Below are 253,507 nucleotides of genomic sequence, written 5' to 3' on the forward strand. Positions count from 1 at the left end.
CCCTACCCCCCCTTACAGCACACGCATTTTATTAATTTACTCATTGCCAAGATAAAAGTGTTTTTCAGGGTTGGGCTCGGGGGGGGGGGAGGGTTTGCCTTTTTGTTGTTGGTTTTGGGTTTTTATTGTTGTTCCCCGTCTGCCGCGTCCCCTCAGCTCAGGGGTCCGTGGCCCGCTGGCCATGGGGGAGCCACGGTCCCGCCCGCCCCGGCAGCAGAGGCGGCCAAGGTCCATCGCCCGGCCAGCTCGTCCCCGACGGCAAATGCAGACAGGCACAAACAGGAGGGAAGCAGAGCGGAAGGGAAAGGGAAACGCGGGGCAGGAAGAGACGGGTCGGGCCCCTGGAAACCTTGGGGGAGCGCAGGAACAGCACACAGGAAGAGGGCTGGGGGCGAGGCTCCTCGGAGGTCGGGTCTGGGGAGGAAGAGCGAGTGGTTTTCGCCTCAGATTAAGCAACTGGAAGCCGCTCTTGATATTCCTGAGGGCTGAGCGCCCCGCTCTCCCCAGCGCCCCTGGGCAGGGGCTTCGTGCTTGGAGGTGTGGGGGGTAATGGTGGGGGAAGTTCTGTTCAGATACAGGAGTGGAGCTGTTTCAAAGAAACAAAAGAACACCCCACCCCCACACCCCCAATTATATTCTAAAATACTGAGGTAGTTTGAGCCTTCAACAAGAAGCATTCACCTGAAATACTACAGGTTTTAACTAGTTCTGGTTTCCATAAGCATAATTTGCTTTTTCCCTGGAGCTTTAACAAGTTCTCTTTCTGTATCACCCAGCACACTTCCACGGTGTAGCTGCTGGGCAGGGTATTGTTCTCGTCTCTCTGGTAGGAAAAGGCTTTGCTTGCTCAGCCCTTTATATTAGTTCACCCTATTAAAGCGCCTTGCTTTGTTGTCCCCTGAACCCTCTCTACTGCCTCTACATTTTTCAGCAAGTTTAGTGAAAAGCAAAACTTCACCCTGTATCATGAAAGACTCCTGACGAGAGCCACTTGATGAACCATTTCAAGTAAAAAGGTTCAGTGTTTGTTCACTGTCACCTCAGTTGTGCAGACAAATTCCTCTCCCTCACATTTATATTACTTATGAGAAAAATAAAATGCAACCACTTTCACATGGGAAATGGACAGTCTGAGATGAAAGTTGATCTGAAATATTCCCTCAAGCAACATTTGTAATATGTATAAAAACAGTAAGAGAGTCAATAAAATGCAAAGTGCATTGGGGGGGCGGGGCGGGGGGAAAGTTAGTAATGCCTTTTGGAACCGAGTTGTAAGATGCTTTGAAGTAAAGGATTTGTTCCAAAGGTGCATTCATCAAACAATCCTGATCTCAGAGAGAAGCTACAAACCAGTTAAAAGCAATTCCTTATCTTGCACCTAATCCAACAGTAGAAGTAGGAGTTGTGATAGAAATAAAAAACATCCAGAAGAGTTTGGGAAGTGGCTGATGTGTGTTCCTTGTACAGCAGGCATATGAGTGATCACCAGATAAGAAGAAATTGTTAGACCATAGTTGTGTCTTCCCTGAAAGCAAGAAAAAAATGCACACTTTGCTGAGTTGCCTTTCAATAAAAGCACCACTTCAGAATGTGTTTTTCCGCCAAGATCTCATTCTTTCTTCAAACCATGATGAATATTCATGTTTTCATCAGTTTCATGTATTCATCAGTTCACATATTACTAGAATTATTTTTTTCTCCTACCTTACAGTAACAGTTATACAGCATTATCTAGCTCACCAAAGCACAAGGAAATATTTCAAGTAGTTGGGCAATAAATGACCTTATAGACCATACCTCATATTCAAAATGCCACAGCTATCAGTTCTTTGAATAGTACCACAAAATTCATAATGTTCACTTGTAAACATCCTTGTGTATAAATTGAATCTATGTATTTTAGGAAATGAGAGAATTCATGAGACCTTGCCCAGAGTGGCTCAGTAAGTAAGTGTAGATCTAAGGATAGAGTCCACAAGTGAAAATACTCAGCAGTGCATCTTCATTACAAGGAAGGATTCCTCCCCTTCATTTCAAGAAGCAAATACCAGACTGTAGTCCAAGTCCCCTACCAATCCCAAACTGTCCCTGAAACCCATTCTTCCATGCACTCTCAATCACAATCTTTTGCCAAATATATTTTTCACATCGTGGAAATAATAACTGCACTTTATCTGTAACCATCTAAATCCTACTTCAATTCCTAACAGCAATTCACATCCCCACCTTCACATCGCACAACAGTGGATGCTTGATAATAGGCAAGGATCTGTCTGAATCAGCATTCCAGCAATTTATATCAGTGTCCTGCTAAGTCAAGAAGTCTTGGCTTATGCGAAGCATATCTATGCTTAAGAGTGCAAAGACACATTTAGCAGTTAGCTGAGATCAGCACCAGAAAGTGTCAGCTGTCAGCTATGATTCAAACCACAGATTTTCCCAGGTATTGATACTGCTTTCATTGATGATTTCATGCACCCCAGCAGATAAGCCAGTATCTATTCAGTGATTTCTCCCTAGCCTGTGTTTTCCAAATGTTCATTGGTTATAAAAAAATATGCAGTTGGTACTTTGAGCCTACTTTTAGTTGAGAAGAGTGATTTCAAATAAATACTGCAAATGCTATGTACACATGTTAATATTTAATGTGGCTTTAGTCACATGCATTTCCAATGAGCTGTTTTGATGTATAGTTATTGTACCATGTGTTTTTAAATAGATCTTCTCCAAGCCATCATTCACATAAGTTCAAAATAAATATTTGTCTTTGTATCAGGTTTCCATTATATGACTACTAAGCCACGCTTGGTCGAGGGTTCACAGAGGGTTGACTGAGCTTTGTCCACTGTGCTTTATTAGGACTTTTCCATGCTGGAGTATTCCTGGGTGTGGCTGATGGGATTTCCTGCCTTTTTGTCCCCTGAAGGTAGCACAGAGAGTCTGAGAGCAAGGAAATGATTCCTGCTTCACCCCCGTGTAAGATTTTTTAGTAGAGTAAAAGATTCGTCCACACAGAGCTTTGCTTGGTGGGTTTTGTGTGGAAACTGATGGTTTGACACAACATCTTTCAGAATTTGTGGATAAACAGAGGAGACACAAGGAATGTGTCACCCTGTTCCTGCAGGGAAGACAGTCCTTAACACTGTAATTCTCTTCAGCAAATCACATAAGCCTACACTAATTATGCTCCCACCTTTCCCAAACCCTAATTATTTTTTTTTTTTAATATCTTAATTTATATTAGATACTTGAGTTTCAGATCTCTCTAGACACTTCTTATTTCAGCAGCAAAATTTCACTGGAACAAGTTAGCTGCACCACATGTTCTTACTCCTGTGTTCACAGTGAATTTGATTACTGTTAATTATCAAACAAATCCTATGCTTAAGAATAAATAACTGAAGAGGGATTTCTTGACCCAGTGTGGTTCTTGCAGACTATGTAAAAAGAAATAGGACTCTATCAGAATAAATTAGTTGAGAGAGAGCAAACTGTGAATGCAAAGATGGGATTGGAAAGGTTTGTGAAAGCAGAATAGACGAACTGAATTTATCTAAATTTTGTTTGGTTGGTTGTTTCTTAAATTCTTGAAGGTTCAGTTGGTGTTGCTTTGTTTTCCAAGAAAAATGGTAAGAGTAATTATTGAAATACAAAAGATGTATTCCTGGCTAATTATAGAGCCCCATAAATGACCAAGCCTGTCCTTGGGAAATTTCTAGTATTTCAGAGCTGAGTAGGTTACATAGCTCTGGTCTACATATCTGCATTTTTAGATGCCTTGTCATTCTGAACCTTTTTACAGCATCTGATAATGCCTCAGCACATACAAAACACAATCAGTACTGAGATCTTCCAGGCCAAATTAGGAATTAAGAAATGTTACAGTTGAGCAGTCCCTATGTTTCTTAGTTGACAAGAGTATGAAAATGATGGATACCAGTATTTTTGTTTTGATGTCCCCTAGTTTTGGTCCCGAATGCCTGCATTGTACAGCAAGACCAAGGCTTATTTCTCCCAAATTGTCTGCAAGGCATTCTGGCTGCAGCCCCTTCACTGCCCAACATACACCCAGCTATACCTGGGCTCCACACAGGCGTACCTAGTTAGGGAGTTGCCAGGGGAGCAACAGAAAGATTTTATTATCATTTACCACTTCTTTTCTATTCCTTACACTGGAAGAACAGCAAGGAAAAGAAAATAAATCACAGGGCTGTGCTAGTCTGGCTATTTGGACTATTTTATTTCACACAGACATTCAGTATAATGCACCTCTGCAGTTTGTGGTTCATTTTCTCTGCCCATTTGTCGCATGGCCAACAATGGGACAAAGCTGCACGCCGTTTGGGTGCAATACAGAAGGCAGATCAGGGCCTTTGCACACTTCAAAATTGTTCACTACACATCTAACCTAACCTGATGGGCAACAGTACAGCGTGTCCATGGCTAAGACACATGGCTTCTTTCTTCTTCCCCAGCAGGAACCCTTACTTGCATTATTGTTATACTTTTATTAGTTACTTTTCAGTGTCTACATGCATAGATGTGGCCTGTATGTGGAGGAAACAAATTTCAGTCATATCAATCAAGAGCATAGGAAATGCTTCCCATGGCCCAGTGCCACACTCTGATGTTCGCATTTCTTTTATTGTGTAAATTACGTAGGGCTTTAAGTTCTCCACCAACACTGGGCTCCTACCACACCCCCATAGGGGAAAACTAATTTTCCACAATGGCCTGCAGTACAATTAGAGATAGATAACAAGGGATACAGAAACAAAGGCAAAGAGAAGGGAAGTGACTCACCTGTGGGGCTATCAGCTATGAATTCACAAAGGCCAGTGGCAGTCATGAAGAGCCAGTGATGCAGCCATGCTATGACACAGCTCATCCTGTGTCATGGGATCTCAGACTCCTGTGGGACAAGCAACCTTAATGCATGTAACACTTCAAGAGTACAAGGGCCCTTGTCCTTCAGATGAAAACAACCCTACATTTTCAGACATCCCGGTACACTGCCTTCATGCCTCATTGGTAGCACACTGAGGGCTTAACTGGAGTTCCATTATTTATATACTTTTGGTGTTCTGCACAGAAGTGACTTTATCCCTGGGACAAAGCAGTGCTTTCCTTCATGACTGTCAGTACCCAGCATAAACCATCCCTGCCCAAATGAAGGCCTGAGCCAAGAGAGACTTTATCTTGTGTGCAGATACACATTTGACATTTTTTCCAACCCTGGTCAAGTCACTAATTAAAAGCCTAGGAAGTGAGCACACATTAAATCATTCCTTCCGCACAGGCAGACAGATGGAGAGAAATTCCAGCCTGTTTCCACTCTTTTGTCTTGGGGGCATTTTTGGAATTTCCTTCAGGAAGTGAGGTTATGACCCAGAGCTTTCCTCAGCGAGCAGGCTCTCATTTCCCACAGTAAACTTTGCACGGCGATGACATACAGTACAAGAAGGTGAGGTTTATCTTCACACTCCAACTGCATCCTGAACAAGCTCCATGGAACTTAAAAGTAATACCGAGAGGGAATGGCAGCAAGAGAGGAAATGGAAGTCAAGCCTTTGGAAGAAGTAATGCAGTACAGCAACTACACTGCTCTGGGTTGGTAGACCCAGCAGCGCTGCAGACGTCACATAGCTGAGGATGCCATTCTACATTTCATGCCCTTCTTTGATGTTTTAAAAATTAAAAACCTAATAATTAAACCTAAAAATTATATTAGTAATATAAGTTAATTAGTTCATGTACTCCAGGCAGTCATGGTAAAACTGCCAGGCATCTTTTTTTCCCTTTGTTTGTTCTTCATTAGCTGTTGGGGGAAGGTTTGCTACTGTAGTGATTTCTTTAATGCCATTTCATCAATACAGCATGTGCTGATGAAAAAATATATTCTAGCACCTATTTTGTATTTTACGTGATCCTGTAATATCATTACACATATCATGTCCCCACAGAATGGGCTTAATCCTGGCACATACTGAAAGAAAGGAATTCTTTCACTGACTCCTGTCAACAAGAAACCAAACCTGGCATGAAACCGCCACAATAGTACAAAACCACTAGTGATCTGATAACAGAATCTTTAAAAAAATCAGTTTATTAATGTTTAGAAGTCAATAAAGCTATGTGCAAATAAAACAATAAAAGTCAGAAACATTTTAAATACTATTTTTTTAAAACCAGAAAAAAACCCCAACTGTTTAATTGCACTGGAAAATTTACTACAAAGGCAATAAATTTTCTTTACAAAATACCACTTCTAGAAATTGCCAATTATTGTAAATCAGTAAATTGCTCTCAGCTGTCCCAAATATACCATTTTTGTTATAGTAATGCTGTAGGTGCACGAAAACTCCTGCATCTTATTAACTTATTTACATTGTACACATTCAACCCCATTAGCACAGGTTAGAAAAATAGAGGAGTAAAAATGATGCTGTAAAACAAATACATTCACTTTAATGACAGGTACTTCTTCCATGAACTGACAAAATACAGACATCTTTGATGAAATTATAAACATTAATAAAATGTGCCAAAATATATTGCATTTTGTTATGGAAGTGCATTTATCTACAGTCATTTCGCTTCAGCTTTCATTTTATTTTTCTGAAACTCATGGTACTCTTCAGATTTTCCAACCAATCTTCATCTTTGCAATGACTATGAACCTGACACTTAAATGCCTCTTCAGTTTTTAACTCTTCTTACTTAGGCAAAAATTCTGCTGTTGTCAATAGTATCTTATACTATTAATTTACTTTCAGTAATCTTAAAGAGAAATGACCTTTAATTTTACCTTGCATTTGTCATAATAACGCAGTATATTTAATACTATAGAATAAAAAGGCATTCAACATATGGGGCAAAATGCTGCTCTGAGCTACTCCATTAAATCTAATGCAATCAATGGAATTGTACAGGTGAAAGTAACTGCAGAGTCTGGCTCATAGTCTTCAAATGTAATATGGACCAACAGCAAAAATTCACAGCTATGATCTTGCTAAATAAAACCCTGACAGCTTTGGACTCCGCAAATAAAACCTGACTTAACTAAGAACTCCAGAAAGTGATGCCAAATTATGGTTCTATGTGGTCTAAGTTACACTTGTGTAATATATGCTAAACAAACACTACTGACCAGCTACACCAGCGCCACCACTAACTCCGTACAAAAAGATCTTTGTGTCAGTGGTTTGCTGCAAGGAGAAATAATTTCACATTCTTCTCACAGGGGGGAAAAAAAACAGATTCATTCTCCCTTTCCCTCTTCCCCCCCTCTCTTTCTCTCACACACACCAGGCATCATTTCACCAAGGCATCAGTCTTTCAGAGTTACTAAGGAGATTTCAGGATTTGAATGCGCCTGACAATCCTGAGCTGCCTCAGTGCAAAGACAAAACATGCTCCAGGGAAAAAGATTTTCAAGCCAGAACAGTCTGTCCCATTTCTTGAACTCCAGCCTCACAAGTGAACCGTTTGCCTCACTAGAACTAATGCTACTTGCTCACTTAGCCCAACTCTGCCACCATGAGCAGGAGGCATCTCAGCTCCCCGATTTCAGAGGAAGGCTCAGAAATACACCCCCATGTTTATTTCTAGGAAGATGAGGTAACATTGCCTGAAGACATGATGGTTTCAGGATGGTCGCCGTCTTCTTTCTGTGGGTGGGAGGAGTTGTCAGATTTACTTCGGCTGAACTCCATCCCCCCGATGATCGGCCTCTTGAATTTGGTCCCAGAATCTGCTGGGGGACATTTGCAGCAGCACAGAATCTTGATGAAAGCCCTCCGCATCTCTTTGTTTGTCAAGGTGTAGATGATAGGGTTGGTGGCTGAATTAAGCACAGCCAGTACTAAGAAATATTCTGCTTTATAGAGGATTGGGCAGCTCTTTACTTTACACCCCACATCCAGTAAAAGCAGGATGAACAAGGGAGCCCAGCAGGCAATGAAGGCACTCAGGACTATGATCACTGTCTTGAGCAAGGCTAGAGACTTTTCTGAGCTCCTAGTAGCTTTGGTAATGTTTTTCCGAAATGTCAGCCTGCGGCTTCTAGTCCTCACCATGGAGTAGATCCTGCAATAGAGGACAACAATAGATAGCAAAAGGCCAGTGAAAACAGTGGTGCAAAAGAGAATATAGTGCTTGTGGTAGAGAGGCAACACAGTGGAACAGTTGGACAAGAGGCTGATGCAGTTCCAGCCCATAATTGGGAGTCCTCCAAGTATCACGGAGATAACCCAGCAAGCACTGATCAGCAAGAAGGAGCGGAAGCTGTTGCTGCCATTGTGAAGCTTCATCTTCAACATGGTGATGTATCTCTCGATGGCAATGGCCAACAGGCTGAACACAGAAGCTGACAGGGCAACAAACATGCTACCTTCTCTTACAAACCATTGGGAAGGGGTAAGGCTGTAGGTTTTGTGTCCAGATAGCAGGAGGTTGGCAGTATAAGCCACACCAGCCAGCAAGTCTGAAAGAGCCAAGTTCCCAATGAAATAGTACATGGGTCTGTGAAACTTCTTGGTTTTCCAGATGGTGAGCAAGACAAAAATGTTCTCTAAGATTATAAAGCAGCAAATGATGATAAAAACCACTGATGTCACTTTTATTCCACTGTCTGCATTCTCATTTAGCTTTCCTGTGTAATTATAATGCTCCTTGATGACATAGTTGACATCAGTGTTGGCAAGGTTGCTGACGATCTTCAGTGGGGCAGTAGTGCTGGAGCTCATGGTGCCGGGCTGGGTACTGCTTCCCCAGCGGCCACCAGACGGTGACACCGAGCGTAAACCCGGTGGCTGCCGCGCAGCTCCTTGGCCCCACAGCCGGCTGGCACTGCTGCACAGCCTCAGAAACCACAGCCCTGAGAACAAGAGGCACAAAGCCTAGAGTTAAAAGAAGGAAGGCAAACAATGTAACAAATTATAAAGGGTTTCAAATAATCCACTATTTTAATTGTACGTCAGAGTCAGAAATGTGACACACAGGAATCAGTTTCGTTCAGCTGCCTTTACACATCTAAAAGATGGTTAGGAGAATTCAACAGGTGAAGCTAGGAGGACAAAAAAAGTTCTGTCATGCAGAGCTGAACAGGTAAATTGTAGTCAGCAAGGACTGCATGACTGGACTTCTTCCAGTGCAAAATATCTCATAGCTCCCCAGCAGTAAGTTCTAGTGTATCTTTCTCTCCAAGTAAACACACCTTGTAATACAACAGCAGAGATTTAGGAAGGGAGAGGGCTTGATTTAACTGCAAATTCACAAATGCCTGCACAGAAATTACTTGACAGGAGATCCATATTCTCCTCTGTTAATAAAGTCTGTGTATGTTTTGGATGTTGGCAGTTATGCACTTCACTGATACCATGGTCAATTCTCTGATGCACACACAAGCAAGAGATCATCTTAAAGCTGTAAAAAGGAAAGGGGTACTCTTGCTAATTAGAAGTAAAAACACACTTTACAAAACCAGAGCCGTAAAAAGTTTAGGACATCAAAAAAGAATACGTAAATAAGTTACATAGCAAGGCCATCCCGTGGGTCTGAAAAGAATAGTAAAAAAAACCCCAAAAACCAACCAACCAAAAAAACCAGCCAAAACAACCTTGTCTTTCAATAACTAGCACTGTAAGTTTTTAAAATAGGCATGATTAAGGAATACAGATATAGAGGAAACTCCCTTTACATGCATTTTCTAGTGGACATTTAAAGAGAAATAAGGACGTAAAATCACTTAAGGAAAGAACAGGCAGAGTTGTTAAATTACAGCCTAAGTGGTGCAAAGCAGGAGGTGCGAGGCCATGGAGCACGGCTCCCCGCTCTGCAGTCTGCACCGCTCCCGTCCGCCCCCAGGCTCAATCCCACACCTCCGGGTCCGCACCGCCCGTCACACACAGCTCCCCGGCTCCATCCCACACCGCCTCCGCCAGAGCGGCACCAAACCGGGCACAGCGGCTCTCGGACAGCCCCCTCGCCTCTTTTGTTTGAGGAGCTCCCAGGCGGGCGCGCCGAGACAAGAGCCGAGGCGCTAGTACTCCGGCAGAGGCAGCCCCGCGGTGCGCGGCCGCGGCACCCCTAGCCTTACCTCGCTTAGGCGCGGCGCATCAGTCCTGCGCATCTTGCATGCTCGCGGAGCAACTCCAGCAGCGCGCCCAGACACTCGGTGGTTTTAGTGTTTCTGCAGCTACTGCTCTCCACCCCGTTTCGGATTATTCCCTTCTAACTCCTCCCTGCTTGCGGCCACGGGGCGGCTCCTGTATGGGACCTGCACGCCCAGCCCAGCCCGGCAGCTCGCAGCGCCCCGCCGGCGGACAGGAAATCCTGCCCGCCCCGTCCCGTCCCGTCCCTCCGCTGCCCTGCCCTGCCCTGGCCTGCCCGCCCCGTGGAAACAGAGGCCGGCGCTGCTGTGCCGGGGCCTTTACAGACCCACCGGCCTAGGGAAGGAAGGGGACGAAGCGGAAAGCCCAGGAAGGCACTTTGGGGGGAGTCCCTCTGGGGGATCCTCCGGTCCTTTCCAGGCGAGGGGAGGCGAACAGAGGGACGCCTCGGCCGGGCTCCAGCTGCCTCTGCCCTGGACACCTGCGCCTCCGTTTTCCTCGCGGGAAACCGGAGTCTCTCCCCGGGAAGATGGCGGGGCCCAGCCATCTCCGAGCATGGCCCCTCCGCCTCGGGGGGTGCTGGTGGGCATCTCCGCTCAACCTGTCCTCTCTGGCTAGGCACAACAGGGATAAGTCCAAAAGGAGCATCCCGTGTGCCATCTCAGTACTCGTTCTTGGGGGACATTATAAACAATTCTATGGAAATAACCGAAAAGAAACTCTTCCTTTTTCCCACTTTACCAAGCTGGGGCCGTGCAGAGGTGTGGTTTTGTCATGGCAGGCCCAGTGGCTGCAGGAGCATTCCTGCAGGGTGCCACCCACACTTGTGGCCGGTAACCTCCCTCCAGTGCCGTGGGGAACTCACCAGCGGCTCCTCCAGAGCATGCGCCAGGCCATGGGGCAAGACTGGGGATGGCCAGCACACGGGAAGGTAGGAGTCTGTACTGGTACACTGGGACTAACTTTTTGCCACTGCGGAACCATCAGCATGTGTTATTGTTGTTGTTCCCACATGAAAAAAACATCTTTGAACTTTTTAGATGATGTTGTCAGATACCTACATATTTGAAAATATATTAAGAAATCTTTAAATAAATTTTTTAAACAAAATTCGCTATAACAACTACTTACAGTGGTAACAGCGCTGTTACATAGGAACTAAAAAGTGACTTTGGGCTTTTTAAATCCTTCTCTCTTCAAACTTATTAAAAAAATACCACCTCCATGTATGTGAAATCCTAAATCCAGTGCTAACCTACTTTTGTGCTTACTGCAGAAATTTTCCTCTTCCTTCCTTGCGCTGTTCTCTTTAATTCCACTTTAGATTGAAATGCAAAAGAATATCACAATAGATCGAACCTCCGTATATTAGATGTTTTAGTTCCTACCATGATAACACTCAATTAGCAATAGCAGTTTTTATGGGTAAGCAGCTTTACTCTAGAAGATGGTAAGAGTAACTCTACCCCCAGGAAGAGAGCCCTTCTCTTATTTATGCTAATAGCCATGCTTCAATTGATCCACGCCTCTCCCAGAATGACTCAGATAAATTACACTGGCAAACAGACATTTACTCTTCCACCACAAAGCTAGAAACTTGAAAAGATGTTTAGCCTCCTGAGAGGCTGGAGGAAAATAAAGTCGTTAAGTTACAACTGTCAGAAAAGGCATGCAAGATAAATCATGCTTGAGGTTGACATATGCATCCCCTGCGATTGCCTGACATACCCTAGATATTCAAGCTTTTCCCCCCCTTTTAGCCAGTTGCTAGAAAATACTAAATAAAAGTCCATTCATTAGGCATTTTCCTCTAGGAAATAATTCTTACATAATTTTAAGCAAGAGGAACATATTAAAGGAACATGCCTTAATTAATGGATAGAATGACTCAGGGTTTCAATAGTCAGATGTACAAGTTTTCATGTAGGTTACTGGTCAACCAGCTGAGAAGGCTTCAACTCAAGAGATGTGACAGCCAATACATTACTTGTCAGAGGCTGTGTAAAATATGTGGGCAATTTCAGCTCCACTCCAAACAACTGGGTATTTGTATCACAAAAAGCATCATTAAAATTAGATGACCACATGCATTCATAGCCCTCTTGACATCTCAGCAGAGTGGAAACTGAAATATAGCTTCATTCTTCTCAGGCAAATCGAGCCAGATCAGCTGGATTTGCATTGAAGGCTGTCTGAAACCTCAGAGACGTGAGGTTATTGTGGCTGAGTGCCCAGGTTGTAGCCTGCCTCCAAGGGCTGAAACACTAACAAGTAAATTCAGGTTGGTCCAGGCAACTCTACCAAAAATGAGCTGGTAAATTTATAATGAAGTGATTTACACCAGGGTTTTATACTATATTCTCACCAAGAAGTCTTTTCTCAGCACCTCCTCAACTGCCTGGTCCAGTGTTAAGGAAATTTGTAGTTCTATGAAATACACTACAGAATCCCAGGGTATACATAGCTTTTACATATACATATACATAGAACTTTTCTCTGGAATTGCCTACAGCCAGAATAAGGAGAAAGGAGAAAGTGTTATGCATGAACTATTTTCATAAATAACCAGAATGCAGGTCCCAGTTGAATGGAAGGGTTGTGCATCAAACTGGCACATAGGAACTGCTTGACCTCGATAAACTGGTTAAAAAATGTTTCTTCAACACATCTGCAAGCATAAAGAGTGTTCACAGGGACCCTGAATATATTTATGCTCTCAGATAGGTACATTTTTTGGATAAGCAGAAACTCATGCATGGCAACAAAAATACTAGTAATAAAAAAATGACTGCCTGTGACAACCAAAGTTCTTGTGGAACTTCCTACCAAAACTTAGCGTGGTAGGGATTTCCCAAACCTGGCTGGTCACAGGGCAATTTCCTTGCAGTAAAATGCTTTGATCTTGTCAGAAATCATGTTGCAAGCTGGGTTACTCCCAAAGCCTGCACAGTAATGGATCGTTGGCCTTTGACACCACCAGAAGACCATACTTAACTGCTAGCACTGCTGTACAATTCATGATCACATCAGCAGTGTCTGAACATTATCTGTCTTGAAAAGATACAGAAAATCCCTGCAGAAAAGATTAGCAAAGGATTTTTTGCCACCTCTTTATTCTTCTGCTCCTTCAAAAATCTTTACTATTCAAGCAAAAAGTACTTCTATCATTCTGACACAACTCAGGCCACAAACCAGAGCCATTCCTCCCTGATGTTCTAGGTCAAGACAAGAGATCCTTGAAACAGTACCAACAGAACAGTTTGGTTCACCAGGAGTGACCCTGCAGAATCCCCCAAAAATCTGACAACCAAATGAAATTTAAAAAACAGAGTAAAAAGTCAGATTCAGATTTCTGCTGTAATCCTGGAACAAATACTCTATATTTTGAAGACTGTCTTCAAGATTTACATGCATTGTAGCATGCTCTTATCTGTGCCTTTAAGTAACTAATACTTCTCAAAATCTGTAAGTAAAAAACCCCAAAACTAATTTGTTCAAGTGGATGAAAATGACACCTTAAATGAAATAAATGCAGGCAGAAGAACCTTAATTACAGTATTGTGAGATAGCTCATCTCAAACTGGGATATACCATAAAGTCCCAAGAAAGCAGAGAAAATGCTGAAAGTAAGCACTTTTGTATCTGTAAGAATGCAACAAAGAAAGGGTAAACAAAAATATTTTATTAATTTGTGAACATAACACTAGACATACGGTAATCTGAGTACCTGACAACAAATTTATATTTTGTTCAGTTTAAAATTAATTAATGTTTCAGTTGCCTCACTTATGAAGTATAGATCAATCTGGTTTAAAATTATCCTTTCCATAGTGAATGAGATGAATCAATTTTCTGTTGGTATTCATAGTGTTCAAAAATTCCATATATCCTTCCCTTAGATTAAAACCAAGCACCTGATTTGGAGAAGAAAAAAAAAGGAAAAGTCATGAGAACATTGTAAAGACAAAAGCACACATACTTGTCCAGCACTAGTATTCTATAATTCACATGATCAGTTTCTATTTTAAGTTATTGATAAGTAATATATAATTAGATGTCCTTTTTGTTTAAACAAATATTGTAAAAAGTTTGCTATATTAACTTTTGAGAGATTTTGTACTTTTTTAGTACAGATACTTAGATCAGTAAACTGAACATAACATTAGGAAAAGCTCATGTCCCAGTGAATTAAAGAATTAAAGTAGTTGAGAAAGTGACACGCAGTAGTTTTACTGGATATCAGTGCATACAAAACTGTAACACACTTTAAGACGTAATCATGATAGATGTTTCTTTTTTTTTTCATATGTTAAAATATACAAATTATACAGTAGCAAAATGGTACAATGCAGAATCAGAAATCTTTCTTAAGGTTCATTTTTTATTCCAGTGATAGAGATCAGTCAACTCAACTCCTACTGTGTGTTTTCTGCTCAGGTAAACTAAAGACATTAATGGACATGACAAATGAACTTGACATGCTATTCTGAAGAAACAGAAGTCTTAAAAGGAAAATCTACTATTGATTACAGATATTATTTATCTGTAACACTTGGGAGGGGAAGTAGTAAAATAATCATTTAGGAAAAAAACTAAAACAAACTCACCTATGACAGCTTTTCAGATTAATCAAAGGTATTTTTATATATATACCCAAAGCAAGTGATTTACTGTAAATTTGCCTTGGCAACATTATGCTTATGGATATTCAATGGGATGAATATGGGTCATTAAGAATCATTAGGAAAAAATTAATTCATAGACAAAAGGAAAACAAAACAAAACAACCCCAAAATCTCTGCTCTCCTTGCTACCAGGAAACTGTGAAAGTAACTGTACAATCCACCCCCTCCAAGTTTCACGTCTGATTCATGAATTTAGCACTAGTTCATTACATTGAAATTTTGAAGTCTCATCAAGAAAGTCCTAGAAATTGATTTTGCTGGAGAAAATAATTGATCAGTCATTAATAAGATGATAATACTGCCAGTGTACTCTTGAATTTCCTATCAGTAGTTCAGCTACAGAAGAGTTCTTAAAGGGAACTGGTTAGCAAAGTCACTATTTAATATTCCCCTTAGGCAAAGTGAGTGAGATTGGTACAATGGATCTGTGCAAAGTTGTTTACAGAAGCAATTCCAGGCCAGTCCTACAATGTTTGCATAGTGATATGTGTTTTATCACTGTGAAGTAGTGTCAGTGTCACTAGTGTCACTGATTTAAATTCAATTCAGGCTTTCCCCCCCCCCCAATTCCACAGTGGTATGTTTTGGAGATAACTCTCATACTCTGGTGACTTATAAATTATTATTATTACAGAATGTTCTGACAGTTGTAATTAGTACTACATGATGCTCCAGATGCATAAGCAGCTTTTCCTAAAGACAAACAGTAAGGCTGCATAATTTATATTATAAATGTAACAGTGGCTGACTACAAGGCAGTGCAAATAATCAATGTTTTCTTTCAGAAGTGCGGACACTTTAATGGAGGCTGCTAAAAGTGTCAAAAGATTAATACTCCCAGGACAACATGAAAAATTGCCAGAAGGTTGGCTTATCTGTTATTTTACCCAATGCACTATAGTCAGAAATAAGCTCCAGTGCTTTGAAAGGGGTGTGGCAAAGTGGAAAGAGTTAACTACTTGCATTCAATTAGTGTCAGCAAGAGCTACTCTGCCTTTGTACCCACTTTCAAAAACACAGGGTTAGCATAAGCTTTCCTGTCAGAGCACTTCAGCACTGCTGTTTTAGAAAGAAAATCAGCTGGTGTTAACTACAGTGCAAAAAGAAGGGTGAATGCTATGTAGTCTGTTTGGCTTAGTGGATTTATATATATATGTATTTAATACAATTTATCACACACGCTAGTCCAAAAAATGTCTTGAAGACTATGTTGGGAAAATGATGCAACAGAAACACTTCTGCAGCCTTATCAGAAGAAAAAATTCCGAATCCCATTTTTCCCATTAATTTCCAATTAAATGTTCTTAGGTGCCTTTACCTCCAGAAGTATAAAAGATGAGATTCAGAAATAGGCAAGATAAAGCAGAGAGGGATCCACAGTCAGATAGGAAGCTACTTGGCTGCACAGAAAATGGCCTCACCCCTTCCACTGACTTTGTATTTTTTTCTTTTCCTTTCTTGTTTCAAGAGAGTTCCTTTCCCCTAAGAGTCACAGGGCTCCTGCAAAGGCTGCTTATTGCACTTGGCTAGGTAACATGGATAAAGAGTATCTTATTTTAAATAATGGTTAGTCTCCTCTAAGAAAGAGTGGCCCATTCAGTCACTCCCATTCATAACCTACAGAATACAGAAGAAAAAATGCCTTCAATTTTCAGGTGTATTCCCTATTCCTGTGGAACTGGAACTCCGCTGTGGAGCCTGTTCCACTTCTCAACTGCTCGCTGGGTGAAAAACCTTTTCCTAATATCTAACCTAAACCTCCCCTGATTCAGCTTCCTACCATTTTTCTGAGTCCTGCCTTTGGTCACAGGAGTGAAGAAATCAGTACCAGCCCCATCTCTTCCCCTCATGAGGAAGCTGTAGACTGCAGTGAGGTCACTCCTCAGCCTCCTAAGTCTCCAAACTGAACAATCCCAGTGACCTCAGTTGCTCCTCATAAATCATCCCATACTTCATCATCCTTATGGCTCTGTACCTCTTTAGGCCACTGTAACCGAAAGTCATCTATGTCGGAATTGGGGAGAAAATCTGGTTTAGTTATGTTTAGTTTAGAGCAAGATGGTAATCAGTCAGAAACAAATACAGAAAAAACAGAGCTGTTCTGACCAACATGGGACTTCTAGCCACATAGCTAGTCCTAACCAATATTGTTCTTGTAATACTGAAGCTAGAATTTGTCAGCATACATAAAGACTTGGTTCATTTTGTATGCATCATTTGCGTTTGAAATCATAGGCTGATATAATGTCTGTTTCTTTAGAGAGAACTAGAGGTAAAACTCCAACTTCTGTTTTGTAGTTTCTGAGAAAGCCCTCACTACTTTAAAGCCACAATGAGTGAGCACTAGGCACATGTTTCTCTTCTCAATTTGAGTTCAGATTCACTGTGAACCAAGGAGTCCACCAACAGCACAATTGCTGAGTGTTGTACTATAAAGTGACTTTTCAAAAGCAGGAATAGCTGATGGCCACTGGTAGAAAGGTTTATTTCTGGTCACTCTTTCCAGTTTTCACTTAGTCATTACCATAATTTTCTGCAAAAGCTGAAAAAAAAAACCAACCTAAAAATTACTTTAATTTTATAAATAAGCCATAGTTTTTGGAACTAATGAATCCCTCATCTCAACAGTTAAACCAGGTACACAGATGTTCTTAGACACTTAAAGTGGCATTCCCAGACACTGAAGTACCCCAAATTGCAGGCCACACTCGAAACTCCAGAACTCTAGAAAATAATCATGATAGGGGCATTATCTATCTTTCTTCCAACAGTACATTGTACATGTATTAGAGTGACCACAACATTTTATACAGTGTCTTGCATTTTAAAATAATAAATTATACATTAATGTCTATAGAATAATTTAGACAATTTTTCAGACATGTTTACCTCAGCCAATTATGCTGAGGAGCTGTTATCAAAAAGCTAAATTCACCTGAGTTTCAGCCAAGCTGCGTGGAAGCTCTGCTTTGAGGACAAGCAATGCAGGACAGAATAGATCATTGGTGTGTAAGCCACTTCGTGATAAGTAACTAAGGAGCTTTGCTTTACAATATGACTAAAGCAGAACAGAACTGGGAGAACTGCCTCAGGAAGTCAACACACAATATCAATCATAGTCAGATTTTCCATACCTTCCTAAATGCAGGAACTCCCTAAAACATCAATTCAGTGTGACTAGAAGTTAAATATTCAGCCAAGAAAGGACTGTGGACATATTTCTCAAAACAGATCCATAAACAACATGTATTTGTATTTATAACTACATCCACATCTATCTCTCTATATACCTACATATTTTATAAGAAAATCTGAGAAACAGAATAGTCTCTTAATGAGATTTCCAAGACAAACCAAAAAATGAAGCTAAACTAATTCTCACTAAAAATGACACAAAACTCACATAAATTTTGAGTAAGAAAAAAAGATAGGTAATTACAAAGATGCCTCTAGTTCTTAGAGCTTGCTGCTTAACTCTTAGCCATGCAGGTATCTTATTTGTACATGGACTCCTCTGAAAAGATTTCTATTTCATTTACCTATAGGTTAGTAAATAATAAAAATAGAACTCTTTAGGTCAATCCATAATTATGTAATATATGCACAATTGTTTTTTCTGATTCTCAGATACTGCTTATTACAGTGAGATTATATTCCTGATTAACTTTGAGCCTCCTTCTTGGGATGCCAGCCCTCTTAGGTCTAGGCTTAAAGTAGAGGGTAAGTTTGCACAGCACAAGGCAGTGGTGTCTATGACATTCTGCACTGGGCATCCCTTGAGTCTGACTGACATCGCAAACATTTCTCTGGTGCACTAAGACATAGTCAATGAGGTGCCAGTGCTTGGATCAAGGATGCATCCATGTTGTCTTCAGGCTGTCTTTCTGTTGGAAGATAGTGTTGGTGATGGTGAGCTGCTGCTCAGCACAAAACAGTTTCCAGCACCATGCTTCCCAGGCTTCATAGTTCTTTCCTGCTCTGGCATTGAAGCCAGCAGGGATTATGATCTCATCACCTTTAGGAACCCCTTGGTTGAAGCGGCGCAGGTTATTGTAGAATTTGAGTTTTTCTGCATGGTCAGCTTGGATGGTTGGGGCATATGTACTGAAGAGAACAGCATGTTGCTTGTTGTGTAGTGGGAGGTGTGAGGAAATAATGTGATCAGAATGACCTGTTGGCAGATTTTCAAGTTTGGAGGTGATGGAGTTTTTAATCATGAAGCCAGCTCCCAAGAGGTGTATTTTGGTTTTGGGTTTGCCTGACCAACGGAGTGTGTAGCCAGCACCATGGTCTTTAAGCCTGCCTTCCTCATGAAGACAAACTTCACTGAGAGCAGCAATGTCGCTGTTAAGTCATGACAGTTCATGGGCAATTAGAGCAGAGCAACGCTCAGGACACCCACTGTCCACTGTATCAAGCATGGTTCTGATGTTACAACATGCGAGTGTCAATCTGAACACACCATTAGAGGCAGGTGTATGCCTTTGTCTCTTTGTCATTGTTCGACCACATCAGAGGATGCCCATTGACTGGCTGGCCAACCGGGTGGGGGTGGAGATGAGCTATGGTCAGGCCACCTTTTCTAGGCCCCTCTCCCTGTGGAGCAAGCAGTGGTCTCCTTGAAAAAGGCTGCTTAGTCACTCAGGATGCTGCCAAACAAGACTGTCATCTCCTGGGTCAGTCTCGAGTGACCAATTTCCTGAGCTGCCTGCATGCAGGGTTGGGTCTGTGGCTTCCAGTTCACCTTTCATCTGCTGTTTTGACCCTCTCCTGTCACTGCAGGGGCTTTACAAATGTGGGTTTATCCCTCTAGCCTGTGCTGTGGCTTTTTCAGGTGAGGCACAGTGTGTGTGGAACTGGCTCTACCCTTTTCTCCTAAGGTTCATTTGCCACAGCCCAGAAAGCTTGGATGGTGACAGCAAAGTCCTCCGGATGTAGGTTTAGTTGGAGTATCCTTCTCTTACCTGGATGGCCTTACAGGGCTAAACGAGCTCCATCTGCCCGGGTTTGGAATTACGAGTTGTCCTTGTCCTAGGATGGTTGCCTGACAGCTACTGAGCCCATCCTGCCCATGGACACACTTTGTCTGACCCTTCAGTTGTGCCCTGTCAAAGTTAACAATCTTCAAAAAGATACAGTGAGAAACAGCTTCCAGGTAAACCTTCAAGCTAGTCTTATAGATCATCCCATAGATCCCTCTCCTGAAGTGCTTCAGCAACACATTAAAAATAGCATCTTGTAGTCCTCCAAAGAATCCTGAGATTGGTTTGATGAAAACAACCAAGAGATCCAAGAATTGTTGAAAAAGAAGGGAACTGCTCACCAAGCACACCTTGCTCAGCCATCTTGCCATGTAAGAAAAGCAGCCTTTTGTTTTGCATGCAGTAAGCTCCAACAGAAACTTTGAGACATCCTAAATAAGTGGTGGATCAATGTAGAAAAAAATCCGCGGAGGCTTAAGGACAACACGTAGACACCAATATGGTTAAAGTGAAGTTGTCCGTTAACAATTCACCCTCGCTATATATAGAACCCTTGTTTATATAACGATATCTTGCAGGTGGCTATATCTTGGCCACAAACTCTATTCTCACAGAACTTCTGCTGGCTTACCTCATTACTCTGCTATTCTACTTTTTCTGTTGCCAGCTCCCTTATCTTTTCCCATAGCTCATCTTTCAGTAGCCTTGGAACTAGGCCTCAAGGCCCTTAGTTTACTCTAGCTAAAGCTAAATAGTCAGGAGCGCTCACATGTCTGTTTTCTTCCAGTTTCCCAACAGTTCAACTTAGCAGAACAGACTGAACTATGCACAGTTACGGGTGACTACAGAGGGCTCTATGAAATGCTGAAAGCAGTGTATGGACCCACACACCAGGTCCAAAGCCCCCTACTCAGTGCAGATGGCCAAATGCTTCTGACAGATAAAACCTCCATCCTGAACCAATGGTCTGAACATTTTCAGATTCTCTTCAGTCCCAGCAGTGTAGTTCACAGCTCAGCAATTCAGTACATTACACAGCAACCGGTGAAAACTGGACATAGCCCCTACTTTGGGAGAGACTCTGAAGGCCACACAGCAATTGAAAACTGGCAAGGCAGCTGGGATTGATGGAATTCCATATGAAGTATGGAAGCATGGAGGCCAAGCACTCCATGCTAAATTTCACAAGCTCCTTGTAAGTTGTTGGGAACAAGGCTAATTACCACAAGATCTCCATGATGCAGTCATCATCCACCTGTACAAGAAGAAAGGAGAAAAGTCAAACTGCTCCAGCTACCTAGGTATAATTCTGCTCTCCATTGCTGGAAAAATCGTTGTAAGAATACTTCTGAAAAGATTAGTACCTGCTATTGAAGAGGAAGTTCTACCCCAAAGCCAATGTGGTTTCAGAGCCAATAGGAGTACCACAGACATGGTATTTGTTCTCAGACAACTGCAAGAGAAGTGTAGGGAACAGCACAAAGGTCTTTATTCATTGACCTTACTAAAGCTTTTGGCACTGTGAGTAGAAAGGGCCTGTGGCAAATCTCGGAATGATTAGGATGTCCCCCCAAGTTCCTCAGAATGATCATCCTGCTACATGAGGGCCAGCAGGGCCAAGTCAGATATGGCGATGCACTCTCTGAATCCTTCCCAATAACCAGTGGTGTGAAACAAGGCTGCGTTCTTGCACCCATTCTATTCACAATCTTCTTCCGCGTGATGCTTCAAAGGGCCATGGCAGACCTCGATGAAGAAAATGGCATTTACATCTAATATGGTACCAATGGGAGCCTTATTCAACCTAAGAGGACTAAAGGCCCACAGCAAGATCTTAAATCACCACGTCCCAGAGTTGCTTTTTGCTGGCAATGCCGTCTTCATTGCTCACACAGAAGCAGCTCTGCAACTCTTACTGCTTTGTAGAAGCTGCAGATCTTTTTGGCCTGGGAGTCAACTTGAAGAAGACAGAAGTTCTTTACCAGCTTCCACCACAGGAAGACTTCCATCATCCCCACATCACCATAGGTGAACCAGAGCTTAAGTCAGTCCAGCAGTTCAGCTATCTGGGATGCATTATTTCCTCGGACGCCAAGATCGACAAGGAGAAAGACAACAGATTAGCAAAGGCATGCAGAGCATTTGGAAGACTTCATAAAAGGGTCTGGAGCAATAAATACCTGAAGAACTGTACAAAGATGAGTGTCTACAGAGCCATTGCACTGTCCAGTCTTTTATAAGGGTCTGAATCGTGGTTCATCTACTGCAACCACCTGCAGCTCCTGGAACGCTTCCACCAATGCCGCCTCTGTACAATCCTAAACATCCCTGGGACTGACTACGTGACCAATGTTCCTGTCCTTGAACAGGCAGGGGTCAGCAGCATTGAGGCCATGCTACTGAGGACACAGCTGTGCTGGGCAGGGCACATCTCCAGGATGGAGGATCACCCCACCTTCCTAAGACTGTGCTCTATGGTGAACTTGCCACCGGCTGCCACAACAGAGGAGCCCCAAAGAGGAGATACAAGGACTCCCTGAAACAATCCCTCAGCTTTGGCCATACTGACTGTCATCAGTGCTCCACTCTGGCCTCCAATCAGGAGACATGGAGACACAGCATCCATAACACTGCTGCCTCCTTTGAGAACACACATAGGATCAGTCTGGAGGAGAAAAGACAACACAGAAAGAGCCGTGCCTTGGCTGTCCCCTCACAGGACACTTTCTGCTGTGCCTTTTGCAGCCGCACTGCCTGTCCCACATTGGCCTTTTCAGCCATCAGCGCTTGCAGCAAGCATGGGGAGAGCCCTTCTGAAATCTTCATTAGCAAAGCCAAGCCATCAGATATTCCTGATGGAGATTTGCTGTATATTGTACAGTATAAATACTGTGATAATAGTTTTTCACCCATTTTTTTCCTCTTCATACTCTGTAACCCTCTAACAAAGTACTTGAAAAGTGATTTTGTACATTTTTAAAGAAGGGATAGCTCATCATGCTCTTTGATTAAATGGCATAATGCAGGGCCAATGACATAAAAAGGGGGCTATATGTGGGCTTTAATGAATTATGGATCAGGATTTGAGGCAAACACCTAAGATTTCTTTAGAAAAGTCCTACCCTAAAAATATTTTTTGTCTGTTATCAATGTTAAGGATTTCAAATCAGTTATCTTTAATGGCAGACATTAATCTTACAATTATATTCTTATTGTAAACTATGCTGAATTTAAATGACATGGTGTGACTCACTGATCAATTACAAAGGGAAAAGTTCAAACCACCATTCACACAATGAGGCTTGGGTCCCAGAACACGTGTCTTCCATCATACATTTTATTCGGATTTCAACATCATCTTCTGCTATTGTAGAATCAAACACCTATGGGAATGCATATATACTTAGCATCATGAACACACAGAGAATTATGAGAGCTTCCATTATTTATACTAACAAATGGGAGGCAGAATTTTTCTAAATTTTTTTTTCCTTCCTTCTGGAAATTCTTGTGTTTTGTCGGAGACAAATATTCCATTAAGCTGACAGGTTCCAATAGGTCCTTTTCAGAGTGCTTTTTATTTGCAGACCCTGTTAAGATGGTTTTGTAGAATTCTGGCCTCAGGCAAAGGTCTAAGACAATGGTAGTACCAAAGCAGTTTTTGACAGCTTTCTACATGGTTACTGTCAGAGGTATATGAATACCCTGACTGAAATCCCCTTTGAAACATGAGCATGTTTCATTTATAGGCCAATGTTCAGAGTTACAGGTCTTCTGCTCAGCAATTTAGCCAAAGAGAATTATTAGAAGGTACCAGTATATACATAAAACTAGCAAAACAAAGGGTAAATCTATCTTTTCTATGTATATTTAGACAAAACATTCAAGGATCAGCTAATACAGAAACAGATACAGTGCTATAGTGCCCCAGTACTAACTGGAACTTGAAGCAAAAACCTTCATAGGTTCTTACAGACACCGACTTCTCCTGTGGTGAGACCTGCAACATGAATGATGGTGTCAGCGTTTTCGTAGCAGGTATCTTATTAAGACATTATCACTTTAGAACTGAAGTTGCTTCAGGTTGGCCTGTTGTCTTTGTCAGAGCTCCTCCATAGTCAATAAAAAGATCCTGTGGACCCTGAACAGCTACCAGATGAGCTCTTCCCGTCCTGCATTACCCAGCAATCAATGTCTGCTGGATCAGTCACAGAACTAGAAATACTATACAGATGTTGTGTTGCATTGTGTTGTGTTATGTAGTATGTATTGAAAACATAATGAAGTCCATGCTTTTACCACCTTGACTAGAGTGGTAGAGACTCATGCCAACACACAGGCATGGGGGAAAGAAAAAAACAGGGAGATGTGATATACAACATCCCGTAACAGTGCCAGTTCTCCCCTTCTTCTTCTCTCCATTCTGTTCTAACTTTTGCTGCAATGCCTTCCCTCAGTTTTGGGAAATGAATTGGTGGGGCCATAGAGCAGACTCTATAAAAAGCATCATTAATCTGAATTTAAAATGTCACTGGGGAAAATAAAATGAAAATAATAAGGATTTTTAATCTGGTTTTGTTCTCTGATCTGGTTCACAATACAGCATCACAAACAGCTGTGCTTCTACCTTAGAAGGCAGTGTATGTGTCAAAATAAATAGTTGAGGCAGGAGCTATATAAACAAGCACAGACACCAGAGTTTCCCAATACATATGTACTGACTTACACACACACACACAACACACACACACAAACACAGTGATTTAACTAGCAGACAGAAGCTTCCTATCTTCTATCAAAGCTTCTTCCTGATTTGCCAAACAGTTCATAACCCTATGATATTTTTGGAAGTAACAATAATGTTGCTGTGGTTTCCCCTCCCCCAAAGAAATCACACTTTCAAATTAGAGAAAGGAAGACAAAAAGGACCCAATTATAACCAGATTAGGATATTCTACAATCAGCCTAGTAATAAATAAAAATATGAATAATAAAAATCAACTATGAAAAGTCTTTCTATGGATATATTTTTTTATACAGAGTGATTAACACTCCAGTTGATTTCTGACATTTGTGAATTAATACTTCCTACTATATCATGGTCATTTCATGGTACTACAATTTGCCATTTTTAACTGAGTTGCCGCAATATAAAACTGGTACAGGAAAACGGGCAGGCAAGCCCAAGTATTAAAAACAGTAATTTGGATGTTAGTCAGCCCTGAGAGCATAGCCAAATTTTACCGTACAGTTTTCCTGTATCCTTTCTTGGCTTTGTCGACTTTGGAATAGTGAAAATTCCATTCTGAAAAACATCATGCTTCTCTTCATTAACATTAACATAGTTTCAAAGAAAATAATATCTCTTTAAAAAATTTCAAGACATTACTCATGTCTTCTGAGAGTTTAATTTCATTTTTCAGAGGACAGTGACATTTCTACATGCTATTTTTAGCTGCTGTTATATATACTGCATTAGATTCCAAAACAGACTGTGAGGTTTACGTCAACTTAATGCACCATTTCACTGTTTAGTAGTTCCTTTGAGTAACATAAATGGAATGATGCCTCACACTGCTTGTAACATTTAGTTTGAAAACATCTCTTTTGTTGGTGATTCTTTTTATTCTCTACAATCAAATTATTTGCATATTTAAAATACTGTCATGCTTTGTGCACTACATTTCAAGTTTCCAGTTCAGCACACTTAGTTCATACTATATTAACATACTGAATGCAAAAATCCTTTCTGTGTAAATTCTGTTTGATGCACAAAATGCAAACTATTGGCACTTTTTTCTGAGACAGGAGACACTTTTTAATTACCACCCTTCATTACCTGTATACTCCAGCGTATGCAAATCTGTGCTGGAGATCTGCCATATTTCTTTGCCAGCTGAATGATCCTAGGATGGGTGAGTGAGCTAAAGGAGGGTAGCCTTCAAAAACAGTATCTCTGCCCCTACAATAATCTCACAGCTCCTGAGGTCTTTGGAAAGGGTGGTATTCAACTTTAGGTAAATAGAAATAAGCTCTTAGTTAAAACCTTGAGAGTGCATTTAGTTGAAAACATCATTGTTAAATGTAAATATTTTTTCTCTCATTTTAAAAACACAAGTCAAATCGCTGCTTCTAGGAGACAGATATAAGTTACCAGTTTTAGAAGACATGTGAAGGACATTAATCCCCAAGCATTTTGCCATTATTTGGCACAATAGTTTACTATGGTTTTTTATGCTTCCCTCAGAAGCAAGGTGCATGGAGCAATTGTCTGCCCTACCTGCAACTGGACTTGCATTTCCGTTCTGCCTTGTCTTTGAGAAATATATGCAAATGTATAGTGGAAGTCTACACCGGGTCATTACTATTAGTACTTTGAGACTACCTTGTCTTCCCCCAACCTACTTCCTTTTCTGCTTTCTCACTCATGATCTGAAGACGCAAGGATTTGAAGAAAACAACCAGAAAAATTTGCTTAGGATGAGGGCCTGACCTTGGAAGCAAAGCCTGTTGGTATGGGTTGTACAAAGAAAATGCTGTATTCTCTGTGGTGTCACCAGCATTTTTTGCAAGGAAGCAATCACACTACAGAATGAAGTGTGAAGGAGACCCTTTGTAGGAAGGAGGATCACAAATTGCCAAGAACCAGTTAAAAGATGCAAACTAAAAAGCTACAAACACATATCAATTGAAAAAAAAAGGAAACAGATGTTACAGGCAAGTAAGGATCTCAGAAGATCTAGGTATTCTGGCATGTAACAAAAGCCAAAAGAGAACCTCTGTAATATTCCTTACTATCTTATTTAAGTATTTCCCAGCTTACACATTTTCAAAGAATCATCTGGGTTGGAAAGGACCTCTGAGATCATCAAGTCCAACCCTTAATCCACTACCACTGTGGTTACCAGACCATGGCACTGAGTTCCACATTCAGTCTCTTCTTAAAAACCTCCAGGGACAGAGAATCCACCACCTCCCTGGGCAGCCCATTCCAATGCCTGATCACTCTCTCTATAAATAATTTTTTCCTAATATCTAACCTAAATCTCCCCTGACAGAGCTTAAATCCATGCCCTCTTGTTTTACTGAGAGCTGCCTGGGAGAAGAGACAGACCCCCCCTTGGCTCCAACCTCCTTTCAGGGAGTTGTAGAGGGTGATGAGGTCTCCCCTGAGCCTTCTCTCCTCCAGACTGAACAGCCCCAGCTCCCTCAGCCCTTCTTCATAGGATTTGTGCTGGAGTCCCTTCACCAGCCTAGTTGCCCTCCTTTGGACCCGCTCTAGGACCTCAATCTCCTTCCTGAACTGAGGGGCCCAGAACTGGACACAGCACTTGAGGTGTGGCCTCACCAGGGCTGAATACAGGGGCAGAATCCCTTCCCTGGACCTGTTGGCCACTGTTCCTGATACAGGCCAGGATGCCATTGGCCTTCTTGGTTACCTGGGCACACTGCTGGCTCATGTTCAGCTTCCTGTCAATCCAGACTCCCAGGTCCCTTTCTGCCTGGCTGCTCTCAGCCACTCTGTCCCCAGCCTGTAGCGCTGCATGGGGTTGTTGTGGCCAAAGCAGGACCCGGCACTTGGCTTTGTTGAACATCATCCCATTGGAATCAGCCCAACTCTCCAGTCTGTCCAGGTCCCTCTGCAGAGCCCTCCTGTCTTCAGCTGATCAACATTACCCACCCCCAACTTAGTGTTGTCTGCGAATTTGCTGATGATGGACTCAATCCCCACATCTAAATCATCAATGAAGATATTAAACAGAACCAGGTTCAACACTGGTCCCTGGGGGGGCACCACTCGTGAACGGCCACCAATTGGATGCAGCCCCATTCACCACCACACTCCGGTGGCCTCCAGCCAGTTCCTAACCCAGCACAGTGTGTTCCCCAGGGGCTGCCAGATATTCCAGGAGAATTCTATGGGAGACAGTGTCAAAGGCGTTGCTGAAATCCAGGTAAGACTACATCCACACAACCTTCCTCTCATCCACCAGGCAGGTCACCTGAAGAAGCATAACTTCTGCATTCAGATGAAAACAGCTAATGTTTTCTTTTATAAAAGTACATAATCACGTGATGTATTTTTGTGACTGGTCATCACCACTGTTCCAATGATCTAACTCTTGTACATTTTGAAGAAAAAGTCTCCTCTGAACAATTACCTCAGCACATGGAATCTGGAAAATTTCTTCTGCCGCCAAGAGGACAAATGAACATTTCCTATTTCTCATCTTTAGTACACATTGTCTTTTCCAACAACAATAGTTGGGAACAATAGGCTGGAAGCCATTCAACATGCGCTAAGAAAAAAACCTGTGCCCCTTGAAGGCTGGGCTGAGTCAGCCCAAAGCTGCTATGATCTAAATTACGAGGTGGACTTAGGAACAAGGTTCAGGCAGCCGACACATCCATATCTTCAACCTTTGATGTTTCTTGACTTTGTAAGTCAAGTAGACTTTGTATTTCATGTTTATACATGCAAGACCAGTGTTTAGGTCATACAGTTATTCACCTGTTTGCAGCTAAGATGACTAGAAAATACTCTCATTGGTTTTATGCAAAACTGGAAGGAAAAAAAGAAAGAGCAAGCAGGGTATATCACTCAGTTATTACAACAGTAAAAAGCAATTTTAGTATATGTTCGTTAGACTTATAACAAATAACATAGCCAAGAAAATATTCAATAAAACCCAGTGTTTTTAGGATCAAATACTGAAAAATCTGCTGTACTTCTATCGCATCAGGTGAATTATTCGGCATTACTATGAATGTAATTCCAATTCACCTAATTTCTAGGCAGGATGATTTCCGGTTACACTAGAAATACTTAAAGCAACAACAGCACACTAAGATGTCACCCGTCTGCTTCACAAGCAGAATACACAGTAGTAGCAAGTACTTCCCAGCGGGGTAGATTACACTTTGTGCCTTTCACAGAACCAAGAAACTCCCAAGTTGTGTGAACTGTTGTGTGAACATATACAGTTGTGTGTTAGTAGCAGCAAGTGTTTTTGTTGTTAAATACCTTGCCAAAATAATCAAATCCATGAGATAAAATATGGGCTTTTGGAAGTATTTTTCTTGTGAAAACTTTCTGGAACATTCTAGCAGCATCTGAACGCAAGGGATTAATATCCTGAGTTTGAAGAGGCACAGAGTGAGTGGCCAGCATGTGCTTTCCCCTCAATAATAGTAATTCCTGCTTCCTGGCTTGCCCCACCCTTGTTATTTTAGTCACCAAACTTTTCTCAGGCAAGGGCTGTCAGTCATTTGCTAAAAGAGGAAGATCTTGATCTTTTCTGGCATTCTACTCTGAGTGATTTGTGTGTAAAAATTTGAATTGGTTTAATTAAAAAGTTTGCAGTTCACCTTACGGAACTCCTCACAGCTGCTATTGGGTCAGTCACAGGGGAACTCAGCATTGGTTTTTATGACAGTCATAGCACAATGGGGAAAAGCTGAACCTAATAAAGATCCTGACAAATGGAGCTAGAAAGCCATACCTCGGATGACAGTATACAAAAGCCTTGCTCTTTCCACTCTGCTTGGTAAAGTTTTCCTGCATCTGGACTTCCGTCAGGGTCCCAGTGGGAATGCACAGTCTTACAATTATTTCTCTATATAAAACTGAATTTTAAGCCTATAAATGTTTTTTTTTTAGAGGAAAAGTTCAGGTGATTTTTTTATATAAAAAGGGGTTGTTTCCTATTGCCTCAAAATACTAACATAAATTTCTGCCTTATACAAATTTATGTAATAGAGCTCAATATTAATGGCAAGACTGACAACATTACTAAATCTCTCTGAGGTCATTACACAGTAATTCTCATTTCTATAGAAGTAGAAAAAATATTGATAAGCATTCCTACATTGAATTCAGAAAGGAACAATTCAGTGTATTGCTTTATTAAATGAAATTTGGAACAATCATCACCCTGAAAAACTGACTATCTGAATACAGCAGGAACACTCTCACACCCACCAGCGTCACTGCTGTCTCACCTTTTTGCTTCCTCTTTTTCAACAATAGAGAAAGAAATGCTCTCAAATAATATGAGGAAAAAACTTACTCTCAGTAACACTACTGACACAATAAGACTGGTAACATTTTTATATTGTTGAAAGGAGGAAATTTCCAAACAAATTATTACATTTTATGTAATAAAATAGTGTCTTAGTAGGACATAGAAAGGTTACTCTTATTTAACAGATGTATATTTCTGAAAACGACACACAATTTAACCTTGGCAAGCTCACTGAATTTTTAAATGGTCATTCATCTGCCCATGTCAAGACATTTTTCAGTGGTTTATTTAGAATAACTGAACTTAAGTATTTTCTATGGTTTTAGATTAGTTTAACATTACTCATAATTGTCCTTTAGTCACCTTTAGTATAGTGACTTTAGTCTAGCTTTAGTATAGCACATCAGAGGTATTAGGCTCTGACAACCACATTTGGAGCAACATTTTTATGGCTGTTTACAGCATTAAACCACAAATAGCTGCCAGAAATCCTCACCACCTGAACAAGAGGTGAAAGCATGTGCCTTCACTTCATCCATTCCAGTTCCCAGATTTATGTTAGCATACACACTTTCACTGGCGGGAGGTGGTAGGAATGGGAGCATGAACTTCCAGTACAGCTGTGGGCAGAAAACTGCGAAAAGAGAATAGTTTTCAGCATCCTGGAAGTCTGCAAGTAGGTTGTCATTTTATCTGCTTAGGGCAGCAAAAAAACTTGGCTGGGGCTCTAATATCACCTTCCTAAATAAGAAGTTCACTGCAAATAATGTGATCTTGAAATATGAAATAAGTGGGCAGTCAGGAAAACAGCACCCTTGAATGCATAGATAATCACCTGAGGCTTTCAGTGATGCTTAGAGAAATTACATATAGTATTTGAACACTGGCTCTCTCCAAAGCTTGTTCACTCTGGAGATGCTACATGTTCAGTGCCCCCTGCATTTTATTTCTAAAATGTTTTATCATCAAAAACCAGCATATGGACCAGCAGTGTGGAAGAAACTGGGGAAAAGAAAGGAGCAAGGACTTGCCCCCATCACTTCAGGTTATATTCTTGAATGGTTTTCTCTATGTATATAAAAATGAAAGAGAAGAAATTGTATGACTAAGGCTTGTTTGGGTGCAGTATTTCAGGAACAGGGGTGGGGTGGAGATTATTAGCACCAAATAAACCAAAGCTAAAACCCAAACATAGATACTTTAAATACATTTATCTACTCACCTGATTAACATGTGGAGTAACCACACAGTCTTCCTTTAGCTGCTCAAGATGACTGATAAGAAAGTTGCTTACACTACTTGATCTACATAAACCTAGTAAGAAACAGAACAAGAAAAAGTTTTGGGCTAATCCTAACTAGTTGGGAGAATGACTTGAAAAGTATCACTTTCAAGAGACTAAATAACTGTACACATCACTTCTGTATAGAAAAATACTGCAAAGAAATGCAGAAAACCAGCACCGAAATCTAGACAGTATTATCTGAAAGCACGGTTCCGTCACAGTCAAACTAGGAAATTATTTTATAATCTAAACATGCTGGAAACTCCCCAGTGTATAAAAACTCCAGGTTAAATTCTGGGAAAGGCTAATGTAGTATAAGCAAAGAACAATTGGACTCCACCAAAATGAAAAGAAGGAAATGGTGTTCCGAGCAGCTTGCCAAAACTAAAGAAAAGTGGAACATTTGCAGAAGACTAATAAGGTGTGAGCAATATAAAACAAGGACATGCAGCTCAAATGAACTATGTAGCACTGCTTTGTATTTCTGTTAGATCTTTCCAAGATATTACGTAAAACTCAGTATAAAACCTTTAAATAAGTGGGCAGTATTAACAAGAACCAAGAAGCTTAAAAATATAGCTATTCTCAGATCCTGTTGACATGCAAATAAAGTTAAATGGCACACAGGTGACACAATTTTTTTTTTTTAAGTAAGCCTTTGGTGTGCATGCCTGTGTATAAATTAAGTACTGACAGTACTGATATCAGATGTCTTTCTTTGAACCTCAGATATAACAAAGCACAGCTCCCAGTACTGGCATATTACCACATCTCAACTCTGACTCATCTTTGATAGTTTCATCCTTATTCTGTGCTAAACAGAGTTAATAAAGAAACCACCTATGGTCAGGCTAGTCGTGGTCTCCTTAGGCTGTGGATTTTGTGGACTATGAATCAGACTCATTTCTTCAGTAAGTGAACTTTGCCTGGATTGATCTGATCTACATTTCAATCCGTAACTCTGCAGATGGAAAGTCTGTCTCAAGGTGTGTGAACATGGAAGTCCAATAACAGCTGCTGATTCCATATTTGTGCTGGCCAATATAATGTATGGACTTATCTATACACATCCATATAAATATCTATAACAAAATGAAAGGAACCAAGTCAAAAGTTATACTGCTATTTTTTCAGGAAAACTGGGCAGTTCAAGCAACTGGATGTCAAGGGAATGATTTCTGAACTGAACTAACTCTGCCCTCCTTGCAGAGTTAGAATTGCTACTTTCTTGGGGTCAGCAGGGAACAACTTGATTTGAATCTGCAATACAAACACACACAAAAAAGCAGTTATTAATGCAACTGAGAGGCATGAATACATTAAAAAGAACTCCACTTGAAGTGAAAGCTGAACAAAAATGTCACAAAAAAATGTTCTAACAAAGTACTTATTCCTAAAATGCATGGTTTATGTATATCAAAAAATAACAGAAGTAGACTATAAAAATATGAGCTATAAAATCACACAGTATCTTGAATTAGTCGGTTAGATTTACTTCAATAAAAAAAAGAAATTCAATTTTCCTAGTCATAAATTAAATTCTGTAGGTGAGGTTACAGTTTATTGCTAAGTAAAAGGAAAGCCACTAATCATAAAAATATAGGCAATTTGACTGATATATTTTCACATATTTTAGCAGCATGAGGAGGTAAAACGCACAGAAGCAAAACCTGCACATATACAGTCACTTTTTAATGTGGTTTCTTTTGTAGATTATGATAGAAAGAAAAATACATTAGCAACTAAAATGCTAGACAGCCTTCCCTTACAGAAATTAAAATTATTCAAGATGCAGAATATAGATTATAACCTGCACTACAGTGATTTGCATAATTTGTATGTAATCTCCCAGAAGGAGCAAAAGCTGAGCTTTTGATTTCTTCCAACAAACAACTCTGAAGTGTAAACATTAATAAATCATTATGCCAAAGAAGTCAGAAAAACAGTTGCAGGTTTTTTTACACAATTGGGGAACCAAAATACTACACTCTATTGTTAAAAGATAAGGAGTTACAAAAAACATGCTGGTTTTGCCCTTGAAGAATAAAGTTTATTTCAGACTGAAATAAAACCAAACTCAAACACAGACATGAAAGATTAAAGGGCTTATTTAACTTGCACACTTCCACAGAAAGCTTCTGTTTTTTTCTTGCCTACAGTATACTTTTGAGATGTTTTGCCTCTAGCATACTTTTCATAGGAGCCTTTGACAATGTTCCATTGCATTCACTGGTAAGTTTTTTGTTAGATTTCCTATCAAGAAATTTCAGATCAGTTATGTTTTCTATGAAAAGCCAAGTGAATTGGGAAACTACTGAAATCAATATTATGGTGTTCCTGTGTTCAGAGTGATGCTGCACAGAGAAAGTTAAATTCAAAGTTGCCAAGAAAGTAAACATTTTCCCAGACAACAGAGAAACAATAATTAGGATTCCAATGTGGAACCAGAATATTCTTAGCATTTTTTTTTCCTTTTCAATTAAAACATTTCATTTTCATTAATTCCACATACTTAGTTTTGACAAGTTAAAACCATTTGTTTCAACTTCATTGCTTTGTTTTTAGTTACAATCTGATATATGAAAGTTCAAGTGATATTACTTTTGTATTAAACCATAATATAAAATACAATAGATATGAAAAGAATTGCACAGCCTGACTTTATTAAAAAATCTTACTGCAATGCACTGTATAAGAATTAATTCAAAACACTGGAATTTCCTGCAAAACAGTGAGTCTAAATTTCAACAATCAATGGATTTGCTCTGGTGCATTGCTTCCATCTGCTTGAGAGAAGATTAACACAGTTGCTCTGCATTGTCCAGATCTGGGAGAACCTAACTTAAAGCAGGAGATTATCCAGATTTACTTCCACATTTATATCTGCTGATTAATCCCTAAAAATGAAGAATTAGAAAATTATGAACCAGGCAATGAAGGGTCTTGTTAGGTCCTGGTCCTTCTCCAACAGACCAGTACTTGTGATGTGTCTATCAAACAAGATCCATGAAATGATCACATCAGCAGTAGAAATATAAAAAGTACATCTTGAGAAACCTGGGGAAGAGAGGCACATTTCCTTGTATTTCCTCTTTCATGAAGCTCTGTGTGCCCAGAGTTGATGCCATGGGTCTCAAAACTACCAGAATGCTCTTGAAAAGTAGAGCAAGCACTTATTATCAATATCATACCTGTTCAGTATGCTTAAAAATCTCATTTTAGTCAATTTAGGCACAAATTATGTTGTGATAGCAGGTATTTTTACAGTCTATACTTCTTTCAAACTTCATCATTTTAATTAGTCATGAAATTCATGTCTTATGAGTTAAGTTTGCAATGTGCTATATGCAATCCCCCTAGGAAGTACACTTTTAAAATATGTATTTATACTGCCTTACTTACAGGGCTTTGACTCAGGGAGAGAAAGTATCCTCCTTATCTGCTTGAGGAAATGAGTGGTTTGGCCCATATAAAGCAGAGTTTGAGAAAGTGCCAGGTGCAATAAACAAAGCTTGCAATTTCCCATTAGCTTCCAAAGCTTATTGAGGTTTTGTCCTACTCCTTGAAACTCTGACTTCACAGGCTTGAAAGAAATATTGGCGATGATGCTTCTTTTATGCTTGCTAAAAATTGACTGACCACAATGGTGGAACAGAATTTTCATCCAGCTTTGAAAAACTATCCTGAAACTCTGAAAGACACAGGAGAAAACATTGGCAAAATAATGGTTGATTATGATAGGGAAAAAAAAATTAGTCTGTCTTCTATTCTATGCAAAAAATCTTGGCCTCCTGAACACTGATAATTTCACCACACTGTATTACTCCCAGCTGCTGTGAAGCAATACATCATGCTAATGGGACTGGTTTGCAATGTATCTACACATTAAGCTTAAAATTTTTTTATGGCAACCTAGAGAATGATTTTGTATTTTTTCCTTTACTTAATATAATGCCAAATTATACAAAGTTTGATGGCACTGTTAATCTTGCAACAAAACCCTATAAATATACTGTCTTGGCACCAAAACATTGTTTCAGTACAATGGTGAGCCTTATCTTTCTTTAGCACTGCTGTGGGCTTTGATAGAACTTCTAAATACCTTCTGGAATATTAAATGTGCAAAGTTCAGATCAGAAAGGATTTTTAAATGACAAAACTGGATCTTGGTTCATAGAGCCCATTTTCCTCCCTTCACTCCTGCTCTACATGAATTAGAGCAAGGGAGAATTCCTATGTAGAGAGAACAGTGCCCATTTTGTTAGACCTTCTATTCAGGCCACAGAATAAAAACACAAATGGATCCACTTTTCACAAGAGGTCAGCTGTAGTAACTGTATCTTTATTAAAGGAGGTTACACAGGTTGGAAACCCACATTCTCTCTGATATGCCTGCTAAGAACTTCTCTGTGTGTAAGTGGCATTACTGATAGATACCATACAAGATTTGATTTCAGCACAGCTTCCTAAATCAAAGGTGAAGGCTGTGTGCCCCATATGCAGACTGCGAGCCAAAACACTGATAAATAAAGCAGATGACTCTTAGAGAGAACCAGTATGGAGTTAAGTTCTAAATTTATGCACTAACACTTTTTTCCCATTTAACAGACTTACAGACACCAAAGGCTAGGTGTCCTGTCCAAGCCACACAGTAAAGACTATCTCAAAAATCAAAACATAAAAATCATTTTTCCTCCCCAAAAGGATTTCTTTTTATCCTGTTTATTACCATAGTACAAGTACTTATCTTCTTTAAAATTACTTTCCTGATACTGCATTTCCAAGGGTCATTACTCCTGCTACAGATTGCCTGTAAACTGTGAGGGTAACAGGAGAGGATGCACAAGTAGAAGTCAAATTGTCAACTTCTATGACTGAAAAGTCATGATCAGCATTAGTGAATTCAGTTTACCCAACTGTTAGGTAAATAGCCTAGTGCAGCAACAGCACCTTAATAACAGCTTCTTTGATCCTCACTGTAATTCTCACTACTTTAATGCAACACTGTCTTAGTTATGTTGACCTATTTTTTTCTTGAGTTGATATAATAAACCAAATCATATTTAAAAAAAACACCCAAAAGTCTGTTTGGTTATTTTTAAACTGAATCAATTCCCTTGTAATCATACAGATATTCTCTTCTATTACACTGGTTTTAAGCTTGTAGAACACAATATAATGTGAACATACTGTGAGCACAACACAGGTTCCAAAAAAAGGCTGAAAATACTTTTATATACTGTGAACATTCTGCAGCTGCTCACAAACAGGTGGGCAGTCAAAACTGTAACAGCAACATTGGTATGTTCTCAATCCCACTATATTGCCACTATATTGTCAATATTGCCACCTTAGACTGTGCTGTGAAAGTGTGACCAAAATGACCAACAACTCACCAAAGAACTTAGAGGCTATTAGAATATGTACCCTTAAAACTAGCATTTTGAAATTATTATATGCAGCACATAGTTAGATTTTAAATAGTTTGGCGACCCTTTGCCTATGATGGCACAATTTCCTGAACTAGAATACTTTCTTGGACTTCTGTATCAGAGGGGATAACTGATAGTTGAATCACGATCCCTGAAAGTGTTTAAAAGACATGCAGATATGGTGCTTAGGAGTATGGTTCAGCACTGGATTCTGTAGAGTAAGGTTAATTGTTGGGACTCTATGATCTTAGGAGGTCTTTTCCAACCCGAACGATCCTTTCGTTCACAGCTGGTATCAATAACAGCAACCTGACTAAAAGCAATACTGATTTACAATAACTAAGAACTTCAGGTTTAAATTAAACATATGCAAAACGGAGAAATGGTGCCCTTTTCTCAAATCATCTGAATTATTTATTGAGACAAAAAGGTATTTCAGACAAACTTTTCTTTGAAATGTATTTCAGCATTGCCTTCTTCCCAAGACTTCTTATGCTCATACCAGGACTTCTAGGCACTTCTGTGTACAATGTGTACATATGCTTTAAGTAAGCTATGCAAAAAAACTTATCTAAATTTTTGACAAAAAGGATTCATTTACTAGTAGAAAAGGCACAAACCATACACTGCAATAAATCATGAATCGAAGAATTCTGAGAGCTTATTTTTACATTTCATACAAGCTTAGATTTGTTCCCACTTTACATCTGCATCAAAATTCTTTATTCTATAGTGATTTCATATTCTTAAAGAATGTACTGCACATTGTGAAAACCTCTTTATGATCTTTAACATGAATACATGTAGTCTTTTTTTTTTTTTTTGCATACGTCTTTAATTGCTGTCTTATCTGATCAACAGGGTGTGGTGACACCAACATCCTCACTAACTGCAACCACCTTCAACCCATGAAAACACATCTCTGAACTGTGTTTCTCATAATAACAAGCCCATCAGATATCTTCTACTGTACAGAGAGAATATTATAGAAAATACAAAAAAGATGTGCTGCTACAAAAATCAGTGAACTTGCTCTTATGAAAACTTCAGTGCAATTTAAATACACACATTGTCATATAACTTCTACTAATATAAACACTCAAGACAAACACTTTGTGAAGCTGTAACACAAATCTTATGAACTGTCAGCCATTCACCATTTGACAATACATGCATAGGTTCTAAGTGATTTTTTAGTAAAATAAATGCAGGATATGTCACCTAGGAAAGGACGTATTAGAAATTTGTGCCACCTACACAAAAACTGTATTTGGTTTACTGAACCCTCACTCACACTTCAAAGAACTGATAGCAAATGGAGGAAGAAAAGATGATTGCACTGGTCTGTACTCAAAGATGAAAAGTACAAGAACATTGTTAAGGTTCTCTCACCTGGAATTAGGCAAAAATTAACTGTTTTCCAAGAACATAGTGAATGGCTTCAGCTGCTGGGCTAAATAATTTCCGTTATTCTGTTGGACTCTCTTCAAATCATACATAAAGACAATTAAACTAAATACTAATGGAATAATTGTATCTACTATGGAGATAATTTCTTGTGTTTAATAAAATAATACATTACACAGTAAGAAATTTCTGATGCAACTATGAATATTTGATAAGCAAAAATTTTTACTCCTAGTAAAATGGCACTGAGTCCCAGTAGGATTTAAACTCAAAACCACCACCATGTTACTACTCTTTCCAACTACAGGCAATGGCTGGCTGGAGGCCCTCACTCTTCCCAGCATTTTTAGATGGAGGGACAAGTAATCATGTGCATGTGTGTATGAAAATCTAGCCAAGATGATGGGCTAACCACGAGGCCAAAATCACGATTATTAAAGACTGCATATGGAAAGGGTCATTTTGCTAGGACCAGTCCAACTACCAGTGAGCATATATATAGTGACTATTCATCATGTCAAGCACCTTGCCACAATGCTTTCATCTGCTAGCAGACAAATGCCTATACGAGACTGTTGCAGCTGTCAAGAGAATATTTGACTCAACATACATATCTTGGAATGGGCTCTGTAGGCAGTCTGGCCTCTGTCCTGAGGTATTGGAGAGCATAATTCCACAAAATGACAATGTATGAAACCACAAAAATTCAAACCATAGCCTTGATATTACAAGAATCCTAGTTAATGTCAGCTGTCACAACAGAGAGAAGCAGTTATTACACAAAAATGTCTCAATGACCAAAATCAAGATTTTTTTTTTCTCTCCCTTTTCCCTCAGCACTGTTTATCCCACAACTATCTAAAGGAAAACATGTTTGCAGGCTTTTGAACAATGACACACAACTAGAATTCTCTGTTCCTCAGCACAGACAGGCTTCCTGCCTGCAGTCTTAAAGACAGATGCACAGAAACAGAGTCACTGGCTCCAGTGAAAGAAGCTCCAATCAAACTGGAGCAGATTAACAAGTCACAGAAGATAACAAAGCATAAAAATAAATGCTACATTCTCAGGTGTAACAACATTTAAAGAAACTAAGTCTTGAGATGGTAAGATTGTCATCAGCTAGCAGAAATCAGTATAGCAATAAGATATTTCCTGCTATGAATAAAGAGGTATCAGCTTGGTCTATCAGAAATCACCCAGCATTTTTAAATGTGCATTTTAGTGCAGGTAGTGCCTTTATCCTAAACTGTCAGGGACACACTACAATTCTAAATAAGTAAAGAAAATAATAATTATCCACTCCTATTCATTTGCTCCTAATTCTTAATATAAACAAGCTACAATGGCTGATCAGTGGAAACTGCTGCAGTTCCTCAGGAAGTTTTCCATTAGAAAATCTGATAATTTGGGCTTAACTAGCAAGACTAGGTGGAGAATTGCGATCCATGAGCTACAATAAGAGATGCCACAGTTCCCTCTAGAAGCAAGGCTGGTCCTAAATGTATGCAGATCCCAGGGTCTGAAGAATTATGAAAGACAACAGACTGTAAGATAATAAAGAAATCTCTGCACTGAACTCTTTCTTAACCAGTATGTGAATGTCTCATGAATCAAGCAGTTATAATGCATTAATATGAGGAACAGGCATTCTAATATACTTCCTTTATGATTCAGTGAAATGTACATACAATCTATAAATTTTGGTTCGTGCTATGGAATCACAATTGCCATAGGTTTATATACCACTGAAAATATAGATCTACCTTTGTCGACCAGGACCCAGTTTTCCCCAGAATTATATTTAAGGAAATTTAATGATTGGCCTCTGGCTACACAACAGGAATACTCAAAACCAAACTAAAAGTATAAACTTGCCTCTTATGTAGGGAAGAGACGACAGAGGGTAAACACATAAAAATTCCAGATTAAAGAGGGAAAGATGCTGGCAGGACTTTTAATGGACTCTAAGAAACATACTGAAGGATTTAGTCAGGAAAAAATAAAAGACAGACATGTTTAGCCAAAGACTATGTGGTTCAAGGGCAAACCAGAAAGACAATGTTCCAGACACAACCCAGAGGGATCAAAGCACCTGAAGTAGGGAACACTTTCAGGGTGTGTGATTTTAATACAGATAATAAAAATACTATGTCATACTGTTACAGTAAAGGTCAACAGTGGCTTCAGAATTCCTGAGTGTTTTTGGGTATGCTCTGATATCTCTCATGGTATCCTTCATGAAAAATCTCAAGAAAAAATCTCCAGACTTCTAGGAAATTGTTTTTAACCTGAAGAGAGACCTTGAGATGCTTGCTCAGTAGCACTAGGCAGTTGAACAGTGGATTAAAGCACAACTGTGAGAGTGCTAAAATATGAAACCTTCTTTCAAGTTGTGTTCCAGAGACTCCAACCTTGGGACAGTAACCAGATTCTGTTTAGTTTCCAAAAAGATGGAAAACACATTGCCTCCAAAGCATGCAGCGCAAGACTTGGGTATGGTAAATAATGGAGAGGGTAATGAGATCTCTAACAAACACATTAAAGATTCTCACTTTAATTTGTCCATGTTTCCAGTTCAAATCATATCAGGACAAGAGATTCTTTTGAAAAATGTTAACCTCAAATTCCTTATAACAAAATGCAAAAGCAGTACAGTGGTAAGCCACAGAGTGGATTTTTTTTGTGATAGCATCACCCAAATCTAGCATTTTGTATTTATGAGAATATTCTGAATGAGAATGTTACAGCTCAACTCCAAATCTTCATTAAGAGTATATATTAAGGATGCACTAATGAGCAGTCAAGGATTAAGAAACAGTAAATTCGAGGGTGCCCACACATCTCAATGAATGCACATCTGTCAGTTTACACACCAGTTTCATTGGCACATGCTGCATTCAAACCGCACCCAGAGGAACTTACGGGTTCTCTAAAATTATACTCGTTAATTTAACTCTTTATGCAAGTTTACTGCTCCCTAGCATATTTATTTTAATAATATTGACCAACAATTTGGGTTGCCTTTTTTTTAAAAAAAAACTGTCACAAATTATTTTTTAAACTGTCATAGATTTTTTTTATTTGCGCACAGTGTCTTATAAATTAGTGCATGCTGGATGGGTACAGACCCATGTACTCTGCTCTCTTCCCAGTTAGCTGGCTGAGAAGGTATTTCAGGTCAGAAGTCCTGCAAGTTGTGCTGTTGTAGCCTTGTGTCTCAGCTCCTGTGTGGTGGCTCTCAGATGAACGTGGTTGAATCTGTCTTTGTAGATATGACCTAAAATAAAAATCTCTCAAAGCTAGCTGTTTTTCTTGTGTCAACTTCTGACTATTGTCACTAATCTAAAAGTTAACAAAATCTTAATATCTGCATTAAAAAAAAACTTTTAGTCTTGCATACTAGCAGTTTATTTACCATTCACTTAAGGCATCTGATAATAACAATAAAAAAGACTTAAAAATTTACATTTTTTAAAATGTTGCTTGCCCCAGGTAAGTGGAACTTTGCAAAATAAGTATTAACTGGAATTTAAATTGGAGTTGAAAGAATGAGATTTTTAAATAACTGTACTCAAATGATTTGTGAAAACTGAGAAGTGATTAAAGAAAATCTTATTAGCTTCAGACGGATTAAAGACTTAGGTCAATACTGAGATCTTTCAACCACCTCATAAGGTGGACTGATATGTATTATGAGTCCCATAACACATACTAATTTTTTTCCTCAGAGAACAGTGTTCTATTCACTGCACTTCCAGAAACTTTTCAGTGTGAACACAGCTAGTGGCTAAATCACTAGCAAATTGAATAATCTCAGCATTTCCTTCATGAACTGACTGCAGAAGCATATTATTAATTTAAGTAGACAATCCTTAAATGAAGCCTTTATTTTCTACCATTTCCCCTCACAGAATAAATATTTCCAACAAAAAAAGTAACAGAGTGGCAAACATGAAGCAATGACTACCAGAACCAATAACAAATTAAAAAAAGACAAAGAATTAAGCTGTTTAATAAAAAACCTACAATTCTTCCCCCCAGTAAATGAAGATGACTTTTTTTTTTTCCTCAAGAATATAGGATTTTCTCAGAATCCTTACAATTCGTGCAAGGGCTAATATCTTGCTCATATTACATAGAGTAAGTCACAAAGATATGTAGCAAGTGTTTAATCTTCAGTGGAAAGTCTACTGGTTAACCATGTAAACAAATTACTTAACATATTCCTTAAGAATCACTGCTTTTCCATCTCCAGTGTGGTTAACATTTGCATATCATTTCAGTAACACATGATTACAGTCAAGACATCCAGAGTCTGTGTCCCTTAACACAAAAATGTGGAGATTAATGTTCTCAGGTACTTGGTTCAACCAGACTAATAAATTTTCCTTCCCATGACATAACAGGTAATTTAGACAATCAGAGCTGGAAAACTTATGCTCAGCTAAATTAATAATGAGCCTACAGAATGCTTAAATTCAGAAAGACTAAGGGTAACAACATGCAAATTAACAAAATTATTAAAAAGTGCAATTGCAAGAAAAATAAATATAACATGGAATGTCTGTGAGGATGTAACATGCACAGGAACAAAAGATAGAAGTAATTTTCCTCTGCCTATGAGGCCAGCAATGGTACTTCTAGTGTCATGTTGGAAGACCACCAAATAGTTCATAGTCCATATGTAATCTAGATTTCTGTAAGAAAGTACAAGCACCACCATTAATCTTACAGGCAGAATTTGTCAGTGCTTTGTTTACAAGCAGCACAAAATTCTCTGATTTAACTTATCAAAATGCTAATGCTGCAATTTCCAAAGGGATTCATATAATTCTCACATCCAAACTGTACTGAAATAAAAGTATCCAGGTCAAATTAGTAATTGAACATATCACTATGAATTTCCCAAATCCCAAAATGCACTTACTCCTTCTGTCAGGACAGGTTTCTCTTATTACATCACTTTTTTCATATAGCTCCTCCATTGCTCTCCAGGTTTCAGCTCGGACCTCTTGATCACTTTTACCTGGAACATGTGCATCAGGTCAATTTGTTAAATAAAGATCTGAAAAAGAAACAGAACCGGACTGCTCATTAAAGTGTCAAAAACAAAAACAAACAAACAAACAAAACCCATGTGAAACAGTATTTCCCCTCTGTAATGGCCTCTAACATATTATCAGCAGAATAGTCATGATCAATATTCCACGATGTTTATTGTATACATCTATTTAGTTTAAATTAATGAAATCTATGACATTTCATTAACAACCAAATGTAGAAGTTGCACATGTGCCATAGGTTTAGGTACTGAAATCACAAATTCATGGTCACATATGTACTTAATAAACTTTCAACACATAGCAAACCCTATTTAAAACAAATGAATTTTGGTTACTCTAATTAAAGCCTGGATTGCTGCTGAAGTGCTACAAGTCTTTATAGAAGATAAATCTGTTTGATAGTTCTATGGATAATTTATACAACTTCAGTATTGGCTCTGTCTTTTTTCTTTCTAAAGAATACCTCCATTTATGACTTCCTGTTGAAAATTGTATATCCTTCCATAGGTTTTTTTTTTGTAAATTGATGGCAGTATTTATGATTTTTTTAGTAAGCACTTTTAATATATTATTTAAGGGACAACATTATGCTTATTACATGTTTTATGAAATGTTACCACAGTTTCAAACCAAATTAATTTAGTGCTGAAAAAATTACCCAAGCAGCTAATGAAACTGAAAAAGGAAGCAGTTACCATACTAAATAAAACTGAGAAAATTTGTATGTAATTTGAGAGTTCCAAGCCACATTACCTACATTTTAAAAATTACAGGATCTGTAACTTCTTTATAATTGGTAGACACTGCTAGACATTCTGACAGAGACACTTCTCACATACTTTGAAAACAATTCTTATTTGATTTCTAACCTGATTAAAGAGGTAACTGCAGGCATCCCAGTCAAAGAGGTGTTGGTCTTTGCCACATATATTAGTCTGACACAAAACAGGAAAAGGAAATAAATGCATGACTGAAATGTGCCTCATTGCCTTTGTGCTTGATAACATTTCTTTTTTGACAGTTCAATACAGATTTAAGAAACAGAAAAAGAGACTCCTTTGCAATTATTAGTTTTATTGTCCTTTGAATGCATTACACGATTCATTTACAGCACCTCTTTCTAGTAACACAGATCCTCTGCCATAATTTTTTTAAATCACATTTATGGACTGCACTAGTGGTTATTATACCATTGTGCTGGTGTATTAGCCCTTCAACTCTAGAAATACAAATTCAACAACAAATTCCCTATAACATGCCAATTCATATCTGTATACAATGCTGCAACAGTGTTAAATAGATTTTTTTGCTTACACTAAGAATCTAATTAGAAGAGTAAAGAATTTTATCCAGTGAGACACATTACACACATATTGAGAAAAAATATTCTGAGTGTATTAAAAAAATGAGCTAATTTTGCACTTTCTGATATTAATAACATGTTAGACTTTTAAATACAATTGCTCAGCAAGCAAGCATCACTCATATATAATGATTCACAGCATCTGGATTTACATCACATTTTGAGAAAAAGTTGCTTTTTTTATATATACAAAATCAACTCCCAATTTAGAAAAGAGTAAGAAAAACACCGTGTTGTTCATCACTGATCTGTGAACAGATAATTCTCCACTTTTTGACATTTAAATGAAAACTAATAACAGAAAATTGATTAATAACAGAATAAAAATTAAAGCATTTGATAAGGTTAAACTGAAAACTCAGGGCTACTCTAATTCTGTTGCAAATGAAGTCTTTTTCAAAATTTCCAATGATTTATATTAAATGTATTCCCAAGGATTAGAATTAGGAACTGCTAATGTCACATTCAGTTTGCTCCAAAAATATATATGCCATTGACAGTACTTTCTGTATAGAGACTGATGTGTTTTAATTTAAACTCTTTCATTGGATAAAACAAGTATCATATATAAATAGGTGTAAGTTTACCTCATGTAAAAATGAAGAATTACATATTTTTAGTTGCTACTAGTTATGCTCTCCAAATCAGACTAAAATCTGCTGAACTATGCAGAAACATGTCATACAGCAACAATAAAAAAATAATTATTAATCTCTGCAGAATTTTACCAAAAGCTACTTTTCCAAATACCCAGTCAGAAATCAGTCTGAAAATATTCACAGAAAGAGCTACACCATGGATTTCTACATATAAAGATGCTTTGTACTCAGCCCAATAAATTGAAGCACTCTCAGAAGAACAACTTTGAACAGATTTGATAACTGAAAGATCTCTGGCATTGGGTATTTAAAAAAATGCAATACAAGACCCTTCCCTGTATTAGTGCCCAAGACCTCTTCAACTGTAAACATGATTAGTTGTTGGTCTTTTATTTTACAAAGATACGTGGTCTCCATATTATTATGTTAAATTTAGGGTTTTTGTTGAAGTAAAAATTACTTCACAGTTATAAATATACCCATTTATGGCTAGAAACATCTATCGGATCCCAAAGTGCAGTTATCCTGACTGCAAGAAGTGTTCACAAAAGATGTAGGGCAAAGGTATTTTATTTCAGAGGTAAGGAACAGAATGGTCTTTTTGCCAGTTATTCACCAACCCCCCCCCAGCACAGCTAGCAGTAGAAGGAATAAAGTGCACCATGCAATGAAGTATGGAGCTGCCACTTTATTTATTTAAATAAACTAAGAACAGTTCATTTAAAACGATGATCTGTTTCATTCTTCTGCACCTGTGAGAAAATTTTCCATAGTATCTGTAAGGCCACTAGAAACATTAAGCACCCCACAAACCAAGGTGTGGGTTTGTACACACTTCATTTGTACACACACTTCCTTCTAAATCTTCCCCCTCCCATAGGATTACATGAACACAAACACCCTTATTTTCATTTTGTAGGCAAGAAACTAGTTTTAAATTATTTGTCAAAATAGCCTAATCTTCTATTGATCAAGACTACATTTTTATCTATTGAAAATGATGTGTTTGTGCCTTGTATTGTAGGATAAATTAATCAGTAACTTCAGATGTTTTCCAACCGTATTTTAAAAACCTCAAATCTTACTCAAAATTGAAAACAACTGGTGATTCATGGTATCAGGATGCACATGAATGGTGAGGGTCTGAAGTTAATTCAAATGTCAAAACACAGTGCCACAGGAAAACTAAAATTAACCTGCAAACTGATTTCACACAGACATTTAAAACAGTTAGTTATTACTTCTTAGGGATCATAGCCCCTACAATCAGTTCCTCTGACCTCAAAAGGGATATTTTAAACACTAAAAAGCTAGCCCCATGTTGCATGGATATACAAGTTTGCAATTCTATTCAAATCTCTAATGCAATATATATTTTTTAAAAAAGGAAAGGTCAAAACTCAGTGTAACAAATACAGTCTTGAAAAACAAACCCTGATTCATATCAAAACTAAAAGCAAAACTAGATTTTTTTTTTTCTTTTATCACAGTTATCTTAATGCAATGATTATATTTTTCTGCTTTTCTCAATTGTCAGTGCACTTAGTATGTACCTGATAATTTTCTCTCTCATGCCCAGATTTAAAAAAAAATTGTTTTGTTCTTGCTTTTTATTCCTTTGGAACAAGGATCTGAGAAGTAACCTCCAAAGTGTTCTAAATTCATACACAATCTGAACTGGGTGCACTACCATCATTCACCTATTACACCAAATGTCCTGGTGGAACATATGCCCAACTCCAGCTGGAGGTTTGTGATAGGTTAAATTTGGCTGAATGTGACACCTCAGAACAATAAAAAGGAAAACAAAATCGTATATGAATTCAGTAACCCACAAATCACATTCAAGAAGTTACTTTGGAAATTTAATCCAAATCCCAAGGAATGTATTCCGCAGCTGCCAAGCCTGTGAGATATGCGGCCATTTCATATTCATAGAATCATAGAATCATAGAATTGGTCTACTGCAGCTGATAGTTGAGGATCACTCAGAAAACGCAAGAAGCAGAGTATCTGTTACAGCCACTGACCACAAATAGTACAGATTTCCAGCTTCTCATAGGTATGTAATCTATTGATTCAAATACAAATCCTGGAACACTGCTTTCCCAATACTGTTTGTCCAAAAAGCGTTTATTTAAAAGGTTTCAGAATTTTACATGGAACATTTTTTCTCCTAAAAAGCTGTGACTGCTTTCAGCAAATCATCTATTTCAACAGCTGGCATTCTATATAATACACAGATTTATCAATTCCTGGTAGATTATTTCTCCAAGTTTCTAATTCAATTACAGAAATAGACTGTGTAGCCCATAAGGATCCTCAAGGAAACTAACTGGACCCTCCTTAGAATAACAAGCTTAGCTGCATATTTAACTGCCAGGGCTTCTGCAGATTTTTGGTTTTGCAGTCTTCTGAATAACTTTCTCTCCAAAATAAATGTATCACTTGACAGATAAACTATTTAGGATCTTTCCATTTTCTAGATGAGTTGTGTTATCTTCATGGAAAAGCTCTGAACCACCACATATTTGCTTAATGTTAAATAATGAAAACCAGAAATTCTGATTTAGGTACATTTCATAAACCTGTCAGCTTTAATACATGCTTGTAACTAAAGAATTTACTTTTCTAAATCAGCTTTGGACACAAATTACCTTGTTATTCATGTCCTCTCTATAGTATAGACTGGTCATAAAATGAAGGTATGAATGAAAAAAGTTACAATACCTAAGCTTAGTTCTACAAGCGTAATTTCTACAAGTTATTTTCAAACCAATCTTCTGCATTTCAGTTTCTTTTCTTAGACTTGTGATAAGCCCCAAAATTTCCAACAAGCTCTTAGTCTGAAAGTAAAAAAGCTCATGTTTCAAGATACTGACAATTTTGCTTAAAAATCCTTCCAAGAGCATATTCCATCTATGTGCTTGTGAAAAATAAGGGTTTAAAATTGTAGGTTATTGTTTTGTTGAGTGTATCTTTCAGTTTGGTAATGTTTGTTTGGTCAGTTTGTTGAGACAGTTTGTTGTATCCTGTTGTTTTGGGGTGTATTTGTAAGTGTATGTTTAAGGAACAAAAGCCAGACAAACAGGAGGAGTGGCCGACTGCAGGGGCCCGCGAAACGGACGTAACATGAAACCATTCCCCTCAGCAGCAGAGCGAAGCCCGCGAAATGTGAAACCGTTCCCATCGACAACAGAGAGAAGCCCGCGAAGCACGAACCAGTGGTGGGAGAGCCCGCGGTTTGGGAACCAATGATGAACTGATGGGAGACTGAGGGGAAGGGCTTTGTGAAAAGTATAAAGGGCCGGCTTCACCTTATTGAAGGTGCGAGCCGGTGGTGGGGCTGCGGCCCCCCCGGCCGCCCAGCGTGCTGCAGCACGCTGCTTTACTTACATCTCTCTCAATAAAAAGTTTTTGAATCATGTCAGCGTTTTTGACAAATTGGTGCCGTGACTCGGATCCTGAGACTCTGTGCTGCGAAGCTTTTCTCCTGGGTGGGCGCCCCATTCGCATGTTTGCGAGTGGACCTGGGGTTCAGCTCAGTGCCATAGATCTCAGAGATCATACCGAGAATCGAGAGAGATGTAAGTAAAGAAATTTTGTAGGATCCTACCGTAAATCATGTGCATGAAGACCCCGGGCAAAGACTCGCAGGAGACGAGTGAGTATTAAGGTGTTCTGTCCGGTTGGGGAGGGTTTCCCCCGGCTGGGGAGGATTATTTTCCTCCAGCCGGGGATGCCTCCGGCTGGTGCTCGGCCGGGGATGGATTCCTCCGGCCGGTGTGCGGCCGGGGATGGTTTTCCCTCGGTCTGGGGTTTCTCAGGCCGGGGACGGTTTCCTCCGGCGGTGTCCGGCCGGGGATGTCTCCGGCTGGTGCTCGGCCGCGGATGGATTCCTCCGGCCGGTGTGCGGCCGGGGATGGTTTTCCCTCGGTCTGGGGTTTCTCAGGCCGGGGACGGTTTCCTCCGGCCAGTGTTCGGCCGGGGATGCCTCCGGCCGGTGTCCGGCCGGGGATGGTTTTCCCTCGGTCTGGGGTTCCTCAGGCCGGGGACGGTTTCCTCCGACCGGGGATGGTTTCTCTGGCCGGGGATGCCTCCGGCCGGTGCTCAGGCCGGAGACGGTTTCCTCCGGCCAGTGCTTGGCCGGGGATGGTTTCCTCCGGCAAGTGCTCGGCCGGGGATGGTTTCCTCCGGCCGGTGGTCGGCCGGGGATGGTTTCCTCCGGCCGGTGGTCGGCCAGGGATGGTTTCCTCCGGCCGGTGCTCAGCCGGGGATGGTTTCCTCCGGCCGGTGGTCGGCCGGGGATGGTCTCCTCCAGCCGGTGCTCGGCCGGGGACGGTTTCCTCCGGCCAGTGTTTGGCCGGGGATGGTTTCCTCCGGCTGGTGTCCGGCCGGGGATGGTTTTCCCTCGGTCTGGGGTTCCTCAGGCCGGGGACGGTTTCCTCCGGCCGGGGATGGTTTCTCTGGCTGGGGATGCCTCCGGCCGGTGCTCAGGCCGGAGACGGTTTCCTCCGGCCGGTGTTTGGCCGGGGATGGTTTCCTCCAGCCGGTGGTCGGCCGGGGATGGTTTCCTCCAGCCGGTGGTCGGCTGGGGATGGTTTCCTCCGGCCAGTGTCTGGCTGGGGATGCCTCCGGCCGGGGATGGTTTTCCCTCGGTCTGGGGTTTCTCAGGCCAGGGACGGTTTCCTCCGACCGGGGATGGTTTCTCTGGCCGGGGATGCCTCCGGCCGGTGCTCGGCCGGGGACGGTTTCCTCCGGCCGGTGTCCGGCCGGGGATGGTTTTCCCTCGGTCTGGGGTTCCTCAGGCCGGGGTCGGTTTCCTCCGGCCGGTGTTCGGCCGGGGACGGTTTCCTCCGGCCAGTGTTCGGCCGGGGATGCCTCCGGCCGGTGCTCAGCCGGGGATGGTTTCCTCCGGCCAGTGTCTGGCTGGGGATGCCTCCGGCCGGTGTCCGGCCGGGGATGGTTTTCCCTCGGTCTGGGGTTCCTCAGGCTGGGGACGGTTTCCTCCGGCCGGTGTCCGGCTGGGGATGGTTTTCTCTGGCCAGTGTCCGGCCGGGGACGGTATTTCCTCGGTCTGGGAGAAACATTTTCTTCCAGCCAGGGACGGATTCCTTCGGCTCTTCCAGCCGGGGACGGTATTCCCTCGGTCTGGGGCTCCTCAGGCCAGGGACGGATGCCTCCGGCTTCTCCGGCCGGGGACGGTATTCCCTTGGTCTGGGAGAAATATTTTCTTCCAGCCGGGGACGGTTTCCTCCGGCCAGTGCTCGGACGGGGATGGTTTCCTCCGGCCTGTGCTCGGCCGGGGACGGTTTCCTCCGGCCAGTGTTCGGCCGGGGATGCCTCCAGCCGGTGCTCAGCCGGGGATGGTTTCCTCCGGCCAGTGTCTGGCTGGGGATGCCTCCGGCCGGTGTCCGGCCGGGGATGGTTTTCCCTCGGTCTGGGGTTCCTCAGGCTGGGGACGGTTTCCTCCGGCCGGTGTCTGGCTGGGGATGGTTTCTCTGGCCAGTGTCCGGCCGGGGACGGTATTTCCTCGGTCTGGGAGAAACATTTTCTTCCAGCCGGGACGGATTCCTTCGGCTCTTCCAGCCGGGGACGGTATTCCCTCGGTCTGGGGCTCCTCAGGCCAGGGACGGATGCCTCCGGCTTCTCCGGCCGGGGACGGTATTCCCTTGGTCTGGGAGAAATATTTTCTTCCAGCCGGGGACGGTTTCCTCCGGCCAGTGCTCGGCCGGGGATGGTTTCCTCCGGCCGGTGCTCAGCCGGGGATGGTTTCCTCCGGCCTGTGCTCGGCCGGGGACGGTCCGGGGACGGTTTTCCCTCGGCTTGGGAGGTTTATTTTTCTCCAGCCGGGGAGGGTTTGGCTCCTCCAGTTGGGGGGGACCGGTTCCCAAGGTGCGCCTGATTGAGATTTGAGTGAATGAGACGTCCTGAAGGGCGAAGCGAGTGCGGACCTCCTTGTAGTGCGGTTCTCAGAGCCCGCGAGGGACTGAGCCACGAACGGAGGGAAGCGTTTGAATTGTATGAAAGAAGGTACCTTGGAGGATAGGCCAAGAGGAGAGTGGGCCCATGTTTGGGATGTTTCCCCTGATGGCCCATTGGGGCTCGTGTTGGGGTGCTGGGGGATTTCCCCAGGAACAGAAGTTAGGCGGCAGCGGTGGCGGCTCGGCTGTCGCCGGGGTCGGCACACGGTTCCGCCGGAGTGGTCCTGGGGACTGCCCCGGGCCGGCGCCCCGCCTCGGCCGGTGCCTAAACGAGTGCTGCGGCAGCGGCGCGGCTGTTGCCGGGGTCGGCACGCGGTTCTGCCGAGGAGTGGCCCTGGGGATTGTTCAGGGCCTGCGCCCGGGCTCGGCCGGTGCCTAAACGAGTGCAGCAGCAGCGGTGGCGGCGCGCCCGTCGCTGGGGTTGGCACGCGGTTCCGCCGAGGAGTGGTCCTGGGGACTGCCCCGGGGCCGGCGTCCTGCCTCGGCCGGGGCCAAAACGAGGGCAAAAAAAAAAAAAAAAAAAACCCTGCCGAATGACTAGAAAGATTGCAGACACAGCTGTTGGTCGCGGCAGAGAAAAAACAAACAAAAAAAACAAACCGTAACTGAGGTTTTGTTATGCGCGTTCCTTGATTGTCGACTTAAAGGGCGAGTTAAACGGTGCCCCCTTTCTCGGGAAGGGAGGATTGGAGGCTGTTAATTCAAGGGTTGTTGGAGCCCTGTATATCTCCCCGGAACACAAGAAATCTGCCTTAATTTCTTAAGCCTTCCTAAAATTTTTGGTTGTAGATTTGTTAAGAGTTTGCTTTTTCTGTTTTTAAGAATTGCCTCCAATATTATGAGCAATCTGTTATAGAACTTTGTAAATCCCTTGGTTCTGATTGTGGATCTTTCTTTTGTGATTACTCTGTTAAATTGTTTTGTGGATTGCACCTAATCGTGTCCAGGATAAGACGCAAATTAAGCTGACCCCAGGAGCCGGGTAAATTGACCTGTGTCCCTTGAAGAGTGCTGCTTGCTGCCGAGAAGATGGCATTCCCCGGCGTTCCTTGCCAAAGAACGGCCGGCGGAGAGGCAGAAGAGTACATGTGGTGGGGAATCACAGGATGGAGGTTGTAATAAAGGTAGAATCCTATTGGTGCCCTGTTGCGTATGCGGTAGGCCTTATTGCTACTATCCTGGACATTATTACTGTGCGTATTGGGGTTGTCCTGACATTCTTGCAACAAAACAATAAAAATTGAAAGGGGGGATTGTGAAAAATAAGGGTTTAAAATTGTAGGTTATTGTTTTGTTGAGTGTATCTTTCAGTTTGGTAGTGTTTGTTTGGTCAGTTTGTTGAGACAGTTTGTTGTATCCTGTTGTTTTGGGGTGTATTTGTAAGTGTATGTTTAAGGAACAAAAGCCAGACAAACAGGAGGAGTGGCCGACTGCAGGGGCCCGCGAAACGGACGTAACATGAAACCATTCCCCTCAGCAGCAGAGCGAAGCCCGCGAAATGTGAAACCGTTCCCATCGACAACAGAGAGAAGCCCGCGAAGCACGAACCAGTGGTGGGAGAGCCCGCGGTTTGGGAACCAATGATGAACTGATGGGAGACTGAGGGGAAGGGCTTTGTGAAAAGTATAAAGGGCCGGCTTCACCTTATTGAAGGTGCGAGCCGGTGGTGGGGCTGCGGCCCCCCCGGCCGCCCAGCGTGCTGCAGCACGCTGCTTTACTTACATCTCTCTCAATAAAAAGTTTTTGAATCATGTCAGCGTTTTTGACAAATTGGTGCCGTGACTCGGATCCTGAGACTCTGTGCTGCGAAGCTTTTCTCCTGGGTGGGCGCCCCATTCGCATGTTTGCGAGTGGACCTGGGGTTCAGCTCAGTGCCATAGATCTCAGAGATCATACCGAGAATCGAGAGAGATGTAAGTAAAGAAATTTTGTAGGATCCTACCGTAAATCATGTGCATGAAGACCCCGGGCAAAGACTCGCAGGAGACGAGTGAGTATTAAGGTGTTCTGTCCGGTTGGGGAGGGTTTCCCCCGGCTGGGGAGGATTATTTTCCTCCGGCCGGGGATGCCTCCGGCTGGTGCTCGGCCGGGGATGGATTCCTCCGGCCGGTGTGCGGCCGGGGATGGTTTTCCCTCGGTCTGGGGTTTCTCAGGCCGGGGACGGTTTCCTCCGGCCGGTGTCCGGCCGGGGATGTCTCCGGCTGGTGCTCGGCCGCGGATGGATTCCTCCGGCCGGTGTGCGGCCGGGGATGGTTTTCCCTCGGTCTGGGGTTTCTCAGGCCGGGGACGGTTTCCTCCGGCCAGTGTTCGGCCGGGGATGCCTCCGGCCGGTGTCCGGCCGGGGATGGTTTTCCCTCGGTCTGGGGTTCCTCAGGCCGGGGACGGTTTCCTCCGACCGGGGATGGTTTCTCTGGCCGGGGATGCCTCCGGCCGGTGCTCAGGCCGGAGACGGTTTCCTCCGGCCAGTGCTTGGCCGGGGATGGTTTCCTCCGGCAAGTGCTCGGCCGGGGATGGTTTCCTCCGGCCGGTGGTCGGCCGGGGATGGTTTCCTCCGGCCGGTGGTCGGCCAGGGATGGTTTCCTCCGGCCGGTGCTCAGCCGGGGATGGTTTCCTCCGGCCGGTGGTCGGCCGGGGATGGTCTCCTCCAGCCGGTGCTCGGCCGGGGACGGTTTCCTCCGGCCAGTGTTTGGCCGGGGATGGTTTCCTCCGGCTGGTGTCCGGCCGGGGATGGTTTTCCCTCGGTCTGGGGTTCCTCAGGCCGGGGACGGTTTCCTCCGGCCGGGGATGGTTTCTCTGGCTGGGGATGCCTCCGGCCGGTGCTCAGGCCGGAGACGGTTTCCTCCGGCCGGTGTTTGGCCGGGGATGGTTTCCTCCAGCCGGTGGTCGGCCGGGGATGGTTTCCTCCAGCCGGTGGTCGGCTGGGGATGGTTTCCTCCGGCCAGTGTCTGGCTGGGGATGCCTCCGGCCGGGGATGGTTTTCCCTCGGTCTGGGGTTTCTCAGGCCAGGGACGGTTTCCTCCGACCGGGGATGGTTTCTCTGGCCGGGGATGCCTCCGGCCGGTGCTCGGCCGGGGACGGTTTCCTCCGGCCGGTGTCCGGCCGGGGATGGTTTTCCCTCGGTCTGGGGTTCCTCAGGCCGGGGTCGGTTTCCTCCGGCTGGTGTTCGGCCGGGGACGGTTTCCTCCGGCCAGTGTTCGGCCGGGGATGCCTCCGGCCGGTGCTCAGCCGGGGATGGTTTCCTCCGGCCAGTGTCTGGCTGGGGATGCCTCCGGCCGGTGTCCGGCCGGGGATGGTTTTCCCTCGGTCTGGGGTTCCTCAGGCTGGGGACGGTTTCCTCCGGCCGGTGTCCGGCTGGGGATGGTTTCTCTGGCCAGTGTCCGGCCGGGGACGGTATTTCCTCGGTCTGGGAGAAACATTTTCTTCCAGCCAGGGACGGATTCCTTCGGCTCTTCCAGCCGGGGACGGTATTCCCTCGGTCTGGGGCTCCTCAGGCCAGGGACGGATGCCTCCGGCTTCTCCGGCCGGGGACGGTATTCCCTTGGTCTGGGAGAAATATTTTCTTCCAGCCGGGGACGGTTTCCTCCGGCCAGTGCTCGGACGGGGATGGTTTCCTCCGGCCTGTGCTCGGCCGGGGACGGTTTCCTCCGGCCAGTGTTCGGCCGGGGATGCCTCCAGCCGGTGCTCAGCCGGGGATGGTTTCCTCCGGCCAGTGTCTGGCTGGGGATGCCTCCGGCCGGTGTCCGGCCGGGGATGGTTTTCCCTCGGTCTGGGGTTCCTCAGGCTGGGGACGGTTTCCTCCGGCCGGTGTCTGGCTGGGGATGGTTTCTCTGGCCAGTGTCCGGCCGGGGACGGTACTTCCTCGGTCTGGGAGAAACATTTTCTTCCAGCCGGGGACGGATTCCTTCGGCTCTTCCAGCCGGGGACGGTATTCCCTCGGTCTGGGGCTCCTCAGGCCAGGGACGGATGCCTCCGGCTTCTCCGGCCGGGGACGGTATTCCCTTGGTCTGGGAGAAATATTTTCTTCCAGCCGGGGACGGTTTCCTCCGGCCAGTGCTCGGCCGGGGATGGTTTCCTCCGGCCGGTGCTCAGCCGGGGATGGTTTCCTCCGGCCTGTGCTCGGCCGGGGACGGTCCGGGGACGGTTTTCCCTCGGCTTGGGAGGTTTATTTTTCTCCAGCCGGGGAGGGTTTGGCTCCTCCAGTTGGGGGGGGACCGGTTCCCAAGGTGCGCCTGATTGAGATTTGAGTGAATGAGACGTCCTGAAGGGCGAAGCGAGTGCGGACCTCCTTGTAGTGCGGTTCTCAGAGCCCGCGAGGGACTGAGCCACGAACGGAGGGAAGCGTTTGAATTGTATGAAAGAAGGTACCTTGGAGGATAGGCCAAGAGGAGAGTGGGCCCATGTTTGGGATGTTTCCCCTGATGGCCCATTGGGGCTCGTGTTGGGGTGCTGGGGGATTTCCCCAGGAACAGAAGTTAGGCGGCAGCGGTGGCGGCTCGGCTGTCGCCGGGGTCGGCACACGGTTCCGCCGGAGTGGTCCTGGGGACTGCCCCGGGCCGGCGCCCCGCCTCGGCCGGTGCCTAAACGAGTGCTGCGGCAGCGGCGCGGCTGTTGCCGGGGTCGGCACGCGGTTCTGCCGAGGAGTGGCCCTGGGGATTGTTCAGGGCCTGCGCCCGGGCTCGGCCGGTGCCTAAACGAGTGCAGCAGCAGCGGTGGCGGCGCGCCCGTCGCTGGGGTTGGCACGCGGTTCCGCCGAGGAGTGGTCCTGGGGACTGCCCCGGGGCCGGCGTCCTGCCTCGGCCGGTGCCTAAACGAGGGCCAAAAGAAAAAAAAAAAAAACCCTGCCGAATGACTAGAAAGATTGCAGACACAGCTGTTGGTCGCGGCAGAGAAAAAACAAACAAAAAAAACAAACCGTAACTGAGGTTTTGTTATGCGCGTTCCTTGATTGTCGACTTAAAGGGCGAGTTAAACGGTGCCCCCTTTCTCGGGAAGGGAGGATTGGAGGCTGTTAATTCAAGGGTTGTTGGAGCCCTGTATATCTCCCCGGAACACAAGAAATCTGCCTTAATTTCTTAAGCCTTCCTAAAATTTTTGGTTGTAGATTTGTTAAGAGTTTGCTTTTTCTGTTTTTAAGAATTGCCTCCAATATTATGAGCAATCTGTTATAGAACTTTGTAAATCCCTTGGTTCTGATTGTGGATCTTTCTTTTGTGATTACTCTGTTAAATTGTTTTGTGGATTGCACCTAATCGTGTCCAGGATAAGACGCAAATTAAGCTGACCCCAGGAGCCGGGTAAATTGACCTGTGTCCCTTGAAGAGTGCTGCTTGCTGCCGAGAAGATGGCATTCCCCGGCGTTCCTTGCCAAAGAACGGCCGGCGGAGAGGCAGAAGAGTACATGTGGTGGGGAATCACAGGATGGAGGTTGTAATAAAGGTAGAATCCTATTGGTGCCCTGTTGCGTATGCGGTAGGCCTTATTGCTACTATCCTGGACATTATTACTGTGCGTATTGGGGTTGTCCTGACATTCTTGCAACAAAACAATAAAAATTGAAAGGGGGGATTGTGAAAAATAAGGGTTTAAAATTGTAGGTTATTGTTTTGTTGAGTGTATCTTTCAGTTTGGTAGTGTTTGTTTGGTCAGTTTGTTGAGACAGTTTGTTGTATCCTGTTGTTTTGGGGTGTATTTGTAAGTGTATGTTTAAGGAACAAAAGCCAGACAAACAGGAGGAGTGGCCGACTGCAGGGGCCCGCGAAACGGACGTAACATGAAACCATTCCCCTCAGCAGCAGAGCGAAGCCCGCGAAATGTGAAACCGTTCCCATCGACAACAGAGAGAAGCCCGCGAAGCACGAACCAGTGGTGGGAGAGCCCGCGGTTTGGGAACCAATGATGAACTGATGGGAGACTGAGGGGAAGGGCTTTGTGAAAAGTATAAAGGGCCGGCTTCACCTTATTGAAGGTGCGAGCCGGTGGTGGGGCTGCGGCCCCCCCGGCCGCCCAGCGTGCTGCAGCACGCTGCTTTACTTACATCTCTCTCAATAAAAAGTTTTTGAATCATGTCAGCGTTTTTGACAGTGCTTTCCAATAGGAGTTGCAGGATTCCCTAAAGCATGCTGCTTTCTATGAACCCCATGAAACACACCAGCTATTGTACCTTCTCTAAGGGTCTACTTCATCAGCATATATAACACTGGACATAGAACTCAACTGTGTCTCTTTCACACAAATGTGGATCACACTGTGTTTAACAAACATAATTTGTGGGGTTGATCCAAAAGAGATTACAACTCTAGCAGCCAAAACTGTTGTTTCACTTGCCATTTCATCCTTGCATCATGTCCACTTACAGACCAGTGCATTGCATATGAAGTATTTCCTAAGGCATCACAGTTTACAAATCTCCAAGTTAAAGCAAGCTGAAGTCAGCAGTGATTTAGGCCTCTATGTCAGACAAAAAGTTGATTCAGGAAGGGCTTAATAAGTAATTCAGACACCTCCACATCAGTGGAAGAAAGGCAAGGAAGGAGGGAAGACAGATGATGGTATGAAAACCACAAGGAAAAAAAATCTGGCATGGAGGCAAACTGCACAGGGAGTTATAGTACACCTTAATTGCTTTTAATAATATGAATAGAAGTCTCAGAGCTGAATGTATCTGAACAACAGAATTTCTGCTTACTTCAGTCCAAGGATTCACTCACATAGTGACATTACTCATGCATTTCTTACTCTCATCTATTTTTTCATTGTTCAATGTATTTCTGCTTATCAGCAGTATGTAAATCAAGTATTTGTGTGAGAAACAACCTCAATCAGCCTACCACCTAAGAAAATAAAAGTAAATTAAAATACTAAAATACAAAAGAAATAACTGAAACTGATTTCCTGGAAGCGAGTCAAGTTTTCCTCTCATCAACATTCAGCACCAGTGCTATAGCAAGCAGAAGGAAAAAGAAAGCAAACACAAAACAATAACAAGCAGAAAGAAGAGAGGAGGAAACATTTTTTTTCTTAATTTAGAGAAAGTCAGAGCATGCAACACTTATGAAAGTCTTCTTGCAGCAATCTGTACTTCCATGGGACAAGCAAAAAGATATTTTAATTAATTTTGCGTGTATTTTTGTATTATCCAGGAAGTTAAAAGATACATTTCCAGAAAGAATGGAGCCAAAGATGTGCATGCAAATATCTCAGTTTTTAACAGATTATTTTTCCCCTTTATCTTGCAAAGTACTCAAGCAATAAGGCCAGTATACACAGTACACAGTACACTATCATTAATATCAGATGACATTCTACATCTGTATTTCACAAAAACTGTTTGCTTCCTCACTAAAGTTAATTTATTGGTAAGTGGGGGACAAGGTAATGAGAGGCAAAAAGAGGATTTTCAGGAGACTAAAAACTAATGTCTGATGGGTAAGTCAAATATTACTCGATTATTATCACAAACACTATCTCCATCAGTGTAATTATTTCAGATTATAATTTTAAATTCATCTTCTGTTACTTCCATTTTCTTTTAATTGCTTCAGATACAGAAGTAGCAAAAGTATTTAAAAAATTATCATGCTTATTTTTATCAAGTACCTCCTCCTTTCCTACGACTCATTGCAAAAAAAGCAATTTCCATCATTATTGCAGCACATTGCCTGTCTAATAAGGGACTAACAATATTGCATCTTTGACTATGAGAAGTTTATGATCAGGATAAGTTTAAAAGTCAGTAAGTCTAAATCAGTGCTTCAGTTAGTCTTCTAATGTCTTGCAGACACTTCTAACATTTTTCCCAAAGTATGAGACAGACCAAACAAAAGGCCGTTATTCAGAATTTTAAGAAGTTAATAGACCTACATAATAAGTTCTAGAAAAGACTCCCATTCCTTGAGATTTAACAGACTACAGAAGAAATTAGGTGCTTTTATCACCCTGTTGCCATTAAATTATAGTAGAATTTATGGATTCTTGTTTCCTAATTTTGTCTGCTTTATCAAAATATACAGAATTCATATAGTGGTTCTTCGAATCAATTTAACAACGAAATATACCTTTATAAAACCAGCTGGTCAAGAGAGGTGATTCTCCCCCTCTACTTTGCTCTTGTGAAACCCCTCCTGGAGTTGTGTCTCCAATGCCAGAGTCCCCAGAGAAAGGACACAGAGTTTCTTGAGCATGTCCAGAAGAGAGACACAAAAACGGTAAGAGGGCTGGAGCAGCTCCTCTATGAAGACAGGCTAAGGAAGTTTGGGATTATTAAGCCTGGAGAGGAGGTTCCAAGGTGACCTCATAGCAGCTTTCCAGTACCTGAAGGGGGTGCTACAGAAAAGCTGGGGTAGGTTTTTTTGCACAGGTGCGTAGCAAGAAGAGAAGCAGCAATGGCTTAAAAGTTGAAAGAGGGGAGATTCAGATTAGGTATTAAGAGGCAATTCTTTCCTATGAGGGTGGTAGGGCACTGGGAACAGGTTGCCCAGAAAAGTTGTGGATGCCCTCTCCCTGGAAGTGTTCAAGGCCAGGTTGGGTGGGGCCTTGAGCAAGGAGGTGTCCCTGCCCATGCAGGAGTGTTGGAACAAGATGATCTTTAAGGTCCCTTCCTACCCTAGCCATTCTATAATTTTGTATCATGATCTCTTCAAAAGCAGCTGAAACAAGGAAATGTATGTGCTTTCAATTTTTATATACATGTGAATTTCCTGGAGAACAAACAGAACAAGAACTCTGCATGATGCAGAATTAGGTTTCTGTGAGCCACCTATATTACATCTTTATTTCAAGAATTTATTCATTCCTCTTTGCAAATACTCACATGGAAGGCACAAAAATGAGTTATATATATAGATTCATACCAAGATACTCAACACAAAGTCTTTCACACAAGTCCAAACAGGCTTTTTTTGCGTTTTCATAGCCATAATCACTATGCCACAGTTTGGTGGTTATCCAGAGGTCCTCCTGCTTAACACCACTCTCTTTGAGGGCTTTTTGGAGAACAAATTCACAGAATATCATTTTGCTGTGTCAATATGACAAATGCCACATTTTTGTAATGCATAGACCACAGTATCATGGGAATAGTCAGCCTGATGGGAAGTACCTAAACAAACAAAACCAGAAGGGAAAGTTATCAGTGAATTACAAGACATATCTTAATTTTTTTTTTTAATTTTTGTTTTCCTTTTTTTTTTTTTTCACAGAACCTTCCATTTTCCTAAGAGTAAAGAAATGAGAACCGACAGATCTCTAGGCAAGGAAAAGACATGGAGTACTAGAATGCTGAAACTGATAATAAATAAATCCACCGAAGTCAAGTATAAACAGCATTTAATTGTAAAGAAGTGATTTCAGAAGTCAGGCTGAAGACAAAGAGAAAACATATACTTAATGAAAAATTAGTATATGGCACAGTTTCCACTTAGAAGCACAATATTTACTGAAGAAAATACAAACAAGACATAAAATATAACTTAAAAATCAATTTACTTTGCAGAAAGCACATCTTGAAAGCTTTATTTTCTTGAACTCCTGGTAGCTTCAAGTCATTATTGCATTGTACAGTTCCATACTGAGATATACTACAGGTGCTATTAATACAATGTTAGGCTCAACAGTAACCAAAACAGTGGACTCCTACACAAGAGTTACAGAATGGCCATACAGGGAATTTCATGGAAAAAAGCATCACAGAATTGTCAAGTTGGAAAGGACCTCTAAGATCACCCTGTCCAACTGTAAACATCATATCCCCTCCCTTCATTGCACCCCCTCTTCCCCCCAATAAAGTAGTACTGTAACTCTGAGTAGGTGTGCACTGGATGTGTATATTGCATATCAAGGGGACGGAAGAAGGAGACTCAGCAGGAAAAGCAACCAGCAGGAGGACTGTCAGATAAAGACTGGCTGAGGGCCAGGAGGATGATGTTTCTACTTACTCTTTCCTGTTCCTGTTTTTCCTGCCATGAGCCCCTCACCCATGCCCCCTCACTCACACACTTCCCACAAACAGTATTTTCTACAGTTTGTTGGAGGAAATGGTCAGTCAGTTCTAGTCAGCTACCAAAGCCACTTTCCAAGATGATGACTAGTACATAAAGGCCCTAGTGCTATAAAAAGTATCTGTCATGGAAAGGCTACATCATTTAAGTTCAGAAGGGCCCTATGCAATCTGGCAGTCACCAGGAACTGGGTCTTCAGCCACTGCTGAAACTAAATAAAAAAAGGACTCCAGAACAAAGAGTAATACAAGTGAAATTGGTATCTGCTGTTAACTTTCTCTTTCCCTCCAAAAATAGTTATTTCTACATGAATTTAAAAAAACTTATATGGCCAACCAGATTGTCAGAAAAAGGAAGCAAATGAAAACACACAGTTACCTTAGACTCATCCTTACAACCTCCCATCCCTGAACAGGAGACAGAATGTCCATGGGAGCATGCACGGCCTTCTTGCACCTCGTAACAAAACATGCAAGAACAAGAACTTTTGTTCTACACTCGCATATAGGTCAGGTTCTCCTAAATGCTTATAAATTCCCAGTCTTAGAAAGAAAGCAAATGATATCTCTGTAATATTGCTCAACATTCACGTAGTTTAAGATTTAATAGGGTCTGATACACATGCAGATCTCAGGATCATAATGTTGTTCTGATCACATTGGAATAATCCTCACTTCATGTTCATGACCTACAAAATATCAAGAGTTGAATTCCTGATTTATATTCATGGATTTGAGTCATGAAATTATAATACTGCATTCCTACAATTGTGAAATGTGCATTGCAAATATTTTATTTTCCAAATATAAACAAAGTTTTAACGTCATAAAAGACAAAAATTCTTTTCTCCATAGCTAATGATTATACTTAAATGGTTTAATAAGAGTAATCTAGAAACAATGTCCCTATAACTTGTCTTACACCAAAATAAGTCAAGCTAGACCAACACATATTTTCAAATTAGCTATTCCAAAATCTTCATGAATGTTTAAGTATTTTAAGTGAATGCAACAATTCTACGTTGCAACTATGGGCAAAGAACATAAATAAAATTATCTTCTTCAGATCCTAAAGGACTTTTATGAAATAATTACATAACTAGCACTGAAAAATTACTATAGTTTTTCACAACAATCTATTCACTTTTCATAAGCTGGCAATGGTGCCAAATAAATGAGGTTGTAACTATTGTTTCTGTTTCTGGCTGGCTGGACATTTCTAAGCACAGAAAGAATGGAGTTCATTTAGAGGTCTTGCAAATCGACTCAGACTCCTTTTATGCATAATGGATTTCAGTAGGAACATTTAGGACAAACTTTTTTTTTTTTTTTATTTAACCCTTTAAACTTAAAGGGACAGTGGGAAAAGAAGGAAAAATCAGAATAATTTTGTTATTGCTCCTCATTCAGTGATGGCATGTATGCTTGTTCCAGAGGAAATAGAGACCAAGATCAGTCAGGGGGGAATTATTTCAATTTCTGAAGATGAACCACTATAGCCCTGATGCATTATTACCACTTTGCAAGACACCTTAATAATGAACAACAGGTTTCTAAGTTAATTATGTTACTAACATTACAGCTTTTAGACTTTACAAATCAGTTTTCTTGTGTTTATTCATGAGTAAACATTAAATATGTTATAATTCATAAATGAAGAAGGGTGACAAAAGAAGGTGAAACAACTTAAATTTCTATTTTTCTAACATATTAAATCTGGACTTTATATTACTTGAACACATTAAAATTCTTATATATTGGGGACTACCCTTTGTTCACAGAGATGTAATTCACACTGTACATGTACATTTAAAGACAGAATAAAATATATAATTTATGATTAATATGAAATAGGACCCATTCCATCTTCTTACAGTATCTAAAAATACTTATTATTTTAGAAATTTTTTTATCAGGTAATCTAGAATGAAAATATAGGAATTCCTTTTAACAAGTGAAGTAAAATATAAGTAAGCCTGGAAATGCTTCCTATTTTTAGTTAATATTTTAACTTGTTCTTCTAGCAGAATAGCACTGTTCTCTCACTAACTGAACTAGCCCAAATTTGACAGAGCTGAAGATGTTCAAAATAATTACGTTCCTACAGATTTTGAGAAAATCGGTGGTTGGGAGGGACAAGAACTCCAGTGGAAATATGGAGAGGTCAAACAACACAAATACATTGAAACCTAGGCTTAATTAGTGACATTGTTCTTTTTGTCACGATTACTCATCACTTTCTTGATATCCTGAAGAACGCAACTTTCAAAACTGGGATGAGAAACATTCTCTGGCAATCCATAAAAAGTTACAAAGACTATCAGGAAGGCAGAATCCTGTCCACAATGCACTTGCTACGGGGAAAAAAACAAACCCAAACAACCAACCAAAAACAAAAAAACAAAACTCTCACACAACTCCCCCCCTTTCCACTCCCTTCCCGCTCCCACAAAAGACAAAGTCAGGAACACTCCTACAACTCCTCCCCCACAAAAAAAACCTTACACCAGAATGAAAAACAGCTAACAAAGCAAAATGCTACACACACACAGTTTCATGCACCACCTCAGCTGACTCTCAGCCTCATTAAGCTTTCTGTCCTTCTTCACGGAAGCTGTAGAACTGCACAGAAATCCAAAGCACCAACAGTTTTTCAAAAGAGAATCAAGGACCTACTTCTCTTCCTGCTTTCTCCCTCCCTTTGTGAAGAAGTGTCTTCGTGTTCTGTTTGAAATGTTAAAGTATTATTTATCTGAGTATAAGAAACGTTCTGTGATACAAATAACTTTGGCTACTTTGAAATCAACAGAATCACTTACATTAGAACAGTCCCGGTTAGTGAAAGCTCAACCAGGATATTTAGAGATCATACCACTGACTGATTTTTTTCTGCCATCAGTCCTCACTACTAAATTAAAACAACTGACAGGCAAAACACCTATAAAAATGTCCACACCCTTGCTGATTTTTAAATCTACAAGTAATCATTTGAGAACTCTCAAAACCAAAATTTCAAATATCCTTTAATCAATGTTTCCATACCCATTGCGCATATGGTATGGTATACCATATCAGGCTTGAAATAGCTTGCTTTATTCATTTTATTTTTATAATTTCAGCATTATGGATACATAATGCAACTTATGAATATATTAAGGGGTTTTGTATGAATACATTTTGATTTCACTGATTACCTTGTGAGTAAATTTGATGATAAAACATAAAATATATACATACTGCAAATAAACACACAACACATTTAAAGGTTTATTGCTAATCTATTCACAAAATGACACACTCTTCTATGGAACAGCGCAGGGGTAGGCAACCCCTTACTTACTGTCCTTGCTTACTGTATTACTTCCTTGCTCCTCCTGTGCACCTTCCTACCCTCAAGCAGATCAACACTCCCGAGTTAGTGTCATCTGAAAACTTACTGATGGTGCATTTGATCCACTTGACCAGATCATTGATAAAGACAGTAGAGAGAACTGTCCCCAACACTGATCCTTATGGAACACCACTTGTGACTGACCACCAAGTGGATTTAACTCCATTCACCAGGATTCTTTGGGTCCAGCCATGCAGCTAGTTTTTTACAAGCAAAGGATAAACCCATCCATGCCACAAGCAGACAGTTTCTCCAGGAGAATTCTGAGAGAAATGGTGTCAAAGCCTTTAGTAAAGTCCAGGTACACAATATCCACAGCCTTTCCCTCATCCACTAAGTGAATCACCTTGCCATAGAAGGAGATCAGGTTTGTCAAGCAGCATCTGCCTTTAATTAACCCATGCTGACTGGGTCTGAACACCTTATTGTCCTGTATGTGTTGCGTAATGGCACTCAAGATGATCTGGTCCATAATATAACCTCCAGCTCCAAGGTCAGGCAGAAAGGCCTGCAGATCCTATATCCTCCTTTAGGCCCTTCCTGAAGATGAGCATCACAGTTGCTAACCTCCAGCCAACCAGGATCCCCTGGTTAACCAAGACTGCTAGTAAATGAGGGAAAGTGCCTTGGTGAGAACTACCAACTTCCTCTGTACCCTTGGGGGGATCTCATCCAGCACCATAGACTTGTGTGTGTCTAAGTGGTGTAGCAGGTAATTAACCCTTTCCCCTTGGATTATGGGTGCTCCATTCTGTTCCCTGTCCCTGTCTTGCAGCTCAGGGGCTGAGTACACAGAGATCAACTGGCCTTAACACTAAAGACTGAGACAAAGACGGCATTAAGTGCCTTAGCCTTTTCTTCGTCCTTTGTCACTGTGTTCCTCCCTCACGTCCAATAACAGATGGAGATTCTCCTTAGCCCTCCTTCTGTAGCTAATGCATTTATAGAAACATTTTTTATTGTATTTTATAGCAGTAGTCAGATTAAGGCTGTTGAGGTTGTTGTGTACCAACATGGTGCAATGGGAACTAGTTGAAGTATGGGCACTAATTTCCTTCTGCAAACCTCTTGGGACAGCAAGGACTACTCTCTTAGCGTGGCACTAAGAAGGTACTTCCATACTGTAACAGCACACTGGTACAAAAAGATTCAGCAGAGAATTCTTGATAGAGGTGTTTGTTGCATTTACACACATTTATGCCATGACAGGTGTACTATATGGATGTGGTTATTTTCACATTCTTAATATCACTATGCTAGTGACACATTACAAGACACAGTCTATGTGAAGTCTAGAGATCACATTACAAAGTTTCTCTTGCCTTTCTAAAAGCTATCTGGATTACGGAGATGACTTTTCTTTTAATATAAATTTTACTTTGGTAATGTTTCTCCTTTTCTTGCTAAATATGGTTTACTGCAAAGGGGTTGCTCTGAGATGATTTTTCTCCTGTGTGACTCAGTCAGAATAAGCTCACAGAAGTCAGTAATATGAAGAAGAAAAGCATGCAAGCATGACTTTAAACTCTGCAGTTCTACTGAGAAAACACTACACAAGCACCAAGAAAAAGTAGAGGAATAGAGCCTTGCTGCAATGCTGGCAGTAGGCGAGAACCATTACATGTTTATTATGCATCAAGGGAAAGGGAAGCCAGAATTGCTAGTTTTCCCGAGAGGAAGGAAGAAATGGCAATGAGCCACTGTTGACAGAAGCACTCTATTCCCTCCATCCCAAAAAGGACGGATTCCCTCCATCCCTATGACTGTAAAAGACATTCAGGTCATCTACTGCAAAATGACAGTACATCTCTGATCACTGATGTACATTTACTGAGTCAGAACTCGAGAAAAGGACATATAGAAGCAACTTCTCAAAATGTGTCTCACAACAAACCCACGAAGTCTGCAGGCAGAGTCTAGCATCAGCAGAATGCTATGTCTCTTACAGGACAACAATTTGCTAATAATGTATTTCTGGCAGCAAAAAATGCACTATCACACCCAAAATGCAAATATTTTTCTATAGGAGTACATAGTTTTCCACTGAAAAGTGCTGGCTATTTAACTTATTTGGCTGTTGTATACAAGTGTTTTTATCCTGCAGAACTCAATTAAATCTATAGGGAAACACAACTCTGGAAAGTGACCTATACATTTGAAAGGCAATTATGAATGTGTGATCCATGTAGAAATTTCATAAGTAGAGCAGCAGTACACATTTATTTAAATGCCTTTACAGAGAGTCTGCCAAATCCTGAACCCTTTTCTTTCACTCCACACTTTCCCACCACCATGAGAACTATTTCTCATTAACAACCAACTTGGTTTCAGATGCTCTGCTATAAGATGTTACCTTAGAAACCATTTGGTAAAAGACTGTGGCTTCCTTCCATAGAAATCTCAAGCAGTGAAAAGGCAGATTTTCTGGCATAAATGAAATCCAATTTCTAGGGTTCACTAAACCTTTTCTCCTCAGAATAATGTTTTGTGACTAGATCTTAGCAGTTAATAGTGCACGAAGAATTGCTGGTGTGAACCAGTTTTAAATTATTTTAATTCTATTCCCTTTGTTAACTCAGTTGAAATTACTTCCAATACTTTAATACTCCTTGATAAAACTTCATGGCTAGCAAGAATATATACTATGTAGAATAAATAAATAGAGTGGATAAAAATATTAATGCTATTTTCATCCACATCTCTAAACTACTCGACCTGGTAAAGAGTACATTAATAGATTACGCACATTAAATAATTGGAAACACTTCACCATAAATGAGACCTATGACAATTTTTTCCTACTCCGAACAACTTCCACAAAAAAGAATTATCAAACTAAAAAAATAAAGATCCTAGTCTCTAATTAAGAGGGATATTATCATAATCATTCCTGCTGTGAAAGATTGACTTAAAAGTATGTAAATTACTTACAATTAACCACAATGAGCATACAATTAAGTAGAGGGATAGCAATTTTAAAAAGTATATTTGACCATGACACCAATAATTCAAAACCACTTAGAATGTTGTCAATATTATAGAAAAAATATAAAGAGATCTGTAATTTACAGTGGCTTCCAGCTTACAAGACGAAAATATATTTATAATAACTCATCATTGTAAGAACCTAATTCAAGATGAATCATCCTTACTGATTTTTGACATTAGAACAGTGCCCTTTACACCTATCAGACTACCAGCAGAATAATTGCAGTTGTGAATAATGACAAGAACCTACTCCTGCAACATCATGTGACTCTGCAAGGTCACTTGCAGTGTCCCCCTACTAATTGTATTAATGAGTTCAAAGAACAGCAGCATATACACGGTGCAAACTAAAAGTGAACAATAAAGAATTCTTCTGCTCAAATTTTGTTGGTTTTGTGTTGGTTTTTTTTCCACATCGTCTAAGAATTTAATATATATTTTCTCAAGGTTTTCCAAACAAAGAACATTTCTTGAAGCCCTAGCAAGGCACTTCCATTTAGGCATTAAGCCTGGGGAGCAGAACTTACAGTTATCAAGATGGTTTTCCCCTTTCTCTCCCCTCTCCTTCCCTAACGACGATTTTGTATCACTCTCTGTGCTAGAGGTAGTTGGCATACACATTAAAAGAACTTATGAAAGTTTAGGAATCTGTACTTCAACTCTTCCTCATGTGGAGGCAGGAGGAACTACTGCAATTTAGGTTACAGCAGCATGTGACATCACCTTTCAATGCTGCCAAAACTATGCAAGGCAGCTCCAGCAAAGAAAAAAGGTATGACTAAAATCTCCTACATGAAGATTGAGAGATAAAAATCAGTTTTCTTTTTTCCCCCTCACAAACTTCGGTATCTTTTGAGAAACATGGTGAAAGACAGAAGTTAAATACAGTGGAGCTTGCTGCTGTGTTCATTTCAAACTGGTAACAAATAATTTGCACCACTAACAGGCTGTTCAGCTTCTAACACTTAAAAGTATTAATGGCAGCACCAAATTTAAAAGCATATACAAATTGCCACTGTTTATACTGATAAAGGCTTTAATTATAAAACAGTGATAGAAACCTTATTTTTTTTTTATAGCTCAGACTTCGTGATGAACATTTTAAATTAATCCATATTGCATCTCCAACAGTGCGATAACCAAAAAGAATCCAGCACAAGAAAGGATGGTATCTTAAAGTTCATAAGTCAAAATTCTCAGCTAAAAATATAAAAAGCTGGCCTTATAGATGTGTAGGTATACAAGAATAATAGAGACAAAACAGCAATTTCCCTCAAAAAAAAAAAATAAAAAAAAAAAAAAAAAATTCTGTACTGTGTACTGATCTAAGCAAAAATTGTCTCAGCATTTTGATAGAGATGCATTTAATAGTACCCTGTAAAACAACATTTTACCACATTCAGTATTTTTTAAAGAATAAAACACTACCAGACTGGAAGTAGGTGAAGTTACAAGAAAGTAAAGAAGGTAGGAGCTCAGCAGGTACAATCAGGTTAGGAGAAGATACTGAGTTGTTCCACTATATAGAAACACACAGCTGCCTGGAATAGGGACACATTTTGTGAGGGAGCAGTTAAATACCTGGAGGGCATCCAAGTTCAAGTACAACTTTCCAAGGTCAGATCTACTGAAATTGTAGATGAATTGAGACAGGAAGATTGGCATGGCATTTTGTTCATCACAAAAAGCTATAAAGTGAACTTGATGACCATGGGTGAGAGACAAAGTCCTGACAGAGTTAAAAAAAACAACAAACGATTGAGATGTAAAACAAAAGGAAGAAATAAACAGCCAATTCTTATTACAGGAGAAGATTAATAGGGTGGAGCGCCATAGGTCTTAGTATCAGGACCACTGTTCCATAAATTTCCTCAAGAACTGAAGCCATGAAGAAACAAAAGCCATGAGTTTAAAAAAACTGGCAGCAAAGGTGAATGACAAGTAAAGGCCTGCTGCTGCCAATGAACTGAAAAGAAGTATCTCGTTTGATTCCAGCCTCAACAGGACTGGGTCTTTTTTGATCACAGCTAACTTTCAGAATAAATATGAGCAACTCTAGGATTAACAATAATAACAGGGAGGTAACTGGATTGGGAATACATCATGGAAGGAAATGTTAAGATACTGCCACTTGGAATTAAGATTCAAGTTATATGTAGTATTTCAATGAAAAAAGAACAACATAATTTGATGTAATGAAATGTTTTTCTCCAAATCTCACTATCTGTGAAAAAAAATGGGAACAATAGAAGCAATCTTGTATGACTGCAATAAAGATAACGCAATGTCTTAATGCAATCAGCAAAGTCAGTAAAAGCTTATTTGTAAGATTTATTTACTTAGATAAAGCTACAGCTGAATATCTGTGAATGAATCTTACCCATGGAACACCCTGAAATGATGATAGAAGAGTTTTTAATGGTTTGCCATTGAGTATGGAGGAATTCTGTGTCTATGAGTATTAGTGTACTACATTAGTAATACAACATACTGGCAAATGTAGTAAAAATGCAAATTTCAGCAAGTCAGTCGTGCTATAAGTTAAATGACATCATATTGCTGAGAGATTTTTATTCCAGGCTTTTTCTATTCAACTCAAAGTTGCTCAGAGCTGTATCTGACTGCTTTTCCAGTTACAGTACCTAGTATGATGGTACTGCTCATTCTTGAATAATCTTCCATAAAGAAAATCATTACTACTAATAAAATACTCACTGTGTGTCTTGTGTAAGGCACAAGTGGTATAAAGACTTGATTATTTTGTTTAGTAATTGCCTGTCCTGAAGCCCCTTCCCAAACAAGCTTTCAATTTATTTTATACTTTAATAGGAGGGAATCGTTTGAGGACTTTTAAACTCATTATATTGTTATTAATTCTAGCTACCCTAAGCCTTACATAAAAACTTCACAAAAGACAGTCTATTAATTTTTTCCTATTACTAGCACATATTGTTAGGAAACAACATTCAATTTGACCAAATCCCCTGAATATCATTATTACTGTCCCTAAAAAAAAAAAAAAAACAAACAAAAAAGCCCAAATCAAAACACACAAAGAAACAAAACCCACAAAAAGTTCTCTTCTAATGGGAATATAACTACCGTATCAAGGGGTGGGCAGTACTTTCACTAAAGAGAGCAAGAACAAGCCTTATGAGATGTCTATAATTGGTGTTTTGTGGACCTTGTGTCATAAGACATTTTTTTTTAAAGACTAAAGCATTCAGAGAATTATATGGGTAAACTTCATTAATAAATCAAATAGTTTTTACCACTAAAAGACTTTATCAAGTTTCTCTCATTTCATAAAGCCTTCCAAAAAACAATGATGTGCTCAATTTAGCCATTTAGCACATGGCCTTGAAAATGCTTTACAGATTGGCAATTTTACCCCTCAGACTCTAAAAAAAACAGAAGAAAACCAAAACTAAAAAGGCAATAACTTTTAATTGGCAGTTCTGTTCTTAACAGAAGCAAGCATGAAGAGTACAAACAGTACAAAGTTCTTCCAAAGCCTGAAGAGGATACTGTGTGCACCACTCTGACAAGGGATAGATTTCTTAAGAGTGCTGCTTTAGAAAAGTACCAAATTACATATTCTTAAATTCTCTACAATAATACAAAGTATAGGTTTCTTGGATACATGTAGTTCAATGTAAAAGTGTACCATTGTATTTCTATAGCACTTTTTAAGTCTTGCAAATATGGAAAGAAATTACAGTTACCTTACTAGCAAGACAGTGAAGTATCGATTTTATAGATCAATCTGAACCAGTATGAGTTAATGTACTCTCTGGGACACAGCTTTATATTGTATCAGGTATTATGGCCAAAATAGCAATTCATTTTAGACTTAACCTTACTCTATTTGAAAGCAGTCTTCATAATGAAAATTATAATTGACTATAAAGATGCCTGACCCTCTGCATATTAATATTACTAGCAATGACAGTTGTTAAAATCAAACCATAAGACTTAAATTTATCAACAGTTTATATAAACATACAATCAACAAGATGCAGATTACTTTGTTAATTAAAAGTTCAGCTATACAGCACATTTCTAACACAACGGTGGGCTGCTTTATAAGAATTGTCAATTGTCTAAGGTAAGTCAGCTTGTGTTACCATTGCTAGTAGACTTGTCTTTCTACTGGACATGAGGCAGGTACAATAGAGTATAACTACACATGTAAGGAAAGAGAAAATTTTGGATGCACAGAATTTGGCATGTTATTTTGAATACCCTACCAGACTGATCATAAGTTTTGTATGCCGCATAGCCTTCTGTAGTGTACAAATCCATCTTTCCCAAAAGAGATTTTAATCAAAGTGGGTGCCCCTCACCAAGAACAGTTTGTGTGAGCCCAGAGCATCAGAAAGAGAATGGTAAGCTTATGAATGACCACTTAACTGCCTTCCTTTCCATCTCCCCTTTTGCATTAAAACTCAACCAACTTACTGAACTTTTCCTATACAAATTTGAAAGTCAAAGCACCTGTGAGGTGGAAACATATTAAAAAAGATAGAATAAATAATAAAAAACCCCCAATACTATCCTAGGCTGCTGTTGCACTCTCTCCTGTAACTGGCTGAGAAAGGTGTTGCATCTCCTACTCCAACTCTCAGCTGCTACAAAAGGCATTTCATCACTTGGAAATAACTTGCACATCTATCTGAGCTGCCTTCCAGTTGACATGACTGGATAGTTGCAAACATCTTAACACTGCATATTTATCTGCCTTTAACACTTTTTGAAAGATTATCTAGCAGCAGAGGCAACATACATATCTGTCCTCTCAAATATGGCTTCTCACAATGCAGCAATTCTGTCTGCATAAGAAGTAACAAAGACACAAGTAAAAACTAAATCATACCGAAAATGGCCTAGCAGGAGATACATCCTCATTGAAGAAAGTTCTCCTGTACTTTATAGATGAGTAGATTTTTTGTGCTGCAAATATTAGTTAATGCAATAAGGCTGCAACAAAAATCAGCCATGAATTTGTAGAAGAGTAATTGTGAGAAGAGTAAACTGTGTTTGACTACATATCATGGTATTTATAACTTGACCACAAATGCAAGAATGGCAAATCTTGAGCTTACTCCCTCTACCCTCCTGTGGTACTTCTACCATAATGAAATGATAGCAAGCAGCATGCTATCTGGTTAAGAGTACAAAGGAGTTTTTCTGCTTGTTTATTTCCTAGCCAGCTTATTCTTCCAATCACAGAAGCAATTTCTTTCAGTCTCCAATAAAAATGGGTGGTTCTGCAGACAGTCTGAAATACAACTCACCATATCTTGAAACAATGGACACAAGACAACTGAAGTGATTCTCTAAAAATCACTATTTACATATTTTCTTAGTTTTGTAAAAAACCTCCAAGACAACTAAATTGGTGAAAAGTTTTAAAACAAACAAGCAACACACCCTCTCCAAACAAAAAAGAGAACACCCCTCCAAAAGAACCCACAAACAAACAAAAAAACCCCACAAGAAAACACAGCAAAACAGTAAACAAACAAACAAAGAAAAGAACTTTTAATAACATAAGCTCTTTTACCCATTATATAGGGACTATGCAAGGGACAGTAAAATGAAGCATTCTTAAGGTTAACAGATACTAAAATATTAAATTCATACATTGGGCACACACCACATTTTCATTAAATCATGTATGCACATTAATACATGGTAAAAGCAGTTATCAACATTTTGTGCTTTTAATTTTTTTTTAATCTTTTGGCTGATGATGCTGAGATGTTAAGACAACTTAATATGTGCAGCTCAAATGACTTTGGGTGCTATGAAACAAGCACTATAAGTTCTATCTATGCACTTATTTTTTCTGGATTTAAAAAAAAAAAAAGGTCAAAATAAAATTAACTCCTATTGACTTAAATGCTTTAATATACTCCAAAATCCACAGTTCAAATTCTATCCTCCCTTATGTTAATGGAAGCCCTAGATAATTACTCTGAAGTCAGTATGTAGTCATAGGATAAAGATGAAAAGATCACAAGGGTGATTTTATTTCAGAGCTTACCTTGATACTTTTGTGACTGATTAACTCCAGTGTCACAGACAAAGAATCTAAGCACCTTTGATTTGTATGTTTATGTAAAATAATGGGAACTCCAGGATAATGAATGGACCCACAATAAAATTGCATCATGAAAGACTGGTTGGGAAGGGTACTCACATTTTAGAATACATGATGAATGAAAGAAGCTTCTGAAAAGACTGTTAAGAATATGCAAAACATTGTGCCAGAAGAATCTGAGGCTTTAATCACTACACAAATTAACTCTTTACAAGAAATACAAAACTAGTGCCAACTATATACAAAGACAACAATACAAAAAAAGTCCCAGAAAAATCTGGTCAAGAGTGCAATGGTCATTGGCATGCATATAGTACACGTTTGCCTCTGTGGCACACCTTCCTCTTCACTGCATGTCCTGTTTTGGAAAAATTAATGGTCTCTTCATCTATACACGTACAGCATGGACAGTGCTGTAACTCCATATACCTACTGGTATTAATCTTCCTCTCTGCACATGGTCCCATGCTGATTTGGAAGAATGGCCTTTAATAATTTAATATTTTGGCTCTTTTTAACCACTAGCAAATCCACCAATTTGTTAGATGTGTTTAGAATTCAGAATAGTATAAACCTGCTATTCCTATGTACCACTAAAAGAAGTATTCCACTGCAAGCCAAGCTTGAATTTATACCAGATGTGGTTTATAAGAAAAGGAAATCCTTTTCTCAAACAAGAGGGAAAATAAATTCCTCATTTGCCTTGTGAAAAAACAAACAAACAAAAAATTAATTTTTTTTTCCAAATTTCACAGATTTCATGTCTGAGTTCTCATTGCAGAAGTGTATTCTGGCTAGTCTGCAGCCTTCTTTTGCTAGGACTGCATGCAACTGCTTTCCTGAACAATCAAAAGCATAAACTCAGACACATAACAAGGTTTTACAGGGTCTTCTAATTATTTTCTCTACACTCACATATTAGAAAACAAATTCAATAATTTAACCAATCCTATTGCAGAACTTCTGCGCAACTGATAATAAGCGTACATTTTAAAAATGTTAATTTCCCTTTGCATGTTCATATTTTCAGGCAGATTTTTTTTCCTCCTAAAGAACGTCACAGATATTTGTATGAGCAACAGCCAAAACCATGCATTTGTCGAATTTCTATATAATAGCACCAAAACTTGGTTTTCAAGAAGAAAAAACCTTTCTGGTACTTTTAATTCAGGCTTGAAAGCCTTTTGGAAAGAAGTCTGCTCCCAGTCCTCACGGAGAACGACAAAAGCACCGATCCACCCAGTAATAGCTTAGGGGAAACAGGAGAAATTTGTACTCCCAAGCGAAAAAGCACCTGCCCTCCAGCTTCCCGGGCTGCGGGACAGCAGATGGAGTCCTACGAGGTCCCACCTAACGGGACCACCCCACAATAAATGAGCCTCCGGAGGAGCGCAAGCACTGCCCAGCAGTTAAACCACTGCCTGGTGGGGTAGGCAGCCCCGGCAGCAGGCCCAGTACTAGACCCAGGCCCAGCCTCAGCACCTCAGAAGGCGGCGTCACTTACCGAACCCCGACTCCGGGACGCTTCGGCCCTTGGCGAGCGGCAGCGCCCCGCCCCCCTCCGCCACGGCCATGCTGAACAACTGCGGCCTGCCCCTGCCGGGAGGACTACAACTCCCAGCAGCCCCCGCGGGCCGCAAAGTGCAGAGCGGGGGGCGGGGGACGCCCTGAGCGCAGAGTGCGGAGTCGGGGTGCGAGGTTTGGGCGACGCGACGCGGCGCGGTGCAGTGCGGGGTGAGGCGGACCGGCCGATCCACGTTTCCCTCCCGTGATAGGTGGCGGCGGCAGTGGGCCTGGCAGCTGTAAGGGCCTCCTCAGGCATGCTGTATCTGGTCGGTCTGGGCTTGGGAGATGCCAAGGACATCACGGTGAAGGGCCTGGAGGCGGTGAGGCGGTGCAGCAGGGTGTACCTGGAGGCCTACACGTCCCTGCTGACAGTAGGGAAGGAAGCGCTGGTAGGTCCGACCGCTGCGATCTCACGAGGCCCTCACGCCTTCCACACGGGAGTGATGAGGGGGCTGGTGGGGGGCCGGCAGCAGCGGGAGAAAGGAACACGTTCTCGGAGAAAACACTTCACACACTGTATTTTGTAGAAAAAGCATTTTACTACCTGATGAGAAGACTGGAACGAAAATAATTTTTCACTTCTGCACGTAATATTTGTATTTAGACACTAACTTTCATCTCAGATTCTTACGAAATGGCAGTCCTGAAATGTTGTGGAACCTAGTCAGAAAGGAAACGTCAGATCTGATTTTTAATTAAAAAAAAAATTGTACCACAAAAGTGCATGTTTTGGAACCTAGAACCTCAATAACATACTGAAGTGTTTCAGTGCCTGCTGCCTGTGGGCCAGGCTGGCTGACCATGTTCAGTCAGAGATAGGCTGTTGAACAGCATGGAGATGAACTTTTTGTTAGTAAACGCAGTTTAGTGAAGAAAAAAGTAGTAAAAATTATAACTGATGGGTTCACCGGTCATGGAAAGAAAGTTCAGAATGTTTGGGGCCGCCTCTGGCATACCTGCAGTATTTTGAAGTGAATACTTCATATTTTGAATACTCCTTTTTTTGTCTTGTTTTTTTCAATACACTGAATTTAAATTAATCCATTCAAAACAAAACTTTGTTGTTGTTGGATACCTGGAAAAAATTGCAAAATCCAAATAATTATTTAGATCTTTTACTTTGCAAAATCTGTTTTAAAAAAAGATGGATTTCTAGTCAGCTGCAAATAAAAAAAAAATGCTGAATATTTTTTGTGTAGTTATTTCAGAGGGTTATGTGTTTTGTTTTTTTAAGTCTTTCAGAAACTGTGGAAGTTCCCAAAGAGGAGATAATTACAGAAAAAAAGATCAATACAAATAAAGTAAAAGATGTTGTCTTACCTGAAACTGCCTAAGAGGGAATACAGGAATTAGTCACCAAGTGTTGGTAATTCAGCTAGTTTACATACAAATAACAGTGCCAAATGGTTTATTTTGTAATTGAAAGGAGGCTCTCCAGAAGCAACAGGTAGTGGAAAGCTCTCGAGATAAAGAACAGATCCTTTCCTGCAGGGATTTTCTAGAAATCACCATGTCAATCAGATCTCAAAATTAAAATTATATAATTTTCTTAGTTTATCCTGCTGGCCTAAAATGTATTTGAAAAGTTATTTGAGGTTGACCATCTAAATCAGCCTACCATTTGGCAAAAGAACTGTCTGGACTCTCAGAGGGAGTCTACATTTATTTTTTGTCAGGAGAGTGTTTTTTATATATTCTGTAGTTACTGTGCTTTGATTTGCCTTCTGGAGCAGTCTCAAAGCATGCAGATTCCATTAAATGAAAACAAACCAAAGGGTTTTCCACTGTTATTTGCAGGTAAAGATTAAGCTATCACTGAAGTCACAAGAGTAGTCTGTAGAAAATCTTTCTGGACCATTGTGCAGGTGTGATTGAGTTTTAGAGCACCTCATCAAGGGGCACAGTAGGCATAAAAACCAGAGAATCTCAATATGCTTGACTAATTTTTATCAACTAATGAGCTGCTTGATGGGAAGCTCAGATGTTCTTGCAAGGGGAGTCTGCTTGAAAGAATAAAGTTGGCCTTTTCATTGTCTGTTCCCTGTGTTCCTGAATGAGCACCCAGAGAAAGACGAATGCACTACCAAGTGTCCTATGTTGATGTTTATTATTAATTTCAATTTTAGGAGGAGTTTTATGGGAAAGAATTGACTTTGGCTGACCGAGAAATGGTGGAACAAGAAGCAGATAGCATTTTAGAAGAGGCTGATGTCTGTGATGTTGCATTTCTTGTTGTTGGTGATCCCTTTGGGTAAGACAAAACAAAGGTGTAATTATTTCTCTAGCTTGATCACTTTTTTAAATAGGAAGAAGCCATAGTCTGTAATTCTTTTTGAAGAAGCTGATTCTCAGACCAGAAGAACCTTTTATGTCTTTGTGTATTTTTTTATTACATTAAAAATATGCATGCAGTTGCCTACAAGTCATCTTGCTTTGGTATTTCCTTGCCAAATATCCCGTGCAGATAGGAATGTGGACCCTCCAGGATCTGTAAATCTTTCCTGCAGCAGTCACTCATTTCATTCTCCATTTTATAGAGAATATGTTGTTCCAGGTTTTATCTGCTAACAGAAGAAATCTAGGGTATCACATAATTAAGGCATGCACTATGTTTTGAGAGAGTATTCCTTTAGTTGCTGTTTGTTACAAACTGCAGCTTCTGTACTCAGTGTTTAAGAGTGAATACAGACTGTTGGTTGTACAGTGCTTCTGCTTTGACGTATGCTAATTTGTAAAATCACTTGGGTCATTACAAATGTCTTACCACTTTGGTTTATTAAGCCTTTTGTTTCCACCTTTTCTTCCTGCTGAAAAGTATAGTCTTTTTTCTGTCACCAGAAGGATCTCCGCCTGTCATTTCAGTCAGGCATGTAATGTCAAGCCATACAGAAGGGCTTTTAGTCTCCAGCTGGTGCTTCAAGTTTTACAGCATAGCACTAAGGGACATAAGGAAAATCAGATCACTGAGCACCCTATTTGTGAGTGAAAAAATAGTTTATGAAAAAGAGGAGCAGTGTGCATATCTGTTGAAAGCAGATAATTTATGTAAATACAGGTTGAAGGGAACTGGAAAGAGAATATTATATTAAATCAGTACTTACGGTCAGGTGATCCTGTATTTCAGAAATATTAATTATAGTTTCAATGCATGTTAACATTAAAATTAGGATTCATGTATAGTGAAGAGCTGTATTACCTGTACCTTTGTGCTCTGTTCCAGTGACTGATACAAGTACACAGGATGAAAATCAACAATTTACATGTATTAAAATGTAATTGCTGCTTCTAAGCAGCATCTTGATCTGCCTCAGTTATTAGTTTTTGTCCATGTACTTAAGTTCTAATTAACATACTACACCATTGTAGTAGAAAGCTACCCTTTTTTGAACAAGTTGTTTCTCTGTAAATGTTTATGTTCTTAGCTTTTAACGTAGCTGGAACAGCTCCTGTTCCCATACAGAGCCCTAAGGATTTAAAGATTCATAGTGTTACTAGGAAAGAGTATTGGATGTTTCTGTCCTAAGAGAAGCTATATGACAGGAGGATAGGAGCCATGTGACTGCAGCTGATCATAGAATTTCAAGTATTTTTGCAGATCAGAATAGTACCTGACAGGTACTTAGGAAATCTTCAGTGTTGGTAGTTCATAGTTTAAGTGATAAAGCAAGCTATGCGTGTGTTATTCTCACTGTTGTTCCCTGCAAGTTTCTATCTGCCTATGTGGTAACATCTATGGATGCGCTAGCAGGAGCCTGACAATTTTAGTAGTATACTGGAAAGCCCACATTAATTCAGCCTGATGCTAACATTCATATTATCACTGGCCATGAAACTTAAGATCTCTTATCAGTGACAGAAAATACTTATATATCTTGGTGCAGAGGTATAGTGCTTATGAGGGCACTTCTGCTTTTAGCTGCAGTCATTATAGACAGATCTGTTGGGAGAAAATACTGGCTGCAGCAAATTGCAGTGAGTAAAGTCAGCTGATGCCTTGGTCAGTATTAGCATAACCACAAATTCCTCCAGTGCACCTTGTCCTACGTATGTGAAGGGAGTAATACAAGGCTGTAAAACAAGTCCTCTCTTCTCTTTGAGCAGGGATTCTTATCAGCTTTGCTTAGAGACATCAGGAGCATAGTTTGATTACTAACCAAAGTATTGTTTTAGATCACTTTACTGCATTGTCCTGGAAGCATGTTTGCATCAGGGTCTCTGATTTCCTGAATTCGCATTTCTCTGGTTTTTTCTCCAGTGAAACTGATATTTTTTTTTTTTCTCAAACAGTTGATTCTTTTCAGCCTTGCCAACTGCTGCCACATATTTGTTCCACTCTGAAGCACCTGATCTGCTGATTGGTGCTGCTCAGACACACAGTATTAAAAATCAGGGCATTTTGGTTAAGATAACTGAACCAGGCCAGGGTGAAAGCAGTCTTCTATTTATTCATGTCAGTATATCCTATTTATTTCTTTGCTTCCTTCTTTGGAATGCCCACACAGAAAAATGTATTACATTTTGGGAATGAGATGGATAAGGTCATTGCTCAGGTTTGATAAATTTAGGTAACATTTAGGTTCTTTTCATATTTCACATGGAAAACGGAGTGCCTGTCATATATGTAAGAATACATCTAAGCAGGATACATGGGTAAGCATTGCTGCAATTGGAAAAAATGCTGTATCTATACATGCTTACCATCTCTTAAAAGGACTCAAATCCCAATGGCATTAACTCCAGTCATTCTTGCACCAGTGACAGCAAGGTGTTTATTGTGCATTAGACCTGGAGCCAGTTTTAGTTGAGTTCCAAGCTTAACTAGAATGCGCTTAATTATTTCAGGATAAACTTGATCAAACTTAGGCATTGTCAGTTTGGCTTACCTACTGCAAAGTTTGTTTTTGTCTAAGAATGTTTTTTCTTAGCACTGCATGCAGTATCTCAGTCCATTGAAAGTTCTTGTGTGAGTCTGTTGCTTTCCTAGCATGCACTGGTGCCGATGGGAGAAGGCCCGGCTGGACAGAGAGTAAGGAAATATCGGTGCTGTGCTGAAGTCTATGCCAAATAAAATTTACCTTCACAGTTCAACAGATGTACAGCAGATACCTTCAGAGAAAGGATAAATGGAACTTTCATTTTCAAGTAGTTGCCAAAGATACTTTAACAATTGTATTGGTGTTACAGTTTTAATGATGTCAGGAGGCTGAAGACAACTGTAAAAGATAGCTGTATTTTCAGCTAGAGAGCATGACATACAGAAACCTTATTGGAGTCTTTACTTTCCTCTAACAATTAGTCAAGTTAATTGTTGCCCTTCTGGCACGTTTGCATTGCTCTAGTTGTGAAAGGTTTCATTTTACTTTGTTGAAGTATGAATTTACTAACACCTGGTCTCTATCTCTTCAATCTTTAATTCTTTTTTCTTCTTAACACAGAGCCACAACACACAGTGATTTAGTTCTGCGTGCAGTAAAATTGGGGATTCCATACAAGGTCATTCATAATGCTTCAATAATGAATGCAGTGGGCTGCTGTGGTTTACAGGTAACATTTTTGTAAATATGCTATTCCACAACTTTTAAAATTAGAATTAGTGACTTCTACTATTGCTGTTGCATGTTGCAATCTAAAGTTTCAAGATCTATAGCAACTATATACTTCTGTTGTCAGAATTTATTAACAACACTTCCTTTTCAGCATGCTACATGTCAGCAAAAGCTGCTTTGGTGGGTGCATGTTTAAGTGAATAGTAACACTTCTATTCTTCTCTGCCTTCTGACTTCCTTCTGCCCCATGAGACTTTGATATTTAAGTTAGTTTACAGATAAACCTCGTCTTGGCTTCTTTCTACTTCTGATGGTCACCTGATAAGTTTATTCTTTAATTGTTATTATCCTGCTGAGATATTTGCTGGTCTTCTCATTAAAAGAATATGTGCACAAGCTATCTGCCCAACTCAGATCATAACTAATTCCAAAATCCTGTGTATGATGCATACTTCCTTTCTGAGGTTGACTTATCTTCACTTTCTGCTTATCTGCTGTGAGAGGAGGGATTTGCCAAGCCAAGGACTGAAAGAACAAATACTTTTTGCATGGCTAAAGTAGAAAAGGTCTAGCAGCCCCCAAGTAAATGCTTCATTACTCCCTTTAATACATGCATAGGTCCATTATTTACTTTTCCTGCATACATCAATGTGTGTGTCATAACTAGTCACATATAAATTAGTTGAAGCTTCCCCCTCTTGTTTTCATTCATTACTTTAACACTGAAGCTGCCCGCTCAAGTTTCAGAATAGTTCCCTGTGTATGGGGACCTCCAAACCAAGCTTCCACTTTTCAAACACTGAGAGCAAGCACAGGAATATAAGTTTACTACAGACAAGAACAGTAAGCAGTTACCACTGAAGGAGGAAGCATTCCTTCTTAGCTTAACATAAAAGAACACCATTAAAAAAAAATGTCAACAAACAACTGACACCTTAAAATTTACACTAACAAACTCCAATAGCCTTTTGTTGATGCTTACACATTACCTCTGGATTTGATCACATTTGAGCAGTTTAGCAATGCAAGAGTCCTGCGTGATCTGGCAGTTCAGCAACACTGGATTCACACCTCTTATGAGATGTGAATGCAGAAGGGAATGCAGCACAGGATTCACATTCTTTATAGTTCTTCCTGTGAGCACTTTCTTAGTGATACCTGCCTGTTGCTCTAACACTTGAACAAAATTATCTTTTAGGAAGGAAATAGGCTTCTTGTCAAAAATCTACATGTACAGCAGATAGATGGCAGCTGTTGCATGAATGCACTTACTTGGGCAGGTAACACAGGAGCTGAGGTTGGGGCTCACCCTTTTGCCTTCAGTGTGGTGCAAAGTTTGCTTCTGCTGTCAAGCTGTTGACAAGCAGTTTCTACTACCTACTATCTTTTTATTGTTTTACCTTCATTAGGAAGGAAGATGCACAGCTTGTATTTCCAGAGAGAACAGGCAATGATATTCTCTGAATGCCAGCAAGGCATGGGAAGGGAGAGTATAGAACTTCTAGTTCAATTGAAAAAAAAGAGCAAAAAAATAATTTGCAATATATTGCAAACATATGAGGAATATATATGCAAACATATGTCCATGAGGTATTTCACATATGGAGCGTTTTAGTTTACTGTTTCCTTATCCCACGTTGAAGGGAACAGACTCTGAAGGAAATGTGATGTTATTCACTCTGGCATTAGTCTCCTTTTCCATTCTGGCTTGGGAGGGGCTGCCTTCTCGTAAGTCAACAATCCTGTTGATCTATTAAGCATTTTAGGAAATAGTGATTTTATTGTATTACCAGACAGACAGTAACAAGCTGTGTGTTTAAGTCATCATTGCATAAACAGCAAGTGAGGGGTATGTTTCCAAAAAGCATCCTGTGATTTAATTAGAATTGTGATGGAAGTTTACATTTTCTTTCAGCAGTCTATGTTCATGGATGTTTCCTACCTTCAATTTGGTTTTGGAGTCACTGTGTTTTAAATTGCAAAGCTGCTGTCAAGTATAGCAGGAATTCCTCTTTTGCTTCACCACAGAGAAGGCTTGGCTTTTTTTTCTTGTTTTAATCTGATTCTGATACAAAACCTCTTTCTTTCTCACTACAGAAAAACAGGAAACACCTTTATACCCTGTTCTGAAAGCCATGTGCGTAATGAGCTGTAACTGCTGATTAGGCCCTCTGTAAAATGCAGTTACAGCCCAGTCTGTTGACAAAAGAATGTCTCTTGTCATCAGATCCATGTTTCTGTGCAGCCAACTGCATTCTAGTAGTTGTGCAGTTTTCCTATACAGTAGTGAGTTACTGACTTGTAAGGAAGGTTGAAAATGAAAGCTCTTACAGACTGATACAAATGAAAGCAGGGGATACTGTAACAGTGAATATTAGTCAGATATTAGTCTGACTGGCCATAAAGCTTTATGACTTACTGTGGCTCCTTCTTTTACCCTGTTCCTGCTGTGCTTCATTGTGTCAGATTTTTAAAAATTTTTTTCTTTTTTCTTTCTTTTTTTTTTTTTTTTTTTGTTGAAGAGCTGCTGAAAATATGCTGAAGAGCATATTTTCCCTAAAAATAAAATAAAATTAAAATACAGCCTGGGGGGAGAAGCCAGGGAGAGTGCCTGTGTGTGTGTGCCTCTTAGCACGTTCTCTGCAGGTTTGCCTCTCTTGTCAGGAATCTGACCTGTAGGTATGTAATCACTCTGACTCCTGTTGGAGTGGGTAACAACCACCAGTGCTTCTATATGTGGTTTGGTATCTACGCACACTGCCATGGAAATCAGGAGGGGGACAGAAGCCCCCAGGGGGTGGCAAAAATTCTCAGAGAGCACTTCTAGTAGGTGCTAACTTGTGAGGCAGTTCAGCTTTCCTCAGCAGCAGCTGCACTGTAGTTCCATAGCTTTGGAACAAAAAGGCAGAATAAAATAATGGAATAAAATTGGAATAAAAAGGCAGAAAATTCAGTATCTCTAATTTGTACTTTTTTCCTTCCTACCTAATCTGCCTGACATCTGGCTTAGTTTGGGATGGTCACTGGCCAGAGTAGAGCTCTCCAGACAGAATTCTTTCTGACTCAGTTCTGGTAATATATCTCTGGGACAGACAGCAGTATGGAGGGTCAAACACATGAGGACAACTCTGCATCATATTGACCTGTGATGCATGTGAATGACTGATGCAACTTGAAGTGGCTTGAGATAGTATAATTACTATACCAAAAAAAAAAAAAAAAAGGATTGAGGACTAAAGTGCAAAGCTGGAGGCAAGCCATGGGATGAGATAAAGCACTAAAATGAGCCACATATTTCTGGGAGAGTGGTCTTGCTAGCACTTTATATTTTGGTAGGGTAGCTAGGTTAAAAAAACGTCATAGCAAAGACCTGCCTTTCTTTTGAGACACACCCACTTTCCACCTGAGTAACTTTAGAACAAACATCTGCATGTCCCCTTGTTTCTTTCAGTGACACAGTTTTTTGTTTGCAGTCCAGTTAATTCTTGTAAGACAGACGGTCTAAAATAATTGTCTTTTCACTACTGATCTGATCATTGAAATACAAAAGCAGTGCTTACTATGTTATTTTTTAATCTTTACTGAACAGGTAGGTACATTTTTCAGTTTGAAGTAGGGAAATATTACTTATAATAATTTTATAATATTATTTCTAATAAGGAAGCTGAAGGATAACTGTGCTCACTGTCAAATAGAAAACCTGTGGTAGCTGCAGGAGCATAAGCTCTGAGTCCCACCCTCTTCTGTGTCCAGTCTTCAAAAATAGTCTTTGCTCTAATAGGTGGGGCTCTACTCGAAGTCTTTTTTATTCGGTGACATTTAAAACAAACTTTTCCATCATTCATTGGTTTTCTCACTTAGCAGCTTCTGAGTGTTTTAGAGGTTGGCATTTGTTTCTAAAACCAGTTAAAGATTAAATTGGTACTGGTCACACTATTTTACTACTTAAAATTACTGGTTGAATTAGTGCCATTTATCACCAGAAAACATAACCCAGAAACATCCATTTAATCAAAATAGGTTCTCTTTTCCATTTAGATGGAAATTCAGTTCAGATTAGTAACCCCAAGTGACCAGAGTGGAAATGAATCATTGTTTGATAATGTTCAGAAGAGTCTTAAGAGTTTATTAAAAATAAGGTGACATTACCATGAAGAGAAAATCCTGTCCTGTTCAAATTTTCTTGGAGTTTCTGAATCTTTTGATAACTGAATTCTGTCCTGCTTATGGAGTGGGTTGTAGCAAAAAAAAAAAAAAACGTGTTCTTAGGTTCAGTTTCTTTTATGTGATTTGTCTCAGCTGCCTCCTGAAGACTGCAATCATGTGGAGTGGGTTTCCCTCAGTCAAACATCCATTTCTTCCCAGTTCCTTTCTCTCTGGCAGCTACTAGGGGGACAGGAAGTTTTGGGGGCCAGCTGAGCCAATCCGTTGGCTTGCAGTACAAGAAGGAGTCATAACCGTGTGGAGGGCAAAAACTTTCAATTTCATGTGAAGGTTCCCATGAGAGGCATTCAAAGTTACTAAAGGTCTGTGGTACTAAATAAGCTAGTGTAAAGAGCTAGAGCTAGGCTTGTGGTTGTTTCTTACGACCAATTACAAGCAAAAATGAAGCTTGACTGATTCTTGCTACCTCTTTGTTGATGTTTGTCCTACTTCTTAAGCTGTTTTCTGGCAACAATATTTAATACAAAGAAGAGTAGGAGTTCTATTTAATTATATTTAATTAATTAGAAATCTCATTCACTTTGGCGGGTTGTTCAGTGGTTACAGAGGACAGGGGGAAAATATGACTTGATATGGTCCTTTTTTTGAGGGTGAATGTTGCATCATGTCAAAACTCTTATGACAAGGATAAATAAAGTGTGTCTAAGCTTTTCCAGTTATGTTCATCGGGATTTGTCAAGAAGCTGCCATGGATCATGCAGGGTGCCCTGTGGTCTCTGTTCCATTGAGGAATAGCTTATGGAGAAAAAGCCTTTTGGTGTCTGTCAGTGGGATGTGATCAGGCTGTGCAGTATCTTCATTTACAGAACACACCAGTCCTGTGAGAACTATCTGTGTTGTTAACCTGTGACCATCTGAACATGGAACATAGTTGAGTAACATTTCAGTCCTACAGGTTTTGGAGGTATGTGTGTACAGGAGCAAAGTCTGAAAAATGTGATGTTAAGATTCATTATTACCATCTTCCCCTGACATGTATCCAGTTATGAAGCTGTTTGAAATTTTAGGAGAGGAGATAGGCTCAAAAGAGAAAAATTGCTTTGTCACCATTGCAGCTGATACAGCAGTAATTCTGGGCAAGATGATGTAAAAATAAATGTCTGTATTTTGAAATGTTTACTTCTTGGTTTCTCTGCAGCTGTTGCCCTACTGACCTTTTAATGTTATCTTAAATCTTCTCTCCTGCTTGCTTTAGTACATTTTGGAGGGAATGGAGATCTTCCTTTTTTAATTTCCCTGTTTAGTCTCAACTTCCTTCTTTCTATGCCCTGTATTTTAGTGGTTATTAGCCACAGCAGTATTTTAAGTGAGGACTGTTCCTCTGGACGGCTTCAGGTGTCTGATGTTGTTCAGTCTGGCCATTAATGAAGCTGCTCATTAGTTTCATTGAAGTTAAACTTGTATGCATGCTTCCTAAGCTGAGTTCATGGTAAAGCCCTTCTCACATAGTTTATTTTGGCCTCTCAATTAGCAGTCAATTCTGTTAATATAAACAAGTTAAATAAGAAATATAATTAATGGAAATGTCAAAAATACTAACTGAAAACAGACATCACAGTACAAGAAGTTGTCAGGCATTCTTTTCTATTAAAATAGGAGTTATAGCTTGTTTTGAAGTGATGGAAGGGTGAGTTGATGAACAGCTTTCTGCAGTATTTTGTGAGAGGCAGAAAACTTCAGCAGACAGAGCATTGCCTCGGAGTAGAGTTCTGGCTTCCTTTCCTGCCTTCAGCTATTGCATTGGAAAATGTAAGCGCACAAAGCTTTGCTTAAGCCAATTATTGCTTGGGTTAGGGGGAGAGGTATTTCCAAAGACTGAGGTCTTTCAAAATGACCTTTGAAATCTTTCTGTGAAGGTTTTGAGCATTAGGAAGAAGGTAGGAACATCAGTTTGCAAGTTGAGAGCTCAACATGTCTTTACAATCATTTCACTGAGCCCCTTTGAAATTTTGTCACTTTTGTACCTGAGCAGAATACAGGCATTCTTAACAAAATGATGATTAGTGCAAGTGTGATGTCTGAGATATTTTAGCTTGTTCAAAACAGATATTACCCCCTCCTAAACTCCAGGTGCTTAATGTAGAGTACAGCACACAGAAGACCCCTGTGAAATTTTATTTGTGGTTGTCTCTCTTCAAAGCTGTACAGCATAATTCTTTCAGTGACAATATACAGTCTTCCTTCTCTTAGTAAACTTCTTAACAATCCCAAGCATGACACTTTTTCCCTAGTCAAGTTGTAATACACCTTGGTTAACAAATGTGTCAGTTTTATTCCAATGTAGGGTACTACTCTGTCTTGTCAGGTTTGTAAAAAGAATCCTTTTAACTTCAGTGGGCTCTGCATCTAGTGGACCTGTTGTCCTCTGTAACTGCTGAATCCTTAGGACAGTAGTGGACTTTTTGGTATTTATTGCTTTCTTGGCAGCAAGGCTTTTGTCAAAATTCAGATAGTTCATGCTAGATTCCAAGAGATAGGTATTAGAACCCAACACAGGAAACTACTGGAACAAATCTAATCTACATGAAGTACAGGGATAGAGTTTAAAAGGTAATTCTGAGTTATGTGTTGCTTGAATGCAGGCTTGCTCTGGTGGGAAAGTGGTTCATATGTTGGCATAAATGTCACATTTCTGCAGAGATTGAATGATGTATGAGAAAGAAATATTTTTTGTCTGTAGAAGTGCTTGTAAGGTAATTGTTTACTAATAGTCAAGCACAATAGGGGTATCCACTTACTGCTTCAGTTTCACAGCATTCTTAGATTGTTGGTGTACAAAGTTTCAAAAATAGTATTTTTCCCTATTTAATTTAAAGTTAATATATGTATACACAATTTATACATCTATCCTTTAGAAGTTTAGTTAGTAGAGGGGCTTAAGTTGAAAACACATTTCTAGGATGTTAATTAAATACACACCATTCCATCTTCTTTGGTGTAGAGGTTACTTCTCGGCTGTCTGGGTACTGAGAAAACAAATTATTTTTCTGAGACTGAAAGTCTTGTTTTCTATGATACCAATACCCCAGGAAGATATTCTGAAATTATTTCTGCTGAATAGACAGGACATTTCTGACAAAAATGTTTTTTTTTCTTTTTTAACATTCAGAGTTCAGTTTTAATGCAAAACCTGGTAAACAAAGGACAGATTCAGAGAATCTGTCTGGCAGTGCTTGCACAAAGAGAAGCTCGCTTAACGTCTTGTTGGCAAAGATGATGCAGAATCTTTGTGAGGATCAATGGAAAAGAGAAAAAGAACAATTAGAATAAGTGCTGTAGGGTATGAAGCTGAATGCTCAAATAGTTTTTAATATGTGGCAGAGTGGTTTGGAAGATTTGATGGCCAACCAAATACTTATCAGATAGTAACTTTTTGCCTATTTCTGCACATATTTTTCTTTGCTAAAATATAGAAGTGGAAATTCTCTCCTTTGGGTTATCAGAATACCAAAGAGACTGGGATGAGATCTGAGGTTAGTTGAGGCCTCTTTCTGTACTGAAGGAGGGCTCCTGCTTTTTTGGAAATGACTGCAGTGGCTTTCAGGTGGCAGATGCTACATTGGTACTGGACATATCAGCAGCTGTTCATGACTGAAGGTATACTATCAATAAGGTTGAAGGTTCATTTGCTCCCAGATGCTCAAAGAGAGAAGGGGAGAAATAGAACCTTTTTCTAATAGTTTTACTTCAGATTTGGTACAAAATGGGAAGAGTTACAGCTAGCCACATAGCTGCATTCTTTTCTTTTTCTAGAAGCCAGTCCTGAAATAGTCAAATTACATCAGGAGAGCAATTCCTTTGGTTCAACCTATATTTAGTTTACTGGAAGGTTTCGTTTACCCTTAGGTTGTGAAATGTATACTGTGTGTTCTTGAGCTAGAATGAAATACTTAAAAGTGGAAATGTTTCAGTAGTATTCCAGGAACCTTTGAATAAACACTGATCCTATCAGCATGAATGGTTAATATTTGAGCTTTTGGACCCTTAAAACCAAACATGTCCCTGCTTTGATTCAAATTCTGCTCTGCCAGCATAAAGGAATTAAAACCACAACATAATGCCACAGTAAAATAAGTATGTATATGGGAATCCCCAGATTGCACAGAGCTGCCAGAGCTACTTGTACACAGGGTCCTCTTCTGGGCCAGTTCCTCCTGTAGTGGGCATGGAAAAGCAACTTTGCAACTTTGCCTTCCAGGTTTATGGAGAAAGTGGGGAGGTTAGTTCATATAACTGTTGTTTCTCTGGTGGGCTTGAGCAGAGAGAATATTGGCAAACTGTAAAATCCATTTAGGTTGGCCATGTTCCAGAGCTGAATTTAGCACAATGGATGAATGATTTTGCCCTTTTTCAAGCTGGTTACAGAAAGTTTGAAGCCAAATGCTGCCTTAGGTTACATATGGCTTTTGCAGCACTGGAAATGTTTGGCAAGACTATTGCTTCAAGTGTGTTCACTGACAACAGGGACTTACAGTAATAAAATGTATTAAGACTGAGAATAAAATCAGTGAGTATGTTCTATGTAGAATCTGCTAGCAATATTTTCTTACCATATGTGCATTAAAATGCTGTACCAGCCTGCTTCCTGCCTTCTGATTTTGTATCCACTGTCTCTTTAGACTGTAAATTCTTTTGCATGGTAGAGCTTTCATCCGAAGCAAATTACTTTTTAAATGCAAATAATACTATATCAGTACAGTCAAAATGTTTCAGATATTATGGCTATAATGCCTAGCCTTAGCCAAAACAAGAAATTATAAGTACTAATTTTTGTGCTAGTCTCACGAAGTTTTCTCTGTAAAAGTACTTCAGAATTAACTACCAAAGAATAGAAGGTAGATTGAAACTTACTTAATATACATTGAAAAGGGGACTGCAGAGATAGGTAAAAACTTTACAGGCAGTTCATTAGTTGTTCTTTAACATGCTTTACTGTTTGGAGAGTAAATGAACAGCACATCTCTATTTTGAAGAAAAAACAGTCTGCTAATTACAGATTATTAAAAAGAAGGCAGAGAATGCAAAGGAATGCACTAGAACTTGTCAAGAGATACAGAGAAGCATAGGGCAACTTTTTAAAAAGGAAGCATTATTTTTACTGCAGTACTTAGCTGTGTATTTGTGAAAGAGCAGGCTCAAGCATCTTACAGGAGGGGACACTTCCTGCACTATGAAACTTCTTTATTAACTAGGCTCAGGACTTTTCAGTGTTGCCAATTCTTCATGATTTTCATAGCTACTTTTTGTGTGCTCTACTGATTGTTTTCTTCAGTGTGTATGTTATTGCATTTTTTTTGTTTTGCAGTTGTACAATTTTGGAGAGACAGTTTCTGTAGTTTTCTGGACAGATACATGGAAACCAGAGAGCTTTTTTGACAAGATCACGAAGAACAGGCAGAATGGAATGCACACACTGTGCTTGCTTGGTAAGCAGCAGCTGTCCCAGTTCCTTAGCCACCATCTTCCATGGCATCCAGAGACAACAGTGATAGACAGGAGATAAAGTCTGTCATTGAACAACTATTCTTAACTAATATGTGTCTTTGAAAACATACCAAAAAAGGGAATGTTCAGCCATTGTTCATGCTACAGCACCTAGGAATGTCTTAATTCCTCTTCAGAAAATCCATCAGAAATGATGCCTTCGGAGAAGTTAAATATGAGCAGGAGGCACCTATTTTCTTGAAAGATCAGTGTGATTTTAAGCTGGATCAAGCTTAGGATCTCAGTCAGATTGCAGTGAGTAGCAGCTGTATTTTATTTACTTAATTAGGTTAGAGCTCAACACATTTGACTTTCTGGGTGCTAAATTTAACCACATTTCTGTTCTGTAAGGCAATATTGCCATTCCTCTGTTTCTACATTATTTAATCTGAGGATGTTTTGGGAACTTCTGTAGGTACGAGAGGCTACAGTGCTGTAAAAAAATCCCTGCCTATCATGGAGCTGAAACACGATATTGCTCTTCCCTGTCCACTGTCCCCAGGGTCCCAGGGTGCTGCCCCATCTTTGTTCCACCAAGCAATCCTTGGCCGAAAGCCATTTTCTGAATAACTCTACAAATCTAGGTAACTCCTTGAAGTTGTGGAACTGCCTGCATATGAACTATTAAGGCACTTGTATATTTGTATGTATAGTTACATACCTTTCTGTATCATCTTTGAGACACAGCTGGTATCTGGCAGTGCTAAGTAAATTAATACTTTAAGTAAAAGCAATGTCTGTGGTAAGTAGAGGAATCCTGAGCAGGAAACAATTCCAATGTGTTAGCATCAATGCACATCTAACTGTCCAGGGCCTTGAAAGTTGTTGCTTTTCAAAAGAGCTAAAAATCAGAATTGCTTTAAAGAAGTGTTTCACAAGTGTTTTAAGCAAGAATTATTACAGCCATATGTTAAAACAAAGGTTTTTTAAATATTTTGTATAATAATTTTTATGTGCTACCTTTTAAGTTTTTTTATATATAATAGTGAGAGTAAAACCAAAAAATTGAATTTTAAATCTCATTTTTCAGGATGGTTGTGGTATCTGCATCTAATTGTAGCTCACAGCTGAAAAATAGGAGTTTTCTAATTGTTCCCTTAATACTACTTGGTGATTCTGGTCTACTTATTGATCATGTATCCAGCTAGACTAGGTTACCAGATAAGCAAATGTGCCATAACAAGGTTGGTACTGATAAATTTCAGAATTCAAAGTGACTTCACATACATATAAGCAGTTTGGTAAATTGTGCACTAATAATCTTGCAGCTCTGCATTTTAAACCCCTTTCTTCAGAGTCACTTTGGGTTAGGAGTTGATTGTGTAAATTAAGCAAATATATTTTTTTAAGATCAAGAGTAGAAGTATATCCAGCTTTCATATTTTGGGGACATTTGAATACAGATAGCATTTGATTGCATCTTGGAGAGATTTCAGTCAATTGAGTTGCATAAAATTGCAGGGGTGCAGAGTCTTACCTTTCTCTATTTAACTTTTGTCCAAATCCTTTTTTTACTGTAACAAGATTTTTCTAAATTTTGATTGGAAGGAAGTGCTAATGCAAGTCAGGTTCCTGCACAGCAGTGATGTAATCATTGTCAGTCAGTCTTATGTTTTACCTTTTGAGACCGCAATGTATTTGTAATTTAAGGGTTGTTCCAGTACCCTCCTGGTGTGTTTAAACAGGGTGGTGTTTAGCTATCCTATGGTAAATGTGCCTGCAATCTCTACTGCAGTATCTTTATCTTTAATCTATGTTGCCCTGAAATCTGTGAAATGTGCTTTATCTTTGGGTAAAATCCCATGCATAAAATCACAATATTTTGTGATGAGTCAACATATGAAACAATAGAATATTATTCCTGCTCCATTTGCCTGGATTAGGTAGAATATTGTTATAAAGTTTATAGAATCTACTAATTAAATTAAACTTTACCTACATATAAAACTAAGTAGGAAGTTTGTAGGAAACCTGCTTTTTAATTTCTTTTTTGTTCTGCAGATATTAAGGTGAAGGAGCAGTCTCTGGAGAATCTAATGAAGTGAGTCACCATTTTGAAAATATATAGAAACATACAGTATATTTACAAAGGATATTTTTGTACAAGGAATGGAGGTTCTTTGTCCCTAGCCTAATATTGAACTTACCTGCCTTCTCTTGTACTTCTCAGTAGCCATGATCTTTTGTTTCTTACAAGGAGTGGAGCATTTTTGTTCATTACTATAGGACCTGGCTTAATTTACAGTAAGTGAAGTTGCAGCAGAGCATAATCTTTTTTTTTTTTAACTGTTTCTCTGAGGAGCATTAAGTCAGAAGGAGGTAAGCTTTCCCCTTGGCAAATGAAATGTTATTTGACTACTGTTCTGTCCAGTTCTGAAATAGATTAATAACTGAAACAGTTTAATTCATTCTTCCTTACACTAGCTAGAAACAGTGTGAAGTACTGAATACATACCACTCTTTTAAAACAGCTAAATAAGCAATGTATAGAAAATGCTCGAGTTCATTTAACTGTATTTTAAAAAGCCCTTGCCACATCTTAATCATCTCTTTGCAATCTGTGTGTTTTGACAGTGGTGAATATAGGCATGCTGTAACTGGTCTAAATCAACATTTGTGAAGTCTCTCAGTATCACTGAGGTTTGTTTATTCTGGAGTTTCAAAATAAAATCTGTTTGACTGAATCCACAGTTGGCAAAGAAAGCAGCATTTCATTTAAGAATATGTTTCTAGTCTGTAATCATCTGTCTGCAGGGCATTTGACAGAAAAGCAGTAGTTTGTCCTTGAATTTAAGTCTAATGCAAGAATAACTATAAAACCTTCATATTGATTCCAGCAGCTGAATTTGCTTTTAGGACTCAAATGATCTGCCAGCTGGAGACCTTGCTATTTCACAGGTGCTGAGAGAACATAAGAGACTTCTGTCTTTCTTGAATATTCCCCTCATGTCTAAGAAGGTCCAGCCTGGGAGCCTGGGCTTGCTTAAGTTCCATTTGCTGGTCTAGAGGTTTCCTGAAATAAACTCTAAGAACACTAGGGATAATTAAATGGGTTATATGTGAAAGTTCTCTACTTTCCCCACAGAGGAAGAAAGATTTATGAGCCACCACGTTATATGAGTGTGAATCAAGCTGCAGAACAGCTCCTTGGCATTATTCAAAACAGGAGGCTTCAAGGAGAGGAACCAGGTACTATTACTGCAGTCGTTCTATCTGTGACTACCTCTCTCACACCACACTCCCTTTCTCTTCATCTTTGCATCCTCTTGATCTGCAGTGGAACTGAGCTGCCTGAAATCCTAGCCATGAGATGGATTTGGCAGTCTGAACATAGTCCAGTGAGCACAGATGACTAAGTGCTAGTGGCTCCTGGAGGTTTAGTTAAATCCTCAGCTTGGTAACCCTGTGCTGTTTCTATCCTTTAATTTTGAGTGCTTTGATGTGTTAGACTTGCAGGAGGCAGAAGGATTCTAAGAAGTTGAAGTTGAGCTTCAAAAATCTCTGCTACATTAGACTGGTCACACTTTGCTCTACCTGAATAGGAGCATGCATCTAGGTTAACTCAGTAATTCAGAACTCTGATTTTGACCCTGAATTTATAACACTAGTCAAGAGCACACTGTGAAAGACATCTCCTGAGACCAAGGATGAAAACACATCAACTATAGAGATAGCTCAAAATAACACAACAGAAAAATTCTTTTACTAGATAATCATCTATATTCTTCCTTTTAAAACCCTTAAATACTGTTAAAATAAAAAACCCTTTCATTTTATGCATATGTAGAATGAACTAGAAGTAGCAGCTTCCTCAAAGTGAAGACAATTCCCGAATGCACTTTGTATTTTATTTCTTCTGCCTCCCTGTTCTTGTTTTTAAACACCCCTAAGATACATTTTTATTTTTTTGGAAGAACAAGCTTTCTAGGCCACTCCAATGATTTATTTAGAAACTTAAGAATTGCAGAGGCTTACAAAAGCAGTGTTAAGGTTTAGACATTTTGAGTACTTTTATGATAGGACTATTAGTCAATAAATTAAGCATTTAATCTTCTTTCTTACAGAAATTACTGAAAACACAGTTTGTGTTGCCCTTGCACGTGTGGGTGCTCTGGATCAGAAGATTGCTTCAGGCACACTCTATCAGATGTCTACAGTGGAGTTAGGTGGTCCACTACATTCCTTGATTGTAACAGGCACTATGCATCCTCTGGAATTAGAAATGCTTAAGCTTTTTTCTGTAGATAGTTCCAGTTTTGAAAATAATGCATGTCAAAGGACCACTTAAATAAAAATGGGGATTTAAATTTTTCTTCTGTCTTAACAGCATAAAATTATTTCTGTGACTATTTAGAGCTTGCCTAAGTGCAGTTAGATTGTATATTGTATCAAAAGACAACACTGTAGGAACACAGACCTACTTTTACATGAGGCTACAATCTGCAAGCTGCAGCTTTTAGTATCACCTTCTGACCTGTAGACACCTCTGAAAACCTTCACACCTTAAAAACCCTTTGTCTAATTCAGTTCACTAACATCTACAGTCTTAGGCTGACAACTAAGATAAGAAGTGCAAGTAGGTAACTAAAGAAGAGCACCACATACCTGTCTGGCATCACTCCCACTGCAGTACATTAACCAAGCCTGCTGCATACTTAGTTGTAAGTACATTTGAGATGTTAAATTTTGCTTTTCAACTTTTCAGAAAGGTAGTAGTTCCCTCGCCAATAGAAACCATTAGCTCACAAAACAGGTTAAGTGTGTACCCATCTTTACACTGGGGAGAGTGAATACAGACAGGTGAGAATGTTCTTTATGTCTAAACCAAGAAAAACAAGAACTTAGCTGGTGAAACAGAAGAAGGTGCATAGAAATTCATATTTCAGGTTACAGAAGTGTAAAACAGAGCTGAACTTCGGATGTTAATGCCAGCATTTCTGAAGTGCTGGACTCAAACTGCAGCAACCACAATTCACCAAGTCAATTCTCAGAAGAATTCTCTGGAAGAGTTCTCTTTAAAACAGCTAACAGATGATGGTGGTGGCTGTTCAACAGATCTTCGCCGTAAGACAACAAAGCAGACCTCTATGCTTATTTTTTTTAAACTGAAGATTTATTGGAAAGAAAGTGAATCCCATATTTTTTCACCAATAAAGGACATTTAACATTTGATATAGACTGTATTCAAGTAGAAAAGATTACATTAAAAATTTCTACTATTGCACTTCGGACAAGTCATGGCTAAGCTACTAAAATTAGCATTCCAGAACAAAATCATACACAGTCTTCAGAATTTTAGTGAGCTGCCTTGAAAGATTTCATTAAGATTTCTTTACAGGTATTTGGATACCTGTACTATTTTGTACAATTCAACTTAAACTCACATAAGAGTAATTCCTGTAATTTCAAGGTAAAGGCAAGCTTTAGTAATTATTTTGGCAGTTTCTTCGTTTACAATGTTTCACACTTCAGGCAAATACTGTAGTGATTCATTTAACTCTTGTACAAGATCCCAGCATACCCATGAAGGGCTTCAATGCACATGGGGACTGAAATACACAACCCCTTTAACACATTATTTCACCAAATTGCCACATTGTCAGGAACTTCTGTGGCTCACTGAAATAGACAAGTATTTGCACACAGCAAGAGGAAGTCTTCACATGCCAGGCACAGCAGAGGCATAACTGGCATTGTTTCACATTATAGCAGTCTCTGGCCAATGAATCCCAACAGGGTTTGTCACTGCAACAAAGCCTGAATGGGAGAGAAATCCAAAAGGGAATCCCAGCAAACTGCAGATAGGGATTTTAATAGAAGCACAAAGGAGAAATTAACCACTGAGTCGGTATTAAGGATCAGAGAAATGGACAATTATATCAAAACAGAAGAAAAATCCTCTCTACTCGTTATCAAATATATTTAAAAGGGGTGTGATAATCAAGAATCATAGCAAGTATCAGGCTAATAATGGCTGCTGGGGAAAACAGTTCAGGGCTTAATCAGTAACTAAAAAGCTCTTGCTCTGGACTGGTATTTAAAGATCTTGTTACATGAGTATTGCATTTTATAGAAGCATGAAAAAATACTGCACCTGAAATCTGCACAATGAGAGAAAAGCCATGAACTTCACACTTTGCACAGTGGGTGCAATGAGTGGAAAACTGCAGTTCAGCAGCAGCTTCTCCCCCTTGTGTCTTGTTCACGTTCCCAAAACAGGTTCACTCAAAACTGTTAAAAAGATACCCTCTATATCCTTCACCTTTACACCCAGCTCTACGTCTTCAGAAAAATAAATGAAGAATGTTAGTCATTAAGGTCCATTTTATTAATAGCAGCTGCTTCAATTTTTATGGAAAAACAGTGTCAGCAGCTCTTAATAATGATGCAATTAAACTTTTGTTTCAGTTTTATGTTTACATAAAAAGCAGAGTCATTTACTTGGACCAGCACTTTTTCCCTTAGTCTAGCAAACCATGCAAGCACTCTGTCTGTCTGTAGGAGACAATGTAATGAACAAGGCTGATGATGTGTACAGACTTACAGGATTAGCCTGTGAAGGACCAGTGTTCACTATGCATTCTCTCCAGTAGTTTTCTTCCACTGTTACTTTACCATGACAAACATTCGTGACATTTTAATACAGACACTGTGTAGCACTTATTTTATCTTATTATTTTGCTGTAGGTCCTGTAAAAATTACGCTGTTTGCAGGCTTTGTCTTTGGGGCAATATGCTTTTAAGTTACTGTTTTCAGTCACAGAAAAAAACCCACAAAACCAGACCAGTAACCCCACAGTTAACTCCAGCTATATGAAAACATGAGAAAAATCATACTTTCAAAACTTGGTACTGAATACCAGGAAGCTGAGTTTTAGCAGATGATACGCAGACATTCATCCATCTCTGGATATCAGTTATTCATACAAATATTTGTTTAAATGCTGCAATGCATCTCCATTAAAGCGTTAAAAGTAAAGTGTAACATAAGAAGCTAAACCTAAGGTAATTAGTAAAACACAAAATAATGGAGGACAAGAAAAGATACACTTTCAACTCTCATAAAAACCTGAGCAAGTATACCCTTAGGTGAAAAAATAAATCAGTTATCACTGTTTACTGATGTTCTAGATGCAATTGTAGTTACTTATTGGACTTGTCACCTACTAACTTACACAGAACTTTTGTGATGCTTACCTTTTTTCAGAATGTATAAAAAGGCTTAAAGTCTATTTTGAATCTGAATTCCCTCACTTGTATCTAACAAACAAATTCTACATTTCTTACTATAAAAACATCAAGCTGACCTTGAAAATAACAAAGAAAGTGCTATCACAGAAAATTCAAACTTGCACATTTGCTTCCAATGGCCAGCTAAGGCCTCATAAGCAACAAAAAGATGTCAAAAAACTATTAAAATCAGTACTGTGTAACTATAGTCAGCTTACAGGCTTTTTCACACAATTTCCCATACTTAAGTTTGTAGGTGTACACCTTTGAAAAAAAAAGTAAAAAAGAAAAGGCAAACACAAGAACAATCCAACCTAACTGCTAGTCAGGCAGGTTCTCACTTGAAAACAAGTTGTAATTATTGCTTTTCCCTTTAAGCAAACAAAAATGGTGGCCAAGCCCGGCATCTTGGGCAGTGCTAGAGCATTCCTGGAAGCCCAGGAATACTCAGTCCTGAAACATCTGAAACATGCTGGTATGGAAATGGTATAAACCAACATCTTTTCTTGAATCATGACACAGTTGCAATGACAGCTGTTTCTTGTCTTTAAAGTGATACCAGTTATCTTCTCTAGTCTCAATTATAAGTAATATTAACTATTAAAAAAAATCTCAAGAAGTCATGCTGTCAACCAACAAGAAGCATTCTGTATGCAACATAATACAAAACAATATAAGGGATCTTCACCCTGTAATTACAGCCATATTTTAATTACCTTTTCTGTGAAAATACATGCAAACAGCGTATCTTAAACTGCACCCAACTCTACACCCTGTAAATTTCAGATCCATCCTCCAGTCAGGAACTCCAGGCCTGGCAGAGCATCTGCAAGATGAGAAGGTGAGGAAGCTGACAGGGTGCCAGGCAGGAAACAGAAGAGAGATGCAGAATAGTGCAGCCAGCTGAAAGGGCCCTCTGTACCTGCATTCTCAGGAGAAGCACACAGGACTGGAGACCAGCAATAGGGATAAAGATGGGTCTGAAGACTGGAAAAGATTGTAAAGTTTAAGAGCTATATGTACGTGCCTGCTATTTTTCTTTACACCCAGTTTTCCCTTCTGGGCATGAGAGTACACTCCAAGGCTGTGTACAAAATCTACATTCATGTTTTAGTATCTCATCTGGAAAATTCAGGAACTACCTATCAGTTTGGCAACCACTGTGTTTTCACATGAAAAGATATAAAAATTCAGGCGCTATATAGGAATGACAGAAGGAATGTAAGCAGGTCTTTATCATTAATTCAGCAACATCAGTAGCAAACGAGCCATTTATCCAAATGATTCTTCAGGACTTTATTAGTGCCTAGCACTTACTACACAAGACAGACTGCCTCAGAGGGCCTTGATTTCAGTACTACCACATCCTAGGTACCAGAAGAATACTTCAAATCTATACCACAAAGTAGTGATTATGATTTGTCAGAAAAATGCCCATCTGTTTTTTTTTTACTCTTAAAATTTTCCATTACAAGTTCACTACTACACCATAGTAGAATTATCATCTGTAATATCAAGTATACCAGATTGTCTTTGAAAACAATGCCCAGATGTGAGAGTGTAAAATGATTATAAATGCTAGAAAAATACAACAGACCAATGTTTCTGGAAATAAAACAACTTACTGCACTGAGAATTCTTTTTTTCCCCCCATGAACACACACAAGGCTTCAGTAAGGTAGTAAAAAATACCAGACTTGTCATCCTGAAAAAAGCATGATCATAAACAGCATGAACTCCGGTCCTTATTTCCATTTCAGGTATAACCACCAGGAAAAACTGTTTTCAGTATTTGGAAAGGCAAAAGTTATCTCAACCGTCACTTCAATAAAAATTACTACAACTTATGAAAATCAAGGAGATTTAAGCTTTCACAAATAATTTAAGGATTTTTTTTTTTGCTACATAATATGGAAGATAAAAAACTTCAAACGTTGCTTCCATCACTATCATCTTCCTTCAGCTTCCTGTTGTTTCAGTGACTACAAACATGAGTAGCATCATGTAATATCTTACTACTCTCAACAGCTTGATGAGACTAAGAATTGGAGTTTAATATTTTAACTTAAAATATTAATTTTTTTCCACAAGACGTATGTAACAAAATATATAGTCTGTTTTGGAAGCAAGTCTCTTGATAACAAGTTTCTTTGCCTTTTACATCTACAATTGTTCTGTCTGGTATGATGCAAGTCTAAGGAAAGTCTAACGGCTAGAGTTATGCAAGTACACCCCGCTCCCCCTTACTTCACTAGTAAATAATGTGACTGCATACAAGATACTTGTAAAAGTAATAAAACCCTTTGATGCTCCATTTTTATGCTGGCAAATACCTCTCCTGATATAAAAGGCACTTTGAAAACCCAATATGGTTTGGTTCATTAAGTTTGCAAAGTACAAACAATTGTAGAAACATACAACTATATTGAAGCATGTCAGCCATTGTGACATTATCTACAAAACAGATTTCCAATAGTTGGTAACACTGGTTTTATGGGAATGAGCAGTGGTTTCAGCAGCTTCACTGAAGACATGACAGGGTTTCCAGTACCACAATCTTAGTAAGTAAAAAACCCCCCAAAACTTGAAAGTTATGGGGCCCAAAAAGACAAGACCCAGAGTCTATAACATTCATTCAATATTTACTCCCTAGAAGTGAACTCCATCCATAGGCCAAGGACAGAAATCTATTCAGTCAGTTCCAGAACAGGTGGAGGCAGCCTCTCTCTTGAGAAGTACAGTTGTTGTAGCATTACAGTACAGAAAGCTTTGGTCAGTTTCAGAAATTCACTACATGGCTGCGACATCAATCTGTATGTAAAGCTGTCTTACTCCTGCCTACAGAAAAGAGAAGGAGGTTAAAAAAACCTGTGAAGTCAAAGCAATGTAACTGTCCTGAACACCAGCCCACATCAGTAAGCAACCTAGAAAAAAACCTCTCTATCTTACTTTCCTGTAGTTCATCTTCCACATTTAGCACATCATTCACTGGCAGACTGGCAATTATATAGCTCTTCACGCGGTCAAGTGCACATACATAATTATATATTAACATTAGCTTTGCTACACTATCTTTTCCAGTTCATCCTAAATAACTGGCACACACAAAACTGCACAAAAGCAGTTCTAACTTTCTGTTGTACAAGTTTAAGTTCCTGAAAACCAAGCTGCTTGAAGACCTGTCGGTTTAAAACAGAGCTAAGCATAAGACTTTTTCGTTTGAACCAATCACACACTCAGATTTTAGCAAGAAACAACAACTCTAGTAAATTTACATGACATTGTGGCACATAACTTTCAGTGGAGGCATGTGAATTACACAAGAGCATTTCTCTTTGCAGAAATCCTATTAAACTAGGTGTAGATGGATTTGTCTGGTTTTATCATCATTCAGTATAAACCACTTAAAAATAATTCAATAATTTTTTTTTTAACCTCACAATGTTGTGATGGTCATTGGTTATGCAATGTGATCTTGAAGGCTGAACACTGCTGAAGATGAGGTTGTCTTCAACTATTATCAACTTGCTTTTAGCTGAGTGGCAAGATTAACTATCCATTATGTTAAGATTAATGAGGGTCAGTATTGCTGAGGAGAAAAATCTCTGCTTGCTCCAGCTCTTCCTCCACTTATTAACATAGGTCAGATATGAAAAATTACACTTTATTCTCCTTGTTCCCTTCCTATACACAGAGCTCTTTGTACCTGCACAGCTACAAAACAACTGAAGAGCTAACAACTCACTTGAAAAGTACAGTCCTAGGGAGACTTGAAATGTAAAAGTAGTTTCAGTGCAACAATGTTCTGCATAGTCTTTCCCAAAAGATATTCCTCAGTTTCAAACTATATAGTCTACAGAATAACCCATGCAGACTGATTTCTACCTACTCAGTATCTAGACCTGTATGTGATGGAACACCGCAAAAGGGACCAAACTTCATTAATAAAGTTTGATTTTACAGTATTTATAACAAATCCTCCTTGCCTCAGTCTCTTAACATAAAACGAAGTATGTTTCACTGGGGTCCCCATGACTGACTACTTAAAAATTCCTTAAAATTTAAGGAATGCAGAAGAATTCACGCACTCAGCCAGCACACTATAGGACTGGCTTCAATGGTGTTTCTTCTGAGTGTCCACAAACCAAGTATGCAAGACGCATAAAAAAAAACCAAATCAAAAATCCAGACTGGAATTTTTAAGGAGTGCTTGACAGATGCAGAAGGGATTTGTTAAGCCATCACATATGCATACATAAGCTGCCAATGCAGCAGACCAATGGCTCATTTGGAATACGAGAAAGAACATTCATGTGAGCACACAAGGATCCTCCCCACTGTAGAAAGATTTGAAAACATTTAAGCAAGAACTAAACAGCTGACAGAAGCATTTTTTCTACAGTATGAAGTAAACCTGATCAGAAGGAATATTTTCTTAGCAGCTACAGAAGTCCTTGTTACTAAAAAAAAACCACTATGGAAAAATATAATAGCTTTTTTTCAACTTCAGTCCTCCAATGTCAAGAATAAAACCAGGATATGCTTGGCTCTGAAAGGTGTAAGAGGGATAGTAGTTTTCCAATTTCATTCTTCATGAAATTTTCTTGCAGGGGTAGAATTTTCTAGTGGACTCTAGGTTCTACCTGTAAAACATTTACATCCTGTAGCTATACTGGAATAGACAGCCAAAAAGAATTTCATGTTGGTGGTTAAAAAGCATAAGGAAGCAACAACAATCTTTCTGAAGTTTGTAAAGTGCTAATCCCAAGGTAAGAACTATCAATTTCTAATGAAGTTTCTGTTGTTCACAAGAATTCCAACCTTTCATATCAACTACAAGTGCTATCATTATCTAAAAATTAGACCCTGTAGGGAAGCAGATGTGAACACACTGTTGGGATACAACATGCCAATTGATGGTTACATATTAACTAATGATCACCATAGCAAAGACTACAAAATATGCAAAGCCCATGGATTCTGAGAGGGACAGAAATGAAAGACAACTACAGCACAGCAAAAAACAGGCAGGATCAGTCTGTGGTCACAAGCCCTGCCTTGAGGGAAGCCTCATCTATTCTCTTGGTTTCTCACACAGGGTTTGAACTTAATTTGATACACCCCAGACAACTACAGTTGCTATCTCCACTGAGTGGTATCAAAAACTAATTCAAAGATGTACAGCAACTCTGTCTACACTACTTAGTATTTTGAAAATTTTCAATGCAGCTGCAGCAGAGAAACTTTCCAAAATAAGATATCAAGACCAGAAACATTTAATTTTTCTTTGTGCGAATGATCACGTAACAGGCAATTTACACTTTTAGATGTGATTTCCACTGATGAGAAATACCTGAGTAAAAATATTGTGAGTTTGGCTTTGAATCCATCTTCCATCAGCATCTGGAGCTACTAGTAACTTCAAAGTCCCTATGTAAACATCAGTACAGAGGGTCCAGAAATGTGGATCATGTAAACTGTAAACTCCTTGCAACTGCTGCACCTACAAATACAAGCAAATTAAAAAAAAGAAAGTTCAGAAAATATTTAGCTTTACTAAGTTCTTCTACAGATAATACTTTAAAAGCCAGTACACTCTTTTACCTCTAGTTCACTGTGCAATTTGAGATATTTCACTTAGTATTAGTATCTCAGTAATTATAAGGAATGTGAAAACATACAGATTGCATATATGTGTAATGGATTTGTATCTCTCTGCATCTATGTTCTGCATATATTTTACTGAAACCATTTCTGAAAACAGTCGTGTCCAAGAGAGAACTGTCAGTAACTGAATTTGAGAGGGAATTCAATTAAACCAGCAGTTTTTGCAAATGCAAGAATTTTCCGATAAAATAATCTGGAAGAGTCTACCTATTAACAGGAATATATCAGTATTTGTGCAAATATTTTGTGAGGGCTTAGCTTTGCCCTGATAAAACCCTTCTTTTTCCTCTGTCCAATTTTAGCGAACCCGGCACATGACAATTACAATCCCATAGCTTCCTGAGGAGAGATGGCACTCCTACAAGTGCTTTGTAACATTGCAAAGGTAGTTCAAATGTTCAGCTCATGACGTAGTAATAGATAAGTCAAACAGGAGTGCTGGGAGAGGTCAAATCTGGAGTAATCTATGTACTTATAAATACACTTCCAATGTTAGTCCACTTAAATTTTGCTAAGAACTAGATTTTGAGCGAGACAAAAACTGAACAAAACAGAAAAAGATTTGATTCCACATCAAATACTTGGAGAGGAAAAGCATGAAAAAACTTGGAAAGTATCTATGTGTTTAAAATAACATGGCATGTCTTAAAACAGAGTTGAAGCTACATACAATTTAGGACTTTGGAAAGATAAGAATCAAACTGGTACCTCCATTTGTACAATCTAAGGAACTTTTCACAGGCATTACTGGGAAAACATCACAAAATATCCTCATACACACAGTTGGGGCTCCTTCAATCAGCAGCTTTATCTGAAGCAAAAATGGACTAAGAGCTCACCCTCTGGTAGCACTGAGGAAGGGCATTTTCCAGGGAAGGAGGAGTTCGTTGCATCAAAATTCCAATTGATTCTTTCAAAAGTGGAACAATACTGGAAAGAAAACGAAGGAAGTTACCTACTACATTTTCAAAAGATGCAGAACAAAAAGCAAAATAACATTCCTTAATGCTCTTGAGTAAGTTTTCTTTAGTTCTTTAAACACAAGCTGAGAAAGTTGCTGTGAAAACCTGGTACAAAAATTAAAAGGATTGGCAAAATTTCCATGGGGTCTTACTAAAGGCAAGTTTACTTTGCCCCCAGATCTTCCAGAAAGACAGCTGGTGGATAATCACAAAAGATTTAACAGTTTAATCATGGAATTTGAGATGAACTCTTAAGTTTCTTGAAAGTTATATGATAAAGCAGCTGATAAGTAGAGCTCAAAACCTCCTTCAATTGCAATAATTCACAGCAAACCATAAAAATATGCATCTGAAATGGGGTTTGTGTTTGGCTTAAGGCATATTTTTTTACAAACAAATATAATAATGGGGAAATCATAAAATAAAATTACTATGAACCAGTCCAACTATAACAAAGTTATTTTCTCAGAAACAGACAACTTAGCACATTCTTGGAGCCAACTAAGTGTAGGGTCTCATCCAAGTTCAAGGAATAAACATTTGGAAGCAATCAGAGGTTCCCTCCAGGCCAAACGGTCTCGTTTAATCTGTCAACTGAGATGACATTTAATACTCTATTATTATTACCTTTTTTTTTTTAAATAAACCTAGGAAAACAGTAACCCCACACCTTGAAGCTACCATTAAAAATGCATACCCTTGGGTATTCAGTATGGTGATTTTTTCTTTTCTTTAATGAGTAGTGCATCATGTTTGGCTCAGTAGAGCATTCTAAAACTCTCAAGAGGATGACGAGTGTCTATAGCTCAATACTGAAACTTAATTAGCAATCTAATTTCAAGAGAATTAACACCACCTAACACTCCAGACCAAAAGCAATAATATTTTTCAGAAACTGTGTGCTTAATTTCAGTGTTCTGCACTGGCATCACAGCTGGAGTACATAGAAGTCATGGGATAAAAAGCAACCAGAAAACATTTGTAAGAAACTATTGGGTTTTCTGTAACAGCAAAGTGAAGCATCTTTGTTTAAAAATCTCATGAAATGATGTGGCATGCACTGCGTAGACTGGCTGGGGATTTGCAGATAGTGAACAGGAGGATCATACCATTCCTTTCTATTTTCATAGTTCCATTTGTTGATGGAAGCAGTGCTGTCTGATGGACTGCTCAGCTCACTCCTAAACTAAGCCCCCCTTAGCTTGTGTTAGGGGGAGCTAGAGGGCATGTAACTCTTGTCTAATGAGTCCCTGGGAAAACAAACACCCTAAAATAAAGTCTCCTTACAGACACTGGTTATTCCAGCCAAATTCACTGCCTGATGCACTCCATCGCATGGCCTCATGAAGCAGCACTGCTATGAGATCAGAAATAGGAAGAAGCAATTAGGGGCAGTCAGGAGTTGACTGAACTGGACCTTGTCACCAAGACAATTAAACATTTAGCAATGCAAAAACTGTCAATCTGTCCAAAGGAAGCTTAATTGGAGTGTCACATTGTACAGATAGTGGATTACAGAAGTTTATGGAAAAAGGTTCTCTTATCAATGGACCCAGCTCACTAAATAATGTCCGTGTCACAAGCATTACATCAAAGGGAGCTGAAGCTGCCAAAATACTCAACTGCTGAATTGATTTCAGTTTAACTCACTATTTAAAATGCTGGTTTGCTTCTTAATAAAAACCTTGAAAGACTAATATACAAAATCAGGATGCAAACTGTATACAAGATTTTTTGAGTACAGACTGCATCCCCATAAATTTAGCAAGGCCTCTCTAACATATGCATCCAAAGGCTTCAAAAACACATACACAAGCTGCCCATTTTTTCCCAGGAAAAGCACTAAAGGAATGGAGAATATAGGAGCTTGCCTTTTTACTGGAGCCACTAAGAGTCAAAACAATCCTTGAAAGATATCTTTAAAAAAAAAAAAAAAAGTCCAATCTGCACAACTTATTTATATGATAAAAATGGTGTGCAATATCTGAAGGAATGGAAATTAACTGGCAAGTAGGAGATTTGATGAGCCAGCCTACAGAAATCTAAGACTAGAAGGATGGGTGTGCTAAATCATCCTAAACTTGATCAACAGTGAAACTTGTTGATTCATTCTGGAACAGGATGCACATTGAAAAGAGGAAGTCAATACCCTGTTAGAGAGCTCTTCAGCTGAAGGAGGATTAAAAATTAAGACCTGCTTCATTCTGAGAACCTTGGTGCCTAAGAAATTTAGTTTCCAATGTTAAGTCTATCCAATCAGCAGAGTGTATACAAGCACCAGAGACTGTGTTTCCTTGCCAGGCAACAGGGTGCAGTCTGAAGCAGCTCATATTGGAACCATTAGTTCAAAATCAACTCATGTACAAGAAGGTGGATGGGGAAAGACTCTCCACTCCTACAGCAGATAATACAGCTTAGAAATTTTCACCTCTCCTGTTTTGGTAATGGCTTCACACTAAAGCTTTAAGAGAGAAACCTTCTGTGCAAGTTTTTTGCCAAAAAGTTGCACAAGTTACCCTTTTATCCAGAATTCACAAAAAGGCTAAAACTAAAAATGTTTAACAGGAGCATCAACATGTTAAAAGTCCAAATAGATGTAAATCAGGATGTGGCTTGATACTGTAGGGAAAATCCTAGGTCACACCTCTCTCCTCTAACTTAGACACAGTGGTTAGCAACAAATTTATCTTTTGAAATGCTGAAAAGGCCAAAAGACAGATGCAGTGATGTGTTATGCCATCACAAATACTGTCTGAGCATAAAAGCCCATGCACTCATCTCTGCATCCAAAAGGACACCATCTTAAGGCAGACTTCTACTGTAAGCCAAACTAATATGACAAACTATAGAATCCAGTTTTCCTGATGTCTTAGGTTTTCAATTTTTCACACATACTACTGAAGTACAAAACCTTTAGTTAAAAACCCAAAATCCAAAAATATGCTCTTTTTCCAAATAGTATCTGAAAACCAGCATTACTTTATCACCAGGAGGCATTAGACACATTAGTTCCCTCTCATGTGACTGAAGAAAACACCAGGAAATATAATACCCAAGAGGCTGAAAATGTATTTAGAGAATTTGACCAAGGTTTCCTTTTTTTTTTTTTTTTTTGATTAGTCATTAGAGCAAAATACATCTGGTTGTCTCTGCAGCAACTATTGCACTGCTACTTCCCTTTTTTTTAATTTACAAAAAGATTACTGAGGAAAATAATACTGAATTTTCACCAAGCAGAGAGTTTCTTCATGCATAAGGACTCTGGAAGCTTTGCAGCAAAAGCAAACACAATTTTCCAATCATCTCTGATTACCAAGTTTTGAATCTAAAATACCACACTCTCTCACGAGACAATGGAATTGAAAGAGGTACTGCCCTGCAGCAAGGCTTGGGACATGAACATATCCTCTACAAAATCCATAACAGCAAAAGTGGTTGATGTGTGCAAAGTGAGCTAGCAGCACATCACACTTTCGCAAACATTGTTACAGAGTAAGTGAAAGGTGTTCCAAAAGATAAAAGCTATTGACATGAAACTGATAAATCCAGCCCGCCACTATGATGCATGGCTTGATAATAATGAAAAGTGAAAGCATCAGACTCTTAACCAACTTGCATCACATTCAGATAATGCTCATGCTTGTTCCAGTCCCATCCTGTTTATGTGGCTGTTTTTGTAGGCACAACTAAGGAGACTGTGGCATTGTCATGGTCTTGGACAGCAAGGCTGGAAACAACTCCAGGGTAAAGAACGCTTTACACAGTCACTGTAGTCAAAGCAAAGCAGGAAATCCATTTAGTGCTCTTGGCACTATAGAAACTAGAGTATACTTGTGATTGATTTTGTTGAAAGTCAAACACTGGTAAGTCTCAAGACCACCTATAGTTCTTCAAATACCATAGTTAAAAAGCTGCAGCCAGATTTTGAAGCCTAGTCTTTTTTTCCAGCCACCATACACATCTGCAGTGTCAAGATTGTCAGCCAGTTTCAGAACTTACACCACCAATGACAAGCATGTAAGTGCTATGGCCCAAACATTTGAGGCATACACCCCAAACTTTAGATATTTCCTCCCCTAAGGCTCTAGCACATTTTTTCATGTTCAAGCTGCTCTAGACCTTATGTAAAAATGATGTAACCCATGGAAACAACTTCACCAGATGACTGAAGTAAATTGCCTCATTTCTTTGACCACTTAATAAGCAGTCTGCATGCTCTATCCAACCTAGTATCATATTTAGTCTACAGTGGCTTGCCAGAAACATGTGGCTCAAATAGTGGTTTCAGACAAACTTCTTGCTTCATACTGGAACTGTGGCTTTTGGTTGATTACTATTTTCACGTAGCTGATTGAAATACTAAAATTGGTTCAACATTTCAGAATAAGGCTTAGAAGCCTACGGCCACAGAATAAATGAACACTTAAAGCTTAAAAATGGTTTAGAAACTTGAGAATTTGTTATCAGAAATTGTTAATATTAAATTATGAGGAAAATACCTTAGAAAAAATTTGAACAATTTGTACCTCAACTACGGAACAGCCAAGCATTTGAAAAAACAAAACAAAAAATATCAAAACTTAAATGCTAATAAAATTCTCATCTGTTTGAAGCATGTCCTATTTATGCTCTGTAACTAAACTGACACTTGTGTGACACAGTACAGAAAGTAATCAAAGAAAGATTCACCAGATATTAGTGGTAGCAACCAGGAACACTCAAAAGCTACAAACCCCTACCCACACCAGCTTCAACCTTCCAAACTGGCCACAGATCGATGAAGCAGAGGTTTTTCTTTAAAGATTACAGAAAATAGCCCTACAATTGAGAAACCACAAACTACCAAGCCCTCTTCTCAACAGAAAAATACGTAAGTGATGAAAACACAGCTTTCTATATCTGGCATCTTGCTTTGGCTCTCTATATCAGAACAGTAATGTGTAGACTATTTTTCTTCCTCCAAAAAGATAAATTTTGCATGAAATGTAGCAGGTATTAGTAATATCGCTCTTTCTACTGAAGACAAGCTTTTACTGGGATATGGAACAGTCATAGTCAACTAAGAAGAGGTGACTGACCTTACCTCTTTATACTCTAGTAACAGCTACCTGATTTCAGCTTCCACTAAGCTTCAGAGTATATTTATTTGTCAGTGAAAACACCCTCCGAAGAAACCCACACCTGATTTCCACTGTGCAGCCACAATGTTCTGCACAAGGAGTTAGGAAGAGAATGTACCACCTTAGAGCAGCCTTAGTGAAGGAGCAACACAGAGCAATTGTGTCAACAGTTGGCAATTTGCACTAATTAGAGATGTTGTCTAGAGGAAGGCTCACCTACTTGAATTTAAAAGCACTGCTTAAATTCTGTGAAGAGGCACTGCTAAACCCTTTGTGCATCTGCACAAACAGATTACAAATTAGAGGATGCACAGTTTTATGCTGTAATGTTAAGTTCTTTAGTCATCCTAGACAGGTATTTTTGGCATGTGTTGCCACTGTTTCAGAAAACTGAAAACCAGACTCACTAATACCAGGCAAGACTAGCGTAAATCAGCAAAATAACTATGCAAAATGTTCTATACACATTCCTAAAATGCATGTGTTTTGTATTTAATATCTAATGAACGATCTAGGAAATCTAATGAAAATAGCTTCATCAGACTTTCAATAAAACACAGCTTACTGCACTGACTTAAACTGCAACACCTACTTAATGACCTTAGAGTATACAAAAAATTTACGTGCACTACACTATCCACGTTTTGATTAAATACTTGCTTGGACATGCAAAATGTAAGATACTAATGCAAAATTGCTGGTATATCTACTTTTATTTAAACTATGTTTAATCAGGAAAATTACGAAATTGAAATGCAAAGTAATTATTTTTGTAAAATTTGAGGCAAAATAATTGAGAATCATAGTCAATGTCAAGAAAATTTCAAAACATACTCAGATAATGAAGCAGCTAGAGTTGAGAACCTGTAAGTTCTTTGTGGTAGTTTTGTTATTCCGCTCTATGAATTGGTTATTTTAAGAAAGGCAGAGCAAAATACCATGTGATTTCATAAATGCTATCCCAAATCCAGTAATGGACACCAAATTCAACATCTGTATTCTTCCATTTTAACCTAATTACTTTTCTAGATTACTTTGTACTACTTGTATCATAGTATCTTACAGAATATAAAAGCTGCAAGTTGGTGATACAACGTATACTTCGTTTTCACATAGAAGTGTGGGGTTTCTACACTGTAACAATCAGAACAGCATATCCTGTTTATCTAAGCACAGAAGAAATGCCAAATCTGACCACTCTCCCAGCATGACCTTAGATTCACACTCACGAAGTCATCTGTAATATCCACAGCTGTTTCACAGGAAACCTTCCTGATGATAGAAACAGCCCTGTACTACAGGAAAGTATTTATCCAATAGGGGAACTTGGCCTTCGAGAGCAAGTGAGAAATGGCCAGTAGAAGAGCTCAAAGATAGATACACATAAAAGACACTCCCCTAGAAAAGAAATCTCCAGCACAAATAGCAAGTTGACAGCCAAGAACAAAAGCATTGCCACACAGATTTTGACATTTCAAACTCTTTACTTTAAAATTTAGAGTACTCAAAGACAAAGAAGAAGATTCACATGTTTTTCCTCCCAGTAAGAGCTGTTAGGTAACATTAACAGTAAGGAGAGTATTATTGCCTGCTCTAGGTCATTAATTAATAATTATTACATTTAATGTAGAATCAGAAGTCTAAGCAGGTAATTAAAATAGAATTTAACATTTTGTGTGCAAGGTCCTGGGGCAATACCAAGCACAATGGCAGGCTGGGCAGAGAACAGGTTGAGAATAGGCCCCAGGAAAAGGACTTGGGGTGTTGGTTGATAAGAAGCTCAGAACGAGCCAGCAACGTGCCCTTGTATCCTGGGTTGTATCAAAAGAAGAGAGGCCAGCAGGCCAAGGGAGGTGATTGTACTCTGCTCGTGAGACCCCATCTGGAGTAGAGTGTCCAGTTCTGGAGACCCTAGTACAAGAAGAACATGGACTTATTAGAGTGAGTCTGGAGGAGGGCCATAAAGATGGTCAGAGAGAAGAAGCTCCCCCTGGAAGACAGCCTGAGAAAGTTGGGGTAGTTCAGCCTGGAGAAGAGAAGGCTCCGGAGACACCGTATGGACCCCCTCCCATCCGTACCTGAATGGGGCCTAAAGGAAGGCTGGAAGAGGGACTTTTTAAAAGGCCGTGTTGGGATAAGACAAGAGGTAACACTTTCAAAATGAAAGACAGTTGATACAGACTAAATATTAGGAAGAAATTCTTCATGGTGAGGGAGGGAAGACAGTGGCACAGGTTGTCCATGGACCTTACAGATGCTTCATCATTGGAACTGTTAAATGACAGGTTGCATGGGGCTTTGAGCAACCTGATCTAGTAGAATCTAAAATTCCATGAAGGAAGGTTAGAACTAGATGATCTTTAAGGTTCCTTCCAACCCAAGCCATTCTATGATTCCTAAACATACATGCACGGGTCCACTTGTTGATGTACACATATACTTTTATGCCACTCTACCTTAGGTTGGTTTAAGTAGCAAAAGGAACATAAGTGGGCTACTCTACACATAGAAAATTCACAAATATTGCTCTGGAATAGCAGACAATTAGTTAAGGCCAAATGGACAAACTCCCCAAAGGACAAATTCCCTGAAGAAGTTATTTACCAAGATTGCAAATAGGTCCATGTAAATGACCAGGAATCCCCCTACACTAGATATCGAACATCTACCTTCTCCCCACCCCAAAACCACAAGCACCCCCTCAAGTAAACAGGAAATAAAAAAACCAAAACAAAACTAGACATTGCTCTTGCCACTATCAGTCTGAAGTCTGATTTCTTTTCCTTAGGTTAGATTTAGGTGACTTGAAAAGGTTAAGGACAAAACTACTATATATCTCAGTAGTCAGTTAGCTCCTTGCATTACCAGTACAGAAGATAACCTCATGAGAAACTCTGAAACACCTTTTGCATTGATTCTGAATGAGCATTTCACACACACAGCAAAGTGAAGAATAAGGCAGAACAAATAATACTTTTACACCCATTAGTGTAAATGAAGATTACTAAATTCAAACAATAGAAAAGGTGACTCAAGCTCTCAAAGAACATCCATTTGAAACTGCCTGGCATCGTTTGTCATCGCGCTCAAGTGCATTTCAAGCAAAGCCTGAGTAGTTAAGTCTGTTGGACTTCTTAAAAAAATTAAAACACAAACCCTACAATTAGTGTTTGTTCCACAGCTCTGACAGTCTGCAAAAAATGCAGGCTTGCTTCTGCTGTCCATGATGCAGCTGACCACACTCAGCATAATGATTTTTGTCGTCATTTACAGCATCATGCACCAACAAATAATGTTTCAGGCTAAGGTCAGGCTAAGGAGCTGCAGATCAAAAGACACATCCAGACAAATTTCTCCAGGATTTTCATCATAGAATATGGACTCCAGACATTCCTCTTAGTTGTGCTAGAATACCTAAAAACAGCTTTACTATGAAAGCTATATTATGGAAGACAGTATTTTTCCAACTTCCATACGAATGGAAGACAAAAACAATTCTCATTCACATGGTATTTTCTTATCAGCATTGCATGTGTACTTTGCTGCACACAAAGACCCTTAAAATGCAAATGGCATGGAAACCTTTACTCAGCTATTACTTCAGCAATAGTTTCTTGCCCCTTGGTAATCTGCACATTTTATTTCCCTTTTTTTGAGATTTCAGAATTAGAATTAGTTGGTAATAATTTGTTCTTTATGAAATAACAGGAGATTTAAGTAAAAATACTGTTTATATTAAACTAGTAATTTAATAGTGATCTCTAGCACAGAAATTTCTGTGGGCTTTTAAGTGTCTGAGGCATGTTGTCCTGTTCTGATACATAGGGAGATTCACATCAATAATTCTGTGAATGCTGCCATGCATATGGTTCAAACATGCCATATATGGTACAAGCATAAGTAGCTGCAGTTAAGCAGGTGACATTCACCACTGCTGAAGAGACAAAGTTGTTCAGTTATTAGGTTGTAACTGGAGTTGTGGCACTCTGCCCTATTGAAACTACTGCCAGAAACGCCTCAATAACAGCATCACTGAATGACACAATTGCTTGTCCAGTATAATCCAAACAGCTTCCCATTTATAGAGACTTTGATAAGCAACAGCTGGGAAAGCCCAGAGCTTCCTGAAGTATTTCCATCAGATCTTAAAAGGAATATGGACATTTGAGAATAAAAGTACAAACAAAAAGACAGTTCTCACTAAACAAAAAAATAAAAATTACCAGCCTTGATTTGTCAAGGACAAGGGCACATTCTGTGCCAGCAGGCTCAACTCTGCTGCCCTGAAGCCATTCTGCTCCATTTACTGCAGTACATTGGTTTACATAAGCATGCACTAAATACAGAGAGGAATCCTTCTACAGTTTGAACCTGAAAGACATTTTTGTAGTATTATGCAAACAGGGGTAAAATATGCAGATTTAAGGCCAAAACTGTAGCTGTACAGAAAGGAAAGATAGAATGGCTGTAAACAGCAGAAGTAACATATCACTCTTGCAGGAAAACCAAATGTTGTAAATCATTAACGTAAGAAACAAACCTTTTAATCTGAGCTGCAGTTCGTTCTGTAACTAGCATCAAAAATAGTATCAAATAGTGATATCAATGCTTACCTTACACCTATAAGTAGTGCTATCAGCATTGAACAAATAGGATCTGCTATCATTAGACCATAGTTTTGCATCAGTATAGCAGATATGATTACACCAATACTTCCAAGCGTGTCTGCAACAATGTGTAGAAATACACCTATAAAAGATTAATTGATATTACAACTGGGTATTCTTAAAGCCAATGGAGTATTTCAAAGTTTATGGAGCAGAGTCACAATAACTAGGTAGCATGATGTATGCTTGTTCAATTTGGGGTCAATTTCTGGTCAAACACAAAAAGGTGATCACAGAATTTCAACATATTTGTAGAATATACACTATTTGAAAAATTTACATTATTTTCTGTACTTAGCAGTAAAGGGCATTTCATGGCATGGCTATCAACTTCCGCAATAATTAAAAGATGCTGCAAACTTTTTTTCATTCTATACCCACTCATATTACTGTGAAGAAACTCATGTTCCCTGACACCTACAGACACTGAAAAGTACTACATAAGATACGACTGTTAAGAGAAACAGCTCTACAAAACTGAAAGATGCTACTGCTCTATCAGAAATATCTTGTAGAAGTTCTCTGGCAAAGAAATCCAAGATAAATGATTTTGAGAATACTGCAAACATGAACAGCTTCACGGTTATTTTGAAGAATAATACTACCTTCAAAGCTAAAGAAACAAGCTCTTTGCCACTAGCTACAATTTAGCCTCTGGAGCTCTCTGCTGGCAACGTCAGGAATAGTCACTCAGAAACAGCTTTTTTTCAATACAATTGTCCAGGCTCGGATAGTCCCTCCTCACAAAAACAACACACAAGTATCACTCAGCTCTTTAGTGATTTTTCCCAGTGTGTATTTGCATAGGGGGCTGGCTGGGATGGAGTTCACAGCAGCGTGCGTGATGCTGTGTTCCGACTAAAAGTGACTGATAACAAACCAACTTTTTAGCTGCTGCAAACAGCTCTTGAACAGCATCAAGGCCTCTTTCTCACTCTGTCTCCACAGCAAGTATGCTGGGGTGGGCAAGGAGCTGGGAGGCTACACAGCCTGGGCAACTGACCTTAACTGACCAGAGGGATGTTCCATACCATGTCACATCACACTCAGCAGTAAAATTCAGGGGCAGTTTTTTGCATCACTTGTGGGAGTGTAGTTTGGCGGGGGTTTGGGGTTTTGCTTCGTTTTCCCTTTTTTTTTTTTCCCTTTTTTCTTCACTAACTAAATTGCCTTTATCTCAATCCAAAATTTTTCTCTTTTAAGTCTCTTCCCTCTCCTATGGCAGAAAATTTATTGAAATTTTCTATTGAAAAATTTAAATAAAATTGTATTAAATAGAGTCTTCTTAAAATGTGCCTTTCGTGAAACAACTGACTTTCTTCTGCTGAAGAAGTACTGAAACACACATGCATAGCACATAGAAATTCTGGAAGAGGCTGACAATGTTCTTTTTCAAGGACTGCAAACAAACAAGCCAGAAATATCAATCAATAAAAGAAAATAGTATGCATATTAGGGTATGCCAAATAATAACTACCTCCTACATTACATAATTTTCTCCCTCTAACTTTTGAACACCTAAAGGAATTAATCAGTACTCAAAACTGACATCTAAATTACCAGCAATGTATTTACATTGATGCTCAGGAGACAGCAGGCTGCAACTCCTTCGAAAATTTACCACCTAGTCTAAACCAACTACAATAGCTTGATGAAATGCAACTTTTAAGCTCAGGTAACCCCTTAACAATTATAACAATTATATTCTATCCTAATAACACTGTTTTTCATTTTCTAGAGCATATGCTGCAATTAGGCTCCTTAGGTTCCTGTTTTCAACCACTCTTTTTTAGATCTTTATTTGATTTTTTAGCATCAGTAACAGAAGCTGAACCCCAATTTTTCCAATTTCCCTTTTAAACTGAGTTGACAATGCTTTACATTTAGACTTAATTGGATGTCTCAAGGCTTAGCTATGCAAAGCATATGACATTGCTCTGTTTACAAATGAAAGAGGAGTTAATAAAACAACTTCTCTAAGAAAAATGTAGCATTTACCCAGAGACACCCTAAAACAGATGCGTGACAAACAGTAAAAGGCAAGCAGATCCTAATAAAATTAACTTATTCCCATCATACCTTGTAAAATCTGTTTGTTGGATCCAGCCATCCCTTGAAGAGAGTGGTCATCTGTGAAGACAATTATTGGCACATTAATCTACACAAATGCTCTCTCTAGTGGTATATTGTTATGGTCTTCCTTTCTGAAATCTCTTGAATATAACAAGGTGCTCTAAATGACTAGCTTTTACTCTAGCTTTTACTCTACTGTTTAACAACATCGTTATTAAGTTAAAAGTCTTAGAATATTTTTTTTAAATATCACTTTGTATAATATATTTCTTATATGTATATATAAAAATAAAAAGATCAACGTTTTTTAATTAAAACAACTAAGAGAAATAAGACCTTTCTAGTATTTAGGGAAATAAGGCCCCCTCGAGAATATAAGCTATACAAACAAGAAGAGTAAAGTAAAAAAAAAAATTCCAACAAGAAATACTTCACTTACATAAGTATTTATACCTTATGTACAACAACAAGGATAAGGCTTGGAGAATGTAGAACTAAGTAAAAAAAATCCTCTCATCCAAACAGATCAACACCTCCGTGGAACAAATCAGAAAGGTATTTTAAGAAAAACTTGTTAACGCACAGAAAATTACTTCAAGTGAAGAAATGTAATAATTTATGCAAGTTGATTTTAATATCAAATTGCACAAAACAGACTGCTGTTTCACTGGGGTTGGGGGCATGGGGAGAGCAAGGAATAAGAAGGAGGGGGAGTTCCTGCTTTCCTAACAAATAGGCACCAAATTTCTACTAGGAAGGGACCAGCAAATTCATCATACTATTTGTCACCTCCTTTTTGTGATTTACCACACTATTCTCCATCTGAACATGCACATTTTCAGTCACTTCAGATTCTGGTTTATGGCTCAGGCAGGAAGGACTGACAACCCTGCATTACAATAAGGATTTCATTCACATGGTTCTAGTAAGTAGCAACCACACTGCCTCTTCTCCCACAGTGAAGGCTACTGATCATATTCTGCATACATGTCTCTTCACAGTTTGTCTTCATAGAAAAGATTTAACCACAGTTAAGATACCAGATACCGTTTTCATAATCAGCTTTAAAACAGATTACAACTACATGATGGGGAGAAACTTGTATTTGAGATCACAAACCAAGTACAGCATATCAGTCCCTAAACACCCAAACTGCTTGCTCATCTTTCCGGATACCTTGATCTGTAAAATAATTCAAATGAAGAATAATAACAAAGCAGCTTAATTTGGCTATTGATTTTAATGCAAAACTGAAACAGCACTTGATAACTAACTTCATGCTGTAGCATGCATCTATTTTATCTTTTGCCAACATGTTACAGTGAACATTCAGAAAAAGTAGGCAAAGCAAAATCCTTTAAAAACTAACACTGAACTTACTACAAGTAAAACAGCGTTTACCAAAATGAGTCACAAAAAAAGGCAGTGGCATTGCATGCTACTTCCATGTGTGGTCAAAACAAGATGTCAGCATCCTCTTTTTTTTTTTTTTTTCCCAGTAAATAACTAATAACAAATTTAAATTGAATCAAGATGGCTTATGACATTAACCAAATACCTACCATGGCAATAAGCCTGACCTTCAGAGTGTCCATGACTGTGCCCATGATCATGAGTGTGTCCTTGGGCATGTTTATGCTCATGGCTGTGACCGTGACCTCCGTGACTGTGTCCATGGCTGAGACCCCCATTAAATAGAGAATGGCTGTGTTCATGCCCTATAAACAAATATCATCATCAGAGTATACATTTAAGTATTGAACAGAAGTACCCTTACATTTATTTCTAAGCTACCTGAAACCTATTAATCTTTTAGGTCATCTTAAGGTATGGTTTAAAATAAATTAAGAAAATTTAAGAAACTTAAGAAAATTAAAACAAGCTGTTTTCCATCTAAATCTACTCTGTGCAGCCACACAAACTATATACCTGAGAAGTCAAATGCTTTCACACGCTCCCGCTTCCAAGACATGTCATGCTACAGTTGTAGCACAATTCGAAAAATGAACGCTTCATTAGATACAAGCACATTAAAAATAAATGTTTTAAGAAACCAGAAATTGGCTATTGTTCACATATTAAAAATTAAAGATTAAAACGCTGTTTAAAAACTAAAGACTCTTCTTCCACCAGTCCCTTAAGTTTGTGTGGTAAGCTGAAAGAGATACCAATTATCTTTGCAGAGAAAAAAAAACCAACCAAACAACACAAAAATGTTTACCACATATATTTAGGCAAATAAATACTGCATTTAAATTTAAAAGACACTAAGCTTAAAAGCACATGAAGTTGAATCATCCCATACTCAAAATTTGGTTCAGACACTGTTTGGTAAACCTTCCAGCCAAGACCTCACTTAACTCCAGAATAATTTTGTCCAAAAAGAACTCTGGAAATATCTTCCAATAAGGTGCAGAAAAGTGCATGTTCCAGAAAGCAGATTCTAGAGGTCTTCAAGTTAATTAACAAAAGAAACCCCATAATGACATACCAGGGCTAGTGCTAAAACATATATAATAATACATATGTTGCAACAATATTGCAACAAGTCACATATTCATTTGGCTAAGACTGCCACTAAAACAACACTAAAATGTAATTCTTGGGCTCTCATTGGGGGATTATAAGGCCCTGTAACACTGTATGACAAGAAAGGAAACAGTATTGAAAATTGTAGGCATCCTACCAGAGCCATGTGAATGCCCATGACCTCCATGTTGAAAAACAAATATTCCTATAAGATTTACAATGAATCCTAGGATAGAAACAGGAAGAAGCCTCTCATGATGCACGTCAGGAGGCTCAAGTGCTCTCTAAAACAAAACAAAACAAAACAAAAGAACAAACCAAGAAGCAAATACTGAGTTTTACAATCTCTTTACATTATTAAAAGGCACTGAAAAAACTGCTTAGACAGAGAAGCAATCTCATACAAACAGGCATATATAGGGATATAATTAGAAGTTACTGAGGACTTTCAGGTTTTGGGATGGTATACAGACAATCCTTATTATCTGAAATTGAAGTTTTATTATTAGAGCTGTGCAAGTGTAGCAGAATATTCTTATTGTCTAGCTAACATTTATCATAAGATTTCATTACACTGTGGGATGTGGCTCAACACATTCAAGTTTATTGTGATATGTAGATTGCTGAAGTCAGCTAAACAATTTCCAAGAGTCTAGAATACCATTTCTCCCTTTGTTCTTAGAAGGGTGAGAGGATAAGGGGAATAAAATGATGACTGCAAACAAATTGTGGCATTTCTGAAAACTTCTATAATCTACAATAATTTTACTTTTTATTCTTTTTTACCCTATTTTCTTTGGAAGATGTTTTCACTAGGCCTTTACAGGCCTAACACAATCTGCATCTGAAGTTAAGTGTTGCAGAGTGCAAATTGCTATTGACAGGGGAGAGAAACATTCACCACCTGTCCACAGGGGTGAAAGGTACAGGCGAGACAATGAATCTTTCAGCAGATGTAAAATTTTGAAGTTTTCTCAATTAAAAAATCCCCAAACCACTAGAATGCATTCTGAACTAGAAGTTAAAAAAAAATGGTAGTTCATCTCTCATTAAAAACCAAAACCGTTAAACTGATCAGAATCTGTTGTTTATTTTACTCTTAATCCTGCCTCACTTCAGTGCAAACACTGTTGACATCTGAATTTTCATCCTGAAATTTTAACCTGAACCTCTTATAGACAAAATTCAAGAAAAGCGACATTATAAGTCTTAAAGCTATTACTACTTGCTTTTTATATCAGACTTCAAGATTTGGAAAATATGCTCTTCCTTTAATGAGATACTCTGACTTCTACACAGAATATTTCCATTTCTTGTGACTACTCTCCTGTGAACGCATAGTTTAGTCTGCCTTTCTTGGTCTTATTAACCCTTTAACAATGAGAAGCAAAGATCTCTCTACAACTTATTTTACTGAAAAAAGGAAAGGGTAAATTGCACAATATCTTTACATACAGTCAAATTAACTATTCAAGAAGATAGTATAGATACACTGAAAAGGCTGGGTTACAAAACAGCAATTTCAAATTAACCTAAACTCCATGTCACAGATTTTTAACCGATTATGAACATAATTAATGTCAATAATTTTATCCCCACTATGTCCTACAAATAGATAACACAATTGATAGTGCAATTGACTTCATAACATACCTCAACACCTTCAGAAAAAATGAAGAATGCTGTAAAGATGAGGAATAAACCATTTACAAAACCAGCAAGTACTTCTGCTCTGACATACCTGCAGGAAAGAAAAAAGCAACAGCAGATATTGATACCTTAAATGATAAAAAATACAAGTGTACTAGAGTACAATCTTCTAGTTCTCAAGCAGTTGTATTACAGAGGGATCTGCTAAATAGAGAATGTAGTATATAAACTACTGATAAAAAATTCACTGTATTGTATTTTGAAGATAAATGACCTGATCTAGGTGGAAGAAAACTTTCCATACATCAAAATCTTCCCAATCAAGATCACCTCTACTCAAAGTTAGAGTACAAATATTTATTTGGAAGCCACAAAGTAAGTTAAACATGCAAGATGTAATTTAAGTCTCCTGATGTAAAGTTGTATTTAATATCAAACAACCATACATTAACATGTTCCTCATCTACTAGGAGGATTTTTAGAAAATATTTTGAGTAGAAATTAATTATTTCAGCTACTAAATTCTTCTAACAAAACCCAGCCAGAATAACATATAATTCCAATGTAGCACACATCAGACTTAGTAAATTGTGGCCATTCTCTAATAAATGGAACACCAGCTGTTGAAATGCAGAACAGTAATTGATACAGAATCTACTTTCACTGATATTAGTTCATGGTACAAAAATAGTTTATGGTACAAAAAATTCTTCCTAAATTCATTTCTAGGCACACTGGAATTCCACCTTAACTAAAGAGTTCTTTAGGTTTCAAACTACATGATCCATGCTTAGGCAATACAGCTGAAGCTAAATGCTGACATTCAGGTCAATAATGCTACGAGGAATGTAGCCATCTATGTTACAACCCATTTGCTATTAGTTAATCAGTATCACCAATTAATAATACTGTACCACCAGTACTGCTTTATAGGGTACAACCACAACATGCAATGGAACCAAGTGCCCTTCAAACAGAAACAGCTGCAGCAGCTTTATCCATGAAGGGTGGTATGGGATGATATATTTTAGCCTTAAAATCTGTGTTAATAACAGCCACAGCTGTTGAATCCTGCTTGTTCTGAGAAGCATGGTTTATAATCTCAAGAGCAACATCACTGAGATTTAGCTCCTTTCAGTTGACACTTTCTGTTCCAAAGAAGAAATGGGGCACCAGCAGGCTTAGATGCCCTGGAAGACACCTCACTGAACCGCAAGGACAAACCACTCTTGAAGCCACTCTTACCTTTACTGGTGCCCTGAACACATAACAGTGCAGGACAACTTTCTGCCATGCAACTTGTTTCCACTAATAGGATCACAGAACTCTCAGAATGATAAACTTGCTTCCCCAAAGCAATGCTTTCACAATTTTGTTATTTCTAAGGGAGAATCAATTTAAAGGTTTACATAACTCACCTTAGAAAACCACACTTTCAACATAGATTTTCCATGTTCTGCAAAAAAAGGTTTTGTTCATACAGTGAAAAATTACCACCTAGACATTTACCAAAACACATTAAGGTAACAGTCTGAAGTTTCTTACCCATATGAGAAAGCGTCATTTGACCTCCATTTTGAAATAACGGAAGCTGCTAATCCAGCCAATAGAGCAGTACAGTCAAAAAACATATGAAAAGAATCTGATATTAGACCTAAACTGGAAGGAAAAAAAAAAAAAAAAAAAAAAAGTTATGTTACAAATATGTTGAGCATGAACAGCATTTAATCTTTCACACACTAGCTGAATACCGTGTATGTATAAGCTTCTGCCTAAGCTTTTGCTAGGACAGGAGACACTTACACTAGATCACCAATAAAAATATGATGATAAAACTGCTTCTGTCAGCTTAGGGAAGACGCTTTAAAATGGTGCTTGGTAAAATGTTCTCCTAGTACATGATTTTGATAGTACTAGGGTGTGGCTTCCACTAAGAGAAACCAAAATCCCTGGAGCAGATATACTCACAGATGCATCTCTCACCAACATAACTCTAGTGGTAGGTATTTTTTCCTATATTTCAATTTATAGTTTGACCATATGAGGAAATTTGATTAGAAAAGTGGATACACACAAGTTGCATTTAAATATTGACCCCTTGTAAGCCTGTAAAAGCAGTCTTTCAAACCTAGTTTAAAAAGAAAATTGGGTTTAAAGATACTGCACTGTATAATAGACACTCAAAAGCAGTAACACTAAAACTGTTCTGCTGAAGGCTACCAATGCCACCATAGTGATAGCACTAAGATTTACAAAAGCAATATTCTCAAATTCATTTTCAAACTTTATGGTTTGGAAGTTTCCATAGAGGGCAAAATGGGTCACAAGATCTTTAAAATTTGCAGTAAAAAAACACCCCAATGAGTCAATCAAAAGAAAGTTTCATAAAATCTTGACAAATGTATCTATGACTAAATATTTTAGGCTTTTAAAGACTGCAGTCTTCCACTTATAATTTTAGTTCATTATGTGAAAAATTCCAAGACTGTAAAATTCTACTTCAGCACAGAAGGTTTCAAGCATCTTATTTCAGAACTGATGCATTATCAGATGAGCATTTGTCTTTGATGTTCATTCACACTTGCAGCAACTTGACGGTTTCTATGAGTAGGGCAGGCTGGAAAAATGGTGTTTCTGTACATAGGGACTCTAAGATCATATTATCTTTTGCCTGAAATAAAAGGAGGACAGAAATGGATTGTTAAGTATTTTGACTATGAGATACCTCCTTAAAGAGCCATCTTTTACATTTACATCTATGTTTTTACATTTTACCTGGGCAGAGAAGCCAGTCCCTCATGGTATTGGTGAGGCTGCACCTGGAGTATTGTGTCCAGTTCTGGGCCCCTCAGTTCAAGAAGGACAGGGAAGTGCTTGAAAGAGTCCAGCGCAGAGCTACTAAGATGATTAAGGGAGTGGAACATCTCCCTTATGAGGAAAGGCTGAGGGAGCTGGGTCTCTTTAGTTTGGAGAAAAGGAGACTGAGGGGTGACCTCATCAATGTTTTCAAATATGTAAGGGGTGAGTGTCAGGGAGATGGAGTTAGGCTCTTCTCAGTAGTGACCAGTGATAGGACAAGGGGTAATGGGTGTAAATTGGAGCATAGGAGGTTCAAGTTGAATATTCGAAAAAATTTTTTTACTGTAAGGGTGACAGAGCCCTGGAACAGGCTGCCCAGGGGGGTTGTGGAGTCTCCTTCACTGGAGACATTCAAAACACGTCTGGACACGTTCCTATGTGATGTACTCTAGGTGGCCCTGCTCTGGCAGGGGGGGTTGGACTAGATGATCTTTCGAGGTCCCTTCCAACCCCTAGGATTCTGTGATTCTGTGTGTATTACTAAAGCACCAGACCTACATTCTTTATAATTTATTGCTACTACTCTCCCACCACAAACATTCAGCCAATGTTTTAGCCTGAATCATAAACTATGTGAATCCTTAAGATGCACAAAGTTGTTCTCACTATAACCGACTATGATGAGAGAGGGATAAGTACCGGCAATGTTTCCAGCATTTCAGTATCTACTGGGATCACACATATTCACAATTAACATACTGTGGTGAAGTTACACTAAATGAAAGGAAACAACAGCAGTACTCCTGAGTGCACAGAGGTCTATCAAGAATTAAAAAAAAAATGTGGAAAAGAGTGATAAGTTCTTCAGTTTGCTAAAAGTAAACCAAGCAATCATTTGATATTTTTGCTGGTGATCACAATTCTTCTTCTAGTTTGACATCCATGCAGAAATAAAAGCAAATACTTGCTCCACCTCGACTTTCAGCTTAATGGACTTCAAGCTAACTGCAGCTCAAGAATGTCAGAGTGGTATTTATTAGAACAATGATGAGCAACTGCTTGTAAAGCTTTTCAGTACTAAAATATTTGCATAACAAGCTGCAAAGCATTGACTGGAAGATCCTCCCATCTTGATCTGGAAGGTGAAGGAAGCTGACACAGAAAAATGAAAAAACCTTTATTTCAATGACCAATGCAAAACTACAATCTTGACTAATCTTGACTGACAAACATAGGAAAAGTTTAGCATGCTGTTTTATCCTGCAGAGTTCAAAGAAGCTTAACTTAATTAATCACTCAGTAGAACTCATTAGTTTTTAGCCTGCATGTAAATTGGATTTAACATGACACACAACAGTTGCCAAATTTTACCAGATTACTAATAATAAACAGATTCCATAAGAGTGCAAGGAAGTATGTGCACCAAAACACAAAAAATAGTTAATATTTGAAAAGACACTTGATACAGGTACTGATAAGAACTTGTTCCTACAATTGTCCCAAAAGTTCCATTTTCCCAATCCTTCGGTTGTTTAAGAACACTTATGTACACAACAGTTTCTGTAAAGAACAACAGTTCTTGGAAACTGAAGTACAAAAAGCAGTTACCGGTAGTAACAAGTTCTAGAAGACAAACACATTTTCATGTTCAAGTCAAATACAAAGTTTCATCATCCAAAATTCTAACTACTTCACTTTAAGAAACCAAACCATTTCATCCTGGCTGAAATAAATTAAGATTTATTTGAAGTGTTTCACGTGTAACACTCCACTGTGGAAAATGTGAGTCTGAAGGAGAGAAAAGAGACAAAAAAAGCCACCAAAGCAGGAAATCAATGAAATTGTTCTGAACAAACATTAAAGGAAAACCAAAGGTGCCTGTGAAAAGCCAGAATGGAATTCTCTATGGAATTCTTGAAGGGCATAGGTGACACCTTCCTCGTCCTCAAAACCTCCTTCTCAAATCCCTAGAGAAACAGCTCCCTTTAGGTTTGGTTTTAAACAGTAAGGAAGATCCCGTAGGGAAAACAAACAAAACCCCCTCAAAACAAACAAAACCAAGCAAACAACCATCAAAAAAACCCAAACCCCGAAACATTCAACAAGAAGATAATTAGGTTGACCAGAAGTCTGTAGATATTATGAAACAGAAGGAATACACAGAGATGGCTAGTAGTTTCTGAGGGTTGGGACATTTGTATAATGTCTACTGGGAAAGAGAAGAGTGTATAAGGACTGATGCTGAAACAAAATCCAATACTAGCTCTAAAACCGGAAACCACACAAGTTACCATGACACTGTGCTCACACCTGTAAATTCCAAAGAGGCAAGACTTACCACAGATGCAACACCAACACAGCTATGCTGCTTTCAAGACCTAAGCTAACATTTCCAAGTAGACAGAGGCACAGATTTATCATCAGGTGTCAGTAGATTGTGTCTGTAATGCAGTTAAGTACTTTAGTTCCATATAGAAGCACACACTGTTGGACTGAACTGGCATGTCCATGCTAGTCTGCTTGGAATTAAGTATTAATTTAGAGATTAAACTACTGTCATAAAACAACTCAATCTAGAATGAAGTGTGATAGAGATACTACTACCATTGCCTGTTCTTTTGCTGTACACCATACATCCATACTAAAATTATTTTGTATTTCTGCTTCTATTTTACTAAAGATTTTTCAGCAGCAAGTTACACAAGTCCCTCCCTCTTTTTATACATTTGTGAATTTATGTGCTACATGAAATACTACTCAGCTATACCAGGAAGTGTTAATTCCCGTTTCTCGTCGAGACAAGGATGTTCGGCAAAGTGCTGGGTTTTGCCAGCCAGCTGTCAGTTTACAAATGAAGCCACATTTCGAGACAAAGGATCTCTTGTGGCATCAACCGGGTACAACCACTGGGTCCTGGAAGTGTCGCCAAGTCCTCCCTAGCGAAGTGCCGGCCCGCACGGTCGGCAAGATTCCCGTTTAGAACAACACTCCCCCAAAATGCGCCGACTCGCGCCCCCCATAGACGCGGCTGAGGGCACGGTGGCGCCGTTCGCTCCCGACGAGAGTGCTCCCAGCCAAGCGAAGCGCTCCCGCAGCCCGCAGCCCACAGCGCTCTGCCGGACGGCGGCCCTGGAGGGCAGGCCCGGCCGCACGGCCCCGGCCCGGCCCCGCCGAGAAGCAGACGTGGCACTGGCTATGGCGGCAGGCGCCGCTCCCTGCGCGCCGGGAGCCGCCGCGGCCCCGCCGGCTTCCCCGCATCCCCCGCCCCATACCTGTTACTCCAGAGGCCGTAGAGCAGCTCCACGAAGGCGAAGGAGAGATTAAGGCAGAGGAAGAAGAAGAGGTTGCGGGAGGTCTTGTCCGCCAGAATGGACCTGCGCACACAGTACACACGGGGTCACCCGCTGCCGCCACATCACAGGGCAGCGCCAGAACGCCAGGGCCACTCGCAAGGCGGCCCAGGCGCCCCGGGCATCAGCCTCCCCTCAGTCCCTCCGCGGTGCTCGGCCGCGGCCCCAGGCTCTCTGCGCCCGCCCCGTTCTGGGCTGGGCCGCTTACCTGAACCAGCCCGACACCTTCCTGAGCAGGTTGAATTTGGGCGGTTTGTACTCATCATCCTTGATGGAGAGAGGCAACATCTTCCTCGGGCCGCGGCTCACCCGGCCGACAGGGGAGGCGGGGAGCAGAGGGGAGGGGCGGTGCGGAGCAGAGGGGGCTGGGGCGGGGCGGGAGCGTTCCTCTGCCGCCGGCCCACGCGCCAGTCAGGCTTCCGGTTTCCTACTGTGCGCCTGCGCGTCGATACAACGGGGATGTGACGTACCTTCCCGTTGATCTTGCCGGGGGGGACGGGGCTGGGCTGGGCTGGGCTGTACTGGGCTGTAGGTCCCGGGGGGAACGGAGCCACTCCCGGAACGCGATCCTTTTCGTCCTGTCCCTGCCTTGCGTTACGCTTGCGATGCCCGCTGCTCCCAGAGCAGCCGCTTGGGCAGCTCTCGGTACAGGGCTGAGGCGGCGGCTCGGCCCCCGCGGCCGGGCCCGCGCTGCGGCGTGAGGCCGCGCCTCGGGAAGCTGCGTGGCGGCCGGAAGCTGAGCGCGGCGAGAGCTCTGTGCTCGGGGCAGGGCTCCGAACTCAAACCGGCGCCTGCCGGGAGGAGGTGGTGAGACGCCCTACAGCGCTACGGCCGTCCCGCCTCGCCGCCCCTGACTCACCCGGGGCAGCACCTCTTCTTTTTTGCCCTCTTGCCTCGCTCGTTGCTGCTGCCGGAGGAAGCGCAGCCCCGCTGCTGGCAGCGCCTCACCGCCCGGGAAGCGAGCGGCAGTACGGGCGCCCACCGGAACGTGAGCGAAACCCTGCGTGAGGGGCGGGGGGGGGGGGGGGTGAGCTTTGCCCCGGGAGGGGATGCTGATCCCTTCTGGCGTGGCTGCATGTAATCGCCGGGAAGTGCTGTGGGAGGCCGTGCCCATGAATAAAGGGGAACCCCTCCAAGACGTCTTGGAATGACGATTAAAATCCTGTATTTTGACATAGGGCTGTTATTTTTGTTAGTTTTGCTAGAAAGAGGTGTTCTCTACAGGGGGCATCGTAAGGATTTTTTTTTAAGAGGCCGATCTTGCGTTGCCATCTCATCACTGGCAAAACTGATCTGCACTTTCGTACTGGGAAGTGCTAATATGCTAGCTTTGAAGATTTTGTACATTTATTTTAAATAAAGAGTATATTACCATCCTTGCTTATCATTACAGCCCACTGTATGCAATTGAGTAAACCCAGGAATGTATGGAAAGCCAGGAGGTCTAATTACCACAATAAACAACATTTCTTTATCTTAAGTATGCTTTTAAATTTTAAGAAAGTAATCACTACAGTAGTATTGGCAAGTGTTGTTGCATCTAGGTTGCAACAGGGGATAGAGAATCTAGGATTTATCTTTTTAAAAATAAGTGACCAAGATACAGTGGAACTCAGAAATGCTGTGTCCGCTGCTGCATGTAATTTTTAGAAGACAGGTGAGATTGTTTAAACGTGTGAAATTAAGCAACCAAAACAAGTGATTAGCTTCTGGAAATAGTTTCAGTGACATCTTCAGCCTCACAGAATAAGTCAGGGGTAAGCTTGGAACTCAGGGGAACTCCTGTATGTGTGTGAACAGATTCAGATTAGTATACACACAAATTGGTAATTCTGTAGTTTTAAAAAGCAAGTTGAATTATTCTTTAAAAATTTCACATAGGTTCAGTTATTCATCGAGTTCAACAAATTTTTGTTCTCTAAGCTTTCACAGCACCATTCTTAAATTAAAATAAAGATTCCCTTTCTTTGTTCAACTAGTTAAAAAAACCCCTGCAACTACCTTGTAGTCTTAACTGACACAGTCTCAAGTTGCTGTGCTGCATATTGTGCATCCTTCCTTTTTGTGCTTCTATTTGTAATTGCTTTTCCTTCTGCCAAACTGCCAAAATGGATGGAAAGAAAAAAATGCTGTGTCATAAACCTCTAGAACAACTGTTAAGCTTATAACTGTTAAGTTATAGAACTGTTAACTGTTAAGCTTAAGAAAATAAAATTATTGGGCAGGGGACTACTTGCTTGACTGTGGTAGCCAAATTCAGTAATTGAGAGGAGTGCTTACATGTGAAAGAATGCTTGGTAAAATGGGATAACTTAACTGTTGACCTTCAGTTAAATAGTCTATTTAAATTTCCAACAGATTAGAAGTTCACAAACAGCTGTCCTGTAAAAAAAAAGGTGGGGAACCAGCCTACATGACAATAATGAGGTAAGTTGAAAGGTTTTTTAGATTGAAATAACATTCATATTTTGAAGCATCAGGTATGCACTTTAGAAAAATATCAGAACTGCTGTGAATGAGGTTTGGGAATGAACCTCGGGATGAGGTTCAACATGGCCAAGTGGCCAGTCCTGCACTTTGGCCACAACAACCCCATGCAGCACTACAGGCTGGGCACAGAATGGCTGGAGAGCAGCCAGGCAGAAAGGGACCTGGGAGACTGGATTGACAGGAAGCTGAACATGAGCCAGCAGTGTGCTCAGGTGGCCAAGAAGGCCAATGGCATCCTGGCCTGTATCAGGAACAGTATGGCCAGCAGGTTCAGGGAAGGGATTCTGCCCCTGTACTCAGCCCTGGTGAGGCCACACCTCGAGTACTGTGTCCAGTTCGAAGCCCCTCAGTTCAGGTCCTGGAGCAGGTCCAAAGGAGGGCAACCAGGCTGGTGAAGGGACTCCAGCACAAGTCCTATGAAGTGAGGCTGAGAGAGCTGGGGCTGTTCAGCCTGGAGAAGGGGAGACCTCATCACTCTCTACAGCTACCTGAAAGGAGGGTGTAGCCAGGTGGGGGTTGGTCTCTTCCCAGGCAACTCTCAGCAAGACGGTCTTAAGTTGTGCCGGGGGAGGTTTAGGTTGGATATTAGAATTTCTTCACGGAGAGGGTTATCAAGCATTGGAATGGGCTGCCCAGGGAAGTAGTAGATTCTCCATCCCTGAAGATATTTAAAAAGAGAGTGGATGTGGCACTCAGTGCCATGGTCTGGTAACCGCAGCGGTAGTTGAGCAAGGGTTGGACTTGATGATCTCAGAGGTCTCTTCCAACCCAGCCGATTCTATAATTTTATGAAAAAACACACAGATACTGTCAAAAATTGTAATTGAATGGGCTGTCCAGGATCACTTCATTTGATTGGTGTTTCCTGCTAAAAGCCTAAAAATTACTGATGGAGTTAAATGAGTAATTTGTATAAATGAATAACTGTTTTGTAGTAAGCGCAGAATATTCATGTTGTATTCAGTTTATACTAGTCTTGCAAATGAAGGAGGAAGAAGAGATGTGGGTAACAAATTTGAGGGGCAAACTATGGAATACAGTGGCTACTAGATGATCCTGCTGAGTGTACAGTTTATAAAGGCCAAGAGAACTGGGAGTGCTACCTAAGAGGCATGAGAGTTGGGACTACCTTTGCAGAAGCTGCTTTTTAAGAGCTCCTGTTTAGTTTCAAAATCAGGAGGATCTGGAAACCCCTGCCTTATAGTTAGGCTGCTCTCCCAGTTTGCTGTCAAATTGCACTTAGCGTCTGACATTTCTTAGTTTTTGCTGAGTTCTAGATTTAGCATACCAGCTATTACTGATGTAGTTGCATTCCTACATTATTCTATCTGGTGTGTTTCTTTTGCTTCATCTGTGTTTCAGCATCAGTTAATATGATCAGAATTGTATTTCCTGCTCTAATAACCATTAATGAGCAGATATACAAACTACTGACAAGATATCCAGCAAACAAGTGATACAAGTGATGTTTTTCTTCTGCTTATGGTGCCTGAGCAATGAAAGAAGAAAGAGCATTTTGCTTCCTGCATTCTACCAGAGCTTTTTAAGAAGGCACCTTCTCTCCCTTTTGTCTCCCAGCTAAGGCAGAGCTCCTGCAATGCTCAAATAATGAATTCGTACAAATTTGCTTTCTAATTTCACCTGAATGTAAATACTCAAAATGGCAGTAGTGAAAAGAAAATGAACAATCTGTAGAGTTGCTCTAGATTAATTTTCATAAAAAATGGAATTCAAAGTTAACCAAAAAAAGTGAAAAGGAAGTAAACGTAGAAACTGAGTTCCAGAAGTATGTCTTGATATTTGAAAGTAATTGGCAAAATCCTAAAATAATTTTTATTTACTAAAACAAAAGTCTACTTAATATTGTGCAAATTTTGCTCAACTGAGGCAGATAATTATACATGGGATTAATTATCTCTCCTTTCCTGTTACTTTTTTTAAAGGTACTTTAACTTCTGCAAGCTTCCAGGAAGAGTTATGGGAATCCACCTACTACGCTTCACTTCTGTGGTGATCATTGTCTTACTGCTTGTAGCAGGTGCTTTAACAGCTTTGCTTCCCAGTATCAAAGATGACAAAATGCCCAATTTGAGAAGGGAACCAAAACCCCAGAGTCAGTCTGCCTTGGATTCATTTACTCTTATTATGCAGACATACAATAGAACTGACTTGCTGCTGAAGCTTTTAAATCATTATCAAGCCATCCCCCACCTACATAAAATAATTGTTGTGTGGAACAATATTGGTGAGAAGATACCAGAGGAAATGTGGAACTCTCTGGGGCCTCATCCTGTCCCTGTTGTCTTTAAAGTTCAAACTGTGAATAGCATGAGAAACAGACTCCAGAATTTCCCTGAGCTGGAAACAAAAGGTAACCAGCAGTTCATATTGCTACTACTACTCTTTTTCTCACACTTAAAATCTAATGCTAGAAGCAAGATGGTTATACTATGCAGTAACCCATGGATCTGTTTGGCTACTTAGTAGATTGTGGGTAATATAGAATAAACTTATGTTACCATATCAGATGCACACTGCAGCCAGCACCACAGGTTAGATGCTGCCAGTGAAGAGTAAGGAAAAAAAAAAAAAAGGTTGTCAAATGCATTCCATGGGCTTTTGTAACTCTATCTGTTCTCCATTTCCTCTGACAGGCAATCCTAGATAGTTCAGCCTCTCTTCCATTAATAGTGTAAACTGAAATTCATAGTGCATCATTTTGTTGAGTCTCTGCATTAACTTGGACTTAAGTTATCTGGTAAAGACTTGATTTAATCTATTAATTTGAAGACTTGAAGTTCTCAAGCAGGTTCTGCTCTTCAGAGAAGTTTCCCTCCCTAGCTGCCTGGCTTTCTATCTCAAATTATGCATCCTTTTATTTAAGAGTATTTTTCCCAGTCTTTTGGCTGTTCATTTAAATATTCTTCCTAAGCTCTTTCCAGGAGAAGCACAACAATAAGTCCTGTTTGTTTCAAGTGGAAAAAAGCCCCATATGTTGCTTTACAGACCTGATCTTACTCATGATTAGTAAAGGTAATTCTGTTTACTGCCCCTTTCCTAACATGCCATGCTACTCAAAACCCATGACTTACAGGAAGACTCTAGGAGACTTCAACTTCCAAGTGTTTTATTTACTGCAATAGGATTTCTGCTGATTGTTAACTTAAAGTGCTTTAATGCATCTGGATTTATGATCTAGGAATATCTTGCCCTCTCCACTTCCTGATGGTGGTTTGCCTAAAATTTAAGGCAATGATTCTCCCTTCTGTAGTTAATCATATTGAATGATGCCTGTATAATTTATTAAACTTGTTTATTTAGAGCTTGCAAGTAGTGAAGAAATGGGTAAAAAAGTACTAAGAGTCCCTTATAAATCAAATACATTAAAGAATGGTGTCTAATTTGTATTGTTACACAAGATCAGTTGTTTTTTACTGAATACGTAAGATTTCCAATACCGTTGTTCCCAGCTGTCCTACAGATGATCATAGGTTTGCTGAGTTTTGTTTGCCTCCAGTTACCACAAAGGTGCAGCCTTGGTTTAGCTTTGAAATCTAAATGTTTTCTCAGACTTCTTTCAAGAAGTTAAATTCAGTTCTGCAATTCAGATCAATATTTTGTTACCAAAATTTCACAGCTAACTTGTCAAATACTGTGATGCATACTGCTCATGTATTTAATCTTTGGATAAGTTACAATTTTTTTTTTTTCTTTTTTTCTTCCTCTCAGCTGTTTTAATGATGGATGATGATACACTAGTCAGTGCTCATGACCTTACTTTTGCCTTTTCTGTTTGGCAGGTAATGTTTTACTCCTTGGTAGGCAGTATTTGTGAGTTACAATTGAGATTAATGTTTTTAATTAGAGTAATACTATATTGTAATGTTTCACCACTGATTTTCTAGCTATAAAGTTAAATTTCAGAAGGACTGAAGCATTGAATAGACATTACAAAAGTATTCTTCTAGTAGCAATATATGTAATCTATAACTTTCAAATTAACTCTTGCACATGAGCTCTGAAGTTTCTGACTGCTGAATTTCTTTAAATTGATAGTAGGCTGCAAAACCAAAGTGTCTGTAAACATTGAGTGCCAAATATACAGCTGCAAGTTGTGTATAGATGTTTCTTGGCATTACATGATGAGGAATGAGACATACTGTTTTGTCAGTTTTGCAAAACTGTATTTAATGGCAACATTTATGCAGATCAGAGGATGGTATTTCAACAGTTTCATTCTCTCTGGGCAATAATCTTGTGCTCCTCTAATTTAAAGAAAGCAAATACAACTTATGAAAATACTTAACACCCATTTCACAGTGTCGGCCTCATTTTGATTTTTAAATTGTTTTTCTTTCAGCAATTTCCAGAGCATATAGTGGGATTTGTTCCTAGGAAGCACATTTCTACTCCTTCAGGTGTATACAGTTATGGCAGCTTTGAACTGCAGAGCCCTGGATTTGGAAATGGAGATCAGTATTCTATGGTTCTTATTGGTGCAGCATTTTTTGACAGTGGGTATTTAGAAGACTTTCAAAGACAACCAGAAGCTGTTTACGCCTTAATAGATGAAACTCAAAATTGTGATGATATTGCCATGAATTTTCTGGTGGCCAAGCACACTGGAAAGCCTTCAGGAGTGTTTGTGAAGCCTGTAGATTTAAGAAATTTAGAAAAAGACAGTAACAGTGGGTATTCTGGAATGTGGCACCGAGCAGAGCATTTGTTACAGAGATCTTACTGTGTAAATAAACTGGTTAATATTTATGATGGCATGCCTTTAAAATATTCTAATATCATGATTTCTCAGTTTGGTTTTCCTAATTATGCCAATCACAAAAACAAAATGTAAGCAAATAATTTAAGGGGTTAGATGTTAAAGAATACTCAGTGCATTGTATTGAGTCCAAGGAGAGAAGAAGATATGATTACTGCTTCTTGGCTATCCTTATTACAAATACATATATTTGTATTGATACAAATACAAATTTGTATCCTTATTTGTAGCCTGTTTTTTTCCATATGGATTTTCATGGGGTGGGTTTTTTGTTTGGTTTGTGTTTTGTTTGCATGTTTGTTTTTCTTTCATACAAATTCTCTAAGGTACGTTTTGAGAACTTCAAGAATATGTACTAATATTGAGGTGCAACAAAATCATCCTTTTTCCTTAAAACCCAAAAAGCTATTAAAATTAATTAGGCCAATTCTTCAGAAACATGTCTTCAGTGCTTACATTTTTTTTTTAAAACATATGCATCTACTCAAATGAGATCTAAGCATATTTTGATAGTTAACATGTTGAGACACTTCCTTGCCTTCCCCGTCCTCTCCTCCACTCTTCCTACCCGGTTCCCAGTACAAACAACAGAAGGGCTACAGTAAATTGTTGGCCAGGCTTCTAGACTCCTGTACAAAACCCCTTTGAAATTTGTATATAAGATATTCTGAGATGCCAGAAAAAGAGTACCTCACCTTAATCTCAGTCCTAAAACCACTGCCTACAGTATCTCTACTACTGATGAGACAGTGGAAAATATCTCTGATGTGGCTTCTCTCCCTATTATTAATTTGCTTAGAGCTGCTGAGACAGTGCAAGCAGCTGAAGGGTAAAACCTAGCAGCTGGAGAAGTACAAAACATAAGTACATGAAATACAAAACTTGCATATGCAGCCAGAAGAACTGGATGGGGTATTACTTATACTCTATTACTTAGATTTATTTTGATTTTTAGTATGTATATTGTTAAAAAAAATGTGCCCAAGAAAATTCTCACTTGAAAAAAATCTTGTTTACAATTCCTGAGAAAGCTGTTCTACATTTATTAGAGAGTGTACATTTTATACTATCACAGGTCTACTGTTCTTTTAACTGCTATATCAAATGAGTATTTACTTTTTTGTTCCTTTCATCTGTTTTTGGTGGCTATGACAATGGAATTAAAATGTGCAATGATGGTAAAGCATTATTTTTAAAAGTATTTTAAGATACAGTGTATATTTTACAGGCCTGGACTACTGTCAGTCTCTGATTTGCCTGGTTTTGTCATAGCAAGAAACAGAGCTGTTAGTAACAGCCTTTGTTAGATTAGGACTCTTATAACACAGACAGGACAAACATTTTCCATTGTAGTGGGCATTTTTTTCTGGTATGGACAAAAGACAGTGATTACGAGTTGAGGAATCAAATCTGGCATCTAAAGTAGATTTAGCTTCATCTGCCTCAGCTTTTGATTCTTACTGTCAGTTCAAAGGTCCCTATGGACAATCAATAACAGCTCATTACCCAAGTAGTATCTGCACAAATGGTGTATCATTTTACTGGGGTTTTTTTGTAATAAGCTAGGTAAAAAATGTGGCAAGTTCCTTACAGCAGGGCTTATTCTGGGTGTGAGCCTTTGCGTTTCTTTGGGGAAATGGAGGATTCTTTTGCCTAGTTCTATCAGTATTAAAAGATTTGGTTTATGTTCAGTGAAATCTTCATAGTACTTTCATGAGATTTTAGGGGCAAGATCTTAAAATGTAAAGTCTGCTTAATTTTGTTGCAATAGTGAAAAATGGATTTTAGTTTTTGTGCTGTAGTGATAAGTAGTATACAAGCAGGTCTGTCATCTTTCCAGAAATGCAACTTTCCTAGCAGTGGTTTACTGCATTTCATTCACCTACTGGTCTGCAGTATCTATTCCCTACAGTATCAGCTGGAATTGTGAAGACTCACCAATGTTGTTTACCTTACTTTTAAAATGTGAAATGAGCTGTCTGCTCAGCCAGGGCCTAGTACTGGGTTCTTTGTTGAGGAAACAGTTGGTTTGGGCTTGGGGTTTTTTTTTGGTTCTTCTGTATCAGTGAAAGAATTAATAGAACAAGCTTTTATATTATTGGTAAATTTGATTTGTACCGTTGTCAAATAAAATGCATAAAACAGATTTGTGATGCATTTATTTTCAGATTACTCACCAAGTTTTTCAGAGTTAGGTATCTTAAGTAAATTCACAGTTTGCCTGCAGATGAGCAGCACCAAGATTTCATTTTTAAAAAGACATGTACTTGTTGGCATATACATTCACTTAATTTTGGTAAGGCCCACGCATGAGGAAAAAAAGGCATCAAAAAGCACAGCCTTAAGAAGTTAATCTTAGCAAACAAAATGAGAAGACATCAGCTCTAGCTGTAATTCATTGTTCTTAGGAACCAAAGAAATTGGTTTATTTTTTTAAAAATGGTAACTTTTTATCCTTCGATTATACAAGTGCCTTAAAATTCTTTAATGAAATACAATACTAACAATTCATGTTTTTAACAAAATAATATGGATTTTTTTCTAAGAATTTACCAAAATTACTAAGTATTTGGAAATATTTTGGAGTCTAAACTGATTTATCACCATCTCTGAGTGTTCTGTAAAAATTATTTTTTGTGCAACACAGTATTTTTAAAATGGTAACTGAAAAATACATTTTTAAAATCCTTGTTGAAAAAGTTATATTTTAAGCATATAGCTTTAAAATTATGTGAAAGGATTACAAGGAAATTGTTTCTTTACATACACTTAAATGCCACAAGATGTCACTGTAGCCTTCATCTTTGATTGCAAGTGTTAAAAATTGGAATGGATTATAACAAAATTCTATGAGGTAAAAACATCAATGCTAGCATGTTGCATGTGAAATTTGTTATGTAATCATACTAAAAGCTATGAAAATACTGGAACTTAAAAATGCGGAAGTTATTTTGTATATATTTTTACAGAGAAGAAGAAAGATTAAGTATTTTATTAAGTAATTTATTAATGTTAATATTTAATTAATACTTTTATTAAGAGTTTTCTGTGCCTACAAAGTCTCTAGCTAACTGCCCCAAATGAGAACTTGTATGCAACCAAAACAGTATTTGTAATTTTGCAAAAGATATAAAAACAACATTTGATAATGGAGGCTCAGGTTCTAGTCATGTTTGCCTCCTACATTCACCACCCTCATTAGGCCAATGTACAAGTAATAGGATTTAACACTTTATGTACCCAGGGACTCTAGATACTGGATAGCCATCATATTAGCCATGGATACTGGGGTAGCTAACCAGCTCCATCTTTGCTTCTGTTGCCCAAGCTAAAGCTAATTTGACTATGCTTGAACAAACTCAAATATTGAGTTCAGCACAGGCTTAGAAATGTATGCTATTCTGAACTGTAGTGAAAGTTAGAGTGAAAAGGTGTTAAAGAACTATAGTTCCGGAGAAAATACACCAATCTCTCTTCTCTTACACAGGATGTTACCCCTTGGAAAACTGTTTGTAAATAAAAAATTAGTTAAGGGTTAAATATAAATAAAAGTCATAGAACAATACAGAAAATGATAAACGTGGATTTTCATGAAAAGGAAATACCCTCGAACAGACTTTAATGGAAGACTACAGTCTCAGTCTTACAAGCATCTTGTATGGAATAATGCTTACTACTGTGAATGTGGTTTCTTACCGAAGGTCACAGGACCAACACCAAAGTCGTATTTTAGATTACTGGTTCTGTAGCCAGGGAAAACAGAAAGAAAAAAAAGAAAGAAAGAAAAAAAAAGGCAACATAAGAACACACCTACAAATTATTAGAACCAATACAAAGAATATGCAACTACAAAACAATTGCACAACTGCTTTCTGTAATACTTCAGCTTAGAAGCATACATGAAACTTCATCGGTGAGTGGCCTCAGAGTGAGAACCCGTCGCTTTAAACAGCGCTTTGGGAATTTCACGCGAAATGGGTACGCATAGTCCCCTGTTAGCAAACGGCTTCACCGAAACCCTGGTCCCGCTAAATTCTCCGCAGCCGACGAGGCTGCCCGGCAGGTATAGCTCCTCGTCCGAGGGAGGAAGGGAAGGCCCGGCAGGTGACAGGATCCTCGGCGGGCGGGAAGCGGGTCACCCGCTCACGGCCGCTGGGCGGGGGCCGCAGCTCCGCTGAGGAGAGCCCCGAGGGAAGGCGTGCACCGGGACTCAGCCCGCCCTTCACCAGATACCACTCGCTCATTGGCTAGACACGTCGAAGAAAGCTTTTCATTGGTGGGTCGGTTTGTCTATCAGGCTAAATAGTAGGGCACATTCGGCGGGGCTCTGCGCGAATAAGTGGCGCAGGTAGGGGAGACAGAACTGCACTGGCGCAGTGCAGCGCTTCCCTTCTGCCCTACGGTGGCCTCCCGCCCCGCCTGCGGGGCTCGCTCACCTCCATCCTGAACTGGACCGCACTGCTGAGGTACTAGCTCCGGCTCAGGTCTGCTTCCCACCCCCTCAGGCTGAGCTGTACCTCAAGACCTCCTTTGTCTCCCTGAGGTATTTTGTCGCAGGCCGCCCTTGGGCGGGAAGAGTAGTAAGCTCGGGGTAGGCTGGACAGGGCCGCGCTCTACCGGGAGGTGGGCGTGGGAGCGCGGCTGTGGCGGAGGGCGGAGCTGTGCCGGGTGCAAAGCCGCTGCCTTGCGGATCAGGGGCGCTGGCGGGCTGCCTGCCCCGTGCTCAGGGGCTGCGAGGCGGAGGGTGGGGCTGGTGGACGGGGAAGCCAGGGACGGGGGGAGCGAGGGACTGGGGGCTGGACTCTCGCAAGCCTCTGCTGCGGGTCGGGCGAAACAAAGGCTCGGTAACGCGGTTGCTAGAGCGCTGGCGGTAGCCTGGTAACCGCCCGCTGCCTCTTAATCCGGGGGCGTCTCCTGGTTGGAGGCGGGGTGGAGCTCAAATCCCTGCGGGCGCCCGCCTGCTCTCCGTGTCCCGGAGCTAGTTCTCGTCTACGCTCCCGTTCCTATGCGGACTGCGGTAGTGGCGCTCCCAGCAGCGTGGCCCCTGGCGGGCAGCTCCTCCGGGAGACGGGCGGCTTCTAAGCGAGCGCTCCCCGGCTCCGCCGGGGCTGCCCGGGAGCACCATGAGTTCGGAGCCGCCCCGCACCTCGCTGCTCCGCGCCCTGTTTAAGATGGAGCCGGCGGCAGCCGCCTCCGAAGTGCTGGGGGGAGCCTCGGAGTTCTTGAAAGGTGAGAACGGGCCGGGAAGCGCTCCCCGTCCCCTGGCTACTGGGGTCCCACTAGCTGAAGCCTCTCCCTCAAAAAGGAAACGCGCTGGCTTCTTTCCCGTCCTCCCCGCCTCCCTCCCCCGGCTCCACGGGCTTTGCTGCGTGCCCGGCTCGGTTTTGGCCGCCTTCGCCTTGCGATCTGCCTACCCTTTGGCTGCTGCGGGGCACGCCTAAGCCGTTCCTTCCTCCTCTCTTTTCCGGTAAGAAGCGGGGTCGGCACCTGTTGCTATGTACTGTAGTGTTCTGTTTCTGGGTCAGAAATCACCCCCGCTGTCGTCAAGTCGCTCCCGAGGGGTGCCCGCCCGCCCGGTCAGAGCGGGGCGGCGGATCCTCGCGGGGACAGGCGCTCCCGCCACTGCTCACGCAGGAGAAAAAGGGCCCGCGGTGCCTCTTCCGATCCCGGGCCCCGCGGGAGGTGGCGCGGGGTGGGGTGGGGGTGGTGGGGTGTGAGGCGCCCACCGTCGTGGTGACAGGCGTGCGGCGGGGCAGTGGCCCTCTGCTCTATCCGACCGACACTATTGTCCTCATCTTTCTTTCAGACCGGCTGTACTTTGCTACTTTACGGAATAAACCGAAGAGTACTTCGAATACCCACTATTTTTGTACTGACGAGGAGCTGGTCTATGAGAAGTAAGTGTTTTGATCTGTTGTGTTTTGTGTACTCGAAGTGATTACGTCCCAGCACTTAAATACTATGTAGAATATTTTTGCCTCGTTTAGTTACTTGCAAAAAGCATGAGCGTAAAAGTAGTCTGGATATATTTATACATTAGCTGAAACTAGTTTAACAAAATTATAAAACACAAAACCAGCCACAAGACCAGTTAAATGTCTTAAATTGTGGCTGAGCTAAGACAAAGATATCTGAGGTAATTGTTTAAAAGATGGAGAAAATCTCAAAACTCATTATGTCTTATTAAATAGTAAATAAAAGAGTATTCAGTATTAATAGACAAACCAATATGTTTTTATATGTATTTTCCCATTTCAAGAGTATGAAGTGATCACCTTTTGTACAGACCCACAAGAATACAAGGCTTATATGTGCTTTTGAAGAACATCTGGAGCTCTTCTTGGGGATAGCACTTCCAGTTGGCTTTTGTATCTTTAGAAAAGCAGAAAAAGTGCTTTTTGTCAAGTGAAAGCTTCATGTGTTTGGAAGACACTGACAGTGCACAGGCAACAGTAAAATTATTATAGTTGTGAATACTGGTAAAGGATGTAAAGCACATTAAACAAATATTTGCTCCGTGCTTTGTTTCTCTATGCTGTGTTCTCACATCAGCTGTTTCATGTGTGATGAAATACCTATCCACTTCGTAACAGGTGTGCTGCAGCAAAAGTGAAACAAAAAACATGGTCTTATTTGAAATATAACCTACTTTCTGTGTGAAGAACTTGTGAGCATCAACTGTTCTCCCTTTCTTCAGGAAGTTCAGTGCTGCTTTTTTGGAGGTGTAAAACAATTTTCTCTGGTTTCTAGCTTCTTTGTATGCACAGCTTGCTGTTTAAGAGTTTCTTTTCTACATGTGTTTTTGAGTCTTCATTATCTTAAGCTGTATGTTTTCTACTGGAGTACCTGATGTATTCTACTGGAGTTCCCAGTATAGACTTTCATAATTAACTTTGTAGGTTGGGAGTAGGTTCTTTAATGATCATGAACTAATTTAGGTTGGAAAGAGCCTCTGCAGTACTCTAAGGCAAGGTTAGTTGACCTAGTATTAAAAGCAGTCTTTAACTGGAGAAGATCTTGAGCAGTTTGTATTATATGAATGTGTTCCACTTTCTTTAATAAAAGAAAAATGGAATCTTGTACCTCCTCTAAGACTTCTGTGTTATGCTTGGTTTGAGATATGTTTGATAATGTTTGAGCATTTTGATAATATGCTTCGAGAGAGAGTGAAGGAATCTTATGTTGTATTTTATCTTGGGCATGGAAAGGGGGAGCTGTTCTGTACTCTGTTACTGTACCAACCAAGGAATGTAACTGGGATCTTCTGTGTGAGGTTGGTAGCATATTTTAAAAAAGTACTCCCTCCACCCCTTAAATGTCTTGACATTTTTCTTTAACATGTATAAAGGCAATTCAGTAAGTACACTGTGTAACCCAGTTACCTGTTAACTACATACCAGGGTGTAACTTGGTACCAGATATAATTACAAGGTAATGAAAGGAAGCAGTGTCCTCTATCTTCTAAGGCATATCTAAAGATTCTGGACATGTAACTTGTGTATTCTGTGAACTGCTAGCTCCTAATCCAATTTGTCTTTTTTTAAGGTGTGTTATAATTTGTACCATAATAGCACTCTCCTTTTTGTACTCTCAAATTAAATTACTTAAACATAATATGAGGTAGAAATTAACTGACATTACTAGGTGGCATGAATGAATTTTTTGTAGTTACCTGTTTCACATAACAGTGCTACACTTTCCCCTGGAATTTGTATTGCACCATCCATCACTATGAGGGAGTGTATGGTAGTAAAACCATGCCTGACATTATTTTTATTCCTCTTTCTTTTCTCTCTCATTTCCAAAGAACTTTATATTATCCTAGGGAAGTAAAAGCAGGTATCGGGGTTACTATTTTTTTTTTCATATATTTTTCTGAAATTGAGAAGCTATAGGCAGAATGAGGAATAGAATGCAAGTTTCTTGGTATTTGTGGAAATATTGATTCTTCCTTTTTCAAGATATTCATCAGCGACAATGAGTTGCTTGACATCAGTCTGCCCCTTGGCTCTCAAATGTTTCACAGCGTGCACAGCAAAGCGGGGGCCCTGATATCAGGGGTTGTCTGTAAGTAGCAGTGGATCATAACTTTAATACACCAGATTGGATTTTCTGCAGCCTTTGTGCTGGGAAAGTGACTAGAAAAACTTGTTACATGATGGCAAAGCAAAACAAACATTCTGAAGACAGTTTTGAAGTGCTGTAGCTCAGAACAGTGGTTTCTTAAATCTTCATTCAAAATGACCTCTGCTGTTCTTGCTGATCAGAACTTCATGGTCACATCTGCTTTTTATTAAAATTAGTGATTCAAGGTGTTACAAGGAAGAGGATAGGAGGTATCCACTCGAGCACAAAATCCTCAGCACCCATGAGGCTCATATTTGTCATATTATATGACTGTTTAGATTCATCGTTCTAGTGACAAGGCCAAGATACTTCATTGTGCATGGGAGTAGTCTTTTACTTGGGCTGTTATTCTGTTAACTTTAGTGATAACTCTTGGGCATGAAGTGTTACAGAAAGTTATTTATCTGACTTTCCTGAGGTATCAGTTTGCTTTCACTGATGTGATATGTGGTCTGAAAACCTCATGAATATTTAGATTTCAGGCTGTCTGATTACAGAGCATGTTACTGGATCACACAGTACTTAAAATCTCACTGCCTCGCTTCCCTTTTTTTCCCCACTCTTGAAGAGACGAAGTAATAGCATACATTAACAGTATACCCATTTATTAAACAAACCAGATGTAGGTCTAATGCTTTTGGAAGTTTTGATCTCATAAATGTTGGCTTGTTCCTGCAGTCTGTCACATGAATTATCACTAACTTGTACACAAAGTGTGGTTATGTAATTTTGAGTACTTTATCCTTCAGTTTTCACTTGAAGTCATCAACTATTCTACTGAATTCATAACACTATCATTGCTTATCTAAACATTCACATTTTTAAAAATAATAGACTTAAATGCTTTTAAGAACATATCAAATGCTAGCTGGCTGGGAACTTGCTTCTGGAACTGTCACTATTTTGGCTAAAAGTACAGCAATTTAACCTTGAACCTGTTATGCCAGGCAATGTTATGTAAATTCCTTAGCTGAGGGAACAAGAAAATTAATTTATCCAATTCTCAATTCTCTTTGATCTGTTTCTGTAAGATATTTGTCAGTATCTTCCTGAAACACTGAGGTCCCTCCTGAACAAGTCTATGCTACTGCTTTTAAGGGAATACAGTCTTCCAGGTAACATAGTGCAGGTAACTGTTACTTCAGGAAACAATCCAGCTTGATGAAGACTGTCATTTGGCAAACAGACAAGCCTTGCCTTGGCAACACCTCCATTAATCAGTTAGGCACTAGTAAGAAGCTTTTTATTCTCTAATAGCGTCTTTCATGTTTCATCTTTCAGTAAACGGCTCTGGGTTGAGGATACTACACTTGACTGGTTAACTTTGCTTTCACATATTTTTGTCAAAACAAATTTTTGTTTTTTTGTTGAAGTTTTATCAAACAAGTAAAATTTAGATAATGAGAAACAGGAATCACTTCCTTATTATAAAGGCAGCTTTCATAAATCATAATGGTTTTGTTTGGTCATTTGTTCTGACTTTGAGTCTCTTACATAAACAGCACTTTGACATCTTGTGAGCAGCTGTAAAAGTAATTAATATATTCTCTGTACATCCTATGTTTTACACTAAAACTAAAGCCATGGTTTCTTGCCCATTTCACAGCTTAATGTTAGCTCCTTCTTTGAATTCAAACAACAGTAGAATAAAATTCTCAAATGCTTAGCTGCAGCAATATTACATGAGAACTGTTTGGACTTCTGCATGTGTATATGTAAAGAAAGTTTTTCTTTTTCCTATGAGAAAGGTAAGGGTTAACTTGTTTATTTTCAGCTTGGCTAAATGCTTTCCATGGCTACCCAATAACAGTACTTGCATAGGAAACCTGAACTTCTTCATTCTCTGGCTTATGTCTTTTGAAAGGAAGAGGAAAACTTAAACTTACCCTTGTTACAACAAACAGAACTGCTGCTTTACACAGAGAACAGGGAGTTCTTTGTTCATATTAGTAGCTTTTGAAGACTTGAACTTGATTAACAGATGACCAATATAACTTTGTAAGCTAAAATCCACAGGAAAAAATATTAAAATTCCCAACTCTAATTTATATCAAGGTGAATGAAAATACAGAGCAGAAAAACTTCACATACTAACACCAGCTTTTGTATGTTTAACTGTTAAACATCAGTGGTAAGACTGCTACTCCAGCTTTATTTTGTTTTCCATCTTAAAATGAGATATTTTACATTCAATGCAAATAACAAAATTGAAAGATGTAAGAATTGGGATTGCCAACTTTTCCTTCAGACATGAGCTACTGACATAATTTTTTACTTGAAACATGTAAAGTGTTATCCCTTAACACCTGTGGTGTTCTCTCCAGTCCAACAATTGCATAGAGTTTGACATACGACTCTACCATATCTGTCTTAACTGCTTTGTATGGAAAAGATAAATGCAATTGTAGAAAGTTTTATCAAGGATTTTTTTTTTGCTAACAGGAAAAGGGTAACAGGAAAAAAAATGTCTGTTTTCTAGGCTTCTGTTTTATATTGGATGGAAGCGTAGCCTGAGACAGGAAAGCCCTTTTGAGAAACCTGGCCTCTCAAGGTGAAATTTTTTTTCCATAGAGTAGGTTTTTAACATGACCTGAAAGTTCTTCTGTAGGGAAACTTTTACAGGAAACAGGAGAATCTCTCCACTGATACTCTTATGGTATTAAAAAAATGCATATATCTGGAATAGTTATTTAACCAACTGTAACTTGGATACATTAGTTATTGTTGAATTTTGAAGAATCAGGGTCTTGAGTAGGATTTAGAATACTGAAGGGAAAATGGGAGTGAGTACGTGGTTTTTTTGTGTAATCCAGAGCCTCTGCATCATTCCTACCTTCAGATGCAAGCAGTGAGGCAATAGGTAATTTCTAGGCTTGTATTTGCTGCATCATCCTTTGTCTGTTCAGAACTGTGCAATCTCTAAGTAGTATTAAGTGTTAGGGATTGTGGCTCAGCCCAGATAAGAAAGCTCCTAGCAATTCACGTGTAACTGGAATTGGTGGGGCTGGAGCAGTGCTGTTGAGCATCCCACCTTTGTTCATGTACTTGAAGAGGAAAGGAGAAACATACTAGGAAAAAGGAATTGGAGAAAGAAGACTGAATAAGTGAGATTTCCTGACCAGCAGTTAGGTTGTTGTGGATGTATAGACTCTGGCTTTTCATCCAGAAGTGTTTCTGCATTTGATATGTATTTAGCTTATGATTTCAAGTATTTTATCTGTAGCAGCCACTTGGCCACATCTGCAGTAGTTTGTTCCTGTACTGCTTAGTGGCTAAATCCAAAGCACATGCAGTGAGGACTTTACAGTGCAGTGACCTGAATGTTCCAGTAATCCAGCCTAGGAAAAGGGGAGAGAAAAGCAAGTGCTCAATGTTTTCCTTATTCTAATACACTCTTAATTGCCTTATTTTAATAGTAAAATGGATCTTTATAAAATGATGGAAAATTAATGTAGTGTTGTAGTTGGGAAGCTGTATTTCTGCTAGTTCCTGTAATTTTTGTGGTTAATCATCTGGTTTGATTAATTGCAAGCTTGAGGTTCTCCTGTTTTGGCAGAAGAATTTTTTGTGGTTGCTAGTTTCCAAGAAGGCAATCTTCCTACCTTAAGGAGTAGTTGTATCTGGTGTAACGAGGCAACCAGGTGCCCCTAATTGCCAGGGAGTGAGCATGAGCTTGTGTCAAGCCCACCTGTGCCCAATTAGGGTGGGCCCCCACTGCGCATGAGCAGGACCAGAGGGCCAATAAAAGGTGAGGCCTGAGACACAAGCTCAGCTCACTCCTGAGCAAGCCAGCAGAGAGATCAGTTGCTCTCAGAGCAACAGCACTGATCCAGGCTAGCCAACCCTGTGGCTATAGGCTTGGAGCACTGTTCGTGAGTCTCTGCTGGAACACCTGGTTGGACCTTGAAGTGCCGTTCCCTAAAAGAGGTTCGTCTTGCTACACGCACTCAATAAAATTATTGCAATTGTGCTTCTGTTTTAAAGTTAAGAAATAATTGAGAAAGTTGCCATGCAAGTAACATAATTTCCCCACAGCACGGTAGTTGGGCTTCCAACTGTGTTCAAAACGACTGGAAATGGCTGCAGCCTGAAGAACGCATACATACCGTTGTCCTCAGTGTAGCAATAACACTGAATTTACACTGGTCTGTTATGAAGAAAACAATCTTGAAATATCTTTTCACATGGGAATCTGTTATCCTTTTATCTATACCTCTGTTGCTGTATGACAACTGTAAGTGAATTGCAGTATGAAGCTGCTGCTCTGTTGTATTCATCTGTGGGTGAAAATGTATCCGGCTTCTGGGGTAAAGTATAAGTAATGCAATTGAACTTTGAAAAATAACTTGATACCTCAGCTATAGACTGTGATTTTAATATGGAGGTTATCAATTGATTTTGGAGTCTGTCAGGCTAGAGTATTCCTTCATTGTTTGTAACCAGACTCCATCTGATAGTACAAGATATGAAAGATGTTTCATGTTGTATGTTAGTGGTATTCAAATGCTTAGTAAAAAAGTGAATTTAACATTAAGAAAATATGTCCAGGGCTTGAGTTGATCCATGGCACATTCACATGGCATTCTATGGAACTGCAGTCAGAAACAAGTTGAGTTGTGGACTGGATTTTTTTCACCATAAATGCCATTGAAAAATGTGCAGTACTGGCTTGCATGACAGAATAGACCAGTGAGCTCTTGGAGGGCTTGCAGTTATAGATGGGTGATCTTTCCTATGATACAATACAACAAATACCTGAGATCTTAAGCAGTAAGGAAGAAGTGGTTCTAGGAGTCTTCTAAGGTGAATACAGATACAAGAAACTTATGCCACTGCTTCCTGGTAGCATTATGATAGTATTTGTGAAGAAGAATATTTAAATATTCATCCTAGTATATTCTGGGGTTTTGCTGCTTAGTTTGAGAAGCATAAGGATAGCAAGTTTCCATGGGATGAGGGGGAAGAATAATTTAAGCTAACATCTAAGCACTTCATTAAAACAAAATATAATTACATGTAATATCATACTTGCCTTCTGTTCTGTTCCCACTTCCATTGTAAATGACTGTCTCTCTTAAGTGGCTTAAGCTTCAAAGGCATCCTGATTTTTTTTTTATTGTGTATAAATGCTTATTAAAACATCTAGATACAAAGAAAATCTATTACCTGTAAAAGAGGCAGAAGAAAAATAATACAGGGTAGATTGTTATCGGTGACTATAATAAGATTTGATTTCTTGTACTTCAACTATTGCCAGATAAAATTCTTAAGTCAGATGGTCACTTGATGTATCATTTCTTCCCCATTCCATTTAGCCCTCATTTTCCATCTTCCACCTTCCACTTCTCTCTAACACTCTGCCAAAATTCTGATCTTAAGAAGAAAATCCTTTAGGTGAGTCAGGATCAAGCGCTTCTAATTCAAGTACAAAAATGGACTGTTATACTAGTAATAATGAGGCTGCATAAGATTAAACCTTTCTGCTTAAGCATGTCAGAACTGAATTTATTTCTAAGAATCTAAATTTAAGAAGGATTTTGTAAATCAGAGTTCATTAACTTCAAAACAAAGCCTTGTATTACCTTTTAGAGAACTTTGATTTGGAGGTTTGTAAAGCACTTGTTTCACTTGGTCCCATTAAAAAAAGGACATTCAAGCTTATTCCAATTTAGAAATATTAAGTGGATTAAGTTAGGCTATTTGTTACATGAATATTTTTTTTTCTTCCTCATATCTTCCACATCATCTTAACAACAAAGCCAATGGCTGTTTTATGCAGCATACCTGGTGTTATGTAAATCCCTTGGGAGCTGCTGGTGTTTGCTGTATGGGTAGTGGTGCTGGTGCAACTACCAAAAGTGCCTTTATCTCTGCTTTATGATTGTGTTTGAATTCTGAAAAATACTTTGTTTCTGCAGCATAGACAAACTAGTGCTGCCAAATAGGAAGAGATGTTAGTAAGTCTTCTGTGTAGCTTTTCCAGAAGCTACATTTACTCTATTGTTAGAGCTCCAGTTTTATCTTCTTTGTCACAACTCATGCTTCTTAGAACAATTTTTAAATAAATTTCATCTCAATCTGTATGGAGGTGTTTGGTTTTTTTTCAAAATAACTGTTGATCATAGCTGGCAGACTTCCTGAAGAAAAGGAGGAATTCTGAAATTAAGCCCTGCTTTACTGCCACTGCAAATTTTCCATGAATTAGTTAACTTCTCTGCAACCTACTTATAAATAAAATCCTAAGAGTTGGACAGCTTAGTCTTTGACCCAGCTAATAAGCTTCTGTAATTAAGCATTAGGCCATAATAGTTTGTGCTGGAGGATTGAGCTGAATCTTAAAATTTGTTACTTGACATTGCGAGGCAGGTGATATGCAAGTGCATTGGTGTTGCAGAGACACTCATTCTAGATGGCAGTCAGACTAGTTTGTTGTCTCTCTTTGTACTGGGATTGGCTTTTTTTGTTTGAGAAAATATGGAGAGGAGGACATAAGTAAATTTATCAGCACAAAAAAGATAGGACACTCCTACTTGGTTGTTGTGTCCACTTAGAATAGCAGAATGGCTGAAGCCAGAAGGCCTATCCACAGTTCTAATCCCCAGGCACAAAAGCAAGGTCAACAAGAGCAGGTTGCTCAGTCTTGTACAAATGGGTTGTAAGTCCACAGCCTCTCTGAGTAACCTCTTCCCAATGTTTGCCCTCAAAGTAAAAGTTTCCTTATAATTAACTGGAAAGTAATGATTTTTAATTTTTTTTTCTGAAAAATAAAACCCTCTGCCATTGGAAAGAAAGCTTGAAAGGTACTACCACCTGTCATATGATTTCAGTAAGTTTTCACTACTTCAGAGCCACAGTCACCTTTTTCTTTTGTCATTCTTCAAAAAGCCACACTGTCAGATGCTGATGACCCATCTTACCAATAGGCAGGTATACAGTCTCTTCTAGCGAAAGACTTAAAGCAGAGCTGAGTTTAAGCTCTAATCTGTTCTCACGGTAGTTTATAATTTGTGTATCTACAAACTTCCGTAGACCACCAAGACAGACTTCTGTACTCAAAAAGGAAAAATACTGGAGAAAACTTGCAACTTAAATTCTGAGCAATTTTTGCACAATGGGTAGAGAGAAAGGCTCTAGAAGTTGTCATAAGCTTCTTGTAAGGGCTGCTATTGCTTATAAAAGTGTCATTTGAAGGTCTAGCTGGTAAGAACTCTATGAATCTCTACCAGGAGCTTACTTTTATTGTGCAATAATTTATCTTTACTATCTCTTTCCCAGGAAAGTGACTGCTGCTTCAAAGGTAATATGAATATTTAGGAATCTAGAAGAGAGAAACAAGGACAATCAGAAGATAGGAAATAAACTGAAAGAACAGCCTAGAGAAAAGAGGATTGGGGGCACAAAGGGAAACAATTATATGTTAAGTGTATGTGTGCTATGTAGTCTCTGAAATGGTACAGGATGATAGAAGCTTAAATTTCTGACAGATCAAGTGTATAAGACTGAATAAAATCTACTACCCATAAGAAATTCTATTCAGGCTTGTTCTTCATACTATCTAGTGATATATATTCTCATTTCAAGCATCTCTAGAACCTTTATCTAGGATGATATAGGCATCTCTTAAAGGGAAGTAGATGGTGTCTTGAAGTTCTGTAGATTTGTCCAAAACCAGACTGGATTTTATGGAATGAAGGAAAAAACTTCTGTGGTTACTGTGTGTGTATATAATGGAAAAAGTAGTTAGTTAGCCATCTTAAGCTGAAGCTACAAATGCTATCAAATTTTTCCTATTCTCAAATAAATAAAGAAGGGCCTATCTGTTGCACCATATATATTGGCTATTTGTTAACCCCCAAAAGTTACTGATTTGCAGCTTTAAGCATCAACAACAAGCATATTGTAATTTGCTTAGATCTTTTGTATTAATAACGCTTTTTTCTTTTTCTCCCAGTTTCTATGGAGATTTTGGACCTTTAAATTTGGCAATGTTATATAGATACTGCTGTAAGCTAAATAAGAAATTAAAGGTAAGCTTTGTTTAAAAACAATGTTCCTATATTCTTATGATTAGACATTCATTAATATGTGTTACCCACTTTGAAAGTGGGTGTTAGATGTGCATTATCTAGATGGTTACTACTAAGCTTTACTTTAATTCTTTGTTCTGAATTATTTTTCCTCTGAAGAAAGGAAAAATTGAATAAGCTTTTGCTTATCAGGTGAGGCACTGAAGCATGTGTTCATCTTTTTATATAACCTTATATAAAATAATGGTAACAAAGTATTCTGGATATTTCATGGGTTTGTAGCTAATGAAGAGGTGTGCTAGTTTGAATAACTGAAAAAACAGATGTTAAACTTAAAAAAAAAAAAGCTACCACACCCATGAAATCTCATAAATTCCATTCACTTTAATTAGAAGTAGCAATTTATCAAAGTGAATGGAACGTGTTTTTACACATCTAAAAGTGGAGAGAATAAAACAAGTGATGCAAAGGCAGTCACCACATCCCACCAGCAGACCATTATCTATTCAGTTTCCAAGCATCTGCTAATTTAGGAAGATTGTCTCTCAGATTTTCTGCTGAGTGTGGTATGACGTGGTATGGAACATCCCTCTGGTCAGGGACAGCTATCCTGGCCATGTAGCCTTCCAGCACCTTGCCCACCCCAGCATACTTGCTATGGGGACAGAGTGAGAAGGCTTTCATGCCATGTAAGTGCTGTTTGGCAGCAGCTCTAGAGCTGGTTTGTTATCAGTGCAATTCTAGTCAGAACACAGCATCACACAGACCGCTGTGGAGAAAACCAAACTCCATCCCAGCCAGACCCCCTATGCTGAACATGGAGCTTTAGATTTGACCTGGTCCCCAAAAAACTATGAATGTTTTGGCATTGTTTTTGTTTTGGTTGTTTTTTGGTTTTTTTGGTTTTTTAACATGTATAGAAAATTTATCAATTGCAAGAAATGGAAAACATGTTCTATTCTGACTTACTAATTAATATAATTTGTGTACAAATAGCAAGGAGACCCTTCACTGAATAGTACAGATTTAAAATCTTACTTTAATATAAAATATTAGACCTGTTACTGACAGAAAAGGAAAATGGGACAGCAGAATGTGATGACATTTGCTATGGGTAAGAGGAGTCCTGTATTAGAAATGACGTTATGTTCTGGGACTAACGTTTTCATGGTACGAATGAACCCAGTATGCAAGTTGATTCACACTTTCTGCTGCTAACTGGGCATGCTGATTTAAAGCCAGGTAAACTTAAGAGAATGCTCTGCAAAAGGAGGAGTTTGTAGAGTTGCTATGACCTTTTCACAAACACAAAAAAAGTACTTCTAGTGAAAATTCATGTTGCTTTTTAATATAGAAAGTTAGAAATATGCCTGTTAATATTGGGAAAGCATCGTATTTGCCATTTCTGTGTTAAAATTAAATAGTGGTTATAAATAAACTTTTTATCACACTGTTTGCTAGTGCCACTGCCCTTTCAAAGACGGGACCAGTGGAGCTTTCTCACTAGGAATCTTACATTTTTAACCTAAGTTCTGTTGTTTATGACCTTAAATTTGAGTTATTAAAGACTGTGGAGAATGCTTGCTCTGTGAAGCGGTTACTCTAAAGAAGAAACATCAATAAGTCTACTATTTTTTGACTGTGCTATGAGAACTAGAGAGATTAATTCTGTTTTTTTCCCTGATTCAAGCTGAGATTGTTATCAGTTTGATCATCAGTTTACATAGTCTCATGTTGAAGTGTGTTCCTGTTACAAGGCCATCATGTACATTGAATGAGGCAAGCTGATCATCATAGAGGGTATGATATAAAGATTGCATATCATAGTACAAAAAAAAGTAGCCAAGGGAGCCAAATTGGAACTGTTAGTGACATTTTCAGGGCTGATTTAGCAAACTGTGCTGTCATTTCAAAGTAAATTTTCTATATTTTGGGGGGAGTAGGGGGGAGCAAATGTACAGTATGAGGAGTATAGATGGTCAGGAAGAGGACAGAGAAATCTCATGCATATCAGCTGCTGTCTTGGGTGAGAGGCAGTGCTGCTGTTCCAAATAAATTCCTTTCAACTGCTGATGTATTATAGAGAAGGATAACTTGGATAACTTGATAGTGTAACCACTTGGAAGTAATACCTGAAATCAAACAGCTAAAGCTTGGAATACTACCTGAGTGGTGTGGAATCTTTTGCATTAATAGATTCCCATCTGGTTGAGTGGTGCTACTGCTGACATTGGCTTAAGTAAGCTTTGCTCTTCAAATAGTCAAAATCTATGCCAGACTCTGTCTTAATTTAGATAGTATCTGAAGTAGGTAAGTGGGCTTTTAAGACAAAACCATAGGGCTGAATCATACAGCTGATGTATCCTGTAGGCCTAGCCACAGAAGACTACTGCTCAGCTTCACTAGTAGTGAATTATAGATTCACAGCTTCTGCCCTTCTACCCCTCACATTCTCATGTTTGTCCTTCACAAGTGTGTCTGAGGGGATTTCTGAGGCCTGAACTTGTATGTGTAAGAAGTTCATGACCTGTGACTGACTTCCCAGCAAGGCATTGATTCAGTGAGCATCAAAAGTATGGTAATTCTCACATGGCACGAAGAGGACATGTGGGCATCCTGTGATCAGGGTTTCAGAGATAAAAAGTGCTGATGGGACTTCATGGAGAAAGAGTCCTCTTGAGCAACCTGCTGTTTCCATACCCTTGCATTAAGGGCAACTGTGGTCTGTGACCAACAGAAGGAATTGGTTTATAGAAAGTAAAAGGCACTGCAGATTATAATCTGGAAATCCAGCTCCAGGATGATTGCTGTTGACATATGTTTTTCCTTAATTTGGTATATATCTGGTTGCGTTTTGTGTACTTTTTAATGAAAAGGTTATTTAAAAGATGTCAGACTAAAAAGATGTTACTCTCAAAACAGGACTTGTTTTGCATGCATTTAAGACTCAGAATTTATTGAGTTTAAAACTTCTATGAATAAGAACAGGAGAAATGAGAGTATAAGTCATTAAAACAAACCAACCGTCCAAATTTCCTGCCTAAGTCCTTCACCTATATTTCTGTTTTGGGAGAGGAATTAAACACAGGAAGTTTTCTGATTTCCCCTTTCCTTTCTTGCACCACAGGTATGGAAGGAGAAGGGCACCATTTTGAAATGTGCTAATGGCAGACCAACATTTAAAAGTAAATTATTTTAACTTTATGCTGGCTGATTTTAAAAAGAGCAAGCAGTTCTGTCCCAAAGAGCTGAAGAATTTGTTCAGATACTCATTTGCTGAGAAAGGTGGAGCTAAAGTCCTGGTTATGCTTTACAGGAAAACTTTTCTGACCTTCTTATGCTTCTAATGTTTTGATTAGTGATGACTATGGAGATGATCTTGACTAGACAATTCAACAGCAAGAAAAAATGCTGGACCATGCCATCTTCCTACTTGTTCTTCAAAATCTGTTTGGGTAGAATTGCTTGACTAAGCAACCATGATTCATTTATGAAGAAATGTTATTCTGGTTTAAATAAATTGGATTGTCATAGAAAGTGCTTTAAAATCTTGCTGTCTTCTGTGTGGATAGTCTGAACAAGCTCAAAATCAGAAGCATGGGCATTCAGAGCAGAAGCATCATTGAAGTATATGATACAAATACAGATGACAGGCAGGAGATGGAAGGTTCTGGCAGACTTATGAACTATGGGGCTAACATTTTTTTCTGTGCTGACTGCATTGCTGCTGAATTGCAGGTGGTGGGTTTTTTTAAAGATAAACTGTTGGGCATACACACAGGACTATAGTAATGGCAAGCATCTCCTTTAGTAAAACTTAGATATTGAGGCAGGTTGTGTGTATAATTTTGTATGAACAGTTTGCCAGCCTTATATTCAGTTTATTTGTACATATTACATAAATACATGTGTGTATATATAAAAGTAGTAATTTGCATCAGTGCAGACTTTTTAAGCACATTATAGTAGTTTCTTGCTTGAACAGTGTAAGTATCCTAGTAATTGTCTACAGTGGCACTTTTTAAGCCTCTCATCAACGTCTGTTTAAGTAAATATCTCTTGAGGTCTTCAAGAAACAAGAAAGGATCTAGTATTGAAGAAGAAGGAAAAAAAAAAGAGAGAGAGAGAGAGAAGTCATTTCACTGTGAAATGAATGTGTTCTGGAATCCTCTCATATACCTAATGAATAGTTTTATCACTTAAACCAAAACCTGATAGGCATCTCATTAGCCTCTGCTTTTAGCTCAAAAGATTGTCTTTGATTATGTTCCTCTGGGATACGTATTGATACATCCCTCTGTGCCATTGCTACATTTGTTATTCTAACTGTGTGAATCTGCTAAAATGTTTTACTGATAAAGAAAAATCTTCAGTGCTTCATGGTGTGTGTGTTAGGAAAAAAGCTGATTTGCAACTATGCTACTTTATCACATCTAACTGTAGCTACTATGTAGACAACTTGTATTGAAAAATCCATTGTGGACAGGCTGTTGGTTTTCTGCCTTGTGCAGCATCTAAGGGAGCTAAAGCCCTAATACATTCAGGTGGAGCTCTGAAGTTGAAAAAACAGTCACCTTAAAGAACTGTCTTCAACACTTGTCACTGAATGTAGCCAAAGGTGTAGGTTTGGCTTATTAAATATGGTCAGTATTTAAGAACAGCTTGTTGACACTTCAGCAAACACTATAAAACTTTATTTTCGGTTACTTGTGTGGAAATAAAAAGTGGTTTAATTTATAGGCTTCTGAAAAGTAAAATCATGATGCAGTTTTCCTCCCATTACTAACTTGCAATCTGTTGATTCGTGTTGATTTTCTGTTTTCTGTTAAACCTTTTAGTTAGGTTTCAAAAACCATTTAATCTAGCAATATAGCTCAGAAGGGTCAAACCCTACAGTTTGCAAATGAAACAATGAAAACAATATATTCCTTTCACTTAAATAATCTGGGAATTTTTATGGTGAGCTGTCACATTTTGACTACTTCAAGTACTTCAAGTGTAGAGGCACGTCAGAATTTGAATGATTTAATACATGATTTAAAAAATGATTTTGTAAAATAAAACAAGAAATGGTCTTATCACATAGAAATTTTGGGTAGCTCGTAGAATGTGGGGTTTGCAGTTTAAAATGGTATTTCAGGTGAACTGTAAACTGTTGCAAAGAACTTAGCTTTAAAATAACTAGTAGTCAAGTATAATTGAAGTTCTGTCACTCTTACATAACTACTGTGATCTTACCCCACCTACACATCATTGGTGGAACTGCAGTTAGAGAACACTAAAATTTAAAAAACTGAGGGGGAAGAAAAGAGGTTTCTTAAAATAGTGGGAATAATTTTGTCAAGATTTTATAATCAAATGCCTCACTAATTAAATAACTACTTGTGCTTTGGATGTTTGCACATATGCTGGGGGAGATGTTGCTTTTGGTTTCAAGTTACCACCTCTTCCAATCCATAGTAACCAGCTATTTTGGGAATTATAGTCCTGTTTAGATATACCCAAGAGCATTAACTTTTACTCCTTCTACCTATGGAAATTCAGGGTGATAAGACCAGACTGAAATGTACAGTTAAAATTGCTATTAAATTTCTATGGGAGAGTGGGAGTAAGACACTCACTATGATACATACACTGGTTTGCTCTGGGTTTTATCAGCTGCTTGTTTTTTTGCAAAATTTGATGCTGTTATTAACGCTATCATAAATTTTGCATCCAGGTTTAAGATGAGAGTTGGCGTTTACAGATTTGTGGAAGTGAAATACAGTTGGCACTACTTAAATAAAACATGACTGCAGCAGTTACCTTACCTCCAAGTGTCATCAGTGCCAAGAGCAGGAACACAAAGTAAATGAAAATAGTCATATTGGAGTTAAAAAACAGCAGCACTGATATGAAGGCAGTTATTAAAATGTGCAACTTCTAAAAATAGAAATGTGCTTCAGATATTTAGAATCAGAATCCAGTATGTCTGATGACTTCTAAGAACTGTAGTACTACTGTGCAAACCTGTGCCAAGAAAAACATGAGTGATAGTGTTGCAGAATATAATGGAAGTGTAGCAATCCAGGAAGCTAAAAAAATAATAATGCAACAAACTGTTTGCAATTCTTAATTGACAGTTTGGCTTTAAATAGTTTTGCTGCAGTTTCTTTTCTGGTGCTTGTTGGTCTTGTTTTCAATGGGAGTTTTGCCCACAGGATTCTGATAAAGGTTTCGTTTCTTCCTAAAGAAAGAAAATATGCAAGTGTTACTAGTTCTGTCTCTCTACCTAGCCTTTTTTCAGGCTTTTTACTTTTGCAATCATTTATTTTTTCCTGTAAATTCCTGCTGTTGAAATTTTCTAAAAATGTCTGTCAGCCCATTTTTAGGTAGTATAGATGGAAGATTATTTTAACTCTGGCCTAGCAAGTAAACAAATGACAGATACTTTCTATAAATTCCTCTTCTTTCCCAAAAAAAGGTAAAGGAAAAAGAATAAAGGAGAGAGATTTACAGGTGGAAACTAAACTACACAGCTTTAATGAAACAATGATTAAAAAAATAATGAAATATGTACAAATACATACAAACCCAATATTGCACTGCTCCCTGCCCCCTGAAATGCCCAGGGCCCATGCTGGGAAAGTCTCAGACAAGACTGCTGGGACTGCTGGACAGATGGGAGCTGGATTCAGGAATGTGTGGATCGGAGTCAAAGGCAGATAAATGGAGACAGGGTCCTGCCAGGATACTGACCATGAAAGATTGATTGCTTCCATTTTTTCTCTTGCCTTCTTTACAGAGCTACATGCTTAAAAGAGATTTAACATAGGAGGATGTTTTAATCTGAATATTATTTAATCAGTGTTCAGAAGCTATTGTTCAAATATAAGCTTGGAAAAAAAATTCCAGTATTTTATATTGAACATTTTGGTTCAAATGCATTTTGTGGGATATTTTCACACAGCAAACTAAGATCTACAGATCTGCCCTGACAGGGGCTGTTTCCCTGCACTTTATTGCATAAGAAAATTGTTCATGATATTGATAATTTTTTCCTTCTTTAAGAATCTCTGTAAGTATTTTTTCTGAATAATTGTTTTGGAAAAGTAAGTTCTAAAAGTTGGGGGTTTTAAAGTGCATTATTCTTTCAGTAAATATATGTTGTCTGTTTTTTTTAACAGTATTTCAGTCTATCAAGAAAGAAGATAGTGTATTATACAAGTTTTGACCAGAGGAAAAGAGCAAATGCAGCCTTTTTAATAGGTGCATATGCTGTAAGTATTGTTTATCACCTGAATACTTCTCACCTTAAGACATCTGCTGTGGGTAAAATAGCATCTCAAGATGGTTCTTATGGATGTAGGCAGATTGTAATTTCATTCTTTTCTAAGCTGTCTTTGAAAATTATGTTGTATGAGTTTTAGGGAAGCCCTGTCTTTGGCACTTAAATCTATTTGCTTCACTACAGACGGAGTAGCTTTGGCAGACCATGTGAACATTTCCTGTAGGATACCATTTTCTTGAATGTCAGAAATGCAAACCACAAACTTACCTCTAAATTTGGCTGTCTCCTTATGACAGTAGTGAAATTTATACTGAGGAGGAAAAAGCTTTTTCTTACAGCCTTTCCTAAAGTTACTAGACAAGATACATAGTGATTATTGGGTGGATTCACTTAATTTTTGTAGCCTACCCAGAATAATGGAAAAATTGAGGCCCTTCAGCCTTCTAATATTACAGTCGATATGCAATGCACAGGGCCTTCTTAATTACACAAGCCTTATTTATCACCTAAATTTTGATAGTCCCGAGCTGACAGTTGCATAGCCACTTGTGTGTCTTCATAGCAGTGTAGATCAAACTTCAATTTAACCTTCCTGCTTTACTGTCCAGAATTGGAGCAGACTTCTAGAAAACTTGGAGTCTTTGTGATAACATGTGTTAAGCTGATAAAGTATTGAAACTGACAAGCTGCTGGTCCTGAGCAGACATCCATGTGATCAGCAGAGTTCTGGAAGTCTCTGCTAAGTCACGCTTTATAGCATGTAAAAGCTGGTATATTTCTTTCAGACCTAATGTTATACTTAATACAAAGTTCAATAAATGCAAATTATAGTATTGAAAGAATTTCATATGCAGATTCTCATTAGTAGACAAAATGTTTTACTGCAAGTACACAGATAATACGTAAATACTTTTGAAAAAAAAGTAATTAAATGTAAAGATGGAAAAAAAAATGTGAGTTCTAAAATTTTAAAAATCTTTGGGTTGGATTCTTTAACCCATTGGAGTAGACCCAATGGAACAGCTCTACAAAAGGAATAGAAAGAACAAATGAATTAGAATATTCTAAGTTGTTTTGACTGTACAAGGCTATTTTTAGTAATATTTGAATTAATATCCAATTCTGTATTTTATATTCTGTTTAAGGATCCTTGAAATTTGGTAGCATCTCTTTATAAACTGTGCTTCCACTTTAGATCCAAAATCTGTCCGAATTGGCAGCATCTTCACTATACTGACTCCCACACTAGTTTGTAAAGAGACTTCAGCCATTCCATTCAGGCTACTTTTCGGTATCTGTTTGCATCATTGTATTTCCAGTTATGGATTTAGAAAGATTCACTCTGTGTTTTAAAACTGGTCTAATTAAGCCTGTAGCTGGAGAATACTTATTTAGCAGGTACATAGATTACAGGATCTAATTACCTTCTCTGGATTGCCCTTATCTGATCCTGCCTTCACCTTCCAATACATCTTACAAGCCTTAGAAAGGGTAGGCACTGGCATTTTCGAGGAGATGAGATTACCCTTTAATTCCTCTTGTCCAGTCCTTGTTATATGACTGTCTCAATTAAGTGGCTGTTCTCCGTGGATAAGGGGTTAAAAGGACATTATCAAGGTTAGCTCAACCCAGGGAGAGAATGCTGGTGTCCATGAAGGGAAGTTCTTGCAGAGCTATGTGGTAGGAACAGAAAGGTAAGGAGGTATGTAAAGTGCAAACCAGAGGACTGATCAGCTGAGTAAGACTATACCATATTTACAGCATTTAAGACTTGTGAACATGTGAACAGTCCTTTAAATAAAGGAACTGCTCAACAGCACTCAGGGCATGCACTGAGTGGGGAGGGCATATGAAATCCCTCTAAAGAAAGTGAAGCAGGGAAGTGCATGGTAGGTGTACCATGGTGTGATTGCACATGTGCTCTGTTGTAGGTATCAGGTGACAAGTCACGGAAGGAGTAGGTAGCTTATGTGAACAATAAGTTAAATTGGTGGGCTGTGACTGCATGCCCACTTAACCCTTGCCTTGCCTGTTTCAAGATGCTTCTAGCTCTTAATTGCAAGCACATACCTATGATCCGCATCTGCATTTGATGCTGTTATACCCCTGTCAGACTAGTAGATGTTTTAAGTATCTTCTGATTATTGAACATACAATGGTAATAAGAATATTTCTTTACTAACAGTGTTACCAGTACAAAAAAGTATTGATTCTCTTGTTGAAAACACATACATTAAATCAGTATGTCGTCTCAGAATTATTTCTGTAGTTGTGTATTCCTAAACTTTCAACTGTAAGAGTAGTTAATTCACCTTCTGTAATGCCAAGGAATTAATAAAAGGAATATTTATTCTAAAAATCATCTGTTTTGTTGTTTCAGCTGCAGAGGCTTAGCTTTTATAATCCAGATGTATTTATTACACACTCAAGAAATAGTATTTGTATTTTTGGGGTGCTTTACCTATAATGCTGTGTTCAGTCATATGCAGTGGAGGTATATTCTTGAGTTACATGCTAGGTAACCTGACCTGGAGGAATCTAATTGTATTCTTCAATAGAAGAGCTGTGTGTAACTGACAATTTGTTCTATTTCAATTTGAATATCCACATTGTGGCAGAAATATACTCTTTGATCTGTGGTCTTCTAGATTTTATGTCTTTTATTCTACTTTACAAAATTTTGAAAACAGTCTTACAGCTAGGAACTCTACCAATGTATGAAAGTTAATTGAGAAAGCTTGGGAAGTCCTCGTGTTAAAACATTAGGTGTAAAATGAAACGTGGAAAACAATGGATCAGGTTCTTGGAAGGTTTTCCAGAAGTGATATGCAATTTAGATTGTTCCATTGAACAGCTTCTTAGACATAAACATGTCTAACTGGGATACCCTATAGCTATTAAAATATTTTAATAAGAGACTCAAGTTTAAGCAAAAGTTTGGTCTTAAAACTATTGACAGCAGCTTTCCTTTTTGTAAATTATATCTCAAGAATAGGCATTTCCTAAATTTCAGTTTTACAGTATACTTACAGTACATTTGGGCTATTCATGACCAGTTGCTAAATTGTCCTTGCTCTTTAGAATTCTGAAAATGACAGATTACTTCTGTCATAAAATTCAGATTAAGAACAAATAAATAAATTGTAGTGTCAAAAGAACATGCAGACTTCTCTGATCTTATAGGGAATTTCACAATTCCTCCAAGTTGGCCAAGACTATAATGCAGACTGTTCAGTGATGTCAGAAACATGGTACTACCAGGTTCTGGAAAGTCTCACCAGGTGCCAGAGAGAATATTTTGAAGCTAGTATTGCTTTGCTTTTCATCTGTTTGAAAACTTAATTTAGTTGTTAAGGTTTTTATGTAGTCTTGTACAGTAGTTAATTTTTTTAAAAATAAATGAAAAATTGACTTAAAATAGTACTGCAAGTACTTCCATGGACACCAAATGCAAAATAGCCTGGTTTGACTCAATTTGTCCCTAGTTGTTTCCAAGGCGAAGAGGGGTGAGAGTGAGTAGGTTTGACAGAATTACATTGAAGTGATTACATTAATTCCTCTCTTGTCATCTAATAATACATTCTTGGAGAAATCATTAAGGAGAGTACATTTTTTCCTGTCTCATAACATATGTATGAACTGAGGGCTGCATCCCTCTTCCCATATTCTTAAGGTACTTTTTATGTTTCTTTGCTGGTTGAAAACCAGTAACCCCTACCTGGTTTTGTACTTATAATAAGGTTTGAATTCCTTGGGGTAGATGAGCAGGAGAAATACTTGTCTTTGTACCAGGGACTGCTCTTGTATTTCTTGAGGCATGGGTTCAGAGTAAAGGGAGAACATATACATATGGCACTTGCTTTGCCTGGTAAGCCTAGAGCTTCACTTCTACCCTTGTAGAATACAAATAGTTACCTCTGGCAATTCTTACAAGATCAAAACTTGATTAGTTGACCAAAATCTGTCTTTTGAGCAGTCATGGTGAAACGTAATGCTTTCAAACCGTGACAAACTCTGAAAAGAGATCCAGTAAGCTCTTTTTCCTTTTACTTGTAGATAGTAGATGGGTCTGGTCATATTTCTTTCTCATAATTACTTTAAGTTTCTCTTTTAGTAGTAACAGCTTTTGTTAGACTTCTCTAATGCCAGTAGGGAGAAAAGCTGTTGAGTTCTTAAGTTTGTAATTTTGTCACAGCAAATGACTGCGTAAGAGCAAACTAGTAGAGCATGCTGATTCAGTTGCTTGCAGGAGTGTTTTTCCCTAATTAAAAAATATAAATAAGACTTCTCAGCCTACCTGATGTTTTTAGACTTTGTTCTCTTTTAATCTAAGCATATCACATTACTGCTTAAATCTGCAATTCCTTCTTTGGAAGGTCAGCAAATACAAAGGCTTTTCATTTACTGCAGCATGTTTAGCCTCTTTGCTGTTTCAAGCAACACCTTTCTTCAGATTGCATTAGGTTGGCTTCACAGAGTTCTCGTGATACATTAGCAGCTCTAGAGTAGATCTGTTCCATATACTTCTAATCTGAAAGTGGCGCATGTGAGTGGGAGCAAGATGAATCCAAATTGTGTTTGAAATATTGCGAATAAGTGGTAAGGTGAACTTTCAAAATTCCCTTTTTGTTCTATAAACTTTTTAGAATATATGGTATGAATTTTCTTCACAGTGTGTAGTGCCGGTAGTGTCCCATCTGTGGAGAGCTTTATGTTTCAACCACATCATTATTCAGGAAATAATGTAAGAATGGAAATGTCAGAGACAAAAAATAGTTGGAAATTTTTAATGCTTGCTGAATCTGGTTTTTAACATGTCATATTGCCACATGTTATGAGGTGGAATAGTGACAGTGGGGCAAAGGAGGAGAACAACATCACCCTTTGTAAAACAGGTCTTGTAAGAGAGGAAATATTAAATATGTTCAGCATCAAAAGCTGAATAAAACTTTTAGGAACTAGCCTATGTCTTGTTTAAGAAAATTGTTTTTAAGAAAATTATTATTGGGATACTTGATATTCAACAATTATATGTGCATAGAGATAAAAAATAGCCATGTAGGTGGTGAGTTGCAGGCAAATGCCAAAGAAAGTTGTGTGGCTTTGCTTACAAAACATCTTTGTGCATGTGAAATATGCCACTTCAAAGTGAATGAAATATTTTTTTTGTAGATAGTGCTCCTGCTTAATACATATTCAAAGTTAAATTTATTTTAGGATCAGCTTTACTGTACAAATAGGAGTTGAAATCTAACAAGATGTGGTTATATTCTAATTTATTAAGTAAGATGAGCTGATAGTGTTCAGTGACAGCAGAATGAGCTTTGGCTTAAGGTGTTGCATTAACTAGATCTTGATCTCGTAACAGGTTCAGTTTGTTGAATTGGATATTCTTGTTAATTAGTAGTTTGATATTGACAATTAGGAATCAAAAAATATTTGCGTTGGAAAATAGTCCATTGAGTTGTGGTAGAGAAATGTTTCATTTATCAGCTGCTGTGATAATACTTTGACTCGTGAAGCTGGACAAAGAGCTCCTAACATAGATGCCATCTTATTAATCTTGTTGAGCATCTTAAAGTGTCTCAGTTGAAGAAATACGTGATTAAAAAAAAAAAAATTAAAGGAGAAATGACACAAAACAAACATTCCAGTTTCTGTTGATTTCAGAACCCTTATGTAGGTAATGTGTTTTCTGACCTATAAACGTCACAGGAGTTATCATAATGACTGTAGTATATATTACTTAGGATTTATTGGGCTTGGGGAAGTGTATGTGTGGTTAGTAATTTCTCAGCCTCAGGGCTTATTTTTTTTCCTCTTCCTCCACCCTCTTTAGGTAATATACTTGAAGAAAACACCGGAAGAAGCTTACAGAACACTTCTGTCTGGATCTAATCCACCGTATCTTCCATTTCGGTATGTGAATATGAGACATAGACCTAACTTGTGTTTTAGAATTTGGAACATACACATTTTTCAGATTGCCTTCCCAGCAAGGGGTTTAATGTCTGATACAGATAGTTTATTGAATGACATCTCCAGAAAAATATTTTTTACTTCTGGTGGAACTAGTTGCTCTCTGTTGGAATAATAAAGCCATTTCAATTGATTTAAGTTTTAAATAACACTTCCGGTCCTTCACACTGTCAGGTTTAGAAAACAGTTCTTAACAAGTTTATGATTTAGGAATTAAAACTTTTCTCTATGATATTTCACCATTTGTAAGTCATTCCAATCTTTTAAGTTACTTAATACTTAACTAGCTAGACTTCAATGAATGAAAGGGGATTTATGCTGTTACATGTTCTCTATTTTACAGAACAAGTACTGCTGTTCCATTTACTAAATTGCTTTGCCTTTCTGTATTCAATAAATCATAGATAATTTACATCAAGCTGTCTTTATTCACTCTATTAAGGTCATATTGAGAGTTGAATCTGAGGAAATTTTGCTATTATGCCTATTCAATAAAGATACTTTCATATTTTTTTCATGGCGTGGGCCATGAAATGCCCCTTGACTTTAAGAAAGTACCTGACACTAATCTTACGCAAACAGAAAATGAAACTGTCAGGAAGGTCAGTGTCCTCTTTTTTTTTAGGAGAGTCAGTGTTTTACAAGTAGTGCTCACTGTCAAGCAGTGCATTTGTAAATGTAGAGCTACCTCATCTATATCAAATTCATCTGATCCTGCAGCCACTTACCAAAGGAAGATCAGATTGTCTCTCATAGTTTGTGCAGGAGCCAGATAAAACTTGCCTAAAAAGCAAAAGTCTCCTAGTAGTGGAGGGTTGTGTTACCCAAGAATAGCTGTATCTTGTTCACCAATTAAAAAAAAACTTGCTGTTTGGAATTATAGTAAATTGCTGTCTTTAGGTTCCTTTGTCTCATGAAAATAAAAATTAAGGCAGAAAACAGGTTCTGACCAAGCAAAGGATCTTTATTGTCAGGCCTTAAAACTATAAGACAGAAAACTTGGGAAAAATAGTATGTTTGCAGAACAGTCTCATGTGACCCTATTTGCTCAGACCAAGGGCTAGAGACATTTACCCTTCAACCAGTTTCCTATAATAATTATGACTGTGGTAATAATAATAATAAATGCTATTTCTGCTTGACTGGTTTGGAGTTGTGGAAGTAAATTCCTTTATGATTTCTTGTGAGGCTGGTAAGAACCACAGTAACAGATCTAATGACATGAAACAATTTCCTTTTAAGCATCAAATAATTATTCAGAGCAAATCCTTGTGAGTTTGAGTTAATAAAATTCTCATCCAAAATACAATAGTTAGCTATGCTGGGTTCAGCAGAGGAGGAGTCAAAAATACAAGAAATATTAAGATTTTCTCAAGATAGTTCAAGAATGCTCATACAAAGAGCATTTCATATTTCCCAGAGGAAAGAATACTTAGGGAAATAATGAAGAAGACAATGTCTAGCAAAGGAACAACTCCATTTTTTGCAGTCTGTGTTGTCAGAAGTTATTATGAAAGTATAATCACTTCGTTCTGTTTGCCACATTCAGGAGATGAGAGCAATAAATGTATAGGCATCCTTCTGAAACGTAGCTCCTCTGTCTTTGTGTTTCAAGCCCAGGATTGCTGGGATATAAATGATTGGCTAAAATGAAAGCTTTTTTGGGAGGCTGTGGGTTTTTTGTGGTGGGTTTTCTGTGATGTGATTGGGTTTTGGCATGGTTTTGGGTTTGTTTTGTGGTTTTGTTTTTTAATGCAAGGCTTTGACTGTTTTAAGGATGGGAGAAAAGTAATCTTGAGCAGAACCTTGGTGTATCTGCAAGGAATTAGTGTTGAGAGTTTTTGCTAGAAGAATTAAACATCTTCATTTCTTGAACGTTTTTTCTTACATGATGAGGGGCTGGAAAGCATCCAAGTTTCTTTTGGACCGGCTTTGGACTGTGTCTGGTCTTGTCCCTGTATTAGCACCTAGGCAGATTCTGTTACTGCTGTACAGTTTGTCCTGCTGGGAAGGAAGCTGTGTGATCTTGCTGTGCAGGAGGTGAGACTAAGAGGAGTGAGGAAATAAACTGAAGGATTCTGACAAGATAGGAGGCTAGGTAAGAAATCGGGCATCTGAAAGTTAGGGAGGGGATATTTGGGACTTGTATTCATAGGAAGAAGATAAAGATACATAGGAGCTTAATTACTGAGGTTGAGAGAAGGGCAAGTAGTTCTGATGAGGACCTGCAGTGGGACAATGTAGATTTGCAATGGGGAAGAAATTAATTAGTACTCCTTCCCTGGTTTTCCAAGGCCTTTGAGATTTTCTCTCCTGTCCATTCTAAGGCATTTGAGGGATCTCTTGTGCAAAATACAGCATAATATGGAGGGTCAAGGAAATCAACCTGTGCTGGGAGCAGTAGCACTGCTTTTGGTTGTATATCTGCTTGACATCAACCTGTACTGTGAAGAAACAAGCTGGTGCTGAGATAGTTTGCACTCCTTCCACATCTTAAGTGTCTCAAAGAACTAAAATGACTCTTCTATACAATGAAAAACATTAAACCAAATTTCTTACCTCTTCCCTTCTAAGGTCTAGGAAAGAAATCCTGAGGTATTAATTATTATTCAGTACTTCTTGACTTGAATTTATTCTTGGAGCCTAAAGCTTAGATATTACATAAATATTGTAGTATATATAGGTCATCTCCATTTGAATAGTTTCAAGTGTAAGAGTTTATCAGTGAGCACTGATCAGCTGAGTGTTACAGCTAAGCTAGTTAACAAGGTTGTTAATTTGTTAGCTGAATTGTGTCTCTTTTTTTGAAAAAATAGACAACTTTCAATAAGTAGAAGCTGTGGGATTGTCAGATCCTTTATGGAATACTGAGGTATTTTTACAGGAAGCGATCACTGTGAAACTGATCTATTTTCATCTAGCTCTGTGACCTCAAAAGCCTTAATCAGCTTAGATTTTTCAGCTGGTATTGCATATAAAGACAGCTTCAGCAAATATTGTTCAGGGGTGAAAAGAAGTCAGAATACTGCTTATAAAATACATAGACATTTTTTGTTTCCTTTTTATAATATAAATACTAAAGATAAAGCGAGGGGGCAAGACACTGCTCTCTGTGAGATACTTTAATCTCATTTTTGGCTGATTCACTGGCATTTGATGACACTCTAGTCTCTTGAAGATCTTGTACTGTATCTTGTCTTCTATTAAGAATAGTCATAAATACCAGTTTCCTATTTTGAAACTTCCAGATTTTTGCCTCAAACTACTCTGTATTGACTTTATGTTAAAGAGGAAAAAAAAAACAATGCAACATTTCAAAATGCTCGTTGCATTTGGCTACAAAAGCCAAAGAATACTGTAATGAAATATGATCAGCAACAAAAATCAGAGCACCTACACTGTAAAACTGTGCAGATATTTTTGTGTTCTATTCTATTACTCTTTTTGTTCAATTCAGAAAGTATTACATTTGAAATAGCTTGGTTTCCACCGGTAGAAACACCTGAATGTTTTTGTATATGCATAAATATTCCCAGTAATTAAAAAATGACTACTCTTTTAAAAATATTCACATGCATTAGTTGTCAAAGAAGAATAACTTTAAATAGGAGGAATTTGTTCTTACACCTGAAATTTAATATCTGTAGATAGCTTAGCTTACAATTCTGGAGCATAAAATAGCAATATTTCAGCAAGAGGTTTGCATCTGAAATTGATTATAATCAAGCAATTGTACTTTTGGAAACTAGGGGGAGAAAAATTTATTTGCTTTTTTTCTCCCTAGATTTATTCTGTAAAGGACTGGGAATGTTAAAATAAAAATAGTTGGGGCTTTAAGGGGAAAAAAAAGTACATAGTTCCATTTTCTAGGTTTCCAAATTACGAATGAAGGAAATTCTATGATTTGCTTGTGCTTTCTTAGCAGAAGATATTTGAGGGGCAGAGGGAGAGATTATGGCAAGGTCTGATATAATACAATCAGTATTTTCCATGGTTCATCAAATATGCTTTCCTTTGAAGTATCAGGTAATATTAAACCACCGTGGGAGTTATTTCACTCCCACGCTGTACTGTCATTCATATCTAGAGTTTGTCTATGGTTTTAATACATTATTGCATTCCACCATAAAAGATAAGTAGCAAGTATTTGAGTTTTTCAGATGTTAACTCAGTGTGTTGCATTTCGTTATTAAAAACAAAAAAAACCCCAAAATGACAAACTGCTGTTCTTAGAGTTTTTAGGAATTTGGGAGTAAGTTTTTAACTGTTTTTTATGTGTTCATTCCAAAGCTTTGCCTGTGTGCAATTTCCTAGCTTTCAGTCGCTGTGTGTGGATGGCAGTGTCAGCAGAGCTGTTTTCTCCAGGCAGAGTACACCTGCTTTAATGGGTCAGTGAACAGTAACAGAAGGCAGGGATGAGGCAGGCAGTAAATGTTATCTGCCAGCATCCATGTGTACTCCACTGCTAATAGTGGTCTGTGGGAACTGCAGCTAGGAATGTTGGATGCCTGGAATTGTACATCTAGGTCAGGTTCAGTGTCCTCCCTCCCTCCCTCCCTCTCCTCTCTGCCTTCTCTCTCTTGCTGTCATAGCACTTCTTATTAATGGATTAGAGATTATGTGGCTTTTTTCCCAATATTGTTTTTGTACTGCAGTGTCAGATGACTCATCAGTTGAAGTACAACTTCACAACTTCTACTGTGTGTACTTGTGTGAAGTACACACAAACAGATAAAAATTCTATTAATGTTATAGCAAAATAGCATCTAATAACATGCCTGATAGAATAATATCTTCTTAATTTTTCTGTAAATGCTTAAATTATTCTCTAAATACTTAATTTTGTGGTTTATATTGTTTTAGGCTTTGTTGTTTATGTCAGCTTTTGAAAGATTTTCTGCTGTGTACAATTTTCCCATTAGGGCTTGTAAGATTTTTTGCTCCAAGGATGTTTTTGTTTGCTAAAGTGATGTTTACTAGAATGATCTGTTATCCAGCTTTCTCCTGTTGAAAATGTATTGCCTGTAAAGTTTATTTTACAGCTTTGGTGTGTTCTGCCTGTCTAATGTACTGAAAATACTTCATGGCTTTTCATTTTGAAAAACTTTTTTGGCTGTGGAAATTGAAGGTTTATTCACACTTCAGAGTTCCCTTTGTAATACATCATGGCTGAGTATTTTTACTAATCGTTCCTATAGTGGTCTGCATGTAATATGACACTACCGAAACTGTAGCTTTCAATTTTCTTAAATACATTTTCGATCAGCACTGCTTGCTTAAGTCTGCTATACTTATTCTGCTCTTAAGGAATGATTGAGAATATTTTGCTCTTAAAGTGCTTGGCATTGTAGGAGCAAATCAATATTTTTAAAATTATACTACTTCTACCAAGTAAACTTCTAGGAAAGGAGAATTTTCAAGGAAAGACTGAAATTTTTAATCAATTCTAGATTAAAGATGTGTCTGGCAGAAGCCTTGAATTTTGCTATTCTCATAAATTTAAGCTCTTAGCATTCTGGATAAGATAGCTTAGAGCAAAAGTGTTAAAGCTTTCTTTAGTGAGTGATTAGGAAATAGTCTGTCCAGGTAGAAATTTGTTAAAATGTGAAATGGTCTGAAGCAGAGTTGGAAAAGGACTTTCTCCTTTTCCACAATACATCTGTTGCTGTTATTTTTTTCTATTACTTATTTTTCTGTTGGTGTCTCTTTCTACTTTTTTTGCTTTGGGGTACCCTGTCCTCTTTTAAGGAGCACTTGTTATTTTCATAGCAGCAGAACTGGGGTCAAGTAGTTTAAAATTTAATTATATCTGGATAATTTTAAAACATATCTCTAAGATGCGGGGTGTTTTGTTTTACATATTGGTAGCAGGCTTGTATAAGATGATGTAAAATGTGCACTTGAAATAATTTGCAATGTTAACTGTATTTACTCTGAGCTGCATCTTTGGTAGGAGAGTGCTATAGCATTAACAAGGTTCTAAAAAGATGTCTTCTTTGAACTTCAATTCAGATTTTGTAGTGGGGATTGAGTATCTTGAATATTCTCTGTGTGCTGCCCTTGCCCAAGTTCTTAAATTAAGTCTGTGTATATTAAATAAAGTTTTATTAAATCTATAGGGATGCTTCATTTGGGAACTGCATGTACAATCTTACAATCCTGGACTGTTTGCAGGGAGTAAATAAGGTAATAACTTTTTTCCTTTGCAAAAGAGATTTAAATTGATTTTAAAAATGTGAAGGAAAATACTGCTAGACTATGTTAGAAAATCTGGTTTCAAAGCAAAACAGGTGTGAATGAGTAGTATACTATCATGAAGCCTAAGTTACTGAGGGCTGTGAGTAGTGACAATGGCAGAATGCTATCTTTTTACCTGGCTGTTTTCACCTTTCACAGCTTTCTGATCTTCACCTTATGAATCAGAATGTGCTAATTCACTAGGCTATGTGGTGGCAGTTCTTAACAGTGCAAGATAGTGCACTTGATCTGCTAACAGATCATTTATAAACATTGGATAAAGGGAATAGCATAGGTTCTTAAAGTCAAGGACAGATAGATAGACATACTGTGATTTAAGTAGTTTGAGTGTACTTGGCACCAACTGTCCCCCAAAACACCTGGTTCAGTGTTTGACATTAATCTGTTCAGAATTGTTTAAAAATAATGAAAATTAATGTATTAGACTAGTGTTTTATTGTCCTGGGGAATATTAAGCTCCAATAATGCTTTTTCCAAAACTGTTACATTACATCTTAATTTGCAACCTTGTATACAGTATACACTTCATACTGTAAGCAAAGTGGATTTGATGAAGGGAGCAGGTCAGAAGAACAGTTCTGTACAGACACTTCATAGACTATTTGTAATTCTCAAAAGTATGGCAAAACAAGTGTTTCTTAAAAGCTGGAAAAAGAGAGATCAAGCTTAACATTTTTAGTTCTGTGGGGGTGGTAAAGGAGCTGTCAATTAATGGCAAGACTTTAATTTGTGTGGCATTTTACAGATCCTGAAGCTTGCTGAAGGTGTTGTGCAGTCACTGTAATTTATCTGCAACAATATGTCAAAAGGAATTTAAGAATTAATTTTTTCCCCTTTGTTCCCCTAAAAATTATTCAGTGTTTCTCCAGTTCATCTAGAGAGCTAAAAAACACTGAGCAGAAACTGGATGCCATAATCTAAAGTAAAAGCTTTGTCTACGTGGGTAAATTTAGTGTTTATGTGCGTGTATATCATATATATCTAATTCAGTAGGCCCATGAATTCTGGAGTACAGCCAGCCATGCCTAAATAAAAATAAGCTGAATTTCAAAATAAGCTGCTCCAACAAAGCTCTCAGTATCTTGGGCTTCTTGACCAGTCTGGTCATTGAGCTCGTGTTGGCTATAACAAAGCTATTTTTGTTTTGCCTTAAGAAGGGTGTTCTATATGTAGCAAATGATGGCAGACTGGTGGTTTTTTAAATTATGGATCTGTGATGTGTTTTTATCACACTTTAATCCCAGAATGGTGTGTAATGCTATACTTCTCTGAATGCAGTAGACACAGTACAAATATATGCTGCACAACTGTCTTACACCTATCCTTAGAGTAATTTTGGGCTGCGAATTCCTTAGTTATAGAATCATTTTTCATATGGTATTATACATAAATCTTTAATACAAAAATTGGCATTTTTAATAGTACAGCAAGTAAATAAAAATCTTTATAACTTTCAGTACTATAACAAGTACTGTCTGACATTGCTCAGTGCACTTCATTCTATCAGTGGAATGTTTATTAAAAACAAATTATAAAATACAGTTTATACACTTTATTCTGTACATGCCATTTTGCCTGGCATATGGTGATCATATTAAACTACGAATGTACTATATTTTGTTGCGTACAACTGCATGAAAATATATTCAGGATAGAAATCACTGAATGAGTGAATGACAAAAAGGGAACTGCCTTTTAATTTGTCAACTGCCTACAGGAAAAAAAAGTATACATATTGCAGGAGGGAGAATCAATTTTATGATTCAAGTGATATGCAACAACCTTATGTCCTATTGTAATGTCTTTGAAGGGGAGATAATCAGCTTGATGTGCTTTAGTGACATTGTTGGGTTTTGTTGCCTGTGTTGTTAATCTGTGCAAAGTGTTATATTGTCTTAAGTAGAGGCTTCAGTAAGACCAAAGCACGAACATTTAGTAACTTAGTTTTGATTTTCAAAAACAATAGTTAAAAATGAGAGTATGTATCTTATTTTGGAATAAACTGACACCTTGTTGCCTTTTAGGCCTTGCAGCATGGATTTTTTGACTTTCAGACATTTGATGTGGATGAATATGAACACTACGAGGTTTGTAAATTTAATAAGTTGAATGTGTTTGGTTTACCTAAAATAAGTTAAAATTTACAGTATCCCACAATTTAAAGAATACTAGAAACACATTTTAATTCAAGTAAAACCCGGTGTTCATATGTAAGGTATGTAACTCCAGACCTGTGTGCTGTATGTAAAAAACATACAGAATGAATATTCTTGTAAGCACATAATAAGTTTACTTTTTCTTGTAGCCTTTCTGGCTTCTGGGACCTTTTTCATGCTTTCCCAACCTTTCTCCAGGATACAATGCAAGGTCTCTCAGCTGACCCACAAAAACTGTTTCTTCAACTCTTGTTGGGCTGCTTCCTAGATACTATTAGTCCCAAATATATGCAATTTTTTTAATAGTCACAAAGATTAAGCACATCTTGGGCTCTTTTAGTGAGGATGCATTATGTGGGGGTTCCAGTAATGAAAATACATCCAAAATACTTCCCTAATAAAGTCCCAGAAAACTAACGGATGTCATTCATTGTTCTCCCAACATTTGTACAGCTCTAAGAAATAAATATTCTGGATGGCTCTGTGTGTATAATAGTGGTTGATCTGTCAGACAAGAGTAGTAAAATAATTGACTCAAGTTATCACATTATCTTGTTCAATGCTTAACATTATTTTGTTTGAGAAAAATATGTATCAGTGAATGATGTTTGAAGTATGCTGTCCAGTGTCTGAGTATAAGAAGCAAGAACTTGGAATAATTTTTAATGTTTTTGCCTATTTTTTTTAATGTCTTCTATTGTTTTATGCATCATGGTCAGCTTTGTATGTTTAGATATGTCATGTAGTATATTTATGAAACTTTAAATATTCCAAGATTTTGGGATGTTATGTCTTCAAATGTGTAGCTACTTGGAGAAAAGTTGCATACGACTTAAAGGGAACAAGCTAAAGGAAATTCTATTTCACAGTTAGTTATTTCACCTTACCACATTATCAATTCTGCTTTTGTTGGACTAGATGTAAAAATACTCAAGTTCTCTTTTTTTTAAAAAAAAAAAACACTTTCAACTTACTAAACAGTATTCCTTCCTTAAAGAGAGCAGAGGTACTACAATGTTGAGATTGCAGTCTGTGATACAAACCAGGGGGGTGGAGGGGAAGGAAGGGTGGTGAGGAGTCTGGACTTGGCAGTAAGATTGATTCACTGGTTCTTACGCAACCTTGTTAATTTACGGGAGTTTTCATTGTGTGAGGACATTCAGAGCAAGCCTAATGGGCTTAGCTAACCAAACAGTTGATGAATTGATTACAGTAACATCTATTACCAGATTCTTTCACTCATTAGAATGTTTTGATTTGCTGAGAGCTAAAAACACAAGCTTAATAATGCAGTTGAACTGAGTGCTGTGTCCTTAAAAGTCATGCTGAGAATAATTACATTGTCAAACGAGTAATGACCATTCTTCAATTACAAAAACAAGGCATTTTTAAACTTCAGTTATGTATTTCCAAAGAGGCTTCCAGTTATGGCACTGACAGAACTTGCATAGTCTTTTTGAAGTTTTCATTTAAAAGTGAGCAAGAGATGCAAAATATTAACATTTGAAAGTGTTATTTTTTTCATTTACTTTATTTTTTATTATTTATTTATACTTTGCTCCTATAATTACTGGCTCATCAGAGCTTATACCAATATGTAGTTTTCAGTTTCTACAAGGAAAAGATAACTGGTTTTGAATGCTAATTAGTTTTTTATTTGTTTTCTGTGAGTTGTGTTTTTTTAGCCAGTGCTGTATGGGGAAGCATTTTTCCATATTCTTGGATTAAAACATACAAAAATGTTGATGTTTGTCAGTGTTATAAATAGGTGTCTTAAAAACCTGAACCTTCCAAGGGAGAAATGTCTTTGGTATAAGATCTTTCCTTTTTTATTAGAAAAAAATTCTGCAAAAATTTTTGCATTTCGTTTTACTAGCATTTCTGAGAAGAAACTTATTGTTAGTTTCTCCCATATAGGTAACAATTATATTTGAAGTGTTTTGTTTTAATACAGCAAGAACATAATAAAAAGTAAAATAAAGACTGTATGTACAGATAATAAAATGATGTACAGATAATAAAATGAGTTTTTCTTTTCTGAAATTTTTGTAGCGAGTAGAAAATGGTGACTTCAACTGGATTATTCCAGGAAAATTTTTGGCATTTAGCGGACCACACCCAAAAAGCAAACTTGAAAATGGTATGATATCTATTTCAATGCTATTCTGTAATTTATTTTTTTTTAGCATGTTAATCTTTTTTTTTTTTTCAGCATAAAAATGAGCAGAAGGTACTAAAGATCTAAAGATTAATTTATATCTTCAGAAATAATCATACAGTGAACTTTTTATAAATGATCACAGAACCTGGTTCCAAAGGTTTTGGAACTCTTAGCTAGAAGAATTCTGATTCTTTTAACAGTCTCTGTCTTTCATTCACTGACAAAGTGCCTGAGAAATTCAGATCTCTTACAGTTCTCCTGGAACCTAACACCTGATACAATTAATATGTCACATTAAATTTGGTTGCATACAGAAAATGAAAGTGTATTAAGAGTTTTACAACAGGGCCAGGAAAGACTTTTAAACTAAGTCTGCCTTTACTACTGAAGATTCTTGGGATAATGAGAAGAAGCTATGTGATTCTAATGGAATAAAATAGAGAAACTTGACCAAGAGAAGGAAAGAAGAGCTCTGGTCTAGCTAAAAGGAAAATTAGTCATTTAAAATTACAGTCAGATTACTCCTGATTTTAACCTTAATCCTTGTGCCATATCACTTTCTTTCTGTAAGCATGTTTTCTGAGTATCTACTTTTCAAGTTTTTGTGGTAACTGTTTTTCCTGTGTTTTGTTAATAAGGCATAATTGTTAAGAGGAAAGAATAAACTACATTTTACATACACACATTGTACAGATGTGTACATGTGCACATACTCCCTCACACCCTTGTCAACAGAGAACATCTTCAACTAGGGATCCTTTTGTGTCTCAGCTGAATAAAGGCACGGAAGCTTTTTAGTTGACAGTGGAACGAAGGTATTTCTGATGCTACAGTTTAGCCTTTTGACTTTCTCTTGTCCACAGTATAGATCACTCATCTATTTTCCTCCCAAACACAATGTTTTCTCTTAACATGCTTTGTTATTCTTTGATTTGCAACTTGACTATAGATCTTTAATTATATCAGTGTTCATGAGGATTTGGTGGATTTTTTAATATCACTTAACAGGTTTATTCTGACTTTAAAGAAAAAAAGCATTTTGAGTATTACTGTGTTTATAATTTTAAAAAAGGGTTTTAGGGTATGATTTTGGTTACTAAGACTTTGGATTTCATCTATTACATTAAATGTTCATTGGTTTTTGTTTTTTTTTTTTTAGGTTATCCTCTTCATGCACCTGAAGCCTACTTTCCCTATTTCAAAAAACATAATGTCACATCAATTATAAGACTAAACAAAAAAATCTATGAGGCAAAACGATTTACTGATGCTGGTTTTGAGCATTATGACCTGTTCTTCATAGATGGAAGCACACCAAGTGACAGTATAGTTCAGAGATTCCTGAACATCTGTGAAAATGCTGACGGTGCTATCGCTGTACATTGTAAAGGTATATACACTTATTTATTTCTCAGACTGGGGTTCAAAATAAGTGTAAATCCCATAGCATTTATTCCAGAAATAACATGTAAAAGTTAAACATGTCAAAGTAATAGTGCCTTATGATACTTGATTGAATATGACAAATATTTATTTTCATGTGTGCTTTAAGTTCTTTCTTCCTACACTACTGCTTACAGTTACTGATAATCTGTTGTTCATTGTTCGATTTTTTCTTAGTATCTCTTGAAAGGCATGGGTTTTATTTAGTGGAGATTTCTCTTTTGCATTTCGCTTTCACAGCATTATGATAATTGGCCAGGAAAGGCTAAAGACTGAAAAGTTTTCTTTGTGTTTTTGAACTGTTCTACATTTTTCTGTGGAGTATGACTTCAAGTTAATGGAAGTCACTGTGATGCCAACATTTCAAACCAGCCTATTTCAGCATATCAGCAGGAAATACACAAAATGTGTTTAGTCAAGAATGATTAACGAAGGTTTTGAAAGGTTTCAGCTTGATTTATGTTTAGAGTTGTGTAAGGATATTGTGGAGATAAATGTCTTGATCTGAAGCAAGAATAGTGCTATTCATTCAGAATGAATGAAGAAATAAGCATGCATATAAAGATAAGTAACTTTATTTCCTAACAAGTTGTTACTGTTGCTAGAACCCAGAAATTCTGGAGTTAATGAGCTGGACATCTGCTAATTGACTAAATGAGGGTAAAAATTATTGATTAGCAAGAGTACATTGCTATTCTTTAGGCTTATTTGCTGTAGGAATACAATATACTTTTGATACTGAGATGTGCACTTGCTAAACTGAACTGTTTTTTGGTCTTTCATCTGACCATTTAATATTAAGCAAACCAATCAATCATCTAATTCTTTTTAGGTTTTTACACGGTTCTAAACTAATTAACTGTTCATTTAAATTCATGTTAATTCCGAGTTAGTGTTATCAGTAGTTTTCTTATATTCTTACTGCAGAGGTATTGGAAACACAGCTTCCACAGTAGAAATTGCTTATCCCAGAAGTTAGAATGGCTTCATGCAAAGGGTTGCTGTGGAAATTTCACACAATAGTAAGAACTTAAGAGAAAAAACCTGAAGTGTCAGTGATATATACAAATAGTAAATGTTACCTCCAATTTTTGGAGACCATTTTCTTGTTCAGATATAAGTTTGGCATAACTCTTGTTTACCTGTTTGCATAGTGCATTCCTTTTGCATTGAAGAAAAACACGGAACCAGAAACCAAATCCAAAACCAATATTTTCCCTTTTTAAATTACTATTCAGAGGTAGTCTTCCAGTACACAATTGTGGAATCTCACTATTGGTCAACTTTAACTTTTATCTTTTTACCTGAATCATCTCAACTTTCTAAAAAGTCACAGCAAGATTCAGTTACTGATTAAAAGAGCTCTCGTGTATGGAATTGTCAGTGAGGATGTCTGTCTGCTTTGAGAGTTTCCATTTAGATAGCTGTTGTGCATGAACAATAGTTGACCACTGTGAGACTGTAAATTGCAGATAGGGTGACTGCAGGAAAATAAGGCTAAAATGGAGAGATACTTTACTACTAGACAAGACACAGGACTAAAGAGGGATTAGTTCTTAATCTGTAGTTCAAGATCTGTCTGATAGTAAAATCTAATTTTACTGTCTCTGTGCTCCTTTTAAAACCAGGATTAGTTTGGGATTTGGGGAGCAAAATGCTAAGTTATTTTAAGCTATTGATATACAAAATATATGTTGGTCAACATTCATTGTTTTTTATATGGATAGAAGTGAAAAATTTTATAGATGGTTTCACAACAAAACTGACTAAAAAAAGGAAAAGCCACTGGTTGGGAAGACACGTACTGCTATCTGGTGATGTCCACATGTATTTGCATGTATTTGAACCTTGATTTGTAAAGTGTGTGTGTTGGCTTCTGAAAGGTGCTTTGATTATTTTTTTTTTCCCCTGGCTTTATAATTAGAAACTTAATATTCAGCTTGGTCACATCTTACTCAAAATACCAGCTTTTCTTTTTTGGAAAAAAAAATTTAAAATTTGAAGTAGAATTGTTCAAGTGGCAAGAGTGATCACTGTTATATGCCTTCTTCCACATGGCTATTTATAATTATGATATATTTGCTCTCACATTTACAGCATTAAAATGCAATTAAATTATAAAAGAGATACTGAATTAGACTTTCTCATAACTTTGTATGTGAATTTTGATGTTTTTGTAGCTGGTCTGGGGAGAACAGGAACTCTAATTGCCTGTTACATAATGAAGCACTACAAGTTCACACATGCTGAAGCCATTGCTTGGATAAGAATATGTCGACCAGGATCTATTATAGGACCCCAGCAACACTTCTTGGAAGAGTATGTATACCTTCTTTGCTACTAATACTCAACTGCTTCTCTTCATCCTTATCAATCTTGCACTATTGATAGAATCTACTTTCTCTATACTGAGGTAGCATATTACTGCCTGTTGCAGTATAATTAAGATAAGTTAGCTTGAGATTTAAATCAAGCTCAGTAGCAATCATTTTCTCTGGAGTGCTATAAATTTTGTTACTTTAGGGAGCAGAGGGTCTTAAGGCCCCGTATGTTTGCATTCTGGGAGATTTAGGAGATAATGTGTTTGAAGTGCGAGATCCAAATGTGAACCAAAAGATGAAACCAGCAATAAGGTTTTATTAAAGCATTATCACAGACTTTCCCTCCCCACGCACCCCCTTGCCATAGGGGAGGAGCTGGTGTGCCCTTGTGAGGTTGAGAGCTATGCTGGCAGTGGCATGTGCCTCCAGTAGGGTCTCCCATGCCAGACTGAAGAGTCAGACAAAGTGTGTCCATGGGCAGGATGGGCTCACTAGCCACCAGGCAACCATCCTAGGACAAGGACAACTCTTAGCTCCAAACCCAGGCAGATGGAGCTCGTTTAGCTCTGTAAGGCCATCCAACTAAGAGAAGGATACTCCAACTAAACCTACATCCTGAGGACTTTGCTGTCACAATCAAAGCTTTCTGGGCCCTGGCAGAACAAAGGTTTTTGGGACATTCATTGATCTCACTGAAGCTTTTGACACTGTGAATAGAAAGGGCCTGTGGCAAATCTCGGAATGGTTAGGATGGACCCCCAAGTTCCTCAGAATGATCATCCTGCTACATGAGGGCCAGCAGGGCCAAGTCAGATATGGCGATGCACTCTCTGAATCCTTCCCAATAACCAATGGTGTGAAACAAGGCTGCGTTCTTGCACCCATTCTATTCACAATCTTCTTCCGCATGATGCTTCAAAGGGCCATGGCAGACCTCGATGAAGAAAATGGCATTTACATCTGATATGGTACCAATGGGAGCCTTATTCAACCTAAGGGGACTGAAGGCCCACAGCAAGATCTTAAATCACCACGTCCCAGAGTTGCTTTTTGCTGGCAATGCCGTCTTCATTGCTCACACAGAAGCAGCTCTGCAACTCTTACTGCTTTGTAGAAGCTGCAGATCTTTTTGGCCTGGGAGTCAACTTGAAGAAGACAGAAGTTCTTTACCAGCCTGCACCACAGGAAGACTTCCATCATCCCCACATCACCATAGGTGAACCAGAGCTTAAGTCAGTCCAGCAGTTCAGCTATCTGGGATGCATTATTTCCTCAGACGTCAAGATTGACAAGGAGAAAGACAACAGATTAGCAAAGGCATGCAGAGCATTTGGAAGACTTCATATAAGAGTCTGGAGCAATAAATACCTGAAGAACTGTACAAAGATGAGTGTCTACAGAGCCATTGCACTGTCCACTCTTTTATATGGGTCTGAATCATGGGTCATCTACTGCAACCACCTGCAACTCTTCGAATGCTTCCACCAGTGCTGCCTCTGTACAATCCTAAACATCCCTGGGACTGACTACGTGACCAATGTTCCTGTCCTTGAACAGGCAGGGGTCAGCAGCATTGAGGCCATGCTACTGGAGGACACAGCTGTGCTGGGCAGGGCACATCTCCAGGATGGAGGATCACCCCACCTTCCTAAGATTGTGCTCTATGGTGAACTTGCCACTGGCTGCCGCAACACAGGAGCCCCAAAGAGGAGATACAAGGACTCCCTGAAACAATCCCTCAGCTTTGGCCATACTGACTGTCATCAGTGCTCCACTCTGGCCTCCAATCAGGAGACATGGAGACACAGCATCCATAACACTGCTGCCTCCTTTGAGAACACACATAGGATCAGTCTGGAGGAGAAAAGACAACACAGAAAGAGCCGTGCCTTGGCTGTCCCCTCACAGGACACTTTCTGCTGTGCCTTTTGCAGCCGCACTGCCTGTCCCACATTGGCCATGATGGTACTTAGTTGGAGGTATTTTCACTGTTATAGGAAAGCATTTTGAGAAAATCCACCACAAATTTGTCTCGTTTTGGAAAAAAAGAGACTGCAAGAGCTCTGCTATATACCATGTAAATACTGTAGAACATGCACTAATCTTGCATCTTAAAATCCATAAGATATTGGAGAGAAAGAAGGAGTACTACTGTAATTCATAAGAGAAATGGAGCATGAACAATGATTCCTATCAGTTTCCCAGTGCAACTGAATGGGTACTCCTTTATTTGAGAGATGGCCCACCATTATTCAAAATACTCTGAATCACAAACTTTCACAGCCCACAAGTGCTCATTGAAGGCAGATTAAGCTTCTCCATACCATGCTGATGCGTGGATGATGCACTCAAAAATAATTTCCACAGGAGAGCAGAACCAAGAGAGAATGGTAGCAGGTAGTGTGATTAGTAAGTGCTTGAAAAATAGGCAAAACAGTGGCATGTAAATACTTGGTTTGGGTTTATAGATAGGCCAAGATCCTTCATTTTTTTTTTTCATCCGTACCTATTCCTAGCTGTGAATCATAGTCAAGAGCTGTAGTATTGTTCATTAAGAATTTTCTGTTGTCCTAATGGCATTAGGTATGTGTTTCAACAATCAGGAAAAATTCGAGCAGTCACCAGGAGTGTCAAAATGGGAATGAAAGAGCAGGAGCTAGAATCAATTGCATCATTCCAGTATATAATACCTTACCCTCAGGTCTGCAAAGTTGCTTCTTACTAAGAGGTAAAATCTTGCAACTTTGATCTGTCAGCCTTATATAGCCTTATATCTTAGATATCAAAGCCTCATGTCTTAGGTTCTTGTGGTTTAATAAGGGAATTTAAAGTAGTGTTTTTGTAAAGACCATCTAGCCCAACTATCTATCAAGTAAGTTTGTTACTCTGAATACAATTAATCTTGAAACATTTCAAAGGTATTTAAATTGAAGCTTGTTTTCTAGACTACTTCCATTAGGTGCACTAAGGGATGTTCCCTCTTACCCCACTCCCACTTTCTCCATCTCATGATATTTTCTTAGGCCGTAGTGAAATTCTTCTGGAAGTGCTTGCCTTTTTCATTTATTTTTGGGCAAATTTAGGCATTTGGCTGACACTACTTGGCTCTTAACTATAATAGTTTTGTTTTCAAGCAAAGAAAAGTTTCAAGTGATATAATTCCTCATTCTTTTTTTCTTCAGTATCAGAATTTAACTGTGTTACAATAATACGTAATAAAATCTTAGTTCTTGTATGGAACTTGCATAACTTACCCAGCAAACTTCCTTATTGAGGAACAATTGAGTCTCATTAAAAAAAAACCTGCTTAGCCCATACACAGTGTAGCAATTTGGTCATTTATTTTTAACCACTTGTCTGAAGGATATAATCTTTCATTTTCTGAAAGCTGAAACTCAAGTCCTGTTCAACTTCATGACTATGACCATTTCTACTGTACAAGTCAGCTGTAGATTTACTGCACAATATCTGTGTACTCAAAACTCATGTTAATGAGAAGTTGGAAAGTGCTGTATCATCATTTATTCTATACATTATGTAAATAAAAGCATTCTTTTATATGAATTTGTGTTTTAAATACCTTTATAGTATTGGAAACACCTGCTAGTTAATTTCTTTTCCCAGTAGGATTTTTGTAAAAAGTTTTAGTACCTGTGATATTTCTGCGATGGTTACAGACTTGTCTGGTGATTCTGGAGGTTTTTTTGTTGTTGATTTTAACCATTGGAAGCTTTGGGGTTTTTGGTTGTTTTGGTTTTTTTTTTTGTGATAGACATTCAAATATTTTTTTCCAGATGTACAAAAGATTTAAGTGTTGCCAATCTGTAAGAATAGCATGTTTACATATTGCTTTTTATGTGTATGCAAATTTGTTTATATGAACTGATTTGTTTTGTATTCTAAAGGAAGCAATCAATGTTATGGCTGGAGGGAGACCTGGTCAGATCAAAGCAAAAACAAGGAGTACTTGATGCAAACATTAACAGAGTTCTTTGTGGCTTGAATGACATATCAATCAGTGACAGCATGAATAAAGTACAAGACTTGGCTCACTACAGGGAGGTAAGACTTGGTAGGAAAAAATTTCATGCAAGCAGAAATGGAGTTGGTCTTTTAATAACTAGATACAGATAATTTTTAGGTTGTTTTGGTTTGGGGTTTTTTTTTTTCTTTGCTTGTGTTACTGCTAGACTGCTTCTTCACACCTAAATATTTTAGGTTATAATTACAACAAATATCCACTTTAAAAAAAGTATTAGTCTATAGGTCATTTTGCAAACTTAAAAGTTTTGCAATATTTAAAGTCTTTCTTTAAGGATTTTAAGTTGTTTATGTCCTGTAATTCATGGTAATTATGTAGAAACAGAATATTGCCACATGTATGCAGAAGACAGTAAATTAGCCTTTTGAATTATAACCTTTACAAAGGAGATGTTCAATATTTGAAAATACATCACCCCATAGGATTTAATATAATTCCTAGCTTGCGTACTTCTTGTTTCCCAGAATGATTTTGGTGACACAGCAGGTATGGAAAGTCAGAATGGCATGACACAAGGTGATAAGCTTAATGCCTTAAAAAGTCGGAGACGGACGAGTTCTGCTACAGCTGGAGCTCTGAGGTAATTAAATAATTCTGAGAATTTGCAATTTTAAATGTAGTCTGTGGTATCAGATCTTTATTGCAAATACACAGCCATGGTTACAGCAGTAGTTTTAGTTGTACTAACTTCTGTGGTAAAAGTTTCTCTAGGTGTATATATACTAGTTGCAGATTAGGTTTATTAATTTCTTCTTTCTGTGATTATTTACTTGTTTGATTGAAACGGGCAAACAGACAAAAGTAAAGATTGTTTTAACGGTAAATTAAAATAATCATTAGCAGGAGTTAAGAATTATTACTATTATTACTACTACTATTATTACTACTACTATTATTACTACTACTATTATTACTACTACTATTATTACTACTACTATTATTACTACTACTATTATTACTATTATACTTTCAAGCCAATGTGAGACATGCAAGTATGCTTTGGGGGACAAGAAAGGCTTTTTATCCTTTGATAAAGATTGCTGCTTTGGTTTCTTTAGGCTGCAAGATATGAAACTTCACACCAGGTCAAAATCACAACCTTTCAGGTATTCTCTTTAAAATTTTAGTTCTTAATTTTTCCTCAGGTCTTAAGTTTTCACTGATTTGAATTGTACTTGTCACATCAACTGATTAACAATTTCAGATTTCTGAGAAGTGGCAAGGATACCTTGAGTTCTTCTTAATAAGTAACTAGCAAATACAAGTAATTTTCCCAGTCACATTTTCTAATAGCTGTGCTATTACTCAATGAAAGGTGACGGGTTAACTCCTAACTACTTTGTTTCTGTAAAAATAAATACTTATCTCAAAAGCCTAAGTTGGCTACATACTGCCCGTGTATCACAATTGCCATTAGTGCTTTGATAGATGAACTAGAGGTATTATGTAGTGGATACAATCAGTACTTTTGTATATATAATGTACCACATAAATTCTGAGGTTTAGTACCTTTTCATATTTTCCATCAGGGTCCTCATTGTACACTTTGTATACAAAGCTGTATACAAAGTATACACCATATGTATACATGGAACATGCTTTGTTCAAACAATAAAGCCAATAGTTTCTTCTCATTTTATAAATGTTTATTTTGTTTATAATCTGTACTAAAATCAATACTGACAATGCACACCCCCCTCCCCACCCCACAGAGCTTTGAGTTATAAGAATGGAAGAACTGAGTCTTTTGGCTTTGTAACCATTACACCCTGTACCCCATTGCATCCTAAATACAACATGTAAGACAAAATATCTTGTCATTATTAATTGTTAATAATGATAAGAACACATTATCTTCAGTTTTGTGTGATCACTCAAGATGTGTAACCTTGGAGATGTCTATTTACTCTTGTAGCTTGTACCTAAGATCATAGAATCATAGAATCATAGAATTGGCTGGGTTGGAAGGGACCTCAGAGATCATCGAGTCCAACCCTTTTACCACCGTTCTGGTTGCTAGACTATGGCACTGAGTGCCACATCCAGTCTCTTTTTAAATATCTCCAGGGACGGAGAATCCACTACTTCCCTGGGCAGCCCATTCCAATGCCGGGTCACTCTCTCCATAAAGAAATTCTTTCTAATATCTAACCTAAATGAGTTCATCACAATAATATTCCCTGGTCTAAGGATAGAGAGAATTTCCTACTACTGTGAGGGTATTCATTTATTAGTTTTTAATAAATTAATATGGGCAGCTATAATAACTCTTCTGACTAGTCCAGTGTACCGTACGTACAGCTCATTATCAAAATATGAAGAATTTGTCCATTTGTAGTCCCACCCTAGAAAAAACCTGTATGTTCTGTGCAACTTCATAAACATGTTCTTGTGGTCATTTGGGAGCAATGATTTTCCTCATGAAAACTAGTGTTGTTTTTTCTACTCGTACTTGCTTTATAAGCACAAAAGGTACTCCTCAAATTTACAGTATTTTAAATTTATAATTAAATTTTAAATAAATTGGACAATAAATGGACACTTAGCCTTCACAGATTATCAAGTTGAAAAGTAACTTATGACTGTAATGACTGTATAGTATGATACAGAAAGGGAAAACCAAGGAGTGGGATATTTGAAAAGATTTTTTCAAAAATACTTGAAAACAGGCAAAATGTGGAGGCTTTTTGTTTGGAGTTTTTTTTCTTTTGTTTTTGTTTGGTTTGGTTGTTTTTGGTCTTTTTTTTTTTTTTTTTTTTTTGCTGTTGTGTACTTAGTACTCAGACTTAAGAATTTCTGCTTTTTAAGATTCCAGCTTGTGTTGAAAGGCTGTATATGTGAGATGTAAAACCTTGCTTCTCCTTTCAGACTGAATACATCAGGTAGCACAGAAGGATCCATGTCGCCTCTGAAGGCCTCCAAAGTGATGGCAGTTAGTTCACCATCTGCCGAAAGAATAAGCAGAATTCCCACATCCTCAGGCTCTAACATGAAAAGGTTTTTTTCTTTTTATTTTTGGTACAAGTACTTACTGTATAATACCATGGTTTTCAGCACATAAGCAGTCTATGAAGCTGTTCTTGGGTGTAAGGCTTAAATTTACTTAAAAAGGGATTTGCTGCTTAGATGCCTGTAGATTTTAAAACAACAAACAAAACCCAAAACCTGTAGTTTTGGTATGAGAGTATTACGTTGGTCAGGTTTTTTTTGTTTTTAGGCATCTGAGTTTATTGAAGTTTTGCAAGTATTCCCACAAGTCTATATACTATTAATATCGGAAAAATACTGAGTGTTAATCAATAAGGTTTTTATTAGTTTCTTATTTATTGGTATTTAATTCCAGTACTATTATTGTACTACGTAAATGCATATGTTAAATGAAATTTTGAATGATTAATTTTTAATAACTTCTGGGAATAAATACTTACTGGAGCAAAATAACAAACTTAAACAGATATTTCAGGACACCCTAGTTTTATTCACAGATTTATCATATTACTTCTTGGTTACAGAAGTAATATAGTTCAAGCAACAGAAGAGGAGTTCTTAAACCGTAACATGTCCACAAACTACTTCAGCGTCTATCAGTCACTGCCTAAACTTTTTAACACAATCTCCTGCATGTGCATGTGGTTTGACAGAGGTGAAAGCTGGCCACGGTAGTGATTCAATAAACAAAGTTTGGGAACTCCTGACAAAGAATTCTGGTTTTCATTATCTGAGATAGAAAATGAACCTGGGTACAAATACAAATTAATTCAGAATGATGTATGCTCTTCACCTTGTCTTCTGAATTGTCTGTTATTTTTTTGTATAAATCTGTACATACCTTGTGTGTATTTTCTTCCCCACATGTTTTCCGTTCAGCGCTTCCATAAACTCCAGACTAGCCAGTTCTCTAGGGAACCTGTATTCTGCTTCAGATGATGATGAGAGCAAAATGACATCATTGTCCTCTAGGACAGGTTTTTCTGTAAGCCAGATCTCCAGCCACTTGAATGGCAGCTTGCAGGTGCCTCACAGAAATAACCATGAACTGAACAACAACTTATACAACAGAAACAGCAGTAGTGGCAACAACCTGAGCAGCCAAACCAGTTTTCACAGCGCCATGGCAGATGACTATACAGCAGCCTTCCTTTATGGGCCTTACAACTCCTCCAGCTTGATCCCAGAGTCAATCAATTCCTGTAAGTTCATAGTCACAACAGCACTTTCAAGCATCTGACCGATGCTTGTCTTTCTTCCTTCTGTGAGCAAAGCTGTTGCAAAAAAAATCTTGACCCAGCATAATTCTCTGATTTTCTTTAATGTTTCTGAACAGCACCTTTGTCTCTTACCTTTTTAAGTAATCATAATTTCAACTGCTTTTTTTTTTTTTCCCCATCTCTTCTAAGTATCTAGATCATCTCGAGTTCATTAAATAATTCTTGAACTTAAACTGACACATTTTCTGGTATCTTTTTTTATGGACCTTCTTACTCTTTAGATTTTTTTTTAATTACCTATAATGCTTTTTATTAAATTTATTATATCTTAGTCTTCATGTAGTAACAGATTTAAATAAGCCTTTGTATATATCACACTAAATGGAGGTACTGCATTTTTAAAGATAGGACTCATTTGAAAGATGAGTCCGCTTGGCTTGAAATCTAGTCCTTTTCTAACACCAAATGTTAAAAGTACTTTAGAGCAGGATATTTCTGATCTCACATTTTGAATTTTCATTCCTCAACAGCTTTTCTGCTTTGGGCTTATTTTGTGCCCTTTTCCTCTATGAAAGTCTGTATGAAGAGGATGCACAGATAAACTAATGCAAGTTGAATGTGATTCTGTAGAAAACTCAGCGAAGAGAGATTAGAGAAACTTCAGTTATGAAATCAGAAATCATTTCAGCTCTTTTAAGGAAAATATAAATTTACTACTGTAAATCTAAAACAAACAAGATATCTAATTCTCAATTATATATTAAAAAAGTATTATACATATATAATATATATTCTTATATATATAAAATTATAAAAATTAGTGCAGTGTTTTATATAGAATATATTGCCTACAATTAATTGAACCTGTCAGCCTCTGTTTAGGAGTATTGACACTTCAGATTAATTTTTTTTCAGGTGCCGGAAATAAAACTACCTTCATATAAAATTAAATTCAGAATTAAAATCAGAATATTACACCTTTCTTTTCTCTTTCTGTCTTACTGATAAACTGTTTCAGTTGAAAAGGTTTTAATGTTATACTTACTGTTTTTGAGTGCGGTGTGTCCTAGCTAATGTACTCATTGCAGGTAACAAGGATGTCAGCCAAAAAGATCATTCATAGGTTTTGTTGTCTGCTTCCTGAAGAAGTGAGGGATATCTACCCTGTTGTTATCAGCTGGGACGTAGCACTACTTACAGCTCAGAAGCCACTTGTTTATAGATAGCTTTCTGAGCATAGATGACACTAGGAAATAAATTCTCCTTGTTCCATTGTGAAATTATATTGTGTATGTGATGAAACCTAGCTAGTGTAGAAAGTATAATTAAAACCAGTTTAGTTGAGGGAACCTGATTCTGTATTCTGATAAATTCAATGGATACTTCCACTGAAAAAGGAGTAGAGTTACTGTCCTAGGATGTGCTTGAACTAAAGCAACTTTTCAAAATACTTGATTCTTTCAGATACTTCCACTGAAAAAGGAGTAGAGTTACTGTCTTAGGATGTGCTTGAACTAAAGCAACTCTTTAAAATACTTGATTCTTTCAGGCATGTTTAAAAGTACATTTAGCTTCTTATCCACTACAACTTATCTGGAAATAAATTTTAATATTCCATTATCTTAGGATGACTGCGGGTTCTTCATTGAGTTTAAGTTTGAATTTAAACTTCACTTGAAACATCAGCCATAACTTATTTGCAAGGGACTTCTTGAATATTTCCATATCCTTTCAGTTTTTTAAACTTGTTAAACTTCAATTGGGGTATGATTTTACCTGCTACGTGCGATTGAGGTTAACTATATATAACAGATTTTTTGAAGTTGGATGTAGAAGCTGTCTCAGTTTCCTTATGAGGAAACCAGTTCTGGAACAAGAGAACTGTTACTGTTGAAGTAGTTTAGTTTAGGTACACAAATGAGGAGATGAAAAGCTGTATAGCAAGCTGAGGGTGTTTGATCTGAGACACATCCATGAGTCTTCATGAATTCTGATGGTTTTGGAAAGTCAGCCTTTTTAGGTGTTCCGAGATGTTTATCTAACATGCTTGCAGAAGTTCTGTCCTCAGGAGGAGTACAGTGAAGGACTACAGAGACTACAGTTTGGTGTACTGGAACCTAAGTCAGTAAAAATGGTAGAATGATGGTAGAAAGCAATCAGTGAATAACTAAGTGGTGAAGTGTCTAATTTTTTTTTTAATTTCTCACCATCCATATTGTCTCATATTTAATGTATCTGAACAATGACTCTGGAAGTTCAAGCCATACCCATTCTTTTCCATTGCACCTTCTGTGAATGATACGCTGTCAGCAGTAATTAAGAGTGTTTTCTCATATTCTACTTACAGCTGTGTGTCATGCATAAATATGTAAACCTACATGCAGAGTCCTAAAGGAAAGAAATGCCTTATATCTGTAACATGATCCAGTCATGAAAATAAGCTAACAAGTGTACCAAATGATAATATAAGTCATTACAGAAACAATCAGTGCATTTCCTCAAGCAGTTTAAAAGTTTGAATGAAAAAACATCTTAAAAGCTATGAATTGCCATCTCCTTTGAAATGTACATTTATACTAGAAATAAATTTCAACAACATAAGCAAAGTTAGTGGGCTTTGTTCCATAAGCGTAGGCTAAGAAAATAAGTAAGGGTTGACTCTTTCTTGTGTATGTCTATATATTTTTACAGAATTCTAGCTTAGCACTTTATTTCTATTTAATCTTGTTAGGCCCTGAGGGTTCCACCTCATGGAATTGACATCAAAATTCCTAAAAATATATGTGGGGAGTGGGAGTAGGTTTGCAATATAACGGTCTCTTCTAGCATTGTAGCATACAGTTCCTTTATAGATAATGGTGACTAAAATACCTAGGAAAAGTGAGAAAAGCAAAGGATGTTGGTTATTGCTTAATGTAAGAAAAAAAATCACATCATGAACATGGAAACAGCCATCTTGACATTGAGGTACTATAGTTATGTGCAACTTGTTAAAGAGGAGATGAATTGTTGTTCCCTTTCAATAGAACTATTAAGTGATATGAATAAAACGTTAGGCATAGTATAAAATTTTAGGTTGAATGGGAAACATTTCTGCTGCAAAAGTTAACTTTCTAGAATGTTTTCTGTTTCTTTCCTGTTTTAAGAATATTTATAATCTTCCTTCCTCTCTTTGTGACTTAGTAAATGGAGGGTTTTAGGGTGTAACCTGTGACCAATTCTTGGCTTTGTATAATCTGCACATTAGGGTTAGAGTTTATACCCAGTCAAATGTAGCAGGATCTTGAAATGAAATGCTATATCCAGTCTTCTCTGGACAAGTGAGGTGAGAGAAAAAGGATTTTATGTATTGCAATCTGAGAAGCAGCATTTAAGAAGAATCATGCCATACAAAATCTATGTAGCAAAATGCAAGTTTTTGATTTACCTACAAGCAATCTTATTTAGATAGACTAATAGTGGTTAAACTGCTTTTCTTCTTGGGAGATATTGTTCAAACATTAGTTCAAAAGGAGGGCCATGGAAATCATCAGAGGGCTGGAGCACCTTTGTTATGAAGACAAGCTTGAGAGAGTTGGGAGTTGTTCAGCCTGCAGGAATGAACTTAGAACAGCCTTCCAATATTTGAAGGGGCTTCAGGAAAGCTGGAAGAAGGGCTTTTTACAAGGGCATGTAACAATAGGACAAGAGGTAATTGTTTCAAGCTGAACGAGGGTAAATTTAGATTAGATATTAGGAAGAAATCTTTTACTGTGAGGGTGAGGCCCAGGTTGCCCAAAGAAGCTGTGGATGCCCCCTCCCTGGAAGTGTTCAAGGCCAGGTTGGTTGGATGAGGCTTTGAGCAACCTCATCTAGTGGGAAGTATCCCTGCCTATGGCAGTGGGGTTGGAACTAGATGATCTTTAAGATCCTTCCCAACCCAAACTATTCTTCGATTCTGTGTCCTGAATGTGCTTCTAAATATACTATACGTCCCTGTGCACCTATCAAAATCATAGTGAAATGCACTAAATTTATACTTTTTTTGCTCAATTGACTGAGTTGAATGCAGTTACTGTGATGTGATGATCTTTAAGACAAGAGTAGATTATTTGGTCATTTAATCTTGAAAGGCTCTCTCTCTGGTAGTGAGCTGACTAATAAGAGACTTACTGGCTAATACAGATCCATCTTCATGGTGATTTCTTTTGAAGACAATATATATTTTCTCAATAATTGGTCCCACTGGTTGAATACAGTTATGCTTCAAAGCTTAATCTTAAGTTTAATCTTTCTAATCCGAAACTTGCTGCCCTTCTTTATTGTCTCTGCTATAATCCTTTATTACCTTATTTTTTTTGTCTTGAAGATACTTCATGCTAGTCATTTCAAATCAACTGTGTTTTGAAAAGCTAAGTTGGCTCAAAGAACCTTTTGGAAAGTGTTCAAATGCTTTTTAACAGTTTTTTAAATGTATTTTTCAAGAAGTAGATGCAACACTAACATTCACTTTTCAGGTCCAGAAAGCTGCCACTCAGTGCTCTCCTGCTTAGAAATCCATAGCTTGTGTTAGCAAGAATTAGTTCTTGCCATCTAGAATATACTGACTTGTATTTTAGTCCAGTGTCCTGCATTCCCTGTTTTGGTTTGATTCTGGTTTTTGTTTCGTTTTTGTGTGTGGTTTGTTGGGTTTTTTGTTTTTGTTTTGGTTAGGGTTTTCTTTGGTTTTTTATGTGGAACTCTGTGTTTGGGCCTATAAAAGCATCTTTTTTTTTCTCCCTCTCTTCTTAATGTGAGACCAATTAGCCAACCTAGGAAGATTGTTTTGTCTTACCACTTAAACCTCTGACATCCAGCTACTGTGCTTTTGATGGTCCTTGCCAGTGATCCTGAGCTCATGAGGAAAACAGAGTAGCATCAGGCCTTAATACCAGTTCTAGTGTTCTGTTTATTGATTTCCACTTCACTGCACTAGAAGAGTTGGAAGTCTCTTCAGCCAAATCTTAGTTGTTTTTCCTAGAAGTGTTTGCATTACACTGCACTTTTTTCTAATTGGAGCACATCAGATAATGTATCTGACAGAAGTTTATTACATATACAGTTTATTCATGTACCTTATCAAAAACCTCTCAAATAATATTAATTATATTCCTCTTCTTATTAGGAGAATCTCGCCTGAGTAAGATATTAACTTAGTCATCTGTAATTGTAATCTATTTCAGAAAATCATCTTACTACTCTTATTTCTCTTTTTAAATACTGCAGGAGCAGTTTAAGCTAGATTTAATGGTCCTTTATCTTATTAGTGAGCAAAGTAGGAACTTCATTTTTATGCAATGCAAATACTTTTTTTTTCTTCAGTATGGAAAAGAAAGTTATTAATTAGTCTCTTTTAACTGTTTTGTAATGAAAGTGTAAAAAAAAGTATTAATGCTATTGTTCCATGTTTCATTTAAAACAAATTAAAAACCATGATAATTACTTCTTGTTATCAGCCATATATTTTTCCCTAGTGGTATTTGGCCTTCATTGGAGTAAGCTTACAGTCCACTTCTTTTTTATCATACTTATGATGTTGCATGCTGATGAACATGAAAAATCTTGATTTTCCTAGAACTTGCCATTCCAGGCAAACAGAAAAATATTTTATTCACAAACTTTAAAAATTAGATATCTGGATTGAACAGAATCTTGAGCAATTTTAATTTGCAGAAATATTCTTATTGTGTAGAATCACATTTAAGGAGTGACAATAAGACTTTTACCTTATCCTTAAAATAGATTTAAATCCAAATATCACTCTTGAAAATGTATTTTTATTTAAGAACATGTAACTGGGTAGTCTTAAGATGAGTCATCCTTTGCTTCTATAGCTGTCATGGAAACTGGCAAGCTAGAAAAATTGAAAAAAACTGCAAAGTGTAGCAGTATTTTAAAATGCTTATACATGATCTTCATAGTTGTAGAAGTTTTTCTGTATAAGAATTTATCATTAATGAATACAGGACAGCCTTTGCAGAAAGAGACAGTAGTGTACCTTACTAATCTGTAAATTTAATGGACTCAAAGGATCACTTCAAGTGTACATGCATTTTTTATAACATATTCTGATTTATATTAGTGGATCTTTGTGTATTCTCAGGAAATTACTGCCTGCTGAAACATTCCTGTTGCAACAACAACAACAAACAAAAAAACCAAGCCTCCCCTGCTCTAATTTCATTTTTCAGACTCAAAAGATTAAGCTGTATACTTTACAACAGCATAGTTGTTATGGCTATCACTATGTTTTTAGTAAAAGGAAAAAAAGCTACTTAGATTTAATTCTTCCCCATATTCAGAAAGGCTTTGAAACATAGTTAGAAATCATTGCTATGTGAAGTAGAGCTATGGTCAGGGAACAAAAACTTATTTTATTTCTTTTCAAGTAGAGAAATATACCCTGGTTACCCATCTGTAATAAAAAGTAAGAAAACATGCTATCTTGTTTCCAAGTAATCTGTGCTCTGTTGACATTACTTTTTTTCTGTATTTTTGTAACTTGGATTCCTAACAATTTCAAGAATTTTCATGATCTTGAATTTACAGTTTGCTTGTTTATTTAAATCATGATGTAGCATTTCTGGTTACTACTGTGTGTTAAGTAAAGGGTTGCTTTTCATAGTTGTTTGTTAATATGGTTTTTGTTTGTTAATCAGCTTTACCTGGCAATCAGTTTTGAAGAATTGATTTCAAATACTGCTCTTGTTAAGTGCAACTGTCTTTCCAGTTCTTAAAATGCACTTCTGAAAATGAGAAAGCTTTGAGGATCATTAAGAAAGCAGAAGTTTCAAGTCATTAATGAAGGGCTGTTCCTTCTGCCTCACTCTTACAGATGTAATAGCTCTACAAATGCTCCCCATTTGAATGGGGAAAAATGAGGTGCTATGATTGTGTACTCCATGGTGACGCTAAGCCTGTAATGAAAAACTGCTTGTTATATCTGTTAAGTATTACAGTATTTTCTATTAAATGATACCTTTCATATTGAATCCCTTCAGTACTAAAACCAGACCCTTTTCAGTCAGTGGTATTCAAATTTCTATATTCTGACAGCACTTCTTTTTCAGCCTAGGAAAGAATATACAGATGGTCTCAGATTTTCAAGATGTGAGAATGCATTTAAAAGAAAACACTGGAAAAATATTCTGAGACTTAAGATAAAGAAAGAAGTGGTATTGTGATATTAGTTACAACTCTGACATTTTATGTATTTATTCTGCACCTTTTACTAATAGGTTTTACTGTGGATGCCAGAGCGTATCTATAGTGATTAGATAAGAATAGCAGGAAAATGGAGTTGATGACTCCAAGGTGCTGAGCTCTCCTGGGATGCATGTTGATCTCTGGTAGTTCTTTCAAATTCTAACAAATTGATACAGTTTTAAAATATGATTTAGGTTTTTTGTTTGTTATTTATGATCATACTAATACAGTATGATAAGACTTTTTATTCATCAGAATGACTGCCTGAACACATCTGTACAGGAGGTAATGTTTGGATGCTGTCTAAAAACATTAATTACTTTACAATAAAACCTTAGACTTCGGTAGAACCAGAAATGTAAATAGAGTAGACCAGGTTATGGTTTCCTCTTAATTATACTGACTGCTTACTAATCCACATGGACCATTTTACAGTGCTTCATTTTCATCTGGTTTTAGTAATCATTCCTAAATTTATTCATGTGCATAATTATATTACTGTAACTTTTTTTCTCTGTAATTAGCTAAACCATATATGCTACTTATGTCATTACCTGAATTAACATCTAAAGTATGCTGTATTTTTTGCAGTAGCACTTTGATTCTCACTCAGGATAAAAGGAAAGTATTCAGTTTTACTAACTGTAATCCTGTTTTTCTAACACATTTTTAAGATATTGTTTTAAAGTGTTTTTAAGGATTTGTAATACTTTCTTCAAGAATCTCTAGAATTTAGTTTGCAAAAGTAAATGCAGCTACAGGAAAGCTGATGGACTTTATACAGGTTTTTAATTTCATCTATTTTAGTCATCTTTACCAATGCAGAGATTCAGACCCCCCTCCAACTGTTTGTTTATCTTCTTCCTGTCCTTTCTCTACTCATTGTCTTTAAGTGCTAAGTTTATATAATATACAAGTATGACCTCCACAGTGAGTTTTAATAACTTTTTCTTTTCTGAACAGTCCCTTCAGTCTGAATATGTTCAGTACTAAAGCCTTGCTGCTTTGGTGAAACCTGTTGAGCTTTAAAATCAAGTCCTTCATGAAGGAGAAGAGCTTAATGAAGGAGCTGCTAACTCAGGGAAGGAATCTTCAATACAAGGCATATTAAAACCTTAATATCAAGAGGAGACTTCTTAACAGGCAGAAATTTCTTGTTAATGACTACTGCAGAAGCACTGATGTTGAATTTATGGAAATAATTTTACCACGTTATATACAGATTTAAATTTTAAATGTTGAGACAGCTTGAATATATTTCTAATGAGTTTTATTAAGTTGTGTACAGTGTTAAAATATGTCCTAATAGAATATTTTGGTAAGCAATATACATATAAAAATTATGGAAAAATTAGAATATATTTTAATTTAGTGTTCACTTTGTTACAAAACTGTATTTTAAAGAATTTTTACCTGTTTATCAAATATGAAATATTTTTTATGAACAAGATGTTTTTCTTGGTTTATGGGTTCATCATTATTGCTAAAATCTTAATGTAATTACTTTTTCTCTAATTCATCTTCTGGTAACCTAATGGAAGTTTACCTAGTGAGAGACTACTTATCACACAATCAACTGAAAGGGCTTTCCACTTCCAGCTGATAGTCTTTCATAAAGAAATGCTATAGAAGAAAAATAAAGGGAAAATAGTTGTTGACATTAAATGTAACCTTACATCTTCCATTGTGAAGAGAAAGTAATTTGTTTAATGACTGAATTGTACAATTAACACTTTCAGTTTGTCTTAAAGGAATGTTTTAACTTTTTTATTTTCAATGTAGAATGTTAAATTTTGCTATGCAATATAGACTGCAAAAATGAAGGTAGAATCTTAGATTCGTAAGAATGTGTATGTACAGTGAACTTGGCAGTGCTGCTTACTTACATGTTTTAAGCCTACATTTGCCAATATGTGTACAGTTTCACTAGCAAAGTGAATGTGAAACTGAAGGATCTGAAGTAAATGTGGAAAGCATATTACATTTTCACTTATCAATTGGACACTACTTAATTTGAAAACTATTATTAAACATAGAGCTAAGGTAACCCTATTACAGACTGGTTTTGTCAGTGGTAAAGATGCTCTTTAGTGTATAGTTTAATGAGGTGCGATTAGGAATGAGACTCAGAATGAAGTGGTGTTACAGTTCAGAGTTCTTTAAGTGCACAGTAAGCAAAAAACTGTGAGCAGCTGTGATGACTTGATTTACCACTAATGTAGACAACAAAACCACAACAATTTGTTACTTCTGAGTTTTCCCCAATACCTGCAGAAACTTGAAAATAAAACTTGGTTGAATTGTCTTGGTTCCTGAAGTCCTGTGAACACCCTGCATTTGCTTTACAACTGAAGTTAAGATAAAGTGCCACGTTATTTTTAAATAAAGTCCAGATCTCAAACTGCTATGGAAAGTTGTACTGAAAGTGGTAATAAGCAATACTGAGAGCAGCTATGTAAGACTGAATAAAATTTACATGCAAAACTGTACTGTTTTCACAATTGTGTATATGTAACATATACACACACAAAGTAGCATATGTGTGTGCATATATATACAATATTCTGTATATGAATTGTAGATTAATGGTAAGGTACTTCTACCTCTTATAAAGAATTCTGTCTTGTACTTTGATATAAAGAGTTTTCCTTAATAAAATAATGTTTAATTTTGAAATGTAGATATATGTATACATACAGCTAATTGGGAATAAAATGCCTATATCAGCAAGTTTTTTTGTTTCTTGACTTTCTTTACTTAGATCTTTTGATGTAAGTTAGTATGTTTAGATCCCTAATTGAAAATAGGTTTTCAAAATCACCTTCTTCTAAAGCATGCAATGTATTTATAAATAAGATCACATTGCAAAAAGACATTAGTACCAGAAGTATCTTTTATAACAGATCTCTCTCTCTCACCCTCTTGCAGTTGTTCTGTATAACATCAAGTATTTAATCAACATGTTCACAATATGATGTAAAGGTTATACTTCAAAATACTGTCATTTAAAAGCTGTACCTGAATTGAAGAAACTTTTCCTGGTCAAGGACCCTTGTTAAAGGTCTGATATACCTTGTTGTTTTGCACACCCAACAGGTTGTTTGGTCTCAACAACAGCAGGGTCTTTGTCCATAAGACCTTAAAACATCATGCTTTCATTCAGCTTTTTACTCTTCCTTCAATTAAAAATTAGTCACCAATGGTTCTAACACTGTTTAACTCTGCTGCAAATTTTAAGCCAGTTTATGGAGTTTCATTATTATTTATCTTTATGATCCTGTCAGATAAATCTATACTGCAATAGATGATGTGGACAGTACTTTACCTGTTATACAGTCGCTATGAAGGAATGGCAAAGCCAGAAATAGAACAGATGCTTTAGAAGTTGCCCAAATTCTAGTGTTGTCTAATATAAAAAATACAAAGGCTTCTTCCACTACAATTAATGGATGTTGATTGGGATGTGTAAAGTAAATAAAAGTAAGAAGGGTTAATTTAAAAGTTTCTGGTATGTAGGTATCAACCTCTCCCTCAGCCTTTTTCTAGATTTAACTTCTATTGTTCTTTTTTCATGTGAATTCCAGTAAACGCCACCTAATTTACAATGTAATTTTTGTTCTTAAAAATTAGCAATAAATGTAGCCAATATTCTATAACAACTTCTTAATAACAATAGCAGGTTTTGGGACAGTGAACATTCAGGGAGGTCTTTAGAACCTTGTAGTTTATAAAATACCTTGACATTTGTTTCATATCAGGTACAAAGAGATACATGGTAAGATGTCCTCATCCTCCAATTTTAGCATTTCTGTTGCTTCATGTATTTATATATATCCTTGTTCTGGGAAAAACAAACTCTAGCACATGAGATCTTTAAAAAGAGGTTTGATAAACATATCAAAATCTAGATGCCTTGAATGGACCTATGATTTTGTGGCTAATGCCTTATGAAACTGATAATCATCCCTTTGAAATATGCTTTATAAAGCTTGTTGGGTAGGGAGATACTTCTTTTTACAGATTTAGAGAATATTTTTCAATTACAGTACTGCAGGAAGAGGAGGATTTTAGTTTCTATAATAACTGTTCTCTAGTGACAGTTAAACAATGAAAGGCCTCAAAAGGTTTGACACTTGATTAGCTCTACACTGCAAAGTGCAGCAGGCAAAAAATGTGGTAATTAAGGGCCTGATCACATAAATCACTCAGTTTGTCTTTAAGAACATGAGCAATCTAATTAATTAAAAAAGACCATAGGTATTTGTGTTTGTAACAAATCCACGTTGGTATCAATAGTCCTGTCAATTACAAACATGAGTCTTTCAAATAAAGTATGTGCTGTGTTGCAACAGACTGACCCACACAAATTGACTTCATTATCTAACTGCATCCCAACATATTATTTTGACATTGTCATTTGTTAGCTTTGTGAGCTTAACAACATCTAAAAACACCTTATATCTCTGGTCAACATATAGGTCATGCTTCATTAGCTGAAATTGCTTATTTCTGTAGCCCACATAACCAACCTTCAAAAGCAGCTTTATCCTAAATGCACCATGAAGTTATTCACCATTCCTTTCTGGAGAGCTTTTAGAGGAAATTTAAGTTCCTTTACTCATTTTCTTAACAACCTTGTCCAGGGTAAGGCCAGTTAACATTTTGTCCTTATTTGAGTAAAAGCACTGTTGAGTTCTGGGGGAATCCCACCTACTACTAACTCTGTTTGGGAAGGGACTGTTAAGCCCTCTTCAGCTTTTAGTCCAGCTAAGAACCTGCCATTCACCTCTGTGGGAACTTGTGCTCTGAATTTTGGTGTGAGATTCTTTAAATGCTACAGTTTGTTTTACCTGTGGACTTACACCAGCATTCACCTCTAGCAGGTTGATGATGGAGAATTTCCAGCAGGCTTAGACAAGCTAAGTTTGAAGAAATGCAGGTTATGTAGATTAAGGACCAGCTTCATCAGGTAAGAAGTACTGTCTTACCAAGGATCTTACATCTCTATTATGTTTAAAAGATATAATTTGGAAAGGACATTTTTATTTTAGACCAGCTCTAAAATAAAGCTTGCAGAAGCATAGTGTGCTTTCTCTTAACAAAAAGGAAAAAAACACAAAACACAAACAATTTAAGTTAGTATTTAGCAGAGAACATTTTATAGTAAATAGATGGTATTTCAGCAGAAGTTACTGATACTGATTTGGAAGCTTGCTGCTAATGAAAGTTTTGTAAATGGCTTAGAATCAGAAGACTGGTGAGGCAAAGAGAAAAGTCAGACTGTAGTTGCAGTATTTCTGGAGCATGATAGGTTTTGGTGGTTTTTTTTTTTCCTCTTGATTTAGCAAGTTAAAAATCTGCTGAATAATTCATGAAGTGTGGAAGGGCTGAATCTTCCTGGAATGATATACTGTGTACGTACTGTGGCACAGGAGAAACTGCAAAGCTTTCTACCAGTTGCTGCTGTTTCTGCTGCTGATTGCAAGGTGCTGCTGCTTTTGGCATTTTCACAGCTACAGAATTCTCAGTCGTGCTCTGGTCTGCTAACATCTATCTGCTCCTTATGGACCCACCTTCACCAGCTACAGTCTATGGAATCTATTGCTATCTACCTGCCTTGGACACTGCTGTTCTCTGGATCTTTACTGCAAACTCCGTTTTCTGCACCTTGTGGCTTGTATGACTGAAAACTGACTTACAGTACCTCAGCTGCACATCCTCCCTTGTGCTTGGTGGGGGCACTTCTGCAGCAGCATCTTCTGACCCAGACAAGGATGGGATTTACAGAGCAAAGTAAAAACTGAGCTGCACTTAGCGAGATGCCCAACACCTCTTCCTGGAGTGCCAGCTCTCCTCTGCTGCTGCTCTGGGAGGACTCTGGGACCCACATCTTCCTGTCGCTGCTCTACGCAGTCTTAGCTATCTCAGGGACTTTATCCAACGTGATGGTCATCTATTTAGTCTTCTCTTTCAAGAAGCTGCAGACAACTAGCAATGCCTTCATTGTGAACGGCTGCGCGGCAGATCTAAGCGTGTGTGCCCTATGGATGCCCCAAGAGGCTGTGCTGGGGCTCCTGTCTCCCAACTCCTCCTCCCTTCGCTCGGCAGAGTACCGGTTGCTCCGAGGCGGGCTCCTCAGCCTCGGCCTCACTGTCTCCCTGGCCTCTCACCTGCTGGTGGCCTTCAACAGGTACGTGCTCATCACCAAGCTGCCCAGCGTGTACCAGGCCCTCTACCAGCGGAGGAACACAGGATGCATGATCGGACTCTCATGGGCCCTCGCCCTGCTCCTCGTCCCGCTGCTGCCCGGGCTCTGGACTTCGAGCTCTGCCCAGCAGCCGCCCCCGCGGCAGTCAGACAGCAGCTCTCGCTACACCGCCCTGCTCATCGCCCTGGCCGTGCTGGGCCAGACCGCGCTGCTGCTCCACTGCTACCTCGGTATCGTGCGGCGGGTGCGCGGCAGCGCCAAGCGGGTCAGCGTCCTCAACTTCCACCTGCTCCACCAGCTGCCCTTCCCTGCCGCTCCGCCCCCGCCCCGCCGCGCCCAGCGCCGCCTCAGCAGCGTCTCCGTTCTGCTGCTCTGCTGCGTCTTCCTGCTGGGCACCCAACCCCTGGTCTGGGTGAGCCTCCTGAGCTTCTTCCTGCGGCCGGCGCCGCCGGCGCTGCAGGCCACCAGTTGGCTGCTGCTCTGCTCCCTTTCGGCCTTCAATCCCCTGCTCTACACCTGGCGCAGCGAGGAGTTCCGCCGGGCGGCCCGCTCCGTCCTGCCCCGCGGCGAGGGCTCCGCCGCCGCCCCGCGAACCGCCGGTGCCGGTGGCTCCGCCGCCGCCGCCCCGCCCTGCCCGCAGCTACCGCGGCGGCGGGGGACGGCGGGCAGCGCCAGCGCCGCAGCCGCACCGCGCTGAGGGAACACGGGGGAGAGCCAGGGCCCCCGGGCAGCAGCCGCTCCCCGCCCCGCAGCCTGCCGGCGCCCGCGGGCGCTCACCGGGCGGGCGCGATCTGCCGCCTCCCTTCAGGCCGCTCTGTGCCCCTCCCGCCGGCGGTCACCTCAGGCTGGGCAGCGCTCCCCCTCGCGAGGCCCAGTCCCCTTGCGCCGGCCACCCCGGCCCCGGTTGCGCCCCCCTCCCTGTGTCTCTTTTCAGACCCCACACACCTCTTCCCCTCTCTCTCCTTCCGAGTCTCCGCCTGCTTTTCCGTGGCAGCGGGACGGCGGCTGGGCTGGAAGTCTGCGTCCACCGGCCCGGTCGCAGCGCTGCCGTCACCGCCCCCTCAGCTCCGCTCCCGCCGCCGGGTGCCGGCCAGGGCTCCAGCCAAGCGCGGTGGATTTAGGACTCCGGGATAACCGGTAAATATGGAAACGTACACAACTGTTATGCTTTAAAGATTTCCTTATAAGACAGGCACCTAGACAGTTCATGCTGAGACTTACTCTAAGTTTGGTTTTATAAACGCAATTCTGTCAGCATTTGAAATAGTTCTTTGAAGAGAGGTCGATCCCTGAACACAATGTTGTATAGAACTGCGGTGTGTCTTATTACATACGCACACACAAATCCACCAGGAACTGCTCCCTTTCCCCCGTGTGACCTTGCCTCTTTGTCAGGTCCTCCTTCAGCTTGCCCTTGGATGATGCTCAGTCTGTGGAAACTGCTGTATTGAAAAACAGGTACACCTTTGTGGTGATTTGGTTTGGATATTTCATAAAAGGCCTTTTATGATGAAGGCCTCTGCCTCTGGTAATGCACTTGATAAAATACAGTGCAATATGGAGACCAGTGTTGTCCATTCATACTGTTCATTTACCAGCTTATTGTGTTTCTATTAAGTACTTTGTTGCTGAAGTGCGATTTCACAGCCCCTGCTGAACATGAAGGGACAGATATTTGGTGTGGCATTTGGAAAGGGGACAGCTCCTTGGGCTTAGGGTGGCAAGTGAAACAATCTGTGATGGCGAGTGATGCAGCTTTATTCCTCCCAGGAGCAGACATAAAATCCTTGTTTCCTTCTCCAATGCTTGACCACCTCCTTCCCCCTTTCCAACAGTCACTGCTGTTCTCAAGGTGATAAGACTTGAGTATTTTGACTTTTGGCACGAAAGGCTGGAACAAGGCAGTTATTTTCTGAATCCATGGCTGTTGTTCATTGAACTAAAGCAGTATCACCTAGACTGTCATCTTGAGATGAGGGGACACATGGGAAGATAGGGAAGTTCTTCACAACATGAGTTTTTTGCATTGGATGATGGGTATTAATATGAGCTTGGCAGATCTCATGAGCTCATCATAAATCGTGGAATAATAACAAGGAAAAGACAAGCATGATGGATATAACATAAAAGGCCCCATGGCCATATTTTATAATGCTCCACACTTTGCATGCCTTACCTGATGGAGCTTCAGCTTCAACAAAAATTGCTTTAAGAGGAAGGGAGGAATTTTTTTTTTTTTCACAAGTCTAAGAGCTGTTAGACATCTATGATATAATGATGGATCTAAAATCTCCATACTAAGATTACATTTTTCTAAATAAAAAAAATATTGCCATAATCACCAAAAAAAGGTTCTTTTTGAGTTCAGGATTTGACAAAGGAACAAAGACCTTTGTCTTTCTGTTTGAAAAAACCCATACATTTCCAGGATGTAAAGATAATCAACATCTTGAAAGCATCCTTAGCTATTTAAAAAGGAAAGTAATTTTCTTCAAGTCTGAGGCTTAGAGACAGTTTCTTCCTCCATCTTGGGGCCTCTGTGAGAGACTGTGCCACCGAGGGACAGCATCAGAAAGATGGGGAGTGCTAGGAAGGAAACATGAACCTACAAAATATGCAAGTTTTATTTTAATTGTCATTGTGCATGTATCTTGGAGAGTTGAGGAGCCACTATATCCTTGTTGTAATCTCTCATCCCGATCACAATGACTGTGTTTTTACTAGCTATGGGCAGCAAATGGACCACACTTATACCAACTTTGAAAAAGTTTCTGGATCACTGCCAAAATAAATCTAAACTAAGGGCCACCAAGGGGTAAGGCCTTGTTCTGCTATAATGTAATCCTTAGGCTGGAACTCACAAAAGTGTGCACATCACCACTTCCCACCATGGCTAAAGGAGCTGAAGACACTTGGTAAAGCTCAGCTCCTTTTGCACAGAAGCAAAAGAACAAACGTCCCCCCCTGGTTTTGGCTATGGAACATTAGCCTGGATTTAAAGCAATAACCTGGTACAGAATTCAAACATCAGATAACTAGAATTTCTGGCCTTCTTCCCTTGTGAAATAGCATGCAAGTTAAATCTGGAATGCCTGTATTTTGTATAGACTATGTTTTAAATGCTATCATGAACAAAACTCTGGTTAGCTATCCTTATGCTATGCATTAATTCCAGAGAAAAGCTGGAAATCCCTTGGAAATTTTGATGTAATTACATCTGACTGTAAATCTTTGACTGTTTTAAAATACTCAGGTGACCTAAATAGCACAGAAAAGAATTTTAATTTAAAGTAATTAAGAAAGAGTAGCTCTCTCATCTTAAGGTCAATTTATCTGAGAAATCACTGCTCAGAAAAGTCCTTTATGCCTTGTTCTACAGTCATATTCTTTGTATTTCCGAACTGTAAATACTCCATGGCAAATTGTGATGGAATCTTGGCTTAGTTCAGCTTCTCCTGACTCTGAGGTACTGCTTCTTTGTTAAGAAAATTTATCTGGCCCTGGGTTTTTTGTATATGTGCTTTACTTTTACAGCTGATTCAAATGCATCCACTGCTAGTTTAATGGTGACTTTTCTTCAATAGGAATTTCTGTTATGCTCAAACAACTAATTTAGAGATGCAAGAAAAAAGTTGCAAATTGTCCTTTAAAATGTCTTGATCAAAAGTTATAGCTTGGAATAAATCTTTTGGATTTACCCTTAGTTTAAGTTGTAAAGAGTCATTGAGCTACTTTGTGGAATCAGCTAGCTGCAATAATATGGGGCGGCACCAAAACTGGACAATCATTTCCCTAAACAAAGGTGCTTAAAAAAGTCCAGGCAGCAAGGTGAAGCTGGGAAAATACGACAAGTAGAGATAAAGACAGCAGGACAGGACAGGAACACACTGATAGAAGATACACTAATAGAGAAACAACACAGATAAATGTCTGAAAGCCAAAGGAGGCCTGGGTTTGTGGTGAAAAAAACCATATAGAATCTGATTCAATAAATAAATCTGATTTGATATAAACCATATCTGATTCTTTATATATATGAGGAAGCAGAATTCTATGCTTTTTTTAATGAACAAACCAATGCAATTGTATTCTCAATTTCTTCTTTTAACAGAGTATTTCATACACCAGAAAATTGTCTTTGTCTTCTGGAATCAAAAATGGCTAAAAACATGAAATACATCAGCATTCTTATGGAGACTGCATTCAACAGCATTACTGGTCTTACAAGCAGGGCTAACATCTCAGCTAGATTCAGGCAGCTATAAGAATGTTGTGAACCTTTTTTTTTCTAACCATCAAACTGGTGCTATTTTTAAAAAAAACCCACATACAGATTATTTTCAAATGAAGACTTTTAAGCATAGCATTTCATTAAAGAAAAAAGTGACAACATATACTTTAGCTTTCTATTTCATCTTAAATCACATAACTAGATTATTGCAGTATTCTTTAAATTCAGAAGTACCTTTCCCAAAGGCAGTGAAAATAGCTTTTCTCGTGACTGTTTCACTTGTAAGAAAGCTGCCTTTTTTGCTCTTCTGTGTCAATCCTTCCCATGCACTGTCATCATTTTACCAAGGTAATAGTCTGTTTTCCTCATTTCTTTTCCCCTTTCTTCAGTAGTTTCTGCAACTTCCTTCACCAGCGGAAAAGTTCTTGATCGTGCTGATCAGGGCATCACTCCTTGAGCAGTGTAATTTTTTGGGAAACAAATGCAAACTAATACTAAAGAACTGAGGGACAAATGCCACATACTTAAATTTCTACATAAGGCTGGTAGATTTGGAAGGTGGGGGTTTCTGCTGGGTAGAGTAGGGAATAAATGCTGTGTCTGTATTTACATGTACTTGTATTTGATTATGCTATGTAAAAAAAAAGAAGGGTAGTATGGAAAACAGTCACAAATAGTTCAAAGGCTGGAGAAAAGATCTTCATAGCTGAAGAGCTCATTAAGATTAATTTATCAAAAGTGACCTCATTACGGAATACACACCCTTATGCAAATATTCAGAGCAGTCTGTTACCATACGAGGTAATCTAATCATCTCTTCTGGCTTCATAAAAAACCCCCAAAAAACAAAAAACCACAGCCTTGAAGGAAAGTAGCTTTGCTCCAACGGAGTGTGGGCCAACTTCTTTGCTTGTTTGTCAATGAGGTCAATATGGCAAGGCTTCCTGTGCAGTCTTTGCCCTACATTTTGTCTAGACGGGTATTAATGAAATAAAAGAACTGGAAACAAAATAATGCTGAAGGCAAACTACTTGTGGCTACTTTCTGGCCTGAAGTGTTGGGTTGCTGAAAAAACTTAATAACCACTCCATTAAGGTTAACTGTTTGGTATTTAGGGCAAACTGTAGGATATCTAACCTCCTACCCCACATCAAGCATATCATAAGCATAGAGCCAAGACTTTTAGAGTTGCTTAGAGGATAGGAAACTGCCTGTTGGGGGGAGGTTGAGGGGCTGGGGGGGCAGGGAGCTTGAACCAGACCAAAGAGCTGTGTAGCACAACAGGCTTCACCATACTGAGTTATGACTTTGTGGGACAACAGGTTGAAATAATTAATAACAAAGATGTGCCTGTGCCAAATTTTTTTTTCTTTCTTTAAATGGCTTTTTTTTAATGTACTTCTGTGAGATTATCCTCTGCTTCTAAAATTTTCCTGCAGTCTAGAACAGATGAAAAACATATTTAGGATTAATTATTAAAGAAACACAGAAGAAGAAAGATTTCTGATCTCACTAGACAGAGTCAGCTCCCATGATCCAAGGACCAAGGACAAGGTACAAGAAAGACAGAGTTGCTATTTTTTAAAAGCTTCACTAATGACCAAAGACACCTTGTATTCAGGAGCAGTCCTAAAAGGTGAAACAGCTTCTGGTGAAGAAATGCCATCACAGAGCCATACCATAGGTGCTTGTCACATTTGCTGTTTTCTGAATGGACACGATTGTTGTGTTTGCCTCTGCTAGTGCCACTAAAGAAGGTATTCATATTTGTGGAAAATAGCTGTGAAATTTGTGCTTATCAGTAAGGCCAAATTTTGGTTACTGCAGCAGGACTTAACCTTTCTATTCCCCCTCTTTCTGAGAGTTCAGAGCATAGCTAAGTGCTATGGAATTGCAGTAGAATTGCAGTCTTGGGGGGAGAAACCACAGGAACTACCTAGAAAAGATACCTTTGATATTATGTTATTTTATTCACATCTTCACAAATCTGCCACCTCAAATAGAAATTTCTTAATAGCTTTCTTCCAGATGTCTGGAGTCCTCACCTGTCCTGTTACAGTCTCAGGGCAGAATTAAAAAGGCAGATATGCTTCAGGCAAGAGCTGCATCCATCCTGATGTGTTCTGAAGCTGATGACATGATACAAGTGTGATGTCAGTCTGAAAGCAGTGAGCAGTAGCAATAAAAGAAAACTGTGAAAGAGAGAGCTTGAGAGCTTGAGCTGAACAATAGCCAGAGTTATGCAAAGCATTACTCAAACTTTGTTTCGCATTTGCTCCAATGAGATGTCACAGTGACATGTCTTCTTTGTTTTCTTCTGCCCCCTTGGTCTCTCTTGTCTCACAGTACTGCAGTGCTGGGATAGCCACTTTCTTCTCACCCTAGAGCTTCTGTCACAGACTTTGGTGACATTTCACAAAACACTGGTTCTGTGATTTTATATAAAATTTGCATCATTGATTCTAAGGCTTAGTGAAAGGGCTGTAGGAATGTTGTAGCTGTGGATACAAGTGCACCAGGGTTTAAAAAGAGGCAACAGCTAGAAATACTGTGAAGCTATGTAAGTAGTACTACTTGGTGTCTACATTTGAGTATTTCTTCTTGGTCTTCTGTTGCATTTCATAAAAAAATAATAATAAAAAAAATCTTTCGAATAATCTTTTTTTACAAAGGTAGTGGTAAAATCTTGTGGGATTTGAAATGTGCAGTCATATTAGTTTCTCCAGTGAGCATAACTGTCCCTCTTTCATTGAACAAAGAGGCTTCCTTCACTCTAGAACTTTTTACTTATTTGTGGCATTCTTTCTTGCAGGTTGATTAAATGGTAGAGTTGGTAGACTGCAGCATGGCAAAACAAGAACAGCCCCAGTACTGTGTCTGATTTTAATCCAAAGGCACTTTTCATATCTTTCTCTGTGGCTATCAGCTTTTTTTGTATGGTATTAAAACAAGGCAGTAAAACTATCAATCATGGTTTAAAAAAGATAGATAGGAACACAGAAATTATTAATTGTGTGTGATGAGTAATGTAAACTCTTTGGATTCTGAAGTAAATATCTCGCTTGGCTCTTTTCTGCTTATTGTAACTTATGTACATGCTAACAGGATTAGGAAAGTCACACACAAATGTGACAAATAATGGCTCAGAGCTGAATTAAAGGCTTGAATTAATTTTCTTTTATCTCATACATCATTAAATATTGCTATTGTACTGTCTACTGATTATCTATATTATACCTGTCACCTGATAGCAACCACAGTCGTTATGGTAATGTTAAGATTATAATTATAGTCCCTTCTGCAATGTAGTCATACTATGCTAGAAAAATGTATCTTTGAGGTAGTGGTGCCCCATGCTTGGTCTGAGCCCAAACACAAATACTTGAGATTTTCAGGGGAAAAAGGATTTTGTTTTTGAGTTATTAACATTCAAGAAAAATGTATACTTATATGTAGATATAAGTGTATATATTAAAAGAAATATAGCCTCTTAGTAATATTCAAGGAAAATAATATTCTTACATGTACATATATGTATATATAATAAAAAATATGTAGCCTTTTGAAATATAGCTGTACTTCATTTGTGATAAACAAAACTTGTCAGACCTTCTTATTCCTTCCAAAAATCCCTTTAGCAGAATTTGGGAATTTAAGAACATTTAAAAATACAGTTATTACTCAGAGATCAAAGAAATCATGTGAAAGTTTACTTGGCAGCATTTCTTGGTGGGGTAGATAAGCCCATACCCTTTTACAGTACAACACATGGTACCTCAGGCATTCTGTCTGTACCTCATAAGGTCTGTCTCATGGCAGACCCTGGTGACCTCCAGTGCTCAGAAGCTGTCATTATCTGAGTCATTATCTGGTATCCTCTTCAGATTTTACTGCTATCATTGGTCTATTTTCTTTTGGTTTGGGAGATGTCTGTTTAATTCTAAAGAATAGATATTTTCTTTTAAATATAAAAATGTATAAAAAATTCTTTTCACAAATGCAAAAATTTTCCAGGGAAACTATATTGAGGAATCTGTGAGAATGCACTCAGGGAGCAAATGGTTGAAAATAAAAACCCATTACATGTAAAACTAAGGGTCTTGTAATCATTATCTCCTTTAGTAATATTTAACACTAAAATATTTAATTAACTTAATGAATCAAATAGCTGATAATATGTTAATATTATCTTTAATTTGAAAATAATCATGATCACCATAATCAGGACAGAATGGCACATGCAAGTTTTTTTCTTTGAGTTATCTGAAGAAATGCTGCAGTGTTGATTTGTTCTCATAACTTACACAATACTACATTGAAATGCTGCTTTTTTATTAATTGATTTTGGGAATGAAGTTGGTGAGTTGTAATATGGTTTTGGTAGTATTTTGACATCAATATATGTTTTCAAGCATGAGGGTACAAAGCAGTTTATGTGCCAGCCATTCCTAGGCTAGCATAGGTACTTATTATGTAAATACTTTTATTCAGATATTCTGTGAACAAACTATAAGGGCAGTGGAATCTCAATTACTTCATTCATTATTTAGGGATTAAGGCCTTATTATACTCTAATCACTTAAGAAGTCTGGATGATTAGTAGAATTTAATGGAAAATCTTTATCTTTCCTGTGAGTCTGAAGTGAGAGTTTGACGACTTGGCTGTTTAACTACTGGGCATTAGCAGTGAGAACTCTGTGTAATGATGGTTGGTGGAACCACTACATGCCCATGAGACACAGTAGGAAATATTCCTCCTAGCAGTAAAGAGATTTCAGTGAATTGTAAGGAAAGATTCAGAAAACTAGGTTGGATATTGTGTAGTCCTGGCTCAGGAGAAACTGCCAAGGACATGAACCAGACACAGATGTGGAAGAGACTTCATCTGCTCTTTTACTGCAGCCTTTGTGATGATCTTACCCCTTTGTTAGAGGGACTGGGTCTTAGATTCCAGGTGCATACAAGGAAATCCATTACCCAAAACCAATTCCCATTCCACACAGCCTGTTGCAAGAAGTTGTGGTGGACATTTCATTCCTTCTTTGCTATGTCCATGAAACAGACTTTGTTCCTAAAGGAAGAGACGCAAACCACCATCCTCATGAGAATCTTCCTCTAGCTTTTTTCCTTTCTCAGCATCTCAGAGAATATTCCAAGTCTTTTCAAATACCATTCCTTTGAGAGCAGGAATTTTTCTTTAAGAGACAAATGCCCTCAACAGTACAAGAGAATTTAGCCATATTGCCTTTGATGTCCTGTGAAGTGTACATTACTATTGCTATAGTGCCAAAGTTTTTTCAAAGGCACAGGTGGCTTGCCTAGAGCATTGGTATGGATCCTGATTTTCCATTTTGGAGGAAAGCAAGAAGACATATTCCAAAGGAAAAGATATACTTTTGTCTTCCATTTTTAAATGAATTTTCAATGAGGAGTTTATTGAGAGTCTCAGGGAGTAATTTATTTCCCTTATTCAGCTGTATGTCCAGATAAATAATCAAGACTAGATTGACAGTTATACTAACAATAGCTCCCTGGGTCTCCATTTGCTACATCACACAATTGTGTTCAGCACACGGAATCACTGAGGTCAGGAAAAGAGAAGCTAGATGGCACTGTGGTCCAAAGAGATCAAGATGAAGCTGTCCAAGTCGTTTGGTCTGAAAAGCCTCTATAATTTAACAGATTTTTAACAGAATTTAACAGCAAAATCAGGGTCAGAATTCCTAAAGTGGAATTACAGGGAGAGCAGACTTTCCACTTTTGTTCTGGGTTTTTTTGTTTTTTTGTTTTTTTTTTTAAACACTAACAGGCTTAAACTTAAGGATATGGACATGAATGATATTACAGATGTAAAATGCTTCAAGATTGCCTGTATAGCTAAAACTGTAAGAAACAGGTTGTGCATTATTGCCTTAACATAACTTATAGACTCAGATACTGCTGTGCAAACATGATAATACATATGGAAGAAGATAAGCAATGCACCACATCTGTGCATTTAAAGAAAACCAATGCATTCATCTTACTGGGTTCAAGGAGCTAGAAGGGAAAAATTCCATGCTGATCCACTCACAAAACTTTTATTTGCTGATATTTTAAGTATTGAGATAAAGGGGCCTGCACTGCCAAAGTATGAATTTTGTACAAGCAAGTATCTAGGGTACTTATCATATGGCATTCATTAAGCTTTCTTTATGTACATATATTAGTACAGATGTCACTAAACATATGGAAAAAAATCAATTTGATAGGAAAATATAGTTAAGTTTAAATGGGAAAAATTATGCTGTCCAACAGATGGATAATATAAAGGCCCCTGGTGACCAAAATGGCTAGCCTGAGGGATTTAGTTAAAAAAATGCAGAATAATTTATAATAAATTAAAAAATTATTTCCTTCTACCAACAATACCTGAAAAACTCTAGTTCCTGTTAAGACCTTTTAAAAACAGTACCTACTTGGCTGATCTGCTCCCTGACTGCATTGAATATGCAGCTGCCATAGATTACCCAAAAGAATGAGCTTCACCCAATAAGTAGTATCATTCACCAAATTTATGCTAAACCAGTACAGATTGTGAGCCTTAATTAACTGTGGATAATCACTGCTTTATTCAACCCCAATCTTTATATTTTAATTTCCTCTTAACCTTGTGGGAATCATACACATCTTTTTCCTTTATGGGCACTGAACTGTGCAGTTTCGTATTTGGCTCTGGACTTTGGAGAACTGATGGCACATTTCAGCTTTCAAAAGCCCTGAGAAATAGGGTAGTGCTGATACAGGACTTGTGTAGCTTGAGTTTTGCTTTCTGCTGCCTCAGCAGCACGGAGGACTGTCCGGTGTTCTGTCTGACCTAACAATGTTTCTGTTCATTTCTCTTTTTTTGCCATTTAAGTGCTTTCCCCCTAGAATTCAAGGAAACTCACGTTTTCTTTTTCCTGATGATGTGTCAAATCCTTTTAAAGTTGTATGGTTGTTGGCTGAACCTTCTGCAGATTCAGTCTGTAGTGGCTAAACTGAATGAAAGCCAAGAAGTTCTCTAATGTCTATTATAAGTTAAGGGTCATGTTGTATCCAGGGCAAAATACATGTATAGTGACAGGAAGCAGACTCTTCCCTATGTTTCAAGTAAACAATAGCAGGTCCAATTTCTAGTTATTGGTTATAGAAAGATTTCCTTGTTCTATCAGATTTCTGTTTCCTGTTACACTCTATAAGGTACACCTCCTTCATGCTTGCTGGCATTATTTGTGTTTTCTAAAAGTGTGATACAGCAAATTCTTAAAAATAACCATCAACTTTGTAGTTATTTTCAAGAAAGTGCTGATGCTAAATAATGTACTAATTTTGGATTGCAGGAACTACCCTAAAATAAGCATAGTCAGCAAGAAATCCACCATGACTGTTTTTTTTTTTATTTAGTGTCATAGGTGAACTGAGGAAAGCACAAGTTGATAAATTAATGTTCTTCAAATCTGAGAGAAAGTTTAAAAATAATTGTTCTAAACATTAACATATCTTGTGATTGCTTATAATACATTGGAACTGATCATTTTACTTTACTATCCTTGGAAGAATTTATTATCCAGAGGGTGGTTCATCAAAACAGTAAATTTTAAGGGAAAACTGCAGCATATTTGTAAAATACCAAAAGCCATAGGATAGTTAAAATTTGGCTGGTGACTGTCACACAAAGTCTAAACAAGACCTATGGAACAAGTCCCATGAAACAGGCCTTGAGCATTGTGAGCCTTCTATCAGAAAACACAGATAGTAAATGAAAATTTTAACATTTTTTAAAAGTGTTTATTACTCTAAAGTAATGATCAACTGTTTATCGCAATGAAAATAGTTCATGAGAAATACTAGGAATGTATTAGAAATATATGACATCATAATGGCATGTTGAGTAGGCTCTTTATTGACATAGTGTTTTGCACCATACTAATTTGAAGAATGGATTAGAATTTCAGATAATTATTATGAATGTGCTTATATTGCAGCAATCACTGTAAAATCACTCTTCTGCTTAAAATAATGGTTTTGGTAAGTTGATTTTTTTAACATTCTTGGATGATGCCAGATTAATTATCTTTGTTTATTTCAAACATTTGTGAATATTTGCTGCTATACTTCATGGTAAATTACGGAACAGGTTCCCAGCCCTGTTTCAGTGTTTCCAGAGATACCCCAAATTAGTTTCAGTAATTCAGCTGCAATGTCACTTCCCGGCTGAAGAAGGCAGCAAGGAGAACAGAGTAAGAAGAGCTGAGGTTGAAATGCCGTTTTTCTGCTAGCCCCAGTTTAGGACGCACACTCTAAGCATCTGCATTTGCAGATAAAGAGAGTCTGTCGAAAGTCACTCATCTTTCTTTTCATCTCCTGTTGAAACTTCTGATTTTGCTCCACAATGCTCCAGTATGTCTGCTCAAGCATCTTTTTCCTTTATGGTTTTGAATTGGCTTTAGCTTCCACTGTTCTCTTCACCCACAAGCCCCCTTCCTTCTTTCAGGGCTGCTGCAGATGGAAGGGTAGAGATTCCCCATTGCTTTTCACTTGCATATCACTCTTTTTTGCTTCTCTTCTTTGTTTTCTCTCTGAATGTAAGCTTAGAGCAATAATGCATGTCTAAAATGAAACATTTCCATTATTAGCAAGACTGTCTAAAAGCACCTTGCTTCACCACAGCTAAGGTCTGAAGTAAAAAATAGAAGACGAGAACATTCATAATCAGTGGAACAAGCCAGAGTAAAAAGCCTGGGTACACCTGCTCTGCCGTCTGCAGCATTTGGGTGTTGTTTTGACAGCATATGTTCCTTTTCCTTTTCTTTGTGTTCTAGTCTAGTTTTGCAAAATACAGGAATGATTTAAAAAAAGAAAAAAAAAGAGGGGGGAACAACCTGTATCTAATACCTAACAAAGTTTAAATTTTTACTGGGAAATCACAATTTTATTATTTTTATAGAGATTTTTTGAACAACAGAGGCCCCAGTGGATCTCCAGAAAATATCAGGGATGCAGGAAGATTTTTCCATATTCCTAAATGTTCAACTTCATCTGTGACTGATATTTTAGATAAAATAAATTTTTGCTGTAATTGTAGGTGTGTGGGGTTTTGTTTTCTCTCTTTCACAAGGTTATTTCCATAGCTTTCAAAGTCTCATTAAAGAGCTTTCTGCTTTTAGTACATATGTATAATGAAAGTTTGCTAAAGATTTTCTACACAAAAGCTATGATTCTCTGAGTTCATTGGCTAATGCTCTACCAACTAAGGGGAGTATCTTCTAGCATTTTTACACCTTCATTTATATATTTAATTTAATGATAGGGCTCTTTTAGCAAAACTCTTAAGCATATGAGACTTCAGATACATAGTTAAGTGGAATTAATGTCTTCACTGATGTTGTGTATATATTTCAGTATCTTGGAGAACTAATAACCAAAAATATATACCTAAAGAGTCACATCTAAATATTATCTTCCTTATTGCATTCCTGCAATGTGTTCAGAGACTACTCTGAACTTAGTGTGAAGAGTATTAAGAGAATTTTTTAAAATCTTCTTTTGTTCTGTTTTTTTTGTTTCACAAATACAAGGAATTTTATTCACCTTTTTTTTTTTTTTTCCCCCAATTTAAATATCCCAGAAATTTTTGTTCACATTTCTAAGCAGGTGGGGCATTTCCAACCACATAACTGAAGGAAAGAATAGTAGGAAATTTTTTATTTATATACATGTGAACTAGCTCAAATGACAAGCCTGGAACTAGATGGAAAAAAAAAAATGTTTATGCAACACTAGCAAGTAATATGACGCTAGATTTGGGAAGAATTTGGAAGCAAAGACGTTGAGAATTCAGCTGGTATTGGAATCTGTAAGTCATATAAACAGGTTAAATACCTGCAGATATTATGCTACAAAATGATTTTATAAAATTGCGGATGATTTCATAATTAAGGAGAAAGATAGTTAAACTGAAATCCTAAAAATAAATTGAAACAGTAATTACCATCAAGAAGAGCTTTCAAGTAACTTTTAACTTAATGATAACTGAAAGGAAATTGGGAGGGGAGACCCCCAGGTACTTAAAGAGACACTGCTGCAAGAAAGGTTCAACAGCTTCATACACCTGATGTGAATTTCAGTACTAGCATGACTGTTCTATCAGGAGAATAGCCACGGTTCGGTGCTGTACAGACTCCTAAGGACAGAGTGACAGAGCAAATTACCTCTGTCAGGAGACTGTCTTCATCATTTTGAATTACTGCTGTTTGCTTGGACAAAAGTGCCTGTAACAGGGAACCAGAGGCTGCTAAGGGATGCGATAATCAAGGAGGAAGTACAGGCATATGATAGTGAAGAAGGAAATATTTTAAGTTCCTTTGGGTCTGAGAACAATTTTGTATATATGGAGAACTACATGCTTCACAGAGAAGACTGTGATGTGAAGAGGCTCACAGCCAACTCCACTGGCTTCTTGGGATCAGGTGCCTGAGTTCCCCACAGGTGCTGGGCTGTTTCCTATGAGTTGCTCCTTGTCCAAACTTCGTAATCTGATTTATCACTGTTACGTTTTGTTGTTGTTTTTTTTATTTTTAAGATGGACTGTCACAGAATGTGTTCTTTATTAGGCACATTTCTAAAAGGAAGTTTCTCTGGGGTAACTGAACTAAAATCTCAGTCTGCTCGCACTGAAATTCACACTAGCTGTTAATTCCCTCAAGGTCTCTGGAATTCAGGTACACTTAGTACAGAAAACCCCATGAACTTCTGGCAGGAGAAACTGCTGTGAGGATCTGGGTCTTCTTGATGTTCTTTCCTTGTAGAAGTGGATGTGTTTGTAGGAAATGGGGCAAATGGGTGTCACTTCCCATATAAAAATGGCTGGAAGCTGGATATAGCCTAAAGCTGTTTTTTTCAGTTGTTCAGTTATGATGCCATCTCATTTTTGTCTGTAATCTCAAAGCATTTCCTCATAATCACGAGAATATTATGACAATCCCCATTAGTAACAGGATTTGAAACCTTTCCCTTCCCTTGCAGCTTGTCCAGAGGATAGCAGATGAACTGAGTGCTATGTTTTTAGTGTACCTATGCCCACATAGCCGATGTAGCTTACCAAAACATGAAAGATAACTGCCACTGATTAATTTAATGTTTTTTCCACACACTTTTCTGGAACACCTCAGCTCCAACAAATTTGCATGCCTAATTTGAGCACCTGAGCTTTCAGGGTAATAAGAATTCCTTACTGCTTTAATTAGGCAAAAGATAGTTCTCACTAACAATAATTGTGGCTAAATGAGGTCAAGTACAGGTACAAAGTGTCCCTTGCCTCCAACTTGTCATTCATTCTCACAATCAGTCTATCTAGTGCAGTAAAAGCACTGAAGGTTTCCTGGACCAGAAAGTGTGTGAGCATGCCAGTAAACATTAACTATCTTCTTTCACTTTTATAACGTGGATTTGCAACCTTAATAGCATTTTTAAAAGTAATATCTTGTCTCAGAAATTCCTTCCTAGCATGTCATACTGACAGAGACCATGGGAATGCCTTAAACCTGCACTAGAGCAGCTGTGCTGTGGAGCTGTGATGTGTGTGCATTTCTGAGTACATGCAAGCAAGAATTGGCACAAGTTTATTTGCTCTGAAGGGAAGATATGTGTATGCTCTGCTCATACACAATAGTTACGAGGGGATAATACCTCCATTTGGAAATAGTGGAAAATTTTTGTCAAATAATTTTAAAAAATCTCAAAATTTGCAGTTTTAAGTGTTCTAAGGGATGTCTTAAGTAATTTGAGCAACTTTATATTTTTCGGTGCAGGGTATTAAAAATTATAAGAGCAGCTTATATAGCACGAAATCCACAGGTGACTTTGCTATGATCAGTTGGAAGTTGCTAAAATGCTGGTGATGTTTTCTAAATTCTAATATCATTGAATAGGCAAGAACCTGAAAATTTGTTTTCTATTGTATTTGTAAAATACTTATGTACTCAGACATTCATGTGCATAGGGAAAGATCATATCTCAAAGCTTAACAGATTGAAAAATGTTATGAAAGTTCAAAAAGTACGTTAAGAATTTTGAGGTTTTATCCAGGAAGTGTCTCTGTGTTGTTTTTTAAGGACCTTGGTAGTATGGAAAATGTACTCAATTTATTGGATGTTGTGAGGGGTGGAGTCATTTTCAAAATAGTCCAAATTGCCATACAGTATCTTGAAACTACAAAGGCTTTATAGGAAAAATACAGTTATTGCCATAAACCTGCTTTAACTCATGTACTGTGACAACAATGAATGGGGACTGATGAGGTTTTGTATGTTTGGATCCAATAAAAATTTTTGGAGACCTTGGGGGGGTTTGTCATTAAAGTCTGATAGTCTGATCAGTGCAGTAAAATGTCCCAGGTCTAATCAGATTTTATGCTGGTGCAGTCTGTACTTTGAAAACCACTTCTTGAAATACCAGAAAAAAAAAAGTAAACGAAAAAAAAATTTACACTGATCAAATTAGGAAATTCTTGAGTGATTCTCTTAAGCAGTATTCATACTTTACCAGAAATTTCTGTGAGCATTAAGAACTTAGGCACATCTTGGGAAGGGCAGTACTTCCTAAATGCCAGTGTCTACTCTACAGGTTTCTTAAAAGCTGACTCATTCTCTTTTTCTCAAAGAGAGAGAATGGAATAAAATAGGAGATATACTTTGGAAGGGACTCTTAAGACAAATTTTGTTTTATCAAATTATGCCAATGCAGAGTTTGATTGTTTTTGTTTGGTTGGTTAGTTGTTTTTTTTGTTTCTAGATATAGCCATTTATGCAGGTGTTTCTAACAAAGTGTTTTGATCAATGGTCATCTTTACTAGAACAAGTTTGGAAGTACAAAGCATTTCCATTTTATTAGCAGTATTTGATCCATGACTAATTGCTTCAGTCCTGTGAAGCTGTGTCTGTAAATTTATCTTCATGGTTTTAATGAGTGCTTCTCTCATGAAGAACTAGGGAATTAGTTCAGTTTAATCACTCAATTTTCTTTTTTCTTTTTTCTTTTCTTTTTTCTTTTTTTTTTCTTTTTTTTTTTTTTTTTTTTGTGTGTGTGTGTGTGCATTTTTAAGGCTTTTATTTATTACTATAGGACCTTTGACACATGAGGTACATAGTGAAAGCAAGAAGGCAAGCCCTTAATTCAGGTAAATTTGAACCAGGTTCCGATCTGGCATATACATAGTGGTCAGTTTGCATAGAATTCACAGCAGTATGAAAGCTAACTTTCAGTGATGGAGAAGATTTACAAGTGAGGCATAGCAGCTATAATTAGATTAAATCATCTGTAGCTGAGGTTTTGAAAAACAGAATAATCTTTTAGGTGGGGATTCCTATAGTACTTATTGTTCTTTAACACAATTGTGTGAAGTGATGGTTTCTGTTACCACTACATAGGCATTTGGGGTGATTTCTATTCTTTTTCTTTGCTTTCTCAATATTTTAAAGCTTCTGCTGTTATTATCAACTAGTTGCTTTTATCGTCTTTCAAATGGGCACCAAAATGAAACAAAAGCCTGGAAATTACCATCAGGGAAATATTTTGGAAAACCCCAATCATAATAGAGGGAGGAGTTTTATCATGCTCCATCACGGATTTGATTCTTAGTACAGCCAGTACAAAGCAAGTCTGACTTGAGAAGGAAGGTTTGAAAAATATTGCTCCTATTGGTCCTGAAAACCAAGATTAATATTATTCTGCATCTTGGAACTGGCTGTATGTTAGCTTGAAAACCCTTACCCATAATGTCATGATGCAAAAGCAACCTAATTTAAAGAATGGCATGATAACAGGTTGACTTTCCACTAAATCTAGCAACCTTCTAACAAAAAACAAACAAACAAACAGAAAATACAAAACTAAAAACAAAACAAAAAAGAAAAAACTTAGAAACCGCTACATTCCACATGGCAAATCACTGCATGACATATTCTGAAGGCCGGTGTTCTAAATGTTACCATATATTCTGTTAAAATGTGTCCTACCTGTTATTATGTGCTATTTATTTTACCAAAATAATTTTTTCTGCTTGTATTTCATATGGAACAGCTATTCCTGAATTTTTTGGAGTTCATCCAGGTGCATGATACAAGCCACAGTGCATGCACTTTGAGCTTCCCCAAATACTGCCCTCAATAACTGAGGGAAAAGTAATTGTCACTACTGTTGCTTCAGCTGTGTTAGTCATGGAAGGTTTTCATTCCCCTAGGGACACACAGCAGGGTTGATTAGAGTAACATTGTTTGTGAATTCAGAAAACATATTGCAGCAGCCTAGTGCTACGTATCAGTAGTTAGTTTTCAACTGTCTGACAATTTCATTTTTCGTTTTAAGTACTTTCAATTGTATTTAGTTGGGTTCTAGTGTTTCAAATTAAAAGCCCCACTTCCCTCTGCTCCCAAAAACGTCATATATATATATTTAAAAAAAAAAAAGCAAACTGAGATCAGAACTCCCACTGACCCTATTACATTGTTTTAAAGCAACTTCCTAGCAAAGTCTGATTTTCTTGGCAGTCATTCATAATTCTGAAGTCCTTAGAAAGGAAGATAAATATATGTGGGGGTTTTTTGGTTTTTTTTTTTAATATATATTTTCTTCTGTCCATCTATAACGTATTTTGATTAAAGGTCAGATGTTAAGATCAGAGCCTAAGTACAGGTAATTCTAATTTTATAAATATTACAGCATAAATGAAATGAGGATTTTTATTTTTTTTTTTATCTGAAGAACAGCAAGCTCTGGGCTTTGATAAGTGAGAATTCCTCTCATTTCCAGTCAAATGTTTCATATTTCCTTTACTTAAGTAGGTTTTGATTTCAGATAATTATAGCGTCTGATAATGTGATACTTTTTAGTTGGGATGCTTTGAGGAAGTTTCTTGGCTGGAACGTTATATAAATTTATGTGCTACAGTATTTACCACTATTTGTGGTGAATTGTGCATTCTGCATGGGGTTTGACTTTTTTTTTTAAAAAATGTGGTTTTTCACTACTGAAAGAATATTTACAGTAAAGTAATGCAAGCTAAAGGAGGAAGTCATACATCAAGTATAGGGGCATAATATTCTTAGCAAATAAGGAAATTATTTAAAGCACTGCAAGATGAACTTGGCCCGTTATGTGCAGTGTTCCTCTTCCACTGAAGGACAGCTGTTGGCTGTCACTGTAAGTTGGACAGTGAACTCCACAGAAATGCTGCTGATGTGGCAAATGATCTGTTCCTAGGGCACATTTTGCTGGAGTATGCTATAGTATTGCATTTCTGGCTTGAGAGCAATGGGTCCAGGTGGTCAACTTTGTCAGGACAATAAATTGATGTTCTTTCTTCTCTGTCCTGGAGGAAGTGGGGAGAAGGGAAGATGGTCTTCCTTCCAAAGGATATTTGCCTTTGCCATAGTGATAGAAAAAGCTGATGAATAAATTACCCTGAAAAACAAAACAGATGGTTCAGAAAACTTATGGCAAAGGAAAAAACAATGAAAATATTGTAAATGTCAGGACTCTGGTTGCCATTTCGTAAACAAACTTCTTCCTATTTTTGTACAGTTTACTTGGATTTCCTGTTTCTTTCTTTATCCCACGTGCAACATTGGGATTTTTAAAAGAACTGAAGGCATAGAAAGGTATCAGCTATGGTGTATTTGGAGAAGGTGAAAATTTTCTGCTAAAATTTAGAAACGTTTAAAGAGTAAGATGATAAGTGCCAGTTTTCTCCTATGAAGAGAATGAGAAGAAACACATCAGGAAAAAACTGATTTTTTACTGCGTGCATTAGAGATTTACTATTTTGTATGTTTCTTTTGAAACCTCTTTGTATTTTGAAATCAGCTTTGACGTATTTTCAAGTTGTGTTGCAAAGATGAGTTCTGGTCTTTAGATAAAGATGTTTATTCTTTGTAATTAACTTCGCAAACTTTTGTACTATGGCAAAGAACCTTCGGAACAGTATCCATGCTTTATGCTTGAGCCCCAGGCTGAATGTCCTGTCCTAGCAGGAGGTCACTTCTAAAGTACTTAAGAGCCTTGTCCCTCGTGACTTTAGTAACACAGATCCTTAGTAGCAAAGTAGGTCTTTAGGTTTTCAGTCATTCCAGTTTCTAGTGGCAGTTAATGTGATGCTTTCAATTTTATTAAATCAGTGGGTAAGTTGTTATACATGTGAAGGGGACAATGCAGTCTAGTGGTATTTCTGGAGGAGAAACCCACGGGAGTCTAGTGGGTTTTAGATTAGGCCAGCATGAAGACTAAAGTAAGGTGACATGCTTAACTTAAAGAAATCTTAACCTTTGGAGGTGGATACCAACAAGCAGCTTGGTATCAGCATGTAGTAAAAAGTGGACGGGGAAGCTACACAATGGAGGCAGCCAAAATGTTGTAGCAGGACTGTGAGATGGCCTTGGAGTAACACATAAGCAGCAGCTAGCAGACAGCAACAGCCAGTCTGCAGTGCAAAAGTTTGACAGAGTCCCTGTGCAAAATTGGGGTGCTCAGAAAAGCTCATCTGATGAAGTTCAGTGGTATTCTAGATCCACTAGATCTAGAGGAATGGCAGATTGTTTTGCAGTTGCACAGAGAACAAGACATTTTGCAGTAGCAGTGCAGAGGAGAGCTATATAAAGCAGCAGAGTTGGTTTTAGAGTGGCAGAACAGAGGAAGTGATTCCTGAGTTCTAAATTAATAGTAATATTAATTAATTATATTTTTCTACACTGTCCAGGGTAAGCCTTTTCAAAGGCTTCAGACTTTTAGAATATATACCAGAAGACGTATTTCTCGATCTCTTAGACATTTTTCAAATTTCTCTCCACATGCTCATAGATTTTTCCTTGTATTGAATTATGCTCTCAAAAACATAGACTTAAATGCATAGAAACCATCTCTCTTTGAATGCTTGTATAAGCAGGTCTATCACTTGTGCTTCCCTCATTCTCTCATCTTTTCTGCTTTTTGACACTGTCAGAGATGAGATTCTGGCCTGATAAAATTCTGACTGCTCCACTAGAGGTGTTTATATATTCCAATAAAAATCTAAGTTTGATAAACCAAAGCCTCAGTTACTTATCAAAGTCTGGATTTTCTGTCCTGGTAAAACTACACTGATGAGCACATTCAAACAGGGTATCAATTCAGAAATACTGTAAATGGGGGAGGGAGGATGAGCGAGATTTGGTGTACTACCTATCCTCTGGTCTACTTTCCATAATTCTTACACTCAGAGAAATTAACTGGAAAAATCCTCTTTCTTTTACAAAAGTAGACCTTTATGTCAAAAGTTTTCTGTAGAGTTGCATTTCTTTTTCTATATTATGGGGAAGATCTCAAGTGTATAGTTCTAAATATAAGGAGGAAAGAGCTACAGAAGAATTTATGGATGAAAAAGGTTCCTTTTGGTATAAGACGAAAAGTGTAATCTCCAACCTAAGACATCATGTGTTTTATAATACATGAAAGTAAAAATAAGAGAATAAGAATATCCTCTGTATTGTATTGCATTTTATTTTATCTGAACTGTATGTGGCAGCACTCTTTGTCCTTCCATTTCAACTACTTAAGATGACAAAACATTTTTTCTAAAACGTGGCAGATACTGAAGACTGTTTTAGGAAGAGCTTTTCCCTTAATATCCCTTTCCTGTGTTCCATTTTTTCTCTGTTTCTTGTTCTTTTATCTATTTGCATTATTTACTGCACTTTGTGGAGCAACTCTAAGTGATTCCTAAGCAGAAAGCTGGGGATTGCCAGGAAATATTTCAAGTTTTAGATTAAAAAGGACTTAAAGTGTTTGTAAGAGTTTGTTTCACTACTCTTTCAAATAACTTCCCACTCATTGTGTGGATCATGGAAATTTTACAAGCGGTGGCAAAGTCTGGCATTCATAAATATGTTGAATAGTAAATTTCTCTGAGAAGAGCATGTGAAATTTTTCTCTGTGGAAAGCTCTATTACATTGACAGGAATGGTAGATTTCATTCCTCTTTGGCAGCACAATTTTAAAGCTGCCTTGGGCTCCTGGGCACTTATTCCATATTCATTTGGGAAACATAAAGCTGCTCTCATTGTGACTGAACACTTCTCTGTGTTGTAAACCCATATATGACAGTGCAGGTTATATTCACTTTCACTCCAAGCTCTTGAAATTCCATGTACTTGAGAGAGCTCTCTGAATAATGTAGATATTTGTCTTGTGAGAGACAACAAGCAATTACAGCTAAGATAAAACTTTAAGTTCTCTGTCACATATCAAGTTAAGCTTCCATAGCGTTTCACCTTCAATGACCTTAAACAATAGCTATGAAATTGTTACAACTGGTATAACTTGGTTATTATGAGATTAACAAGAAATTACAGATCACTTCTTGCTTTTATTTATGTTCTATTTCTTCTAATTAGATCCTGCCAGGATTTCCAGTTATTCACAGTGGTTTGCTTTATACCTGTGTGCCAGAAAAACTTCCTAGTCAAGTCCAGTAGAGAGTTCTGTCTGTCTGCCAAAGAACTGAGCTTGATTGTCTGAGATTTCATTGTCTAAAAAAGCATGAGAAGGATGAACTTAATCTTAAATGGCATACTCTACAAACTGAAACTAACTTAAAGAATTAAAGAAATTTTTCAACTCATCTTGTATTCATCTTTATAAGTTGTTGTCTCAATTAATGGACTTTTCCAACACTACTGTCCAATCCTTTTGATAACTTAATGTCATAGTTTGAATTAAAATTGTAATATGATAAAGTAGTAGGCACTAGTAAGTATTGCAGATTAATTTAGCTATTGCTTCTCCCCAGAAATGGATTTTAAAACGCAGTTTACTTTTCAACCTTTCCATTCATTCTTGTAGTTATTCTGTACTGTAGACTCCACCTGAAAAATTTTCTTCCTTTCTGTTAAATGTAAAAACCTTCTAATTACCTATTTAAATATTTATGCATTAATTTTTAAATTAATGTATTGTATATAAAATACTAGTTTAATAAATAAAATTTGAAGAATAAAAGGAAACAATTTTTTCTTAAACTGTCTGAGATCCTAAATTGGAAATAGAATATATTTACTACATTCAAACACATTTTCTGAAACAATAAGCTGTATCAGGATGTATATGCTGACCTTGGAGATAACCGGAACATCTCTTCATGCTACAAAACTAAATGCGGTCTTGGCAGAAGACACCTGAAAGTGCAAGAAAAGAAAAGTCAGCAGATGGATCTTGGCACCATTACAGATGAATCAGTGTAATAAAAGTTAATAATAAATCATATAAAAGCTGATAGTTTTATATCAAACCCTATATATCAAGAATACAGAACTATTAGACAGTGTTTCTATACAGTGTGAGACTTTTGTATCATTCATCCAAATAATTTAGAAAAATGTGTGCAAGATAGCTCTTAATGAATTCACGTTTGGATATGTCCCTGGATGTTTCTGTGCCTAAATGGTAATGGTCTTGCAGATACTAAGTCACCATGGTACTTGGTAGCCTGTATTTTGAAAGACATTACAGAGGTAAGACTCATCTCAAACTCATGAGCCTACCAGAAATTAAGTGGATTTGGTCCTTGATCCATAAAAGGATTCAGCACCACATGTGCAGTATTTACATGTCTTCATTTACTTTTAGGAACTGTGTTCTGCACAGAAATATTTTGTTTCTCATTAGGATATCCCAGTTTCCAAGTCAAATCCCTAGCAGTAGCTGCACATTCATCTGAGAGTGAATTTACTATAGTGAATTTACTCAGCAAGTAGAGAGCCATAGCTAGAAAAACGTGTTAGAGCTTTTGTCTGGAGCTGAGCTGTTGGAAGAGGCGTACTAGTATCTGTTCCTCATGCTGTGGAGGTAATTATAGTCAGTAATTAAGTCAATAGAGGTAAAATTTATTCAACCAAAAGGGCCATTATACCATCTGTTCCTTATGCATTGGTATTCACATATAATCCTAGGAGATTTCAGGAGGAATCCTTGGCTAAGAAGCATGAGAATGCTGAAAGTCACTCATTGCTCAAGCTAGTTCAGAGCAGACCTTTATCCTGCCTGACAGCAGTTTCAAACACACATCACATTTCTGAGGTTGTCCCTCTTATCAGTAGAGGGTAACATGATGTATGACAGAGGGTGACACAGCTATGACAATCATTCTTGCTCAGTGGTCTGTATCAGACAAGACAGATTGGGGCTTTGATGCCTACCCAAATAATGGTCTTGAAAGGGGAAATAAATCCCAGCAACTCAAATCTTTCTTACCTTTCCTTGTGCAATGGAGGTAAAAATCAATTAATTCATTCTTGTTTCTACTTGGAGGGTCATTTTCTTTAGAACGATCAGTCCACTTCCAGAGAGGGAAAAGATAAAAGAAAGATTTCTTTGTGTCCTTTTAAAAAAAGTTTTTAAAAATTGAGCAATCCTTGTAATCCTCACCCACATGGAAGATTTAAAAATTATGATTATTAAATCATGCAAGGTTAAGTAATTTAATTCCTTTTGGAATTCCTTTCTGGACAAAGATGACATTTATATAACACAGTGTAGAAAAAATAACATCTTGACAGGTAAACATAGCTCTTCAGAATATGAATCATTGTAAGAGAATAAAGAATATAGTCTGTTATAGATGAATGGAAAGATAATCAATTAGCAGCAATGCAATTGTCAATAGCCTGTCTAGGAGAATCCACGTTCTGCATTTGTTCCAGACTTTGCTCTCATCATTCTCCTTTGTCTCTCTGGGTCCACAGGGACATACATGTACCTCATGACTGAAGAGCAGGAAGGAGATGGAAAATAGCAAGTGGCTGATCTCCATTTTCCCATAGTCAAGGATCTACAAGTGCCATGGAAAGCAGCTTCTGGTAAGTAATAACAAAGCTCAGTCAAAAGGTTCACCACCATTTTCTTGACTGACTTCATCTGATCGTGTGAAATGCTGCCCTTAATGAGGTACACAACTGTATTTAGTGGTATTTGAATTTTATGTAGAGTGTTGGGGAAATTAAGTAAATTACTTGTATTCCTTGTTAAATATTTTCAGCCGACTTTATCTTGCCATATCCCAGGTCCTAACCAGTATCTGCACTTGGACCCAAATCCCATTTTACTTATTCGCTCAGACCATTTTTAATAATTTTTTTCTGAAAAGCTAAAATTCCAGTAAGACAAAATTATTTTGTTGTATCTCAGTATATTTGGCTCAAAAGAAGAGCAGATCTGAACTCTCACTTTAAAATTCCCAAAGATATTTTGAATACTCCATAGCTTGTATTTGAATTTGGCTCTCGATATACACAGGAGAGTATTTCAAAAGGAAGCTTTTTTTTACATATGTCTCTATAAAGTCAATAGAATCTCAGCTACCCAGACTAACAAAGATTGATTTACAGGATGGTACTTGGCACTCTAACTACATGGATTTCAAGGTTATTCAACCGTACCGCTAAGTTCTTACTACCATTTCCATCATCACTAAATTCATACTTTCCTTCTTTTAGAAATAAGATTTGGAATTTCCACAGCTTGTATTTTGCCAGCAACAAGAGACTAAGATAATAAGCAGGGACTTTTTTCTGTAGTGGCTTCTGTTTATTTTGTAGTTTAACTGTTTGTTCATTCTGTTAACTGAAACAGAAAATGCCTCTGAATAGAAGAAAATAAGAAATTAACTATTTTATAGTCTATACAAAGTTATCATATTCCTGTATTATTTCATCTGGCATCTTTCATGGATTCTTGATGCCTTCAGACTAACCAGAGGCAGTGTCATAGTTGGGGAGCTGGTGCCTGAGAAAAATAATGAAGGAAGTAGAGCTATTTATTTTATATACAGTATTACAGAAATTCCAGAAAAGGTAAAGAAGCAGATGATAAAACTTTCTTAAGTTGTTTCTTTTTTCACTTTTTTTCAATAGATGACAAGTTAGATGTGGAGTACAATTTTAAGGTGTGATGTGGGTTACAGGGTAATGCGTTGGTGTTCTTTTTGTAGCTAGGAACAAAGTTACAATTCCTGAAAGAGATACAATCCTTTAAATAGATCTGCATGTAGGTCTCATCCTTCCCATCCAGAGATGAAAATTATAGGGAGTCAGTGATGTGCTCCTCCCCCTCTTGGGGGCTATACAGAGGTTTGTAACGTTGTCAGGTGATGGAGAAAGAAGATAGAGAGGGAAGATCAGGGAAGTTCTGCAGAACAAAAAGCCAGTAGGCACTGAGGAAGGAAAGACATCATGTAACCTGCATAGCAGGCTGTTGAATTTGCTAAGAACTGAAAGTTTTGGGTCTGGCAGATCATTAGCTGCTGTATAAGCCATATAGGCAGCAATATTCATGTATGTCCTCCAGGTTCCTGGGTTTTTTCAGTTACTTGATGAAGTATTACCATATTAAAGGTGTTCCTTGTTCCTTCTTTGCAGATACGTTTTCCCTCTGAGTATAGTTCTCATTTGAGTTACAGCATGGTACTCTTATTCTTTAGGTATGATCACAGGGTGGAGGTATCAGAAATTCTTTGCATAGGTTCTTCATCCACCTGCTTCCATAAAGCATCAGAAACACTGTAAGAGGCTTTCTTATACTCAGATGTCCAGTGTACATCCCAAGGAGATCTACCATGAGATGGGTGAGGGCTGCAGTTTGAGTAGGGGACCTAAGTATGAACTTGCTCTAATACCTCTATGGTCTGAGGCTGAAGAATTGTTGTGTCAGATTTAGGTGCATTTTCTCAGCTGAGCTCTATGCCTTCCACAGAAGGATTCTGTCCTCTCAAGCTGATGGGTCACAAGATGCTTAGCAACACAAGTTGCATGTTTTTGTGTTGTGGCCCTGTATAGAAGCTCCAGCACTGTGTATTTTTAGCAGAAATCGCAAACAGTGGCTCTAGTTGCAGACATTCTGATAAAATCCCATGAGGTGTTTTACTGCTGACACAGGAAACGAAATGTTGAATTACATGAGTTTTCTTCTACATTTTTTCAAAACAGAAGGATTATCCCTCTTCCCCTAGGTCTTTGTCCATAAATCATAAAACCAGTGGTGACGGTTTTAACAGATGCAATTCTGTGTGTTTCAACTTTCCTCTAGTAGCTTCCATGAGACAGTGCAGTACATTAAAAAGGCAGGAAGTGAATTAGAATGATTGGATAACTAACATGTTGCCTAGCATGCAATTTGTTCAAATAATTGACCAAAGTATCAAGAACTTGTGATCTCTTTCATCTAGAGGAAATTAATTGATCTTCATCATATAGGTATTTAGCAGGGTTGTAGGAGTATGAGTTGAAGCAACTGCTTAGCACAGGACTGAAATGTTTCTCTTCATACATTTCCGAAAAGTCTGAATCAAGTTTCAGTTTCCTGCAGGACATTTGTGTTTTCTGGTGCCAGGCCAAAAATGATGTGTTCAGTATTTCCAAACTCCCCTCTGAGACAAATCATTATTTTATCTTTGTTTATGCATCAAAGCCTGACAAAAGTCTCTTGATTACCAGATGTATTGGAAAACATATTTACAGATGAGTGCTTAATTCTTTTAGTCTTTTGCCTTCAGCAAAACACTTGTTTTTGTAACACTTGTTACATTCCATTACATCATTATGCTCTGCATGCTTCAGATTTCTTCCAGTAGATCCTATAATACTTGATCTCACTATGAATTTAGATGCATCCTCTATTTTTTATCTCTAGTGTCTTCTTCTGTGCTACTGGAATAAAAAATTAGATTATCTGAACTCTTGAAGTCAACTGCTAAAACTTTTCAGCTGATTTCTATTTGTTTTCAGACAGAACAGCCAGTTCTGAAAATAAGCAAACTTGATACACATTTTCCTATTTGCAGATTGGTGCTGAGGATAGTAGGAGCAACTGTGAAGTACATATTCTTGTTAAAATACACAGAAGATAACATGTGAAGTTGGGTAAAGAGCAAGTTCTAATAAATTCTTACATTTTTTGGCAGGTCTATCTATACTTCATTTAATAATATTTGTAGGCTAATCCTGCTCTTATCTGTACTAATGAGTTAAATTTGTCTGATCATTCAGTACATTAGCCCCTGTGGTAGGGATCCAATTGCAGTAAATTTAGTGGCAGCTATCCAATTTAATTTACTGAGACCAGTTATTTCCTATTTCATGTTATCTGATGAAGGACTTGGTTACAATTTTTCCAGCATGAGGATATGACCTCCTTTGTTTATAGTTTTTTGTACCTAGAAATAGACGTCCCAGAAATGGGGAAATTTTGCCTTTTCTCCTTCAGCTTAGCCTGTAACTATTTAATCATTCAAAGTAGAAGTTTAATTTTTTGCAACTCTGCCTGTGATTTAAAGGTATTATTTGCACTTAACAAAGAGAGCAAAGTTTTCTTCAACAAACCCATTTTCTTTGTCGTAAAATCACATTTCTGTAGATGTTACCTGGTCCAGCTACATTTTTAGTTTCTGGATTTGATAACAGTATTTCCATAACACTATGCCTGCATTACCTGAGTTACGAGATTTTGTTTAGTTTTGTTTTTTTTCCTCCTCCTCTAGTAGAAACAAAACAAAAGAAAAGATTACTATAATAAAATAGTATAGGGGAACCCACTGTGGCTGTTTCAGTGAATCTCAGCTTTAATGACTTTTGGTTAGGCATTGCTAAGTGCTTCAGATTTCCCTGTTTAATTGTATTCTGGATTATTCTTCAGTTGACTTGTTTAGTGTTTCCACTTTTCTGAATATTTTTGTAATTATTAATGAAGACATACTTTCTGCCTGAGATCACAATTTTATCTTCCCACAATCTTTTTATGTTTACGAACTTATAATCAGCATATGAAAAAAGTGGATGATGATTCTTTTTTAACCTAGTGTAAGGTCTTTGAAAGGGTCATAAATGCATTCATTACAATGTGCTTTGGTGTTTCTGTAACATCTTATACTGTCCAGCTATTCTTTGCTGACAGTGCAAATGTAGGGGCAGCTGTAGTCAGGGAACTAGCAGAAAACTAGCAAAAAAAAGTTCCTGAAGAAGAAATGCTGCCTGTAGTCCAGCAGAAACCTTATATCCTCTGATATTACTCACCTAAACATGGTGTTTTGGAGCTAGCATTAGGCTAATAATTGTAAAATCTGCTTAACTCAAAAAATATTAGGTTGTGGTGCCAGCTTTTCAGCAATAAAATTTCTTTAGCAGTTACAGCATCACTTCAACCTTTTTTTTTCCAAGTTATTACTCATTTACTACATATGTGAATCTGTGCTGCATAGAAAATATACTATATTGTCACAATATTTCATAGGCATCAAATGACCAGACTATTACATACCAAATGATTTGCCAGAGATATTTTTAAAACATACATTTTTTGGTTTTAATTTTTTTCTGCTTTTATTTACTTATTCCTAATTGACCAACATGAACTGCTCAAGTAGCTGAATAAATACACAGCTAACATTTGGAAACCTTTCTCCATTCCTTGCATTCCTGGTATTTCCCAATTGAAAATGAAACACAGAAAATGTTATTTTAATTTTTTTGTAACATTGTGTCCATGTTAGCCAGTAATTGTTGTCCTCAGAAATATTCCAAATTGGATTTGTAATAACCACCACAAACAAACTCTAAAAATTATATTAGACTTGTATTATCAGCTGCTAGATTTCCATTTTTCATAAACAGGATGTAAGGGATCGGAGAGGCATTATCAGTAACGTAATGAGTATCAGTAGTATCAGGGAAGAGGGACATTTTACAGTAATTTTTAAAGTGGAATTGGAAAAATTAATTTTTTCCCAAACACGACGAGCCTGATTCAAGGTGATTAAGTTAGATCTCCAGGCTTCTGTTACCTGACTGCGTTTTACCAGGTCAGATCTTGTCTGGGTTATCCAGTCAGAGCCGCCTCTCGCAGGGCCCCGCGCCCCTGGGACCGGAGGCAGCAGAGGGCGCCGGGCACCCGGCACTGCCCGGCACTGCCCGCCCGGGAGCCCTTCGAGCTCTTTCTCCTCCTCTTCCTCCCTGCTCTGGGACTCCGGGACCGGGGATTTCCCACTCGAGGAGAGCCTTAAAAAAGAGCAAGCTGGCTCGCTTCAGATAAGCTGGCTCGCTTCAGAAGAGCAGCAGGCTCTCACTGTGCTTCTGCTTCACAGAAAATAGCAAGGCTTTTGGGTTTACATTTTTTACCCAGTGACAGCAATTACAAATGTTAAAACAGATGGGAAGAGCAAGCCAAGCTGTGCTAATAATTCTGTGTGTGTTGATGACTGGTAAGTTGCAGGGGGGCTGTTGTTTGCTTTATTTGTTAATTTTGTTAAGTGTAAACACTCCTACAATTTACTGTTTGATCTTTATTTCTCTTTGTTCTAGCTACAACTATCAATCAAGTAGTTAAGTTAAAATGTCTTTTTTTTTACATTTACTTTGATCTTTTCTGTGCTCTGCAATGACACAGTCACTTTCTTTCTGAGTTTCCTAAAAGACAGTTTAGGAGACAACTTCAATGTATCACTGCATGTTTGATTTTCCCTGAAAATATCAGTGATAATTGGTTCTAAATGTCCTGTTGAAACTGATCCTGCAGTTGTCCTTGTTATCTTACTTATCACTCCTCCCCCCAAAATGTTGTAAAGTTTTAGGACCAGATCCACCTGAGAGAAAAAAATATATTTTACTGATGCATTTATTTTCACTTACAGCATTTGGTTTATGCCACTTTATGCATGAAAACTGTCTTTTAGAGTCATCTGAGCCTGTATTATGTTTCACAGAGGTAGCAATATTTACAAGGTGTTTTAGAGTTGTAAACCATTGCATCAGATTAACCTCCAAACATGTGTAAATAAACTTGCAAAGTAATGACTTCATGACACAGTAGAAATAACAAGAAAGGAGAAAATAAATATTGAGAATGCTGCTGAGTTTTTGTATGTTCTCCCTATTCTAGTTAAATCTTTTGAGATGGAGATTATACCTGCTAACAGGATTGTTGCACAAATTGGAGAAACACGCATACTCACATGCAATACTACTGGGTGTGCATCACCAAGATTTTCCTGGAGAACACAGATGGACAATCCCCTTGGAGGAACAGTGAACAACCATAGGACATACTCTACCTTAACTATGAATCCAGTTAGCATTGTGAATTCTCATGATTATCTGTGTACTGTCTTCTGTGGTGAGAAAGAGAAAAAAGAGAAGAGTATCAAAGTTGAACTTTACTGTAAGTAATAATGTAAAATTCTCTTTAGCTAGTACACTTTCTTAAAAAATAAATATCTGGGTTTAGATATCATGGTTGATAGTTAACTGACAATGCTAGGATAATGAATCTGCAATAGTTCAGCATAAATATTCTTTACCTGTCTGTTCAAGACTCTTTCTGAGCCCCTTTTTGCTTACCTTTCTGCACTGAAAGTAATACATACTGGTCATATGTGTTCTTGTTCTTGGTACTACTTGAAAGCCAAAACACAATCTTCCCAAAACATTTTTAGAGCTGGAAAAAAACACAACCACTATGGCCAAGGCAGATATACCTGAGAAATGTGGAAGTGCAGAGTACCTAATCAACTAATCAACTACCTTTGCAGTTTGCAAGGGAATATTTTAGATGTCTAAGCCTACCAGCACAGAAAACTGGATACCACCAATATATGGATTACTCTGAATGTCTAAATTTAGGCAACAGTATCACTGCCTACATGGCTTGTGGGATCTTATCAGATAGCTTCTGCTTTTATTTCAATAATTGTACAAATATAACCAGTCTTAGTGTACGAACTGCATATAAAAGGCCTGTGTGTCTTCATAGCAAGATATGTCTCATAATAAAATTAGTATAACATCATGTTCTGAATGCCTCTCAATTGAAGATGTTTGATGTCTGGATTTTGCTCTTTTGTTGAACCTAAAGCTTGGCTCTGCTAGTCTAAAGAAATTAATTTTATTGTTTTAGCATTCCCCACTGATCCTATCATTGAGATCAGCCCATCCTTAGTTGCTGGAGAACAAGTCACTGTCACCTGTAAAATTCCTGATGTCTATCCTTCTCATCACCTGGAAGTACTCCTAAAGAAAGAGGAACATGTTCTTCATGAGGAAAACTTTTTTCAAGATGACAGCACAAATACAGAGTCCAAAACTGTGACATATTCATTTAATCTCACAGCTGAGGATATTGGGAAAGAGATTACCTGTGTGGCCAAGTTACCAATTCCTAGTATGGACTTTGAACCCAAAGAAAGAGTAATTTCTCAGAAACTGAATGCAAACTGTAAGTGTTTTTATTCTGGGGCTTTTACACCAAGTACTGTTTAATGTTGAGCTTCATAGAATGGGTCTACAAAGTGTGCTATAAATATGTATAAACTGCAATTCTTATCTACGTTATTTTTGTAGCTAAATTAATTGAATTCTGCTGTAATCAGGTACAGTCAATGAGTCATTAAAATACCCACTGTTGTTCATGACAGAAGTTATGCAATGCTTTAATAACTCCTTGCTCACTCTCTTACCTTAGGCACCAGTGCTCAGTCAGAAAGTAAAGAAGAGAAATTACAGGATGCAGATAAATAATTGTTTTTAAAATTGCCATTATATGCTTGGCAGTTCCAAGTTTATAGTCCTAAATAACATGGAGTCAAATGTGAGACTGAACACGGCAAGCTTTTGTCAAGTCTGGAAAAAAACTGTTTCACTGTTTTACTGGAATATAATTTTTTTTTTTGGTTGGTTGGTTGGTTGGTATTGTGTGAAATAAACCTCTCAAGAAGCTACTGTTAAAGATGTGTCTGTCATTCTTCATTAACTTACTGATCTTATCTCTCTTTTGTTTTCTTCTAGTTGGTCCACAAAATACTACCATTACAGCATCTCCAAGCAATTCACTAATGGAAGGAGAGCATTTAAAACTCACTTGTGTGACTGAGAGTAATCCACCACCACACACATTCTGGAGAAAACAGTTAGCTGGTGACAACATTCAACATCTGATAGAAAACAATGTCCTTTCTATTCCTCATGCCCATTTCACTGATTCAGGACAGTACATCTGTGAAGTAATTAATCTGGCAACTAATAAAACAGAGAAAGCAACTGTGGATATTTTTGTACAAGGTACAAGCCTGCTTGAATTTAGCTTTTATTATCCAGTAGTCAACTGGCAGATGCTTGTTGGATTGGAGGATGCCAAAACACTGAAAGTCAGGAAATTACAGGCCCTTCTTTGTCACATATTCAAGATTTAGCTTTCAATTTACTGCTGCTCTTCATGGGATGTGATTTTCATTTGTATGCTTAATTTTCAGCTAATTCTCTGTACTTCTGTTATACATGCACACCTCTATACTATACCTGCTATTCAGCATTCAAAATGATAAAAAAATCTGAGAATGTAAGGGGGTACACTGCTAGTTCCTTGAAATGCTCATGTACATAGGAATTTCACAAGGATTTTGCACAACAAAACTGAACAGATCCTTGAGTGAGCAATTCCTGCTTTCTTAAAACCCTCTCCATCTTTAATACTTTTCTATTAGTAAAACAGCCTTTTCTTTTGTCATGCAGGTGCTCCAAACATTGCAGAACTCTCAATTGAACCTTCTACAACTGTTCAAGAAGGAGAAAATGTTTCTATACAATGTTTTGCTGAGAGTAACCCTCCTTCCAAGATTATTTTAAGGAGAAAATCTGACAGTGCAGACATGGGGCCTTACAGTGAAGGAGGAACTCTCCTTCTGCCATCTGTGACATTCCTAAATGGAGGAGTCTATGAATGTGTAGCAGAAAATAAGTTTGGGAAAAGCACAAAGGAAATAACACTTAATGTGGAATGTAAGTATGTGTAATGTTTTCTCAATCATTTAAGATTAGTTAATTCTCTACTTCAGTGACAAATGTACTCATCAAACTAGACAAAACCCTGTGAGTAAAAAAACAAACAAAAAAAATGGCTTAATCCTCTGCTCTTTCCCAAATCAAAAACCAGTGCTGGTGCGCAAAACAAAGACATTAAATCTTTAATGTAATGACAGTCCTAAGTCAGGATCTGAATGAGCAAGAAACTGATCTACCTTCTTAATATTCTTAGAAGAAAGGAAATGTTCTTGGTTAGAACATTTAGGCTATAAGAGTTTGTATGGAAGGTCTGATACTTTGTGCTCTGCGTATTCTGAGAATGAAATATAATTAACTTTGGGAAGGGGACAACCTGGCATCCAGTAGGATATGTTGGATCCATCTTTAAAATATCCAGTTATGATTAAGTACAGAATTTTTCCTTTCAGATGGACCGAAAAATACAACAATTTCAGCTATACCTGCTACTGTTGTTAAAGAAGGAGATACTGTGATGATGAAATGTACTAGTTCTGGAAATCCAGTTCCAGTGATCTCTTGGAAGAAAATGAAGGCCACCGGAGAGTCTGTAAAAATTTTTCAAGGTGCAACCTTAACTATACAGAACATAAAAAGTGCAGATCTGGGGCTTTATGAATGTGAAGCTTATAACCACTTTGGTAAAGAAGAAAAAGCTGTGAAATTACTTGTTCAAGGTTAGTAAAACAAGACAGAACATAAAAGTGTTTTTTTATATGTGTTAGATCCAGATCTCATTCTGTGAAGGATGGAGGATTTCCATCTTTGATTTCAGTAGACTCAAAAGGTGGCCCTAATGTCTTTAAGTCATTTAGGAAGCTTTAAACAAAGATGAAGAGCTAAAGGGTGAAATCTGCCTTAGTACAGATAACTCATGCAAAGTTGTTCTGTCAGTCGACCTTCCATCACCCCTTTCAATTGGCAAATGTATTCAGTGAGGCAAAGAACCCATGCACTGCCAATATTTTGTTCCAAACAGGTCTCAGTGGAGGATCCAGATCCCTGCATGGAAAAGGTTCAAAGTACATGCTGAATCTTTTCTGTGGGGGGGGACTCTGTTACAGTCCTTCATCTCTCCTTTAAGTTATGACTCTCAATCCTGCTCTTGAAAGCTGCATTTAAGCCATACCAAATGTCGATTCCTCCAACCTACATGTAATGGTAGTTTCATTTTCAGTAGTGAGAAGACTTCTCTACTTTAGCCCTGTTTATTGCATGGCATAGGGATCAGTTCTGCTGCTAATTCATCTATCTTCCTTATTCCTATTTTTGTAGCTGCACCAAAAAATACATTTTCAGTTTTCCCTTCAAGTGCAGTTATTGGAGGAGAAAGTGTTACTGTCCTTTGCACATCTGCAGATGCCACACCTGTTCAGAGTAATCCATGAAAGAGAATAGTTGATGGAAGTCACAACCCCTGAGACAGTAGATGGCAAATATACCATAGACAGGGTGCAGCTAAAGGACACAGGGTCATAGGAATGCATAACATTAATGAATTGGGAGAGCATTCTTAGCATTTAGTATTTCATATCAAAGGTTAGTTAAAATAACTATGATATAGAGTTTTTTTAGACAGACAGAATGCCATACCTTCACTTAAATTCCATTATGAATACTTTAAAGAAACTAAGACAAGTTGCAGAAATTCTTGTCATACATGGAAGGATCTTAGTGCTAGTGAAAACTTCTGTTGAAAACAGCAGATGCACAAAATAATTGGTGTTTCAATTTTTTTCATTGTTCCACTTCCACCTTCAAAACAGGATATAAAATTGTGGAACCTAGTGGAAAAAATACTATTCTAGGACTCCTTCCTTTGCCCTCTTTATTTCTCTTCTGTTAAAACAGGGCATCAACCTCTGCGTCTGTTGGTCTGTGTCCTTTCATGAACTCAAATGAATTAACAGCGAATTTAAAATAAGAAAAGGAAAGGCTCCATGAAGTGTAAAAAATATTCAACATACTCCATCAATTGATAAATTATTCTATATCAGCTACTGTTGACTACAGTGAGTGAAGGACAGCTAGTGACAGACTGGTATTTAAAGTTATGTGCTCAAATATTATAGTGAGTCTATTATCTGGGTTAGTAGTTTGTTTGTACAAACTGCTGCTGGTAACTCCTGAGTTCTTTATTTCTGCTTGTTGCCAAATCCTTCCTTGCGTTCCTTTTCAGTTCCTCAAGAAGTATTACCATGTTAGCATATCCATCAGAAAATGTTAAAGAAGGAGAAAATGATACTATTGCATATAGCACATACAGTAACACACCATCACAAATGGTCCTGAAAAAGTCCATCAAGAGAAAGAAGAAATTATTCTGCCATCAGTTGATGGAACCTTTATACTCTACACTGTCACAAAAAATGATAGTTGCAGATAGTTGCCTCGTGTTTTCAATGAATCTGGAATCAACATTGAAGTGATTGAGATACCTGTTGTAGGAAAGCAGAACTATTGCCTTAAACTTTGTTCATACTTTCTAAATAACTTTGTGCCAAGGTGAGCACAACTAGTTCATGGCTAATCCTTGCATAACAATACTTTTAAACTAGAAAACCCTCTAAAACTCAGCCAAGTAATAAAACAGCTGACAGGAATAATCTGTACTTTCTCTGTGGATGCTATTGCTTCTGTTACCTGAGTTGGTGTGGTAGCTGTAAGGATGGGGCCAGAAAAAAGTAGGTCCTGGCCACATTTCTGTCAACATGCATGAATAGCGGGACTAATCCAGAGAAAGATATCTAAGACTGGGCTTTATAATCATGGTCTTCTCCTGAAGCATTGTTTACAGGAAGTAGAAATGTCCCTGGATGTTTCCTTTGTGAAATATATGATATTCCTTTTGCATTCTTCATGAACTCCATGGCATTCTTTATTGCAGGTGATAGCAAATGAGACTGAACTTGCATAGAAAATTCAAGACAGTGTCTAGGAATTAGCATGCAGTTACTAAAGAAAAAAAACCATAAGGAGGACATTTTGAAATGTGCTTTGTGCATGAAAACACAAATAACTGTTCCTAATGAAGGTCATTAACAGCACTGCTCTTATAGTAATATTCACCTATCTGTTTCAATCAAAATCAAACTTTTACATGACTTTTTTTCTCCCTTTGTCTCCATTTTCAGGAAGACTGGAAAAACCTGATCAAATGATACCATTGATTATTGCATTCTCTGGTGTAGCAGCAATAGCAGTGCCTGTAGTTGTAATTTTGATCTACGTGTCAAGAAAAGCAAAGATAAATGGATCCTACAGTCTTGTAAAAGCACTCAGGCTGAAAGTGTAATAAGTCTAAGCAATGTTATTTGTTGTTGTGACTGATTCTACTTTTCTATAACATATGGTAGCAAACAAGTGACTTCAGGACACCACTATCTCATAGCAAATGGCTTAATTTTTTCAAGTTTTGATACATGTTTCAGTATTTAATTTGAAGGGAAAGCTAGAGTCCTATTCTAGAAATTGGTAAATCACTTCTGTGTTGAAGCACACTGAACAGAGTTCCTTGGAGAACTAGGCTTGTACATAGTGTACAGTTTGTGTTAAAAATATGTTCAACTGAATATCAGTTTCTAAAATTGCAGTTTTACTGCAACTGTACAGAGAAATGTGGTTAGTTCAAATATATAAATCTGAATTACTTGAGCTGATCAGATGATATTTTATTTTGTATTACTCTACAGAGTGAGTGCTTTTAATATAATTTGTCTGCTTGTGATAATGTTTGGAAAATGTTCTCTTTTCACTCATATTGTCATGAACTCTGTACCTCTAATGAAGTTACACAATCACTGGACTATGCATTTCTAATTAACTTAAATGAATTTAAGATCTCAAGGGTCATTTGTGAAAAGTTTTATTTATCGGAATTTGTCTGGGATCGTATTCTTGTTAGTTTTAGAGCAGCTGAGGTATTTTTTTAGGGTTTAGTCATTCTCATATCAGGATTCTGTTAGTTCATGATGAGCCAAATCAGACTCTTCCTTTAGAATATAAACTGTCAATAAATATGCTTTATGGATTTCCACTGCAAAATAAAACTACCAGTATATTTCTTGACTAAATCCCCCAGTGATTCTTCCTTAAGATTATATCATAATATGTGTTCCTATGGAAGAAACCAGTGAAAACTATTATCCTTAGCAACACCAGATCTGAGTGTCATGGGAAGGCCCTAGCTAGAAAGGCACAAGCAAGACAGGCAGCAAACTAAAGACTTAGCTAGGAAGGGGAGGAATACCTGTGCAGCCCCAGCAATGTTATTGAGTTGTTGCCTGAAGAAATGCCCTTCCCAAGCTGCTCACTGTGAAAAACTAAACCATTCCCCTGATGACTTTCTTTTTAATAGACAGACAGTGCCTGGATGCTTTACCCTGGTCAACATCGCTTTTCACTGCATGATATCTCCAGTGTTGGAAAAATGGCCATGAAAATAGTGGGCTTTCTGTGCGGAGGCAAAAATGAAGGGGAAGGAGAGATGGAGTTTGGTGGTATTCTTTCTTACATCCCTCCTCTGGGATGTAAGCATCCCTCCTCTGGCTAGCAGTGCTGCTTTGACTCATCTGGTTGTTTAGCACTGAAGGCAAGGTTGTGGGAGGTGCAGGCACTGTTGCTAAGATACTGAAATACCTCTGGTCTCAGCAGTCCTGAGACACTGTACTGGACACAAGAAGGTGGTCTTGGCTCCCCCAGATTAACACACAAGGGCAAGCAGATGTATGTGGAAACAAAATCTTTAAATCACACAAGGTTAACTTCCCCCAACAGCAATATAAATGCAGATGTCTCTTGGTAGCTAGCTGTGGGATGTGGCAGTGGTGAAGATCTCTCTTATCTTTTGGATAGGATGCTCAGTAGTGTTTTGTGCACAGTAAATCTGCATGCAGGGTCCTGTGCTTATCTACAGTTGGAAAGGGAGGCTTGGAAGGCAGAGGTGTAGCAGAAAAATGGGAGATCAGTGTGGACTTGGCTCGGAGGAATGTGAGCAGGCAGTAGGAGGGTGAAGAAAAGATTGAAGACAGAGGAGGAGGAGAGCTTTGACAGGCCCATGACATAAATTTCTTGGAGGCAGTGCCAGGCAGATTTACTCAGAATAATGGCAGGCCTGTCTCAGTATTGTCTTGTGAACAAACCAGAAAGCATGATTTTTCCACTGTTCAAAACTTTGCTGCACACACATTTTACCTACTGGATACAGTTCTGGTTAACTCTATTGTAAGAAGGATAGTTAGAAAAGACAGAAAAAAAGGAATGGAAAACAAGAAAATGAAAATGTTTGGGACTTTCTGGTATGCAGAAAGAATTCTGAAGGAGGAGGAGCTGTGACTGAGGTTTTCTATTCTGACAAGGCAGTTGATGGCAAACCACAGATGCAGAATTGGTGTTGCTAAATCGTGCAATGTCAGAAGTGCAGGGCATGCAAACTAAGGAGAAAGGTTTAACAAAACCAGTAGAAAGTACTTCTTTATACAGTGAAGGGGGGAACTACTGGAAGCTGCTGAAGAAGGTTGTGAAGGATAACAGTGTGAATTGACTCAGCAGGAGAATGAAAAAAATCATAGGCTAAAGTCCCATAAACAAATACTACATGGAACGGGCAGAAATATAGTGTCTGACATCCCTAATCCAATGGCCACTGATGCTGAAAAGTCCTCAGAATACTGCAGAAAGTCCCAGGCTTGCATGCTCTGCTGAAATAGTGTCTCCCACTGCTGAAGACATACTGGGGTAACTGGTGATACCAGTAAAATATGTCTTGCCTTCTTGTGCCTTGCTGAGTGGTCTTGGACTAGGGCTACTTGAAAAAGGGGCTTAGCAGTTGCTGTGCTGTTTTTTCTTCCCCCATATTCCCATAGAAGGAATAAAAAGACCGAAGATGAGTGGAAGAGAAACAGGAGTTATCTTGCAACATCGCTTTGGTGCTTTTTTAAGTGTTTCCTGGAAATTCCTCCATGGGTTCCCAGTATCCTCTCTGCTTTTGTTTTTGCCAGTTTTTGTGATACAGATACAGATCTTAATCTTTACATGGCTTGTCTGCCCCTTCAGGATCTCTGTTGAGTCATTTAAGTCAATAGGAGTTAGCCTGTTTTTTTAACAGGGGAATTTTTTCAGACAGAAACACTAAGTGAACAGAAACAGCTTGTAGTACTTACCGTAGAGGAAGCTGCACTTGTGTGGGCAGTAAGTTTCCTTTCAACTGAGTCACAGAAAAGGACCTTGCCAGGGGATTTCCTCGCCTGATTCTCGGTGTTTCCCAGGACACTTAATGAGTTGAGCAGAAGCCTGTCCTATGGAAGTTAAAAGCTTGTAGCCAGATAACTTCTCTTTTTATTGAAAATTACAGAAGGATGGTTATTTCTCCTTGTGCTACTTCTCATCAAGCAGAGTACAGAGCTTCCTGTCTGGCAAAAATGTGTGAACAAGCACTTTCAGAGAGGGTCGGAGATGCCTGGAGGTCTACGTAAGAGTCCCTGCCCTTATACCAAGAACATGTTCTGTAGAGCAAAGGTCTGTGACAGGGCCACTCAGGTTTTCTGTACAAAGTCACCTCACAGGTTTTAGAGCTGCATTCTCCCCTGTCTGGGCCTCTGCAACACCAGTTGCCCTTGTGTCCTCAGAGCAGGGGTTTATCCCAGCATTACTAAGGGGCAGTGCTAATGCTATAGTCAGCCTGGATTTAAAAAAAGTAATTGCAAAACCTCACTCCCTGCAGCTAGCTGTGAATGCACTATACATTTAAAAATGTAAAGCTTAAAATGAAGAAGATACACTTTTTTTTTAACTTCTCAAAGAGTGCTTTCAAACTATTTTGTAGGTAGGGAACAGTTGATATATCCTGTGACAGAGGCACTGTTACCTGCTGGAGGCCCTGTGTTTGTAGGGGCTGGCTCCCCCTGGCTCCAGGGACTAGCCAAGCCTGGTCATGTTAAGGCCAAATGATGATCTGGTGTCTCTGGCTGTGAAAGGCCATTCAGCTTCATCATCTTGCTGCTGTGCTGGACCACGTAATTTCTCTGAGCAGAGGGTGACCCTAATAAGGATTGTGATTTTAACTGGAAATTCCTCATAACTGGGGAGTATTGTTCCTTGGCAATTAGATGTGCTTTTCTGTTGTGTATTCATGGACTACCTCATGGTACGATTTGTCTGACCTTTCATGCTTTGCTCTCCCAAAATTAGTTGCATACTTTAATCAAGCAGTTTCATTTCTTTGATAAACTAAACAGATTGAGCTGTTGTAACATTTCTGTATAAGACATTTTAAAATGGTAAATGATCCTTGAGGTCTTTTCTAAAACCCATCCAGCACTTCAAGATAACCTTTATTGTGTGGCAAAAATCTTTGTATGGTCCTCCGGTGATGTTTCTACCAGTACCAGATGTGATTTTGCTTCTTTATTTAACTATGCAGCTCTGCTTCTACAAATAGGTTTTTTTACATTTGCTTTTTCGTTATTTATTTATTTATTTATTTATTGTCAGAGAACAACTAAAGGGAATAAGGAATTAAGGCAATTCTTTATTCCCTTTACAGTTTCTCAGTCTGTCATGGGATACATTCCCTCAGAGCTGTTCTTACTACTTCTTTTTTTGAAACAGAAAGATATGTAATATGAAGTCAAATGTCTCATGAGTCCAAATACCTTAAATCTAATTTGTCTGATATTGCCTGCATCCCATAAAACCATACTGACTGGCATTAATTATGTTTTCTATCCTTTAATCCCTTTATTAGCTTTTCCATCTGAATTTTAACCAGATCACTCAGCTTACCAATCAAAAACTGAAAAAAAATTTTACACTACTCTACACACAGGGGGCACTTCACATTTAAAATAAGAAATAAGAGAATGTTAGGGAATGTACCTCTCTTGTTCTATTATCTGTTGTACTGCTCAGCAGCCTTTAATCCTCATGATTTTTTGAGATCCACATGCTATATATTCTGCTATCAAAGTCGTACAAGCTATGCTAAAGGAATATGGAAATAATTGTAGTAGGTGACCTCTAAAGGTCCCTTTCAACACAAACTACTCTATGATTCTGTGATTCTGTGACTCCATGTGCTTTGCTGTTAGAAGTTAAAATGCATTGTTGCAGGTAGCTGGGTAGCCATCGGGTACCAAAGCAGGGAGTTTCCTGTCTGTCCCTCTGCACTTCCCACCTGTCAAGTCCTTCTGCTGTTGAAGTACACAGAATAAGCAAATGTGTGTCTGAGATACAACTGTGAAGTTGCCCATTCTTCCTGTGTTCTTGGTTCCTCTTGGTGATTCTGTTATGTTTAAGGTTTGTTGTGAATGAAACATGGCAAACAATTATTTGACAGGTTGAACATTTAGCCTTACAAGGGAACCTTTTGCTTTTTTGCAATGCAAAGAAGGTTAGATATTCAATTCCTAAGATTCATGTCAGGACTAGCAGAAGATCTATTTGTTAAAAAGGAAAATTCAACTTTTATAAACATAAATGACAGAGTGCCTGGGAGTCTGAACTCATGTCACTTGAAGCAGAACAAGAATGCCTTTTTATTATTTTTGTTGCAATAGTGAAAACTATGCCTGTATGTGTTAACTGAACCAGGAAAGAGCATATGATGAAACTGGAGTCTTGAACACTCCCACCTATTTCAGACATATTTTATGTTTTTCTTACGTATTTATTAAGGGCTCAGAGATTTCCAGTGATGGAGACTACCAGTTTTAGCAGCAATGTAACTTTGAGACACTGATAACAGTTGAGCCTCTTTGCTTTCGCTAGTCAAACCTAGTCAAAAAACTAGCTTCTTACATTCTGATGCACTTAGTGTGCATGGAAAAAAGACAGCACTGGATCCTTTAGCATTCCTTCTAAAATGCAGAGAATTTTCAGAAAGTGGGGTTGGTATATTCACTTGAATTGTATGACTTCCAGCTAATGGGCTTAAGCAACAAAGTCTTGCCACAAATGGTACATTCATTTGCTTGTTTCAACAGCAGAAATATATGTAAAATAGAGTTAAAACATGACTGTCTGCAGTTTTATAATTTACATTGGAAATGCATCAGCTACTGTTTCTATTGGTTCCCTGTTCAACTGAAGTTAAGGAACATTTTTGTCCCTCCATATATAATCAAGCACCTTAACAAAAGAGTGAGGCAAGACAGCATGATTTTTCACTGCTGAATAATTCATTCAGGCACCCTTATCTGAAAAGCACACAGAAATAAACATTTTCAGAAGGTAATCTTGTGCTTGTAGATAAGCTGTGGGAAAAAGGACAGAAAAATTCCTTCTTACAAACAAAATGCAGTCCCAGCACCACATTGTTGTGGAATCTTTTGTTCTAGTTCATAGTCACAACTGCCTTGGTGCTGATAACAGAGCAGGGATAGAGCAAATAACAAAATTTTGTCTGTATTGGTTATTGACACTGGCATAAACTGCTCTTCCCAAGCTGTCTGAGTTGAAGTAAGAAGCAAGAACATGGCAGAATAGTGCTCTGCTTGCCTTGTCTGCCAGCCAAAAAACTGTTGGATCTGTAGAAGCAGCTAAAGAAATATATAGGATACAGGAGAATATATTTCCATATCTAGAAGTAAAATCATCGGCTGAAAATTCTGTTGTCAATATATAAATACAGTGAAATATCCTGGTTATTATATCTATAGACTTTTTGACATAATTTAATTTTTCTTTGTCTTGTTCCCTGGTTTTATAGCAAGTATTGGTAGTAGCAAGCAGTTGAAGAGCACACTTTACCAGTAGTCTGCACGTATGATTATTCCTTTTTCTTTCCTGTATCTAGATCACTGGTAATTGAATAGAAAGTGCTGTAGAAACTTCCAATATTGCACTTCTTTGGATATGAAAATTCACATCATAAGAGCTGTTGTGGTTTTGGTGGCAAAGCCCTCTGTTGCAGAGACAAGAGACAGGTGAGTAGCTACAAGATCAAGGCACCTGTTTAGCTTTGGAGTTGATTGAGTAGGGAAGTGAAGGTAAATACTGGGTGAGATGAATGCTGACTCCCCCACAAGATTTCTGCAGTCTTTTATGAGTGCATGTGCATAATGGTGGAGCCAGACCCAGGTAAGGAGATAACAAAATAATTGTTGAAAGACTCACTGGAAGAGAAATGAGGTTCACTACTATGGAGCATAAGAATGACAACATTGGGTCAGACGAAGTTTTTTAACCATTAGTAAGTAATGCTGTAAAAGCAACAAGTATTGTAATATATTCTCCAAATGCATGCCTACCCTTTAGTAGTTTTGAAGTTTAGGAATTTCCTGAGTCAGATTTTGCTTTGCTGCTTTTAGTAACTTGCAATGGATTTGTTTTGTTTGATTTTTCACTTGAAATTCTGTAAATTCATAGTATGCACAACTTGCTTTTTTGCAAGCAATTAAGTACTGCTTTGCTGAGTTCAGTATCTTGTGATGGTATGTCTGAGAGCTTTTGAGATTTGTTTTCTGCTCCTTTGGTTTGTGTCCTTTTCAAAATGGACTAACAAGGTGAAAATTTTGAGTCATCTTTCAACACTGAGCTATCTAGATTTCTGGATAATGTCTGAGACCCAAGATACTGTAGTGTGAAGAACTCTGCACAGCATTGTCACAAGCTGTCAGCAGCAGGAGGGAGGGATTTGGCAGTGATCCCACAAATGTTAGCTGGATGGCTGAATGTGCAAAATCCATTAAAGTGTAATTCTGTATACCATCCGTATTGCCAACTACTGTATTTAATATATTACAAGTGAGTAATCTATTACCTTCACATTCGAAGGACTCCCACTTAGGTGGGAGTTTAAGTCCCATTAAAATTATTATTTTCTAAAACAAATGCAAGCAGATTGCATAATTACTTCAAAGATTACATCTAGTGTTTTTGATAGAATTAAGATTGGAAGAAAACCTGGGTTTTTTTATTTTTGAGAGGGGTAGTTGTAGTGTAGCTGTACTTCTTTAAGAGTTTATATTTGAAACAGAGTAGAATGTTAATAAATTGAAAAAAAAACAAAACAGTGGTTTTGTGCTGTGAAAACTGAGGTTATTTTACTGCAATCACATTAAATGAATGCTTATCTTTAAATCCCTAGCTTAGTCACTTTTTGGGGTGGTTACAATGTCATGTCAGTTCACAAAATTGCTTTTCACCTAGCAAAGTTAAAATATTTCTTGTCCAGAAGATGTACAGTAATTTAGAACATTGCTCTTTTGTGAGACTCTTTTGAGGAACTGAAATCAAGGCAAATGAGAACAGTTTTGAGGCAGGGGAAGATTTGGGGTTTTTTGACTTATTGAAGGGCTGAAGTAGAGTCCCCTTGGGTTTCTTGCAAAGGGATCATTTGCCTTCGTTTCTGTTATGCTGTGCTCCCCTGTTCCTTTTGTGGAGTACAAATTGAAGTGGGGAACAGCTGTGACAGTCAGGTTCAGGGCTGCCTGGGGCAGGACTGGCCACTGCACTTTTTCTTGCTTGTTGGAAAAAAAAAAAATAAAAATTAAAGGCTTCGCAATGTATTTCATAACAGGCCTGGGAAAAGGTTTGGTGCGAGTTATTCAGATTCTAAGTGTCTAATGTTTTTGTTATGTAGAAGTCTTGACCAGAGAGTGTTAAAGAAGAATGGCTGATACATGGTTAAATGTCTTAAACTGCAAAATAAGAGTAATAATAAAATATGGGATAGTAGCAATAAAACAGGTGAGATGACAGAAATATTTTGAACTTTACTGAATTGTTAGAACATTTTGGAATTTTATAAAAGGTTGTTTACATAGGTATTGTTTCCAATGTTAATGACAAAAACTTTATTTCAAGGTAACATTTTGTGTGATTTATCAAAATGAATATGTGAAACAATAGACCAACAAGCATGAAGCACAGATGAAGCAAGAGCATGTTTTGTTAAAGCTTGTGAAGAGTGTGTAATCAGAGCTCAAGTCTATGACACTTGAAAAGAAAAGCTGTCAGTTCTGAACCACAAGATTAACACCCCTGCCTGTACTTAAAAGATGAATACCTCTTTTTAGTTGTATCTTTCCTGCAGTAGAAATGTCATGCACAGGCATGGGTTTTTGAGTGTCTTAAAAGAGCTGTACTCAGGCTCCTGGGTTTTTTTGTATGGAAGAAGACAGAAGTCTGCCATCTGATTAAGGAATGTAGTACAGTGTAACTTTCTAGGTCACCCTTAGATTGAGATACACAAGCTGTACAAAGAAGTACTTTAAATTTCATATAATATACTTGATCACTGTAATTCCTGATAATATAATTTCCTAACTTTGAAAAGGACATAATTAGATTGAATTAAAAGCATAGGTAGATTTTTTTGGAAAAAATATTGATGTAATGCTTAAAAGCTGAAGTGAAAGAAATGTCATGGCTAATGTAGACCCATACCATTTAATCTATTTTGCAAGTTGAAGTTTGTAATCTGGAGATATGCCTAAACACTATTGGCAGATATGAAACATCTTAGAAGAGCAAAGTGTCTTTCTGGATTGATTTCAGTGTTTTGATGTCCATCCACTTATCAGTGATCAGAGAGAGCTTGGAGTCTGTCTCTTCGTGGGTGGGTGCAATAAGAACACAAGGCAACATGGTCAAAAGACGTGACAAGGGAATTGTGTGTGAGCGACAAATTCACTGTGATGGTCATTCAGCACTCAAAACAGGTTCCTCAGCTGCAGAAACCTCAGTCCTGAAGAAAAGATCCTGATCAACCTAATCAGCTAACTGGAATATTTGCCTTTTTTTGAGTGGGATACTGGACTTGGACATCTCCTGCGGTCATCCTCATGTAAATTTTTCTGTAACTGCTCATGACAGAGGTTTCCATTGCTTGTTTTGTAAAGAGCAATATAATGCCCATACAAGATCAAATTTAAAATATTCAAACAGTTCACTGCACTGGTCTTTAGCAAGAAGCACCAAATGAAGTTTCACAGAAGGATGTAAGAAATGCCCCCAAAGACAGATTTAGGAATAGGTGCTTCTACAGTATTGAGGTTTTTTTGATATCTGATTCAGATTGCTTAAGTGTAAGTCTGTAGGCATGACACTTGGTCTCTCTTGCAAATCAGTGGCAGTATCTGTATGTCCAGTCAGTCCATGACATTTTTCAAAATTGCTTCCTGTTGAAAGGTGTTGCACAGTTTAATTAGATACATTGTAGACAGTATTTCCTGGGATTGGTTTAAAATACTTCTCTTTGTCCCCTTGTTTTTGCATTATGATGCAGAAAGCCCATAATTTTGTCGCCTCACATTTTTCTGCTAATCATTGATGTGTGCAATTCTGTTTTAGATGTGTCTTTTCTAAATGAAGAAAAAAAGAATCACCAAAAATATCACTCGTAAGTGTTTATACTGAGAAATGCTTTTCTCATGTCAATACTTACTGTCATTTTCTCCAAAACTTCTATTGTTAAATATACATCTAATAGACAATGATCAGTCTACTATTTTCTATGCCCTATGAAGCTCTACCATCTACTTATATTAAAGGAATTCCGATGGTTTTTTATTATTCTGCATCACATTCTTGTAAATCTTATTATTTTGGTATATTGCTGTCTGAAGCCAACAAAGCCTGGCAGATTCTAAAAGATATTTAATCATTTCTAATCTCGATTGCCTATGGTAGGCCAGAAGGAGAGTCTGCTCCTGCTCCTTACTAGTAACTAAATTACTAATTTCTCACTCACCTGCCCACCCCCACCCCTCTCCCTTTTTTTTTTTTTTTTTTTTCTGCTGGGTCAATTTTTTACTCAATTATGGCCTGAATCCAAATTGCTGTAGGGTCTTACTCATATTTGGGACAGTGAAATCAAGCTGGTGGTGGTAATCATCAGCATGATGACAGAGCCATCTCTCCTACACTTGCATAATTTGAAAGTGCTTGTGAAGCCAGTTACTCCTGATAGATGACTTCTTTTTAACTATAGATGAACACTCAGTAGAGACCTTCACTGAATATAGAACAGTGATTTTAGCAATTGATTTCATGTGTCTATCTGTCCTGTATCTTGACTTGTTACACTGTTAAATCCTACAGGGATAAAGTGCAGTTTAATTCATGTAAATCACTGTAACTACTGGGAGAAAGATGCTGGGGGTAGAGGAGTGCTCTTCCTCATATGATGGTAGCTTGAGTACACAACAGATAAAACATGTAGGAGTAAAATGCTTTGGAAAAGACTTCTAAAATTTGATCAGGTTTATCTTTAATCTGTTTTGCTTCTGGGCTTCTTGTGGATTTTGCATATCTTGCTTTAATTGAAGGTCAGTCTCACATTTATGTGAGAAAAAAAAGTCTTTGTTCTTCTCCTGGATGAAGTTGGGAAATCTTGGGAATCTCATGCAAGTCATTTTGTAAAATTTCCAGCAGAGCTTCCCAATAGTTTGGATGTGTTCTTAGGCATACTCTGAACAATGCTCTGTCACCTAAGCAAGGAGAACTAAAAAAAAATAAAATTATTTTTTCAGATGTGTCTGTTTGCTGCCAGCCAATAGCTGTTACTACTATGGGGAGGTAGCTGCAAGCCTTCAAAGTCTCCACATATACAATGGGGATCTGTTTTTGCTAGAATGTTATTTGACTATGTGTTCATCTAGTCTTTATGTTTTGGCATGCTTGAGCAAGAACCCCCAGATAATCCATGCTGCCTACCCATTAAATCTTACTTTATCTCAGTTGGTTGAGCCAAGGGCTCTCCAGGATAAGTGACTCAAGCATGGGAGTAGCCAGGTTCACGTGAAAGCCCTACTCCTCTAGGTTTTGTGGGCATAGGCTCCAGGAGCTGAGGCATAAACTCAAGCACTGCTACAGCATTATATATGTGAGCTTAGTTTGCTTCAGTTTGATATGGTTTAATGAACAAATATTTTGGTGCCAAAACCCCCACCAAACTCTGAGGGAGGATGTTTCCTCTGTTCAGGCAGAAATAAAGTGAATTCCATATTCTATTTTTACTTCCATGAATACCATGAACCACCATTTACTGTAGCTGTCTCTGCAGGCAGAGGCTGTATTCACAGGAATTGAACCTCTGTCCAGTTAAACCATAGGAGGGGCTTGCAGAGAGTGCTTTCTGCATTTCCAGTTGTTGTAGTTTGCAGGAAGTAAAATGGTTTTGCAAGGACCAAGGCTAGCTGGAGTCAGACTGCTTCTAATTCTGTAGTTTAACAATTGTGTGACACAGTAATACTTCTGTAAGTAGATGTGAATGTGAGAGGAGAGAGAGAAGGGAAGTAAGCATAAATTTGGAGGGAGAAATTTATGGTGAGAAAACACACATAAAGGATGAAAGAAATTAACCAGGAAGAGCAGAAATAGTAAATATAGACACAGAAAAGGAAGTTAAAAAATCTACAAGAAGTAAAAAAGACTAACATTTTTTGTCTGTTTGTTTGTTTAATTTGATCCTATTTGTCATATATTCTTGTTACTACTGCAAATGTGTTGACAAGCTGGAGATGCGGATAGGCTGCAGTGCAGAAAATGGGCATTGGATTGCTCACTACTTCATAGATTCACATGGCAGGGTCAGTGGTACAAAGAAAGTGAATGGTAACTAGGGAGAGAGAATGAGAAAGAAGGCTTAGTTCAATAGGGTAAGACTGTAATTTAAATCTGCTGATTATCAGAGATTTTGTAATATGTCATGAGATCATAAGGAAATAGCGCAATTTTCTTCTGCTGAATATTGACCTTTTTTATCTTTCCTTTATGACTGATGTGTTTGGGTGAGTAGTGGCTCCTGGAAACAACCTGGCTATGATTTACTGGAAACTCAAATTTCATGCATTCACATGGTGGGAGATGCTGTTTGAAGGAAAAAGAGTTAGATTGGCTGTCTGAACAGTTAGGCTGGCTCTGAGATGTAAATTCCTGGACAGTGGAAGCCTGAGTTTGACCCCCAGGCTCACTGTGCAGCCTGTCAGAAGTGAAATACAGAACTATCCAAATTCCTTATGATTGCTGCTGAGACCTATGTAGTATGTGGGTATATTTGAGACCCAGTTCCTCCTGGAGAGATATCTTTCTGTCGACTTGTGATCTTGTAGTATGAGGATCCAGCAACCTTTTTATCAGAAAGATGGCATCAGTCATTCAACAATCAGTACAAGAGGTGGCTTCCTTGTTTTCAGAATGTGTGAGTTAAAGCATCATACAGGAAGTAACAGCTACAAATTTAACTTCTTCCTCTCCCAGAAAGGATTTAAACAGTTTTCCCTCCAAATTACAGCAATCACTAGTTATCCAATTTGGTATGGAGTATATCGTCTCCTCTCCTCCTGCATAGTAACCTGAGTGGCTGGGGTGTTCAGTAGTTCTGTTTCAGGATCATTAAACAATCATTGGATGAAACATATACCTACATTCTCTTTCAACATGGACTTTGACTTGACTCAAGTTTGAGTGGCAAGGCATTTGGATTGTGCTTATTTTACAGAGCACACATTAAATAATAAACAGGATACAGGAGTCTGGCTTGCAGTCAGAGGACATAAATCCTGTGGTCCTGGAGGTCACCATCTTCTAAGACGGAAGTAAACAAATCTGTCTAAAAGCACAGTTTCAAAATTATTTGTGCTGACTGACCAAAATATGGTAAAAGTAAGTTAGTTCAACATCACATTGACCTTTTCTCTCTGACATGGGTTATCATTGATTCAGATACCTTAATTCCCTTATGCAAGTATGAGGGGTTAATATATACGGTATTTATTTTTATTTTGTAACTTTATATTACTTTTTTTACTCTATGAACCATTCTAAATATTCTATTTCATTATTACTGATCAAACCTGCTTTCAGCTGTGCAGGACTTACAACTGATTTAAAAAAAAAAATAAAAGAAGGGAGGAAAACTTGTATATGTCCTTGGCTTCCAAGGAGTTGAGCACATTGCAACAAATGGAAACTTCAGTGGGAGTTCAAATTGCCATTTCTGGAAACAAGACTTCCACAGGTATTTAAGTATTCTTTACTTCACCTGTCCTATTTCAAGATGTAAACTTCTAAATGAGCTAGTTGCTTTTAGAATTTTGCTGCAATAGTCCATTAAGTTTGAAATTTTTGTTCCCATTGTAATTAATAAGGTGAAGATAATCAGCATGTTTGAATCTTTTCATCAGTTAACTGCATTGATCTTTATATAGCCCTCTAGCAAGAACAGCTTTGACTGATTTTTTTTTTTTGGGTTGTTTTGAAATTGTTCCTTTTCAACAGAGAAAAAAATAGAATTAAGGGTTTCAAAGGTTTTTGAGACCGGAGACTTAAATTTTTGAATGGAAGGAGAGAAAAATATTTAGTGATGCTATTAAGAATCTTTCTGCTGGGAAGTCAATTGTGTGTAGCAAAATCACTGGTAAAGCTGAGGAACTGAAGCTTGAAGTCTAGAGCTATACTATGGGAGGTAATAAAAAAATGGAAGATCTTAATGGATAAAAGGGTCAAGATTCACTGGGCTTTATGGAGTGTAATTAATTTTAAAGACCTATTTTGAGCTCATACAGTTCATCTTAACTTGAAGGGTTTTACTTTACAATTTGACATCTGATAATTTGATTATGAAAATGAATTCTCCCACACAGAAGAGAATGCTAGCAATCTTGTTCTGATAAGATATATTTATATAGCTCCACCAATTCACTTAAACATAAGGGGGCCATGTGCTTATCTTCATTTCTGATTACAAGCCCACTGTAACTATCTACAATTTGTCTGCATGTGTTGATATTCCCTGCTCAGTTGGGGTCAGTGCTTTGCAGTGCTACTTCAGAGAAACTTCTTTGATTTACTTGGATATCCTGTGATCTTCATTGCCATAAACTGAGAATCTTTCTTTACACTCACATCTTAAAATGGTATTGACAGAGGACCTAACTTCAATCAGGGAGAATGGAAAAAATCTAAGAAATCTTGGGAAAGGGAGCCAAGGAAGAGAAGACTGACTTCTGTAAATAGCAATATAATTGGTAAATTTGCATAGCTGAAAGATGAGTGAGCATAATTCATTGACCATAGATCACTCACTAGCAGCCATTAGAGCAAAGTATAATTCAAAATCAAAGTAGTCTTGTGGCTAAATTTGAGGGGGTGGTGATAGAATAAAGAGGATTTTATTGCTATTTAGACTCTGTATACTGAGCCCTCCTTTCTTCGACAAATGCTGTAATCTGATAATCCCATTAATTTATGCATATAGCCCAAATTCAGCCTTCAGTTATACAAATATAAACTCCCATGCTCAGGCTTTCATCATATTATAAACGAAAGTTTGGTGCTGTATTGTAACAGCAAAATCTTGACCACTGTATACTTCAATTTGTTGTAGTCTTCACAGCCTTTTTGTATAAAATCCCGTTCTGATAAGAAGCGAATGCTTTATTCATCACTTTTTTAAAAAAATTGAATGTAATATCAGTATAGAAAACAAGCCAGATTTTTTGCAGATGCTGCAAACATTGATGGATGACAAAACAGTTGATCCTGGCACATTCCTGGATTACAAGAGTTGCATAAACTTCAGGTCAGTTGGAGTTGTATAAACTAGGACAGTGTTCATTGTTTATAGAGAGGCTTCCATGTGGAAAAATCATTAAAGCCTTTCACAAATTGCCTTTTTTACAGAGGAATCATCCATCTGATAATGGAAGTCTTACGTGGCTAGACAAATATATTTGGAAGGAGAGAAAGAGAAATAGTTCTAGATTTTTTCTGAGCTAGTAAGATTTTCTCTTTTTATGGATCTTTGAAAACTCCAATGGTGTGAGAGAAAATTTGTCTAATTATCATCCCAAAATATGTGTATGTTAAGAAAATATTCAGTTGTTTCAGAGTGGGAGTTCCTTGTTCTAGCAAATATCCTATCATTACAGGATTATGGTACTGGATTTGTAAAGTATTGGGCAGAAAGCCTCCTGGGCAGAGGAGAGACTGAAACATCTAAGAGGCATCTGAGCGATACAAAAACTTAAAATAACATAGCTTGTAGTGTGAGCTTCTCCATGTGCATGCTCTGTAAGTACTTATCAGTAAGTGAACTTATCAGTAGGTTTACTAAGCTTTGAACTACGGTTTTCAGTGTACTGGTAAATCTAGGATTAAAGGAAAAGTTCTGGTTCTGCCAAAATTAATACAGAAATGAGTTCTTACTTGTTTTACCTCAGTCTTTACAAATTTTTCTGCAGTCAAGTATTAGCAAAGAACTTTACCGTTGACCTATCCTGTTTGTTTTTTAGATGCTGATACTAATTCCTGTTCTGCGCAGTCACCAAAAGATTGAGCCTCTGTGTTTACATTTACTTGTTTTTAATTCAAGGACATGTAGCTCTGATTCTTTAAAAAAAAAGGTCTCTATTAATAGTTTCCATTGTGAAGAATTTGGCCTTTTTTTTTTTTTTTCCCCCTATATGGTATAGTGTTGTATTTAATCTATAGCTGTTTTAACCATGTCATTTATAAATAACATGTAATAGAATATTCTAGAGAATTTTTCTTCACCATGTTTGGATGATCATTAATTGCCATAGAGGGCATTCAGGATCAGAGGATGATTGAGGTGTGAGGGGATCTTATGGAGGGCTCTGGTCCTGCTCAATGCAGGGTCATTCACAAGCACCTCAGGTGAGGTTGGTCAGGGCCATGTCCTGCCTGAGCCTCTCTACTGTCTCCATCCCTGTTGTCTCTCACCCTCCAGACACATACAAGTCTGGGTCCATCTCTGCCATAACCTTCTTGCAGGCACTGGTTGGTGCCTGAATCCATGTCCCCTCCAGGCTGAAGAAGCCCCCTTCTCTCAGCCCTTCCTCACAGGGACTGAGCCCCTGGCAAATAGGACCATCGGAGTCTTTGTAGGGGCTCAAAAGTGGATGCAGTATTCTCAACATGGTCTTGAAAATGGTAAATGTTTTATTAATATTTTAGAGACCAGCAGGAGATGCATAGGCTCAGAAGAGAAAGTGGATTTAATGGCATGAAAGTAAAGGTTAAAAGGTTCTCTTTTTGAAAGCATCAGAGTTCAGTCTAAACCACTGAGCAGTGTTTCATGGGGAATATTTTGTAACTGGCTCCTTGTAATGCCCTTATTATTTGTCCTGATACTTCAGTCTGTGCAGTGCCTTTCTCTGATTGTCACAATAATCCAAACACAATTCTCTCTGATGGAAGTACACTAGGGAAACATGGCTTGAGAGGATTAATCCCATTTTCTTGATACATAGAACTTGTGAGTCATCCCCACTACTTGTTTGAACAGTATTAAATGTAAGCATCTTAGTTGTATCTATACACCCACACTGAAGTTTTTATATAAGATTCAAATGTGCCTGATTAACATAAGAAAACCCAGTGCATATTTGCAGAGCAGGTGCAAGCAATGTCTCATCTCTTCCTGAACA

The 253,507-nt window shown here is 38.4% G+C and overlaps 7 protein-coding genes, 1 long non-coding RNA gene and 1 pseudogene across 19 annotated transcripts; 5 read left to right on the forward strand and 4 right to left on the reverse strand.

Moving 5' to 3' along the window:
- Positions 1–6,088: 6,088 nt before the first annotated feature.
- Positions 6,089–10,208, reverse strand: S1PR1 (sphingosine-1-phosphate receptor 1). 2 transcript variants are annotated; one of them, XM_008490892.2, is made up of 2 exons: positions 10,100–10,208; positions 6,089–8,878 (listed from the first exon to the last, which is right to left on the reverse strand). In XM_008490892.2, the coding sequence occupies exon 2, from the start codon at positions 8,745–8,747 to the stop codon at positions 7,608–7,610; it is 1,140 nt and encodes a 379-aa protein (XP_008489114.1). In that variant the 5' UTR covers positions 8,748–8,878; positions 10,100–10,208; the 3' UTR covers positions 6,089–7,607. The 2 variants fall into 2 exon arrangements, with proteins under 2 accessions (XP_008489114.1, XP_030311348.1); XM_030455488.1 differs by having other exon boundaries at positions 6,089–8,900; positions 10,100–10,175.
- A 2,288-nt stretch (positions 10,209–12,496) lies between these two features.
- LOC103525981 lies at positions 12,497–74,993 on the reverse strand (annotated as a pseudogene).
- Positions 74,961–94,556, forward strand: DPH5 (diphthamide biosynthesis 5). Its single transcript, XM_008490890.2, has 7 exons — positions 74,961–75,374; positions 77,112–77,236; positions 80,421–80,529; positions 90,061–90,181; positions 92,241–92,280; positions 93,325–93,428; positions 94,304–94,556. Exons 1-7 carry the CDS (start codon positions 75,240–75,242, stop codon positions 94,525–94,527), a joined length of 858 nt encoding a protein of 285 aa, XP_008489112.1. The 5' UTR covers positions 74,961–75,239; the 3' UTR covers positions 94,528–94,556.
- Positions 94,557–95,360: 804 nt separating this feature from the next.
- Positions 95,361–126,784, reverse strand: SLC30A7 (solute carrier family 30 member 7). 5 transcript variants are annotated; one of them, XM_030454842.1, is made up of 11 exons: positions 126,495–126,784; positions 126,209–126,310; positions 121,683–121,791; positions 120,141–120,228; positions 118,645–118,771; positions 117,521–117,676; positions 115,965–116,015; positions 113,832–113,967; positions 103,976–104,066; positions 102,823–102,972; positions 95,361–100,307 (listed from the first exon to the last, which is right to left on the reverse strand). In XM_030454842.1, exons 1-11 carry the CDS (start codon positions 126,550–126,552, stop codon positions 100,260–100,262), a joined length of 1,116 nt encoding a protein of 371 aa, XP_030310702.1. In that variant the 5' UTR covers positions 126,553–126,784; the 3' UTR covers positions 95,361–100,259. The 5 variants fall into 5 exon arrangements, with proteins under 5 accessions (XP_030310702.1, XP_030310699.1, XP_030310698.1 ...); XM_030454839.1 differs by having other exon boundaries at positions 95,363–100,307; positions 117,539–117,676; positions 121,683–121,796; XM_030454838.1 differs by having other exon boundaries at positions 95,363–100,307; positions 121,683–121,796.
- Positions 126,775–135,699, forward strand: EXTL2 (exostosin like glycosyltransferase 2). Of its 4 annotated transcripts, XM_030454846.1 has the most exons (6): positions 126,821–127,274; positions 128,645–128,713; positions 130,355–130,424; positions 130,718–131,147; positions 132,506–132,576; positions 133,137–133,723. In XM_030454846.1, the coding sequence occupies exons 3-6, from the start codon at positions 130,422–130,424 to the stop codon at positions 133,626–133,628; spliced, it is 996 nt and encodes a 331-aa protein (XP_030310706.1). In that variant the 5' UTR covers positions 126,821–127,274; positions 128,645–128,713; positions 130,355–130,421; the 3' UTR covers positions 133,629–133,723. The 4 variants fall into 4 exon arrangements, with proteins under 4 accessions (XP_030310704.1, XP_030310706.1, XP_030310707.1 ...); XM_030454844.1 differs by lacking the exon at positions 130,355–130,424 and having other exon boundaries at positions 126,775–127,274; positions 130,720–131,147; positions 133,137–135,699; XM_030454847.1 differs by lacking the exons at positions 130,355–130,424; positions 133,137–133,723 and adding an exon at positions 131,709–131,809 and having other exon boundaries at positions 126,832–127,274; positions 130,720–131,147.
- A 2,166-nt stretch (positions 135,700–137,865) lies between these two features.
- On the forward strand, positions 137,866–195,493 carry CDC14A (cell division cycle 14A). 3 transcript variants are annotated; one of them, XM_030455615.1, is made up of 17 exons: positions 138,346–138,782; positions 138,859–139,020; positions 139,360–139,450; positions 149,632–149,707; positions 156,874–156,966; positions 162,817–162,896; positions 169,076–169,142; positions 171,239–171,301; positions 173,423–173,510; positions 174,691–174,921; positions 177,155–177,293; positions 181,201–181,357; positions 181,802–181,917; positions 182,396–182,443; positions 184,206–184,334; positions 185,205–185,527; positions 193,733–194,092. In XM_030455615.1, exons 1-17 carry the CDS (start codon positions 138,677–138,679, stop codon positions 193,744–193,746), a joined length of 1,983 nt encoding a protein of 660 aa, XP_030311475.1. In that variant the 5' UTR covers positions 138,346–138,676; the 3' UTR covers positions 193,747–194,092. The 3 variants fall into 3 exon arrangements, with proteins under 3 accessions (XP_030311476.1, XP_030311475.1, XP_008489109.2); XM_030455616.1 differs by lacking the exons at positions 138,346–138,782; positions 138,859–139,020 and adding an exon at positions 137,866–138,019 and having other exon boundaries at positions 193,733–195,493; XM_008490887.2 differs by lacking the exon at positions 138,859–139,020.
- A 3,095-nt stretch (positions 195,494–198,588) lies between these two features.
- On the forward strand, positions 198,589–199,674 carry GPR88 (G protein-coupled receptor 88). Its single transcript, XM_030455312.1, has one exon. The coding sequence runs from the start codon at positions 198,589–198,591 to the stop codon at positions 199,672–199,674; it is 1,086 nt and encodes a 361-aa protein (XP_030311172.1).
- Positions 199,675–199,804: 130 nt separating this feature from the next.
- Positions 199,805–237,155, forward strand: VCAM1 (vascular cell adhesion molecule 1). Of its 2 annotated transcripts, XM_030455661.1 has the most exons (8): positions 199,805–200,114; positions 223,998–224,111; positions 230,179–230,457; positions 231,193–231,510; positions 232,080–232,352; positions 232,803–233,069; positions 233,522–233,788; positions 236,246–237,155. In XM_030455661.1, exons 3-8 carry the CDS (start codon positions 230,193–230,195, stop codon positions 236,404–236,406), a joined length of 1,551 nt encoding a protein of 516 aa, XP_030311521.1. In that variant the 5' UTR covers positions 199,805–200,114; positions 223,998–224,111; positions 230,179–230,192; the 3' UTR covers positions 236,407–237,155. The 2 variants fall into 2 exon arrangements, with proteins under 2 accessions (XP_030311521.1, XP_030311520.1); XM_030455660.1 differs by lacking the exons at positions 199,805–200,114; positions 223,998–224,111 and adding an exon at positions 229,152–229,501.
- LOC115598692 lies at positions 218,071–229,219 on the reverse strand. Its single transcript, XR_003987832.1, has 4 exons — positions 229,085–229,219; positions 223,507–223,591; positions 222,369–222,431; positions 218,071–218,671 (listed from the first exon to the last, which is right to left on the reverse strand). It is a non-coding gene; the product is annotated as an uncharacterized LOC115598692 (long non-coding RNA).
- Positions 237,156–253,507: the final 16,352 nt, after the last annotated feature.

This window comes from Calypte anna, chromosome 8 (assembly GCF_003957555.1).
Source record: "Calypte anna isolate BGI_N300 chromosome 8, bCalAnn1_v1.p, whole genome shotgun sequence".
NCBI lineage: Eukaryota > Metazoa > Chordata > Aves > Apodiformes > Trochilidae > Calypte > Calypte anna.

What these genes read in the sequence shown, in the direction of transcription:
- S1PR1 (XM_030455488.1), bottom strand. Translation starts at nt 10,132, where the DNA reads ATGCGCAGGACTGATGCGCCGCGCCTAAGCGAG. An exon ending in ATGCGCCGCGCCTAAGCGAG is followed by an intron (nt 8,901 to 10,099) that starts GTAAGGCTAGGG and finishes TTTTAACTCTAG; the next exon opens with GCTTTGTGCCTCTTGTTCTC.
- DPH5 (XM_008490890.2), top strand. Translation starts at nt 75,240, where the DNA reads ATGCTGTATCTGGTCGGTCTGGGCTTGGGAGATGCCAAGGACATCACG. An exon ending in CAGTAGGGAAGGAAGCGCTG is followed by an intron (nt 75,375 to 77,111) that starts GTAGGTCCGACC and finishes TTTCAATTTTAG; the next exon opens with GAGGAGTTTTATGGGAAAGA. An exon ending in TGGGCTGCTGTGGTTTACAG is followed by an intron (nt 80,530 to 90,060) that starts GTAACATTTTTG and finishes TTTGTTTTGCAG; the next exon opens with TTGTACAATTTTGGAGAGAC.
- SLC30A7 (XM_030454838.1), bottom strand. Translation starts at nt 126,574, where the DNA reads ATGTTGCCTCTCTCCATCAAGGATGATGAGTACAAACCGCCCAAATTC. An exon ending in CAACAAACAGATTTTACAAG is followed by an intron (nt 113,968 to 115,964) that starts GTATGATGGGAA and finishes AATCTTTTATAG; the next exon opens with GTGTATTTCTACACATTGTT. An exon ending in CTCACAATATTTTTACTCAG is followed by an intron (nt 100,308 to 102,822) that starts GTATTTCTCATC and finishes TCTTTTCTGTAG; the next exon opens with GCAGGAGTAAGACAGCTTTA.
- EXTL2 (XM_030454844.1), top strand. An exon ending in CCCTGAGCTGGAAACAAAAG is followed by an intron (nt 131,148 to 132,505) that starts GTAACCAGCAGT and finishes TCTTCCTCTCAG; the next exon opens with CTGTTTTAATGATGGATGAT. An exon ending in TTGCCTTTTCTGTTTGGCAG is followed by an intron (nt 132,577 to 133,136) that starts GTAATGTTTTAC and finishes TTTTTCTTTCAG; the next exon opens with CAATTTCCAGAGCATATAGT.
- CDC14A (XM_030455615.1), top strand. Translation starts at nt 138,677, where the DNA reads ATGAGTTCGGAGCCGCCCCGCACCTCGCTGCTCCGCGCCCTGTTTAAG. An exon ending in GAGGAGCTGGTCTATGAGAA is followed by an intron (nt 139,451 to 149,631) that starts GTAAGTGTTTTG and finishes TTTTTCTCCCAG; the next exon opens with TTTCTATGGAGATTTTGGAC. An exon ending in ACTTGGCTCACTACAGGGAG is followed by an intron (nt 181,358 to 181,801) that starts GTAAGACTTGGT and finishes CTTGTTTCCCAG; the next exon opens with AATGATTTTGGTGACACAGC.
- GPR88 (XM_030455312.1), top strand. Translation starts at nt 198,589, where the DNA reads ATGCCCAACACCTCTTCCTGGAGTGCCAGCTCTCCTCTGCTGCTGCTC.
- VCAM1 (XM_030455660.1), top strand. Translation starts at nt 229,438, where the DNA reads ATGTTAAAACAGATGGGAAGAGCAAGCCAAGCTGTGCTAATAATTCTG. An exon ending in TATCAAAGTTGAACTTTACT is followed by an intron (nt 230,458 to 231,192) that starts GTAAGTAATAAT and finishes TTATTGTTTTAG; the next exon opens with CATTCCCCACTGATCCTATC. An exon ending in AATAACACTTAATGTGGAAT is followed by an intron (nt 233,070 to 233,521) that starts GTAAGTATGTGT and finishes TTTTCCTTTCAG; the next exon opens with ATGGACCGAAAAATACAACA.